The sequence below is a fragment of the Salvelinus sp. IW2-2015 genome, linkage group LG20 (assembly GCF_002910315.2).
Source record: "Salvelinus sp. IW2-2015 linkage group LG20, ASM291031v2, whole genome shotgun sequence".
NCBI lineage: Eukaryota > Metazoa > Chordata > Actinopteri > Salmoniformes > Salmonidae > Salvelinus > Salvelinus sp. IW2-2015.
The window spans coordinates 18369830-18656971 of record NC_036860.1 but is presented as its reverse complement, the minus strand read 5'-3'; the positions used below and the strand labels follow the sequence as shown (position 1 = coordinate 18656971).

The 287142-nt window shown below is 43.3% G+C and overlaps 4 protein-coding genes and 1 long non-coding RNA gene across 6 annotated transcripts in view; 2 read left to right on the top strand and 3 right to left on the bottom strand.

Moving 5' to 3' along the window:
* The window catches only part of LOC111980742 (14-3-3 protein gamma-1), a 25601-nt gene extending 14781 nt beyond the window's left edge, over nt 1-10820 (bottom strand). For both annotated transcript variants that reach the window (XM_070449252.1, XM_024011679.2), the window contains exon 1: nt 10612-10820. In XM_070449252.1, the coding sequence (XP_070305353.1) occupies nt 10612-10698 (87 nt within the window). In that variant the 5' untranslated portion in view covers nt 10699-10820. The remainder of the gene's footprint in view (nt 1-10611) is intronic.
* Nucleotides 10821-17149: 6329 nt separating this feature from the next.
* On the bottom strand, nt 17150-27951 carry LOC111981856 (scavenger receptor cysteine-rich domain-containing group B protein). Its single transcript, XM_070449721.1, has 10 exons — nt 27698-27951; nt 24352-24399; nt 23078-23380; nt 22814-22882; nt 21391-21705; nt 21163-21240; nt 20736-20804; nt 20214-20528; nt 18967-19041; nt 17150-18749 (listed from the first exon to the last, which is right to left on the bottom strand). The coding sequence occupies exons 1-10, from the start codon at nt 27822-27824 to the stop codon at nt 18433-18435; spliced, it is 1716 nt and encodes a 571-aa protein (XP_070305822.1). The 5' UTR covers nt 27825-27951; the 3' UTR covers nt 17150-18432.
* An 18583-nt stretch (nt 27952-46534) lies between these two features.
* On the top strand, nt 46535-214908 carry LOC111981851 (peripheral-type benzodiazepine receptor-associated protein 1-like). The gene is made up of 33 exons (XM_070449720.1): nt 46535-46768; nt 47491-48949; nt 113489-113596; nt 119900-120028; nt 130608-130784; nt 149635-149838; nt 160410-160592; nt 161522-161605; nt 161974-162063; nt 162308-162430; nt 162702-162806; nt 165031-165081; nt 166004-166131; nt 167804-167895; nt 168292-168671; nt 175932-176127; nt 177462-177679; nt 187125-187231; nt 187451-187560; nt 188041-188958; nt 189167-189318; nt 189784-190461; nt 191544-191885; nt 193456-193611; nt 193899-194771; nt 196524-196664; nt 196901-197069; nt 200128-200196; nt 200752-200799; nt 206539-206651; nt 211388-211459; nt 211753-211881; nt 212832-214908. The coding sequence occupies exons 2-33, from the start codon at nt 47876-47878 to the stop codon at nt 213183-213185; spliced, it is 7773 nt and encodes a 2590-aa protein (XP_070305821.1). The 5' UTR covers nt 46535-46768; nt 47491-47875; the 3' UTR covers nt 213186-214908.
* Nucleotides 214909-216892: 1984 nt separating this feature from the next.
* Nucleotides 216893-218489, bottom strand: LOC111981229 (uncharacterized). Its single transcript, XR_002879567.1, has 2 exons — nt 218418-218489; nt 216893-217556 (listed from the first exon to the last, which is right to left on the bottom strand). It is a non-coding gene; the product is annotated as an uncharacterized lncRNA (long non-coding RNA).
* Nucleotides 218490-273850: 55361 nt separating this feature from the next.
* Nucleotides 273851-287142, top strand: part of LOC111981629 (E3 ubiquitin-protein ligase RNF43) — a 196729-nt gene continuing 183437 nt past the window's right edge. The window contains exon 1 of the mRNA XM_024012999.1: nt 273851-275501. Coding sequence (XP_023868767.1) covers nt 275262-275501 — 240 coding nt within the window. The 5' untranslated portion in view covers nt 273851-275261. The remainder of the gene's footprint in view (nt 275502-287142) is intronic.

The window sequence follows — 287142 nt, the reverse complement described above, 5'->3', positions numbered from 1 at the left end:
TTTGGAAGTATGCTTGGGGTCATTGTCCAGTTGGAAGACCCATTTGTGACCAAGCTTTAACTTCCTGACTGATGTCTTGAGATGTTGCTTCAATATATCCAAATCATTTTCCTGCCTCATGATGCCATCTATTTTGTGAAGTGCACCAGTCCCTCGTGCAGCAAAGCACCCCCACAACATGATGCTGCCACCCCCGTGCTTCACGGTTGGGATGGTGTTCTTCGGCTTGCAAGCCTCCCTCTTTTTCCTCCAAACATAACGATGGTCATTATGGCCAAACAGTTCTATTTTTGTTTCATCGGACCAGAGGACATTTCTCCAAAAAATACGGTCTTGTCCAGTTGCAAACCGTAGTCTGGCTTTTTTATGGCGGTTTTGGAGCAGTGGCTTCTTCCTTGCTGAGCGGGCCTTTCAGGTTATGTCAATATAGGACTCGTTTTACTGTGGATATAGATACTTTTGTACCGTTTTCCTCCAGCATCTTCACAAGGTCCTTTGCTGTTGTTCTGGGATTGATTTGCACTTTTCACACCAAAGTACGTTCATCTCTAGGAGACAGAGCGCGTCTCCTTCCTGAGAGGTATGACGGCTGCGTGGTCCCATGGTGTTTATACTTGCGTACTATTGTTTGTACAGATAAACGTGGTACCTTCAGGCGTTTGGAAATTGCTCCCAAGGATGAACCAGACTTGTGGAGGTCTACAATTTTTTTCTGAGGTCTTGGCTGATTTCTTTTGATTGTCCCATGATGTCAAGCAAAGAGGCACTGAGTTTGAAGGTAGGCCTTGAAATACATCCACAGGTACACCTCCAATTGACTCAAATTATGTCAATTAGCCTATCAGAAGCTTCTAAAGCCATGACATCTTTTTCTGTTATTGTCTAACCTTTTTTTCGGCACAGTCAACTTAGTGTATGTAAACTTCTGACCCACTGGATTTGTGATACAGTGAATTATAAGTGAAATAATCTGTCTGTAAACAATTGTTGGAAAAATGACTTGTGTCATGCACAAAGTAGATGTCCTAACCGACTTGCCAAAACTATAGTTTGTTAACAATAAATTTGTGGAGTGGTTGAAAAACAAGTTTTAATGACTCCAACCTAAGTGTATGTAAACTTCCGACATCTCTGTATATACACATCAAATATAAATATATTAGTCAGTTAATATCTTTTCTAACAACATTTCCACCCTGTTAGGTGCGTAATCCTAATAGGGTGGAAATGTGAAGCCTAAATTGTCTATAGCTCTGTGGGTGATTGATGTCCATTGCTGGCAGATTGGCAGATTTTTTATGGAATATCTACATAAGCGTACAGAGGCCCATTATCAGCAACCATCACTCCTGTGTTCCAATGGCACGTTGTGTTAGCTAATCCAAGTTTAGCATTTTAAAAGGCTAATTGATCATGAGAAAAACCTTTTGCAATTATGTTAGAACAGCTGAAAACTGTTGTTTTGATTAAAGAAGCAATACAACTGGTCKTCTTTAGACTAGTTGAGTATCTGGAGCATCAGCATTTATGGGTTCGATTATAGTCTCAAAATGGCCAGAAACAAATAACTTTCTTCTGAAATTAGTCAGTCTATTCTTGTTCTGAGACTTGAAGGCTATTCCATGGGAGAAATTAGAAAACTAGAAAGAGGATTGGGAGGCCCCGGTGCACCACAGAGCAAGAGGACAAGTACATTAGAGTGTCTAGTTTGAGAAACAGACACCTCACAAGTCCTCAATTTGTTTCTGGCCATTTGAACCCACAAATGCTTATGCTCCAGATACTCAACTAGTCTAAAGAAGGACAGTTTTATTGCTTCATTAATGAGGACAACAGTTTTCAGCTGTTCTAATGTCACGCCCTGCCCATAGWGAGCCCTCAGGGTTCTCTATGGTGTAATAGGTCAGAGCGTGACTAGGGGGGTTTCTAGATAGTATATTTCTATGTTGGTGTATGTGTATGGTTCCCAATTGGAGGCAGCTGATATTCGTTGCCTCCAATTGGGGATCATTGTCACGTTCGTCGTAGTGAAGAGACCAAGGCGCAGCGTGATTGGAACAAAGCTACAAAACGATTGTGAAGCTATAAACACTGAGTGCTGACATGCAACTACACATAGACAATAACCCACAAAACCTAAATGTAAAATGGCAACCTAAATAGGATCCCCAATCAGAGACAATGATAAACAGCTGTCTCTGATTGGGAACCAAATCAGGCCACCATAGACCTACAATATGCCTAGACAAACAAACACCCCTAGACATACAAAAACCCTAGACAGGACAAACAAGCATACCCACCCTCGTCACACCCTGAACTGACAAAATAATACATAAAACATAGAAAACTTAAGGTCAGGGTGTGACAGTGCCCCCCCCCCCCCCCCCCCCCCCTCCCAAAGGTGTGCGGACTCCCGACCGCAAAACCTGAACTTATAGGGGAGGGTCCGGGTGACTCTACCCTCGGTGGCGGCTCTGGGTCAGGACGCCGCCCCCTTCCTTTACACTGAGTCTGCTCTTGTAGCACTGACCCGTGATCATTGCCGGGAGGCTCTGGACTGCGGATCCTCGCCGTAGGCCCCGGGCTGGGGACCCTCGCTGCGTGGATCATCGCCGGATTTCTGGATGGGGACTGTCGCTGGAGACCCAGACTGGAGATCGTCGCTGGAGGCTCCGACTGGGGATCGTCGCTGGAGGCTCCGGACTGGGTCGTCGCTGGAAGCTCCGGACTGGGGATCGCCGCTGAGGCTCCGGACTGGGATCGCTGCTGGAGGCTCCGGACTGTGACCGCCGTTGGAGGTTCCGGACTGTGGCCCGTCATTGGAGGTTCCGGACTGTGGCCCGTCGGTGAGGTTCCGGCGGTGGCCCGTCATTGGAGGTGCCGGTCTGTGGCCGTCATTGGAGGTCCGGTCTGTGAACTGTCGCCGGAAGCTGTGGACTGGTACTGTCGCCGGACGCTCTGGACTGGGTACTGTCGCCGGACGCTCTGGACTGGGTACTGTAGCCGGACGCTCTGGACTGGGTACTGTCGCCGGACGCTCTGGACTGGGTACTGTAGCCGGACGCTCTGGACTGGGTACTGTCGCCGGACGCTCTGGATGGGTACTGTCGCCGGACGCTCTGGACTGGGTACTGTCGCCGGAACGCTCTGGACTGGGTACTGTCGCCGGACGTCTGGACTGGGGTACTGTCGCCGGACGCTCTGGACTGCCCGAGGCGCACTGTAGGTCTGTGCGTGGTGCCGGAACTGGTGGTACGGGCTGGGGACACGCACCTCAGGGCAGTGCGAGGAGCAGGAACAGGGCGTACTGGACCCTGGAGGCGCACTGGAGGCCTGGTGCGTGGTGCGGAACTGGTGGTACCAGGCGGGGGACACGCACCTCAGGGCGAGTGCGGGGAGGAGGAACAGGGCGTACTGGACCCTGGAGGCGCACTGGAGCCGTGTGCGTGGTGCCGGAACTGGTGGTACCGGGCTGAGGACACGCACCTCAGGGCGAGTGCGGGGAGGAGAACAGGACGTACTGGACTCTGGAGGCGCACTGGAGGCCTGGTCGTGGTGCCGGAACTGGTGGTACCAGGCTGGGGACACGCACCTCAGGGCGAGTGGGGGAGGAGGAACAGGCGTACTGGACCCTGAGGACGCACTGGAGGCCTGGTGCGTGGTGCCGGAACTGGTGGTACCGGGCTGGGGACACGCACCTCAGGGCGAGTGCGGGGAGGGGGAACAGGATACACTGAACCGTGGAGACGCATTGGAGATCCAGAACATAGAGCTGGCTCAATATGTCCTGGCTGGATGCCCATTCTAGCCCGGCAAATGCGAGGAGCTGGAATAGAGCGCATCGGGGCTAAGAATGCGAACTGGAGACACCATGCGCATCTCTGCATAACACGGTGCCTGACCAGTTACACGCTCCCCACGGTAAGCACGAGGAGTTGGCTCAGGTCTCCTACCTGACTCAGCCAATCTCCTCGTKTYCCCCCCMAAAAAATAATCTTGGGGCTGCCTCTCGGGCTTCCGTGCTAGCCGTGTACCTTCATATCGTTGCCGTTCCTCTATTCTCCGGTATTTTTCCTCGTAGTATTGCCGTTCCGCTTTCGCTGCCTCTAACTCCTCCTTAGGACGGCGATACTCCCCCGGCTGTGTCCAGGGTCCTGCTCCATCCAATATTTCCTCCCATGTCCAGAATCCTTTTCCGTCCAAAATCTCTTCCCAAGACCATAACGTTTGCTCCTCTTTTTCACGCTGCTTGGTCCTGTTATGGTGGGTTATTCAGTCACGTTCGTCGTAGTGAGGAGACCAAGGCGCAGCGTGATTGGAATACATTCTTCTTTTAATGAAGAATAAACACAAAACAAACTAACAAAGATACAAAACGAACGTGAAGCTATAAACACTGAGTGCTGACATGCAACTACACATAGACAATAACCCACAAAACCTAAATGTAAAATGGCAACCTAAATAGGATCCCCAATCAGAGACAACGATAAACAGCTGTCTCTGATTGGGAACCAAATCAGGCCACCATAGACCTACAATATGCCTAGACAAACAAACACCCCTAGACATACAACAACCCTAGACAGGAAAAACAAGCATACCCACCCTCGTCACACCCTTAACTGACCAAAATAATACATAAAACATAGAAAACTAAGGTCAGGGTGTGACAATCATACTTAGTGTTTCCCTTTTCCCACCTGCATTGTGGGATATTGTTTTGTTTAGTGCCTATGTGTGCTACGAATGGCACGTTCGTTAATTATTTGTTTTGAAGTTTCACTGTAATAAATATGTGGAACTCTACTCACGCTGCGCCTTGGTCCACTTATTTATTCAACGAACGTGACATCTAACATAAGTGCAAAAGGGTTTTCTAATGATCAATCAGCCTTTTAAAATACTAAACTTGGATTAGCTGACACAACGTGCCATTGGAGCACAGGATCAAATCAAATCAAATGTATGTATATAGCCCTTCGTACATCAGCTGATATCTCAAAGTGCTGTACAGAAACCCAGCCTAAAACCCCAAACAGCAAGCAATGCAGGTGTAGAAGCATGGTGGCCAGGAAAAACTCCCTAGAAAGGCCAAAACCTAGGAAGAAACCTAGAGAGGAACCAGGCTATGAGGGGTGGCCAGTCCTCTTCTGGCTGTGCATGGTGGAGATTTTAACAGAACATGGCCAAGATGTTCAAATATTCATAAATGACCAGCATAGTCAAATAATAATAATCACAGTAGTTGTCAAGGGTGCAGCACCTCAGGAGTAAATGTCAGTTGGCTTTTAATAGCCGATCATTAAGAGTATCTCTACCGCTCCTGCGGTCTCTAGGAGTGATGTTTGCTGATAATGGGCCTCTGTACACTTATGTAGATATTGCATAAAAAATATGCTGTTTCCAGTTACATTAATCATTTACAACATTAACAATGTCTACACTGTATTTCTGATCAATTTGATGTTATTTTAATGGACAAAAAAATWGTTTTTCTTTCAAAAACAAGGGAATTTATAAGTGACCCCAAACTTTTGAACGGTAGTGTATATTTTTTATTAATATTAATTTAGCCTAACAGGGTGGACATTTATGAGTGACACAAACAGAATAACTMATGAAAAATATATAAAACAGTGTGTATATTTATTTAGCTTTGCACCGATGTTTTCACACTCAAAGAATTATGACACTTCCTGAACGTTATGTCATTGTGGGAATGGGCTGTTTTTTTTTAAAGGGGAATTACAACAAACTAACAGGGTGGAAAGGGAAATCAGGGACCTTAAATACAAGAATAACAAATACAATAATCATGAACATTTTAAGTAGGGTTATAAAATAATGAAGAAAGATTTTGAATACTTTACTTTCTAATGGCTTATATCTCTTATAGAAGTTGGTGAATAGCACCCGGGGACAATGCGAAAATGCCTACATCCACTAAAAACAAAGTGCATAAAATCCCCTTTGAGATCCATTTCTTTGTGTTTTTATGGTAAAGGACACATAACTTTATCTTTAAAGCCCTGTGGAAGCCAAATTTGACACTAAATAGAAGGTGATACGAGGTGATATTTCCTGGGGACAGAAAAGGCACCAGATTGTAGGAATGACCCGGCTAACACAAGAGTGGGCTCAGTCTACATGTCCCTAGCTCCCGATCTCTTCATCGCTTACACCCCCCACCTCTGTTTCTCTCCCCATCTCTCTCTCATCCTTACTGTCATCACTTTCTCCTCATTCCCTTGCACTTCCTCCCTTGCTTTCCCTCTCTCTCTAACTTAAAGTGACATCTCTCCTGCCTACCCTCTCCCTCTATCAGGCTGCAGAGCACAGAGACGACGTGTGCTAGCGCTACCTGACGTCACTAGATGTGAGAGTGGTGCGAGCGTGGATGGCTGGTTAAAGCAGAGAGAGGGAGAGAGAAAGGGAGAGAGGAAGAGTGAAAGAGAGAGGGCGTGCTGCTGGAAAGGGGGATGTGAGGAGTGTGTGTTGGGTGTGTGGTGGTGTGTGTGGTGTGTGGGTGTGTGTGTGTGTGTGTGTGTGTTGTGTGTGTGTGTGTGTGTGTGTGGTGTGTGTGTGTGTGTGTGTGTGTGGTGTGTGTTGTGTTGTGTGTTGTGGTGGTGTGTGTGTGTGTGTGGTGGTGTGTGTGTGTGTGTGGTGTGTGTGTGTGTGTGTGTGTGTGTGTGTGTGTGTGTGTGTGTGTGTGTGTGTGTGTGTGTGTGTGTGTGTGTGTGTGTGTGTGTGTGGTGTGTGTGTGTTGTTGGTGTGGGTGTGTGTGTGTGGGTGTTTCAGGGAAGGGGGGTTGCTTCAAGTAGCTCTTTGTTGTTATATAACCATACATGACTGCAGTTTTTCATAGATGTTTTTCTCTCTCTCTGTCATTGCTGCTGCGGCCGGCTAATAAAAACACAATGCGTAAAAGGCAAGGAAAAAACACGAGTAAGTAACTGCATTAGTATGTTTTTTAAAGCCAGGTCCATGTTGGTAGTGAGGGTGATAACCTTCTCTGCCACAATACAGAGAGTGAGGAGGGTACAGTATTCAAGATATACAGCATCAAGGCAGGATTTACAATTCGACACATTTGAGTAATAGCCTACTGTCATTCAAAATCTGGAGAATGTTACCTTTCAATTGAGATCAAGCGGTATAAAATAATTCATAAGGTGCCAGTGAAAGGAGATGATCACAAAAGCTCTGACGACGGTTCGGGGGGAAGGAAAAGGATAGGGGGATCAGGTAGCTCCCGAGTGGCACAGTGGTCTAAGGCACTGCATCTCAGGTTCTAGAGGCGTCGCTACAGACCCTGGTTTGATTCCAGGCTGTATCACTTTGTTCACCATGGTGTTGTCGATTATTGTTCCCATGTCCGTTGGTGCGTGTGAGTACCTGTGCTATGTGTTTTGGGCTTTCGTGCCCTTGTGGATTGCGCAGATCATTACGGGTCTCGTCCTGTGTGATAATCATTGCGCGCTAGCGTTGTTTATTCGAGGTAGTCCTCGCTCTTTTGTTTGGGTTTCAGCCCTGTGTTTTTGTTACGTGTTTGTTTGGTCTTCGTCCCAGTGCCTTTATACGGCACGCCGTAATTTGGGTAAAATATGAAACCCTGTTTGACAGGTTTGGCCGGGGTAGGCCATCATTGTAAATAATAATTTGTTCTTAACTGAATTGCCTAGTTAAATAAATGTTAAATTAAAAAATTAAAAATAAAAGCTGCCTATTCAGCAGCATGATGGTCTTTACTTTCTAATATGGTAAAGTAGGACAGACGCTAAAGGAAACATCACAGGGTGACACTGGATGCAACCCTCCTCCCCCCACTTCTCCCCATTCTCTCTCCCCCAAAGGATGAATGAACTGCCTCACCTCAGATAGAAGCCCAGCATGTGAACCATTTCTGACTCAGATTCTGAGTTACAGTGCGAGGGTTCATTCACCCAACTGATGAATCAAAAACATGTTACATCATCAGCCCAACCACATATGCTTTGCTGCTTTGAATTGAGTAGCTGTTAAAAATCCTGTTTATAACAACGTTACATACAACACTCAGTGCTTGAATTTGGCAAATTCACACGGGGGAGGCACATCTACATATCTACTGCTCTAGCCTAGTTTATTAGGATCCCCATTTGCTACTCTTCCTGGGGTCCTCGCTCTAGTACCACAACCAGAATAATTGCTCTAAAATATCAATACCAGTATGGTAAAAATGTCACCAGGGTGAAGGAAAATGTCATTATTGAATGCCATCCAAGCATACGTGCATCACATGCTCTTTTGACACGTTAATGGCCGACTAACTGGCTGACTTTAGAGGAGGGATCCTCTGTATGTGGGTAGTGACAACGAAGTAGAATGCCCGCATACCACTACTGACAACCACTCGTCATTTCCCCCAAAAATGTAACTGATAGCCCGGGAATCCCTTGCCACTGATGCCCAGTGGAGTGGCAGCTAAATAAAAAATCAGTCAGACACACCCTGATACCCACTGCTGCAGCACAGCCAGGGCTGGAGCTGGTGTTGGCGGCTGGCTCGGGCTGCATGGGGCTGGATATAGTGATGGGGCTGCATCTGCAGGGGAGTCAGGCCGGGCTGGGGCTGGGGCCGGGGATAAGGATGGGGGTGGACTTCCTCCGTCTCTGACTCAGCATCATTTAGAGGGTGGAGCCAAAGCCCTTCTCCCCTCTGACATTATCACCACCTGGCCCTGAAGCAGCCTGCTTTCCTGAAGAGTATGATTCATGACTAATACGACTGCCAGCTTCTGTAATTAAATCTGTGTCTGTGTTATTACAGTGTACTAAAGTAACCCCTCAACAACCCACCATTCAACATTATAGTGCACTGTTCACAGTAATTATACCATGCCTTCTATATAGTAGTCTGTGACAGAGCATTTTCTCAGAGGTGGACATAGACAATTTATTTAGGATGTTCTACTTAACGTGGATCGCCTACTATACTCTCTTCCTTCTATTCTATTGATGTAATACAGTTTGCTTTGATGTCTATTCTGAGTTTGTAGAGACTGAATACGCTATTCGGGTAGATGGTAGGCTACAGTAATTGGCATTTATGTTTTTTGGGGGTCAGAATGAGGATGAGAGATAGGCTAGACAGGCAACCTCAGTGGATAGATCACAGGAACACCATACTGGCCTGGCCAGATCATATCATTGGAGTAAGCCTCCATATCATATACTTCCTCAGCTATTGTATATACAGTGAGTAGGCGATATCATCAATGACATAATTCCTGCATTTCTGAATTGTGGGCTACAGATAAATGGGCTGAGTCTGATTCTGAAATGGTGCAATACGGGTACTGCACCTTGGCACACTGCGACACGCCTAGTGCAAGAAACTGCTATGCCTTCCTTTTGAGGGGGTCGAGGAGGACGCACGTATAAAGCATTGGATGCTATAATGTGTCTTTGAGATTGAATTCAGAACCCTGACCATTCGAACACGTTCTAGTCTGCACATTGAATCCACTGCAATATGACAACCACAGAACGTTCTGGAAGGATTTCTGCTGCCACCCACGTTTCACGTTCCCAGGATCATATTTTATGGGGATATTGTGTATTGCCCAAATCGATAACGGCTACGACACTAACGTTTGCGTTAGGCCTATTCTACACAGGTGGGTAGAATTTATGACATTGTGTGTGTGCGTAAATTGATTTCCTCACAATGTTAGATGTGACTAATAATGCATCTTCGCGGGAGATTGTCATGTTTAGGGAACATCATCACAATCAGGGAATGAGACATTCTTATCTCCAACCCTGCTGTCACTCTCATTGCAGTAGCCTACAGTAAACCTAGAGTCGGCTACCAGTAAATTGCTTTCCCTCTGGTGTCTACCCAAATGTTCATCATTTTACGAGAAGATTCCACTGCCCCTCCCTGCCAATTTGATCTGTCCTTTCAATTTAATTCAGTTAGATCAACAATTAAACAAACAGGTTTCATCTCCAGAGCAAGGTGCTTTGTCGGTTATTGCCCCYTATTATTGCCATGCTGTCTAGCTGATTAAAAAGCAACCTAGCAAAAGGCACCGCCCTAAGATCACACAGTCCGCATTCGTCCGCTGTTTTCATCATCTGACAGCCGTATTCCACATTGACAACCCATTTCTACTAGGCTATGAGGTAATAATTGACCATAGCTCAATGTTTCAATAAACATACCTTTCATAAAGATAACGAACGGTGAGCAAACAATCGCTGGATAAAAAATAAAAAACAGATGTCGAAAGGTATGGTGAAAGCCCACATGGGCCTTGCCAGTAAAGTTCCAGAAAATGTCACTGGCATGATATATTGGCTTTCCCCTGTCTTATACCAGTTGAAGGTTTTGTCATAATAATGGTCTTTCATGGCATGTTTAATACACCAAATATGGAACACTACAATAATCAGGGAACGATAATTGCCATAGGACACACCACAGTTATTCTTTATGTAGGCCTAACTACATGTATATATCAAACAAAACAGAAAAAAATGAAAGTGTAAGTATTAGAAAGTGGAGGTTATTTATGATTCCTTATGATACTCAGAAATATGATTCCAAAGCAGAACTTACCGATTTCATGGCTGCTGCCATATCATCATATCTTTCAGCCTGTTCGGCCAGCCTGGCTTTCTGCACCAGTTGCTCGCGATCAACCATTTTAGCTGTCGTTAATACAATGTTATTCTAGAATTGTTAAAGTTGAAATGGTAATATGTCACTCTCAGCAATGCAGTGAATGTTACCAGAGGTCCTCTTGCTGCAGCTGCTCCCTGCTGTCTGCGCGTGCAGACGGGACACCCCCTCCCCCTCCTTACCACTTTCCCTGGATTGCGTCACCACCTGAAAAGGCGTGTCTATGCGAAGTGATGTAACAATTCTTATTGGGAGAACAGTCAGTGCCTGATACCGGTAACAAATAGGATTTTACCGTTAGACTCAGACGCTATTTACTCTGCGCAGGGTGCTGTGGGAAATGTAGTGGTTTAGGCTGCATCTTTCATTCTAAACCATCAAACACACTATAATTGAACAATGGTATGCATATAATCAATGAATGTGTTTCTGCCTGTAAAGAGAGAGGGTTATTCTTATACAAATTCTGCCACAGAAGGTCTAGTATAGCCTTCAATAGGGCCTTTATGGTGGAACGTGTAGGGCCTAGGCTACCTTTCATATTTGAGTCACTTTGCAAAGTAAGTGCTATCAAATAKAATATAATATTGCAGTCATTTATTTGCCTCTATGTTAAGCAGCAGAGTGCAGGCCTGTAGGCTACTGAACTCATCCACCAATAGCCTGTGTTCAGAGCGCTGCCCATGCAGCTTGACCATGTCAGTCAACCAGCCTGGCCACAGCCTGGCCACAGTGAGCAGCTGTTTGGATGAGTGATGCTCTTGGCTCTGGTAATAGAGAGCACCAAATGGCTGCTGGGTGGGTCGCCTGGTAATCCAAGTAAGGCCTGTTCCTCCCTATAGCAGCTTAGCTCTCAGAGAGTGACTGGTGGGTGGTGGCAAAGAGTGAGTCCGGTCCTACATACAGACAGACCCTTGCTTCGGCACCTATTGCCTAAAAGCTTGAACCTCAACACTATAGCTAGGACTCTGTGTCAATTCAAGTTTGTATTGTCACGTGCACAAGTACAGTGAAATGCCTTTCTTGCTTGCTCTTTCCCCGCAATGCAGTAATCAATATCAGTAGTACTATACAAAACAAATAAAACACGTATGTAGAACAAAATCACATGAGAAATAGAAATAAGAACATGAGAAAGTAAGTCAGCTATATAGAGGGTCAGTTGCAGGGTCAATGCCAATACCATATTAACAATGTGCAGGGATTCAACTGGAGTGGTAGTATTAGATACCGTATATAAGTTGATATACGATAAACAGAGTAGCAGCAGCGTATATGATGATTGTATGTGAGTGTATGTGCATTTGTGTAGAGTCAGTATGAATGTGTGTGCGTGGTATGTGTGTGTGAGCAAATTAAGGTGTGTGTGTGTGTGTGTGTGTGTGTGTGTGTGTGTGTGTGTGTGTGTGTGTGTGTTGTGTGTGTGTGTGGTGTGTGTGTGTGTGTGTGTGTGTGTGTGTGTGTGTGTGTGTGTGTGTGTGTGTGTGTGTGTGTGTGTGTGTGTGTGAGTGTGCATGAAGTGAGTGTGCGTGAGCATATTTTTATAAAATAGAAGGGTCAATGAAGACAATCCATATGGCTTGGGGATAGAAGCTGTTAAGGAGCCTGTTGGTGTCGACTTGCTCCGGTACAAGAGACTGGAGTCTTTAACAATTTTCCGGGCCTTACTTTCACACCTACAGATATAGAGGTTCTGGATAGCAGGGAGCTTGGACCTGGTGATGTACTGGGCTGTCCGCATCACCCTCTGTAGCGCCATACAATCGAGGGCGGTGCAGTTGCCATGCCAAGCAATGATCCAGCCAGTCAAGATGCTGTCAATGGTGCAGGTGTATAACTTTTGAGGATTTGAGGGCCCATGCCAAATCTTTTCAACATCCTGAGGGTAAAGAGTTGCTATCACGTCTTCTTCACGACTGTTTGCATTTGTGAGGACCATTTTAAGTCCTTAGTGATTTTGACACAGAGGAACATGAAGTTCTCGACCTGCTTCACTGCAGCCCCACTTTCGATGTGGACTTCACGATCAGCTCCTTGGTCTTACTGACGTTGAGGGAGAGATTATTGTCCTGGCACCACACTGCCACATCACTGTCCTCCTCACTGTATACCACCGTCTTGTCGTCAGCAAACTTGATGATGGTGTTGGAGTTGTATGTGGCCACGCAGTGGTGGGTGAACAGGGAGTACAGGAGGGGACTAAGCACACACCTCTGTGGGGCCCCCTTGTTAAGGGTCAGCATGGCAGAGGTGACGTTGCCTACCCTCACCACCTGGGGTTGATCCGTCAGGAAGTCCAGGATCCAGTTGCAGAGGGAGGTGTTCAGTCCCAGGGTTCCAAGCTTGGTGACAAGTTTAGAGGGGACAATGGTGTTGAACGCTGAGCTGTAGTCAATTAACAGCATTCTCACATAAGTATTCCTCTTATCTAGGTGGGTAAGGGCAGTGTGGGAATAAAGAATGCTATGTGTCACTCTGATGCTGCTTCAGCACTGTCAGTGCATTTAAATTTGTACAAATAAAATGTTCTGATTTGAAGAAAGGTTGAGGACGCGGGAGGGCCTTGTATGCTTGCTTGTGGGTAGAGTAGCAGGACTTTATCGGCCCTAGTGATGGAGGAGACGTGTTGATAGAAGTTGGGCATTACGTGTCTAAATGACACAAAATTAAACTCACCGGCAACAAGGAAAGCTGCCTCTTGGAGCATGGCTTCCTGCTTGTTTATAGCCTCAAACTGTTCGTTAAGTGCCAGCTTATTATTTTTCTGGAAAATAGGTGGAAAATATGCAGCAATCATGATAACAGCTGAAAACTCTCTCGGGAGATAAAAGGGTCGACATTTGACCATCAGGTACTCCAAGACGGGTGAACAATGGGTCGAGACTTCCACTGCACTTGAGTCAGCATACAATTTTCTGTTGATGAAGAGGCAACCCTTCCCCCTCTCTATTTCCCTAAATCCAATGTCCTGTCTACTCGGTGAATGAAGAATCCATCGAGTTGGATAGCCATGGGGGTTATCTTGTCCAAAAGCCATGTTTCAGAAAAGCTGAGAATATTGCAGTTAAGAGTGTCCTGGTGATCGCAAATCCGCRATCGGAGGTCATTCTTATTATTATCAAGAGACAGTACATTGGCCAATAGAATGGAGGGAAGAGGTGGGCGTTTTTCCTTTCGCCTTAATATCGCCAGGGCTCCCCTCTCCTGCCTCTTTTTCGCTGGTGTTTCCTCTTGGATAGCCCAAACATTGCTTCGGAATTACACAAAGAGGCCAGGGCAGATGATTCAAATTCGAAGTTGAAGCCAGAATTGAGGTAACTACCGATCTGATGAAGTGATAGCGAATACATTTTGCGAAACAACAAAAAATTGCTAAATAATCACAAAATAGAAAAGTTGGGTCACACTCGCAAGACAGCAGGCATACAGTTCGGCGCCATTTTAGGAGACATGGCAAAATGTCGTTATAATGATGATGATTATTATAACATTTTATTTGTACACATGTTTATGCACTGACAATGCTGAAGTAGCATCAGAGTGACACATAGCATGCTTTATTCTCAGTTAAATATATCACAAACACCACCTCACAGTAACATCTCTTCACTTTAACATAGCAGTCAATGGTTTAGCTGTATAAACACCACTATTYCGCTCACAGGTCCACAAATGAGGGAGGGAGGAAGATCTACAGGATCCTCTTATCTTTACTGATCTATTTTTTAAAATTGTTTTAATGAAAGTCTACACACCCCTTGCACAGTCTTCACATTTTGCTGCCTTAAAATTGAATCAAAAAATGTATTAAATTAGATATTTTTTCTACCTATGTACACAACCAACTCCACGTTTCCAAAATGAATGAACATTTATTTATTTTTAATCTGTATAAAAATACAAAAAAAATATGTCTTGATTGCGTATGTCTTCAACTCTTCAGCAACATACAGTGCCTTCGGAAAGTATTTCCGACCCCTTGACTTTTTCCACATTTTGTTACATTACAGCCTTATTCTAAATTGACAAAATGGTTTGTTTTTTTCTCATCAATCTAAACACAATACCCCATAATGACGAAGCAAATTTATTACAAATTAAAAACATCAATAAAAGTTGCAGACCCTTTATTCAGTACTTTCTTGGAGCAGCTTCGGCAGCGATTACAGCATCGAATCTTCTTGGCACACCCGTATTTGGGGAGTTTCTCCCATTCTACTCTGCAGGTCCTCTCAAGCTCTGTCAGGTTGGATGGGGAGTGTTGCTGCACAGCTATTTTCAGGTCTCTCCAGAGATGTTTGATCAGGTTCAAGTCTGGGCTCTTGCTGGGCCACTCAAGGACATTCAGAGACTTTTCCCGAAGCCACTCCTACGTTGTTTTGGCTGTGTGTTTAGGGTTGTTATCCTGTTGGAAAGTGAACCTTCGCCCCAGTCTGAGGTCCTGAGTACTCTGGAGAAAGTTTTCATCAAGGATCTCTCTGTACTTTCCTCCATTCATCCAGATGTGACGCTTGGCATTCAGACCAAAGAGTTCAATCTTGGTTTCATCAGACCAGAGAATCTTGTTTTTCATGGTCTGGGAGTTTTAARGTGTCTTTTGGCAAACTCCAAGTGGGCTGTCATGTGCCTTTTACTGAGGAGTGGCCAATCGACCATAAAGGCCTGATTGGTGGAGTTCTGCAGAGATGGTTGTCCTTCTGGAAGTTTCTCCCATCTCCACAGAGGAACTCTAGAGCTCTGTCAGAGTGACCAACGGGTTCTTGGTTACCGCCTTGACCAAGGCCCTTCTCCCCCGATTGCTCAGTTTGGCCGGTTGGCCAGCTCTAGGAAGAGTCTTGGTGGTTTCAAACTTCCTACATTTAAGAATGATGGAGGCCACTGTGTTCTTTGGGGACATTCAATGCTGCAGAAATGTTTTGGTACCCTTCCCCAGATCTGTGCCTCTACACAATCCTGTCTCGGGGCTCTACGGACTATTCCCTCAACCTCATGTCTTGGTTTTTTCTCTGACATGCACTGTCAACTGTGAGACCTTATATATACAGATCTGTGGCTGTCTATCAAGTCTCATAGGAAAGGGTCTATATACTTACGTAAATAAGGTATTTCTGTCTTAGTTTTTTAAWACATTTGCTAAGATTTCAAAAAAACTGTTTTCGCTTTGTCATTATGGGGTATTGTGTGTAGATTGCTGAGGATTATATATTTTTGAAATCCATTTTAGAATAAGGCTGTAACGTAACACAATGTTGAAAAAGTCAAGGGGTCTGACAATATCCATTGTTTTTTGTCAAACTCGTTCAAGCTCAGTAAATTTTGTTTTGAGTCATTGATGGACAGCAATATTCAAACCTTGTCTCTAATTTTCAAGCAATTTTGACACTGGACCATTCAGTATCACTCAACATCATAAAGAAATTAACTTTTTTGCCTACCAGTAAATAAAAACTACATGCTTGGGTCAAATCCAATAGAACACAACACAGAGTGAACCCCTCTGTATTTTCAAGTATTGTGGTGGCAGCATCATGTTGTGGGTATGCTAGTCACTGGCAGGGACTGAGGAGTTTGTTAGGATCAAACAAAATATGAAATCTGAAAGGAGCAAAGCCCAGGATAAAGTTGGAGGAAAACCTGTCTCAGTCTTCTGATTTCCTAACCCTGGAATGTTTAAAGTCAAAGGCAAACCAGAATRGCTTTCTAACAGGTGTTGAGTGTTCCTGAGTGGTCCAGCCTCAGTCCTGACTTAAATTTGCTTTAAATTCAGAGACACGGTTTGACTATACTGTAGCTGTCCATCAACGACTCTAAAGCAAATTTACTGAGCTTGAGCAATTTTGACATAAACAATGGATTAATGTTGCCCTAAGAGTTTTGCAAAGTTGGTAGAATCTTATCCAAAATTATTCACAGCTGTAATGGCTGCCAAAGGTGGTTCCACCAAGTGTTAACTCTGGGGTGTGTATACATACGTCATCAAGACAACTTCGTTAAAAATGTAACTAATTCTGAAAATGTTCTGTATTTTTTCAATAACTTTGAAAATGTGGAGTAGGTTGTCTAGGAAAAATCCAATGTATTCCCTTTTGAGATTAACTTTAAGGCAGCAAATGGGAAGACTGTGCAAGGGGTACTGTATGTAGACTTTCACTAGCGACTGTACATAACATTTCGCACCAATTTCGCACCATGCCATACAGACTCTGGAATAACTTGGTGAGCCTTACACCTCAATTCATTCAGATTAATTTCCTGACCCCATATAGTTGAGGCATTTCGTTAAACCTGAGAATCGTTGTGCCACTCATGGCAAGAAGCTAACTATTGTTTCTGATGAAGGCTAACCGATTCTTGTGCCCTCCCTCTCAACCCCATTTATGGTGTTATTAAAGTAACATTTCCCAATCATTCATTCCCCATTTTGACTTTTTCAGATTCAGATTTAATCATTGCAGTGACAGATTTGAGTAATCTGACTGCTGCCATATTGTAATAATTCCCCAATCAGTGTACATGTCACTGACTGTATATACTGTACACACACATTCACAAACAGTACAGTAGATCTGACTCACCTGCCAGACACACAAATATTAACTCACAGACACAGAAGCACAGATCCTTACACACTGAAATGAAATGTACACCTTGCAGTGCGAAATGTCTGATACAAAATACAAAATGAAGAGGCACGAGCAGATAATTGAAGATAACTCATTTCACATTAAGGATGTAGCTAAGGCTTAGATCATATGCCATACTCCACCTGAAATAGCACTGTGTCTGACAGAGAGAGAGAGAGAGAGCGAGAGAGAGAGAGAGAGAGAGCAAGAGAGAGGGAGAGACAGTGAAGACAAGCAAGCCTTTTCCAAAACCAGACATCAAAATACACAAGTCAGACAAAAAATAATGGGTCATCATGTTTCATAAGAGGGGAAAAAATAGAACACAAGCTAGCTAGGGTGATTATTTACACAATAAAGGTGTCAAATATAACAAATATTTCAGCAAAATAACCAAAATACTGGGGCTTTGGAAGTCATCATGTTCAGATTTCAGATACACATCCACCTCTGCTCAGGAATAATACATTAAAAAGCTTATCAAATTAGGAAGCATGTGCCAAGAGCACTACAGTGTCATGTACATGCACTGTCCATCTTTCTGCCTATGTTCAAACAAATAGATTTGGCCATAGAAATACATAGCTTTTTCTATAGATAGTCTATAGTCTCTATAGAGTCTATTTCTATAAGTTTGGCTTTGGTATTGTGGGCCTGGATTGTTGTTGTTGTTGTTGTTGTTGTTGTTGCTCACCATGCCCTGGTACAGTACACTATGGCTGTGTGTGCTGCTAGTGAGAAGAGGGTTAGTGGGTTAGTTACCTCTATTTTAGCATCTTGACAAAAAAAGAAAAGAGCCAGAGAGACAGAGAGTCGGTTAAAAACTTTGGTTTCCACTGTTTATCAAATATAAAAAAAATGTGTACAGCGTATTTTATATCATATATATTTATAAAGTGCTTAATAGGAATAGATTATTATAATATTTAATCATCTATCATCATATGTTAGTTTGTTTTCTTTGCTTGTTTGTTTGTTGTTGTTGTGGTCTTCCTTATGTTTGGCATTGGGATGAGCTGTTATTTACATAATGTTTACAAGTCCCGGGTTGTGCTACCCATGGTGCCCGTCCTATTAGTTGGCAGTGGAGTTGGGAGGAGTTTGGCGGCTCCATGGTGGCGAATCACTGCTGGAATCACGACAGTGAGCAGGTGACGCCGGCGTCTTCAGAGTGGTCACAGTTGTGCACTTCCCAGGATATGTGGGAGCACTGCTGGAGCGAGGCCTCAGAGCCGCTGCACTTCAGATTGTCCAGGAGGATGGTGCCGCTGCCGGGCCCAAAGAAGGCCTCCCCACGGGCCGCAGCAGCCTCCCCACAGCCCAGCTGGCGACACACCACCTGGGCATCAGGCATGTCCCAAGCATCGTCGCACACCGTACCCCATTCCGCCCCTGAGAACATCTCCACCCGGCCCTCGCAGCGGTGCTGCCCGCCCACAAGCCTCGCCAGGCCTAGAGGGAGAGACAGGGTAGAAACAGTCACATATACTGGAGCAAATAAACATTAAACACTAGAGACACATATCACATACCTGATCCTAAGACATGATTTAAGTATGATGCATTACATAAGACTGCCTCTGACAAGTGATGCTGGGAAGGTGTGTTGATCTTTGGATACCGTGAAACCCAGAACATGTCGCTAAACCTCAACAGGTACAAGACTCACCTTCATTTGGTGGTCTAGTGGTGGGCGTTCTCTCTGTCATCCCGAAGTCATTTCCAGGTCCCACAAGCTGAAAGGCTGGAGAAGGAGAAGGAGGGGGAGACAGTATGAGACTTTAATCTGCTGTGTATGTTTCCCAAGGGAGTGGTCATCTACTTGAGAACAACTGTTGATACAGTCCTATCAGAACAGTCTGGAGCACTCAAAACACTGTAATGAGTTAATCAATTGATCAGTTAATCAGATATATCAGACGAAAACTGCTCCAGAAGTCAACTTAGTGATTCCCTTATCATCTCACTCAGAAATCAAAGGTTCACTGAGGTTCACTTGTTCACCTAGTCTGCTCTACTAACCATGATTTGATGTAGACCTGAGTAACAGGAATGAAGTCTTTGTCTCTTTCATTCTTTCTTTCTCTACTGTTTGTCTTATTTATCCTTAAAGAATGGAGGTTTAGCCTGCAGGCTTCCAGTGAGGCTAATGACCCCTGACTTCTCCACTCTATATTTCATGCCACCCAGCTACTCAACCCTGCACCTTAGAGGCTGCTGCCCTATACAGTATACATAGACATGCAATCACTGGCCACTTTAATAATGGAACACTAGTCACTTTAACTATGTTTACATACTGCTTTACTCATCTCATATGTATATACTGTTTTCTATTTTACTGTATTTAGTCAATACCACTCCGACATTGCTCGTCCTAATATTTACATATTTCTTAATTCCACTTTTACTTTTAGATTTGTGTGTTGTTGTGAATTGTTAGATACTACTGCACTGTTGGAGCTAGGAACGCGAGCATTTCGCTACACCCGCAATAACATCTGCTAAATATGTGTGTGATCAATACATTTGATTTGATTTGATGCACTTTGGACCATCTGGACGGGTGCCTGCTCCTCAGAGACCAACACTCACACAATTAAATGCACCAGCTCAGCAGGGAAGAGGAGAGATGGATGACTGTGGGAATAGTGACTATGGGGTGACTGTGTGAGTAACTGTGAGCGAAAGCTACAGAAGATTTTTGTGTGTGTTCATTTGAGTGTGTGTGTGTGTGTGTGTGTGAGTGCGTGAGTGTATTTGCGTGTGTGTGTTTATTTACTTGACTATGTGCCTAGCTGTCTCAGTCTTAACAAGTCACTACTGTAGCAGTACTGCCTGCAGCAAATCAACATATACATTTCTGATTCACATCGGACAACAAAGTTATATTGCCACAGTTCCAGTCGGTCTTACGTGTACAGATGACTCCAGCGTCTTCATGATGTCCACAGTTGTGCTGTCCCCAGCCCAGGTGGAAACAAGCCGCCAGCTCCCCTTCACTGCCCCTACAGTCCACATTGTCCAGCAGGATGGGGCCCGAGCCGTAGCCGAAGTAGGCCAGGACCTTGGCAGAGATGGCAGGGCCACAGCCCAGATGCCTACACACCACCTGGGCATTGGGCAGATCCCAGTCATCGTCACACACCGTGCCCCACTGGTTGTTGTGGAACACCTCCACACGGCCCTGGCAGCTGCTGTTACCATTCACCACGCGGATGGTGGTCCGCTCTAGAGGAGGAGAAGGAGAGACAGAGGGGTATGAGGAGATGAGAACATAATTCATGGAGAGGTTCATCGAAAATGGTGGTACTATGCCTCCCTGTTGCACAATTTAATATTTGTGAATAATAAGCCAATATTATAATAACTGATATATGAGTTTAGAGTGCATTAGCGGGAGTTTATAATTATCACATGGGGGTGCAACATCATTACCTCTTGTTGTCATGGCAACCGTTGTCACAGCCGTAGTTGCTTCGGTGACTAATTCTGTTTGGTCGGTTACTAGAATAATAGGAGAAATGCATTAGAATCAGAATGATGAGTCAGTTTACACATACGCAAGCTGATGCCTACAGTACACAGCAGAGGGTTTTCCATCCTCTGAGATGAGAGACTGGGAGGAGAGTGGGTGGGGCGACATGATTTACTTGCTCCACTACCACCATTGATTGAGTGGCGCTGCTGAGTCACAGATTAAAGACAGAGAAACCTATAGGGGAAACAGCACCGTCTGTTGCTCATAGGATAGAGGTACAGCAGTGTGGCCTGATGATCTGGATCTGATGAGGGCCTACACTGCAGCTGTTATTGCTATTGTAGTACTGCAGTACATGAAAACGGAAATGACTTCAACAATTACCTGCAGTGCTGGCAGTCTGAAAGAATCCCTTGCCCATGGTGTCAGTGTTCATAGGAGGAACGGTAGTGGATCCTGAGCCTGCACAGATAGAATAGACATGAACAGCAGATATTAAAAATAGTGTTAAAAGCCATTAGCGACACGAATTTAAGGAAGAGAGAGCCAGAGTGAAAGTGAGAGAGAGAGAGAGAGAAAAAGAGGCAGAGAGAATAAGAAAAAGCTTCTCACCTGAACAGACAACCCCGGCGTCCTCATGATGTCCACAGTTGTGTATCCCCCAGCCCAGGCTGTAGCATTTACTCAGCTGGTTCTCGTGGCCATTACAGTTGACGTTGTCCAGTAGAATCAGGCCTGTCCCGTAGCCAAAATAGGCGTTGGTGGTGGAGGAAACGGCATGGCCACAGTATATCTGCTGGCACACCACCCCTGCGTCTCTCATACCCCAGTCGTCATCACACACCGTCCCCCAGCTGCCACGGTAGTAGACCTCCACCCGTCCCTGGCAGTAGTCCAGTCCACCAACTAACCGGATCGTACCATCTCCTAAAATATAGGGGAGGGGAGGGATTCATCACCATTCCATACATCTTCTCAGTCAAAGCCTGGCTTCATTCTGACATACAGTACATGATGGCATAAAATCCTTCAAACTGAATATCTCTCTGTTTCACTATTTAGCTTGGATTCCAGGCTAGATTTATTGAGATCTTGTGTGCAGATGTTGTCTTTATACAACACATTGAATAAACACTCTGTATTGAGCATGTGTGTTCATTCTTTTTCAGTTCATTTTCTCTCCCTMTGTGACAGTGTTTGTAGACGGGTTGGCTGGCAACATCACGAAAATTGAAAAGTTGAAACAATACCAAAGTGTCCTCCCTGCCACTGTTTTGGTAAAAGGCTGAGGGATGGGGCTGGAGAAGTATAACCACTCTCAAATCCATAGATAGCAAAATTATAGTTTTAAGGCCCTGTGCAGGCAAAAACAGGATTTTCCTATGTTTTATATATTTAAACACTACGAGGTTGGAATAACTCTGTGAAATTGTGAAAATGATGATAATGCCCTTCATACGCAAGAGCTGTTTGAAAAGACTGCCTGAAATTTCACGCCTGTTTTGCTGCGATGGAGTTTTGGCCTGACTGGTAACATCACCAGGCAGTAAATTAGTTAATAGAACAATGAGAAAGAGAATAGAGTTTCAAACCTCTGTGCCAATAACAGCTAGTTTTCAGTTTTACCCTCCCCACTCAGACGACTCCCAGACAGTCCTAGCTAAATTCTTGATTGAGAAATTGCTCTTTGCTAAGAAGCTATTTTTGTTTATTTTTTTACCATTTTAATTGAAAACATTAAGAGTAAGGTACTTAAATGTTACCCAGAAATTATTTGATATTGAGATAAAAACAGCTGCATTGGACCTTTGAACATGTTTTGAGGCTATACGGTGTTTGTTTCCATTTTTAAGTTATATTCTTCAAGAATGAATGAGTACATATCATTGATTTAAAAAGGGATGTAGCAACTGCAGATTGGTCCTTTAAACCTATTAAGTGAATAAAATAAACTCTTCTTGAATCAATTTTGTTCACTTATTTTGTGTTTGTGTTTGACTGAAATTAGAGAGAAATAAATGAAATGATCACCTACTTAACCCTGAGTTTCTCCTAGACGGAGTGGTGGGCTCGCCCATGCCCCGTGACTCCGGCACTGATGTATCTGAGGAGAGATGAGGTAAAAAAGGAGTGAAAATTTATGTTTTTATTAGTGAAAATATATTATTTTATCAGTCACCAGGGATATGTCCCTCTTAGAGATCTTAGAGATCCTTATAAATTGTAAAGACCCTACCTATAGAAAAGGAATTAGAACAGTTACAGACTAGATTTGTATATATATCTCTATGGGCCCTACCTTTACATGCGACAGACACGTCCTCATAGTGGTAACAGTTGTGGATGCCCCAGCCCAGACTTCCACACTGTCCCAGGTCTGTCTCCCCTCCTTTGCAGTCTACATTGTCCAGCAGGACGGGCCCTGAGCCCTGGCCATACTCTGAGATGCTGCCCACCGCCATGGCCAGACCACAGTCCAACTGCCGACACACCACGTTGGCATCTACCATGTCCCAATCGTCATCACACACTGTGCCCCATGTCCCGTTGTGCCAAACCTCCACACGCCCCTCACACCTGTTACGCCCGTTCACCAGACGCACTGGAGAGGAGGGAAGAGAGATTCAAAGATACACGGTCAGCGAGATACAAAATAATATTACCAGACGCACTGAAGAGGAGGGAGAGCAAAATACAACATGGTCAGAGGATTCACAGAGGAATCAGCAATCAGGACAGCTGACCTCCCTGCTCCCTCCCACTCTGATGCTGATGTCATGAATGTGACTGTAAGTGTGTGATGTTGTCATATTATCCTGTCAGGAGGCTGGTTTCTAGATCTCATTTAAGTTCATTCAAACCTTGTCCTTTTACTCACTTTGACTACACGCTAGCCACTCTTGTTGTGTTCTACATGTGCCACACAACATAGAACAAAAGTATGTGCAAGCACATAAAAAGCCTACTGTCTGTGGGACAGTATATACAGTGTGTTACTGTCTGGAAATATCACTATCATATAATGATAGTTAATAGTGACAAGAATCCGTTTAGAATAGCTTGTGTAATCCCTTCCACCTTCCAATTTAAGGAACAAAATAAGACTAAACAAGCCACATGAGAGAGAGAGGGAGAGATGGAGAGAGAGAGATAGAGTGAGGGATAGAAAGAGATGGCGAGAGAGAGAGAGAGAGAGAGAGAGAGAGAGAGAGAGAGAGAGAGAGAGAGAGAGAGAGCGAGAGAGAGAGAGAGAGAGGGAGAGAGAGAGAGAGGGAGATGAAGCACACACTGTAGCAGAATAAGTAATTCCGGGGGATTAGGTAAATTGAGAGCAAAGGGAAGTGACCTTGTTGTAGTGTCCCTGGGGCACTGATCTATCTCTCGCTCTCTCCTTTTCCTTCCTTTCCCCTCCCTCCTTCCCTCTCTCTCTCTCGCTTCACAAGTTAAGTTTGATAGTCTTTTATTCCTGAGTTGGATGTGGACATGTATTTGTTGAACATGGGTACTTCAGACAGACAGAAGGTGTGGTGGATGTGGTGAGAGTTGGCGAGAGCCCAGCAGCGCATTGCCAACCTTGAGAATGCGTTGTCTTCATGGCAGTCATCGTCGTTGTGCTATTGGCTGGAAAAAGAGGGAGGAAGGAGAGAGAGAAAGAGGGAGAGACTTTGGTCAAATGATTTGTTGAAAGGAGGTTCTTGGCCCTCCATAGTTACTGTATTCTGTATCTACTATATCTATTTTCCTGTAATCCGAGACGCAGCTTGAAAACGCAGCAGGAAGCCTGTTTAAACCATGTAGCTAAACCAGCTAAGAAGTCTACATAGAAATATGTACTGAAGGTTGACACATTCCAGTTTGTGAACTTTGGGGGTTATTGTTTTGAGAATGGAAACATAAAAGTTACCAAAATAATACCCACTGTCTCTTTTATTTTTAATAAGATTGTCAGGTTTTATTTTGTTAAAGTCACTGTAGAGTTGGATGTGGAACTGGGCACTCCAGGAGAGGTTTGGGAACACTAGTTTAAAATAATCCCTCAACAGTGCATTTGGAAAGTATTCAGACCCCCACATTTTGCTACGTTACAGCCTTATTCTAGAATGGATTAAATAGTTTCCCCCCCCCTCATCAATCTACAATCAATACCCCATAATGACTAAGCAAAAATAGGTTTTTAGAAATTTGAAAACTGAAATATTTACATAAGTATTCAGACCCTTTACTCAGTACTTTGTTGAAGCACCTTTGGCAGACATTACAGCCTCAAGTCTTCTTGGGTTTGACGCTAGAAGCTTGGCACATCTGTATTTGGGGAGTTTCTCTCATTCTTCTCTACAGATCCTCTCAAGCTCTGTCAGGTTGGATGGGGAGCATCGCTGCACAGCTATTTTCAGGTCTCTCCAGAAATGTTCGATCGGGTTCAGGTCTGTGCTCTGGCTGGGACACTCAGGGACATTCAAAAACTTGTCCAGAAGCCACTCCTGCATTATCTTGGCTGTGTGCTTAGGGTCGTTGTCCTGTTGGAAGGTGAACCTTCACCCCAGTCTGAGGTCCTGAGTGCTCTGGGGCAAGTTTTCATTGAGGATCTCTCTGTACTTTCCTCCGTTCATCTTTCCCTCGATCCTGACTAGTCTCCCAGTTCCTGCCGCTGAAAAACATCCCCACAGCATGAGGCTGCCACCACCATGTGTCACCATGGTGGGGGTGGGATGTTTCCTCCAGACGTGACGCTTGGCATTCAGGCCAAAGAGTTAAATCTTGGTTTCATCAGACCAGAGAATCATGTTTCTCATGGTAATTTTCCTTTAGGTGTCTTTTGTCAAACTCCAAGCGGGCTGTCATGTTCCTTTTACAGAGGAGTGGCTTCCTTCTGGCCACTCTACCATAAAGGCCTGATTGGTGGAGTGCTGCAGAGATGGTTGTCCTTCTGGAAGGTTCTCCCATCTCCACAGAGGAACTCTGGAGCTCTGTCAGAGTGACCATCGGGTTCTTGGTCACCACCCTGACCAAGGCCCTTCTCCCCCGATTGCTCAACTTCTTTAATTTAAGAATGATGGAAGTCACTGTGTTCTTGAGGACCTTCAATGCTACCAAATTATTTGGTACCCTTCCCCAGATCTGTCCCTCAACACAATCCTGTCTCGGAGCTCTACGGACAATTCCTTCGACCTCATGTCTTGGTTTTTTCTCTGACATGCACTGTCAACTGTGGGACCTTATATAGACAGATTTGTGCCTTTCCAAATCCTGTCCAATCAATTGAATTTATCACAGGTGGACTCCAATCAAGTTGTAGAAACGTCTCAAGGATAATCAATAGAAACAGGATGCACCTGAGCTCAATTTCGAGTCTCATAGCAAAGGTTCTGAATACTTATTTAAATAAGGTATTTCTGTGTTTTATTTTTTATACATTTGCTAAAATCTCTATAAACTTATTTTTTTCGCTTTGTCAATATGGGGTATTGTGTGTAGATTGATGAGGAAAAACGTACATTTTATCCATTTAGAATAAGGCTGTAATGTAACAAAAACTGGAAGTCAAGGGGTCTGAATACTTTCTAAATGCACTATATGTCTTTGACTACGCATTAACCAAACATCTGATAAAAGTCAATACAGATATAATGATTGAACACCTCTTCTCCCATCATTTAGCAACCACACATTCTATAGGGTTGGGCTGTGTTTAGTACTGTGTTGACAAACTTCTAAGCCTCATTCACTTGGCKATATTGGTATGACTGTGAGAAATCTGGAAATTGAGATTGTGCTCTGTATTATTCCTCAGGTTCCTTTACTGGGATTTGTTGGCCTGTATGTCTGGGACCATAAAGTTTGAGGACATCAACTGTGTCTTATAGGGGAAGTATAAAGCCACTGAAACGGTGGTTTATGGTTACCTGCCTCACAAARAGAGAAGAGGAACCTTTCTAAACTAAATGACTTAAATGTAAATGTAAATGTAAACATTATGCCAAAAATAGGTAAATTGAAGACTACCTGGCTCATTGAAACTAAAGGCCCTAAACACGTTAACAGTTATGTTATGTTCGTTATGTGAGTTAGTTATTGAAAGCGTCCTGGTATTAGAATATGGTGTTTCTTTGTTTTGTCATATGTATTCATAAGTGACGTAGGACTGAAATCTGGGGTGGGAACAGTAACGTTACGTGGATTTCAGAAAAGATGGGTCAGTAAAACGAGAAGAGATTGACTTGGAAATATACTCACTGGATATGGCTCGTCTGCTGATTTTGGTCATATCTTTTGAAATCAGAAAATAAAGAGTAGTATGTCAGCCACAAAGAGATGTCTTAGATACCACAGCAATCCAATGCACATTTGAAGTTTGTAAACATGTTCTATTTTTAGCTAGGGGTCCGTTCGATCCATAATGTCCAAAGTAGTATAATCAATAACTACTCAGTCACTCCCCGACCGTATCCCTGTTCCGAATAACTAGCAGAATGTTTGTACTTCAAAGCCTAACTGGGTAACAGCTACTAGAGGCAGGCAGTCCTACGGGGACCAATTCCTCTGTCCCAAGTACACCCAGGTACACCAGGTTCTCTAGCTCTGTAAAGGTTACATACACATGTAAATGTTCTGACTTATTCAGCTCATGACTAGGAAAATCATGACAGATCTGTCTCTTTGCAGTACATATCAAAACTAATTTCACCCACCAATTTATCTGCAAGGAGGGAGCATTCCTTGAGCTGGTGTAATGTTGGTTAATTCACCCACCCCCCAAAGCCCTCTTTTGCCCCCACACACACCCCAAACACCCCCACCCCCCTCCTCCCCCAACCACCCTTTCCACCCTCACCCCCCAACCCCCTCCACACACACAGCCCAGACAACTATGGGGTTTAAAAATGAGCAGCGGTGAAATAGCACGCACACGTACACTCACCGATCTGCAGAATCCCACTGATGCCCACCAGTAGCAGGGAACCTAGCAGGGACAACAGCAGCCAGACAACCACTGTCCAGCCTCCACATGGTCTACGCACACAATCTGCTACACGCTGCCCTCGCATGGCTCGCTGTCTGACTGACGCTCCAATCAGTCTGGGTGCCTGGTGGAACACACACTTACACACACAACCAATCAGTGCACTGGACTCTCTATCTCCGTCTCTGTCTCTGTCTCTGTCTCTGTCTCTGTCTCTGTCTCTGTCTCTGTCTCTGTCTCTCTGTCACTCTCACACACACTATACCTACCTTCCTGCCTTTTTCTGTTTCTCTTCACTACTGAAACAGTCCTGGACCCCTAATACTGGTACTCACTGCCCACCACTAGTCTACTACTACTACTCATAATCAATAACCATTGTATTCTCAACATAGTATTGGATAGTCGTTTCTAGTGCAACCCCCTGTGTGTGTGTGTGTGTGTGTGTGTGTGTGTGTGTGTTGTGTGTGTGTGTGTGTGTGTGTGTGTGTGTGTGTGTGTGTGTGTGTGTGTGTGTGTGTGTTGTGTGTGGTGTGTGTGTGGGTTGTGTGTGTGTTGTGTGTTGTGTGGTGTGTGTTTGGTGTGTGTGTGTGTGTGTGTGTTCCAGTGATGGAGAGGAGAGGTGTGAGTGGGCACGCCATGCTGTGTGTCTGTGTCCACTCCAGATTGATTGGCACTAAAACAACTCCCAGTGTGCCCCAGGACCTGCTGGAGCATGAAGCCGACTGGCCCATTTCCCCAGGCCAAAATGGCTGCCTAGCTGCCTACTACACTGCCACCCCACCCCACTGCACACTGGCTGGCTGCTAAAACACTGGGCACAGAGAAACTGTTGTGACCTGTGGTGAGCATGCTGGTACAAAATGGATACCAGTGCCATGCATCACCCAGGTGGCAGTGAGTGGACATGTGCCACCGCTACCCCAACAGAGTGGCAAACATTCTATTTTCTTTTCAAATTTGTCTATTCTGTACTACGGAGGGCAGTAAGTAAGGGACACCAGTAGTTATACAGTATGTCTAGAAGGTGTAGACAGTACGGGTGCATCAAAGCTGGGACTAAGAGACTGATAAACAGCTTATTTCTCCGGTACCCTGCCCTGAACCACCTGCTATACTAGGAAGCACAAAAAACGTGACCAAAAAATCTGGTTTCATAGGGAGCAGCAAGAAACATTGCAAACTGCCGCTGCTGCTTGATTTCTCTTGATTTTGCCAACAAACAGCTCTTGCCTGGAGGGATGTTTGTTTTTCAAAATAGGTCTGACTCCAGTAATAAACTCTTTAATTGCATAGAACTATTGTCCTGAAATCACATCCTCATGCTCATATTTATCCACTGAATTCTGAAGAAAAGTTTGGTTTGTATAATTGTTTGATAAAGCGGTAAGCAATCTAAATGTGAAATATTTTCAAACGTCTTTTATTGAGGAAAATGCTTGTTTTGCCTATGTTTGATCAGACTTTTGGGTTGGTTGTTTGTCTTTGTATTGGACCAAAAGCCTCATTGACCTTACAGAGGAATGTGTACTAGTTAGTTTGGGGACTGGGGACGGATGATGAGGGGAGAAGGAGAATATGATATTGGCCCCTAGAGATAGTGGACATTCCGAGCCCAGGGGCCAACAAAAAGACATTTCTGCTGTCTGTGGTCCCGATCGTCAGGCCTAAATGCTGCTTCCTGCAATCTGTCACTGGAACTCTCCGAAGCGCTTAGGCAGCCGATGACACCACAGGGGCGCCTCTCGGCTCCTGGGAGAATAGGAGGAGAGGGGGGTAAGCAGCAGCTAGAAGGGGAGGGTGGCAAGACCAAATTCACCTGCTCCTCTACCTGTAGATATGTGTCCAGTTCAGTTGGATTCTTCCCATATGTTGTAGTATAGTGTAGCTACACTGTATATTACCATAGCAGATGCTGTAATGTACTGTAAATACACTGACAGGTCAGCGAGGCCAAGTATCCTCCTCTAACACCCTTCAGCACCAATCAACAGCTTAACAAACCCGCTAACCTTGACCCTGTTCAACTACACTAACCCTGGCCAATGCATTTGGAGCCTCTACCCTGTGTTATTTAATTTAATTGTATTGACGGCCATATTCCATGTATGGAAGGCCATGACATTGAGTTGAAAGGTGAAAGGCAGGAGGGAGGAGGTTGTGGAGAGCAGAGGCAACCAGAGGTCATTGTGCTGTCCAATTAGGAAGCAGGGATTTTAATGCGGAGCCACCCAGCACCATGGCTGTTCCATTGGGCACAGCATGCTAACAAACCGCTCGAAACCCTGGGACAAATGGTTCAGTTATGAGGGATGAAAAATAATCTAGTCCCCAATGTTGTATTTTTCAATACTCCATTCATAACGGGATGTAGCGCAGATCCGCCGGGGAATAATGTTGCCTTTTGTGTCGGCTGTGCTTCCCCTCCCTCCTCTTTGCCCCGCGCCCTGAGAAATAGCTGAAAGATCCTCTGCCCCATGAAAATACCCCTGAACGTCCGAGATAACCAGGAATATAACACTCTGACTCTCTCTCACGGTCACTCACACTAAAAGGGAGGAATTTTGACCCCTTTAAATTCAGATTCTTTGCGTCGGTCGACAGGTCTATCTGCCCCTTATCCATTTCCATGGGTAACATCATCCCCGCATTGCATATTTCTTGTTCTTTGCCCATTAAGACGCAGCAAATAAGACAGAAGAGTCATATCTTCAATCAGTTATTGACAAAAAGAAAATMATTTTCATGCTAACATAGGGTTGTAGAGTTATAATTGGTTATAATTGTGATATTGTTTTGTAATTTTCCAATTAAAATGCCACTTTAGAAATCCCTCATTATTTATGTTCTTGTTTCATCCACTGAAATATTATTTGATTAACTACAGAGTGAATATAGTTATACAAAACCACTGTGGTGAGACATTCAAAAGGCACATTTCACACTACTTTCCAATCACTGGCTTGAAATATAATATCTATTTAAACTAAGAGTTAGGATAATGTGCAATTTGAAAAATTTACCAAAACATAAAGAAATTATAATAATTTTCAAAGATACCTGGAATAAAAGTTGCTCTCTTTTCCCACAGGATAAATAAAATAAAATAAATTTCCAAAAATATCTACAAACAAATTGTCCTTCGATTTTCTGATGGCAGGTAGCTCACAGAACAGTTCCCCAACTCTTGCAGCAGAAAAACATAGGAACTTTGTGTGGAAATAGAGGGAGAAAAAAACAGTCGTCCGGCTCTACATGTACCAAGCTGTCTTTCATCTCCTTCACCTTTCCGTGATTATAAGTACCTGGCTTCAGTGACAAGGATTACTTAAAACAATAAAGACAACAGCATTGTATGTTAATATCCTAATGCCCCGTGACTGCCTATGGTTAGAAGAAGCAGAAGAGAAAAAAAGGAAATGTTGAAAGCCAACCCTTCACATGTACATCTCCAGTTTCAGCTAGCGCTCATTCAAGGTGCGGTCTTCCTCATCTAAGGGACTGTACAGTCACAAGGGGAGAATATGGAGGAGAGGGCAGTGGCTGTGGCTGTGGCCGTGTGCATGTGTGTGTGTGTGTGTGTGTGTGTGTGTGTGTGTGTGCGTGCGTGTGCGTGCGTGTGTCTCCCACCCACAGTCACAATAGTAAAGTAACACAGTGTGAAACTGATTCAATGTTTCAGGTTCAGAGATTTGAAATAGAATTGCACCTTTAGTGTTTTTTTGTGAAAACAAAGAAACAAAAACGGACTCAAATATGATTGCAACAGCATTCAAACATGAGACACATCTACAGGGCACTGAGAGAGGTATATGTTTTTGTATAAGAGCACAAGCATGACATGATAACTGCCAGGTCTACAAAATAGAAGTTTCCATGAGTTGTGAGTTCAGGTACGCCTCCGCGCAACAGCAAACCAAGGAAAGTAAGAGGGGTGCTCGACAACAATGACAAAATCCAACAAAAGGGCTTACCATGAATAACTTGCAAAAGGTCTAATTCGAGGCGGAAAGGAGTTGGAGCACTCAAACAAAAACGGCAAAAGTCAGAGATTAATTTTATCCATTGTTCAGGATGAGTACAGGTGACTGATGCTTCCTTCCTCGAATAAGTCCTTTTTCATGGTAAGTCCATTTGTTGGATTTCCATGATGTGTCTTTGGTCACACGATACTTCCAGCACTCACTGAAATATACCTAGCATGTTTGTATAGAATAACAACATGCAGGGAAAATAGAGCAGTATCGAGTAGACCCCCCCCCCCTCCCCCCGGCCACAGGGGGGGTTCCATTTTTCTCATAATCAGAATAATTATTTTGAAGTCATAAGAGCACACCTGCTGTGAGGTCAATACAGTACTTGACCTTTTTACTGTACTCTCAATACCTCTGCACATAAAACCATTCACAGTATACTGTATCATAAGGAACTTTGTTGATATCAGTGACAATATTATATTAATTTGAAGAACTGAGGTATTGACGGGGTGGCCTGTTACAATAAATCACAAAACAACGCAACCAAATATAGCTCTTATCTCTGCTACTGGTCCGGTGCATTGCTACAAGAACAGGAAGGTTGAAAAGATTATAGTAGCAGTAACCCTACAGTCATACAGTACAAGCCGAAACAGGAGGCCTCCATCCTCAAATTGCGTATTTCTCACACAAGAAAAAGCCCTGAGCCCCCCATCCCTCGGCTGAATTGAATGGAGCCTCAGCAGAGAAACGTGGCTAGCTGCTCAGGCTCATTGTTAAGGTTCTCAAGGGCCAATTCAGGGCGCCTTCCTATGTTGTCACCGGAGTCATCGGATGAGCCAAAATACAGGAATTTTGTTTCACAAGGCTAATCCTCTATAGTCTGAACCTCCAGGATTGGAGCCCAAACAAATTCTCTAACTGAGATATTAGCTACACTGTTAGTCGGATCATTTCGTAACCTGCTTGTGAGAGAAAAGGAAAAGCTAGCAAAAGCTAAAGCAACATGGTGCCATTATAAACACCACTACCCTCCTTGATCACTACTTCTCTTAATGCCACCACTGACTACAATAATAACAAATGCTACATACGACAACTACCACTGATAATCTATTCATATAACATATATTCACCCCATTATTGGAGCCCTTGATAAAGATGAGCATAAAAGACTGTAAAAAATAAATTATACAAATACTAAGCTATACCGTATGCTCAAAAAACTAGATTGTTTTATACTAATACAATTGCTCCGAAAAAATATTAATATTTTATTTTCTAAGAAAGATAGGTGTCAAAATGATTGCGCACCCTCCCCTTGCTAGGATGACGCAACCTAGTTTTTTTCCTATATATAATGTTTTTGAGATCGGAGAACCTATTGGAAGGGATCTTAGACCATTCTTCCATGCATAATCTTTCCAGATCATTGATATCTTTTGGTCTGCGCTTACGGACTGCCCTCTTCAATTCAAACCACTGATTTTCAATGGGGTTCAAGTCCGGAGACTGAGACTGCCATTGTAAAAAAAATATTTTGTGGTCAAATAACTATTTCTTTGTTGATTCTGACGTGTGCTTAGGGTCATTGTCTTTCTGGAAGATCCACTCGCAGCTAAGTTTCAGCCTCCTGGCAAAGGCAACCAGGTTTTTGTCTCAAATGTCCTGGTACTTGGTAGAGTTCATGATGCTGTTGACCTTAACAAGGGCCCCAGGATCAGTGGAAGCAAAATAGCCCCATAACATCAAAGATACACCACCATATTTTGCAGTAGGTATGAGGTCATTTTCTGCATATGCATCCTTCTTTCGACGCAAACCCTCCACTGGTTTGCATTGCCAAAGGCCTCTATTTTCTACTCATCTGGTAAATAGCACCCAGTTCAAAACCAAGTGCCAATGCCGTTTAACTCCAGGAGTTTACACTTGTTGATTGCTCTCAATAAAGCCTTTTTTCTGGCAACCCTTCCAAAGAGCMTATTGGCATGGAGGTGGKTTGTAGATTGTTGGTTTGTAAATTGTAGATTTGAAGACATTGTGACCCTAAAATGCAAACAAATTCTGTAATTCTCCAACTGTGGCCCTTGCCTCCTGAACCATCTTGCTCACTGTGCGTCGGGACAAGATACACAGGCATCCTGTTCCAGTGGTTTTAAACTTCTTAATTATTGCCCTAATGGAGGTAATTGGTATATTTATTTGTTGCTCTTTTTTTTACCCATTGTTGGATTCATGAAGGTCAACAACCATTYGTCTCTTTTAGTTTTTAAGCTCTTTGCCTTTTCCCATGGTGATGGATGACAAATGATTTTTACATGTGTGATACCTCATTTTTAAACCTCAGTGAGACAGGAAGCTATGGAAGGCCACAATACAGTTCCTTAAAGTAACTGCCCAGTGATAATCCAAGCCATATAGTGTTCTCTCTGCTACTGCACGGCAAGCGGTACCAGCGCACCAAGTCTGGAACCAACATGACCCTGAACAGCTAATCCAATGGCTACATGGACTACCTGCATTGACCCTATTTTGCACTAACTCTCTTGCACATTGGACTCTTCCCACTCACTCACACACACTTAAACTGACACCCCAACACACAAATAACATTTTATTTGATTCTATTTGATTTATTTGTGGCCAAAGCATAAATTGGAGAAAAAACACTTCAAAAACTTCATCTCAACTTCACTAGTATCTCAAACAGACCGTTTTATGCCATCTCCCTGAGGAGGATCAGCTGGCCAATCAGTGTGTGCTAGAGGAGGATGAGCTGGTTAATAAGCAGAATATTTTTTATGACTGGTACAGTATATGTCCACACCATTCTGTTGTTGGAGTACACCCACACCATTCCAACATAGAAAAGCTGCTTTTTAACATCCCTAATTACCATTTTTTGGAAGGAAAACTATTTACCTCATATGTGACTCATTTCAGGAAACTAGGTGTATGTTGCGCCTCACTACTTCAAAGGAGAGCCATTTGAACATACATTTAAAAAAAAATCTAAATGCGTTTTTTTTTGCCGGAAATGCCTTCTGGACAGCTGCCTCCTCTCTAACACAGCTTTTTTTGAAAGATATCATGTAGTAGAACTGCAAAAGTGTTGCTCTCCACTTTCTGGAGGACAGAGTGTTGAAATTAGTGGAATTAGAGTATGATAGCTAACGGGATGGAGAAAACACCTATCTCCGGATTACATCTTCAAACTAAGGGCAACCATGGGATCCATGACAGAGAGGGAGAAGCATCCATCCATGTATACCCGTAAGATAGTCTAGGTAGCTGCATTTTCAGATATTACACGTTTCTAATTTTGTCAGAAAGTCGTTTTCATTTCAAGTTTAAGTGTACTGTTAGCTAGCTAGCTAATGTTAGCTGGCTGGCTCGCTAGCTAACATTACGTGTAGGATCTGTGTAGTAATATTATTTGTATCTCAGAGCCATTTGCTTTGCTAGTTATAGCCTAATGTTAGCTAGCTAACACTGAACCTGGTTGGTTAGCTACCTGCAGATTCATGCAGGGAAGTATAACATCATAATTTGGGGTTATGGTTCATTGTTTAGCTAGCTAGCTAAGCTAGATGTCTTAACAAGAGACTCCACTATGCAAGTAACCATTTCAATAGAATGTGCATGATGTCACTGTGACAACTGTTGATAGACATAGCTGGTACATTTGCTCTGGCTATCTACTCCAATTTCAGAGCACTCTTGTCTGAGTGTGACAGAGCACAGAATAACTGACAAATTTACAAACGCTCAACACCTGTTGTATATGGCCRGTGTCAGTAAACGTTGGCAAAAAAGCGCAATCAAATTGTTGCCAGCCGCACAGTTGCAGTCACTCTGGATAATATAAAAACAGCCTAACCAGCTCTGCTAGGGCGAGTGAAATGGTTAGAGTGAGCTGTTCTCTCATTTGTGTCTGGAAGTAGCTGGCAAGCTAGCCAACGTTAGCCAGTTAGCTTGGGTGCTTGACTGCTGTTGTTCAGACAGAGCGCTTGGATCAACCCTACTCCTCGGCCTCACATGCGAATCCTTAAAGAGAGGGGTGGGGCTAAAGCTTAAGAGGGTGTGAAYGATGCTGAATGGGTGTAGACAAAGAAGAGCTCTCCAGTAGGTGTACCAAAACATTCAGGCCATTTATCCTTTTTCTCAAAAGTGAGGTTACAACTTTATCAATTTTCAAAGCAGAATTACTTTCCCATTCTTCCTTAACTGTAGTCTATGATATACAAATTTCTAGCTTTGAGTCTCTATACTTTTATCCAATGTAAAAAACACGAAAAACGCAGGGATGTCACTAGCTTACCCCAAATTCCCCTGTAGTAAGTAGTGCAAGGGCATTCTGTAGTGTTGACAACATAATGTAAGAACACAGCCCAAGTGGCCAGGTCCACTCTCTCTCTCGCTCTCTCTCTCGCTCTTGCTCTCTCTCAACAGCTCAGRACTGCCTGCCAGGAAGGTTATGTAAAAAATGAGGGGAAAAAAGATAGAACAAACAAAAGCCACAACGAATCAGAAACGCTCTTGATTGTGTGCCGCCGCAGAAATGTGCAAGATGATACAACGTCCAGAATAGGAAGGCACACACAGTGAGAAAGCCTGTGATTGTCTGATAGGAAAATATACAGTTTAATTAAAAATAACCATTCAACATTTAACTAATGGAGAAAAAATATATCAGTTGTGGGGGAAATAATCTCCAATCAAACTAGCACTGTTCCCCATTCACTAGTCATACTGCCACATGACAAAATCTGGAAAGCCTGATCTTGAATATTATTGTATGTGCACAGATAATGTAGAATCAACCTCCATTCAGATTTTTAATCCAACAAATCTCTTGATTGATAGAATTGTTATATTGAAAAGTGGTGGAGATGCATAATGTATACTTTCTAGATATCTCAATGTTCTAGTTGGAATGAAAACATTGTTTGTTCTTTGTTACCAAAAGGTGCTATGTTTTCTATAAATAGTTAGTTTTCTATAAAAAAAGACACTGATCTAACCCTGTCACAGCTATCAAATGCACATCTATGTACTATCAAATGTACCTATCACATGTATCATATACAGTACAGCAATAAACCATTCAACCAATCATGCCAGTCCTTCCTCAATCTCAGGCCTTTTGTGTCAGATCAAAAGGAATGCTTATATCACACCAGAAAATATTATTCCTAAAACAATGGCATGAATGCTATGGAATTTGGCTGAGATCAAAATCAATCATCTTATTTCTGAAACCTCACAACCATCACCATTCATGCCAAACCTTACCCCATTTCAAGTCGTGGCCAAAGATATTGCCACCTTTGCACTTTTTAGTAACTCACAATTTTCCCTAAAAATAAGTTGAAATTTACCAAAGTATTTGTTCTCCAAAATTCTTTATTTCACTGTTAAAGTTACAGAGCCTTTGTTTTTGATTCAGAACYTAATATATCTATTTAAATCAGARAATAAACAGAAATGGCATCGACAACATTATTGACACCCTAGACTTAATATTTGGTAACACAGCCTTTGGTCAAAATAACTGCAATCAAGCACTTCCTATAGCCATCGATGAGCTTCCTGCACCTCTGTACTGGCAGTTTGGCCCACTCCTCTTACGCAAATTGCTCCAGTTCTTCCAGATTTTAAGGGTGACTTCTCCCAACTGCTGTTTTTAGATCTCTCCATAAGTGTGTTTGGAGTCATTACCCTGCTGGAAGAYCAATGACCTTTCGACGGAGATCCAGCTTTCTGACACTTGATCTGATATTGCGCTCCAAAATGCCTTGGTATTCTCCTGATTTCATGATGCCATGCACACGTTAAAGGCACCCAGTGCCAGAGGCAGGAAAGCAACCCCAAAACATCACTGAACATCCTCCACGTTTGACTGTAGGGAAGGTGTTCTTTTCTTTGAAGGCGCTATTTCCTTTTCTGTAAATGATGGTGATGGTGTGCTTTACCAAACAGTTATAATTTGGTCTCATCGGTCCACAGGACATTCTCCCAGAATAATTTTGTTCAGGYGTGTTTTGGGAAATTGCAGTCAGGCTTTCTTATGTGTCTCTCTCAGCAGTGGGGTCCTCCTGGRTCTCCAACCATATAACCCCCTTTCAATGAGTTGGCGACGGATGGTGCGAGTTGAATTGTCGTACCTTGTGACTGAAGGTCATCTTGAATCTGTGTGGCACTTGAACAAGGTGCTTTTTCCACCATTTGAAAAAAATCCTTCGCTGCAATCTTCCATCAGGTTTTCTCTTGCGGCCACGTCCAGGGAGGTTGGCTACAGTGACTTGAGCCTTAAACTTCCTGACAACATTACGTACAGTGGAAACAGGAACATCAAGGACTATGGAGAAGGACTTGTAGCCTTGAGATTGTCCATGCTTGGCTACAATCTTGTGTCTGACCTCCTTGGATAATTCTCTGGTTTTCTTTATTTTCTCTATGCTCTTTGCAGTACACACAGCGACACAAAACAGGAGAATGAGTCCTTTTCTCTATTCAAACTGGTTGAATGAGTGATTTTTATATTGCAGGCACCTGCAATTCACCACAGGTGAGTTCAATTCCAAAGTAAAGGAGAAGCACCGGCTTGAGATCTAATTATTTTGAATACTTTTAAAAGGTGCCAATAATATTGTCCTGGCCATTTTAGGATTTCTTTGTAGAATAAGCTAAGATTTAATACATTATTCAGATTTTTTTGTTTTTTTCAACTGCAAACCAAAGACATACATATGTGGATACCAAAATATTTTTACATTTCAACAGTTTTCTGGAAGAAATAGTGTGTTATTTGAAAAAAGTGAATTGTATGGAATTTGACTGCAATCAAAACCCGTTATTATATTTGAGTTGTTCTAAACCTTAGGCAACTGCTGTATCTTATGCATGCCAACACCTACAGATGCCCAATCTTGGCCCATCTCAGTCCTATTGTGTCTGATCAAAAGGTCGCTTACTTTTTTTTTTTTTCTTCTCCTTTGCACCCCAGTATCTCTACTTGCACATTCATCATCTGCACATCTATCCCTCAAGTGTTTATTGCTAAATTGTAATTATTTCGCCACTATGGCCTATTTATTGCCTTACCTCCCTAATCTTACTACATTTGCWCACACTGTATATAGACTTTTGTATTGTGTTATTGACTGTACGTTTGTTTATCCCATGTGTAACTCTGTGTTGTTTGTGTCGCAGTGCTTTGCTCTAACTTGGCCAGGTCGCAGTTGTAAATGAGAACTTGCTCTCAACTAGCCTACCTGGTTAAATAAAGGTAAAATTAAATAAAACATTTAATTAATAAATAAACATACTTTTCTCTCTCTAAAATATGTTTTAGCTGAAGTCAACACCCATTTTCTTATCTGAAATATTCCCCTCTCAGGCCTATTGTGTCTGGTGTGCTTTTAAGCCTTATTGTGTTACATTCAAAGACATTGTTAACCCAGTTAGTGTCCTTGTTAGATATAGAATCCCACCTCGGCAGCAGCCTGCAGTAAGAATGACTGTTGAAAAGACAATTCATTGCTATCTCCCTCATCCCTCTTTCCCTCTCTTCAAACTACTAGCTGTGACAGCCCAGCATGTGTCTCAGGGTTCGCATGTCGCCAGACGGTGGACGCCATTCATGGAGGTATCTCTCAGATTCCCGGCTGGCGCTGGTGCAGGAGTCCCACAACAATGATGGCTGAGATGGTCACTAATGATTAAGAAGGTATTAACTTAGCCTCATTTCAATTGCAATATATGGGACTGAATGACCAGAATCCTACAGTGTTATCTCTTCATCTAACATTTGACATTTTGACACAAGTTCGACAAGAACTTGTGTCAACTTGAAAGCAAAAAGTTAAAACGGTGTTACTGTAGCTAGCCTCATCTGAACCTCCAGAAAGAACAACGTCCGATGTCTGTCTCTGTATAATGGATGGGTCAATAAAGATGTATTGTAGTATTGAATCTTACTGTCTTAACTGTTTCATCAAGGTGACACACCAAGTGTGGTAACATTTTACATTATGACGCATCGGAAATAGGGGGCAATCCCTAGAGAACTGATCCCTTTATATAATATTGCTCTAGAGACATTATGACTAGGGCCCTGTGTTTTGGGCTATCATGTCACATGACCTAGATTTTAACCTCTATTTCTGTTCCAGAAATTAGAATTACACCAAAAATTAAACTAATTGTCTGAGGAAGGGACAGTTTGTTAAAAAAGCTTAAAATAAAGGTAAAAATCCAGGTTATGTGACATGATTGCGAAAAACAAGGTGGACAATCCCTACACAGTAAGGAACAGTCCCTACAGAATTGAACAATAAGAAACCCTGCTCAACTAACTTACTATACATTACAACAAAATTGCCATACTACAATATACAATGCTGTTACTAAAGTCATTACAGCATTACTACACAGCGATAAGAGAAACCTAATGTACAGAAAAGTATGTTATCCAAAGAGAGCTCACACTGGTCTCCAACTAAATGTTTGTAACTGTGGTTGTGATAGAATAGTCTTTATCTACCTATGCCATGGCTATTTCAATGAAAAAAAAACATGTACTTTTTTGTTATACTTTAGTAGAATCCAGAGGAGAGAGTCCAATATAAATGGGACTGCTTTTTCAAATACTGTATACACTATCTACAGTTTCATGGTCTTGTACTGTACATGGTACAAAATGTCTCCTATATGCTATTGTTTATCGACAGGAGACCAGCACTGTGAACAATGATGATCCTCATGCAAAAAGAGCAGCCAGTAATGTTAGAGACAGTACCACCTGTCCACAGAGACACCTTTACTTAACTCCTGATAGCTCGAAGACAATAGTGACACTACCGCCCACCTCTCTGGGTGTGAGACATACCAGTACCCACAAAACAATTAGAGAGAAAGAGATGGATAACCCCCATGACATAGTTTTACATAACACTGGACAATCTTAAGGGAGGCTATTACATCCTGTGTTATGTCATTGTGTCACAGAGAGAAATTGGTTATGGTTCTATGGGTTCTCTGTACCTTTTCTCTAAATGTTATGCAGCACCTTGATTGTTGATCATGACAAAATTCTTAGCTATAATATCCTGTCACCTTTGTCATACAGAACCATCCTAGTGGGCCATCACGACATTACAAAGTTCCCAACCAGCTGATCTTACATGTACAGTAGGTCTGTAAAAAAAAAGAAATGTGGTAACATACACATGTATACACACTACATTAACAAAAGTATGTGGGAAAAAGTCTGCTCGTCGAACACCTCATTCCAAAATCAAGAGCATTAATATGGAGTTGGTCCCCCCGTTGCTGCTATAACAGCATTAACTCTTCTGGGAAGGCTTTCCACTAGATGCGTGGACTTGCTTCCATTCAACCACAAGAGCATTAGTGAGGTTGGGCCCTGATGTTGCCGGATTAGGCCTGGGGATATAGGGGATGTTGTTCCCACTGTGATGATTAAAACCTACCCAAACCAAAAACCGTGGATTATGGCAGCATTCACGGAAAACTGAAAGCGCAACCACATTTAACCATGGCAAGGAGACTGGGAATATGGTTGGGTACAAACAGTCCAGTTATGCCCTCCGTGAGACAATCAATACAGAGACAAAGTGGAGACAAACTGCTCAGACATGAGATGTATGTGGCAAGGTCAACAGGCAATCACGGATTTTACAGGGACACCAGCCACGTYGCGRACACCGACGTCTTGCACYAGGACAAGCTACACCTTCTTTGCCCACTTAGAGGGAAACAGTGCTGCTGACACAGGCCACAATCACTCCCGTTGACTGTGAGCTCTCGTTCAACGTGGCCGACGTGACTAAAACATTTAAGCGTGTTAACCCTAGCAAGGCTGCCATCCCAGACGGGATCTCTAGCCGTGTCCTCAGAGCATGCGCAGACCAGCTGGCTGGAGTGTTTACGGACATATTCAATCTCTCCCTAGCACAGTCTACTGTCCCCACTTGCTTCAAGATGTCCACCACTGTTCCTGTATCCAAGAAAGCGAAGGTAACTGAACTAAATGTCTATCGCCCCGTAGCACTCACTTCTGTCATCATCATGAAGTGCTTTGAGAGGCTAGTTAAGGATCCTATCACCTCCACCGTACCCGACAACCTAGACCCACTGCAATTTGCATACTGCCCCAATAGATCCACAGATGACGCGATCACACTGCACACTGCCCTATCCCATCTGGACAAGAGGAATACCTATGTAAGAATGATGTTAATTGACTACAGCTTAGCTTTCAACACGATTGTACCCTCCAAGCTCATCACTAAGCTTGGGGTCCTGGGTCTGAATCCCACCCTGTGCAACTGGGTCCTAAACTTCCTGACAGGCCACCCCCAGTACCTCCACCATACTGATCCTCAACAAAGGGGCCCAACAAGGGTGCATACTCAGCCCCCTCCTGTACTCCCTGTTCACCCACGCCTGCGTGGCCAAACACAACTCCAACACCATCTTTAAGTTTGCTGACAAAACAACAGTGGTAGGCCTGACCACCGACAACGATGAGACAGCCTATACGGAGGAGGTCAGAGACCTGGCAGTGTGGTGCCAGGACAACAACCTCTCCCTCCATATGAGCAAGACAGGAGCTGATTGTGGACTATAGGAAWAGGAGGGCTGAACAGGCCCCCATTAACATTGAAGGGGCTGAAGTGGAGCATGTTGAGAGTTTCAAGTTCCTTAGTGTCCACATTACCAACAAACAATCATGGTCCAAACACACCAAGACAGTGAAGAGGGCACGACAACACCTTTTCCCCCTCAGGAGACTGAAAAGATTTGGCATGGGTCCCCAGATCCTCAAAAAGTTCTACAGCTGCACAATTGAGAGCATCCTGATAGGTTGCATCACCACCTGGTATGACAACTGCTCGGCATCTGACCGTAAGGCGCTACAGAGGGTAGTGCGTACAGCCCAGTGCATCACTGGGGCCAAGCTTCCTGACATCCAGGACCTACATACTAGGCGTTGTCAGAGGAAGGTCCAAAAAGTTTATTTAGTAAATATATTCTTAACTCTATTTCCTGAACTGCATTGCTGGTTGAGGGCTTGTAAGTAAGCATTTCACTGTAAGGTCTACYTGTTGTATTCGGCGCATGTGACAAATACAATTTGATTTGCACAGCAATAGTTAAATAGGATAGACCTTTTACTAGAACACAGTATATATACTGAACAAAAATATAAATGCAACATGCAACAGTTTCAACGATTTTATTGAGTTACAGTTCATATAAGGAAATCAGTCAATTGAAATAAATAAATTAGGCTCTAATCTATGGATTGCACATGACTGGGCAGGGGTGCAGCCATGGGCGGGCATTATATATTTTATTTAACCAGGCAAGTCAGTAAACAACTAATTCTTATTTACAATGACGGCCTAGCCCGTCCCAACCCGGACGATGCTGGGCCAATTATGCACCACCCTATGGGACTCCCAATCACGGCCGGATGTGATGCAGCCTGGATTCAAACCAGGTACTGCAGTGACACCTCTTGCACTGAGATGCAGTGTCTTAGACCACTGCGCCACTCGGGAGCCACTCGGCATAGGCCCACCTACTTGGTAGCAAGGCCCACCCACTGGGGAGCAAGGCCCAGCCAATCAGAATGAGTTTTTCCTCACAAAATGGCTTCAGAAATACTCCTCAATTTCATCAGCTGTCCGGGTTCCTGGTCTCAGATGATCCCACAGGYGAAGAAGCCGGATGTGGAGGTCCTGGGCTTGCGTGGTTACACGTGGTTGCGGTTGTGAGGCCGGTTGGACGTACTACCAAATTCTCTAAAGGCGGCTTATGGTAGAGAAAGGAACATTTAATGGCAACAGCTGTGATGGACATTCCTGCAGTCAACATGCCAATTGCCCGCTCCCTCAAAACTCTGTGGCATTGTGTTGTGTGACAAAACTGCACATTTTATAATGGCATTTTATTGTCCCCAGCACAAGGTGCACCTGTGTAATGATCATGCTGTTTAATCAGCTTCTTGATATGCCACACCTGTCAGGTGGACGGATTATCTTGGCAAAGGAGAAATGTTCACGAACAGGGATGTAAACATATTTGTGCACAAAATTTGAGAGAAATAATATTTTTCTTTATTTGAAAAAATTCTGGAATATTCTATTTCAGGTCTTGAAACACTTAACATCAGTGGAGGCTGCTGAGGGGAGGATGGCTCATAATAACTTCTGGAACAGAGTGAATGATACCATTCAACAGATTCCGATCCAGCCATTACCAAGAGTCTGTTCTCCCCAATATATATATACACTCTGGGCTCCGACATTGCTTGTCCTAATATATCTTTATTTCTTAATTCCATACTTTAACTTTTGATAACCTTGTGTATTGTTGGATATTACTGCACTGTTGGAGCTAGGAATACAAGCATTTTGCTACATCYGCAACATCTACTAAATGTATTTTTTATTTAACATTTAACTAGGCAAGTCAGTTAAGAACAMATTCTTATTTACAATGACAGCCTAACCCGGCCAAACCCTAACCCATTTTGCTACATCCGCAACATCTACTAAATGTATTTTTTATTTAACATTTAACTAGGCAAGTCAGTTAAGAACAAATTCTTATTTATAATGACGGCCTACCCCGGCCAAACCCTAACCCGGACGACGCTGGGCCAATTGTGCACAGCCCTATGGGACTCCCAATCACGGCCGGTTGTGATACAGCCTGGAATTGAACCAGGGTCTGTAGTGATGCCTCTATCACTGAGATGCAGCGCCTTAGACTGCTGCACTCAATGAACAGGATGCGGTAACATACAGTACACAGGAGGCCAGGCCTCTGTCTTTTTGTCTGTGTGTGTGTCTCTCTATCGTTCTGTCTGTCTCTCACCCTATCTCTGTCTGTCTCTCTTTCTCTCTCTCCGATTCTCTCTTTGGTGCCAGCTGTCTGCCACACATGAACAGGTAGAGATGGGAATGAGAGAGGGAGCGGCCCAAGGACACCCTGATAACAAAGAGGAGTGTGCAAAACCACACTCTTTCTCTCTTTTTCTCTCTCTTTCCTCAAACATAAAATTGTACTGAATCACAAGTGGACACAATCATATTCACTCTGTATTTTATGTTTTTACATCATCAAATGTTGTGTGTAAGGCTTGGTTCTAAGTAGTTCATTTCACCAGGCTAATGGAGTTTGTTGGTGTAATTACCAGAGTAGCCTAGATAGAAGACAGTCATTCTCCACATCATTTCCTTGTTAGCTCAAACTCCCTCCAGTGGCTAAACAAGATACAGTACATACTCCCCTGGAGGACTTGGCACAATGGAATTGAAAAGATATGTAGCATACCTCAGGGGATTTAATCCATTCAATATCACAGGAAGTATTTTTCCCACATATTTATGCAATCCCAGGTATCATGTTATATGTTCCTGCTGGTCTGGACATATTCTCATGTGAAAAATGTAATAGTGCAATACCTGTGTTATTCTACTCCCATAACTCAAAGCATGCACAAAGACCTATTTATGACAGACAGTTGTCTTCAAAGCATGCACAAAGACCTATTTATGACAGACAGTTTTCTTCAAAGCATGCACAAAGACCTATTTATGACAGATACAGTTGTCTTCTTTAATTATGAGTGGGGGTCATGTCAGATTGTGATTGGGGAGCTGAGGTCACCAGGGTCCTCTTCACTTTCATCTGGGGTACTGTACTATAGATATAATCTGGTTAAAAAACGGTGTTCAATCTGGTTTAACATAGCTACTATAGACATGCCCCTAAACATGTAGCTAGTTGAGGTCACCAGGTCTTTTTCACTGTGGTGTACTTGTACCTTAGAGACCTGCCCCTAAAATGTGAAACTCAACCCTTCTCATGTTCCTCTCAGTGACGTTTAAGGTAGAAATCAAATCTCAAGGGTTCATCTGTCACAAAGAAAACAAGGCAAAAACAACATTGATCAACAAAACAATGTAATGCTTCACAAAACTGTTTTTCTCCCTTTCCGAGATTTGGTCACGTGTGGAGCTGGAGGGCAGGGACAGCTTCCTCCTCTCAGAGTTTGGAGATCAGGGCATCAGGCCAGCATGAGAAAACATTTAGAAGAGAGAGAAGATTTTGAGGGGAAAAGAGTGAAAGAAAGGGAAGTTCACAATGATGTCTCTTTTCCCCAGTGTCTCAACCTGTAGAGACACCTGACACTACTGAGTGAGTAAAAGCATAACCCTGTGATGGCAGCAAGGAATAAAACAGCAGATAGTAGCAGAAGGTTGAGTGTGAGAGGAATGTGCAGAGACAAATAGGACACAAACGTTTCTTTGTCACAACAGACAGAGACACAGAGGAGGGACAGTCACAGGGCACAGCACACAGTCATCTCTGCCCGGGGTAGGCTGTCATTGTAAAATAAGAATTTGTTCTTATTAACTGACTTGCCTAGTTAAATACAGTTAMAATTATTTGATAATGATGTTAGTTCTGTGTGTGTTATAGACCATAGTTACAATGGTGAGGTGCCTGTGTTGAACCAGTTATATTTAGAATCTAATAATAGATAACAGTTATTTGTCATTTCAAATACGACTCTGCTAAAAACTTACAGCCTCCCTTCTTCACATTTCAACATGTGAACTAGTTTTTTAAAATCAGCCTTATAAATAACGGGCCATATGCCCTTGCATGTGCAAGCCACTAGTTGTCGCTCGACTTACGGTCAATTATCTTTGGTCCACTTGATGACGGGGCACGCTTAAGTGCTCGTCCAGAGATACTTAGAAAGGAGTAGGATACTCTACTGAAGCAACTGGTCCTCCCTTGAGATGCGGGTTTCGACCGAGGCCACCACGGTAGCTCGAGTAAATAAAGAACGGTTGTCTTACGTGGGCACCGGTTGAGGGCTTGTTCTAACTTTAAATTGTAAAAGGAATGGCTAGTTATTTTAGTAGCAACCGACTGGGTTATAACGTTAGCTATCTAAGTTTGTGTGTTGCTGTAGCTACCATTAGCTAACTGGTGAGAGGTGAGTTTGTAATGCTGTTTGTTATGTCTCGTGCCTTGATTGTCATCCACGTGTGGCTACTGGTTTTTAATTAGCTCCCGGACTAACTAGCAGTCAGCTGATTAACTAGCAAGCAAGTGGCAGATTAGCCTAGGCAGCCGATAGTGGCTAAGCTAGTACAGTAGCGGATGCAAGCGAGACGTTATCTCACTCTTCACATGTTTGTTGTCAATTATAGCCTCTTCGCTCCAGGATACCTGTACACACAGCTCCTGGAGCAGAGGCTATGCCAATTCTAGTTTTGGGGCACGATGACGTCAATTCCAAACATGGCCAGAKAACTGTCCATGTAACGTCAATGAGCTAGCTAGCTAATGAACATTTTATTAGGCTAAAAACAAACATGTTATTCTTGCCTATCTATACGGCATCAACTTTGCTCACGTTGCATTGTATGAAGCCACTTGTTGCATTCCCGACATTTTCTTGCTTTAGTATGCATAATCAACTAGCTTAGCTAGCATGCATTTGCTAACATTTCATCCTTCACTGTGTGTATGTGTGTGTGTGGATCTGAATGACGTCTGCTGCACGTGGGCAGGTAGCTAGGTAGGAAGATAGTTACACAAATTGAGTGACACATTCCAAACCAGTTTGTAGGATCAATGACCAGTCATTTGTCATGCATGTGTATGGAATTTAACTTTTGACAGCTGTTTTCTCATCTTTTGTGGACATGCAAGCAAAGAGTTCCCTAGTCTCACTACATCAACTACCAACCAATTCTCATGAAAAATAGAACATAACTCATGCAATCACAGTGCTTTGACATCCATCAAACACTGATTTGCATCCTGCCATCTGATTTCCTGCCATCCATCCCCTCAACTTCTTTACAGTGATCTGCTGTGTTAACTTCATGCTGCTTGTTTGATAAGTATCACCCCATTACATCTCAACCTCCTGCATGACTCCCCCCATAATCATCTGGCCCTCAGTCCAACTGCATGTGTCCTCCCCTTGCCTGAACTGAGTGGGCCTCCACTAAACTGCATGCGCTCTCCCCTGAACTGAACTGAGTGGGTCTCCCCTCGGCGCGCTTGCTTTTCTGTGAGTGCTTCACTGACCATGGGGAAGGACAGGGGAGGTAATGCTATGGTTCTGTCGTCGAAGAGGCCGTGCCACGGGTGGGGGGACCACGGTCGCGACCTGGAAAAGCTGCGTTCGGCCCTGGAGGCAGAGAAGTGCCATAACCATCAGACTCACCAGAGGTTCTCCCTGGAGCTGCGTCRGCTCCGCGAGGAGGCTGAGAGGGAGCAGCAGCGGGCCCTGAGGGAGCTGACGGCCAGGCACGAGCGACAGAAGGCCCTGGAACTCCAGCGGCTACAGGAGGTGCTGAGGAGGGAGCAGGCTGCTGAGGTGAGACACCTGCTGAGATCCAAAGGACAGGAGTTAAAGGCGGTAGGCACTGGGCTGGAGAGGGAAGCTGCCACCAGGCAGGCCAGGGAACTGCAGCGCCGGCTGGCTGAGGAGGCCAACACAACCATCACCAAGTCTGGGTGGAAGAGCAGGGGGGAGAACATAGACAGAGAGCCTGGTTGTGTCTGCAGCGGTGCCAGCTACCGTAAGCTGGAGCAGCTGCTGGTGAGGCTGCAGGTTACGGATAGAGATGGAGAGCAGGCTGTGTTCCTCCAGCGTCTCAGACAGGAGCTGGACCTGGAGAAGGACCTCTACCTCGGCCACCTGCTTGAAGTCGACGGACATGGACGACGACTAGGGACCAGGGAGGTGAAGGAGAGGAACCAGAGCTCCTCCAGGGCTCTCAAAACCAGGCACAGGGCTAAGAGCTGTGTCCATCTCCTCAGCAGCACCACCCAGGACCAGGAAGACCACTCCCATCGCAGTGGGCCTCCACCACTGGCCCGCTCCAGGTCCCTTTCCCAGAGCTCCAAGAGTCCCTCATCCCCTCCACCCAAGAAGAGAACCAGGAGAGAGCATATGAGCGTGGCTTCAGGAAGGAACCTCAGTGCAGCTGCCCGCTGCTCCTCTCCCCTGGCTGGGGACACCTGTCGAAGCTCCAGCCCCCCTCAGACCACATCCTCACCCCATGCAGGCTGGGACCTCCAGTCTAAGTCGCCTGGGTCAGACAAGTCCTCGCCCTCCAAATACTCTGACAAAGACAACATGGAGGACAACATGGAGGTAAGCTGCTTCATATTTGCATTTTCTCACCCCTCTTCCCTTTGACTATAGGTTGATGAGGTCATTTGAGGTCACCTTTCTGGTCTCATTATAGCAAATGCCATGGCTTCTCACTTTCTAGTTTGCAAATGCATTGATTTTGATGATGTAATGTGTTTCTGATTTGTTATTCAAGTCATTTGGGCATATGCTTTAATAATGCCAGCACAGGCTTTAGAAATGCAACCTTGCATATTTTTATTTTGCTCAATGAGCGTGTAAGATATGCAGTATAAAGCAAAAGCAATCCTTATAGTCATCGTCTTGGAAGGAGATCAGATAAAAGCTCAAGGAAATTGGATTAGGTCCGCTGGTCATAAACACCATGTCATTTCAGCAATCCATGACACCCACCATCACATATTGTTCTGAAATAGTTTATTGTAGTTAGAAACAGGTAAGATTAGCATTCCTGCAGCATTATTTTGTTAGCTTAATTTCTCAGATAAAATTAATTGATTGCGCCCAAATTTGCCCTTTTTTGATTTATAAGATTCAAATATAGTACCCAACATCCAATGTTAGCCAGGAGTAGCCACTTGGATTGCAGCTAGATAGCTGCGATGATCCGGTGTAAAGGTCCAGAGCTTGTGGTAGGAATCCGGAGATGTGGTAGAGAAAAAGCAGTCCGATATGCTCTGGGTTGATATGTGCAAACTGGCAGGTATTGACCGAGCTGAGGCTGGCTGGTGTCCGAGTTAACAGCGAAGACCGCTAGCAGTGGATAACTGACTACTGGTTAGTAGCTAGTTAGCTGGCTAACTTCTGATGGGGGGGGGGGTTCCGGGTTCTAAAGTATAAAAATAGCAGATCCGTACCACATTGGGTGAGGCGGGTTGCAGGAGAGTATATTCAGTCCGTAGATTGAAAGTGAGATAAAAAAAAAATATATATATATATATATATATATATATGAAAAAAGAGAAACTATTTACACGGGACAAGACAAAACACACATCCGACTGCTACGCCATCTTGGGATGTAGTCTAACTAGTCTAAAGCAGGCCAGTTTAATTACCTTCAGAAGTCACATAATTTGTTTGCAGTGCTCCTCCTTGTCTGGCAGTGCTCCTCCTTGCACAAAGGCGGAGGTAGCGGTCCTGCTGCTGGGTTGTTGCCCTCCTACGGCCTCCTCCACGTCTCCTGATGTACTGGCCTGTCTCCTGGTAGCGCCTCCATGCTCTGGACACTACGCTGACAGACACAGCAAACCTTCTTGCCACAGCTCGCATTGATGTGCCATCCTGGATGAGCTGCACTACCTGAGCCACTTGTGTGGGTTGTAGACTCCGTCTCATGCTACCACTAGAGTGAAAGCACCGCCAGCATTCAAAAGTGACCAAAACATCAGCCAGGAAGCATAGGAACTGAGAAGTTGTCTGTGGTCACCACCTGCAGAATCACTCCTTTTTTGGGGGTGTCTTGCTAATTGCCTATAATTTCCACCTTTTGTCTATTCCATTTGCACAACAGCATGTGAAATTTATTGTCAATCAGTGTTGCTTCCTAAGTGGACAGTTTGATTTCACAGAAGTGTGATTGACTTGGAGTTATATTGTGTTTAAGTGTTCCCTTTATTTTTTTGAGCAGTGTATATACCTGTTCTGAAAGTCCCCAGAGTCTGCAACACCACTAAGCAAGGGGCACCACCAAGCAAGCAGCACTATGAAGACCAATGAGCTCTCCAAACAGGTCAAGGACAAAGTTGAGGAGTACAGATCAGGGTTGGGTTATAAAAAATATTAGGAACTTTGAACATCCCACAGAGCACCATGAAATCCATKATTAAATAATGGAAAGAATATGGCACCACAACAAACCTGCCAAAAGAGGGCCGCCCACCAAAACTCAGACCAGGCAAGGAGGGCATTGATCAGAGGGGCAACAAAGAGACCAAAGATAACCCTGAAGCATCTGCAAAGCTCCACAGCGGMGATTGGAGTATCTGTCCATAGGACCACTAAGCCATACACTCCACAGAGTTGGGCTTAACGGAAGAGWGGCCAGAAAAAAAGCAATTTCTTAAAGAAAAAAATAAGCAAACACGTTTGGTTTTTGCCAAAAGGCATGTGGGAGACTCCCCAAACATATGGAAGAAGGTACTCTGGTCAGATTAGACTAAAATTGATTTTTTTGGCCATCAAGGAAAACGCTGAATGTCAACTCTGAATGTCCTTGAGTGGCCTAGCCAGAGCTGTTCAGCAACGATCCACATCCAACCTGACAGAGCTTGAGAAAATAATGGGGGAAAAACTCTCCAAATACAGGTGTGCCAAGCTTGTAGCATCATACCCAAGAAGACCAAGGCTGTACTGAGTAAAGGTTCTGGATACTTATGTAAATGTGCTTTGTAGAGGTCGACCGATTTATGATTTTTCAGCGCCGATACCGATTTATTGGAGGACAAAAAAAAAAGCAGATTTGTATTTATTTATTTGTAATAATGACAATTACAACAATACAGAATGAACACTTATTTTAACTTAATATAATACATCAATAAAAATCAATTTAGCCTCAAATAAATAATGAAACATGTTCAATTTGGTTTAAATAATGCAGAAACAAATTGTTGGAGAAGTAAAAGTGCAATATGTGCCATGTAAAAAAAGCTAACGTTTAAGTTCCTTGCTCAGAACATGAGAACATATGAAAGCTGGTGGTTCCTTTTAACATGAGACTTCAATATTCCAAGGTAAGAGGTTTTAGGTTGTAGTTAATATAGTATTTATAGGACTATTTCTCTCTACCATTTGTAYTCCATATACCTTTGACTATAGGATGTTATTATAGGCACTTTAGTATTGCCAGTGTAGCAGTATAGCTTCCGTCCCTCTCCTCGCTCCTACTTTGGCTCGAACGAAGAACACATCGACAACAGCCACCCTCGAAGCAGCGTTACCCATGCAGAGCAAGGGGAATAACTACTCCAAGTCTCAGAGCGAGTGACGTTTGAAACGCTATTAGCGCGCACCCCGCTATCTAGCTAGCAATTTCACATCGGTTACACCAGCCTAATCTCGGAAGTTGATAGGCTTGARGTCATAAACAGCGCAATGCTTGAAGTGCGGTTTGAATGAATTTTTAYGAGCCTGCTGCTGCCTACCATCGCTCAGTCAGACTGCTATATCAAATCATAGACTTAATTATAACATAATAACACACAGAAATACGAGCCTTAGTTTCYGGATTCGACCATATTAATGACCTATCATTTAGAATACAAAACGTTTATTATTATCGCGAATACCCTGACTCTGCGTGCAATGAACGGAAGAGAACTGACACAATTTCACCTGGTTAATATTGCCTGCTAACCTGAATTTCTTTTAGCTAAATATGCAGGTTTAAAAATACGTACTTCTGTGTACTGATTTTAAGAAAGGCATTGATGTTTATGGTTAGGTACACGTTGGAGCAACGACTGTCCTTTTTCGCGAATGCACACTGCATCGATTATATGCAACGCAGGACACGCTAGATAAATTAGTAATATCATCAACCATGTGTAGTTAACTAGTGATTATGATTGATTGTTTTTTATAAGATAAGTTTAATGCTAGCTAGCAACTTACTGCATTCGCGTAACAGGCAGGCTCCTCGTGGAGTGCAATGAGAGGCAGGTGGTTAGAGCGTTGGACTAGTTAACTGTAAGGTTGCAAGATTGAATCCCCGAGCTGACAAGGTAAAAATCTGTCGTTCTGCCCCTGAACAAGGCAGTTAACCCACTGTTCCTAGGCCGTCATTGAAAATAAGAACGTGTTCTTAACTGACTTGCCTAGTTAAATAAAGGTGTAAAAAATTATTATTATTATTTCTTAATCTGCTAAATCGGTGTCCAAAAAGTAACGATTTCCGATTTGTTATGAAAACTTGTAATCAGCCATTCCGATTAATCAGTCGACCTCTAGTGCTTTGTCATTATTGGGTATTGTGTGTAGATTGATTAGAGGGAAAAAACGATTTAATCCATTTTAGAATAAGGCTSTAACTAGAAAAGTCTAGAGGTATGAATACTTTCTAAAAGCACTTTTAGATGTCTCATGGTAGGGTGGGATATGCAAAAGGGGTCAAATTTGAGAATGTTTATCTCTTGAATGTTTTGGAATTCGGGTCCAAAAAGTCACTTTCTGAGCACTTCTACAATGGGCAAATATGTATGGAAGGTTTCGTTAAAATCAAAATGGGCGCTGTCAAAAACGGATTGAAATCAAAATCATTTACCCAGTTGTCTTGCATGTTTGAACTGCTGCTGGCTGACACTCTGCTCTTTTTCTCTAGCTGTTGTTTTCCTATCAGTGCTCCCCGCCCCCAGTCGGGTTTCAATTAAAGATTTAAAGAGGTCATACGCAGAGCGGGTGGGAGATTGGGGCTGTATGAGAGGAGAGCATGTTAGGGTTGGTTCCATTCATTGCCAAGGTCACGCTCACCCCAGTGCCGTGTAATTAAAGTTTTAACTGATGAGAAAATGGGGTGAAATGCAGTGAGAAGGAAAGGGTGTATCTGTTCTGTCTTTGTCTGGAGAGGGATGTTCTCTTGCTCTCCCTTTCTGTGCTATAGGCCAGGGCATTCACTTTCCGTTTTCTTGCAGAGGCGGTTAGTTATGACATGCAATAAACATGTCTCCTACAGTATTTGTTATTTGCTAAATCATTTCAATCATTCCTCCTGGCAATGTGCCTCAGGCCCTGCAATGGTCATGACCAGGATGTACAGAATGAAGCAGAGAAATCCTTGTCATCATGACAGGCACCTCTTATCCTCCTGAGGGATTTAGGCTACCAGGGTTGGTGGAGCATGGTGTGGGGATCTGTGGAAGGAGTGATAAAGCATTCTGTTTAATTGAAACAGTGACCGGAGTCTTAAAACTTGGCTTCAGACAGAGGTCGACAGGCCTCCATTTTCATTTTGATTACTCAGTCAGGTGCCCAGAAATAGATCTGCTTTAATGGGATGACATGCTCACTCACCCTCCCTAATACTGGAGAGTGGAGAGACACACGTGCAAACCCATGCTGCTGCGTATTATTACTACACATCTAAATGCATGGGTTCTCTAGCCAGCCAAGCTCCAATCTGTCTGCTCCAGCTAGCAAGAGCAGCTAAAAGTGATGCATACACTATTACAGTGCTGAATTTCCCCTTTTTATAGCTTCAGTTAAATTGCACAGACCAGAATACATGATCAGTCACTTTGGAAGGAAGGCTCTTATTTTTAAGGCAGATTCTAATTTCTCTAGCTGGAATATATGCCCAGCCTTGCCTCAAAATAAAGTGCAGATACCCAGGAGAGGGTTGAATTAAGCAGCAATTAGCTAATACATTATTGAATTACTAATAAGTTAAATTCAAAACCAAGACAAATATTGCACCCTAAATTCACAACTACTTTGTATGAGGCTACAGCAATGTTATGTTTATAAGCTGGTCGGCTACACCACTATTCCAATGTTTTTTGTTGTTGACATATTTCAAGATGTTATTGGTAGATACTCTCTTTACGTGCGCTCTAAACGTGCCGACCCTATGGCATGCTATGTAAACCAGTGGAATCAATCCTTAATGGGGTGATTTGATCTGCGGTCACGTCTCCTTGTTTGAGTTGCTTGGGGATGGGAGAGTGACAGCGTTCTGGGCCAGGTTATAGGTCTGGTAACTGATCATCTGCTGCTTGCAGAGTACTATTTAAACAAGGAAGGTCTGCAACTCAATGTGGGGGAAAGACCTGATATTGCTCCACCATCATTCAGTTAGAAATCCCTATCTGGAAGGAGTCCAACTTTGATATGTMATTTCCTCCTCATGGAATGAGATTCATATTCATTGGACGGCCACTGCAGCATTTACAACTCTCCCCTCTGCCTAGCTACAACTACAGTACGTAAGTCAGTCAGCAGGTTGCTGCCTGCTATAAACCAGGACAGGGTTTTGGCTTCAGCAGCTCACCCCAATTTGTCTGGACTATTGACTGTATGGTTAGTTCATGCTTGGCTATGAGTCTGCCTAGGTTTGTGTTCATCTCCCTGGGAGTACTGTCTCTCCCTYTGTTTGCACGATTGAGAAGCAATTAGTAGAGTAGCTGAATGGTCTGACTCTCAGCTTTGATAGATATGAATCTCAGCCAGCTGAGCTGCAGGATCATATGACAAGTTAATTCGCAAGACACCTGGGTGTGACGGTGACGCTGTGTGTATGTTGGTATTTGTGTGTGTGTGTGCACAGTATGCCATCGCTCTGCCTTCAGCCAGCCTTCCTGTGTAGCAGTGTGTGTGTGCCTCTTCGACAATCAATAGGCAAGCAACATCATTCCAGCGTCATCTCCGTGGAAACCAGCTCGAGCTGCAGTTGTGATTGGCCACCTCCCAGAGGCTGTCTTGATGTGATAGGAGGATAGAATCCCTTTCTTCCCACCCCCTCTCATGAACACAAACGCACACAGTCACACAGTTTGTTTTTCCCCTTCAGTTGGTCATCATCTTCCTTCACCTTAATGTTGTTATATGGGAAACGGGAATTAGACAGTTCATTGAGCCTCGTTGTTTTTAGCAGCAGCGTCAACAAGGAGACCGGCACAGCTGGAGACCACTTGCATCTCAGCCAGCAGAGCGGGAGAGAGAGGACTGGAGAGGAGGTTGGACCTGTTAGTTAAACCAGTAATTTTCACCTGATCTTGTTTGCCTTCACACACACAATATACCAGCAGTACTTCTTCTGTGCTGTCGTCACAGAGAGCCAGAGTCAAGCTCATCTTCTAAGTGACGTACGAACTGCTAATGACTAGGCTTTCCTTTCCTGTTCCCGTTTTGTGGATGAGCAACAATGACAGATCCATCCCTCTGTGGCGTACGGAGGAGTGGGGAGGCAGCCTCCCTCAGTCAACCTAGCAAGTAGGACCCGGACTCAATCTGCACGCTTCACTGTTCTTATTAAATAGGATCACGGGGAAGTACATGCATGATCATTGCATAATTTCTACTGCAAATGCTTCATTGTTTGGTGTCTGTGCATGGACGTGCTATAAGAAGTGTTTGTCGTGAGTACACAATATCCTGCAGTATTTGAAGACTGTTTTTTTGTGGGAGACGTCATTGAGGGCATTTTTCCAGCCCCCCCTAAAAGTTCAAATTTTAAAGGAGGAGCTCTCTGGATTTTTTGTCTTGAGCTGGTTTTCTCTTGGAAATGTTGTAAGGAATATTTTATAAAAGGAACCGAATGAGGCAGTCTACCACTTAGTGCTATTTCTGTCACCGTGAAAGCGCCATCTTAGGGGTCTGACTAGCTACATTAACAAACTTATGAGGCGGCTGTGTTCTGTTACTGATGAGCCTGGTAATTACATCGCTGAGCTTACTGATCTTTTCGTGTCGGACACTTGAACTCAGCTCAGACCAAGTTACTACACCCCCACCACCCCTTTTGTAAACTTACTGAAGATCAAGGAAGAGAAAGAAGGGGACAGGAGGGTGTCAGGGTAAAAAACAATTATCCTTGGTGGAGGCTGATCCATGATAACCTCCACCCCCCCCCAGCAGTGAATGACAAGATTGTGTCGCCCTTGCCCCCCCTGTTGGGCCTATTGATTTCTGCTGCTAATGCACTGCCGCTGCCTGCTTGTGACAGTAGAGAGTAATGTATGACCTGTGCACCAGGACCGAGCAGCCACCGGAACCTGAACCGGAGAAGCCTGCGTCTGCAGTGGATACAGACATGGAAAGGAGCAGTCGTGGAAAGGCTGAGGCCCCAGGACAGCAGAACAGGGAGAGGGATACTACGACAGAGGAGCAGCCGTATACTACTTCTACCAAGGGTGACTTAATGGACAAGGAACATCTAGACCGTGCCACTGTGACACCCACAGCATTGCTGGGCAAGAGGCATCACTCGCTCTATGAGGACCTCAACGACTGCGAGGTGGACCGGTTTCGCAAGGTAAGTCCTGGACTAGAGTATGTTGTGATGGTGTACCTGTAACCCATCTCTACCTTTTTAATCCCTGAAATAGTTAAAATTCCTCCAGAAAAGATACACTGGACCTGTAGGACCCCCTAGAGTTTTGCGGCATCGCTGCAAAGTATTGGCTGTTGCATGCATGGATGGTCTGTTAATTAGATTGAACTGCTTATCTGACGCAGATTTCCTGCAGTTTGAAATGGGCCAGTTCTCTCGCAACTCTGCATAGGAACTTGTATGAGTATGTTGTCAGTTAAGCCTGTATGTTTAGGTTGTCATTGAACGTCCTGATCTGATCCTGCTTGAGTGCTATCGTAGGCAGCCCTGTTTTAGGTTGTCTGTCAATGAATGAACTGCCAGTTTGAGTACTGGTCTGAAGCAGGATTGTTTACAGTGGGAGAAAATGAAGTATTATGGTCAGAACAAGCAAGGAGGTGGGCCAAGCATGAGCTAGCAAGATCCTATTGGCGCATTGTAGCATGTATTTGCATATTTCCGTTAGGGAATGTGCACACTTCAGAAGGAGGCAATCTCAATTCTAAATTCGACCTTGCAGTCCTGCTAAACAACAAAACAAATGTAAMATTTTGGCAAAGCGTCATGTCTCAAACGTAGTGCACTATATTCGTAACAGATTCTTGTAGCTTTGGTAACTGAAACATTGAGATCAGATGTTTCATTGATGAAAACATTTGCAGAATGTCGGCCCAGTTTCACTCAGTTCCGTCCTCTACCACTACCGTCGACTAGACTTCCTCTCACTACCGTAGTTGGTGATGAGAAAACGTCTAAACGGATGCTTCAGCTTTATAGCCCCTGTGACGTGTCAGGGTTACCCTATCTGTCTGTGACTTCACTGTTAGTTTTATACTAGTTTGGTTGAGAATATAACCATCGGAATGGAGGTAGCCTATTAAAAATCACTTACAGTTGAAGYCGGAAGTTTACATACACCTTAGCCAAATACATTTAAACTCAGTTTTTCACAATTCTTGACATTTAATCCTAGTAAAAATTTCCTGTCTTAGGTCAGTTAGGATCACTTTATTTTAAGAATGTGAAATGTCAGAATAATAGCAGAGTGATTTTATTTCAGCTTGTATTTCTTTCATCACGTTCCCAGTGGGTCAGAAGTTTATATACACTCAATTAGTATTTGGTAGTGTTGCCTTTAAATTGTTTAACTCGGGTTAAACGTTTCGGGTAGCCTTCCACAAGCTTCCCACATTAAGTTGGGTGAATTTTGGCCCTTCCTTCTGACAGAGCTGGTGTAACTGAGTTTGTAGGCCTCCTTGCTTGCACACACTTTTTCAGTTCTGCCCACAAATGTTTTATATGATTGAGCACCACAACATGGTGCTGCCACCCCCGTGCTTCACGGTTGGGATGGTGTTCTTCGGCTTGCAAGCCTCCCCCTTTTTCCTCCAAACATAACGATGGTCATTATGGCCGAACAGTTCTATTTTTGTTTCATCAGACCAGAGGACAAAAAGTACRATCTTTGTCCCCATGTGCAGTTGCAAACCGCAGTCTGGCTTTTTTATGGTGATTTTGGAGCAGTGGCTTCTTCCTTGCTGAGCGGCCTTTCAGGTTATGTCGATATAGGACTTGTTTTACTGTGGATATAGATACTTTTGTACCTGTTTCCCCCAGCATCTTCACAAGGTCCTTTGTTACCTTCAGGTGTTTGGAAATTGCTCCCAAGGATGTGCCAGACTTGAGATCTACAATTGTTTTTCTGAGGTCTTGGCTAATTTCTTTAGATTTTCCCATGATGTCAAGCAAAGAGGCACTGAGTTTGAAGGTAGGCCTTGAAATGCATCCACAGGTACACCACGACTCAAATGAAGTCAATTAGCCTATCAGAAACTTCGACATCATTTTCTGGAATTTTCCAGGCTGTTTAAAGGCACAGTCAACTTAGTGTATGTATATTTCTGACACACTGGAATTGTGATACAGTGAATAATAAGTGAAATAATCTGTCTGTAAACAATTGTTGGAAAAATTACTTGTCATGCACAAAGTAGATGTCCTAACCGACTTRCCAAAACTATAGTTTGTTAAAAATATATTTGTGGAGTGGTTGAAAAATGAGTTTTAATGACTCCAACCTAAGGGTATGTAAACTTCTGACTTCAGCTGTATAATTAATTTGTTGCCATCGTAAGGTCATGCACTACTCATAAAACATGAGCCTTTCTTGTTCAGAAACATAAACTGTCTCATACTGCCATACCGTCCCCAAAAATGTATACTTAGCAAGAGAGTTGACCTCAACCCATATTTAACACCGCTGCAGACTTCCATTGAAAGTCAATAAGGGGAAGTTTGGAACCCAGAAGATCTCTCTCATAATTGGCATCTACTCGCAGCAAGTTGACTAACTAGTAGGATGAGTGACATGGTGATGAAGTCAGTTGTGTTAAAAACGGGGGCACGTGTACATTGTTTATATTTTAACTTTATTTAACCAGGCAAGTCAGTTAAGAACACATTATTATTTTACTATGACAGCCTACCCTTGCCAAACCCTCCCCTAACCCGGACGATGCTGTGCCAATTGTGAACCGCCAAATGGGACTCCCGATTACGACTGGTTGTGATACAACCCGGGATTTAACCAGTATCTGTAGGGTCGMCCCTAGCACTGAGATGCAGTGCCTTAGACTGCTGCGCCACTCTGGACACCAAGGGTTGTTATGCACACTCATACACACAGTCTAGACACACTAAGTGTTTTCTTGTATTGTGCGTGTCACCTTTCTGTGTCCCTACATTTATGAATATGTACTAATAGGTTATTAGCGTAGAAAGAGCTTGGATTCTGGTTATGATTGAATTCTGCGGTTAGCAGCAATTGCAAAACAAAACGTGAGAGAAAATAACTCGGCTCTTTCCAAGCATCAGTAGCCTGTTTTTCATATGGAACTGAATTGCTGTTGGTGTTTTTTTTATTGAACTGTAGTGTACTACACAAAACAACACTTGCTGATTTATTTAGGGAAGGATGGGGCAGAGATAGGTGGAGGGATGGATAGAGGAAGCAGGAGGGAGGGAGAGTTTGAAGAGCAGAGAGAGAGAGTCTTCCATGTGAGTTCCCCTGAGATGGTCTGTTTTGATGAGGAGAATATGAAGCTAGCTTTCGCGTGTGGCAGTCGTGAGGTAGGACAATCCCCCGCCCGCCTCAGCTTGACCCCACTATGACATCTCTCTCCTCCCTCCCAAATATCTGCTGAGAGTAACAGAAGCACTCCGTTTCCCTGCAAGGGGAGTGAAACCAGACTACTCAGCTTTTGGAGGAACATTCATTCATATTTAAAAGCCCATTGTACAAGTACATCAGGTTAGCTTTTTCTTTTTGGTCTTAAAATCGTGTTGGGATTTTCTGAGTATTTCAGAGCTAAAAAATGATCTGTCAATGGGGGACGTCTGTTGCGCTCTCTCAGGATACTGGATGCTGGCCACTGGCCTCTCTGCCATTGCTTATCCTCATAAACAAAGCAATTAAGTCTCAATAGAAAACAAATATACTGCACCACAGACACACACACACATGGTGGTAGATGAATGGCCATCTGGCCACAGGAGCTGAGAGGGAGGGAGCATTTAAATGATGCATTAGCAATTATCTGATAGTCCTTTCAGCCCACTGGGAGGTGATCCCCAAGTATTGTTAAGATGGGAGGTTCTGTCAGTTTTTTTAGAGATTACTATTTATTTTCTGGTTACATGTGGTGCAGAGTGGGCAACCTAGTGCGTGTCCTTATTCCCCCTTTACCATTTCCAGCCTTGTGTGCGGCGTGTGACATTATAGCCCCCAACCCCCACCCAGCTGTTACAGCGGCCTATTATTCAGGAGGTGTGTGTAGAAAAAGGAGTCTATTGTGTGAGATGATGCTGTCGACGTTCCTTTGGATCTCCAATAAACCTCTGGGCTGTGATCAAATGTTTCATATGAGGCAACAGTATAGAATGTCACCTTCTTATTGAATAATGATGCGTGGAAGGGTACAGAGGTATAAATATCATACACCCCCCCCCCCCCCCCCCCAAATGCTAAATCTCCTGTGTTATTGGTAATGGTGAGAGGTTAGACTGTCTTGGGAGGTATGATCTTAGTGCCTCTATTCATGATTTTCTGTAATCATGGTAGCATCCACATTATTGTAGAAGTGATCAGAAACCTATTCTATTGTTATTTAGAATAAACGGGACTTCAAAATGACATACATTATTTACCATTCATTTCTATTGAGCACAACATCTGAAACACAACCAAAACAAACTGCAAATGCATCCAACAAGTTTGTAGAGTCACAAGCTTGATGTAGCTTTGTCATTGCGTGCTAGGAATATGGGATCAAATACTAAACTTTTGACGACTTTAGCACACACAGATGTGAATTTTTTCCAAATACTTATGACACCTTCCAATAATGGGACTAGATACAGAAAGTGCTTACATTTTCTAAATGGTAAAACCGATATATTAGAAAATGCCCTCAAATAAAAGGTGACATTCTGTACTGTCGCCTCAAATGAAACATTTGATCTCAAATCAAATGCTGGAGTATAGAGCCAAATTATACGTTTATACGTAGCTTCACTGTTCAAATAAATATGTATAGCGGCTGCCGTTTTACGGGCTCCTAACCAACTGTGCTATTTTATTTTTTCCCCCATTGTTTGTAACTTATTTTGTACATAAAGTTGCTGCTACCCGTCTCTTATGACCCGAAAAGAGCTTCTGTACATTGTAACATCGATTACTCACCTTGAACTAGACTAAGATCTTTTTCTGGTGCGCAATGTGTAATATTAAAGAAATCACAAGGTATTGCTCGCCTAAGGTAGAGTACCTCATGATAAGCTGTAGACAACTCTTGGTAGATGGTGTGTTCATCTATTATTCATAGCCATCTATTTACCACCACAAACCGATGCTGGCACTAAGACCGCACTCAACGAGCTGTATAAGGCCAAAAGCAAACAAGAAAATGCTCATCCAGAAGCGGCACTCCTAGTGGCGGGGACTTTAATGCAGTCAAACTTAAATCTGTTTGACCTCATTTCTACCAGCATGTCACATGTGCAACCAGAGGGAATAAAAAACTCTAGACCACCTTTACTCCACACACAGAGACATATACAAAGCTCGCCCTCCATTTGGCAAATCTGACCATATTTCTATCCCCCTGATTCCTGCTTACAAGCAGAAATTCGAGCAGGAAGTAACAGTGACTTGCTCAATACGGAAGTGGTCAGATGACGCGGATGCTACTCTACAGGACTGTTTCACTAACAGACTTTTCCGTGATTCATCCAATGGCATTGAGGAGTATACCACCTCAGTCACCGTCTTCAACAACAAGTGCATTGACGTCGTCATCCCCACAGTGGCCGTACGTACATATCCCATCCAGAAGCCATGGATTACAGGCAACATCTGCATCGAGCTAAAGGCTAGAGCTGCTAGCTTTCAAGGAGCGGGACACTAATCCGGACGCTTATAAGAAATCCCGCTATGCCCTCAGACGAACCATTGAATCCTATTACACTGGCTCTGACGCTCATCGGATGTGGCAGAGCTTGCAAACTATTACGGACTACAAAGGGAAACCCGGTGACGCGAGCCTACCAGACGAGTTAAATGACTTATGCTCACTTCGAGGCAAGCAATACTGAAGCATGCATGCGAGCACCAGCTGTTCCGGACAACTGTGTGATTACGCTCTCCGTAGCCGATGTGAGCAAGACCTTTAAACTGGTCAACATTCACAAGGCCGCAGGGCCAGACGGATTACCAGGACGTGTTCCTCAGAGCCTGCGCAGACCAACTGGCAAGTATCTTCACTGACATTTTCAACCTCTCACTGACCGTGTCTGTAATACCTACATGTTTCAAGCAGACCACCGTAGTCCCTGGGCCCAATAATGTGAAGGTAACCTGCCTAAATGACTACCGCCCGGTAGAACTCATGTCGGTAGCCATGAAGTGCTTTGAAAGGCTGGTCATGGCTCACGTCAACACCATCATCCCGGAAACCCGAGACCCACTCCAATTTGTATACCGCCCCAATAGATCTACAGAAGACGCAATCTCAATCGCACTCCACACTGCTCCTTCCCACCTGGTCAAAAGGAAAACCTATATGAGAATGCTATTCATTGACTACAGCTCGGCGTTCAACAACACTCTTGCCCTCAAAGCTTATCACTAGGCTAAGGACCATGGGACTAAACACCTCCCTCTGCAACTAGATCCTGGACTTCCTGACGGGCCGGCCCCAGGTTGTAAGGGTAGGCAACACAAACAAAGTTCAAATGCCTCTCCTGTGAAGTCGTGACTTGCGACATACACCTAGTTTCCTGAAACGGGTCATATATACAGTACTAGTCAAAAGTTTGGACTCACCTACTCATTCCAGGGCTTTTTTTATTTAGACTATTTCCTACTTTGTAGAGAATTCCAAAAGAGTGCAATGGGTGGCTACTTTGAAGAATCTCAAATATAACATATTTTGATTTGTATAACGCTTTTTTGGTTACCAGATGATTCCATATGTGTTATTTCATAGTTTTGATGTCTTCACTGTTATTCTACAATGTAGAAAATAGTTAAATAAAGAAAAACCCTTGAAAGAGTTTTTTTCCCCCCATTAGTTTATTTAGTAAAAAAAATCTTTACTCTTTTTCTTGAACTGCATTGTTGGTTAAGGGCTTGTAAGTAAGCATTTCACGGTAAGGTCTACAGTATTCGGCTTATGTGACATACAATTTTATTTGAAGTAGGGGAGTGTAGATTTCCTTATTCCCTGTAGAGTAGACCAAGCCTACAGGGAAATTAATGCATTCATTATTTTTCGGTTATATCTTGACAAATGATTTGCTCCAATGTGTGTATCATCAGTTTGTATTTTTTAATTTTTTATGGCCATACAGATTTACAATGTGAAAATGTTTTGTTGTGCAATAGAATGTTCTAGCTCCATATTCCAGCCAGCTAAATGTGTCCTGCCTGCCTGCTTCAAAAGCTGTGGAGTTTTAACTCAATTCCGCATTGCTGTAGGGCACTATTCATGATTCATAGTCTCTCACTGTAGCCAAATTTGTCTCCCTTCTCAATCCTGAAACCTTTTAGAGGGTTTGGTATGTTATTTAAATAAAATAAAAATCCCCCACACAGCCAGGCACAGATGCTAGACCTAACGCTATTGTGTTTTGTATTTTATCAGTAATGGTTTGAACTGTATAAGTCAGGGTGATGTGGTCATGGTAAAGATTTAAAATCCCCAGAGGACTTAAATTTAACAATGGCTCACAGGTGTCAAATTGGTATTGTTTGCCACTGCTGGCCACTGTTTTTATGATCTGCTTTGAAGAGTAGTTTTAGGGGATGAGTTTAACATGATGGGGCTATGAGGCTGTTTGATGAAACGCCTGAGGGAGAGCCTAGGGGATAGGAGTGACTAAGCCCCCCAGTGCTGTTTCCTGAGCCCCCCCCCCCCCCCCACCACACAAGCGCACACACGCACACACCTTCTCACCCACTGTGTTCATCAAACAGAATTAATCAGTCTCATATTCTGAAGAAGAATAATCTCATGTTTAAAAAAAAATCCTGTCCTTCACCTTGCTGTCCCATTCTAATTCATCCCCCTTCCATTTTGCAACTTTCTGACTCCACAGGCAGTTGTTGTCCGTCAGCCTTAGTGGCTGGTGTTGGTGTTAGTCTGGTGTGACCTGTGGCTGGACAGATGTCAGAGCAGACCTTCCTTGGTGATCTAAACTCAMAGCACCTGTCTTGATGCCAAATTACATTTCTACTTTTGAGCATCAACCCATCCAGCACAAGGTGTAGTGAGCTGAGGTCATCACTCAATCAATGGCTTTCCACTGGCTGGGTCACACTTCTGGGTTTTCCATGTGAACACAATGAATCATGTTATCTGATTAGCTGTCCATCTCATCTGGGCCGTAATGCCTCAGTTACAGCTCAGGCCCACAGAAAATAATGAGTGGAGGAATAGATGTTGGATTGGTTTGGCAGTGTTTCAGAGAGCCTGTTTTATTGATCTGACTCACTCACTGCCTAGTGCTCTGCTGCTCGCTTTGGCTGAAACGTTTAAATTGAAAAGAATCAAATTAAAGTTTATTTGTCACGTGCGCCGAATACAACAGGTGTAGACCTTACAGGCTCTAACCAATAGTGCAAAAAAAGGTATTAGGTGAACAATGGGTAGGTAAAGAAATAAGTTAGGCTGATTGAGGTAGTATGTACATGTAGATATGGTTAAAGTGACTATGCATATATGATGAACGGAGAGTAGCAGTAGCGTAAAAGAGGGGTTGGCAGGTGGGACACAATGCAGATAGCCCGGTTAGCCAATGTGTGGGAGCACTGGTTGGTCGGCCCAATTGAGGTAGTATGTACATGAATGTATAGTTAAAGTGACTATGTTAATATGATAAAAAGAGAGTTGCAGCAGCATAAAAAGAGGGGTTTGGGGGGGGCACAATGCAAATAGTCCGGGTAGCCATTTGATTACCCGTTCAGTAGTCTTATGGCTTGGGGGTAAAAACTGTTGAGAAGCCTTTTTGTCCTAGACTTAGCACTCCGGTACCGCTTGCCATGCGGTAGTAGAGAGAACAGTCTATGACTGGGGTGGCTGGGGTCTTCTAGGGCCTTCCTCTGACACCGCCTGGTGTAGAGGTCCTGGATGGCAGGCAGCTTAGCCCCAGTGATGTACTGGGCTGTACGCACTACCTTCTGTAGTGCCTTGCGGTCAGAGGCTGAGCAATTGCCATACCTGGCAGTGATGCAACCAGTCGGGATGCTCTCGATGTTGCAGCTGTAGAACCTTTTGAGGATCTCAGGACCCATGCCAAATCTTTTTAGTTTCAGTGATGGGGAATAGGCTTTGTCGTGCCCTCTTCACGACTGTCTTGGTGTGTTTGGACCATTCTAGTTTGTTGTTCATGTGGACTCCAAGGAACTTGAAGCTCTCAACCTGCTCCACTACAGCCCCGTCAATGAGAATGGGGCCGTGCTCGGTCCTCCTTTTCCTGTAGTCCACAATCATCTCCTTAGTCTTGGTTACGTTGAGGGATAGGTTGTTATTCTGGCACCACCCGGCCAGGTCTCTGACCTCCTCCCTATAGGCTGTCTCGTTGTTGTCGGTGATCAGGCCTACTACTGTTGTGTCGTCTGCAAACTTAATGATGGTGTTGGAGTCATGCTTGGCCATGCAGTACAGGAGGGGACTGAGCACGCACCCCTGGGGAGCTCCAGTGTTGAGGATCAGTGTGGCAGATGTTGCTACCTACCCTCACCACCTGGAGGCGGCCCGTCAGGAAGTTCAGGATCCAGTTGCAGAGGGAGGTGTTTAGTCCTAGGATCCTTAACTTAGTGATGAGCTTTGAGGGTACTGTGGTATTGAACGCTGAGCTGTAGTCAATGAACAGCATTCTCACATAGGTGTTCCTTTTGTCCAGGTGGGAAAGGGCAGTGTGGAGTGCAATAGAGATTGCATCATCTGTGGATCTGTTTGGGCGGTATACAAATTGGATTGGGTCTAGGGTTTCTGGGATAATGGTGTTGTGAGCCATTACCACCCTTTCAAAGAACTTCATGACTACGGACGTGAGTGCTACAGATCTGTAGTAATTTAGGCAGGTTGCCTTTGTGTTCTTGGGCACAGGGACTATGGTGATCTGCTTGAAACATGTTGGTATTACAGACTCAATCAGGGACATGTTGAAAATGTCAGTGAAGACACCTGCCAGTTGGTCAGCACATGCCCGGAGCACACGTCCTGGTAATCCGTCTGGCCCCGCAGCCTTGTGTATGTTGACCTGTTTAAAGGTCTTATTCACGTCGGCTACGGAGAGCGTGATCACACAGTCATCCGGAACAGCTGATGCTCTCAAGCATGCCTCGGTGTTGCTTGCCTCGAAGCGAGCATAGAAGTGATTTAGCTCGTCTGGTAGGCTTGTCACTGGGCAGCTCGTGGCTTTGCTTCATTTTGTAGTCTGTAATAGCATAAGACGATGTTCGGAGCCGGTGTAGTATGATTCAATCTTAGCCCTGTATTGACGCTTTGCCTGTTTGATGGTTCATCGCATTGCATAGCAGGATTTCTTGTAAGATTCCGGGTTAGAGTCCCGCACCTTGAAAGCGACAGCTCTACCCTTTAGCTCAGTGCGAATGTTGCCTGTAATCCATGGCTTCTGGTTGGGGTATGTACGTACAATCACTGTGGGGACGATGTCCTCGATGCACTTATTGATAAAGCCAGTGACTGATGTGGTGTACTCCGCAATGCCATCGGAAGAATCCCGGAACATGTTCCAGTCTGTGATAGCAAAACAGTCCTGTAGTTTAGCATCTGCTTCATCTGACCACTTTTTATAGACAGTCACTGGTGCTTCCTGCTTTAATTTTTGCTTGTAAGCAGGAATCGGGAGGATAGAGTTGTGGTTGGATTTACCAAATGGAGGACGAGGGAGAGCTCTGTACGCGTCTCTGTGTGTGGAGTACAGGTGATACAGACCGCCCCCCCTTCGTCTTACCGGAGTGTGCTGTTCTATCTTTCCGGTGCAGCGTATATCCTGCTAGCTGAATATCCATGTCGTCATTCAGCCATGATTCTGTGAAACATAGGATATTACAGTTTTTGATGTCCCATTGGTAGGATATTCGTGATCGTACCTCGTTTATTGTACTGTAATTTTGACGGTAACGGCAGCTTTCCCACTCTCCTTTTCCGGGTCCTGACCAGGCAGCCGGCTCTTTGTCCTCTGTACCTGTGTCGCTTCCTCTGGCAAATAACGGGGATGATGGCCCTGTGTTTGGAGAATGTCYTATGCGTCTTGCTTGTTGAAGAAAAAATCTTTGTCAATTCCGCTGTGAGTGATTGCAATCCTGATATCCAGAAGCTCTGTATGTACAAAATAAGTTATACACGACGCGAAAAATCCCACATAATAGCACAATTTGTTGGACGCCTGTAAAACTGCTGCGATTTCTTCCGAGGCCATCTGAAAAAGTAGAAGCAGACAATGTGAAACGTAATTTTCAAACATAAAATTTTTCGGTTGTCAGATGAACAATGTTTCCTCCGACACATTGGTGTTTCTGGGTTAAGCGGGCGGTTAACTTCTTGACGCACAGATCCCTTTATCATTTTCGTAAACAACCGCTGAATTGCAGAGCGCCAACTTTCAAAAAAATAACWAAAAAATATTTATCATGAAATCACAAGTGAAATATACCAAAATACAGCTTAGCTTGTTGTTAATCCACCTATCGTGTCAGATTTTGAAAATATGCTTTACAGTGAAAGCAATCCAATCGTTTGTGAGTTTATCAATCACTAGACAAAACAGTAAGAACAGCTAGCCGCAAATTAGCTTGGTCACGAAAGTCAGAAAAGCAATAAAATGAATCGCTTACCTTTGATAATCTTTGGATGTTTGTACTCACGAGACTCCCAGTTACACAATAAATGTTATTTTTGTTCGATAAAGATTAGTTTTATAACCAAAAACCGCCATTTGGTTTGCGCTTTATGTTCAGAAAACCACAGGCTCGTTCCGGTCCTGAAAGGCAGACAAATTCAAAAAAGTATCCGTAATGTTCGTAGAAACATGTCAAACGTTTTTTATAATCAAYCCTCAGGTTGTTTTTAACATACATAATCGATAATATTTCAACCGGACGGTAAACTACTCAATACTACAGAGAAAGAAACGCATTTTGACGCACCTGACGCATTTTGATAAATCTCGCTCATTTTTATAAATAAAATCCTGAAACTATGTCTAAAGCCTGGTCATAGCCTGAGGAAGCCATTGGAAAAGGAATCTGGTTGATACCCCTTTAAATGGAGGAGGGGCAGGCAATGAAACAGGGATTTTTCCAAATAAAAGGCACTTCCGGGTTGGATTTCCTCAGGTTTTCGCCTGCAAAATCAGTTCTGTTATACTCACAGACAATATTTTGACAGTTTTGGAAACTCTGGAGTGTTTTCTATCCTAATCTGTAAATTATATGCATATTCTACAATCTGGGCCTGAGAAATAGTTAGTTTACCTTGGGAACGTTATTTTTTCAAACATAAAAATAGTGCCCCCTAGCTGAAAGAAGTTAAGGAGCGTGGTTTGGTGGTTCATGTTTCGGAGGACGCGTGACTCGACCTTCGTCTCTCCAGAGCCAATTGTGTTGTTGCGGCGACGGGACAAGACATCACGAAAAATGGGTAAAAGAAAAAAAAATAGGGGGAATCTGGAGATGGAACAACTAGGATGAGTTGCTAATATGAATAGGATTGTGCATTTGGTTTCTGGACAATTAAAGAATGTTATGAAAACCAAAAGAAGAGGAGAAATCCAGATTTCAATGGCATATGTGACCGACCGACTCAAATCGATGTTATGTAGCAACATTTGAAATTGTGTTTTTTACTTTGGATAAAAGTAGAGACTCTTGGCTACAAAATGGTATAGCATACACTGCATTTTTAAGGAACAATGTGAAAGTAATTCTGCTTTGAAAGTTGCTAAACTTGTAAACTCACTGTTTAGAAAAGGGCCTTTGAATGTTTTGGTACCTACTGGAGTGCTCTACTTCTGTCTACTCCCATTCAGCGTTGTTCACACCTTAAGCCAGCCCCACCCATCTTTTTAAGGATTCACATGAGGTCATGTGCTGAGTAGTGTAGTAAAGATTAAGACTAAAAGTAGTAGCCTACAATAAGGAAAAATTTCAGGTAAATTTTAGATGATGCTTACCCAGACACACTTGTCTAAATTTATGAGTCATGTGAAAGAAATGCTATAACCCCCAACCACATCTTGCTAAGTGGATGGGTCTCCACAGAAGGTGTAAACGGTACAGCCAAATGGTTATTTGTACAGTAGCAATAACAGAAAAATTTAAAATAATATACAGTATGTATAAGAACAATATCAATAACAATATCAGTGATAGTTAAGGTAGTTATATGCATACAATCAGGGGTAAAGTGGCTGAGCTGCAGGATAAAAAAAAAWTAGTAGCAGCAACGTATGGCGTGTGTATTAGGAGAGAGTCATTTGAATAGAGGCACTGCAGATAGTGCTGATGTCTGGTCCGTCCGAACCACGCATGAACAAGGGAATCTATATTTGGAGAGCCTGTTTCTGTCCTGCCCTTGACTTTGGTGCAGGGCATGTGATGTCCATAGCCTCTTTGTCGCAAAACTCCCTGATCTTCTCAAAAACATAAGTTTGTCTAGCTGTGTCCAGTCCAGGTGGTGCTTGTACAGGCAGACCACCTATGGGAGGAATGATGTCGGAGTTGCGCAGCATTTGAAACCTGGTCTCGACTGAGGTCGAACACCACCAGGCTCCAGATTATCGAAGCCGTAAAACAGGAAATAACCAAAACAATGTAGAAGACATTACAACCTTGCATGACATCAATTCACCTCCCAAGTTTAGATTAGAAGAATAACCTCTTACAATGCATTGAAAATGATATTCACCTGAAGTGCTGGTACTGCTTGAACTGTGGCAGCAGCCTGAAGTACTGTCAGGTGTTGTTGCCAGCCATAGCTTTCCACTAGCACCGTACCATCCTCCAGTCCAACTAGCTGTGGGATGTTGACCCCTGTCACAGTGTTGTCCTTCACAACACCAGCAATCTCAGACAGTGTTCACTCTGGTCTTTCTGAAGCGCTGCTTGATGAGGCTGAAGCACCAGTCGGGGGGAAACCTGTGCATGGTCCGCCAGGCACAAACTAGTTCTTGTTTTGGCCACTGCCGTTATCACTATTCAGGTCCACATGTGTTTTCCCAACTCTGTAGTTGGTGAATAAATGGTGCATGTAGTTGATGACTGCGCTGCTGCCTTTGCTGGATGACATGCCTTCTTCAATCAAGTAGTTGACTTGTGGTATACCTTTACAGCAGACCCCAAACAAGCCACACTTGCAAGGAGTTAAAAAGTAGATGGGACCTGGCTGCATAGGGTCAGAAGGATAGTGCACCTGCAAACAACAAAAGAACATTAAGATAAGTTAGTGAAAAGAAAATGTAACATTTTTTTAATGCATAATTATCAGGTAAGTTTCACTTACCTACAAATGAGCAGAGCGGCAGTACTGCATACAGAAACATCATCCTGGAACCAGAATAGGCTCTGTATGCTGTGCGTATGTGATCAATAAGATACATGAAGACTAACAGAAATACACAGGCCAATTTAATTCCACTAAATGAACCTATAAGCATGACTGGCCAAATGTTTTTTCATTAGCTGACAGATTAACTGTTAACATCCCTAACACACACATCAATCTTAACATCAATCTTAAATATTATCCTCCCTAGTGCTCTCCTCTGCTCCTCTGACTGAAAAAGTAGAAATGTAATTGTAGAGTTGATTGAATTCTCTTATGTTATTGACTATCCTCACATAGGCATTGCCTTAAAAGCTTACTTCCTCTCAGAATTTAATGCAGAAGAGATGCAGAGGTATAGCATAATCACAGAATGTAATGACGTGACACATTATTATTATATATTTTTTTAATCAGAGGCAGTGGTGTGAAGTGTTAAGCGAGTGTGTGACTGATGCCACAGCCAGCCCTACAGGCAGCTCTCAGCTGACCCACTTTGGATCCATGGGAAGAGAAAAGTAGAACGAGGCTCCAGAACTTTCTCTCTCTCGCTCTCTGTCTCTCTCTCGACACACAATTACCCCACCAGACATTCCACCAGGGGTCTTTTCACAGTCCCCAGGTCTAGAACAAATTCAAGGAAACATGCAGTATTATAGAGAGCCATGATTGCATGGAACTTCCTTCCATCTTGTATAGCGCAAGTGAACAGCAAACCTGGTTTCAAAAAACAAATAATGCATCACCTTACGGAACAAAGCCTCTTCCCCATGTGACCTACTTGGTGTGTGTTACTAACGTGTGTAACTGATAGATGCACACACACGCACACTACATGTTAATGTTTTTAAATGTATGTAAAGTATTTTGTCTGTATATTTTGTTATGTTTCGGAACCCAGTGAGACTAGCTGTCACCATTGGCGTCAGCTAATGGGGATCCTAATCAAATAAAAACTTCTCTCTTCTGTCTCTTCTCACTTTCTCTCATCTCTCTCTTTCATCTTTCCTGTCTCCTCTCTTTTCTGTCGATTTTCTTCTTCTGCCTCTCCCCTCTATCTCTCTCTCTTGCTGCTCTGTCTCCCTCTGGCCTCCCCTGCTGCTCCAGTGCTTTCCCTACACATTTTTGGTGCACTACTTATTTATCAAACTTTTTTACACCACAACCAGTCCCCGTTAGATTTGACAAAAGTTTGCAGAACCTTATTTAAATGAAAGATGACCAGTTGTCTTTGAAAATGTTACATTTCACACACTCAGTGGTCTTTTTCAATATTTTGGTGGTATTCTCGTTGAGCAGTTCCCAAACTAGAAATTTTAAATGATTGAGAATCCTCATGGTTTATCGATCCCAGCCCTCGTCATCGTACATAACTAGTTCCCTGCTGCGCCTCACAAAAGGACAGTTTGAAATGCACCAATTAGGCTCTAGTTGCTTTATCGGAATAGCCTGACTTTTTTCCCAGCTCAGATTTACTTGAGGCATACAACGCAACGTATGAATATGTGTACTGTTAAACCCTTAATAACCATAGCCTCTAGCCTGGGAGTTGGGCCCTTCAGATCAGTATCACCATACATGCTGTCCTGTTCTTTTCCCGTGATTTATAAACCCCTTATCATATGATTCACTCTGCTTTCAAAACATCAGGGGATAGAAAATGCTTGTCTCTGGGTTGTACTGCACCATCTTTTTCAGGTAAGAGTCCCGCCCACACAGTCTCCAATGTAATTAATTGCTGGAGATTGTAGGTGTTGGCACTTACAAGCTATACAGAGACCTTAAAGGCTAAGAAATTTTTCTATTTTCTCCAACAGTGATTATTCCGAACAGTGTTTTTAAAGTCTTTTTTGTTGTTATTTAACCAGTCCTCTTACATAGTCTAGTCTTTGTGGGTTCATACTATACATTTCAATCACCTCGTCCTATGACTTAAGGGTTAAGGGCAGACATCAATACAGTCTAGCCCACCCCACATGTGCCAGGGTGGGGGTGAGTGAATGTCTTATGGCAGTCACAAGGTTTGTGTTGTGAGACATTTTATTGGTCACGTTACAGGTTTTCTTTTTGCAGTCGCGCGCCCATATCAGAAGATTGCTGTAGCATATCCAATGTGGTTCCTGAAAAGTCAAACACTTCTCTTGCCATTTTTAGATCTGCGGGCCTGCAATAAAGACAACCTGGAACCTACCATTCCATTGTGTTTGCCCAGATGTGGAGACTAGAGACTTTTTKTTGGGCTGTAGGAGGTAGATTAGGTTTGTCTGATGATAAAGTAGATAAACTTTTGGTTTTATCACTCCGTTTGGTATATCCCTGAGGGATGGTGACTTGACACGATCCTCCTGTATATCCCATCCCAGCAGTTCAGATGAAATCCCCTGGCCCCTGTATGCACACACATACACCCTCACAATGACCTTTGAGCTCAGGATGAATGGCCTGTCTCTCTGTTTCCTAGTGTAATACATCTTCCACACACAAACACTGTTCTGCCTCATCATAATTAACGTGTTACAGAGCCCTTTGTATGCTTGGCCATTCACTTGCACATATGGTGATGTTTGGTGCAACAACACCAGGCCATTTGTCTGGAACAAAATAACTGGTGGTGTGCGCTCATGTGTGGATGTTTTCCTACACTATCCTACAGTCACTCAGTGGTGGAATAAATTCAACTACGCATGTTTGTTTCAGCACAAAACCGGAGGACAACATCTGTCCAGTGAAGTCCGCTAAGCAAATATTGCACGTAACATGACCTGCAGCAAGTTAATGTTTTTGACAGTTTACTAAAAAACTAGCTGCTGAGTTTAGAACCACCTGAGTTTTACATTTAACCTTTTATTTAACTAGGCAAGTCAGTTAAGAACAAATTATTATTTACAATGACGGCCAACCCCGACCAAACCCGGACGACGCTGAGCCAATTGTGCGCAGCCCTACGTGACACCCAATCACCTCCGGATGTGATACAGCCTGGTTTCAAACCAGGACTGTAGTGACGCCTCTTGCGCTGAGCTGCAGTGCCTTAGAACGCTGCGCCAATCGGGAGCCTAAATCAGCACGAAGACAACAGGAGCACTGCCTCTGCTATTCCAGCACACACCGGCATTCAACTTAAACCTTTAAACATCATCAAATCAACAATGCTATAAATGCTTAGATTAATACACTGAAAACAAACTTAAAGATACCAATGTGAGTGTGTTGTTGACGCAACATGTTTACTAGCCTGAGTTACAATACTCAATACCATCATACATGTTTCACATCGTGAATTTTGCAAACATTCAAATTAATTGTGTGTTTGTTGTAGGTTTACCTTGGCCTGGCGGTTTTGATAGCTGTGTAATAAGTTGAGAATTCCCTGTCAAGTAGACACACGGAAGCTTAGCTAGCCTAGCCTGTAGCCTCAAATGGAGGACTTTAACAAATGTTTTCAACACTGCAGGAGCATATACTTATTTTGCTTTATTCCAGGACAATGTGGACCACCCGAACTTTCAATGTAGCAACTGTTTGCTTGCAGAGGACTACAGGGGCGACATGGCTACTCTTAGCAAACAAGTAGAACATGTACTCAAGCTACTGGGGAATGCACGCTCGCCTACTTTTTTCCTTCTCTTCTACCCCAGTAGCCGGACGCCGCTCTGTCCTGGTGGAAGTGTCACCGCTGTGTCGGCTCTCCACGGCCAACTGGTCGGTGCGCTGCAGGGATCGCTCCCCAAAGGGGTCTCCCCCTACCCTGGAGAATGGAGCTAGTACGATTTCTCTGGATGACTTGGTGGATGTTACTGTTCTCGATCCTACCAACCAGTCATGGAGATATGTCACTCTCAGTGGAAGTCGAAAACAGTGACCATTGGCAACGGGGGCCTCCTTGGCAAGGGTTAAGGCTGTGGCAGTCACAAAATTTCGTCAGCTGGTGATTGTCAATCAAATAACTGTCAGTCTCACAGTAATTTACCGTTAATTAACATAAACACATTTAGCATCTCCTGGCTTCCACAAAAAATCCCTTCAATATAGCCTACACCTTCACAATAAATCAATTATTTATTTTAGACAGGTCTGGAGAAGCATGATATGATATTTTTTTTGTCTATTTCAGAAGAACAAAATAGAATACTCTGAGTAGTCCTTATGTTAGGTAATGATCTGGCTATGCCAAATGTCTGTGGCTACACTAGTTACTTTAGCAGACAAGATTTGCTTAGAATTCCATGGCATTATTTTATAGTATGAAAAATACAATTGAACAAAGTTGAATAAAATATCAATATTTTCTACGAACGATTTGAGGGGGTGCGCACATGCAGCTATTCTTTGTTGAGTGGTTAACAAAGAAATAGGTACTTCTATATGCTTAATTTAGAGTTATTCATGTAACTTTAGTTGTTCTACAAACGTTGGGCTATATGTTTTGATTATTAGATTGGAAGACTGTATGATGCGACTAATGATGATTTGAAAAAAGCTGCTTTGTATTTTTGCGCAGGCTGTGCAGTCGTGGCCAAAAGTTTTGAATGACAMATATTAATTTCCACAAAGTTTGCTGCTTCAGTGTCTTTAGATATTTTTGTCAGATGTTACTATGGAATACTGAAGGATAATTACAAGCATTTCGTAAGTGTCAAAGGCTTTTATTGACAATTACATGAAGTTGATGGCAAGAGTCAATTTTTGCAGTGTTGTCTTTTTGTTGTCTTTTTCAAGACCTCTGCAATCCGCCCTGGCATGCTGTCAATTAACTTCTGGGCCACATCCTGACTGATGGCAGCCCATTCTTGCATAATCAATGCTTGGAGTTTGTCAGAATTTGTGTGTTTTTGTTTGTCCACCCGCCTCTTGAGGATTGACCACAAGTTCTCAATGGGTTTAAGGTCTGGGGAGTTTCCTGGCCATGGACCCAAAATATCTATGTTTTGTTCCCCAAGCCACTTAGTTATCACTTTTGCCTTATGGCAAGGTGCTCCATCATGCTGGAAAAGGCATTGTTCGTCACCAAACTGTTCCTGGATTGTTGGGAGAAGTTGCTCTCGGAGAATGTGTTGGTACTATTCTTTATTCATGGCAAAATTGTGAGTGAGCACACTCCCTTGGCTGAGAAGCAACCCCACACATGAATGGTCTCAGGATGCTTTACTGTTGGCATGACACATGACTGATGGTAGCGCTCATCTTATCTTCTCCGGACAAGCTTTTTTCCGGATGCCCCAAACAATCGGAAAGGGGATTCATCAGAGAAAACCCCTGTCCTCAGCAGTCCAATCTCTGTACCTTTTGCAGAATATCAGTCTGTCGCTGATGTTTTTCCTGGAGAGAAGTGGCTTCTTTGCTGCCCTTCTTGACACCAGGTCATCCTCAAAGTCTTCGCCTCACTGTGCATGCAGATGCACTCACACCTGCCTGCTGCCATTCCTGAGCAAGTTCTGTACTGGTGGTGCCCCGATCCCGCAGCTGAATCAACTTTAGGAGATGGTTCTGGCGCTTGCTGGACGTTCTTGGGCGCCCTGAAGCTGCCTTCACAACAATTGAACCGCCCATCTTGAAGTTCTTGATGATCCGATAAATGGTTGATTTAGGTGCAATCTCACTGGCAGCAATATCCTTGCCTGTGAAGCCCTTTTTGTGCAAAACAAGGTTGACGTCACGTGTTTCCTTGCAGGTAACCATGGTTGACAGAGGAAGAACAATGATTCCAAGCACCACCCTCCTTTTGAAGCTTCCAGTCTTTTGAAGCTTCCACTCAATCAGCATGACAGAGTGATCTCCAGCCTTGTCCTCGTCAACACTCACACCTGTGTTAACGAGAATCACTGACATGTCAGCTGGTCCTTTTGTGGCAGGGCTGAAATGCAGTGGAAATGTTTTTGGGGGATTCAGTTCATTTGCATGGCAAAGAGGGACTTTGCAATTAATCTGATCACTCTTCATAACATTCTGGAGTATATGCAAATTGCCATCATACAAACTGAGGCAGCAGACTGTGAAAATTAATATTTGTGTCATTCTCAACTTTTGGCCACAACTGTACACACTTCATTAGTCTGTCATTCTCAATTTGACAAGCACTTAATAATGACACAAATAATAACAACGTGTTTGATTTTAGATTTTCGAACACATTTGAATTGATGTCAAAGCGATTCGAGGGACAATGGCTGAGTACCAGGCAGTTAGCAAGTACTAATGACCATCAGCAGCATCAGAGCTTGGAGAAGCCTAATTACCGTGACTAAACGGTCACATGGAATTTGATTTCCTTCATGACTCGTAAATGCCGGTGTGGCTGTAATATGGTCACCGCAACAGCCCTAGCGAAGGTAAGCCCGGACCGGACATAGTCTAGAAATAGCTTTGCCGCCCTGGATCCAGAGGTTCTGGCGCCTTTTTTCCCTGGGAGCTTTCGATTTGAGATCAGATCCGGAGGTGCCTTCGTCCTCTGTTCTGTCTCTCTCTCTCCAGTGGCTTCTCAGAGCTCCCCCTTATCGGATCGTGAAGCTGTCTCAGACTCCGGCCGATTCATCATCCAAAATGGATACTACAGCTGGCTCGGGTCCATCGGCCCTAATGCCCTTCGGTCCACGGAGTTTATGAAACCACTTGGGGTGAAAGAACGGCCGGACCTCCTCGGCCACTGCACCTGCTGTTGTCGTCAGCAGCTTTATGGTAAGAAATATTTCAGTACCTGTCTCAAAAACCCTGTGCTATCCTAGAGCACGAGTACAGGACATAACAAGGCTGCTTCCACCGCTGTCGTAGTCCATGTGGTATCAAACAACATTAGGAGGGCTAGCTCGGAAATGCTGAAAATGGTTCTGATTCCTTAAAGCGACCATTATTTCAGGTCCGGTACCATTGTTGGGCCGTGGGTGTGAAAGATTCAGCAGGCTAATGGCATTACACACCTGGCTAAAATATTACTGTAGCTCTGTTGGAATAACTTTTATTGATAATTTTGACAACTTCTGGAAACAGAAAATGCTCTGCAGGGATGATGGAGTCCATCCAAATTATCTTGACACCTGGACATTTCAAGTTTGCGTTGAGACATTGACTTATCAATGACCCAATCCCAGTTCAGATAATTCCTACCATTGTGTCGCGTCTGTATGTAGGCAGCAGCCTGTCTGTGCTAGTGATGGCTGTTTAACAGTCTGATGGCCTTGAGATAGAAGCTGTTTTTCAGTCTCTTGGTCCCAGCTTTGATGCACCTGTACTGACCTCGACTTATGGATGGTAGCGGTATGAACAGGCAGTGGCTCGGGTGGTTGTTGTCCTTTATGATCTTTTTGGCCTTCCTGTGACATCGGGTGGTGTTGGTGTCCTGGAGGGTAGGTAGTTTGCCTCGGTGATGCGTTGTGAAGACCGCACCACCCTCTGGAGAGCCTTGTGGTTGTGGGCGGTGCAGTTGCCATACCAGGCGGTGATACAGCCCAACAGGATGCCCTCAATTGTGCATCTGTAAAAGTTTGTGAGTTTCAGATGCCAAGCCTGAGGTTGAAGAGGTGCTGTTGCGCCTTCTTCACTACACTGTCTGTGATGTGTACGCCGAGGAACTTAAAGCTTTCCACCTTCTCCGCTGCTGTCCTGTCGATGTGGATAGGGGGGTGCTCCCTCTGCTGTTTCCTGAAGTCCACGATCATCTCCTTTTGTTTTGTTGACGTTGAGTGAGAGGTTGTTTTCTTTACACCACACTTCGAGTGCCCTCACCTCCTCCCTGTATGCTGTCTCGTCGTTGTTGTTAATCAAGCCCACTATAGTTGTGTCGTCTGCAAACTTGATGATCGAGTTGGAGGTGTGCATGGCCATGCAGTCATGGGTGAACAGGGAGTACAGGAGGGGGCTGAGCACGCACCCTTGTGTGGCGCCAGTGTTGAGGATCAGCGCAGTGGAGATGTTGTTTCCTACCTTCACCACCTGGGGGTGGCCCGTCAGAAAGTCCAGGACCCAATTGCATAGGGTGGGGTTGAGACCCAGGGCCTCAAGCTTAATGATGAGCTTGGAGGGTACTCTGGTGTTGAATGCTGAGCTGTAGTCAATGAACAGCTTTCTTACATAGGTAATCCTCTTTCCAGATGGGATAGGGCAGTGTGATGGCGATTGCATCGTCTGTGGACCTATTGGGACGGTATGCAAATTGGAGTGGGTTTAGGGTGGCAGGTAAGGTGGAGGTGATATGATCCTTGACTAGTCTCTCAAGCACTTTATGATGACAGTAGGATGTCCACTGTGTGCCTCTCACCCTGCACTATCAGCTCAAACATAAATAATATTTTCATGTCTTCTTTTGATAAGCTTCCGAGGGTAAAGCAATAAATAATCACGCATCTCAGAAAAGTGCTAAAAATAGCTTACATTAACATATGTAGCCTAAGAAACAAGGTTCATAAAATCCCATTTGCTAGTAACAGATGACATTCATATTTGGATTATCTCTGAAACTCACTTCGATAATACCTTTGATACATTGGTAGCAATACATGGCTATAACATCTACAGAAAATACATAAATGGCAGTGGGGGCGGTGTTGCGGCCTATATACAGGTTCCCTGACTAAAAGAACACCAGAGGGTGTTTGTGTTTCTAGTTCCTAGTTTTTGTAAGAAGTATTGACATGCTGAATGCACCGAGCTGTCTGTTTTGAGCTACTAGCACGCAGCTCGGACACCCATGCATACCCCACAAGACATACCACTAGAGGTGTCTTTACAATCCTAAAGTCCAGAACAGACTGGGAGGCTCACAGTACTACATAGAGCCATGGTTACATGGAACTCTATTCCACATCAGGTAACTGATGCAAGCAGTAGAATCAGATTTTTTTTTAAAGATAAAAATACACCTTATGGACATATGGGGACTGTGAAGAGACACGCACAGACACACGCTTACACATACACATGATATGACACGCACTCTACACATGTACACATGGATTTTGTATTTTAGATATGTGGTAGTGGCCTGAGGGGGCACACAATGTGTTGTGAAAACTGTTATGAACTGTAATATTTTAAATTGGCTGCAGCTAGTGGGGATCCTTAATAAATACAAAAAATAAAAATACCAAAATCTATTTAGTCCAATCAATGTTGCTCACCTCCCTGACCAAGGCCCTTCTCCCCCGATTGCTCATTTGGCCGGGCAGCCAGCTCTAGGAAGAGTCTTGGGGGTTCCACACTTCTCCCATTTAAGAATGATGGAGGCCACTGTGTTCTTGGGGACCTTCAATGCTGCATACATTTTTTGGTACCCTTCCACAGATCTGTGCCTCGACACAATCTTGTTTCGGAGCTCTACGGAAGATTCCTTCGACCTCATGGCTTGGTTTTTGCTCTGACATGCACTGTCAACTGTGTGGGACCTTATCTCCAATCAATTAAATTTAACACAGGTGGACTCCAAGTTGTAGAAACATCTCAAGGATTATCAATGTAAACAGGGTGCACCGGATCTCAATTTAGAGTCTCATAGCAAAGTGGCTGAATACTTATGTAAATAAGGTATTTCAGTTATTTTTATACATTTGCAAACATTTCTAAAAACCTGTTTTCGCTTTGTCATTACAGGGTATTGTGTGTAGATTGATACATTTTAAAATATTTAATCAATTTTAGAATAAGGCTGTAACAAAATGTAGAAGAAGGGAAGGAGTCTGAACACTGAATGCACTGTATCTCGCTCTCTCAATTCTCTCTCTTCACCCCACTCCATCTCTTTCTCCCTCCTCTTCTTTCTCTGTGTAGTGTTGGCCTCATTACATGCATCTTGTACTCCCACCTCGGTCCTCAGACTCCCAGACAGGCTCTGGTTCAGTCGGTCTCCTCTGTTCCTCTGAGGTTTGACTCCTTGCCCTCAGACCTACCCTCTCGACGCTCAGAGAGATGGGACCTATGATTATTGTTAATCTACACAATGAGAAACACTGTGAGTGGGGTGAGGAAGTGGGGGTTGGCCCGTGTTACTGAGAGAGCTTTTCTGAATGTCAATTGCTCTAGCTATATGTGACCCTGAGCTGAGGAGGTAGTTGGGTTGTAATTTTTAAAAATATTATCTGGGAATATTCGTATCATTGATCTGGTTGTACTTGCACATCATTGCAATACTGTACATGTCTGTTTTGCTGTTATTATAAGAGGGAATCTTCTCAAGATAAGAAACCTTATTGTTAAGATTCTTTTTGAAAAACACATCGCCGCTTTGGGCATATAAATGATGATATTCCTGTATGTTATTAAAGGGATATGATGTGACACAGTAAAGGAAGAGCTGACATTCCCCGTTCCTCTCCAAGGCTCTGAGGCACACTCCGAGTGGTGTGTCCTCTGTTGTCTGGAGTTCCTGTCTGGCATGTCTCAGATTGATGGTCCTGGCAACTCCTCCAGTCCCAGTCTCCCTGCCTCTCAGCCAGGCTGAATATGCTTTAGGGACCCGGCTCGCTCTGTTTCAGGAACATTCTACTCCTTTAGACACTGTCATGTTCTTCTCTCTCTGCTGTTTATCCTCGATGCTCCTTCATAATGTGTTGGGTGGAAACATTGAATATCTTATAGTCAAACCCTAATGTAAAAGCAGGTGAGCTGGTTCTACTCTTTTTGGCCGTTTTGTGTTGGTAACTGAGCGGGTCGTAACACGTCAACCCTGTTACCTATAGATAGACAGGCTATAAATGTTTTAACAATAAACATTTTTTTGTGAAGCTTGCATACAATTGCCCCTCCCTGTTGCACATAACAAGCTTCCCTTTCCCCGGTCAAAAGGGAATTCATGGATKATTTAAGATGAAGTAACCCTGTTACTTTACTTGGCACTTAATATAGTCATGTTTTTTTATTTAACCTCTTGAGATGGGAAAACATGTTTTTATTAAGTTGAACATGTGCTCTTTATGACAATGTTAAAATGAGGTGAAACTGTTTTTTTGTTCACCAGGTTACAGTACTTGGTGGAACGACCCAATACATTTCTTATCTGAATTACAATTAAGCTGCCTAGTCAGTGTTTTTTTCCAACCTGATATAACCAGTCAGGGGCCTGGTGACGACCGGAGCCTTCTGTTGAGAGCCTGGTGAGGACTTGGAGGGGAGGCAGTGGTGTATAATGTAGTGATGGCGTAGTAGCACCTCCGGTGTACTCAGTGAAAACGTTGCTGCTTCTTTATGGGACCAAACTCTTCCTAAATTAATTGACGTCCTATATGATTTGCTCCAAATTTGTTTTGAGTACAGTATACTGCCATCCATTTGGTATAAGTCTATAGTGATTACCATTTCCAAATATTCAAAAAATTACCTGAGTGCCACTGAACTATAGAGCCATACGTTTATTAAGTAAGGTCTATAAATTATATTAATCTATCCTCAACAATAGGCTAATGACCTTTTTGGAGAATCAAAACATTCTGGTGGAAGAACTATGTTTTTTGTAAATCCAGAGCCTGTAAAGATCATATCTTCTCGGCCTGTACAATGATCAGAAATAGATTGCACAAAGAGAATMCTACTTTTGCATGTTTCATTGATTTCCAGAAAGCTTTTGATTTTGTAAATAGGGATATTTTAGCCTATGAGGTTGATTGGACATTTTATCTCGCAATCCAGTCTCTTTACAAAGTACCAATTGCTTGTGTGCGTGTTAATGAATATCGTACAAATTGGTTTCCCACCCCCTCAGGTGTAAAACAAGGAGACGCCTTATCACCCACTTTGTTTGCTCTGTTTATAAATTATTTGGCAAAGAAATTAAACTGTTAAATATGGGAGTAAGATATGATGATGAAATGCTAAGTATCCTTTTATATGCTGCTATTATTTTGATGGCAGAAACGGAACAAGACCTGCAGAACATGTTATTATATGCAGTCAATTGGTGTATAAGATGGAGACTCGTGATCAACGAGACAAACACAGATAATGACTTTTAGAAAACCAGCTACTAAGAGAAGTGTTTTTCAGTTTTGTTTTTGGTGAACACATTTTTGAATTTACTAGCATTTATAAATATTTGGGTATTTTTATTGATGAACATATTACCTTTCTATATGCAAAATCTGCTCTGGCTGACTCAGCAAGTAGAGCTCTTGGAAGTTACAGGATGAACAAAAACACTCAAAGATATTGGTAATGCTACGTATTCCAAACTATATCAGACATGAGTGTGTCCTGTTCTGGACTACTCAGCAGGGGTGTGGGGTGCTAAGAGGTATTTTAAAAACGAACATGTCCATAACAGAGCAGTACATTCGTTTTTAGGTGTCTACAAGTCTGCACCTATGCTTGCAATAACTGGGGACATGGGCTGGGAACCTGTGAGGTGAGATGGAATAGACTGTTGGATATGCCAACTGCCAGAATAGCTAGTAACGTTTTTCAATGGGATTTATCCATAGGGCGAGCCTGGACAACTGAAAGTCTTACCTTTTCCAACAGTCTGACTAAACATCTGTACGAAAACCAAATTAAGGGAGATGTACAGTTGAAGTCGGAAGTTTACATACACTTAGGTTGGAGTCATTAAAACTCGTTTTTCAACCACTCCACAAATTTCTTGTTAACAAACCATAGTTTGTGAAGTCGGTTAGGACATCTACTTTGTGCATGACACATCATTTTTCCAACAATTGTTTACAGACAGATTATTTAACTTATTATTCACTGTATCACAATTCCAGTGTGTCAGAAATGTACATACACTAAGTTGACTGTGCCTTTAAACAGCCTGGAAAATTCCAGAAAATTATGTCATGGTTTAAGAAGTTTCTGATAGGCTAATTGACATCATTTGAGTCAATTGGTGGTGTACATGTGGATGTATTTCAAGGCCTACCTCCAAACTCAGTGCCTCTTTGCTTGACATCATGGGAAAATCTAAAGAAATCAGCCAAGACCTCAGGAAAAACAATTGTAGACCTCCACAAGTCTGGTTCATCCTTGGGAGCAATTTCCAAATGCCTGAAGGTAACACGTTCATCTGTACAAACAATAGTACGCAAGTATAAACACCATGGGACCACGCAGCCGTCATACCACTCAGGAAGGAGCCGCGTTCTGTCTCCTAGAGATGAATGTACTTTGGTGCGAAAAGTGCAAATCAATCCCAGAACAGCAGCAAAAGGACCTTGTGAAGATGCTGGAGGAAATGGGTACAAAAGTATCTATTTCCACAGTAAAACAAGTCCTATATCGACATAACCTGAAAGGCCGCTCAGCAAGGAAGAAGCCACTGCTCCAAAACCGCCTTTAAAATGCCAGATTACGGTTTGCAACTGCACATGGGGACAAATATCATACTTTTTGGAGAAATGTCCTCTGGTCTGATGAAACAAAAATAGAACTGTTTGGCCATTATGACCATCGTTATGTTTGGAGGAAAAAGGGGGAGGCTAGCAAGCCGAAGAACACCATCCCAACCGTGAAGCACGGGGGTGGCAGCATCATGTTGTGGGGGTTCTTTGCTGCAGGAGGGACTGGTGCAATTCACAAAATAGATGACATCATGAGGAAGAAAATTATGTGGATATATTGAAGCAACATCTCAAGACATCAGTCAGGAAGTTAAAGCTTGGTCGCAAATGGGTCTTCCAAATGGACAATGACTCCAAGCATACTTCCAAAGTTGTGGCAAAATGGCTTAAGGACAACAAAGTCAAGCTATTGGAGTGGCCATCACAAAGCCCTGACCTCAATCCTATTTAAAAAAAATTGGGCCGAACTGAAAAAGCGTGTGCGAGCAAGGAGGCCTACAAACCTGACTCAGTTACACCAGCTCTGTCAGGAGGAATGGGCCAAAATTCACCCAACTCATTGTGGGAAGCTTGTGGAAGGCTACCCGAAAGGTTTGACCCTAGTTAAACAATTTAAAGGCAATGCTAACAAATACTAATTGAGTTTATGTAAACTTCTGACCCACTGGGAATGTGATATGTAAACTTCCGAATTCAGTTGTGTGTGTGTGTGTGTGTCCCACACACTATTCAGTCAGTGGTTTCCAATGAGGTTAGTTGAACTGCTCTACTGGCAGTTCAACTTCTAGGCAGAGTTGCAAAGAAAAAGCCATATCTCAGACTGGCCAATAAAAATAAGATGGGCAAAAGAACACAGACACTGGACAGAGGAACTCTGTAATCAAACCCACAAATTCTGATTCTCCAGATACTCAACTAGTTTAAAGAGGGCCAGTTTTATTGCTTCTTTAAAATCAGGACAACAGTTTTCAGCTGTGCTAACATAATTTAAAATGGTTTTCTAATGATCAATTAGCCTTTTAAAATGATAAACTTGGATAAGCAAATACAACGTGCCATTGGAATACAGGAGTGATGGTTGCTAATAATGGGCCTCTGTACGCCTATGTAGATATTCCATTAAAAAGCAGCCGTTTCCAGCTACAATAGACATTGTTAACGTTGTAAATTACTACACTGTATTGCTGATCAATTTGATGTTATTTTAATGGACCAAAAATGTGCTTTTCTTTCAAACTTAAGGACATTTCTAAGTGACCCCAAACTTTTGAATGGTAGTGTGTGTGTATATATACCAAAGAGGCTCATGGGTGGAAAAGAGGGGAGCTCTTAACAAAATCACATTCTAAATGGCATGGGGGGGAAACTAGTGGCGATATGAATCATATACATCATTGCTTCAACATTCAAAATTACGTCTCTTATTTCACTTAACCGAGTGCTGAGAATAGTCCCTGTTTATAGCCCGTTTTTACTGAACATCTCCTTTATTTCTCCCTATCCATTCTGGTGTCCTCATTAGAAGCACACTGACCTCACCAGCCACCGGCATGTAATCTTGGTGTGGTGTGCAGAGCTTCAGTGGTACCCAGACTACAGTACCCACAATCTACCTGTCCCGCAAAGTCCTTACTATCTGCTGAAACAAGCTGGACTAGAGCAACACAGAGCTCATATCAAAGCACAACACTCCTGGCTGAGAAATCAGTCGTCCCCAGTTTATGGACTTGTATTGTTGGATGTTGTGAAATAAAATGAACAGACTGCTCTATTAGGATACATAGAAAATGTTTAAAAAAAACTCTCAAATTGGATGGCTGGCATTCAAGAAGCGATGCAACACTCGAGTGGCTTCTTGAATGCCAGCCATCCAATTTGACTTAGTACCATGCTCAAGTAGAAGTAGATCTCCATGTAAATGAATAGCCAATTGGGGCAATGTTTCCTCAGTCTCCGGTGGTGCTAAGTATACTACTGTGTCTACAGCACCTCTTTTTTGGCAAATCAAGCAACAAGTTAATATCGGCATCTTGTTATAGCACTTGTACACTTAACCTCTGCCTCGTTAATTGAAATCTACAGAAGACTGGGACTACGTATAGTGCAAAATCCTAGAGAGAAAAAATGAATACGCCAGAACTAGCCTCAGCAGACTATAGATTTAATTTAATTGAGATTATGAGAGGGAAACTGGTAGCTGGCTAGTCTAAAACACAGCTTAATGTCTCCCAAAGAAGCTGTCGAATCTCAATAAAGATCCAGAGAATGAAACGACAATATCTGTCTGCTGAGGCTAGTTCTGACTGTGGGCTCTGTCTGAGGGGTGATTAATAACAGCAGCTCTCCCCCCTCTCTCCCTGGCCCTCCACTCATCTATTAGTTATGAAACAACCCTTAAGTGTCCTCTCCAATCCCATCCTGCAGTTGTCACCGATCCATCGCCGCCGGACACTTTATGATGAAAGATTAGGGGGGTCTCAGCTTGCGCGCCGCAGACGAACAAAGAGACCCCCCACCAAAACACTCCCAATGTTACACACCACACACACTCCCCCAATAACACCGCTGTTACCCCAAACACACACGTAGACACAAACGCACACTTGCCCAGAACTCCCCTTCTCTCTCTATACTAAAGACCCTGTGGGTCATTCTGTTAATACTCCCCTGAGGCACTGCCCAAAATTAAAAAAGGACAGTCTGGATGTGGCCCCCAAAGCTGCCAGTCTGTCTGCCCTCCATATGCTGCTAACGGAAGGATCTGAGACACTGAAGCTCTGAGGTAACATGCGAGGCACCTCTGTCTGGCTCTTACTTAACCTAATCTTAACCCAGGTCTAAGCTAAATCAAATGGTTGGGTGCTGCTATTGACATGTTACTACAGGTTTTAATGGATGATGAGGTTGTTTTGTCAAAAACATGAATTTTGCTCTCATGCTAGCTAGCAATTTCATTCTATTCTAGGTAGGAATTCGTAACAAATTGGCCAGGAAAGCCAAATCAATCATGTGACATACGAACCCCTCCCCAACCCCCCTCATCACCAGCCATTTCATGTTTTACCTGCCCTTTCCAAAGTGTGATCTTAGCAGCTCGTCGTCCCATCATCCTCATAAATCTCCTCTCTACTAAAGACCTAGAGGTCGGCTCAGATTTTAACCCCTCAATAACCTCTCTGCTCATTGGCCTTACAGCAAGAGTATAGTAATTAAGACTGACACCGCCGCTCATCTCATAGCCCATGCATAAAATAAATAAACCAAAGCCAGGGGTCGGGTGTGTGTGCGTGTGTCTGCTAATGTGTGTGTGTTTCTGAGGAGGTGTCAGACATGCAGAGGACATTGTCTGGCCTTTTAAAATTCAAAAGATGGGGGGGGGGAAACATCAAGGCTCACCAAATTATTCAATGTAGTGCATTGTCAGCACAAAATAGGGTTGTCTGCACTCAGGTAGCCTAGAGATGATTTGTCTACCGTCCCTTCATCCCTCCTCATCCCACTTCCCTCGATCCTCCACCAGAGCCTAAATCCTGGCTGCTTCAAAAGGATATGAAGCCTTAATCTCGTCAAAGAGAAATGCATATTGCAAATGCACATCAACGCCTCTGCTTCCCACCCCGCCATCACCCTCACTTCAGTTGGTCACAACTTCATTAAGAACGGACAATAGACTACAGATTATGGTAAAATGTAACCAATACAGGCAGAATTTGGGAGATTCAAAATCAAATCGTATGTCACATGCGCCGAATACAACAGTGAAATGCTTACTTACAAGCCCTTAACCAACAATGCAGTTAAGAAAATAGTAAATAAGAAAATATTTACTAAATAAAATAAAGAGCAACAATAAAATAACGAGGCTATATACAGGGGGTACCGGTAAAGAGTCAATGTGGGGGGGTACACGTTAGCCGAGGTAATTTTGGTAATATGTACATGTGGGTAGGGGTAACGTGACTATGCATAGATAATGAACAGTGAGTAGCAGCAGTGTAACAAAGGGGGGAGGGAAGTCAATGCAAATAGTTTGGGTAGCCATTTGATTAGCTGTTCAGCAGTCTTATGGCTTGGGGGTAAAAGCTGTTAAGAAGCCTTTTGGACATACACGTGGCGCTTCAGTACTGCTTGCCATGCGGTAGCAGAGAGAACAGTCTATGACTAGGGCGGCTGGAGTCTGTTTAAGGGGCTTCCTCTGACACCGCCTGGTATAGAGGTTCTGGTTGGCAGGAAGCTTGGCCCCAGTGATGTACTGGGCCGTACCCACTACCCTCTTTAGCATCTTGTGGTCGGAGGCTGAGCAGTTGTCATACCAGGTGGTGTCGCAACCAGTCAGGATGCTCTCAATGATGCAGCTATAAAACGTTTTGAGGATCTGAGGACCCATGCCAAATCTTTTCAGTCTCCTGAGGGGGAATAGACGTTGTCATGCTCCCTTCAAGACTGTCTTGGTGTATTTGGACCATGATAGTTTGTTGGTGATGTGGACACCAAGGAACTTGAAGCTCTCAACCAGCTCCACTACAGCTCCKTCGATGAGAATGGGGGCGTGCTCGGCCCTCCTTTTGCTGTAGTGCACGATCACCTCCTTTGTTTTGATCACGTTGCGGGAGAGGTTATTGTCCTGGCACCACCTGGCCAGGTCTCTGACCTCCTCTCTATGTGCTGTCTCGTCGTTGTTGGTGATCAGGCCTACCAATGTTGTGTCGTCTGCAAACTTAATGATGGTGTTGGAGTCGTGCCTGGCCATGCAGTCGTGAGTGAACAGGGAGTACAGGAGGGGACTGAACACGCACCCCTTGGGAGCTCCAGTGTTGAGGATCAGCGTGGCAGATGTGTTGCTACCTACCCTCACCACCTGGGAGGCAGCCCGTCAAGAAGTGCAGGATCCAGTTGCAGAGGGAGGTGTTTAGTCAATGGGTCCTTAGCTTAGTGATGAGCTTTGAGGGTCCTATGGTGTTGAACGCTGAGCTGTAGTCAATGAATAGATTCTCACATAAGTGTTCCTTTTGTCCAGGTGGGAAAGGGCAGTGTGGAGTGCAATAGAGATTGCATCATCTGTGGATCTGTTTGKGCGGTATGCAAATTGGAGTGGGTCTAGAGTTTCTGGGATAATGGTGTTGATGTGAGCCATTACCAACCTTTCAAGGCACTTTATGGCWACGGACGTGAGTGCTACGGGTCGGTAGTCATTTAGGCAGGTTGCCTTTGTGTTCTTGGGAACAGGGATTATGGTGGTCTGCTTGAAACATGTTGGTATTACAGACTCAATCAGGGACATGTTGAAAATGTCATTGAAGACACCTGCCAGTTGGTCAGCACATGCCCGGAGCACACGTCCTGGTAATCCGTCTGGCCCCGCAGCCTTGTGTATGTTGACCTGTTTAAAGGTCTTACTCACGTCGGCTACGGAGAGCGTGAACACACAGTCATCCGGAACAACTGATGCTCTCAAGCATGCCTCGGTGTTGCTTGCCTCGAAGCGAGCATAGAAGTGATTTAGCTTGTCTGGTAGGCTTGTCACTGGGCAGCTCGCGGCTGTGATTCCCTTTGTAGTCTGTAATAGTTTGCAAGCTCTGCCACATAAGACGAGCGTCGGAGCCGGTGTAGTATGATTCAATCTTAGCCCTGTATTGACTCTTTGCCTGTTTGATGGTTCATCGCATTGCATAGCAGGATTTCTTGTAAGATTCCGGGTTAGAGTCCTGCACCTTGAAAGCGACAGCTCTACCCTTTAGCTCAGTGCAAATGTTGCCTGTAATCCATGGCTTCTGGTTGGGGTATGTACGTACAGTCACTGTGGGGACGACGTCCTCAATGCACTTATTGATAAAGCCAGTGACTGATGTGGTGTACTCCTCAATGCCATCGGAAGAATCCCGGAACATGTTCCAGTCTGTGATAGCAAAACAGTCCTGTAGTTTAGCATCTGCTTCGTCTGACCACTTTTTTATAGACCGAGTCACTGGTGCTTCCTGCTTAAATTTTTGCTTGTAAGCAGGAATCAGGAGGATAGAGTTGTGGTCAGATTTACCAAATGGAGGACGAGGGAGACCTCTATACGCGTCTCTGTGTGTGGAGTACAGGTGATCTAGAATTTATTTCCCTCTGGTTGCACATTTAACATGCTGATGGAAATTTGATAGAACCGATTTAAGTTTCCCTGCATTAAAGTCTCCGGCCACTAGGAGCACCGCCTCTGGGTGAGTGGTTTCCTGTTTGCATATTTCCTTATACAGCTGACTGAGTGCGGTCTTAGTGCCAGCATCTGTCTGTGGTGGTAAATAAACAGCCACGAAAAGTATAGCTGAAAAAGCTCTAGGCAAGTAGTTTGGCTTGCAATTTATCACAATATACTCTACTTCAGGCGAGCAAAATCTAGAGACTTCCTTAGATTACGTGCACCAGCTGTTGTTTACAAATATGCACAGACCGCCCCCCCTCGTCTTACCGGACGGAATGTGCTGTTCAATCTTGCCGGTGCAGCGTATATCCCGCTAGCTGAATATCCATGTTGTCATTCAGCCACGATTCCGTAAAACATAGGATATTACAATTTTGATGTCCCGTTGGTAGGATATTCGTGATCGTATCTCGTCTAGTTTATTGTCCAATGATTGCACGTTGGCGAGTAGTATTGACGGTAGCGGCAGCTTTCCCACTCGCCTTTTCCGGATCCTGACCAGGCATCCGGCTCCAGAGATGATGGCGCTGTCGGGTGTTTGGAGAATGTCTTGTGCTTCTTGCTTGTTGAAGGAAAAAATCTTTGTCTAATCCGAAGTGAGTGATCGCTGTCCTGATATCCAGAATCTATTTTTTGCCGTAAGATACGGTTGCAGAAACATTATGTACGAAATAAGTTAGAAATAACGCAAAAAAAACACAATAGCACAATTGGTTGGGCGCCCGTAAAACTGCTGCCATTTCTTCCGGCGCATGTAGTAACCAAAAAAGTGTTAAGCAAATCAAAATATATTTGAGATTCTACAAAGTAGCCACCCTTTACCTTGATGACCGCTTTGCACACTCTTGGCATTCTCTCAACAAGCTTTATGAGGTAGGCACCTGAAATGCATTTCAATTAACAGGTGTGCCTTGTTAAAAGTTAATTTGTGGAATTTCTTTCCTTCTTAATGCATTTGAGACAATCAGTTGTGTTGTGACAAGGTAGGGTTGGTATACAGAATATAGCCCTATCTGGTTAAAGACCAAGTCCATATTATGGCAAGAACAGCTCAAAAAAGCAAAGAGAAATGACAGTCCATCATTTCAGCATTGAATGTCCCGAAGAACACAGTTGCCTCCATCACTCTTAAATGGAAGAAGTTTGGAACCACAAAGACTCTTCCTAGAGCTCCCGCGCCAAACTGAGCAATCGGGGAGAAGGGTTTTGGTCACGGAGGTGGTCACTCTGACAGAGCTCCAGAGGTCCTCTGTGGAGATGGGCGAACCTTCCAGAAGGAAACCCATCTCTGCAGCACTCCACCAATCAGGCTTTTATGGTAGAGTGGCCAGACGGAAGCCACTCCTCAGTAAAAGGCACATGACAGTCCACTTGGAGATTGCCAAAAGGCACCTAATGACTCTCAGACCATGATAAATATTTTAGAATAAGGCTGTAACGTAACAAAACGTGGAAAAAGTCAAGGGATCTGAATACTTTCATAAGGCACTGTATATACATACATAACATATAATATAGAAAAATGAAACAGAAGGCATTTGAGTCAGGCACAAAGAGAATGTGGGACACAAGCCTATACACAATATAAATATATACACACACACGTGCCATTTACCACATAGAAGCTAAATATTGTTTAGAATTTAATTATAGGTAGTCCTTTTTCTTTTATTGCAGGCTTTATCTAAATATTCCGCAAACGGAAATACACAATGGACAAAAATACATTTCAGTTTCTCCTCATCGCTCAGCCACATAATAACAGGGTATATCTGGTGTGCTTTCTGGAATAAGAGCAATCGTATATCGTGTTAGAAAGGTCAGTAGAGGATTAAATGAGATTCATTCTCTATTTCTTCGAGGTCACAATAGTTACATAGCCTTTCCTCTTCCATTTCAGCACAACACTGACCTGTTTCAACACACAGAGGAAATATCCCTGATCTTACCCGTTTCAATACGCAGAGGCAATATACCTGATCTTACCTGTGCATATAGCGATCTCTTGCTTTTATGTAAGTTTGTTCCTCATCAATCTACACATAATACCCCATAATGACAAAGCGAACAGCTTTTTGGAAATTTTAGCAAATGTATTAATAATAAAAACAGAAATTCCTTATTTACATACGTTTTCAGACCCCTTGCTATGAGACTCGAAACTGAGCGCAGGTGCATCCTGTTTCCATTGATCATCGTTGAGATTTTTCTACAATTTTATTGGAGTCCACCACTCCTCAGTAAAAGGCACATGACAGCCCACTTGGAGTTTGCCAAAAGGCACGTAAAGGACTCAGACCATGAGATTCTCTGATCCGATGAAACCATGATTGAACTCTTTGGCCTGAATGTCAAGCGTGACGTCTGGAGGAAACCTGGCACAAACCTTACAGTGAAGCACGGTGGTGGCAGCAGCATGCTGTGGGGATGTCTAAAAAAACAGTGTTTACTTTGTCATTATGGGGTATTGTGTGTAAATTGATGAGGGGAAAAAACAATTCAATCCATTTTAGAATAAGGCTGTAAAGTAACAAAATGTGGAAAAAGTAATGCGGTCCGAATAATTACGTAAATTAGATATTTCAGTTTTTATTTTTGAAACATTTGCAAAAATGTCTAAACAGTGTTTTCTTTGTCATTATGGGGCATTGTGTGTAGATTGACAAGGGAAAAAAACAATTCAATCAATTTTAGAATAAGGCTGTAATGTAACAAAATTTGGAAGAATTCAAGGGATCAAAACCCTTAATCAAACAAAAGGTTCTCAATTTGTATTCATGATTAATCTCCTCCACCCAAATGTTTTTCATTATCTCGTCAACAGTTGTTTTTTAATAATATCTACAGTTGGAGTCGGATGTTTACATACATCTTAGCCAAATAAATTTAAACTCAGTTTTTCACAATTCCTGACATTTAATTATTGTAAAAAATTCCCTGTCTTAGGTCAGTTAGGATCACCACTTTATTTTAAGAATGTGAAATGTCAGAATAACAGAGAGAATTATTTATTTCAGCTTTTATTTCTTTCATCACATTCCCAGTGGGTCAGAAGTTTACATAAGCTCAATTAGTATTTGTTAGCATTGCCTTTAAATTGTTTAAATAGGGTCAAACCTTTCGGGTAGCCTTCCACAAGCTTCCCACAATGAGTTGGGTGAATTTTGTCCCATTCCTCCTGACAGAGCTGGTGTAACTGAGTCAGGTTTGTAGGCCTCCTTGCTCGCACACGCTTTTTCAGTTCGGCCCAATTTTTTAAAAATAGGATTGAGGTCAGGGCTTTGTGATGGCCACTCCAATAACTTGACTTTGTTGTCCTTAAGCCATTTTGCCACAACTTTGGAAGTATGCTTGGAGTCATTGTCATTTTGGAAGACCCATTTGCGACCAAGCTTTAACTTCCTGACTTGATGTCTTGAGATGTTGCTTCAATATATCCACATAATTTTCTTCCTCATGATGTCATCTATTTTGTGAATTGCACCAGTCCCTCCTGCAGCAAAAAAACCCACAACATGATGCTGCCACCCCCGTGCTTCACGGTTGGGATGGTGTTCTTCGGCTTACTAGCCTCCCCCTTTTTCCTCCAAACATAACGACGGTCATAATGGCCAAACAGTTCTATTTTGTTTCATCAGACATTTCTCCAAATATTACGATCTTTGTCCCCATGTGCAGTTGCAAACCGTAGTCTGGTATTTTTAAAGGCGGTTTTGGAGCAGTGCTTCTTCCTTGCTGAGCGGCCTTTCAGTGTATGTCGATATAGGACTTGTTTTACTGTGGAAATAGATACTTTTGTACCCATTTCCTCCAGCATCTTCACAAGGTCCTTTGCTGCTGTTTCTGGATTGATTTGCACTTTTTGCACCAAAAGTACATTCTTGGCTGATTTCTTTTGATTTTCCCATGATGTCAAGCAAAGAGGCACTGAGTTTCAAGGTAGGCCTTGAAATACATCCACAGGCACATCTCCAATTGACTCAAATTATGTCAATTAGCCTATCAGAAGCTTTCTAAAGCCATGACTTAATTTTCTGGAATTTTTCAAGCTGTTTAAAGGCACAGTCAACTTAGTGTATGTAAACTTCTGACCCACTGGAATACAGTGAATAATAAGTGAAATAATCTGTCTGTAAACAATTGTTGGAAAAATTACGTGTCATGTACAAGGTAGATGTCCTAACCGACTTGCCAAAACTATAGTTTAACAAGAAATTTGTGGAGTGGTTGAAAATGAGTTTTAATGACTCCAACCTAAGTGTATGTAAACTTCCGACTTCAACTGTATGTTCTCTGAGAACTAAACTGGAAAATACACACACACACACAAACACACACACACACAGGGATGCCATTGATTAGTCTCTCTCTCTCTGTCTGTCTGTCTTAACGCTTCATTGGTGTCATTGTGTAACGCCGGTCTGTGGTGCTGGTTCCCAGATTAATGGAATGCAATTATAAACCAGTCTGGGGTGAATATTGTTCTTGCCCCTCTCTCTCCCTGCTATCGTAATTAAAAACGGGGGGAGCGACTTCATTTTACTGTGTCGTTTTGGGGGATGGAGGGGAGACGTAGAGGTTTCAGTCTTGCCAAGAGCTGTGCACACAGTGTCCCAGAGTAGGAGTGCTGATCTAGGATAATTTTTGCTGTTCTGGGATCTGTTTTGCCATGTAGATTATAATGAATAAGATTATATGGACATATCCTAGATCAGCACTTACTCTGAGATGCTTAGTGGATACGGGCCCAGGCCTGTATTCATTAGATATTTTGTTCAGATGCAGCAGCAGACTTCATGGCTCATTCAGGGTTATGAACTCTGGAAGCATTCACACATAGGCTCTAGTTTGCTAATGTTGCATTTTCCTAAATGAATCGGAGGTGAGCTATTACTTAAATGCAGATGGCTCACCAACTGTCACGGATCCCTCTGGAACTTTCATTACGCACACCTGGCCCCTATTCCCAGTGATTAGTAATTGTATATGTGTGTCCTTGGTTTACCGTTGTCCTGTCGATTATTGTTACAATGTCTGTTGGTCTTGTGAGTACCTGTGCTGTGTGTTTTGGCTTTCGTGCCCTTGTGGATTGCGCTGATGATTTCTGGTCTTGTCCCGTGTGATAATCATTGTGCGCTTGTGTTATTTATTCGAGGTACTCCTCGCTATTTTGTTTGGGTTTCAACCCTGTGTGTTGTATACGTGTTTGTTTGGTCCTCGTCCCCCTGTCTTTACACGGCACGCTGTAATTTGGGTAAAGAAATAAAAACCCTATTGCACATTCCTGCCCCTGTCTCCCGACTCATTCATACCAACGTGACAGCAACTAGGCTACCTTAAAGGTCCCGCACAGTCATCCTATTTCCCAAGTAAAAATAGCCTTTGAATGACCAAAACATCACCCATAATAGTTTACACTATTAAAATGCTCAGATTTGAAGATATTGGACCTTTTCTCTCATCTCTAACTATCAGGAAGCCTGAAAGAACAGGCTTAGTGGCAGGGAGTTTATATTCTAGAGCTCACCTTGACTGACAGCTCTTTGAAACACCCTTTTGGTTGTAGCCAGATAACAGTGTCAATGATGATGACCAAGTAAACAATGGGCCACGTCATTCTGAGCCTAAACAAACTCAGCAAAAAATGAAACGTCACTGGCAACTGCGTTTATTGTCAGCAAACTTAACATATATAAATATTTGTAATATTTGTATGAACATAAGATTCAACTGAGACATAAACTGAACAAGTTCCACAGATATGTGACCAACACATTGAATAATGTGTCCCTGAACAAAGGACTGCACCAGATTTGCCAGTTCTTGCTGTGAGATGTTACCCCACTCTTCCACCAAGGTACATGCAAGTTTCCGGACATTTCTGGGGGGAATGGCCCTAGCCCTCACCCTCCAATCCAACAGGTCCAAGACGTGCTCAATGGGATTGAGATCCAGGCTCTTCGCTGGCCATGGCAGAACACTGACATTCCTGTCTTGCAGGAAAACACGCACAGAACGAGCAGTATGTCTGGTGGCATTGTCATGCTGGAGTGTCATGTCAGGATGAGCCTGCAGGAAGGGTACCACATGAGGGAAGAGGATGTCTTCCCTGTAACGTACAGCGTTGAGATTGATCAGTCCGATGATGCTGTGACACACCACGACGGACCCTCCGCCTCCAAATCGATCAGAATCCGCGAATCCGACCGTCACCCCTGGTGAGACAAAACTGCGACTTGTCAGTGAAGAGCACTTCTTGCCTGTCCTGTCTGGTCCACCGATGGTGGGTTTGTGCCCATAGGCGACGTTGTTGCCGGTGATGTCTGGTGAGGACATGCCTTACAACAGGCCTACAAGTCCTCAGACCAGCCTCTCTCAGCAATTGCGGACAGTCTGAGCACTGGAGGGATTGTGTGTTCCTGGTGTAACTCGGGCAGTTGTTGCCATCCTGTACCTGTCCCGCAGGTGTGATGTTCGGATGTAACGAACCTGTGCAGGTGTTGTTACACGTGGTTTGCCACTGCGAGGATGATCAGCTGTCTGTCCTGTCTCCCTGTAGCGCTCACAGTACGGACATTGCAATTTATTGCCCTGGCCACATCTGCAGTCCTCAGGCATGCTGCAAGGAGGCATAAGGCACATTCACGCAGATGAGCAGGGACCCTGGGCATCTTTCTTTTGGTGTTTGAGTCAGTAGAAAGGCCTCTTTAGTGTCCTAAGTTTTCATAACTGTGACCTTAATTCCCTACCGTCTGTAAGCTGTTAGTGTCTTAACGACCGTTCCACAGGTGCATGTTCATTAAACAAGCATGGGAAAGTGTTTAAACCCTTTACAATTAAGATCTGTGAAGTTATTTGGATTTAAGAAATATTTTTGAAAGACAGGGTCCTGAAAAAGGGCTGTTTTTTTGTTGTTGAGTTTAGTATACATCTCTATATTCTCTGCAAAATGCTCTCATGGTCAACAGAGCTGATCATGGACTGTTGGATATCAGACAAACAGTAGCAATACACAATTGCGTTTATATTTTTTTGTAACTTATTACAGAATACAGTTCATTTCTTCACAAGAATTAGTCAAGTCTGAGTCACTTTAGAAGCTTAGACATAAGGGAAGGTATGTGAAAACAGCATACAATAAAGTATACTGGACAATTTATTGGTTCTCTCTGTATTAGCTATAAGGCCAGACCCAGATGCAGACACGGAGGCAGATGGTTTGAGTCTTATTTATTTTATTCCAAAAAAGGGGTAGGCAAGAGAATGGTCGTGGACAGGCAAAAGGTCAAAACCAGTTCAGAGTCCAGGAGGTACAGTGTGGCAGGCAGGCACAGAGTCCAGAAACAAGCAAGGGTCAAAACCGGGAGGACTAGCAAATGAGAATAGAAAAAGCAGGAGCATGGGAAAAACACGCTGGTTGACTTGAACAGACAAGACTAACTGGCACAGAGAGACAGGAAACACAGGGATAAATACATCAGGGAAAATAAGYGACACCTGGAGGGGGTGGAGACAATCACAAGGACAGGTGAAACAGATCAGGGCGTGACATTAGCATTATAAATTACAGTTATGTATTCAGACATTTACAATAGGCCAACATATCCAAAATATTTATCGACATGAACACGTGAGACATCAATTGACAGATAAAATGAATTAGAGCCATAAGCCTAATATAAGCACCAGGCCGCCCCATTGTGTGCTGCACCCATTGATTCGTACAATTTGTAACACTCATCTCACGTAAAAGTGAATTACTTAGGCTTTAGGAAATGCAACCAACTACAGAGATTGATGGGGAGCGGGACCTATGTACCCCGCTTCAATTAAGCAGACCTCAGTCAACCCCAAGATTGAAGCGGGAGACAAATTCAGCTATGGCCTCCTTATCAGATCTCACACTAGGCAGACAAGGGTCCTGGGATGGACAGATCGCACAGCTTCCCCACATACGGCACTGGATCAAGGTTGACCTCTGCATATCCCCCCCCCCCCCCCCCTTCTTTGGTCTGTCTTCACAACATATCCCCCCTTTGGTCTGTCTTTACAGGCTTCACAGCATATCCCCCTGTTTGCTTTTGGGAAAGCTGATTTTGTATCACAGCATTCCTGCTGCGGTGGTTGCCTGTGCAGACAGAATAGATGTATAATTTTGTAAAATGTCTATAATTCTAGCTTGATGATAATGGAAAGTGAAATAGTTGATAAGCTACAACCCACACAATGGAATTGCAAATGTGATTCATGGATAAATTACAAATACTGTACACACCACATCTCCTTTTGTGGACAACATTGCTGTGTGCTGGGAAGTTCTCAGACTCAATGTAGGGGGCTTAGGGATTGTTACGCACGCCTCTGTGAAGAGGGAACGCAACGCCCTGCTACAACTCAACTCCCCGTGAAGGGAAAGAGGTATGGGACTGTAGGTGTGAGTAAGGACGACAAAAGGCAGAATTGACCGCTTACTAGGATTTATTTCCTTTACACGGTAATATGGGGAAAAGGGGCTGGACGGAACCAAAGCAAAGAAAGTAAATATCAAAGCTCCCCCTCTCCTATCTAACCTGCCTACCCACTACTTACCTAACTTAGCACCACCTGGTGCACTAACCAAAATACAGGGAGTGGTCCACCCAGGTCTTACATTGAATATACTACGGGTATATGTATGCCCGCGGGCCTCTTGCCTAAGCACTCCGTAGGTGCCTTCCCCTTCCCCCCTGGGAACAAATGAAACAGAATATTAAACAATCCAAAACTCAGGCCATTAAAGAAGCTCTGACAAAGCAACAAACACAGAACATACCAAAGCTGCTACCAACAACAACTAACATAGTACATACTCACGACCAACATGCTATACCCCTCAGCCATCAACCTTCTCTCTCAGCAATGATCTATATCACATTCAATCTCAGCAATGATCTATATCACATTCAATCTCAGCCAGCAATGTTCTCAGCCAGCAATAATTTCTCTCTCCTGAACAGAACACTGGCTTTTATAGCTTCAGGTGGCAATGGTGATTAGAAACAGCTGTATCTTGACGAGGGGGCGGGGTCAGCTCTCCAATCATCAATTGGGGCCGACCAATCAGCTGCTTGGGGAGAAATTCCAGGAAGCCATCTCCTGAAACACACACACTCAAATACAAACTACAACACAGAAACTGGGGAACGTAACAGGGATGGAAGAACAAAAAACATATAGTGACTATCAGGTGTTACAGAAAATATACCGTCAAAGCAGCCACAGTTAAAGTCACAGCCACCGTGTCAGACTCATCAAACTCTGATAGTCACATTATGGTCAGCGTTGGCAAGGTCCACTGATCCACTGTTAATGATGGTGTCTTCAGGATTAGCTTCCTGGCAACACCTATCAAATGTTCTCCCCAATTGATAAAGCAATGTGGATTGCGCACACGTGACATGATTGTAATTTTCGGTGCAGCCTGTCCACCCGAAATGAATAGCAGCCACTGCTGTCGGATGTCTTCATTCTTCTGGAAATAGTGTAACGTTAAATTAACACTATGGCATCCAGTCACAACAGTGTTTTATTTTTGTCATGCTGGTACGTAGCTTGCTAGCTAAAATTCACAACACAAAAAGGGGTTTGTTACCAGTTTCGTTCTGCTTGAATACAGTTTGTTAACAAAGCCGTATGATGTGCACCTGTGACGTTTTTAAGGCGTTACATATTTAAATTGAGATTATATAAAATCTGGCATTACGTGGCGTTGCATAATGTTTGAAGTAATGCCTGCCTATTAAATCCAAGTGTTTGACATGGGTGTGAGGGGGCCAGTAACTTTATCATTAACTTTCTCAATGTACCAGCTACAGTCATTTTTCATACTTGGGTCAACCTACCATTTGCTTCATGCAGCACAACAAATCTGCTTTGCATAAAGTTGATCAGGCTGTTGGCTGTGCAAAGTTACTGGAACACACTGTTGTACACAAAGATCCAGAACATCCTAAATATGCTCAAAGGGTGACATGTCTGGTGAGTATGCAGGCCATGCAAGAACTGTGCCATTTTCAGCTTCCAGGAATTGTGTACAGATCCTTGCGACATGGGGATGTGCATTATCATGCTGAAACATAAGGTGATGGCGGTGGATGAATGTCACGACAATGGGCCTCAAGATCATCATGGTATCGCTGTGCATTCAAATTGCCATCGATGAAATGCAATTATTTTTGTTGTCTGTAACTTATGCGTGCCCATACCATAACCCAACTGCCACCATTGGGCACTCTGTTCACAAAGTTGACATCAGCAAACCGCTTGCCCACACAACGCCATACACGATTGATGTCTGCCATCTGCCCGGTACAGTTGAAACCGGGATTGATCCGTGAAGAACACACCTCTATTGAAAGTGAACATTTGCCCACTGAAGTCGGTTACGACACCGAACAGCATTCAGGTCAAGACCCTGGTGAGGACAACGAGCATGCAGATGAGCTTCCCTGAGACGTTTCTGATGGTTTGTGCAGAAATTCTTCTGTTGTGCAAACCCACAGTTTCATCAGCTGTCCGGGTGTCTGGTCTCAGACGATCCAGCGGCTGAAAAAGCCAGATGTGGAGGTCCTGGGCTGGAGTGGTCACACGTGATCTGTGGTTGTGAGGCCGTTTGGACGTATTGCCAAATTCTCTAAAACAACGTTGGACATGCGGCTTATGGTAGCGTAATGCACATTACATTCTCTGGCAACAGCTCTGGTGGACATTTCTGCGGTCAGCATGCCAATTGCACGCTCCCTCAAAACTTGAGACATCTGTGGCATTGTATTGTGTGACAAAACTACACATTTTAGAGTGGTCTTTTATCGTCATCAGCACAAGTGTAATGTGTAATGATCATGCTGTTTAATTAGCTTCTTGATATGCCACACCCATCAGGTGGCTGGGATCTTTTATTTCAGCTCATGAAACATTGGACCAACATTTTACATGTTGCGTTTATATTTTTGTTCAGTATACATGCATAATGATCTGCATGTCATTTTGGCAGTAAGGGGAAAACACCGCATGAAACCTTCTACTCTTCAGTTAACAGACACACACACACACACACACACACACACACACACACACACACACACACACACACACACACACACACACACACACACACACACACACACACACTCTCTCTCTCCCTCTCTCTCATAAACACACATCACTCTCGCTCCCACAAACGCACACATTGCTCCCAACTTTAAAAACGTTAGGCATCAAACAGAATGTTAGGAGGAGCACCAGAAAGAGAGAGATCTTATGTATAGTTAGGCCTATATGAATCCTACCTTTTTGAAGCACATCTCATTAGTAGCAGACCCTTTTTTCCCTTTCTTCCTGGGCCAATCAAATTTGCCTAGACCAACTGTCAAGTTACCAGGTTGTTAGCTAGCTAGGTAACATGACTGAACAACGTTGTTTGTTATCAAACCAATAATTAGCAGGCCAGGATTAGTACAAGAAATGGCCGGTCACATAGTTTGTGAAATTATATTAAATGCACGTGAAATCGTACTGGAGGAAAAAAAGGTAGCCCCTGTTATGAGAGTCATATTATTATTATTTTATAATTTATTTGACCTCTTTTTCTCCCCAATTTTGCGATATCCAATACAGTCTTGTCCCATCGCTGCAATTCCCGTACGGATTTGGGAGAGGCGAAGGTCGAGAGCCATGCGTCCTCCGAAATATGACCCTGCCACACTACTCGCTTAACCCGGAAGCCAGCCACACCAATGTGTCGGAGGAAACACCGTACAACTGGCGACCGAAGTCAGCGTGCATGCGGGATGGAACAAGGACATCCTGGCCGGCCAAACCCTCCCCTAACCCGGACGACGCTGGGCCAAATGTGCGCCGCCTCATGGGTCTCCTGGTTGCGGCCGACTGCGACACAGCCTGGGATGCAGTGCCTTAGACCGCTGCACCACTGGGGAGGCCAAGAGTGATATTGTTTTTAACAATTTGAGCTAGACAAGCCGTTTTCTTTGCTGTAAAACTGCAAGCATGCCTGTTGCGAAGCTGGCACTGCTGCTTGACAGTGAACTTGCAGAGCCTATACTCAGATTGCCCTGTGCTCTTGGTTATATCAGCGATGAAATTATATACAATTGATCAACTTTGCTCGCTGTGCACGCTGCTCCAATGTTTCAAATGTACCAATGTAACAACAGAAGACTGATCAAGGTCTCCAGGATGGCTAAATTATATTTAAAAGACTAATAGAGGATTAGATGCGCAGCCAGAGCAGACAGAGAGAAATTGGTGAGTGATGGCTGGAAGAGGATGCAGTTGGCGGATTACAGCTGCCACACTTGATATGCGCATAAAGGTGAAGTGGGCATTATTGGACTGGTGCAGACAAGATGCTAGTTGCTTTTGCTTAAAAAATGTAACTGAACCTATAAACATTTTATAACAAGCTCCAGCCAGCGGGTTTTTTAGATTGGTAGAGCCGAAAAAGTACGGGTAGTATCATGTATTATGACGTTTTGATACCGTGACATTTCCTTGGTACCGGTATACCATGCAACTCTAAACCAAATATCATCACATTTTCACTGTTTGGGATGCTCATTGCCATTATATGATGTGATGTCTGAATGAGGCAATGTTTTGGGGATTTTAAACATGTTCCTATCCTGTTGAGAATCTCAAACAGACAGGCAGAATGTTGGATGTTTGATAATTTATGGCATTGAATAATTCTGTTCTATAGAGAACCACATTTTCTTAAGGATGTTCTTCTGTCCCATTTCTGAACAGTTTCTAGCACTACTTCCTTCGTTGATTGGGTAAAAACCTATCCAGCTGTGCCCTTCCGGCTCCAAAGATGAATCTCCTCCATTCTCCGATAGTTAAGAAGTCAGGACGTAACTAGTGAATTGATGGCCCACATCCCTAGCTATTCATCTTAAAACATACATTTTACATGATATGCCTTCTGCTTTTTATAAGAGGGAGAACAATGGGATAAACCCTAGCTTGGTTAAGCCTGTGTAGATAGATGAGGCAGTTATTTTCCACCAACAGTTCCATACCCATAGAAATATAATCACATTTCTATGTTCCAGAATGTCCCGGTGGGATCGCAGGTGGTGTTCAGGTGGCTCTGTGTTGTTACCATACACAGAGTGTACAAAACATTAACAACACCTTCCTAATATTGAGTTGCACCCACTTTTGTTTACCGAACAACCTCAATTCATCAGGGCATGGACTCTACAAGGTGTCGAAAGCATTCCACAGGGATCCTGGCAAATGTTGACTCCATTGCTTCCCACAGTTGTGTAAAGTTAGTTGGATGCCCTTTGGGTGGTGGACCATTCCTGATATGTACGGGAAACTGTTGAGTGTGGAAAAACCCAGCAGCGTTGCAGTTCTTGACACACTCAAACCGGTGCGTCTGGCCCGTTCAAATGCAATTAAATATTTTGTCATGACCGTTCAGCCTCTGACTAGCACACACACTATCCATGTCTGAATTGTAGACTTTTACTACCCATCCTAGTCTGGTTTCAAGAGCGTAGGGTCCACTACCCTGACTGTTGATCTACATTTTCTTTCACATGCAAAATGGCTCTAACAGATATGTTCGATTAGTTGATACTCAGTACTTTTTTACCCCATCCCTAGTTTGAAGCTGTTTGCCGTTCAGTAGACTGTCCTGTGGTCTGTTTGTGGTCTTAAGCTGTCGTGGGGTCTTCTGTCTGTCTGTGTCTGAACAGGTGCTATACGCCGGCCTCAGAGAAAGTGCACACTGCCCTTTCACCTGTGTGTCAATAAGAGAGGATATCTGAGAATCCTAAAGGGTTGAAATGAGGGCGAGAGCACTACAGAGAGGGCCAGAAGGCTTGTCAGCAGCAGTATTCCTTAACACTCTCCCTGTACCTCTGTGGTGGTGGCGGAAACCATACACACTATAGTGCTCCTGGAAACAAGCTATCAAGAAAACAGGCCACTTTGACCTAGATCGTACTGACGTTTCTCACCGCACACGAAAGCATCACACACACACAGACATACCAGCACCTGTCAGGGTGATGTGCAGGTTGTGCGTGTTCTTCTGATCCATTGTCTCCTCTCTCATCATGACTCCTGTCAGCTTCACTACAGTATACCAGGAGTCATACAGAGGCTAGGAGGACAGGCTTCGTCTCAATGGGATGTTTGGGGGGTTTTACAATGCTGTAATGGGTTTCCGTTAGAATAGGCCTAACCATCAATTCAATTCTCACAAGAAAGGCCATTTTTAAAATACCACCTTGCATTTTTTATGAAAATGAATTAAATTATTCATTCAGCTTTGTAATATTCATATTGTATCCTGTCTACCCCATTGATGCACCCATTTGATTCTGTTGTCGTGTTTTTTTGAAACACCTATACAGTAGTAACTAGGTCAAGTCTCTGAGTCTGCTAAGATCCATTTTGAAATGGCAACATCCCAATGGTCTTTTAAATGACTTCTGTCTGGTGAGTGAAAAACAACCAGGTTACCATGGCAACCAGAGTTGGCCCAGGCTGGTGATGTCAGCGTGTGTTTTGAAACACAGAGAGAGAAAGAGAAGGACGGCCTTCAATTATCTCTGTTTGCATCCAGCCTGATTATGGACTGACTGGTGCAGGCCACAGCCAGGCGGGGTGGAGTTTGTGTATGTGTTGGGTCTCTGTCTCTGTGAGTGTGTAGTATGTCTGTGGTGTGTAGAATGTGGGGTGGGCCAGCCTCACCTCGCCTCAGGCTTATTACACTCTCTATCTGGCAAATACTGGTTCAGGGACACCTGCTCTGCTGCTGAGTTAAATCTGCCTGCCAGCTCTGCCTGTGTGTGGGTGGATGGGTGGGGGTGGGTGTGTAAAGCTGAGAGTTAGAGGAGCAGTCTGAATACTAAACCACTGGCCCTGCGTGTACGTACCTAGCCTGACAGACAGCCTGCAGCCCCTTCTGTTGTCTGAGAGGGGTCACCATGACCGTTTGTGGAGGGGAACATAAACAGATCACAAACACAACAGACCACACACGGGGCGGCAGGTAGCCTAGTGGTTAGAGCGTTGGGCCAGTAACCAAAAGGTTGCTAGATCGAATCACCGAGCCGGCAATGTAAAAATGTGTCGTTCTGCCCCTGAACAAGGCAGTTAACCCACTGTTCCTAGGCCGTCATTGTAAAGAAGATTTTGTTCTTAACTGACTTGCCTGGTTAAATAAAAAATGGCACCCTATTACCTATATAGTGCACAACTTTTGACTAGAGCCCATAGTGCACTATATAGGGAATAGGGTTCCATTCGGAACACAACCATGAAGTACTAGCTACACCACCACTCTACTAGAAGGGAAAAGAACAGGCCACTACACCACTCCTAAAAGAGAGTCTCCAAAATCAAATCAAATCCAAAATCAAATCACATTTTATTTGTCACATGCGCCGAATACAATAGGACCTTACCGTGAAATGCTTACTTACAAGCCCTTAACCAACAATACAGTTCAAGAAATAGAGTTAAGAAAATATTTACAAAATAAACTAAAGTTTCAAAAATTAATTAAATCAATAAGTAACACAAGAAAATTACATAACAATAGCGAGGCTATATACAGGGGGTACCGGTACCGAGTCAATGTGCGTGGGTACAGGTTAGTCTAGGTAATTTGTAAAGTGACTATGTATAGATAATAAACAGCAAGTAGCAGTAGTGTAAAAACAAAGGGGGGGTCAATGTAAATAGTCCGAGTGGCCATTTGATGAATTGTTCAGCAGTCTTATGGCTTGGGAGGGTAGAAGCTGTTAAAGAGCCTTTTTGTCGTAGACTTGGCGCTCCAGTACCACTTGCCGTACGTTAGCAGACTCCAACCAATAGGCCTCCTAGTGAACAATGACACCATTAGACATCAGTATAAAGACCAGGCTGAGGCTGAGCTTATTCTGTCAGGCTGGGCTGGAGCAGGGCTACATCTGACCTGATGGATTGGGCCTTAGTGGAGTGGAGTTCTCCACTGGGTCATACCAGGACACTAGGACACAGTTAGTCTGGTCCCAGATCTGTTTGTGGTGTCTTGCCAACTCGGCAAGATGGCACTAACAAGGATACAGGGACTGTGGCTGGTAAAAACCGACGGGCTGAAAATATCTCAAGGACACAGTGCTTCACCACTGAGCTCGATAGCTAGGCCAACTCTTCCGCTGGCACTTGCTGAGAAAAGCAAATAAGTGGGCTTAGTCTTAAGCCTGTGTACGGTGAAGTAAGGCCGGCACAATTACCGTATAACCGTCTAACTGAAGACCGCCATGAAAATAAAATAACCATCATAACCATAACGAACAGCTGACTGAAGATGTGAAGTCCAGGCATTCATGTGGTTGAGTCCGTTTCTGAGGTTACATGGACTCTTCACAATATGACGAAACTTTGTTGCTCCTTGCTGAAACAAGCAAGATCTTTTAGCGAACAAGTCTTTGGTTGCCTAGGCAACACCCTATGTAGCAGCAGCACACATAGAAATAGAATGAATAGAATGGGCTTCAAACGTCTAACCCTGGCAATTTGCCTGGTAAACTCATTGGTCCACTCGCAATCGCTGCCTGCTATTGTGATGCAATAATTTCCATGGTAATGTAGAATGTTAATTCAAATGATGTTAACTGATGTGGCTCATGCAATGGCATGTATATTTTGTAACGTCAGTTGAGTTGAATCAACAAATCACAGCACATATTGATTGGTACACTTCCTGCTTTTACTTCCTGCTTCTACTTCCTGCTTTGCTCCTATGGGTACACTTGCAATGGCCACCAGTCCACCCATTATGTCATCAATGAGTTGAATGGAGATGCCCATTCTGTTGATTCTATTTCTATGCTAGCACATGCAGTCAGAGGCAAAAATGTGTCTTAAGAAAAATCGAAATGTTAATTTGGCTGACCAATAACTGTCATGTAAAATGTGCATACCTTCATTCTCACATCTATCTGCCTTAATAGAAAACTGCTAGTGCTTAGGGCTGAGAATTGCCAGGGACCTCATAATATGATATTATCACTACACTTAGGTACTTATACGATATATATTGCGATTCGATACTGCGGTTTAATTACGAGTTGATGTTCCAAACATATTGCTCACTATACACTGAGTGTACAAAACATTAAGAACACCCGATCTTTCCATGACAGACTGACCAGGTGAAAGCTATGATCCCTTATTGATGTCACTTGTTAAATCCACTTCAATCAGTGTAGATGAAGGGGAGGAGACAGGTTAAAGAAAGGTTTTTAAGCCTTGAGACAATTGAGACATGGATTATGTATGTATGCTATTCAAAGTATGAATGGACAAGACAAAAGATTCAAACGCCTTTGAACGGGGTATGGTAGTACTTAACTAAATACTTAGACCATGAGAAACAAGATTCTCTGGTCTGATGAAACTGAACTCTCAAGAGTCACCTCAGGTGGAAACCTGGAACCATCCCTACGATGAAGCATAGTGGTGGCAGCATCATGCTGTGGGGATGTTTTTCAGTGGCAGGGACTGGGACTAGTCAGGATCGAGGGAAAGATGAATGGAGCAAAGTACAGAGAGGTCCTTGATGAAAACCTGCTCCAGAGCGCTCAGGACCTCAGTCTGGGGAAAAGCTTCACCTTCCAACAGGACAACTACCCTAAGCACACAGCCAAAACAACGCAGGAGTGGTTTCGGGACAACTCTGAATGTCCTTGAGTGGCCCAGACAGAGCCCGGACTTGAACCCGATCGAACATCTCTGGAGAGACCTGAAAATAGCTGTGCAGTGACACTCCCCATCCATCCTGACAGAGCTTGAGAAGATTTGCAGAGAAGAATGGGAGAAACTTCACAAATACAGGTGTGCCAAGCTTGTAGCATCATACCCAAGAAGACTCAAGGCTGTAATCACTGCCAAAGGTGCTTCAACAATGTAGAGTAAAGGGTCTGAATACTTATGTAAATGTGATATTTCCCTTTTATATTTCCCTTTTATATATATATATATATATATATATATATATATACACACACTACCATCCAAAAGTTTGGGGTCACTTAGGTCCTTGTTTTTGAAAGAAAATACATTTTTGGTCCATTAAAATTACATCAAATTGATCAGAAATTAAGTGTAGACATTGTTAATGTTGTAAATGACTATTGTAGATGGAAACGGCAGATTTGTTATGGAATCTCTACATAGGCGTACAGAGGCCCATTATCAGCAACCATCACTCATGTGTTCCAATGACACGTAGTGTTAGCTAATCCAAATTTATAATTTTAAAAGGCTAATTGATCATTAGAAAATCCTTTTGAAATTATGTTAGCACAGCTAACCTGTTTGTGCTAATTAAAGAAGCAATACAACTGGCCTTCTTTAGACTAGGAGTGGGAGGCCCCGGTGCACAACTGAGCAAGAGGACAAGTACATCGCTGGTTCAAATGTCAGTTGTGAAGCTAATAGCAGTGACAGCCATAGCAAGTAGCTCTTGGATGTGCTTTTTAACAATACTGTGTAACTCCGTTAGGGCAACATCTGAAAAATAGCACCTACTTGGTAGTGTGTACCAGTCGGCGAAAGCCAACATCATCCACGACAGAGAACGTTTGATTTTCAAGGGCAATGAATTCAATTATCTTGACGTTAATGGATTTTGCCTTTGAGTTGTCTCGCTGAAATGTTCTTAGTCTTTCAAATGACTGCTGGACTTGAACTTGTTTAGTTGTTGGAAGTGTGCGCTTAGTTTTTTTCTGGTTTTGTTGTAAGTAGGTGCTGAACGTCTGGGGGTGATAAACTTTCAAATTAGTTATTAGTTTTGTGGTATTGAAAGATTTCACTTTCTCCCCTCCTTGGGAAATAATAGCAGCACAAATGTTGCACATGGCCTTTTTGTTATCTTCCTTTGCAACTTCAAAATAGATCCACACAGCAGACATTGTGGGCTAGTTTAGGAATGATGTGTTGCACGTGTAGCGCTGTATTTTTCAAGGCGTCATTACGTCGTCTACCTACGTTATATAGGTTATGCACGTCAGCTTTGACATCGGTTTTGCACATCGCCGTTAAACTAGACATCGGGCCGATGTTGCCATTTTTAGCTAATATCGGCTGATTCTGATATGCTTACCGATATATCGTGCATCCCTAATCAGTAACAGGGTAAATTAAGTTTAATTTAAGATGTTACATAGAATTTATCCTGTAAAACATGTTTTGTAAAGATTCAAGCTAAATATTGACTATAATTGGGATTTCTGTATTTACAGTAGATTTTTGGGGATTGACATACAGAACTTTGTTTCAAAGAAAACAGGACAGGTTTATTTAAGAAAATCTGACATTGATAAAGATGTAGTATATTTCATTCAACTGCTTGTAATATTAGGTACATTTAATATTCACAAATGCAAATGTTCTAACTCAAAACCTAACTTGAATGAATTTAAACAATATGGCACTACTTTAACTAAAATTAAAACAAAAAGGAAATTAAAACTTGTTGTATTATTAATTCATATGATGTGTCTGTTTAATATAAAAGGTTTGTATGTATGCTTGTTTGCATGTGGCTATTTTTTGTTGTTGATATGTTTGTTAACTTTAAAACAGTTGATTAAAAAAATTATATTCATAATACAGGTGAATGCATATTATTCGATAGGATTGTGTGTATTGGGCTTGCCTTAGCTGATTTAATGGGGCTACAGATAACAAATGATCCCTTCCATGTAGGACTTGTTTTATTGGCAATTGCTCAGAGAGCATATTATTTTATTGTACTGATCAACAACATTTGAACAGAAGAAGCAATCTTTTCTTTTATAAAAGTGTGTGCTGTCTCGTTAAGAAAGTAATGATTTATGAATAATTTAGGAGGCAGAAAGTGGCTGTGCAATCTGACTTTATGGTGATGGAATCTAGTGGCAACTAGACAGGAGGTGGGCGAGATAAAGAAGGTTTTTAGTGGTGAGGGAGACTACGTGAATTAATAACGTTTTTAGTGACAATCAGCTTTCAAATCAGTATATTTTGCGCTATGGTTAGTATATTATCAGAAAGTACTAGGGTAGGGAATTAATGTTTGCTTCAGCTGTAAGCTAGCAAGGAAAGTTAGCCTACAATTAAAGCTGGAAGCTACCGGTATCGTCTTGCATTGTAAACGTGTTCTAGCCTGTATGGACATTGTTTTGCGAACAGTAATGAACAGTTTCAACATTTCTACATGCTGTGTTGCATTATTCTTCTATGCAGCATGAGTGGGGAAATAACAATGCAGCCCTGACAGCTCTAGCAAGGAATGAGTGGAGCAGGCACTTTGCTCTTTGTACTATTGTGGGGGTGTCCTGATAGACAGACTTGATCCTCTCAATCACGTGAGACACATTTGACAGTAGTACTGAGCATAACAAAAATTCCACCGTATTTTGTACTATTATTTTTTGTATAAAGGATTCGGTATACCATGCAACACTAATGCTCTGTCCGATGGCAAACCCAGATGACCCTACAGTATAACATACTCTACTCTCTTAGCCGGGGGAACAGTGTGTTGGAGGAGGTGTTTGCCCAGGGGCTGCTAACTGATTGATTGACTGACTGACTCCAAGGACAAAAACCCATCTCACTTCCAGCTCTTCTGTCTGTCCATCTGCTCACTCTCCATCAGAACCTCAACTCTGCCAGGTCTGGCTGCTCCCTCCATCCCTCAGAAGTAATTTAATCAGGGATGTAGTGTTTTCTTCCAGGGGTTCTTCCTTCCTGATTTTCTGGCAGGATCCTTCATTCATACATTGAAATTGATCTACTGTAATTGTACGCCTCAAACTAATATTCCTACTTTCTCTCCATACTACACACAGAGCAGGGTGACCTCAACTCATATGTGTCCTCCATATGGGCATTAAGAACATGGCAGGGCCCCTTGTTCAACTGGCCTTCACATAAACACAAGCTCATGATGGGCTTCTGGAACTGGAAATGAAAGTCAGTCACCCCTCTAACGGTTCGTCCAGCTGGCCGTTCATTGGAGGCGCTGAGGATAGCGAGCTTGTTTGTGTTGTGCCAAGGAGTTGACAAGTAAGAGGAAGGGACAGGGTGGATCAAGCGCTAAGTCCATAAAACTTCAGAGTCCATGATTACGTCTTAGATGTATGTCAGACCAGATGTAGTTAAGATGGAGGGAGGGCATGTCGGATTATACTGTTGCTCTTTAAATCAAATCAAATGTTATTGGTCACATACACATGGTTAGCAGATGTTATTGCGAGTGTAGCGAAATGCTTGTGCTTCTAGTTCTGACAGTGCAGTAATATCTAACAAGTAAGCTAACAATTCGACAACTACCTAATACACACAGCTAAGTAAAGGGATGTAATAAGAATATATAAATATAAATGTACAGGTAACCTAGTGGTTAGAGCGTTGGACTAGTAACCGAAAGGTTGCAAGATTGAATCCCTGAGCTGACAAGGTAAAAATCTGTCGTTCTACCCCTGAACAAGGCAGTTAACCCACTGTTCCTAGTCCGTCATTGAAAATAGGAATTTGTTCTTAACTGACTTGCCTAGTTAAATAAAGGTTAAAAAATATATAATATATGGATGAGTGATGACCAAGTGGCATAGGCAAGATGCAATAGATGGTATAAAAATTATATACATAGGGGATGAGTAACGCAAGATATGGAAACATTATTAAAGTGGAATTATTAAAGTGACTAGTGATATATTTATTAAAATGGCCAATGATTTCAAGTCTGTATGTAGGCAGCAGCCTTTCTGTGTTAGTGACGGCTATTGCCAGATATGTGTTTGTGGTCTCTCTTTAGTCTCTACTTTCTTATCCGTGCTCTGAGTGTGACTCACTAACAGGTTATAGGAGTTCAGTGCCAGCCAGGCAGGCTGCAGTATGGTGGGCTGATTGAGCCTTCTCTAATGAAAAGGCTCACTCATTGAGCTCTCATCTGTCATCCACTACCCTGAGAGCAGCGTTAGTTGTAAGACCAGCAGCGTTGGTTTGAAAGTACAAACAATACAACAGTGGTTGGCAGACAGGGAGAGGAGGGAGGTTGTATAGGGGCTATGGAGGGAGAGTCGGGAGGCTTTTTGGGACTGTGGGAGTATGGTAAGAAAGCGGGACTGTGGGAGAATGTTTCCCCTGAAGGACAGGAGCAGCTGAATGTTAATGACGCAACACCATGCGAATGTGGTCTGTAATAAGAAAGTGGTCTGGAAGCAGTAAGCAATCTCTACTGCAGTGCAGAGATTCATCAAGGGGACCAAAAGACTAATCACCAAACGTACGGCAGCCACGMCACTGGTTTGCTAGAAAGCTGAAATTATTGCGCAGCACTAAATATTGAAGATTGTATCTTAAAGCTGGAATGCTTAATGGTGAAACTGCCACGTCCCTTTGGGATATTACAACAACAAAGACGTCGTTTTTTTCTCCCTTGGACATTTATTTAACTAGGCAAGTCAGTTAAGAACAAATTTCTTATTTTCAATGACAGCCTAGGAACAGTGAGTTAACTGCCTTGTTCAGGGGCAGAACGACAGATTTGTACCTTGTCAGCTCGGGGACTCGATCTTGCAACCTTTCGGTTACTGGTCCAACGCTCTGACCACTAGGCTACACTGCCGTCCCATAATTGCATGCGTGATAGAACAGCAGAATATGTACTGCAATGTTTTTACCACACTGCTTGACACACCTCACTTCCGTTCGGTCCACAAAACCAAAACAATAACAAAGGTACTAGGTGTGTGGCACTTGTGTGTGACAGTGGCACTTTTTTCCCTAATGCAGATTCCATCTTTAATGTGATGTCCTGGCAAGACTTGTAAATGTGGAGGGGAAGCATGTACATGGTCTTGATGTGTGTGTTCTACCTCTGTGTTCCAGAATGGCACTGACTATGGGTTCTTGGTGCGTCAGAACTCTGAGCTGCTGCAAGCTCTGGATGAGATGGAGAAGACCTGCACCAACCTGAGAGAGGAGAACGGCCTGCTGGTGAGTGTTTACATGGACTAGACTAGAGGTCTGGACAAGAACTAGGGGCTAGGTAGAGGCCTCGTCTAGACTAAAGTTGATGATAAACTCACAATTCTTTAAGGCAATATTGCAGAGCAATGTTGCCTGCAATGGTTGCAGAAACATTTTTYCATTGAAAATTTGCCATTTTGACCGGCAGCGCCCCCTTGTGGGCAATCTTTAGGAATCCTCCAATCAGAGCACAGATATTGGTCATGTGACCATGGTGGATGTTTTTGAGAGGGAGCGAGAGAGAATCAACTCCTGTTTTGAAGTAAAATGTTAGCTTTTCACGTCTCATGTTGCCTCACTACAATTTTTTCTCATGATACGGTAATATATACTGTATACTGACCAAAAATATAAACACAACATGTAAAGAGCTTTAGAGTTTATTTTGGGAGATGGTAACTCTTTAAACAACCGCTCTCGTGGTACCCCAAATTCCAAATTAGTTAATTGTTACATGATTAATTTAATCGGGTAACAATTAAACATAGTTAGTTGATTCGATAAATAACAGTCATCAGATTAACGAAAGTAAAGTCATGGTAGCAGCATAAACATGGTACAAACATTGTTAGGCACAGACAACAGCGCGAAGGGAAAAAAGGTAATGATAATAATTTGTACACTGCAAACTGACCACAACTAATCCCATAAAGAGATTGTATCTGAAAATAACAATAATTTCATACCTTGATTACATTGAGACAGGATCACGTCTCATTTTTGTTCGTAGGAATAGTTGGTGAACAGATTTCCTAAGGGAAACAGTTGTTTTGCTGAATTCCTAGTGATTTTAGTCTTTTTGTAACCAACATTTTTAATTTGGGCGTGGTCCATGAGGGAATGAATCTAAATGGTACAGGCTTGCCACTCAGGTCATTTAGTATCCAATGCCTTAGCCCCTTTTACACGCTGGCTGTATGAATACAAATTGTGTGTTTTTTGAGAAGTGGTGTGACCAAGATACAGATCATTCCTTACCTGTGCTCTGTATCCAAAGTTTTATGATTCTTGCAGGCCTTTTGAGCATTGGTAAGGAATGATCAGTCTCCCGCCACCATTCACTATACAGGAGGATGAGGTGAGAACTGTTTTCAAAATGCAAAGCATAAGGAAAGCCGAAGGGCCGGATCAACTTGCACCAGCTGTGCTCCACTACTATGTTGAACAACTGGCCCTGTTCACTTACATTTTTAACACTTCCTGATGCCAATGTACAGTACCACAGTGCTTCAAAGTACCATCAATCCCTGTCCCCAAATCACCTAAAACAACGCCACAGGGCTACGTGCTGTCCCCCTGCTCTTCTCCCTCTTTACGAACCAGTTTACATCTCAGGAGAGCACAGTTAAGGTTTTTAAATAGGCTGAGGACACACTAAGAAGAGACAAGAGAGGGTTGTATCGAAAGCTTCAAAGATCACTGGCTGAGACCTTCCCTCTGTGAGCTCTCTGTATACCAAGCTCTCCTCCAAATGTGCAGAAAAAAATTATCAACGACCCCTCCCATCCAGCTAATTACCTCTTTCAGCCCCTACCCCATGGTAGGTGCTAGAGGTCATTGACCACCAAACCTGATTTATTTTCCCCCCCAGCAGTCAGAACATTGAACTCCCTATGGCTACTCCAGGGACCACGCACTTTATGGAGTTATTGACTTTATGGATTGTTGATATTTATATCTATGAATTGTGGGGATGCTATTCTAGTTGCTTGGCACACATTTGTTAATGTACACACTGTATACATTAAAATTAATGTGGGTGAATGTTTGTTGTATGAGGTAAGGCTGGAGTAGATGCACTCACCCCATTCACGAAAATGCTTTGCTCCTACAGACAGTGAGTCACGTGGCCGTGGCTTGCTATGTAAAGCAGGCAGACAGACATCCAGGCATTCCGTTACTGTTCGATTGAACGTTAGAATTGGCAAAACGAGTGACCTAAGTGACTTTTAGCGTGGTATGATTGTCGCTGCCAGGCACGCCAGATCCAGTATCTCAGAAACGGCCGCCCTCCTGGGCTTTTCATGCTCGACAGTGTCTAGCGTTTACCGAGAATGGTGCGACAAACAAAAACCATCCAGTCAACGTCAGTCCTGTGGGCGAAAACAGCTCATTGATGAGAGAGGTCAAAGGAGAATTGCAAGAATCGTGCAAGCTAACAGGTGAGCCACAAACAGACAAATAATGGCGCAGTACAACAGTGGTGTGCAGAACGGCATCTCGGAAGGCACAACTCGTCACTTGGACTATTGCAGCAGACGACCACAACGGGTTACACTCCAATCAGTAAAAACAAGAAGAAGCGGCTCCAGTGGGCACACAATCACCAACACTGGAAAATTGAGGAGTGGGGAAAAAATTGCCTGGTCCGACGAATTCCAGTTCCTGTTGCATCATGCTGATGTCAGAGTCAGGATTTGGCGTAAGCAGCATGAGTCCATGGACCCATCCTGACTGGTGTCAACAGTACAGGCTGGTGGCAGTGGTGTTCAGGTGTGGGGAATGCTTTCCTGGCACACGTTAGGTCCCTTGATACCAACTGAGCAACGATTGAAAAACACAACATATCTGAACATTATTGCTGACCAAACCCAATAGAGCATCTTTGGGATGAGATGGAATGGGCATTTTGCAGCATGAATGTACCGCCGTCCAATCTGCAGCAACTGCGGGATTCCATCGTGTCAGCATGGACCAACATCCCTGTGGAAGGTTTGTAACACCTTGTAGAGTCCATGCCCCGAAGAATGCAGACTATTCTGGAGACAAAGGAGGGTCTGACCCGATACTAGATGGGTGTGCAGTGCCTTCAGACAGTATTCATACCCCTTGACTTATTTCACATTTTGTTGTTACAGCCTGAATTTAAAAAAATTAATAAATATATGTTTTTACACACAAATACCCCATAAGGACAAAGTGAAAATACGTTTTTAGAAATTTGAAAATGATTGAAATTGAAAATGTATTGAAAATGAAAAATGGAAATATCAAATTTGCATAAGTATTCATGGCCCTGAGTCAATACATGTTAGAATCAACTTTTTGTAAGTTTCTCAGAGCTTTGCACATCTGGATTGTACAATATTTGCATATTATTCTTTTTTTAATCTTCAAGCTCTGTCAAGTTGGTTGTTGAACATTGCTAGACAACCATTTTCTTGCCATAGATTTTCAAGCACTGTAAATCTGTAACCAGGCCACTCAGGAAGATTCATTGTTGTCTTGGTAAGCAACTGAAAGGTGAATTTTTCTCCAAAAATCCTGTAGGATTTTGCCTGTGTTTCCGTTTATTATTATCCTAAATACGTCCTAGTCCTTGCCGATGACAAGCATACCCATAACATGATGGAGCCACTATCATGCTTGAAAATATGAAGGGTGGTACTGAGGGATGTGTTGTGTTAGATTTGCCCCAAACATAACGCTTTGTATTCAGGACATAAAGTTAATTTCTTTGCCACATTTTTTGCAGTTTTTCTTTAGTGCCTTATTGCAATCAGGATGCATGTTTTGGAATATTCTGTACAGGCTGGACTTTTCACTCTGTCATTTAGGTTAGTGGAGTAACTACAATGTGGTTGATGTAACAATGGCGCAGGAGGAGGTGGCTGATGTTTTACAGGTTCCTAACCAATTGTGCTATATTGTTTGTTTTTTCGCATTGTTTGTAACTTACTTTGTATATAATGTTTCTGCTACCTGCTACCTTCTCTTATGACTGAGCTTCTGGATATCAGAACAGATAACTCACCTCAAACTGGGCGAAGATTTTTTATTTAATGAGTCTGACGCGAAGGATGTACTGTTCCTCCCGGACCAGCCCAAAATCCCCATCATTCGCATGAAAAAAAAACGGAGATAGAGGGGGCACAGATCCGGGTGCCTTGTGAGAATTGCTAAACTGGATATGTAAAGGAAAGAATGAATGGGGCCATGTATCGTGAGATTTTGAGTGAAAACCTCCTTCCATCAGCAAGGGCATTGAAGATGAAACGTGGCTGGGTCTTTCAGCATGACAATGATCCCAAACACACCGCCCGGGCAACGAAGGAGTGGCTTCGTAAGAAGCATTTCAAGGTCTTGGAGTGGCCTAGCCAGTCTCCAGATCTCAACCCCATAGAAAATCTTTGGAGGGAGTTGAAAGTCCGTGTTGCCCAGCAACAGCCCCAAAACATCACTGCTCTAGAGGAGATCTGCATGGAGGAATGGGCCAAAATACCAGCAACAGTGTGTGAAAACCTTGTGAAGACTTACAGAAAACGTTTGACCTCTGTCATTGCCAACAAAGGGTATATAACAAAGTATTGAGATAAACTTTTGTTATTGACCAAATACTTATTTTCCACCATAATTTGCAAATAAATTCATAAAAAATCCTACAATGTGATTTTCTGGAATTTTTTTTCTCATTTTGTCTGTCATAGTTGAAGTGTACCTATGATAGTTGAAGTGTACCTCTCTCATCTTTTTAAGTGGGAGAACTTGCACAATTGGTGGCTGACTAAATACTTTTTTGCCCCACTGTATAAGGCCATAAGCAAACAAGAAAATGCTCACCCAGAAGCGGCGCTCCTAATGGCCGGAGACTTTAATGCAGGCAAACTTAAATCTGTTTTACCTCATTTCTACCAGCACGTCACATGTGCAACCATAAAAAAAAAACTTGAGACCACCTTTTCTCTACACACAGAGACATGAACAAAGCTCTCCCTTGTCCACCATTTGGCAAATCTGACCATAATTATATCCTCCTGATTCCTGCTTAGAAGCAACAACTCAAACAGGAAGTACCAGTGACTTGCTCAAAACAGAAGTGGTCAGATGGCGCAGATGCTATGCTACAGGACTYTTTTGCTAGCACAGCCTGGAATATGTTCCGGGATTCATCCAATGGCATTGAGGAGTATACCACCTCAGTCACCGGTTTCATCAATAAGTGCATCGACGATGTCATCCCCACAGTGACCGTACGTACATATCCCAACCAGAAGCCATGGATTACAGGCAACATCCACACCAAGCTAAAAGCTAGAGCTGCTGCTTTCAAGGTGCGGGACACTAATCCGGACGCTAATAAGAAATCTTGCTATGCCCACAAATGAACCATCAAACAAGCAAAGCATCGATACAGGACTAAGATTAAATCCTACTACACCGGCTCTGATGCTCGTCAGATGTTGCAGGCCTTGCAAACTTTTACGGACTACAAAGGGAAACCCAGACGTGAGCTGCCCAGTGACGCGAGCCTACCAGACGAGCTAAATGCTTGCCTCGAAGCGGGCATAAAAGGCAACACTGAAGCATACATAAGAGCACCAGCTGTTCCGGACGACTGTGTGATCACGCTTTCCGTAGCTGATGTGAGTAAGACTTTTAAACAGGTCAACATTCACAAGGCCGCGGGGCCAGCCGGATTACCAGGACGTGTACTCCGAGCAACTGGCAAGTGTCTTCACTGACACTTTCAACCTCTCACTGACCGAGTTTGTAATATCTAAATGTTTCAAGCAGACCACCATAGTCCCTGTGCCCAAGAAAGGGAAGATAAACTGCCTAAATGACTACCACCCCATAGCACTCACGTCGGTAGCCATGAAGTGCTCTGAAAGGCTGGTCATGGCTCACATCAACACCATCATCTCGGAAACCGTAGACCCACTCCAATTCGCATACCGCCCCAACAGATCCACAGATGACCCAATCTCAATTGCACTCCACACGGCCCTTTCCCACCTGGACAAAATGAACACCTATGGGACTGAACACCTCCCTCTGCAACTGGATCCTGGACTTCCTGATGGGCTGCCCCCCAGGTGGTATGGGTAGGCAACGACACATCTGCCACGCTGATCCTCAACACGGGGTGCGTGCTTAGTCTCCTCCTGTACTCCCGGTTCACCCACGACTGCCTGGCCAGGCACGACTCCAACACCGTCATTAAGTTTKCTGACGACACAATGGAGACAGCCTATAGGGAGGTCAGAGACCTGGCAGTGTGGTGCCAGGACAGCAACCTCTCCCTCAACATGAGCAAGACAAAGGAGCTGATTGTGGACTACAGGAAAAAGAGGGCCAAACACGCCCCCATTCACATGGACGGGGCTGTAGTGCAGCGGTTACGAAAGTTTGTCTTTGTCTTTTTTAGTCCTCTACTGTGTTATTTTGGTCCAGTCCTCACCATGCCTGTACTGTTCTAGCTGTGTCATTCAGAGCTGCAGGCCTGTGGAGGAGGTTTTTAAACATGTCTCTCCCTCTATCTCTCTGCAGAGGAAGAGCAGTGTCCCAGAGACTGAGGAGAAGGTGAGGCGTCTGAGGAGGAAGAACACAGAGCTGGCTGTCATCGCTAAGAGACTGGAGGACAGGGCACGCAAACTACAGGAGGCCAACCTCAAAGTGGTAAACTACAAGCCTATCACTGTTTTGATATAGCTATTGCCTTACTGCAGGGTTGTCAAACTCATTTCAAATCAAATGTTATTTGTCACCTGCTGAATACAACAATTTAGACTTTACTATGAAATGCTTGTTTAGGAGCTCTTCCCAGCTATGCAGTAAAAAAATGTAAAAAAATATAAAAATAGTAACACAAGGAATAAAATACACAAGAATGGAGCTATGTACATGTAGTGCTGGTAATAGATCAATGTGCAGGGGGTACTATGTATTTGATGTAGATATGGACAGTGCATTCAGAAAGTATTCAGACCCCTTGACTTTTTCCACAATTTGTTACGTTACAGCCTTATTCTAAAATGGCTTAAATAAAACATGTTCCTCATCAATCTACACACAATACCCCATAATGATAAAGCGAAATATTTGCAAATGTATTAAAAATAAAAAACTGAAATACCTTATTTACATAAGTATTCAGACCCTTTGCTATGAGCCTGTGCTGTCTCGGAGCCTGTTGCTCCAAGAGCCGATGCTCCCGTACCATTTGCCGGACGGCAAGAGAGTGAACAGTCTATGGCTTGGGTGGCTGGAGTCTTTTTGGGGGGGGCCTTCCTCTGACACCGCCTGATATAGAGGTCCTGGATGGCAGGGAGCTTGGCCACAGTGATGTACTGAGCTGTCTGCACCACCCTCTGAAGCGCTTTGCTGTCAAGGGAAGTGCATTTGCCATACCAAGCGGTCATGCAGCCAGTCAGGATGCTCTCAATGGTGCAGCTGTAGAACTTTTGAGTATCCAAGGGCCCATGCCAAATCTTTTCAGCCTCCTGACGGGGAAGAGGCGCTGCCGTGCCCTCTTCACAACCGTGCGGGTGTCTGTGGACCATGTTAAGTCCTTAGTGATGTGGACTACAAGGAATTTGAAGTTCTCGATCCGCATCACTACAGCCCTGTCAATGTGGATGGAGACGTGCTCTCTCCTCTTTCTCCTGTAGTCCACGATCAGCTCCTTGGTCTTACTGATGTTGATGAAGATGTTGTTTCCCTGGCACCACACTGCTAAGACTCTGACCTCCTCCCTGTAGTCTCTCATCGCCGTCGGTGATCAGGCATGTGGTGTAATTATAAGCAAAGGAGAGACTTTTAGATTTCTTCAAAACAATTGAACTTTATTATTTAATTACTGCAATAATGGAGTTGGTAGGTAACCACCCTGGAGGTGATCACTGAGAAGAGCAGAACTGAGTTATAGCTCTTTATGAATACACGACAAACACCAGATGTGTGGATTGGGTCAAAAGGTTAGGAGTTGTATGAAAGAAATGACAGTATCTGCTGTGAAGACTGTTTTCATTGTAAGGAAAACGGGGTTTGGCCCCCAAAACGAGGTTCCTCTCAACCCGAGCCATCTCCCTCACATTAATGGGACGTGGCTTGTTAGGTTTATCACCTTAGGCATCGTAAATCTACTGTCAGTGTTAACACAGACACATGAGAGTTCTAACCCTATTCTGTTACATCTAAGAAAAATAGCATTTGATGCAATAACAGTATTATAATAATCTTGTAATTTCGCCACCATAGGCCTACCACCGTTGTGTCGTCAGCATACTTGATGGTAGTGTTGGAGTCGTGGGTGAACAGGGAATACAGGAGGGGACTAAGCACACACCCCTGAGGGGTCCCCCCGTGTTGAGGGTCAGCGTGGCAGGTTGCCTACCCTCACCACATCGGGCCAGCCCGTCAGGAAGTCCAGTATCCAGTTGCAGAGGGAGGTGATCAGTCCCAGGGTCCACAGCTTGGAGGGGACTATGGTGTTGAATGCTGAGCTGTAGTCTATGAACCACATTCTCACATAGTCTTTTCCTCTCTTGTCCAGGTGGGAGAGGGCCGTGTGAAGTGCAATTGAGATTGCATCATCTGTGGATCTGTTGGGGCGGTATGCAAATTGGAATGGATCCAGGGTGTCTGGGATGATGGTATTGATGTGTGTCATGACCAGCCTTTCAAAGCACTTCATCATTACAGATGTGAATGGTATAGGGCTGTAGTAATTTAAACAGGTTACCTTGGAGTTCTTGGGAACARGGACAATGGTGGTCAGCTTGAAACATGTTGGGATTACAGACTGTGACAAGGAGACCTTGAAAATGTCCGTGAAGACACTTGCCAGCTGGTCTGCGCATGCTTTGAGAACGCGCCGTGGTATTCCGTCTGGACTGGCGACCTTGCGAGCTTTAACATGTTTCAAAGTTTTACTCACATCGGCCATGAATAGCCAGATCACACAGTCATCCAAAACAACAGGGGCTTTCACGCAAGACTCAGTGTGATATTTCTAGAATCGAGCATGAAACACATTTACAGTGGAAGAAAAAGTATGTGAACCCTTTAGAATTACCTGGATTTCTGAATAAATTGGTCATACAATTTCATCTGATCTTCATCTAAGTCACAACAATAGACTTACACAGTCTGCTTAAACTAATAACACACAAACAATTATAATTGTTCATATTTTTATTGAACACACCGTGTAAACATTCACAGTGCAGGTTGAAAAAGTATGTGAACCCTTGGATTTAATAACAGGTTGACCCTTCTTTGGCAGCAATAACCTCAACCAAATGTTTTCTGTAGTTGCGGATCAGACCTGCACAACGGCCAGGAGGAATTTTGGACCATTCCTCTTTACAAAACTGTTTCAGTTCCACAATATTCTTGGGATGTCTGGTGTGAACTGCTCTCTTGAGGTCATGCCACATCATCTCAATCGAGTTGAGGTCAGGACTGACTGGGCCACTCCAGAAGGCGTATTTTCTTCTGTTCAAGCCATTCTGTTGATGATTTACTTCTGTCTTTTGGGTTGTTGTCCTGTTGCATCACCTAACTTCTGTTGAGCTTCAATTGGCAGACAGATAGCCTAACATTCTCCTGCAAAATATCTTGATAAACCTGGGAATTCATTTTTCCGTCGATGATAGCAAGCTGTCCAGGCCCTGAGGCAGCAAAGCAGCCCCAACCATGATGCTCCTTCCACCATAGTTTACAGTTGAAATGAGGTTTTGATGTTGGTGTGCTGTACCTTTTTCCTCCACACATAGTGTTGTGTGTTCCTTCCAAACAACATAACTTTAGTTTCATCTGTCCACAGAATATTTTGCGAGTAGCGCTGTGGAACATCCAGGTGCTCTTTTGCGAACTTCAGAGGTGCAGCAATGTTTTTTTTGGACAGCAGTGGCTTCTTCCATGGTGTCCTCCCATAAACACCATTCTTGTTTGGTGTTTTACGTATTGTAGACTCGTCAACAGAGATGTTAGCATCTTCCAGAGATTTCTTTAAGTCTTTAGCTGACACTCTAGGATTCTTCTTAACCTCATTGAGCATTCTGCTCTGTTCTCTTGCAGTCACCATTGCAGGACGGCCACTCATAGGGAAAGTAGCAACAGTGCTGAAATTTCTCCATTTATAGACAATTTATCTTACCGTGGACTGACTTTTAGAGATACTTTTGTAACCCTTTCCAGCTTTATGCAAGGCAGCAATTCTTAATCTTAGGTCTTCTGAGATCTCTTTTGTTCTAGGCATGGTTCTTCTCAAGCAATGCTTCTTGTGAATAGCAAACTCAAATGTTGTGAGTGTTTTTTATGGTGCAGGGCAGCTCTAACAAATCTCCAATCTCGTCTCATTGTTTCGACTCCAGGTTAGTTGACTCCTGACTCCAATTAGCTTTTGGAGAAGTCATTAGCCTAGGTGTCCACATACATTTTCCAACCTACACTTTGAATGTTTAAATTATGTATTCAATATAGACAAGAAAAATACAATAATGTGTGTCTTATTAGTTTAAGCACACTGTGTTTGTCTATTGTTGTGACTTAGCTGAAGATCAGATAAGATGTTATGTCAAATTTATGCAGAAATGCAGATAATTCCGAAGGGTTCACATACTTTTTCTTGCCACTGTAGTTCTTTTGGGAGCATCTTACGGCTTGGTTTCCCTTTGTAATCCACGATGAGCGTCGGCGCCCTGGTAATGGGATTCCACCTTCCTCTTATGTTGTCCTTTTGCATGGTTGATGTCTCGTCGGAGGTTGTAGAAGGCTTTCTTGTATTTGTCCATGTCTGTGTCACGTTCCTTGTAAGTGTTAGCTCTAGCCTTTAGCCTAGTGCGGATATTTCTTGAAAATCAATGTTTTTTTGGTTTGGATATGTCCATAGTCACTGTGGGGGGGACGTCGTCTATGCACTTATAGATGAAGGCAGTGACTGATGTGGTAAACTCTTCAATGCTATCAGATGAATCCCGGAACATATCCCAGTCTGTACTAGCAAACAGTCTTATAGCCTCGCGTCTGCTTTATTAGACCACTTACGTACTGAGCGCATCAGTGTTACTTCCTGTTTGAGTGTTTGTTTGTAAATGGGAAGCAGGAGAATAGAGTTGTCGTCAGATTTGCTGAAGAGAGGACGAGGGAGGGCCTTGTATTTTTATTTATTTTATTTTTTTATTTTACCGTTATTTTACCAGGTAAGTTGACTGAGAAGACGTTCTCATTTGCAGCAACGACCTGGGGAATAGTTACAGGGGAGAGGAGGGGGAAGAATGAGCCAATTGTAAACTGGGGATTATTAGGTGACCTTGATGGTTGAGGGCCAGATTGGGAATTTAGCCAGGACACCGGGGTTAACACCCCTACTCTTACGATAAGTGCCATGGGATCTTTAATGACCTCAGAGAGTCAGGACACCCGTTTAACGTCCCATCCGAAAGACGGCACCCTACACAGAGCAGTGTCCCCAATCACTGCCCTGGGGCATTGGGATCTTTGTTTAGACCAGAGGAAAGAGTGCCTCCTACTGGCCCTCCAACACCACTTCCAGCAGCACCTGGTCTCCCATCCAGGGACTGACCAGGACCAACCCTGCTTAGCTTCAGAAGCAAGCCAGCAGTGGTATGCAGGGTGGTATGCTGCTGGTATGCGCCTCTGTGGGTAAAATAAAAGTGATCTAGACTTTTAGCGCTCCTAGTAGTGCAGAAGAAGTGAGGTAGAACGGTTTTATTTCTACCCGCATTAAAGTCTCCGGTTTCTGTTTGTTTAGTCTCCGGTTTCTTGTTTGTTTATGGCCCCATACATTTTGTTGAGTGCCAAGGTGGTGTTGGCACTCTTACCATGAGGTTTTCTATATCAGGTGAGCAAAAGCTTGAGATTTCCTTCACACTGGAAGCAGCGCACCAGTTGTTGTTTATTAACAAGGCGGCCTCAGGACATACCCGTGGCCGTCCGATCGTGCTGCTGCATGGAGAAACCACTGAGTTCTACGTACATAGAGTCATCCAGTCACGTCTACGCAAGGTATATAATATTGCAGCTTTTTAAGTCTCTCTGATAGGAGACTCTCGAACAAAGCTCGTCCATCTTATTCTCTAGTGACTGGCCATTTGCCAATAGAACGGAAGGGAGTGCCGGTCGATTTTCTCTTTGTCTCAGTCTCACCAGGATGCCGGCTCGTCTACCCCATCTACGCCCGTGGCGTTTTGGTAGCCCATGAAACAAAGGAATTGTTTCCGGTATGAACAAGGGAACATGTGAGTGTGAGATGAAGTCGGATTTGAGGTCGAAATCGAGGTTAGTAACTGTTGATCTGATGTCCCAGAAGTGATTGGCGATCATACACTGAGTATAGAAAACATTAAGAACACCTGCTCTTTCCATGACATAGACTAACCACGTGAAATCTATGATTCCTTATTGATGTCACTTGTTAAATCCATTTCAATCATTGTAGATGAAGGGAGGTGTCACGATCGTGTGGAAGAGATTCGGACCAAAACGCAGCATGAGGAAAATAAGCCATCTTCTCTTTATTATTGAAGGCAAAACGAAACAAAACACTTACAAACTACCAAAACAACAAACGATCGTGAAGCTAAATAACGTAGTGCACACACACACAGGCTACAAACGTTCTACATAGACACAGCTAGACAACTATACTAAACATAAAGCCAACTACTCTAAATAAACCCCCTAAACCTTACAATCACCCTGGACACTACAAAACCCACATAAATACCCATGTCACACCCTGACCTAACTAAAATAATAAAGAAAACAAAGAATACTAAGGCCAGGGCGTGACAGGAGGAGGCAGGTTAAATATGGATTTTTAAGCCTTGAGACATTTTAGACATGGATTGTGTATGTGTTCAGTTCAGATGGTGAATGGGCAAAACAAAATATTTAGGTGCCTTTGAACAGGATATGGTAGTTTCTTTTCATTAAACAGAAATTCAACAAAGTCTGTTTTTATATTAATTGCAAATGACAACAGTTCCTCTCTGAATTCAAAAAATCTTCCCAACACTCCCCCTCGATAACCACCAAGCCTCGGTGTGTGTAACGGCTGTCATCTTCTTCTTCCTCTGAAGAGGTGTAGCAAGGATCGGACGCAGCCTGGTAGGTGTCCATGTTTTAATTTGGAAAACTGAACATGAACACAAATACAAAAACAATAAACGTGAACAAACCGAAACAGTCCCGTGTGGCACAAACACTGACACAGGAAACAATCACCCACAAAATACCCAAAGGACATGGCTGCCTAAATATGGTTCCCAATCAGAGACAACGATTAACACCTGCCTCTAATTGAGAACCAATCTAGGCAACCATAGACTTACATAAACACCTAAAATGAACACAACCCCATAAATCTACAAAAAAAACCTAGACAGTACAAACACCCTAGACGAGACAAAAACACACAAACCACCCTCGTCACACCCTGACCTAACCAAAATAATAAAGAGAACAAAGATAACTAAGGCCAGGGCGTGACAGTGTGAAATAAAACATTGTCATGCTCTGATCCCATATCTCCAAATAGTTTTGCAAACAGGCATGCACATTGTAGTTTACAATTGAAGTTACCAGCTGCATATCTCTTGAGTCCTGTGCTCAGCTCTTTTGCCGTCAGTTGCTCTAGGTGTATCCATTATAGCTCAGTGGGTGATAATGAGTCCATATGGCAGAGGGAGACATATTCATAATGTGCAAAGGCCTGCCCGCTGCGCGTAATACAGTGCATTCGGAAGGTATTCAGACGCCTTTTTCAACATTTTGTTATGTTACAACCTTATTCAAAAATGTTTTAAATAAAAAAATGTACTTATCAATCTACACACAATACCCGATAATGACAAAGCGAAAACAGGTGTTTGCAAATGTATTACAGATAAAAAACAGAACCTTATTTGTACCTTATTTGTACCTTATTTGTATAAGTATTCAGACCCTTTGCTATGAGACTGGACATTGAGTTCAGGTGCATCCTGTTTCCATTGATCATCCTTGAGATGTTTCTAAAACTTGCAGTCCACCTGTAAATTCAATTGATTGGACATGATTTGGCACATACCTGTCTATATAAGGTCCCACAGTTGACAGTGCATGTCAGAGCAAAAACCAAGCAATGACGTTGAAGGAATTGTCCAAAGAGCTCCGAGGCACAGAGGGGAAGGGTACCAAAAAGTTTCTGCAGCATTGAAGGTCCCCAAGAATACAGTGGCCTCCCATCATTCATAAATGGAAGAAGTTTGGAACCACCAAGACTCTTCATATAGCTGGCCGCCCAGCCAAACTGAGCAATCTGGGGAGAAAGGCCTTGGTCAGGGAGATGATCAAGAACTCGATGGTCCCTCTGACAGAGCTCTAGAGTTCCTCTGTGGAGATGGGAGAACCTTCCAGAAGGACAACCATCTCTGCAGCACTCCACCAATCAAGCCTTTATGGTAGAGTGGCCAGACGGTAGCCATTCCTCAGTAAAAGACACATGACAACCCACTTGGAATTTGCCAAAAGGCATCTAAAGGACTCTGGCCATGATGAAACCAAGATTGAACTCTTTGGCCTGAATGCCAAGCGTCACGTCTGGAGAAAACCTGGCGCCATCCCTACGGTGAATCATGGTGGGGATCATTTTCAGCAGCAGGAAGACTAGTCAGGATTGAGGGAAAGATGAACAGAGCAAAGTACAGAGAGATCCTTGATGAAACCCTGCTCCAGAGCGCTCAGGACCTCAGACTGAAGGTTCACCTTCGAACAGGACATCGAGCCTAAGCACACAGTCAAGACATTGCAGGAGTGGCTTCTGGACAACTCTCTGAATGTCCTTGAGCGGCCCAGCCAGAGCCCGAACTTGAACCCGATCGAACATCTTTGAAGAGACCTGAAAATAGCTGTGCAGCAACGCTCCCCATCCAACCTGACAGAGCTTGAGAGGATCTGCAGAGAAGAATGGGAGAAACTTCCCAAATACAGGTGTGCCAAGCTTGTAGCGCCATATCCAGGAAGACTCGATGCTGTAATCGATGCCAACAGTGCTTCAACAAGGTACTGAGTAAAGGGTCTGAATACTTATGTAAATGTGATATTTCCATTTTTTTAATATAAATTAGCAAAAATGTCTAAACCTGTTTTTGCTTTGTCATTGTGGCGTATTGTGTGTATATTAAAATAAGGCTGAAACGTAACAAAATATGAAAAAAGTCAAGGGGCCTGAATACTTTCCGAAGTCACTCTATGTCCTTGTGAATAGCATCCCCCGACATGTAACGAACAAAAGTCATGCCATTTTATGAAAACTGAGGATGGATCAACAACATTGTAATAATACTAACATAAATGACAAAGTGAAAAGAAGGAAGCCTGTACAGAATAAAACATATTCCAAAACATGCATCCTGTTTGCAATAAGACACTAAAGTAAAACGGCAAAAAATGTGGCAAAGAAATTCACTTTATGTCCTGAAATACAAAGCTCTATGTTTCGGCAAACACAACACATCACTGAGTACCACTCTTAATATTTTCAAACATGGTGGTGGCTTAATCATGTTATGGGTATGCTTGTCATCGGCAAGGACTAGGGAGTTTTTTAAGCATAAAAATAAATGGAGTAAAACTAAGCACCAACAGCCACTGCGAGACCAGTTCACCTTTCAGCAGGACAATAACCTAAAACACAAGGCCAAGTATACTCCGGAGTGTCTTACCAAGATGACATTAAATGTTCCTGAGTGGCCTAGTTACAGTTTGGACTTAAATCTGCTTGAAAAGCTATGGCAAGCCTTGAAAAGCAATGATCAACAACCAACTTGACAGAGCTTGAAGAATTGTGTGGTCTGAGGCAGGCGTTAGATTACGAGGGTTTTCAAGTGTAACGTTAATAATGATGGTTTTGGGAAACAGATCAGAAATTTAACGATGCTCCAACAAAAGTTTGAACGATTAACTTAGCCTTAAGATGCTTTTGGGAAACCGGCCCCAGGTCATTCCTGTGTGATGAGAGCTAAGATTTGTACCGTTCTGCACTTGTAAAACTACACAGCTGTCTTGTACACTTTGTCTGGACTGTATGAATATTCACTCAGAATAAAAGAAAACAGGGACTGTAGTATTTAGAGGAAGATATTCCCCGTGCACAGATGAGTAACTCCCCCATCCCCCTCTACCACATTTGGGCTAATCAACCACATTTAGTCCAGTGTGCCACCTGTACAACCACCTGTTTGTACCCAGGCCACCAGGCACGCAGCCCATTGGCTACCTCCGTATTCCACACAGCACCTGTTCACCAGCCTGAGAGAGAAAGACCCTTTCTCTATCCCTCTCACCCTCCCTCTCTCTTTTCTTCTCCCCCTCTTTCCCCTTTCCCATAGACAGCAAAAACAATACAAATAAAGCCTCAATCAATGAAAAATGAGAGGAACCTTTAAGAGTGCCAAAGCTAGTTCTTCAGCTATTATATTTGACTTCATTATAAGGGCACAAGGTGAGACCCAGATGCAGACACGGGAAGCAGATGGTTTGAGTCTTTGATATTTATTAAATCATTCCAAAAGGGGTAGGCAAGAGAATGGTCGTGGACATGTAAAAGATCAAACCAGTTCAGAGGCCAGGAGGTACAGTGGCAGGCGGGCTCGAGGTCAGGGCATGCAGAATGGTAAGGCAGGCGGGTACGGAGTCCAGAAAACAGGCAAGGGTCAAAACCGGGAGGACTAGCAAAAAGAGAATAGAAGCAGGAGTACGGGGAAACACGCTGGATGACTTGAACATACAAGACGAACTGGCACAGAGAGACAGGAAACACAGGGATAAATACACCAGGGAAAATAAGTGACACCTGTAGGTGGTGGAGACGATCACAAGGACAGGTGAAACAGGTCAGGGTGTGACATTCTTAACAATTGGACAGGGCTGATTTATATATAATGTTATTTATAGACTGTCTTGATATTTAAAACACTTTGAAATGCCAGTTAGGCTTGGCTCGCTTAACTGCCGCTCCCACGGACAGAATGTGGGCAATTGTTTTTATTGTGATTAAGATTGTTTTGTGAGTGAGAATTGGAACCTTGAACGGCTTGCCTCCAGCAAATAGACAGGTGAAAAACAATCCTTTCTGAGAGGGTCAAGGGGTATAAGTATACGTTTGTGATGAACAGTCCTTCTTACAATTCCATTTTCCATCCGCTTTGTGTTGACCCTTAACCTCTAACCCTTCCCCTCTGTCCAGGTGAACGCCCCAGCTCCGGTGCGGCCGGGGGCGGTGGAGCAGTACAAGAGGGCGTTTGCCCGTCAGAGAGCCCGTGACCTGGCACAGCATGCAGATACACTGCTCTACAAGGACAAGGAGATTTCCGCCCTGCAGCAGGAGTGTAGGCAGCTGGAGACCCGTCTGGGCACAGCCAAGGTACTCCACACCATAGAATCGGAATACCCATTCTAGTATCTGTACTTCTATACCCAATTCAGGTGCAGAACACTCTTTCAATACCAATCTAATGTTTGTGTTTGAGATCGACTACTTTGCAGTCTGACTGTGCAGAATCACTGATGTAAAAATCACCTTGGCTTGCATCCCTTTAAACGCGCTGAACATTTCAATAATAACCTATTATCTAACACTAGCAGTCTGCCCACAAAAGGCTCTCTGTATCATCCATTGTAGTCAGTCCTATTCACTAATCTCATCAAAGGACTAAAATGCCTCAGGCTTGCCCTCTGTTGGTGTGGTTGGTCACTGCTCTTGATAACCCTCTAAGCCTGAACTAGTGACTGAGCTGTACTGATACAGATGTCTAGATAGAGAGGACCACCCTCTCCTCATGGCTGTGAATTAAGTGCCTGATTTAAATTACTCCTCTCTATGCCCGTCTGTGACTAAGAGCTCATTTTCTTGGTCTGAATATCTGCTGGGAGTACTACTACAGAGGGAATCCCAGGATGAGCTGTGGGCTGAGTTGATGGTGATGATCAGTGGCGGACTTACCATTAGACAGAAGAGGCAATAGCTTCAGGCTCACATCTACAACATCCGTAGAGTACGACCTTTCCTCACAAAGGAAGCAGTATATGTCCTAATCCAGGCACTTGTCATCTCCCGTCTAGACTACTGCAACTCATTTTTGGCTGGGCTCCCCGCTTATGCCATCAAACCCCTGCAACATATCCAGACTTCCAGTGCACACGGTGAAAAACGCAGCTGCTTCTTTATGGGACCAAACTATTTCAAACTTTTTTAATTTAAACGTTTTCAATGTTTAAAACATAGCGATCAGATCTTAAATGGAGGCAGCTGAAGTTTGAATCCCGTGAGGGTGAAATACAGTCAATAGACAGACTTGTCAGGGATTGTTTGGCGAGTAATCTGTCCAGCCTAGCTATAACATTACATTTAGTTATCTAGGTATCTAACGTTAACTTGAATAGCAATAACAGAAACATATGGACACCGGTAGAAATCTACACGGTGAGAAAAGCATGGAGCCCGAATTTATCAAAGATAGAAAGTGCCAATAGCATGGCTAATCTCATGACGGAGATAAACAGTCTAGGTACAAAAATGGAAAAAAAGATGGAAGAAATGAAGCTGTGTATTGAAAAACGAATGAATAGTAAAGTTGATAGCTTACGTGCATCTTTGGAGAAAGCCATTTAGGATAATCATACAGCTCTGCTGACTCAACTGGGGAATAATAACAAGCAGCTACAAGACCACATAGCTCTTGAAGTTGGACGTCTGGAGTCCCGTGTAGAATTCCTAGAATCTGGGAGAATAGGCGCTGCCAAAACAAAGTTCGACCCAGACATGTCTATCATACTGGCATGTCTGCCAGCTGATGAAAACGAGGAACTAATCTCCAAAGTGAACCAGTTGATATCGGTAGGCCTAGGCTTCGAAACAGAGGTGATTGCAGTTGAGAGGGAAAGGTCCCGGGGTTGTGAAGGTGGAGTGTCGGTCTGTGAAGGAGAAAGTGGCTCTGTTACGGAAAAAACAAAAGTTGCGAGACCATCCTGATTATAAAGTCTTCCTTCGATCAGCCAAGTCTCACACACGCCTTATAGAACTGAACTTCAAGACGCTGCTGAGAGAAATACCAGGAGGAAAGGATTATTTTGTAATGGGAAGCGGACGGGTCATGAAACGAGAACAACCAGAGGGACAAACGGACAAGGACATGGGGGTGGACAGACCTACTACATACTGAGGGGCTTCCCATCCCCTATGAGATTCGATTTCAATAGCGCATTGGAATGTTAACGGATGGACTACATTGAACAACACATTATGAATAATGGTACTAAAATCCTTAAACCCAGACATTATCTCAATAAGTGAAACGCATTTGCGTCGGCAAGAAACTGTTGATATTGAAGGATATGTATGGTATGGTCACAACAGCAACACTCACAGGAAAGCCCCCAGGGATTGGGGGAGTGGGAATATGTGTAAAGTCTGATATGATGAAAGCATATAAAATTGAAATTATCGATAAAGCCATAGAAGGAATTATTGGTTTGCGCTTTCAACATAGGGAGTCAGATTATTGTTTTGTTGTTTTCATGCTATTTCATGCTATTTGCCACCTGAACAGTCCACAGGGGGTAGAGATGGATCCTCCTCCTATAGTCATTTGTTAAGTCAAGTATACCTATATACAGAAGAAGATGCTATTTACATATGTGGGGACTTTAACAGTCGAATTGGGAGGTTAGATGTCTTTATAAATGATATTGATGATATTCCATCGCGTGTTGCTTTGGATGACTTTGTTAATCATCATGGAGAAACCCTATTAGAATTCCTTCAGGACTCTAAAATGTCATTAATGGAAGGATATGCCCCTACTGCTAATTTGGGGCTAGCTGTTCTAGCATTGATTGATACACTCACAAAAGCTTGGATTGCTTTCGCTGTAAAGCATATTTTCAAAATCTGACACGATAGGTGGATTAACAACAAGCTAAGCTGTGTTTTGGTATATTTCACTTGTGATTGCATGATTATAAATATTTTTAGTAATATTTGGCACCCTGCAATTAAGCGGTTGTTTAGGAAAATGATCCCGCTTAAGGGATCCGTAGCGCCAAGAAGTTTTAAACAGTCCAAAATCACATTACACAATTTCACAAACAGTATCATCCTCACTCATTCATCTTATACAACAATTAGATGTAAGCCTCATTTCTGAGGCTATTGTATAAACAGCGTTATGGTAATGTGGACGTATTGTCTCCCATGAGTTTCACAAAATTGTACCAAACGGACCAGTTCGTAGCTGGATTCTTCGGCGATCTTTTATACCTTCTCCAGAACATAAATGTCGTTCGGTTCTCCAGTTCTGTGAGGTGGAAGAAATTCCTTTGTTCTCTCTATGAAACTCACTCTCTCTCTATACTGTCTGGCCATGAGGCAAAGTCTTCCCTTGGAATTTACGACCTCTCTGACCACAGCAGCCTGGGTGTGGGAGACAGAGGTAGGGGGATGGTGCAGAGGTAGGGGGATGGTGCAGAGCTGTGTCCAAAGAGGGCAACGTCATGACATACCCCCCTGGTGGTTTGGATCTTGTTTATCCTGCAAGTTACAAATCAACATAAAATCATGACCACGTGATGTCCTGTTTGTAGATCATCGTTGCAGTCCCCTCTGGTGGTCGAACTTGGTAGGCTTCTGAAAGCGAGGCAGTCCACCACAAGGATGGACAGTTGATGTCCGGTTGGTGATCGCCATTGTGGTCCCCTCTAGTGGTTTACCTTGGTAGGTTCCCTGGAAGCTGCAAAGTACCCCAGGAAGGGCCAGGGGATGTCCTGGTTGGTGATCGCCGTTGCGGTCCCCCCCTCTGGTGATTTACCTTGGTAGGCTCTCTGACAGCGGGGCATGCCGCCACAAGGATGGGCCGTGGGTGTCCGGATTTGGGATCGCCGTTCCGGACCCGTCGTCTGGTCGTCGTCCAGACTGGAAGATCTGAGTAGTAACTTAGGCAGATGTTAACAACGCACACACATTCATGAAATATATATAATTACATTCACTCCCCAATGAGCGGCGTTGTGGCACTAAGTGATGGTTGTATGGGGACTTTCTTTATGGCTCTATCACTTCTAAGTGTCAAAGGAACTGAACCGAAAAGGAATGAAAGCATAAACAAAAGATATACAAAATATAGTTCTCACACAAAAATCATCTAATTGGACGTATATAGAATACAGTCCAATGTTCTGGCAAAATGACTATCATGGCATTGTCTCTAATGCCATATCTAGGGTTTTCCTACTTGGTGTGTTGCTTAGGCACTATCCTAAGTCTACAGCTGTAAGGCACTAGTTTTGGGCAGTCTACAGGGAGGACCTATGGACTTCTGGTGAGTGCTATAGAGTCAAAGGCCTAGAAATAAATGTTCAACTTTACTAAGGCTGGTATTTTACTTGGACCCTTAAACTTCTTGTGGATAGGGGGCAGCATTTTCACGTTTGGATGAAAAGCGTGCCCAGAGTAAACTGCCTCGTACTCAGTCCCAGATGTTAATATATGCATATTATTATTTGTATTGGATAGAAAACACTCTGACATTTCTAAAACTGTTTGGATCATGTCTGTGACTATAACAGAACGTATTTGTCAGCAAAACCCAGAGGACAAACCATTCAGATGTTGTTTTTTTTGAGGTCACTCTCTTTTCAATGGGGTTTCATTGGGAATCCAGATTTCTAAAGGACCTTCCTGCAGTTCCTATCACTTCCACTGGATGTCAACAGTCTTTAGAAATTGGTTGAGGTTTTTCCTTTTAGAAATGAAGAAGTAGCCATGTTCAGAATGAGGCTCCAGTGAAGTGTACTGTTTGTTAGTGACCAGAAAGCATTCTACACATTGTTTTCCTCCGGTATTGAACACAGATCATCCCATCTTCAATTTTATCGATTATTTACGTTAAAAAATACCTAAAGTTGTATTACAAAAGTAGTTTGAAATGTTTGGACAAAGCTTACAGGTAACTTTTGAGATATTTTGTAGTCACGTTGTGCAAGTTGGAACCGGTGTTTTTCTGGATCAAATTCGCAAAATAAATGGACATTTTGGATATAAATCGATGGAATTAATCGAACCAAAGGACCATTTGTGATGTTTATGGGACATATTGGAGTGCCAACAGAAGAAGCTCGTCAAAGGTAAGGCATGAATTATATCTTTATTTCTGCGTTTTGTGTCGCGCCGGGAGGGTTGAAATATGATGGTCTGTGTTTGTTTGCTTGGTTGCTATTCTCAGATAATAGCATTGTTTGCTTTCGCCGTAAAGCATTTTTGAAATCTGACACATTGGCTGGATTCACAACAAGTGCAGCTTTAATTTGGTATATTGAATGTGTGAATTTTTATTGAATGTGTGAATTAAATTACTATACATTTTTATAGTAATTTATTTGAATTTGGCGCTCTGCATTTTCACTGGATGTTGGCCAGGTGGGACGCTTCCGTCCCACATATCCCAGAGGTGTTAAGTGATCCTAGCATAAATCCTAATTGGATGTACCGTTGTGCATGTGCATTTATGCTTACACAAGCGTACATAGCAAGGGAAGAAAACCAAGTATCCTGGCAGATTACAACTTGTTCAGAATGAGTCTGACGTAGTCGGGTAGTCTGGAGGTCAGTCAGAATTGGTGTCGAGGGAGTCTAGTAGTTTTTACTACAAGTCACTGTGTCTTCCACTATTGTAGTGGTGATGGGTATGAAGTCTATTTCATAGCTATGTTATCCACAGAGGAGCTAACCTCATGACGGAATTTATTCTGAGATATTATACTACTGGAACACATTTACATTTAAGTCATTTAGCAGACGCTCTTATCCAGAGCGACTTACAAATTGGTGCATTCACCTTATGATATCCAGTGGAACAACCACTTTATACAATAGTGCATCTAACTCTTTTAAGGGGGGGGGGGGGGTTAGAAGATTACTTTATCCTATCCTAGGTATTCCTTAAAGAGGTGGGGTTTCAGGTGTCTCCGGAAGGTGGTGATTGACTCCGCTGACCTGGCGTCGTGAGGGAGTTTGTTCCACATTGGGGTGCCAGAGCAGCGAACAGTTTTGACTGGGCTGAGCGGGAACTGTACTTCCTCAGAGGTAGGGAGGCGAGCAGGCCAGAGGTGGATGAACGCAGTGCCCTTGTTTGGGTGTAGGGCCTGATCAGAGCCTGAAGGTACGGAGGTGCCGTTCCCCTCACAGCTCCGTAGGCAAGCACCATGGTCTTGTAGCGGATGCGAGCTTCACTGGAAGCCAGTGGAGAGAGCGGAGGAGCGGGGTGACGTGAGAGAACTTGGGAAGGTTGAACACCAGACGGGCTGCGGCGTTCTGGATGAGTTGTAGGGGTTTAATGGCACAGGCAGGGAGCCCAGCCAACAGCGAGTTGCAGTAATCCAGACGGGAGATGACAAGTGCCTGGATTAGGACTTGCGCGCTTCTGTGTGAGGCAGGGTCGTCCTCTGCGAATGTTGTAGAGCATGAACCTACAGGAACGGGTCACCGCCTTGATGTTAGTTGAGAACGACAGGGTGTTGTCCAGGATCACGCCAAGGTTCTTAGCACTCTGGGAGGAGGACACAATGGAGTTGTCAACTGTGATGGCGAGATCATGGAACGGGCAGTCCTTCCCCGGGAGGAAGAGCAGCTCTGTCTTGCCGAGGTTCAGCTTGAGGTGGTGATCCGTCATCCACACTGATATGTCTGCCAGACATGCAGAGATGCGATTCGCCACCTGGTTATCAGAAGGGGGAAAGGAGAAGATTGCATATGCATCGTCTGCATAGCAATGATAGGAGAGACCATGTGAGGATATGACAGAGCCAAGTGACTTGGTGTATAGCGAGAATAGGAGAGGGCCTAGAACAGAGCCCTGGGGACACCAGTGGTGAGAGCACGTGGTGCGGAGACAGTTTCTCGCCACGCCACCTGGTAGGAGCGACCTGTCAGGTAGGACGCAATCCAAGCGTGGGCCGCGCCGGAGATGCCCAACTCGGAGAGGGTGGAGAGGAGGATCTGATGGTTCACAGTATCAAAGGCAGCCGATAGGTCTAGAGAGGATGAGAGCAGAGGAGAGAGAGTTAGCTTTAGCAGTGCGGAGCGCCTCCGTGACACAGAGAAGAGCAGTCTCAGTTGAATGACTAGTCTGAAACCTGACTGATTTGGATCAAGAAGGTCATTCTGAGAGAGATAGCAGGAGAGCTGGCCAAGGACGGCACGTTCAAGAGTTTTGGAGAGAAAAGAAAGAAGGAGATACTGGTCTGTAGTTGTTGACATCGGAGGGATCGAGTGTAGGTTTTTTCAGAAGGGGTGCAACTCTCGCTCTCTTGAAGACGGAAGGGACGTAGCCAGCGGTCAGGATGAGTTGATGAGCGAGGTGAGGTAAGGGAGAAGGTCTCCGGAAATGGTCTGGAGAAGAGAGGAGGGGATAGGGTCAAGCGGGCAGGTTGTTGGGCGGCCGGCCGTCACAAGACGCGAGATTTTCATCTGGAGAGAGGAGGGGAGAAAGAGGTCAAAGCACAGGGTAGGGCAGTGTGAGCAGAACCAGCGGTGTCGTTTGACTAAGCAAACGAGGATCGGATGTCGTCGACCTTCTTTTCAAAATGGTTGACGAAGTCATCCGCAGAGAGGGAGGAGGGGGAGGGAGGGGGAGGAGGATTCAGGAGGGAGGAGAAGGTGGAAAGAGCTTCCTAGGGTTAGAGGCAGATGCTTGGAATTTAGAGTGGTAGAAAGTGGCTTTAGCAGCAGAGACAGAAGAGGAGAATGTAGAGGAGGGAGTGAAAGGATGCCAGGTCCGCAGGGAGGCGAGTTTTCCTCCATTTCCGCTCGGCTGCCCGGAGCCCTGTTCTGTGAGCTCGCAATGAGTCGTCGAGCGCACGGAGCAGGAGGGGAGGACCGAGCCGGCCTGGAGGATAGGGGACATAGAGAGTCAAAGGATGCAGAAAGGGAGGAGAGGAGGGTTGAGGAGGCAGAATCAGGAGATAGGTTGGAGAAGGTTTTGAGCAGAGGGAAGAGATGATAGGATGGAAGAGGAGAGAGTAGCGGGGGAGAGAGAGCGAAGGTTGGGACGGCGCGATACCATCCGAGTAGGGGCAGTGTGGGAAGTGTTGGATGAGAGCGAGAGGGAGAGGGAGAGGGAAAAGGATACAAGGTAGTGGTCGGAGACTTGGAGGGGAGTTGCAATGAGATTAGTGGAAGAACAGCATCTAGTAAAGATGAGGTCAAGCGTATTGCCTGCCTTGTGAGTAGGGGGGAAGGTGAGAGGGTGAGGTCAAAAGAGGAGAGGATTGGAAAGAAGGAGGCAGAGAGGAATGAGTCAAAGGTAGACGTGGGGAGGTTAAAGTCACCCAGACACATGGTTGGAGCATTTTACTAGTTGTATTGTAGTTGAACCTACACATGGCAAGGAATGATTATTGTTGCTATTTGTTTTGGAGTTGGACAAGTCCACTGGACTTCCTTTATGACCAGTGTGGTACACCTCAGTACTATCTTAGATGTGTTCTAAGATAATCCCCATCTAGGGGCCTGTCTGCTCCTCACTGTTCTCATAAGCGAGTTTACAACTAGATTTGATTAATGTTCTGGCGGCAATGTACGGTGTTGTCCGTAGTCTCGACCCCCCCACCGGCCTCGATGAGGCTCATCATGGGTCTGGGCTACTATTCCCCCCCTTTGTGTCTCGGGACCCCCCCACCAGCGGGTGGTGTTGGTCTCCGAGGCGCAAACGAAAAGGTCGGACCCTATGTACGAATTGTCAGCGGCCGCATTGTTATGAGAATGGCTGTAACCATTCAACCAAATCTCTTGGTGTTTGTGCTTCAAAACGCTCAGTGGCTGTCGAGGCCTGTCAGTCATCACCGCATCCGCGTGTGGCAACCTCTTCAGTACCTGCGAACTGAGACGAGGATATCGTTCTGTGATATCGCAAAGTGTTTCACCAGTGGGAGTCATCGGGTCAGTTGCTGGACTGACGCCATTAGTGTCATTGTAAGGGGTGACAGTCCCCAACAAAGCGGAAGGTGTATCATCGGAAGCAGAGTATACTCTGCGCATCAATGTTTTTCTTGCTGAGACGGCCGCAGTGCTTGCGGAAGTGTCCGAAGAGCAAGAGGAGTTCATCTCAACTACCGTATTGCACGACTGCAAGGAGGAGGGAAGTTGTTTATTCACAGAGACAACTGGCTCGAAATCATGAAAAGAATGGTCAATCAGGTTGGCTGATGGAATGTGTCGAGATATTGTAGAATATTGGAAACCAAGAGGTTTCTAAACGTCTTTTTCCCAAGGGGTGTTTTCGACAGATACCCCTCGTGAATGACTGCGTTGCAGCTAGCGTTAGGGGAAGACAGTGTGGTCAGTGGAGAAGGCACTGTGGCCTGTGACCATACCTGGTTGGTTTTCCAATCCATCAATGGGAGTAACCGATCCATCAAGTCTGCTCCAAGTAGCAGGGGTACAGTTTCGAGGCTGGTAACATACACAGGGTGAACGAGCAATACGTCCTGGAAGTGTAGTTTCAGCATGACTCTCAATGTGAGAGGCAAGATAGTCTGAGTGACCCCTCAAAGTTTAGTGTCGCATCGTTCCACTTTTAACCAACGTTTAGTTGGCTTCAAAGCCCTTTTGAGATCATCAAACAATGTTTGAGAGATGAGTGATATTGTCGCACACGAATCAATTAGCGCATGACAAGTTAAGCAGTCCTCCAGGACTGTTTCCAGGTATGGCCGTTCTGTTCAAGGTGGAAGCAGATTGACTTTTCCGATTTAGAGTCGGCTTTGCTTTAACAAAGCGTTTGACCTTTTCTTCGCAATCTTTGTATCAGAGTCTAAAGACAAAGCCCGGTGGCTTGTTTCTTGATCAAGCAGGCCCTGGATAGGGTCTTGAATGAGAGCGGGAGAAATTTGAACTTTAACGTCCTTGCTATGGGTGTTAATTTCTGCAAACCTGGTGTCCGGTATTTCCCCGTCTAGTCCTTGTGACTTATCTTTTACCCTTTTCTTAAATTGTTCTCGCTTTAGTTCTTCCCGTAGTGAAACTTCTGGAGAACATTGGTCTACGTTTTGATCGTCCTTCAACCCTTTGTTAGCCTTGTGCTCTGACACTTTTTGTGGGTTGGGTGCAGGAACGTAGCGAACAGGTCGATTGTAGCGGTAGTCATGTTGATGGCGACGTACTTTACAGTTATTTCGACCGCTGAGGTTATTGGAATCATGGTTTCGTGGTATAAACTGTTGTTGTGCGTCATCTCTCAACGCTCCAATACCTTATAATGCACCCTCTAACTGGAGTGAGTGCTCCTGGTCAAACTTCAAAACCGAGTGGTCAGGGCTCTTAGCGTTGTGAACTTTTGATGCCTCAAAAGCTGTGCTTGCAAGCTCTCTGAGTTGTAAGATAGGCAAGCCAATGTGGGCTGCAGGGCCTAAGTAGGTAATGCAGGTGGGATACATGTTCGACAAAAACATTTGTTTAAATGGTAACAGGTCTTCCATTCCTGTTTCAGTGAGTAGGCCAAAGTAAGCTGAACGAATCTTATGATAGTAAGCTTGTGGGTGTTCGTTCCGAGCTTGTTTGATGGTGTTAGCAAGTGAGCTATYGTGTTTGCGAGTCGCAGAACCACTGAATTCTACTTTCAAAGCTGTGGCAAGTTTAGTGTAGTCATTTAGCACGTTTTGCTGTTGTAGACGAATTCACCTTGTCACGTGTCTATTCGACGTTCGCTTCAACAGGTAAACCCTGTCAGAACCGGTAGCATTCGGGTAGCCATCCAACGCGTCCTCTATGTCAGCTAGCAACGTCTCAGTATCGTTTGGCTGACCTGGAACGGGGTCAAAGGTGGGGAAATTCTTGACGAGTTTGTCAAGGTATTCCTCGCCAAGCAGGCGGAGAGGGTTGGCTTCATCCTGTGGAGAGATTGGGGCCGAAAGGCCAAGAGGAGAAGCCAAGCCTTGTTGTTGTTGGCCAAGAGGCGCMATATTACTCAGTGCCGAATGGCCAAGAGGAGAAGACTGAGGGACACATGAGGGAGGTAAAGTCTGAAACCTATCGTCTTTACTCCTGTGAGTACAGGGCTCCGGTTGCTTAGATTGGTAGTCACGCTGTAGAACGTGACCATTCTGGACTTCCTCCAGATGGTACCTAAGGGTGGTATTCTACTGCATTGCAAAGTCCACTTGAGCGCTTAGAATACTAATTTTGGACGTGTGAGTGTCGCACTTGCTCCTTTCGGTCTCAAACTTATCTGTCATGGTTTGCAGATAGAGGTATTGAGTACGGAGCGAGAGCTTCAGTGATGACATTTCCTCCGCTTGCTTAGAAATCAATATTTCCATCTTCATCACCTGAGTTCTCTCATCATTCATTTGGTCAGTGACTTCAATGAGTTCTGCTAATTTGTCATCCAACTTTGTCATTGTGTTCATTAACTGATCGTCTTTGGTCTGCAGCGTTTTGAGTAGAACCGTGTTACTTTGAGTAACGTTCAACAAAACAGCATGCATGGTATCAAGTTGAGCGAATTGCTGTGGGGGTGTAGGGCTGTTGACCGGTGTAGGGGTAGCCAGGTGGAAAGCATGGCCAGTCGTAGAAAAATGCTTATTGAAATTCTCAATTATAGTTCATTATAGTTATCCTGAGGGTGCATTTATTGTAGCTGGGGATTTTAACCAGGCTAATCTGAAAACAAGGCTCCCTACATTTTATCAGCATATCGAATGCGCGACCCGGGCTGGTAAAACTCTGTACCATTGCTACTCTAATTTCTGCAACGCATACAAAGCCATCCCTCGCCTTCCTTTCTGAAAATCTGACCACGACTCCATTTTGTTGCTCCCAGCCTATAGACAGAAACTTAAACAGGAAACGCCCGTGCTCAGGTCTGTTCAACGCTAGTCCGACCGATCGGATTCCACGCTTCAAGATTGCTTCGATCACGTGGACTGGGATATGTTCCGGATAGCATCGGACAATAACATTGATGTATACACTGATTCGGGGAGCGAGTTTATTAGCAAGAGCATCGGTGACATGGTACCCACGGTGAATATTAAAACCTTCCCCAACCAGAAACCGTGGATTGATGGCAGCAGACGCCCAAAACTGAAAGCGCGAACGACTGCTTTTAATCATGGCAAGGCGACCGGAAACATAACCGAATACAAACAGTGTAGCTATTCCCTCAGCAAGGCTATCAAACAAGCTAAGCGTCAGTATAGAGACACAGTAGAGTCGCAATTCAACGGCTCAGACACGAGACGTATGTGGCAAGGTCTACAGTCAATCACGGACTACAAAAAGAAAACCAGTCCCGTCGCGGACATCGATGTCTTGCTCCCAGACCAACTAAACAACTTCTTTGCTCGCTTTGAGGACAATACAGTGCCACTGACACGGCCCGCTACCAAAACCATCCCTAGCCGCGTCCTCGGAGCATGCGCAGACCAGCTGGCTGGTGTGTTTACGGACATATTCAATCAATCACTATCCCAGTCTGCTGTTCCCACATGCTTCAAGAGGGCCACCATTGTTCCTGTTCCCAAGAAAGCTAAGGTAACTGAGCTAAACGACTATCGCCCTGTAGCACTCACTTCCGCAATTATGAAGTGCTTTGAGAGACTAGTCAAGGATCATATCACCTCCACCCTACCTGACACCCTAGACCCACTCCAATTTGCTTACCGCCCCAATAGGTCTACAGACGACACAATCACACTGCACGCTGCCCTATCCCATCTGGACAAGAGGAATACCTATATAAGAATGCTGTTCATCGATTACAGCTCAGCATTCAACACCATAGTACCATCCAAACTCGTCATTAAGCTCGAGACACTGGGTCTCGACCCCGCTCTGTGCAACTGGATCCTGGACTGTCTGACGGGCCGCACCCAGGTGGTGAGGGTAGGAAACAACATCTCCACCCCGCTGATCCTCAACACTGGGGCCCCACAAGGGTGCGTTCTCAGCCCTCTCCTGTACTCCCTGTTCACCCATGACTGCGTGGCCGTGCACACCTCCAACTCAATCATCAAGTTTGCAGACGACACTACAGTGGTAGGCTTGATTACCAACAAAGACGAGACGGCCTACAGGGAGGAGGTGAGGGCCCTCGGAGTGTGGTGTCAGGAAAATAACCTCTCACTCAATGTCAACAAAACAAAGGAGATGATCGTGGACTTCAGGAAACAGCAGAGTGGAGTGGAGAAGGTGGAAAGCTGTATCACTGCCAGGTACGGCAACTGCTCCGCCCACAACCGCAAGGCTCTCCAGAGGGTAGTGACGTCTGCACAACGCATCACCGGGGCGAACTACCTGCCCTCCAGAACACCTACACCACCCGATGTCACAGGAAGGCCATAAAGATCATCAAGGACAACTACAGGTGCATCATAGCTGGGACCGAGAGACTGAAAAACAGCTTCTATCTCAAGGCCATCAGACTGTTAAACAGCCATCACTAACACTGAGTGGCTGCTGCCAACATACAGACTCAATCTCTAGCCTCTTTAATAATTAAAAATGGGATGTAATAAATGTATCACCAGTCACTTAAACAATGCCACTTTATATAATTTTTACATACCCTACATTACTCATCTCATATGTATATACTGTACTCTATACCATCTACTGCATCTTGCATATGCCGTTCGGCCATCGCTCATCCGTATATTTATATGTACATATTCTTAATCATTCCTTTACACTTGTGTGTATAAGGAAGTTGTTGTGAAATTGTTAGATTACTTGTTAGATATTACTGGACGGTCGGAACTAGAAGCACAAGCATTTTGCTACACTCGCATTAACATTTGCTAACCATGTGTATGTGACCAATAAAATTTGATTTGAAAATTAGATCGCTATGTGCACAGGTAAGATCAGGGATATTGTCTCTGCGTATTGAAACAGGTTGGTATTGTGGTGAAATGGAAGAGGAAAGACTAACTATTGTGAACATGAAGAAATAGAGAATGAATCTCATTTCATCCTCTACTTTCTAGCACGATATACGATTGCTCTTGTTAGGTTCTTATTTTTCAGAGTAAATAACCCACGGAGCTTTAACCAAGTTTAATTCTTCCCAAAGGTTCTGTAGAGCTGTAATCAGACAGCAAAACATTTCTCACATCAGTTATATACATCCCACTTAAGACACTCCTCTTTCTCTTCAATCCTTACATTTTATGGCTCTACAGGAAGCTAATAAAGAGGGTAACAGGATTCCAAACATGTATTACTCTCTTAAGAGAATCTGTCCTCACCTCCTGACCTCAACCCCTCTTTCATCTTATACACAGATGTCCATCTGTCTTTCCTGTATCAACACATCGCTCTCCTCTCATCCCCCAACACATTCCGACGCCATCTGTCTTTCTTCAGAGACATAAAACCCAGTCTCTTTAATTTCCTATCATTAATTTACTATCTCAATGATCAAAGTTTAGCCGATTCCAACACTCTTATTCCAGAAAGCACATCAGATATACCCTGGCATTATGTGGCTAAGTGATGAGGAGAAATTGAAGTGTTTTTTTGTCCATTGTGTTGTTCCGTTTAGATAAAGCTTGGAATAAAAGAAAAAGGGCTACCTATAGTAAAAAATATTTAGCTTCTATGTGGTTAATGGTGTGTGTATATAGATTGTGTATAGGCTTGTCTACCATATGCATATTTGTGTCAGACTGGGTTCAAGGGACTTCTGTTGCTTTTTATTTTATTCTGTCTTTATTTGTCTGTATATGGTATGTATGTAGGTGTATATATGCAGTGTGTATTTATGTATGTACAGTCGTGGCCAAAAGTTTTGAGAATGACACAAATATTAATTCTCACAAAGTCTGCTGCCTTAGTGTCTTTAGATATTATTGTCAGATGTTGCTATGGAATACTGAAGTATAATTACAAGCATTTCATAAGTGTCAAAGGCTTTTATTGACAATTACATGAAGTTGATGCAAAGAGTCAATATTTGCAGTGTTGACCCTTCTTTTTCAAGACCTCTAATCCGCCCTGGCATGCTGTCAATTAACTTCTGGGCTAAATCCTGACTGATGGCAGCCCATTCTTGCATAATCAATGCTTGGAGTTTGTCAGAATTTGTGAGTTTTTGTTTGTCCACCCGGCTCTTGAGGATTGACCACAAGTTCTCAATGGAATTAATGTCTGGGGAGTTTCCTCGCCATGGACCCAGAATATTGATATTTTGTTCCCCGAGCCACTTAGTTATCACTTTTGCCTTATGGCAAGGTGCTCCATGTTGCTGGAAAGGGCATTGTTCGTCACCAAACTGTTCCTGGATGGTTGGGAGAAGTTGCTCTCGGAGGATGTGTTGGTACCATTCTTTATTCATGGCTGTGTTCTTAGGCAAGATTGTGAGTGAGCCCACTCCCTTGGCTGAGAAGCAACCCCACACGTGAATGGTCTCAGGATCCTTTACTGTTAGCATGACACAGGACTAGAGGTCGACCGATTATGATTTTTCAACGCCGTTACCGATTATTGGAGGCCCAAAAAAAGCCGATACCGATTAACCGGACGATTTATTTTTTATTTATTTGTAATAATGGACCCCCAAAAAAAAAAAATTTAAACACAATTTACTAAATGAATACTTATTTTAACTTAATATAATACATCGATAAAATCAATGTTTCTCAAATAAATAATGAAACATGTTCAATTTGGTTTAAATAATGCAAAACAAAGTGTTGGAGAAGAAAGTAAAAGTGCAATATGTGCCATGTAAGAAAGCTAACGTTTAAGTTCCTTGCTCAGAACATGAGAACATATGAAAGCTGGTGGTTCCTTTTAACATGAGTCTTCAATATTCCCAGGTAAGAAGTTTTAGGTTGTAGTTATTATAGTAATTATAGGACTATTTCTCTCTATACGATTTGTATTTCATATACCTTTGACTATTGGATGTTCTTATAGGCACTTTAGTATTGCCAGGTTAACAGTATAGCTTCCACCCCTCTCCTCGCCGCTAACGGGCTCGAACCAGGAACACATCGACAACAGCCACCCTCGAAGCAGCGTTACCCATGCAGAGCAAGGGGAACAACTACTCCAAGTCTCAGAGTGAGTGACGTTTGAAACGCTATTAGCGCGCACCCGCTAACTATCCATTTCACATCGGTTACACCAGCCTAATCTCAGGAGTTGATAGGCTTGAAGTCATAAACAGCGCAATGCTTGAAGCATTGCGAAGAGCTGCTGGCAAAAATGCACGAAAGTGCTGTTTGAATGAATGCTTACGAGCCTGCTGGTTCTACCGTCGCTCAGTCAGACTGCTCTATCAAATCATAGACTTAATTATAACATAATAACACACAGAATATGAGCCTTAGTCATTAATATGGTTGAATCCGGAAACTATCCTCTCGAAAACAAAACGTTATTATTTCAGTGAAATACGGAACCGGGTGGCATCCATAAATCTAAATATTCCTGTTACATTGCACAACCTTCAATGTTATGTCATAATTACGTAAAATTCTGGCAAATTAGTTTGCAATGAGCCAGCGGCCCAAACTATTGCATATACCCTGACTCTGCGTGCAATGAACGCAAGAGAAGTGACACAATTTCACCTGGTTATAATTGCCTGCTAAACTGGTTTTTCTTTTAGCTAAATATGCAGGTTTAAAAATATATACTTCTGTGTATTGATTTTAAGAAAGGCATTGATGTTTATGGTTAGGTACACATTGGAGCAACGACAGTCCTTTTTCGCGAATGCGCACCGCATCGATTATATGCAAAGCAGGACACGCTAGATAAACTAGTAATATCATCAATCATGTATAGTTATAACTAGTGATTATGATTGATTGAATGATTGTTTTTTATAAGAAAGTTTAATGCTAGCTAGCAACTTACCTTGGCTTCTTATTGCATTCGTGTAACAGGCGGGCTCCTCGTGAGGCAGGTGGTTAGAGCATTGGACTAGTTAACCGTAAGGTTGTAAGATTGAATCCCTGAGCTGACAAGGTAAAAATCTGTCGTTCTGCCCCTGAACAAGGCAGTTAACCCAAGGTTAACAAGTATGACAAGGCCGTCATTTAAAATAATGTGTTCTTAACTGACTTGCCTAGTTAAATAAAGGTGTAAAAAAATACGTCCAATAATACCGATTTACGATTGTTATGAAAACTTGAAATCGTCCCTAATTAATCGGCCATTCCGATTAATCGGTCGACCTCTACACAGGACTGATGGTAGCAATCACCTTGTCTTCTCCGAACAAGCTTTTTTCTGGATGCCCCAAACAATCGGAAAGGGGATTCATCAGAGAAAAGGACTTTATCCCAGTCCTCAGCAGTCCAATCCCTGTACCTTTTGCAGAATATCAGTCAGTCCCTGATGTTTTTCCTGGAGAGAAGTGGCTTCTTTGCTGCCCTTCTTGACACCAGGCCATCCTCCAAAAGTCTTCGCCTCACTGTGCGTGCAGATGCACTCACACCTGCCTGCTGCCATTCCTGAGCAAGCACTGTACTGGTGGTTCCCCAATCCCGCAGCTGAATCTACTTTAGGAGACGGTCCTGGCTCTTGCTGGACTTTCTTGGGTGCCCTGAAGCCTTCTTCATAACAATTGAACCGCTCTCCTTGAAGTTCTTGATGATCCAATAAATGGTTGATTTAGGTACAATCTTACTGGCAGCAATATCCTTGCCTGTGAAGCCCTTTTTGTGCAAAGCAATGATGATGGCACGTGTTTCCTTTCAGGTAACCAAGATTTACAGAGGAAGAACAATGATTCCAAGCACCACCCACCTTTTGAATTTTCCAGTCTGTTATTCAAACTCAATCAGAATGACAGAGTGATCTCCAGCCTTGTCCCAGGTGGTTGCCTGCAGTGCAGCAAGAGCACCTTCAGGCTATCCTCAAACCCTACATCCCAATCCTAGCACTCTGTTCCGCCACCTCTGGTCTCTTGGCCCTCCCACCCCTGCGGGAGGGCAGCTCCCGCTCAGCCCATTCAAAGCTCTTCTCTGTACTGGCACCCCAATGGTGGAACAAGCTTCCCCCTAAAGTCAGGAAAGCGGAGCCCCTGCCCATCTTTCTAAAACATCTGAAACCTTATCTCTTTGAATAGTATTTTAGATATCTCTCACGGCGTCTCCACTTGAGGTCCCCCCATGCTCCACTCGAGGCCCCCCAACCCCCCACCCCCCCGACAATCAACCCGCTATAGTGGGCTGCTGGGAGTTTTTTTTGCCTGGCCACTGTGCCCAGGTTAATGAGGCCACATTGTTGACAGAAAAGGCCTCAAAAAAAGTTAATGAATCCATACAGCCAAGTAATAATTCATCATAGATCAATCATTTATTTCCATACATATATTTCATATCAATGTTAAAATAATCCAGGTTCTTCTCATAATAGTAGAAACAAGTGTCATTAATCACCCACAGACGGGTTAATAATAATGGACTATTCCACGTGCATTGTTTCACGCAATATGATTGCAAATGTGACTTTCATTGAAATTAAGCTATGAGGCACTTTCAAGTGGGGCAGAGAAAATACATTTTTATTTTAACTGAAGTTAACCTTTACCTAATTTAACAGTTCTTTAGTAAAAAGACAGGTGTTGCTGATAATACTGCCATCTTGTCGAAGCAGAGGAGATGTATGTTTAGCCCATATATCTCATGCTGCCTGGCAAAAAGAGTATGGCATGTCATATTATTTTTGGCCAGACAGTATCAGATATATGGGCTACATATAGTAAGACAGAGGGGTGCTGTTTCCCTCGCTTGGATGCTTTCTCCGGTGAGATAGTTTCAGCCATTTACGAATTGAAAGAAAGTTGGCAGGTGCACATTGCACTGTTAGGATGCTGGAATTATTTTGGATGAACGTGCGAAGGTAGCCTACTTTTTTAAGTGATTTGTGTGTCATTCAGATGAAAACATCATGACTGGTTGTGTTTATGGCACATTAAAAGGTAATACATTTTTACAGTTAAATTACATATCGTTACTCTAAAACCCATACTTAATGTGTGTGGGGGTGCTCAGACTGGCCGCTGCCTGGGGCCTCCAAGTCACTAAGTGTGCCCCTTGTGAGGATAATACTGAGGATGATGATGAGCCTGATGCATCACTTTATAATAATGTGACTAAGACAAGAGGGAGAGAGTCATTGTTTTCCCAGCCTGAGCGGAAAAGTCCTCAAGCATTACAAGGAATTGTTTCACATATCTTTGACATCTGTGTGTGTGTTGCAGGGCTGCCCTGTACCGTCGGGCATGGTGGAGTTTGAGAGGTTGCTGAGGGAGTCCCAGAAGGAGGTGCTGAGGCTCCAGAGGCAACTGTCAGTCTCCTCCTCCAGAGTCACCTCCTCTAAGGAAACATTCTCTAAAGAAACCTCCTGCAGGGAGCACAACGGCCACGACAGGCCCTGCACACCCGAGGAGAAGAGGAAAGAGAATGTAAGGACTGGAACTATTTAATAATATAATAAATACCATTTAGCAGACGCTTTTATGTAAAGCGACTAACAGTCATTCGTGCATGGCTCCAACACTGCCCCCTGTTGATGGTAAAGAGCACTACATCAGAGCTGTATAGGACCAGAATACCTTTTGCCCTGTTAGAAAAAGAACTCAAAGCAACGGACCTGGGTTCAAAAAGGTTTAAAAATAAATTTGAATGCTTTAGCTGTACCTGATTGAGCTTGCCTGTTGCAATGTAACCAATAGAAAACTCTTAAATGCACAAACCATACCCACCTGGCACCAGAGATACTTTTGAGGAGATGGGAAACTCCATTGGAATCATATTAACGCCCATTGTGTACTTTGCCTGTACGTTGTCAATGGCCCACGCAGTGCATTTTGGGTACACTCTGACAAGGAGATCTCTCCTTCAAGGCATTAATGGGAGTCAATTGGGCGCTAGCACAAAATCCAAACATGAGCACAAATTGAACAAGAAGCTCAACATTACAAATATTTTCCAGGATTTGAGGTAATTAACTTGTTCTCTGTAATATCGTATAGCTTTGAAATCGTGACATTACGTACTAGAAATCGTGACATTACGTAATAGTCCAGGTGGCCATTGTTCAGCAGTCTTATGGCTTGGGGAAAAGGCTGTTAAGGAGCCTTTTGCCAGGTCTCTGACCTCCCTATAGGCTGTCTCATCATTGTCGGTGATCAGGCCTACCACCGTTGTGTCATCAGCAAACTTAATGATGGTATTGGAGTTGTGCTTGGCCATGCAGTCTTGGGTGAACAGGGAGTACAGGAGGGGACTAAGCACGCACCCCTAAAGGACCCCCGTGTTGTGGAAGAAATAGCACAAGCAATATGTATAACCTAGAAGTACCCACCCAGATGTAACTGCCCATCTAAGTACTATTTATCTCCAAACACCACATTTTGCTTCCAGTGTGCTTCCGTCCAGATGTTGAGGTTTAAACCATCCAGCTGCTGTGGAATGAGTACAGTGCTGCAGCATTTCCCAAAAGGCAGCACAGCGCGAGGCTGAGTGTGCGGTGACGTGACGCAGCGTGTTTAGGGCCAAGTTTGAGATTAGGCTGAAGCTGACTGACTGACACGGACCGGGTCATGTCTTTTCATTACGAGGGGTGGATGGATAGATCTAATAGCTCTCTGTGCTGTGCTGTACTCTCAGGGTTATGCTGATAGAGCTGACTACAGTAATCTGCCTGACTGCCAGGGGACGTAATGAGATGATTCCCTGTCTTGAACTTGGGCCTGATTTAGAGACACAAGTCACACGCTCCCTCTGCTCTCTCTGCAACACTGATGACTAAAGAGTTCTTAGAAATAGTTAATTTCCTCTCACTCACTACACTACACCCAGATGTGACGGCAGGATAAACCAGATGTCAGAAAATGTTCACATTTTGGTTGCAGACTCAATTTAATAAGATGTAAATATATAAATTAATTTTAAAAACTTTGGTTTAAAAAGAAATACATCTTAAGACATGCATTTCAAGACAATACTTATCTTATTTATCTATGTATTGTATGACAACATAAAGTTAGAGTCAAAATTCACTTTGCTCTTTGCAGCTTAGATGAGAATGCTGGTTCTGGTAATCTGTCATTTGTGTGACACACACATACATACAGAGTGACACACACATGCACGCACACCACAGAAAGGGGCCATGTTGTGTGGCTGTCCACTCTAATCCCCTTTAACAACAGAATGGTACAGTCCAGTAATCCTCTCTCTGTTGCCGTGGTAGCAGTGAGAGGGTTTTGGATGGTAGGTAACGTTAAGACTCCAGCCGACTCTCCTACCAAACACTTTCCTAGCCGATCACCCGCCTCGCCCTGCCTTGCCCCTGCTCTGGATAATTGGGGGCCGGGGATAGCCTTGACGTTGCCACAGATCACTGGAGAGGGGTAGGTTGTATTTGGTGGGGGTGTGTGTTGGTGTCTTTATGTCCCAGTAACTCTGTGTTTGTGGTTAACCTTGTAGTATACCCCCTAGGTACTGTAGGACTCTAAGCTAGACAGGACAGTTTCAGGAGAAATAATCAGACATATCTAGCACTTTGCAGAATAATCATCAACGTGCAATATAGTTAAGGTTTAGGAAATCTAGATATTATAAGTCTTTGAAACGGGCAAGTGAAAATGTCATCAGAGGAAAAGATTACCATAGCCCGCTGCCTGTAGCTTCAGCTTGGCTGCTCTGTTGGCATTACGTGTTCTCTATGTTATTATTGCACATGATGAGTCCCAACTAAGTGGATTTCTTCTGCAGATCTAATATCGCTGTTGCGTTTCAATATGCATTTCACTAAAAATCCCACAGCCGAGGACTACTTGTGGAGTCACAGTGACACCTTTCTCCAAAACCTGTTTTGGAACTGTCAGTCAGATATTTCAGATCCCAGATGTGGGAATTTAGACAGCAGCCAGCAGCATATCGTCCGTGAATTAGTGACCGCCAGGCCAGGATTGTGGACAAAGCAGCATTATGATAGCAGTATGGCATCGATGATGATACGTAGCTGTATTAAAACAGAAAACCAAACCAGCAGCCAGGCCAATCCAATCCATTTAAGGTGCTTTTAAAAAGAAGTGATCCAGTTACCTGTTTCAGTAGTCCTCCACAGGGATTACACCAATGTGCTTATTGCATCCTATCCAGGCCCAGGGCTCTGCTGACTGAATGGGATGTGACACTACTGCTGTAAGCATGGACCTGGCCTAGAGTACCTTAACCTAGAGTATAAATCTATGGTATGTTAAGTGTGTACAGTATGTCCATGTACAGTAGCATGGACCTGGCCTTCCATACTCTACCTATAGTATGCGTAGAATAAACATCTATTTTGTGTAAAGAAAGTGTACCCAAACATTCTTCAGCCCAGGTGCTTGACTGAGGGACTTGAAAATAAAGTAAAAACATTCCTCACCTCAGGACACTTCAACGGGTGAATATCAAGGAAAATAAAGAAAAGGCACTGTTTCTGCATAGAGCTGATGATTTATTTATGGGACATACAAACAGGACTGTCTGTAGTATATGTGTAGTATTATGCATAGTATATGCTTTATTAGTTACCAATGTTCTTCTGGCATCCTGGACCAGGGCTGACTGAATGGGTTCTTTTGACACTACTGCAGTAAGCATGGACCTGGCTTACTTTATGGATGGACTACACCTATAGGATGTGTATGGTGCTTTAGTAGGAATGGAGCTATAGTATGTGTAGGTTGAACAGTGTGTGCTTTAGTAAGCATGGACCTGCCCTACTGTCCCTCAGTAACCATTAAATAAACCTAGTGTAGTGGGCATGTACTATTGAAAGCGTGAGCCATGCTTTAGGTCAATGTGCTTTAGTATGTTGTAGTCCAAGTATGAATCAGGTCTTGTGTGACGTTTTATAGGCTCTCCGTTTAGCCATGGACCGGGCCTTGTGTTGCATTGTCCATGTCGTATGTGTGTAGGCATAGTGCACATCATGCTTTAGGAAGCACGGATCCAGGCTACTGCTAGTAGGCATATTGTATAGTTTACCCGCTCAGTAGATATGAACTAGGCTTTTTGTGCAGTTGTTTTATAGTTAATAAACTACTGGTTTGATAACCTCAGGCTATGCCTTGTGCTGTGTCAGGTAAAGTAGTGTATGTGTGGTCCAGAGATGGTTGCCAAGGCCAGGTGTTTGTTGTGTAGTCATGGACCACTCCTGTGGCTTCATGTGGCTGGACACAGAGTTAGGTGGAATTCATGGTTCACACCCTATTATTACAACTTCACAAGCCTCATCTAATTGGCTCTTATCGAGGCATGGACGTGATGTCAGAATAGACTGCAGACTAGTATCATGGCTGTGAACTATGATTGAAGCTTGTGTTTTTTGGGGTAACAAAGCCTCAGGAGTGGATGCAACAGTCATGGTGTGGTCACAATGGAAAGACTTCCCACTTGCTTTACCACCAAACAATGATCAAATACAACTGAAGTGCTGCCGACTCCACACTAACCGTCAGGTCCGCCACTTTCTGTCCTATGGATCTAGCTGATCTATCGTCTCCTCTCTTTCCTTGCTGTGTAAATAAAGTACAAAATCTGGATAAAAACTAACAAATGAAACAATGTATTACACTAAAAACCAACAAAAACAACATTGCTTCTGCCACCTGCCCTGCAGAAGTACTTTTCTTTCCTGCCACTGCCGCAAGCCGTTACAGATGAGTAGTTACTAAGTAGTTACTGTAATTGAAAAGAAGCCAGCCATACCCATAATTGACTGACAAGTTACATTGCATAATGTTGCACAACGATTCCAACAATGCAATGTCAATGTGCATGTTCTGACATTTGGAGTGATTGGTTTAGTGGAGCGGGTTGTGAGCTTCAAGTTCCTCGATGTCCACATTCACTAAGGACCTATCATGGCCCAAACACCAACACAGTCGGGAAGAGGGCACAGCAACGCCTCTTTCCCCTCAGGAGGCTGAAAAGATTTGGCATGGGCCCTCAGATCCTCAAAAAGTTCTACAGCTGCACCATGACTGTACCATCTTGACAGGCTGCATCACCGCTTGGTATGGAAACTGCTCGGCAACTGCAAGGCGCTACAGAGGGTAATGCGTACCGCCCAGTACATCACTGGGGCCGAACTCTTTGCCATCCAGGACCTCTATACCAGGCAGTGTCAGAGGAAGGCCCTAAAAATGGTCAAAGACGCCAGCCACCTAGGTCCATAGACTGTTCCCTCTGCTACCGCATGGCACTGGGGCGGCAAATCTGGGACCAAAAGGCTCATGAAAAGCTTTTACCCCCAAGCCATAAGACTGATGAACATTTAATCAAATGGCTACCCTGACAATTAACATTGTTTTTATAATTATAAAGGGGTCAATGTTATTATTTAAATTTTTTCACTGACTCTCTTGCACTGGCTCTATGCACACTCACTAGACTGTACCCACACACTCACACATACTACACTAACACTTACACTCACACATACTACACTGACATACACACACACACACACACTACGCTAACACGCACAAAAAACATACATGTATATTGATGCCACACACACACACACACACTTGGAAATAGACCCACTTTCACACACTTCACACACAATACTGTTGTTCTGTTTATTATCTATCCTGATTGCCTAGTCACTTTTACCCCTACCTACAGTTGAAGTTGGAAGTTGGAAGTACATACACCTTAGCAAAATACATTTAAACTCAGTTTTTCACAATTCCTGACATTTAATCCTTGTAAAAATTCCCTGTCTTAGGTCAGTTAGGATCACCACTTTATTTTAAGAATGTGAAATGTCAGAATAATAGTTGAGAGAATGATTTATTTCAGCTTTTATTTCCTTCATCACATTCCCAGTGGGTCAGAAGTTTACATACACTCAACTTGGATTCAATATCAGCATGGGACTTGTCTATTTACACACAGAAACAGCACTATACGGGTTAAACACAGCAAGGCATAACACTGCCTGTTGGCTGACAAGTTACTACAGTTTAGTAACAAAATCGCATCCATGGGTGGGCCTGGGAGGGCATAGGCCCACCCACTGGGGAGCCAGGCCCAGCCAATCACAATACGTTTTTCCCCACAAAAGGGCTTTATTACAGACAGAAATACTACTCAGTTTCATCAGCTGTCTGGGTGGCTGGTATCAGACGATCCCGCAGGTGAAGAAGCCGGATGTGGAGGTCTTGGGCTGGCATGGTTACACGAGGTCTGCGGTCTATTCCACTCCTGAGGCCGGTTGGACGTACTGCCAAATTCTCTAAAACGACAATAGCCTAGGCTTATGGTAGAGAAAATAGCATTTCTCTGGCAACAGCTCTGGTGAACATTCCTGCAGTCAGCATGCCAATTGAACGCTACCTCAAAACCTGAGACGTCTTTGGCATTGGATTGTGTGACAAAACTGCACATTTTAGAGTGGTGTTTTTTTGGTCCCAAATACAAGGTTTCTTGATATGCCACACCTGTCAGGTGGATGGATTATCTTGGCAAAGGAGAAATGCTTACTAACAGGGATGTAAACAAATTTCCCCCAAAAAATGTTGAGAAATATGCTTTTTGTGCATATGGAAAGTTTCTGGCGTGTTTTATTTCGGCTAATGAAACATGGGAGCAACACTTTACATGTTGCGTTTTATATTTTTGTTCTGTATATATCACATAGCTCACACTCAACACATTAGGCATTATGCAACATCGTCTCTCTCTGTGTCTTCCCCTCAAATACTATCTGACCTGCATGCCACACTGCCTGAACTCTGATAATCTGTGGCTCTGATCTCTGAACCACAGCATTGTGGGCAAACACTCAAATTCCCTCCTTATACATGCCTATCTGAGCTCAGGGGACCGACTGCTTTCACTCCCTCACTTCCCTAGAACAATGGACTGGGCTTAGGTGTACTGACAGTCGGACAGTATTCTATTCTACGGTTCTATTTTAGGTATTCTATTCCACTCCTGATGTTTCATGAATATTTTTTTTTGCTCATAGTAACCTTAATAATGATAATAGTAATAATAATACAGTTATTTTCCCTGGCTCGTGTTCTATATTGTAAGTGTGTGAGTGCTCATGTGTGCAAGTATATTATGTGGTCTCAAATGGCTAGCAACACTGAGCGGTCTCTTCATAGAGGTATAAGCAGTCACTTCAGAGAGAGTTTTCTCTTCACATGGCGCTGGCTGGTCCTTACTTTGATCCTGTTACTCGGTCATAGCCTTGTCTGCACTAGCCTAGTTCTACAGGATTAGATAAGTAGGTGTGGCTCTAAAATTAGAGACCTGATTCCTGACTCTTAACACGCTGAAGCTAGGGTGACAAGGAGAAGACACTAATGTCATCCAGATCCAGAGCCACTTCCCCACACTTAGTTCCCCTCCCCAGCCACAGCTGTTATTTCTCTATGAACAAATTAACAACAGACTTTCAGTATGTCTATAGAGAAGGGCATTCTACATGTACTGCACTGACACAAACGACTCTATGATTGGCTGAAAGAAATTGATAATAAGAAGATGGTGGGAGCTGTACTCTTAGATTTCAGTGCAGCCTTTGATATTATAGACCATAATCTGTGTCATTGATATTCTACACAGGGACACTCGAAGTAAATCTTAAGAGTCATTGTTTATTAATAGTTAACTGGAGAGGTTCCAACAATCTTGATGCACCATATTACACGTCTGTCAGGAGCTCTATTGGGGCAGTCCTGTTAGATATCTTATATACTGCTTACAGACACGTTACATACGCATGATTTAGCGTATTCATCATTCATAATTAATTCATCATTAACGTTTGGTTCATGCAAAATATTAAAGTAAGAAATCAATCCAACACAAACTGACATTAACAAAAACAATACAGACATACAAACAGAAACAATACAATACAAAAACAGCATTCTTAATACCACAACTGACTAAACAAGTTCTACAGGCTCTAGTTTTATCATATCTTGACTACTGCCCGGCAATATGGTCAGGTGCTGCAAAGAAAGACATAAAAAAAGCTACAGCTGGCTCACAACAGAACAGAACATATTGCCCTAAAAATGTTCCAAGAGAGCTAATGTCAAAATGCATGTTGACCTTTCATGGCTCAAAGTAGAGTAGAGATGGTCTGCCTTCACTTCTCCGTTTTGTTAGAAGTATGAATGTGTTAAAAACTCCAAATTGTCTATTCAGTCAACTAACTTACAGCTCTGACAGACATTCATATTCCACAAGGCATGCAACTAAAGGTCTCTTCATTGTCCCTAAAGCCAAAATGAATTCAAGGCAACGCACAGTAATATATAGAGCCATGATAGCATGGAACTCCTTGCCATCTCAAATCACTCAAGGAAGCAGCAAAAGTAGCTTTTTAAAATGAATTAAACCTCACATCAAAGCACAACGCCACTGACCTAAATAACTATAGTGTCACCCTCCTGAGCACATCTGGTGTTTGGGTTAAAGATAAGATGTGCCCTTGGCATCAGGATATCAGGGCTTGCTCAGAGAAAGAAATTGTAAGCAAAGCCTCAGTAGAGTAAGGACATACTGCTCCTTATGATATGATAGTCTGGTCAGCTTACTGATGTTAGTTTTATTGATGTGTATAAAAGTCTATTCTTATTTTTTGTGTGACTGGTGAAGGCTGCTGGGTGTGAGTGTGGTGAGGGGAATGGGAAATGGAAATGGGAAACAACTCCATAAGAGAACTGTAGGAAACTCGATATCAAGGGGACTTTATTCATTTTATGAATTTGTCCAAAGGCCACGCACTATACCTCAGTTAAATCTTTGTGGGCGGTAGACTGTAACACGGCAAATGTTTGGTTAAGTTCATATCTATGCACTAGACAGGGCACTAGACAGGGCAAAGGACGTAAGTGAAGCCCTTCTGACTTTAAGTGTATTGAACGGACTGACTTTAAGTGTATTGAACGGAGTGGAGTGATGGATCTCTAAAAAGTCCACATATGAATCTGAAGGATTAAATTGGTACTCTATCTGTAGCTCATGGCTATGAGCAGGGGGTGATATACTTCATAGAAGCCCCAATCTGATGATGAATCTGTTCAATTTATTGAACGGAGTGGAGTGATGGAGCTCTAAAAAGTCTACATATGTAAAGTGAAGGATTCAATTGAAACTTTAGATATAGGAAACTCCAACACAGTTGCTGAGGTGATGGATTAAAGTGAAGCCTTAGCGGGGAGAAAACTCCATCTGTTGTTCATTTATGAGTTGAATGGCATGGTTGCTAGGGTGAAATCTGTGGTTGAAGCCTTAGCTGGAGGAATTATTGTGTTTCCATTGACATTTTCATTGCACTTGCAGTCAGTAGCATCTATGAATCATTATTATGAATAGTATTGATGTCAAACGGGAGAACCAAGGACACGGGTGGTTCCTAATGTTGTGAGATTCTCGTTAGTGTTTACAGAACAACTGGTTCTGAGAGATTAGGATCAGGACTTGCGTTTGTAACAGTAAGCAACTGTAACAAAATGGATGACTTCAGTGTAGCTGTTATTATGAGTACATGTTGCATGGACTGCTAAGGCATAAAAATATAAAAGTGTGTATTCTTATTTTAAATGTATGTAGTTCTGTACCTGTCTACTCATGCTATGTATTGTAATTTTTTCTACATCTAATTTATGTAGTTTTGTACCTGTCTATTCATGTTTTGTATTATGTCATTTTATGTAGTTCTGTCCTTCAGCTGTAATTGTCTATTGATGGTATGTATTATGTCATGTTTTATATTTTTGGTGGAACCCAGGAAGAGTACCTGCAGCTTTGGCTGTAGCTAATATGGATCCTAATAGAATACTAATACATCAGCACCTGTATTTAAAAAGCGTCTCAGATTAGGAGTGCTGATAGAGCATCAGTTTTCTCTTCTCATAATGAATATGGGGGGATACCTGATACTCGATCAGCACTCCTACTCTGCTTAGTTGATACGGGTTCAGAAGTACTCTCTTTCTCCTAACTCGAAGAATCGCCTAACTCTAAGCAGTGTATTATAATCGTAAAGGAATATCAATTAAAGGAGAGGAGGGACTCTCCTTTCTAAAGAATACTTAAGAGTTACATCCAGTCTGCTAGTATTGGTATGTGAGTCACGGTTCAGGCTGGAGGGATTCCCTGTGGATTAGATGACTGTAAAGGAGTCCGAGGAGTCAGGCCACTGGGAAGGAAGAAAGGCTGGAGGATAGCTGTATTATAATCCCTGTCTATCTGTCAATTGGTTGGTGCTGAGAGTCAGGTTTATATTACACAACCTTGAGGTTGATATTACACATTTGTGTTCTGCTATTATTCTGCTATGTTCTCTTTTAGCCCCTTTGTTTGACACAGCTCTCTACACAGGGGGAATGATGCTCACGTCTAATTCATTGAAACGCTTTTCAATCAAGCCGTTAGCCAAAGAAAATTGTTTTCTCATGGTTTCCATAGATTTGAATGATGGGCTTTGCACCTCTGTCGGTCTGGGTATTATTATGTCTAGTCTGGCTTTAGCCTTACAGAGCCAGTGTGAAACTTCTGGGTTCAAATACATTTCAGTATCTGGCATTTTAAATAATTTTTCTGTGTATATGAGTTTTTCAAATACTTTGCAAGTGTATTTCCAAATACATTCACATATCTTTTCAAATAAAATTCTTTGAATGTATATGAAAGTAATTGAGATATTTGAATCCAGGTCTGTTCATTACGTTGACTTATGTAATACTCAAGGTGTCAAGGTTTGCCCTTGCCTTACCCCATTCTTTATCTTCTTTAATCTGTATCAAGTGAGGTTTAATTATTATGTGCACGGATGCGCTTCACACTGCTACAACGTGGAAACTACGGAACTAAAACAGTGGAGAACGGTCTTAGTAGTTGCGAAAATTGACCCATTATGTGTTTACTTTGTGCATGCAACGTCATCTCGCAGAGTCTGCCTTTTAGGCATAATTGTGAACTTCCTGGTTTGTGCCCTTGGCAGGTTGCAGCAGAGACCCCGTGTGTGGCGTTAGATGAGGCTCCATCCAGGTGTGAGGAGACTCCCAGAGAGGAGGAGGAGTCAGGGTCGCGAGTGACCCCACCCCCACTGGGTCTCTGCCCCGCCCCCACCCCTAGCCTCTCCCACCAGGAGGAGCACACAGAGGAGCAGCAACTACAGTTGCTGGTGAGAACAAATACATCAATGCCACAAACGCACACACACTCACACACATATGATTGACCCACTCACCTCGTACAATATACATCCCTGTCATGGCTAGCTATACTGACACATACACACATGCACATACCTCTCGTTGGAGACTGGACTGATATTATGAGTGGGATATGATGTAATGTTTGCTTGTAGTCTGGAGGATGGCTCACAGACAAATAATCGTTAGAACAAATTAGGCCACAGGTCTTCGCTTTTTAATAATCAATATTGTCGTGCTGCAGCTGTTGCGTCTAGTCAGTCAATTAGCCACTGAGTCCCCCCACACAGCACACATAACAGTCCTTCTGCAGTCATCATAATGCTTGGTTATTCTGTTGTGTCTGGCGATGAATGTTGAAATAAGCCGATTTTTATTTATTTATTTTTTCCATTTCGCTACTGGGGGGTGGGGGGGCCTGCATGACTGTGCATGTAAGCTGCATTTAGAGTAATTAAAGAATGCTAAGCTTGTTAATACCTCGTTGTTACCATGTCAGAGGTCAATATGGAAATCAAGAGCTTATATTTTATTTTGGAGCCAAAACAGATTGATCGTGATTTGTGCAGACACTTTTTGTCAAACACAAAAATGATATGTTAATATGCTTTGACATCTGATATGCACGACAGGGTATCATAGACATGGTACTGTAGCTGGGTAGACTCACAGAACAGTGTACATGTGCATGATAGTCTTACTGTCTGATGTCAAATAGGCCTGTCACGTTTAGGAATAGGCAGCCAAAAACAACACGCATATGATCACAACACTAAAAGCTCCTATTTCAAACACCGTGTTCGGATTTCAATGGGGCGAATATGGTCAGATATGGATGTTTCTGACGCATGTAGGTCGTGTAGTCGCTGTAACGTGACATGCTCTGGCTTTGTTTCAGGAACAGGAGCTGAGTAAGAAGAGAAAAGAATGTGAAAACCTTGAGCATGAAGTAAGGAAGAGACAAAAGAAATGTCTAGATTTGGTAAGAAAACCTTAGGGCCGTCCACTCGTGTTTTTACTACTGTACTCTCAGCGTGCTACTACCTGTGGACCAGGTGTTATGACCAGCGGAAGCTGGTGAAGTGAGAACATCCCACTGGAATGGAATGAATGGAACAGTATCAACCACATGAAACACAAGGTTCCAATAATTCCATTCCAGCCATTACATTAAACCCATCCTGAAATGAAAGTGACACCAGCCTCCACTGATTACAGCACTAATGTTACGGCTGTACTACAGTATAGTGACTATACTCTCTCTTGACTGGGACTGATGAGAAATAATGGCTTCATCCCTGGCTGTTGAATCTGAGTCTTGTCTTCTTGTTGTCGTTTGTGCTCTGACAGGAGAGCCTGCTTGAGGATGAGCGGGGCAAAAATGAACAACTAGAGGAGGAGGCGGATCTCCTCAGGAGGAAGGCACAGCTGCTCGACCAGGTCAGTCTCCATTCTATTCTATTGAGGGCCTCTTAGGCTTACTGTTGTTTTGATGACAGAATAAATCTCTACATTATGGTTCAAATGGGAACCCTCAACAGTCTTTTCTGTCGTGAACCTTCAGTAGACCGGAAGGGCTTCTGTTTCTATGTTGGAATGGGACAGTATTTGTTTTGTCTGTCCTTCTCATGCTAGTCATGAGGAATGTCAGTACTCTCTCTCTATCCCCATCCCTCTCTCTCAGGCCCGGGTTGAGAATGAAGAGCTGAGGGAAGACCTCTCTGAAGTGACCGCTCAACGTGATTCAGTTCTCGAGGAGAACCAGAGACTCCGTGCCAAACTGGAGAACCTAGAGCAGGTCCTAAAGGTACAGGCTCCAGTCTTCTGTTGCAACACTTCCAAGTTTCACTATTTCAAAACAAATGTGACGAATCCGGAGATCCCTGGGGCCAGGTTCACTTTGACTACAAACATAGTAGTGTTAGCATTTATTAGTGGTGTTGCCAGTATGCATTTGCTAGTAGTGTTGTCATTTGTCTGGGAATTTGCCTCATGGAATCCGAGAGTAGAGAATATAGAGTAATTATGTCAGTGTTGTTTGACTACATGAAATACGTGTCTCCTTTGATTGCTTGCAGCATATGCGAGAGGTCGCTGAGCGAAGGCAGCAGCTGGAACTAGAACATGAGCAGGCACTGGCTATCCTCAAGTTTAAACAGGATGAGATCAAACGGCTACAGCGGGTGAGCAGCACCGTACATGGCCTCTGGTCCTCTGTAGCTCAGTTGGTAGAGCATGGTGCTTATAATGCCAGGACAGTGGGTTCAATTCCCAGGACCTATACGTAAAATGTATACTTACATAGAAATATATATAAATGGCATATACAGTGCATTTGGAAAGTAATCAGACCCCTTCCCTTTTTCCACATTTTGTTACGTTACAGCCTTATTATCAAATGGATTATATTGTTTGTTTTTTCTCATCATTCTACACACAATACCCCATAATGACAAAGCAAAAACTGTTTTTTATAATTTTTTACAAATGTATTCTATCCATTTTTTATATCCTTATGTACATAAGTATTCAGAACCTTTGCAATTAGTCTTGAAATTGAGCTCAGGTGCATCCGGTTTCCATTGATCATCCTTGAGATGTTTCTACTACTTGATTGGAGTCCGCCTGTGGTAAATTCAATTGATTGGTTGCAGTGGATTCAGACCCCTTGATTTTTTTTAGGTTACAGCATTATTGTATTTTTATTTTATTTATTTTTTTCCCCCTCATCAGTATACACACAAAGCAAAAAAAAATTTTTTGAAATGTTTGCTAATATAAATATCAAATTTACATAAGTACTCAGACCCTTTACTCAATACTTTGTTGAAGCACCTTTGGCAGCGAGTACAGCCTCGAGTCTTCTTGGGTATGACGCTACAAGCTTGGCACAACTGTATTTGGGGACTTTCTCCCATTCTTCTCTGTAGATCCTCTCAAGCTTTGTCAGGTTGTATGGGGAGCGTTGCTGCAGAGCTATTTTCAGGTCTCTCCAAAGATGTTAGATCGGGTTCAAGTCCGGGCTCTGGCTAGGCCACTCAAGAACATTCAGAGACTTGTCCCAAAGCCACTCCTGCATTGTCTTGGCTGTGTGCTTAGGGTCGTTGTCCTGTTGGAAGGTGAACCTTCGCCCCCAGTCTGAGGTCCTGAGCGCTCTGGAGCACGTTTTCATCAAGGATCTCTCTGTACTTTGCTCTGTTCATCTTTCCCTCGATCCTGACTAGTATCCCAGTCCCCGGCACTGAAAAACATCCCCACAGCACGATGCTGCCACTACCATGCTTCACCGTATGGATGGTGCAGGTTTCCTCCAGACGTGATGCTTCGCATTCAGGCCAAAGAGTTCAATCTTGGTTTCATCAAACCAGAGAATCTTGTTTCTCATGGTCTGAGAGGCAAATTCCAAGTGGGCTGTCAGTGCCTTTTACTGAGGAATAGCTTCTGTCTGGTCACTCTACCATAAAGGCATGATTGGTGGAGTGCTGCATAGATGCTTTTTCCTTCTGGAAGGTTATCCCATCTCCACAGAGGAACTCTAGAGCTCTGTCCAAGTRACCATCGGGTTCTTGGTCACCTCCCTGACCAAGACCATTCTCCCCCGATTGCTTAGTTTGGCCGGGCGGCCAGCTCTAGGAAGTGTCTTGGTGATTCCAAACTTCTTCCGTTTAAGAATGATGGAGGCCACTGTGTTCTTGAGGACCTTCAATGCTGCAGAAATGTTGTGGTACCCTTCCCCAGATCTGTCCCTCGACACAATCCTGGCTCTGAGCTCTACGGACAGTTCTTTCGACCTCTTGGCTTGGTTTTTGCTCTGACATACACTGTTGACTGTGGGACCTTATATAGACAGGTGTGTGTCTTTCCAAACCATGTCCAACCAATTGAATTTACCACAGGTACCAATCAAGATGTAGAAACATCTCAAGATTGATCAATGGAAACAGGATGCACCTGAGCGCAATTTCGAGTCTCATAGCAAAGGGTCTGGATACTTATGTAAATAAGGTATTTCTGTTTTTTGTTTTAATACATTTGCAAAAAAATCAAAAATTGTTTTCACCTTGTTATTATGGGTTATTGTGTGTAGATTGCTAAGGATTGCTTTTTATTTAATCCATTTTAGATGTAACGTTACAAAGTAGAAAAAGTCAGAGTCTGAATACTTTCCAAATGCACTGTATATAACCACAACTGCCAAGAAACCCTGTTCCCAGCAATCACTCCACAAAACCCAATCAAACTCAAATAAAAAATGTCCATCACTTATATTATGGGTAATTAAGACTTTGTCCAGTAGGAGGCAGCCTTTGGGTGCAAAGTTGTTTGTTTAGTTCTAGAGAGAACTTTTGAGAGGGACTAGATGTGAACTAATAAATAAAAAACAGTGTTTATTTTTCCATTCAACAGGCTGAGTTTTTTGCCAAGAGGGAGCATGAGGGGGTGGTACAGTTGCTGGAGGTAAGTCTAGTCTTGATCTTGTATTTTTATGGTGCCAATAGAGGTCTAGAGCTTGTATTTCTATAGTGCAGACAGAGGTCTAGATCTTATACTTCTATGGTGGAGTGTACGTCTATGCTGCATAGATGCTTTTTCCTTTTGGAAGGTTCTCCCATCTCCACAGAGGAACTTCTATGGTGCAGACAGAGGTCTAGATCTTGTATTTCTATGTTTCTGATTATATTTCTATTGGTGCAGAGGTGCGGTTGTTGTAGTTCTATAGACACTACATTATCATTCCCTCTCTGTCACATGAAGGTTGCCTGGCTGTGTAACACAGGACTGTCTATAAAAGGCAGGGCCTCCCTCAACATGCTATAGTATAGTTCTACAGACTTGGCTAATGAGACTGAGGTGAACATGCATGCTCGAGGGGAATATATCAATATTTATCTAAGCCACACTAGCTAGTGGAAGTCACTGACTCTCTCTCTCTCTCTCCCCAGAGAAGTGAGGGGTAGAGTGTGTTCGTTTTAGAGCAGGGATCAGGAACGATTTTTTCTTGAGCGGAAGGTCAGGGGGCCGGAACATAATTACAAATAATTTGTAGACTGCAAATTGACCGCAAGAAGCCCAAACAGATATAGTATTTTACCAAAGCATAATCATTTCAAACCTTGCTTACATTTGTGTACGACCACATATATCTCTCTATTATGCGTGGGAATACTTTGGAAAAGATTTCCAAACTAAAAATCACTTGGAGCTGATTTGCTAGTGTTTCTACAGTATTTTATGTTCAACAATTTAACGGTGAAAGAACCTCCGACAGACTGATCATCATAGTGTATATTGTCATTGTGTCAATAAACCCTTTGTTATACATTGTGTTCATGTGTTGTGTTTCTCTGTGTAAATGAAGTGTGTATGTATTCTGTTGTAGGACTTGATCCAGCTTGTGTTGCAGAGGGAGCTGGTACAGTACCGTTACGCTCCTGTTTTGTTTGAATTGCTCATTACTATTCCTCCTACTCTCTTCCTCTCCATCTCTCTAAACAAAGACCATCACTTGTAAAAGTCTCTCTCTCCCTCCAGAGGAGGTATGGAAGACAGAGAGAAATAGTGATGAGATCATAGTGTCCATACGGTCCGTTTCTATCCCCATCTCTATGATTTACGCTGACGGACCCTTCTCTCTCAGGACCTGGACTCTAATCTATTAACCATGTTTTTCTTCCTCAACTCCACTTTTCACAAGCATGAGTTTGTTTTGAAAGTGCTTTTTTTTCTGTGCTTTGTTTCCCTGCTAACCAGACTACTCTGGACTGCATGCAGGTACCAGCAACACAAAGCCTCTGTCCTGATACTCTAGCCCAGATCCCAACCTCATCCACCCTGTTACCAACCCCCACCTTAAGCCTCTGTGTAGATAGATAGACAGACTACTACACCTTGCCTTTACAAAGTCCTAGACACAAGTGTCCTTGCAGCAAGTAGTGGCTAGTTAGTTTGAGAATCAAGGACAAATTTAAATGTGACCGGTGATACCCTGATTAGGGCTGTGGCGGTGATTGTCAAGCAAATAACTGACAGTCTCACAGTAACTTACCTTTATTAACATAAACACATTTAGCATCTCCTGGCTTCCATGCATAGCCTACAAGCCACTGATGCAGACCTTTGGAACATCTGCATTTTTAAAAGTCTAATAAATCCATGTAATATAGCCTACACCTTCACAATAAATCCATTATTTATTTTAGACAGGTCTAAAGAAACATTATATGAAGAAAATGTAGTCTATTTCAGAAGAACAGAATAGCATACTGAGTTGTCCTTATGTTAGGTCCTGATCTGGCTATGCCATATGGCTGTAGGCTACACTAGTTAATATAGCGAACAAGATTTGCTTAGAATTCTGTGACATTATTTTATACTATTTTATAGTATGAAGAATACAATTTAACATAACTGACTAAAATAGAAATGATATTTTCTCCAAACGATTTGAGGGAGTGTAAAGGCAGTCATTGTTGTTCTCCTCCTCAGACGAGGAGGAGCATGGATCGGACCAAGATCGATTTTGATTAATCATACTTTTAATGAAAACAGCAAACAAGACACTACAAAACAACAAACGTGACTAACCTTCAACCGTCCTGTGTGGCCCAAAAACTGACACAGGAACAAACACCCACAAACCCCAGTGAAACCCTGGCTGCCTTAGTATGACTCTCAGAGACAAACGATACACACCTTGCTCTAATTGAGAATCATACCAGGCCGAACACAAAACCAACATAGAAATACAAAACATAGACTACCCACCCAACACTCACGCCCTGACCAATAAGACATACAAAACAAAAGAAAACAGGTCAGGAACGTGACAGAACCCCCCCTCAAGTGCGAACGCCGGCGCACCAGCACAAAGTCCAGGGAGGGTCTGGGTGGGCATCTGACCACTGGTGTGCTCAGGCTCCGGACGCTGTCCCCACACCCACATAGTCACTCCCCGCTTATCCCCTCCCAATGACCACCCTCCAACTAAAACCACCTAAATGAAGGGCAGCACCGGGATAAGGGCGGCACCGGATAAGGCGGGCACCGGATAAGGGCGCACCGGATGAAGGCGGCACCGGATAAGGGCGGCAGTCCTGGCTGAGGACTCTGGCAGTCTGGCTGAGGGCTCTGCAGTCCTGGCTGAGGGACTCTGGCAGTCCCTGGCTTGAGGACTCGGCAGTCCTGGCGGAGGACGTCTGCAGGTCCTGGCTGAGGGACTCCGGCAGGTCCTGGCTGAGGACTCCGGCAGGTCCTGGCTGAGGACTCCGGCAGGTCCTGGCTGAGGGACTCCGCAGGTCCTGGCTGAGGGACTCCGGCAGGTCCTGGCTGAGGGACTCATCCGCAGGCGCAGGTCCTGGCTGAGGGACTCCGGCAGGTCCGGCTGAGGGACTCCGGCAGTCCGCAGGCTGAGTCCGGCTGAGGGACTCCGCAGGTCCGGCTGAGGATCCGGCAGCTCCGGTCTGGCGAAGCTCTGCTGATCCGTCTGGCGGAAGGCTCTGGCTGATCCCGTCTCGGGAAGGCTCTGGCTGATCCGGTCTGCGGAATGCTCTGGCTGATCCGGTCTGGCGGAAGCTCTGGCTGATCCGGTCTGGCGGAAGGCTCTGGCTGATCCGTCTGGCGGAATGCTCTGGCTGACCTTCTGGCGGAACTCTGGCTGATCCGGTCTAGGAGCTCTGGCTGATCCGGTCTGGCGGAAGCTCTCTGCCGGATCTGGCGAAGCTCGGCGCTCCTGTCTGGCGGAGCTCTACGGCTCCTGTCTGCGGACGGCTCTGCGGCTCATGGCAGACGCGCCTTTGCAGGCTCATTGCAGACGGGCGGCTTTGCAGGCTCATGGCAGACGGCGCTCTTGCAGCTCATGCAGACGGACGGCTTGCGAGGCTCATGGCAGACGGACATTCAGACGGCGTAGGGCAGACGGGCAGTTCACAGCCGCTGGGCAGACGGGCCAGTTCAGGCGCCGCTGGCAGACGGGCATTCAGGCGCCCGCGGGCAGACGGGCAGTTCAGCGCCGCGGGCAGACGGCAGACTCTGGCCGGCTGAGACGCACTGTAGGCCCTGGTGCGTGGTACCGGAACTGGAGGTACCGGATGAGGCACGCACCTCAGGCGAGTGCGGGAACAGGAACAGGGCACACTGGACTCTCGTGGCGCACTCTAGCCTGGTGCGTGTACCGGAACTGGAGGTACCGGGCTGAGGGCACGCACCTCAGGGCAAGTGCGGGGAGAAGGAACAGTGCGTCCAGGGCTCTTGGAGACGCACAGAAGCTTGGTGCGTGGTGCCGGAACTGGAGCACTGGGCTGGAGACACGCACCATAGGGAGATTGCGTGAAGAGGAACAGGCTCTGGAGATTGCACTGGAAGCCTGGTGCGTGGTGTAGGCACTGGTGGTACTGAGCTGGGGGGGAAGGTGCGCCGGATATACCGGACCGTGAAGGAGGACACGTGCTCTTGAGCACCGAGCCTCCCCAACCTTACCAGGTTTGAATGGTCCCCGTAGCCCTGCCAGTGCGCGAGGTGGAATAGCCCGCACTGGGCTATGCAGGCGAACCGGGACACCACCTGTAAGGCTGGTGCCATGTACGCCGGCCCGAGGAGACGTACTGGGAGACCAGATACGTTGGCCGCTTCATGCACTCGGCTCGATGCCCAACCTAGCCCTTCCCATCTGCGCAAGGTGGAATAGCCCGCACGTGGCTAAGGCACGCTACTGGGACACCGTGCGCTTTACCGCATAACACGGGTCTGACCAGTACGACGCCCTCTTACCCACGGCAAGCCCGGGGAGTTGCTCAGGTTCCAACCCGGCTTCGCCACACTCCCCCTTTAGCCCCCCCCCAAGAAATTTTTGGGTGAGCCTCTCGGGCTTCCAGCCTCTCATACGTGCTGGCCTCCTCAATTCCACCGCTCCTGGGCTGTGGCTGCCTTCTTTCTCCTCCCGCGAGGTCGATGTCACACCAACCTTAGCCCAGGGTCCTTCTCCGTTGAATATTGTTCCCAACTCCATTCCTCCTCTCTCCATTGCTTTAGTTCCTTTCCTCCGGCCCAATCCGCTTTGTCCTGTATGGTGGGTGTTTCTGTAAGGCAGTCATTGTTGTTCTCCTCCTCAGACGAGGAGACATGGATCGGACCAAGATGCGGATTGGGATTAATCATACTTTTAATGAAAACAGCAAACAAGACACTACAAAACAACAAACGTGACTAACCTTCAACCGTCCTGTGGCCCCAAACACTGACACAGGAACAAACACCACAAAACCCCAGTGAAAACCTGGCTGCCTTAGTATGACTCTCAGAGACAAACGATACACACCTGTCTCTAATTGAGAATCATACCAGCCGAACACAAAACCCAACATAGAAATACAAAACATAGACTACCCACCCAACACTCACGCCCTGACCAATAAAGACATACAAAACAAGAGAAAACAGGTCAGGAACGTGACAGGGAGTGCGCACATGCAGCTATTTTGTGTTGAGCGGTTAACAAAGAAACAGCTACTCCTATATGCTGAATGTAGATGTATTTATGCAACTTTAGGCTAAATGTTTAGATGATGGAACTTATGATGATTTGAAAAGAGTTGCATGAAAGGCATCAGTCTCTCATTCACAATTTGAAAAGTACTTTATAATATTCTCATCAGGCCTTATGTAACTTTAGTTGTGATACAAATGTTGGGCTGTATGTTTACATTTTTAATACATTCTAAGGCTGCATTATTTGAAAAAATGATGCATGAAACGCATGAAAGGCATGAGCTCTGCTTTGTTTTTTGCGCAGGCTGTACACACTTCATCAGTCTCTCCTTCACAATTTGACAAGCACTTGATAATGCCTCGAATTTCCCTGCTGCATTCCCTTTGTGTGGCCATAATGCCTCCTAAAAGGCTGAATGCTAAAAAAAAATCCATACCTTTTGCGGCTAGTGGCCGTTGTGCCCTTGGGCTGAATTTAACAATTATAATTCGTGCCGAAACACCTCTCACTCACATGGCTCTCCATCACGTGATCTGGTCTTTCTCACAGGCTACAAGTACAGGCTGCGCGAAGACATCGGGCTGCAACTGCGTGCGTCCTTGTCCAAGGCGCATATTGTAGATATTGGAAGAACTGTCCACATTTACTTTTCGTCAGCTGAAAAGCAAAAGCACTAGCACATGTCAATCTACTATCCCCCATAGTACAAAAGTTGACCTATAAATATTCCAAACATACATAGTCTTGAACAGTTGTGGGATACGATAGATCCCAAATTAATACAACCACTAGGATCAAAAAACCTGTTTCAAGCAATGAGCCTGACGCAGCAGATGAGAACATTTAGCTCAAAATGTTGATATACTATTAGGCTATTTCTTCACATTATAAGCACAGCAATGCGCACAGGACAGTAGGCTATAAGCGCAGGAAAAGCAGGAAAACACCATTCTCATAAGTGACCACAAATGCGATTTATACATGTTTTGCTTTTATTATGAAGGTAATTTTTATGATGAAAATGATCTTCCCCAAACTAGAAACTCACGTACAGTGGGGAGAACTTTTGCAGGTTTTCCTACTTACAAAGCATGTAGAGGTCTGTAATTTTTATCATAGGTACACTTCAACTGTGAGAGAAGGAATCTAAAACAAAAATCCAGAAAATCACATTGTATGATTTTTAAGTAATTAATTTGCATTTTATTGCATGACATAAGTATTTGATACATCAGAAAAGCAGAACTGAATATTTGGTACAGAAACCTTAGTTTGCAATTACAGAGATCATACGTTTCCTGTAGTTCTTGACCAGGTTTGCACACACTGCAGCAGGGATTTTGGCCCACTCCTCCATACAGACCTTCTCCAGATCCTTCAGGTTTCGGGCTGTCGCTGGGCAATACGGACTTTTCGGCTCCCCTCCAAAGATTTTCTATTGGGTTCAGTCTGGAGACTGGCTAGGCCACTCCAGGACCTTGAGATGCTTCTTACGGAGCCACTCCTTAGTTGCCCTGGCTGTGTGTTTCGGGTCGTTGTCATGCTGGAAGACCCAGCCACAACCCATCTTCAATGCTCTTTACTGGAGGAAGGAGGTTGTTGGTCAAGATCTCGCGAAATACATGGCCCCATCCATCCTCCCCTCAATACGGTGCAGGTCGTCCTGTCCCCTTTGCAGAAAAGCATCCCCAAAAGAATGATGTTTCCAAACCTCCTGCTTCACGGTTGGGAATGGGTGTTCTTGGGGTTGTACATCATCCTTCTATTCCTCCAAACACGGCGAGTGGAGTTTAGAGCAAAAAGCTCTATTTTTGTCTCATCAGACACATGACCTTGCTCCCATTTCCTCCTTCGTATCATCCAGATGGTCATTGGCAAACTTCGACGGGCCTGGACATGCGCTGGCTTGAGCAGGGGGGACCTTGCGTGCGCTGCAGGATTTTAATCCATGACGGCGTAGGTGTGTTACTAATGTTTCTTTGAGACTGTGTTCCCAAGCTCTCTTTCAGGTCATTGACCAGGTCCTGCCGTGTAGTCTGGGCTGATCCCTCACATTCTTCAATGATCATTGATGCCCCACGAGGTGAAGATCTTGCATGGAGCCCCAGACCGAGGGTGATTGACCGTTCATCGTTGAACTTCTTCCATTTCTAATAACTGTGCCAACAGTTGTTGCCTTCTCACCAAGCTGCTTGGCTATTGTCCTGTAGCCCATCCCATCCTTGTACAGGCTCTACAATTTATCCCTTGATGTCCTTACACCAGCTCTCTTGGTCTTGGCCATTGGGAGAGGTGGAGTCTGTTGATTGAGTGTGTGGACAGGTGTCTTTTATACAGGTAACGAGTTCAAACAGGTGGCAGTTAATACAGGTAATGAGTGGAGAACAGGAGGGCTTCTTAAAGAAAAACTAACAGGTCTGTGAGAGCCGGAATTCTTACTGGTTGGTAGGTGATCAAATACTTATGTCATGCAATAAAATGCAAATTAATTACTTAAAAAATCATACAATGTGATTTTTCTGGATTTTTGGTTTTAGATTCCGTCTCTCACAGTTGAAGTGTACCTATGATAAAAATGACAGACCTCTACATGCTTTGTAAGTAGGAAAACCTGCAAAATCGGCAGTGTATCAAATACTTGTTCTCCCCACTGTATGTATGCCAGTTAGGCTCTACACCCGCTGTAAAGTTATTTGGCCACTTTAGTTGTGATACAAACCTTGTCAAAACATATAGGCCTATGGACTAGGCTACATGAGGTGTGATTTGACTGTGATTTGAAAAAGTTACAAAAATCATAATGCGCTGTTTGCATTAAGCTAGGCTGTCACGCTGGTATAAAGGATTTGGAGACAGGCGCAGGAATACACAATAGGGGTTTTTAATACACCCAAAACAAACACGTATACAAAAACACTGGGCTGTACCCAAACAAACAAGCGAGGGTAAACCTCGTTGAATGACACGGGACGATACCCATAAAACACAACATGCTGCATGCTTTATATAACAGCTGCACCAACGCATAGGTACTCACACCACCAACGGACATGGGAACAGTAACTGACAAAGACAGAGGGAACAGAGGGCACATATATAACATACTAATCAGGGGAAATGGGAACCAGGTGTGTGTAATCAGACAAGACAGTCCGGGGTTGATGATAATGAATCCCGTTCAGTGAAGCCTAGAAAGCCGGTGACGTACTGGTGAACAGAATGAGCATCAGTACCGGGGGGATCCGTGACGTAGGCATTATTCACGAGTGATAATAAATTATTCACAAGTGATATGCTAATGTTGTCACCCATTACACTATTCTTGATTTAATCTTGTCTTTAAATATACTAAATAATATATGTGTGAAATATGTTTTGATTTAGAATGGACCATTATCATGCACCTATCTCGAAACGGGCAATGGAAAAAAATACATGTCATCTAGGCACTTAAAAAGCGATTGGAGGATGCTTTTCACATAGTTCATTTTCATGCCAGCCAGGTAGGCTATAATCCTGTTGTGAAGAGAAGCAATGTGCTAAATTTTAGGAAATTTGAGAAATAAATATGCTAGGCCTAGCCTACAGAAAGCTGATGGGATCCTCCTCTTTTTAATAGAGGCCATCACTCTGTTTTCTGACGCAATTGCATAGCCTATAGAAATGTTACGCAACATGAGCTCATGGGCTCTCATTAAGTGTTTGATTTTCGAATACATTTGCATTGATGTCAGAATGATTAGAGGGACAATAGAGTGCAGAGTACCAGGCAGTTAGCAGCATCAGAGCTTGGAGAAGCCTAATTACCGTCACTAAATGGTCACATGGAATTTGACTGCCATCATTGAATCGTGACCGCCAGTGTGGCGGTAATATGGTCACCGTAACAGCCCTAAACCTGAGGCCGTATTTATTGTCTCTGGGGACTTTAATAAAGCAAATCTGAGGAAAACGCTACCGAAGTTCTATACCTGAAGTTATTGGTTTCTAGGATGTATTTATGGAAAGGCAAAGATGGCCTCATATGTTCTCTAGCTACAGCAGAGGTGGTCTATAGTGTTGTAACAGGCTTTGAATACAACATGACAAGCTTATTTGGGCTCTCTCTGAGAGGTGATAGGCTCCAGCCAGGCCGGCGTGTGTCAGTGTACTGTCCTATGTGCCTTTTCCTACACATCTGTGTGGTTCAGCCAGTTACATAACAAGCCTAGTAGTAATTGTGTTCATTTTAAATAATCCCTTTGTGTTGACACGGAGAAACCCTCTGATGCCGGCTGGCCCTCTGTGTGTGAATGTGTATTAGTATGTGTCCGTGTGTGCGCTGTGTGTATGGACGTGTTTAACTATACACGTCCACACACACACAGAGAGAGAGAGAGTGGAATGTGAGGGAGGGAGTGGAGTGTGAGAGAGTGAGTGAGGGAAGAATTGGAGTGTGAGAGAGTGAGTGTAGGTGATTAAAGTCAGTGTTAAACAGGTCAGGCCGAGTGACGCTGCTGTTAGATTACTCTATGGCACGAAATCCAGTCCCCCGCTGGGCTGAGTAAACTGAACCTTGTTCATAGGAGAATTGGCTTGGTTCTTAAGCTCAAGGTGTTAAGATAGAGTTAGCCTGCTTTCTTGGCAGTCGAGCTGTGACCCTGACATAGTGGGGCTTCTCTCTCTCCTCTCAACGTAGTTTTGTATCTCACTATTGGGAGCCTGATCTATCCTATAGTCAGCACAGTGACTCAAATCTCGTAAGAGAACGGGTAGCATGCCCCCACCAAAAGAAAATACTTTTGTGAACCAACACTTGCACTTGACTTTTTCCGCCCCTTACTAGCTCTGACTTTGCTGTTAGCTACTTTATTGAGGAAAGATGTTACTAAAATGTAAAATGTCATACATTAGCTGGATCTACTTGCTATATCTCCCACTTTGTGACTTGGTTCATGTTAGAGTTCGAGCAGTCATTTGGGACAGGCTGTGCTTGGTGGTGTAGGTGAGAGGTTTGACAGGAAGGTGTGTGTGTGTGTGTGTGTGTGTGTGTGTGTGTGTGTGTGTGTGTGTGTGTGTGTGTGTGTGTGTGTGTGTGGTGTGTGTGTGTGTGTGTGGTTGTGTGTGTGTGTGTGTGTGTGTGTGTGTGTGTGTGTGTGTGTGTGTGTGTGTGTGTGTGTGTGTGTGTGTGTGTGTGTGTGTGTGTGTGTGTGTCAGTGCACGTGTGTTTCGTTTAGCTAGGGGCCCTGTCACATCACTACCAGGAAACTCCCACCACAACCGGAAGTGAAAGCAGCCGGTTATAGAAACTCACTGGGGGCTGATGCTAAACCCTGTTAGAGCGTTCTGACTGAGCTGTGGCCGTGGCTTTGCTAGTGTGACTGTGAGCGCTGCAGAACTGTGTCGGAGGACATGCAACTCGCTGCAAACTACGCTAGCTACGCTTCAGATTCTGTTTGTCACCCCACAAACCAACACCTCCTACTAAGCCCTGAAACCTGTTACTCAACCTTCTCACTCCTTTTCCCGCCTTTTTGTCTTTTCATTTGATCCTAAATGTGATTGTAATTGTGAGTGTTATGCATATAATAAGTACATTTTTTAAAGTTGATATTCCAGTAGTATAATTTTTAAATAGGCAGATTGTCAAAGTAGGCCACCACACAAATACCCTTTCATTAGCCTATGATATTTTGTTTGCCTAGGAGCTGAAACTAAATCGTGTGTGTGTGTGTGTGTGTGTGTGTGTGTGTGGTGTGTGTGTGTGTGTGTGTGTGTGTGTGTGTGTGTGGTGTGTGTGTGTGTGTGTGTGTGTGTGTGTGTGTGGTGTGTGTGTACCTCTATCTCTCTCTGTGCTGTCTTCAGTCTTAAGGTGCGTGAGTTGGAGGATAAATGTCGCAGCCAGAGTGAACAGTTCGGCCTGCTTAGCCATGAGCTGGAGACCTTCCGACTGCAGGCCGGCAAACTGGACCTGGCTGGCTCCACACTCCTCACTAACCATGCCCTCTGCCATCTGACCAACGGTGTGGGCCTCGCTGGGGGTAACCATGGCAACCATTATTACCATCATGTTCCTGATACATGCCAAAGGGCAACCGTTATTACCATGATATTACCCTAACCATTAAAACCATATCATAATACCGTCACGACACCAATACATTCCACATACTCACTCATATTCCCTTCATGAAATACACTCCCCATCCCAATAAATGCATCTTCATATGGCCTTTGTATGCCCCCTCTGGCTCATTTTAACTACTAATACTGAATCTCCCTCAGGCACAGTTTACCAATATGGTCTATAGTTCCTACCAAGATTGATTGTACACATGAAGATTGCTAAACTAAAGAGTGTTTGTTCCAACCCTGGATCTCCATGTAGGATTGTGTTGGTATTACTTTTAGATCGACATGATTACGTTTGAAAGGGATTCCACATGATGCAGACCCGGACTGAGAACATAATATATTGTAATCCTGGCCGCCACTGGCTTTAAAGTATCCCTTCAAATCCCTATTGTATGCATCCATCCCTCCCTCCAGCCATGTACAGTAGGTGTTCTGTTTCTGTTGTAGATCAAGGTGGCCTACCTATGGGATGATTTGAACTCTCTGGGTGATGATGTGGACGTCTGGAGTCTGGAGGAGAGAGATACTCTCCCTTAGGACTCCTCGCTACCATGTACTGCTACTGTTCCTAGAGATCTTGGGTCATTGAGACTGTCACTGCTACCATGAGCACTATCACTCCCTTTCCTGGTCTTTTTTGAGTAACTTGGTACCTGAAATCACTGTTAGGTTCATTGTAACGACCCACATATTCACAATCAATTGGTTTGGTTTGGTGGGGCTTGCAGTGAGTGGCTGAATGAATGATGCCACACATATACAATCCCTCTCACACAAAGGTCCCAAACACACACAGAGACGTGGGTCAACAACGGTGAGTGAGTGATATCCGGGCTGTATGGTTAAGCCCCTTAGTTCTTTCTGGCCCCGGTGTGCCATGTATGGTGCTGTGCTCGGGGGTCGTGACCTCTAAGCACAGAGACAGATGGGGACAGGAGGGTTTTACTCCCTCCACTCCACTGTTTAATCAGCCAGGGACCTAGAACACCAACTCCCAATTGGATAACTACAAACAGGTCACAGAAGAGGGTGTATGTTTGTAGCCTGAGGTGGTCCAGCAGTCTAGGCCACTGCCTCCAGACCACATGTACTTGTGCTCACATGGGTTCCAATCCGACCCACTGCTCTTCTAGCACACTTTCTCCTAACTTTCCTGTTACTCTCTCGCTATCCTTTCAATGAAACATGAAAAAAGCAAAGAGATTTGTTTGCTCATGAAGTACCTTCCTCCTCCCTGTAGATGTGGCGGCAACTCTCCAGATGGGGGCCACCCCTCACGCTGCAGGTCTCACACGCTCCCCCACCACCAAGCACCGTGAGCTGCCCACCATCAGCCTGACCAAGTCCTCCAGCTCCCCCAAGTCTGTCTCTGACACCACCCATCTCTCCCCAAAGTCAGCCGAGTCCCACCACAGCCCCCATCACAGCCCACGCAGGACCAGCCCCACGCCACACGAGGTGAGACCTCTAACACTGTTTCACATAATTTAATCCCGATTTATTGCATAGGGAAAGTCACTACTTAATTCATATGGGGAGTTTCTTGTTCAACTTAAAAACATAGTACAGTAGTCTCACTAATGGTAGGACTAGATGACAATTTCAGATTGGCTTAGTATTTGAGTTTTGTTTAAAGGGATACTTCAGGATTTTGGCAATAAGGCCCTTTATCTACTTCCCCAGAGTCAGATGAACTCGTGGTTACTATTTTTATGTCGGTTTCCAGTATGTAGAAAGTTAGAGGTAGTTTCGCGTGCCAATGCTAACTAGCGTTAGCGCAATGACTGGAAGTCTATGGGTATCTACTAGTGACACACACAATAATCTTCTACACAAAGAGATTAAGATACTTTTTTGCATTAGACATGCTGCTGACGTCTTTAGTCATGAAAATAACTGCAATGCTATTTTCAATAATTGGGTTCAAATATTCCTCAAGATCAAACCGCTCGTATGGATTGTCTCCTCCTTTTCAACTCTGTGGTTAGGACAGATTGCTTGTTGAGATTAACAAAATGTCACAGTCATTCCTATGGATTTGCACGTCAGACTTCATGGATTTAAAAACGTCATTTCTCTCTGTCTCTCACACTGTGCTGACTGTACTATCAAACAGCCTAGGCTTCAATAAATAAAGGCAAATACAACACATACATTGCTAGAGATAAGAGAATAGGACCCTGTTGAGGTTGGGTGGTCTGACTCTTCTTTCATACAGTGTCCAGCTTTGTGCCTTAACCTTTCTCTCTCTCTCTCTCACATGGCACTGTCATGTAGCATACTGGCCAAAGACAAATGCAGCACTTATTATACAATTCAAAAGATAAGACCCTTTTGGGTTGGGCTTTTAAACCATTTCTTCCATGTTTTAAAGCAGCAGACCTCTCCCTCATCCAGTGTCCAGCTGTGTGTTGTAGCTAGCTGATGTCTGTCCTGCGTGCCCCAGCCAGCCAGTGTTGGGTCTAAGTCTCTCTGTAGTAGATCTTTATCCTGCCTCCCTCTCATCCATCTAAACCAGCCAGGTCAGGACAGGCAGCACCAGCAGCAGCTAGCTCTCTAAAGCTCATATTTAGTGAGATAATCCCACTGCTGTGGATTATTAAGGTTGTAGTAGTTGTAAGTGATTATCCTTAAAAGGTTTTTTGCTGGCAGAGAGCGATAAAAAATATGCCTGTTACTTATTGTTTATGCATAATGTATCACTCAGACCTTATAATTAGACATACGGCCAGTCGACAAACAAAACACTCAACGTTTGTATCGGTGTGTGTGTATATCCGTGTGTGTATCTGAACCCTATCAAAGTAGTGCACTATATATAGGGATGTAGTTCAATATAGCCTATAGGGAATAGGGTGCAATTTCATCCTACTGGCAGCGATTGTTTTGTCGGCCTACAGCAGGGGTCTGCAACAAGCGGCCAGTGGGCCAAAACCGGCCTGCAAGTGAATTTTTGGGGTCCTCCAAAGTTTTTAGTAAAGATATTATATATATWTTTTTTTTAAATCACCAGGAATGAATCCCCAAAAATATTTGTATGTATGAAATCTGTTCCCAAGTATACAGAGACGTACAGTGGGGCTCAAAATTATTGGATCCCTTGATAACCTGTATGCTCTCGTTGGCTGGCCCTCGCTACATATTCATCGCCAGACCCACTGGCTCCAGGTCATCTATAAGTCTTTGCTAGCTCACTGGTCACGATAACAACACCCACCTGTAGCACACGCTCCAGCAGGTATATCTCACTGGTCATCCCCAAAGCCAACACCTCCTTTGGCCGCCTTTCCTTCCAGTTCTCTGCTGCCAACGACTGGAACGAATTGCAAAATTCGCTGAAGCTGGAGACTTATAGTTCTCTCAGTAACTTTAAACATCAGTTATCTGAGCAGCTAACCGATCGCTGCAGCTGTACATAGCCCATCTGTAATTATCCCATCCAATCTACCTACCTCATCCCCATATTGTTTTTATTGACTTTTCTTCTATTTGGAAAACCAGTATTTCTACTTGCACATCATCATCTGCACATCTATCACTCCAGTGTTCATTTGCTAAATTAGAATTACTTGCTACTATGGCCTATTTATTGCCTTACCTCCTCACGCCATTTGCACACACTGTATATAGACTATTTTTTTTCTATTGTGTTATTGACTGTACGCTTGTTTATTCCATGTGTATCTCTCTGCGTTGTTGTTTGTGTCGCACTGCTTTGCTTTATCTTGGCCAGGTCGCAGGTGTAAATGAGAACTTGTTCTCAACTCGACTACCTGGTTAAATAAGGGTGAAATAAAAAAAATAAAGAAGGGCAAAATAAGATAGATTAAAAAGATAAAGTAATACAAATACTGTGCAAAAAGTATTAAAAACTAAAACTATGTTTTAAGTTAGAAGTAGGCATTGGTCTGAAGCCGAAAAATAAAGGAAATTCACGAGCACCACAATCCCTACTCCTCTCATGGTTTTCCAGCACACAGCTTTGAGCTACTACAGTTGCTATGTTGATCTATTACTTCAAACAAAGTGCAGGTTACTTAGGATTCAGACCTTCTGTTATCCTCGCAAGTGTGTGTGTGGGGGGGATGCTGGAGTATTGAAAACAGGGGATCCAATTATTTTCATATTTTTTAGATTTGTTTTTATTACTTGTTAAACAAAATCTATTTTACTGAGCAATTGTATTAGTATAGAATTTTTTTTATTAGCATGCAATATAGCTCAATCAAGGTATAAAATTATTGTTATTTTTCAAATACAGTCACTTTTTGGGCTTACTTGTGGTCGATTTGCAGTGTACAAATGATTATCAAATCAAAATGTTATTTGTCACATGCTTCATAAACAACAGGTGTGAAATGCTAACTTACAGGCCCTGCCCAACAATGCAAAGAGAACAATTATAAATAATAATAACACAAGGAATAAATACACAAGGAGTAATGATAATTTTGCTATGTGCAGGGGTATGAGGTAATTGAGGTAGATACTATATATACACATATAGGTAAGGGTAAAGAATAAATAGTAGGAGCAGCGTATGTGAGTCAAAAGAGTTAGTGCAAAAAGGGTCAATGCAGATAGTTGACAAAATAGCTACCTGGACTATCTTAACTGTCTTATGGCTTGGGGGTAGAAGCTGTTCAGGGTCCTGTTGGTTCCAGACTTGGTGCATCGGGACCACTTGCCGTGCGGTAGCAAAGAGAACAGTCTATGACTTGGGTGGCTGCAGTGGTGCAAAGTACTTAATTCAAAATACTTTAAAGTAATACTTAAGTCGTTTTTGGGGGTATCTGTACTTGACTTTACTATTTATATTTTTGGCAACGTTTACTTTTACTTCACTACATTCCTTTAAAAAAAAAAAAAAAAAATTACTCCATACATTTTCCCTGACACCCAAAATGTACATTTCAAATGCTTAGCAGGACAGAGAAGTTGTCCAAGTAACTCACTTCTAAAGAGAACATCCCTGGTTATCAGGTTTGAAGGTAAGAGCCAGATGCAGACTGTGTCGAAGTAACAATGTTTATTACAGAAACAGGGCAGGCAAATGACAGGTCAAGACAGGCAGGGGTTGATAACCAGAGTAGTGGGGGAAAGGTACAGGACGGCAGGCAGGCTCAGGGTCGGGTCAGGCAGAGGTCGGTGTTCCAGAGGTGGGGCAAAGGTACAGGACGGCAGGCTCAGGGTCAGGGGCAGGCAGATTGGTCAGGCAGGCGGGTTCAGAGACAGGACAGGCAAGGGTCAAAACCAGGAGAACGAGAAAAAGAGAGACTGGGAAAAAGCAGGAGCTGAGACAAAAAAACACTGTGAGATATGGGTTTAACTCTGGGCACATGAAAAGTGGGATGTATATGAAGGGTGCGGGGTAACAGAAGACGAACAGCAGAGGGGGTAATACTTTTGGAGATGGGAAATGGGACAATAAACCGGGGGGAGAGTTTGCGGGATTCCACCCGGAGGGGCAGATCCCGGGTGGATAGCCATACCTTCTGCCTGAGACGATACCGGGGAGCCGGGGTCCGATGGCGATCCGCATGTCGTCGATACCTGGAGGTGGTCTTGAGGAGGGCCGACCGAGCTCTCCTCCAGGTATGACGACAGAGGCGGTCAAACATCTGGGCAGAAGGAATGCCGACCTCTTCCTCCTGCTCGGGGAAGAGCGGGGGCTGATTCCCCAGGGAACACTCAAAAGGAGAACAGGGAAGGGTGTTGCGGGCGTATTCGACCCACACCAGTTGCTGGCTCCAGGAGGTGGGGTTGGCGGAGACCAGGCATCGCAGATTAGTCTCCAGATCCTGGTTCGCTCGCTCGCTCTGACTGGCTGTTGGACTGGGGGTGGAATCAGGAGGACAGGCTGGCCAGACGACCCAATGAGGGTGCAGAACGTCTTCCAGAACCAAGACGAGAACTGAGGGCCCCGGTTAGAGACCATGTCAACCGGTTGTCCATGGATCCGGAAAACGTGCTGTGCTGCACCATGAGCTGGGCCATCTCCTTGGCAGAGGGTAGTTTGGGTAGAGGAATGAAGTGGGTGGCTTTGGAAAACGAATTCACAAGGCAGTGCGCACCAACTGACACCAACAGTTGAACTTGAGGTGAGGAATAATGTTTTAGGCCAGTGGTTCCCAAACTTTTTATAGTCCCGTACCCCTTCAAACACTCAACCTCCAGCTTCGTACCCCCTCTAGCACCAGGGTCAGCGCATTCTCAAATGTTGTCTTTTGCCATCATTGTAAGCATGCCACACATACTATACAATACATTTATTAAACATAAGAATGAGTGAGTTTTTGTCATAACCCCGCTCGTGGGAAGTGACAAAGAGCTCTTATAGGACCAGGGCACAAATAATAATATTATAATAATCAACAATTTTGCTCTTTATTTGACCATCATACATATAAAACCTTATTTGTTCATCGAAAATTGTGAATAGCTCACCACAGGTTAATGAGAAGGGTGTGCTTGAAAGGATGCACATAACTCTGCAATATTGGGTTGTATTGGAGAGTCTCATTCTTAAATCATTTTCCACACAGTCTGTGCCTGTATTTAGTTTTCTTGCTTTTGTGAAGACCGAGAATCCAATCTCACATAGGTACGTGATTGCAAAGGGAATCAGTGTTTTAACAGCGCAATTTTCCAAGACAGGATACTCTGAGCGCAGCCCAGTCCAGAAATCTGGCAGGTGGCTTCTGATTAAATTACATTTTCACAGAACCGTTAGTTGCAATTTTGACGAGGCTCTCTTGTTCAGATAGTGGTAAGTGGACTAGAGGCAGGGCATGAAAGGGATAACAAATCCAGTTGTTTGTGTAATTCGTTTCGGGAAAGTACATGCGTAATTGCGCAACCAACTCACTCCGGTGCTTCGCTATATCACATTTGACATTGTCCCGTAAACTTGTGTTAATTTGCACCACAAAAAATCATACAATGATGGAAATACCTGTGTGTTGTCCTTGTTAATGCAGACAGAGAAGAGATCCAACTTAATCATAGCCTCAATTTTGTCCTGCACATTAAATATTGTTGCGTAGAGTCCCTGTAATCCTAGATTCAGATCATTCTTTCGAGAAAAAACATCACCAAGATAGGCCAGTCCTGTGAGAAACTCGTCATCATGCAAGCGGTCAGACAAGTGAAAATTATGGCCAGTAAAAATAACTTTAAGTTTGTCTCCCAATTTATAAATATATATAAAAACTGTGTCAATACTTTGCCCCTTGATAACCAGCGCACTTCTGTATGTTGTAAAAGAGTTACATGGTCGCTGCCCATAGTGCAGAAAATACACAAGATTTCAGGGGCCTTGCTTTAACAAAGTTAACCATTTACACTGTAGTGTCCAAAACGTCTTTCAAGCTCTCAGGCATTCCCTTGGCAGCAAGAGCCTCTTGGTGGATGCTGCAGTGTACCCAAGTGGCGTCGGGAGCTACTGCTTGCACGCGCGTTACCACTCCACTATGTCTCCCTGTCATGGCTTTTGCTCCATCAGTACAGATACCAACACATCTTGACCACCAAAGTCCATTTGATGTCACAAATCTGTCCAGTACTTTAAAAATATCCTCTCGTGTTGTCCTGGTTTCCAGTGGTTTGCAGAAGAGGATGTCTTCCTTAATTGACCCCCCCCCATAAACGTAACGGACATATACCAGGAGCTGTGCCAGGCCCGCCACGTCTGTTGACTCATCCAGCTGTAACGCATATAATTCACTAGCTTGTATGCGAAGCAGTAATTGTTTCAAAACATCTCCTGCCATGTCACTGATGCGTCGTTAACCAGTGTTGTTTGATGAAGGCATTGTCTGTATAGTTTCTTTGGCCTTTTCCCCCAGCGTTGTCCCAGCCATATCCACGGCAGCAGGAAGAATTAAGTCCTCCACAATAGTATGGGGCTTGCCTGTCCTAGCCACTCGGTAGCTCACCATATAAGACGCTTCTTATTAATCGTATCTGTTACTCAAAAGTCGTCTTAATTCTCGCTCAAAAAACTGGCTTATTTTTAAGATGGCATGTTTTGTTTCTAAATGTCTGTGCAAGAGTGAAGGTTTCATTGAGTTGTGAGATAGTACTTTTGCACATATAACACACTGTGGCTGAGGAAAGGCACTACTCCCAATATACACTGCTCAAAAAAATAAAGGGAACACTAAAATAACACATCCTAGATCTGAATGAATGAAATATTCTTATTAAATACTTTTTTCTTTACATAGTTGAATGTGCTGACAACAAAATCATACAAAAATTATCAATGGAAATCTAATTTATCAACCCATGGAGGTCTGGATTTGGAGTCACACTCAAAATTACAATGGAAAACCACACTACAGGCTGATCCAACTTTGATGTAATGTCCTTAAAACAAGTCAAAATGAGGCTCAGTAGTGTGTGGCCTCCACGGGCATGTATGACCTCCCTACAACGCCTGGGCATGCTCCTGATGTTGTGGCGGATGGTCTCCTGAGGGATCTCCTCCCAGACCTGGACTAAAGCATCCACCAACTCCTGGACAGTCTGTGGTGCAACGTGGCGTTGGTGGATGGAGCGAGACATGATGTCCCAGATGTGCTCAATTGGATTCAGGTCTGGGGAACGGGCGGGCCAGTCCATAGCATCAATGCCTTCCTCTTGCAGGAACTGCTGACACACTCCAGCCACATGAGGTCTAGCATTGTCTTGCATTAGGAGGAACCCAGGGCCAACCGCACAGCATATGGTCTCACAAGGGTCTGAGGATCTCATCTCGGTACCTAATGGCAGTCGGCTACCTCTGGCGAGCACATGGAGGGCTGTGCGGCCCCCTAAAAGAATGCCACCCACACCATGACTGACCCACCGCCAATCGGTCATGCTGGAGGATGTTGCAGGCAGCAGAACGTTCTCCACGGCGTCTCCAGACTCTGTCACGTCTGTCACATGTGCTCAGTGTGAACCTGCTTTCATCTGTGAAGAGCACAGGGCGCCAGTGGCGAATTTGCCAATCTTGGTGTTCTCTGGCAAATGCCAAACGTCCTGCACGGTGTTGGGCTGTAAGCACAACCCCCACCTGTGGACGTCGGGCCCTCATACCACCCTCATGGAGTCTGTTTCTGACCGTTTGAGCAGACACATGCGCATTTGTGGCATGCTGGAGGTCATTTTGTAGGGCTCTGGCAGTGCTCCTCCTGCTCCTCCTTGCACAAAGGCGGAGGTAGCGGTCCTGCTGCTGGGTTGTTGCCCTCCTACGGCCTCCTCCACGTCTCCTGATGTACTGGCCTGTCTCTTGGTAGCGCCTCCATGCTCTGGACACTACGCTGACAGACACCGCAAACCTTCTTGCCACAGCTCCTGGATGAGCTGCACTACCTGAGCCACTTGTGTGGGTTGTAGACTCCGTCTCATGCTACCACTAGAGTGAAAGCACCGCCAGCATTCAAAAGTGACCAAAACATCAGCCTGGAAGCATAGGAACTGAGAAGTGGTCTGTGGTCACCACCTGCAGAACCACTCCTTTATTGGGGGTGTCTTGCTAATTTCCTAGAATTTCCACCTGTTGTCTATTCCATTTGCACAACAGCATGTGAAATGTATTGTCAATCAGTGTTGCTTCCTAAGTGGACAGTTTGATTTCACAGACGTGTGATTGACTTGGAGTTACATTGTGTTGTTTAAGTGTTCCCTTTATTTTTTTGAGCAGTGTATGTGAACTCCAAATCAATGTAGTTCTCATTATATTTGCGCCTCTTCGATGGTCCAACGTCCCTGTCTGTTGTTCGGTGCTTTCCCGGGTAAGGGGGCAGTAGCTCTTCGGCTGCATCAGATTCACAACTGTCATTGTTCATGCTAGCTGGGCTAACAACAAATGTATAATTACTGATGCTAGCATTGAATGTGCTCGTGGAAGCAGAACAACTTGTGTCGTCGACAGGTGCAGGTGTAGTACTGCTGGTAGTAGCAGTACTACCAGTAGAGCTGGTATGTGTATCTATGGTTGCGGCCTTACTTTTTTTATCCATTTATCAATTTTCGAGCAAACGGAATGAGCAGGTAAAACGGATTTCAGTTTCACTGCATTAAAATCACCGGCCACGAGAAGTGCCGCTTCTGGATGAGCATTTTCTTCTTTGCTTATGGTCCTCTACAGCTCGTTGAGTGTGGTCTTAGTGCCAGCATCGGTTTATGGTGGTAAATAGACAGCAGCTTATTATGAGGTATTCTAACTCCGGCGAGCAAAAACTTGAGACTTCCTTATCATTAGAGATTGCGCACCGGCTGCTGTTAACAAAGATGCACACTCCTCCCCCCTTCATTTTACCCGATTATAGTCATGTTCTGGACAAAAACTGTCCCATGGCTGAATCTCGTTGCCTACCCGTTGCCTACAGTATTAGCCAGAGGTAAACATAGGCAGTCAGATCATTAAGCTGATGCTGTGTGGTATTAAAGGGAGCATTTTCAGAGAAGAGAACATTCTGTATAAGCAGCTTGTTAGTGGCCAGTGTCCCAATCCACTGTGAATTGTGCCCATTGCTCACATTATACATAAATCTCATTGCACAATCTCTGAGGGAGTAAGTCAATGGCAGAAAAACATATCCTGCGTCTGGCCCTGGCCTTCTACTATTCAGGAGGCATTGATCCAGCCAGGTGTTGGGAAGATGTTGACCTGCTGGCAGCTCAAGGTTCCAGTAGAAATTATATATAACACTAAGGAAGCACTTTTATCCAAAGCCACTTACATTCCAGTGAGTATATGTTTTTTGTATGAATATGTGAAACTGTAGGAATTGAACCTGGCTAGGAATGGACATTGCTAGGAATTGACATTGCTCGCACCAAGCTCTTACCAACTGAGCCACCCAGTATAACAGGTTTCCAGTGGCCTCATTGTTGACTGTCATGTTCTAAGGTTGACACAGCCAGTGAAGTGGAGGAGTTGGACATTGATGTGTCCCCAGCACCTTACACCACTCTCAGAGGAGCCGCCAAGCTACAGGTCTTCATCGGCAGATACAGGTAAGGACTGGCAGACACAGATTTGGCCAAAGCAACAGTATGCCTTCACTATAGTGGCGGTATTTAGTAGATTGAATTGGAGACCAGTTATGATAATTTTGTCTCTCACTAAGAATGTTATCGTTTTTGTCTATCTCAGCATTCAACTGTAACAATGCGATGAGAAGGGTAATGTTTATAATACATTAGTGTTGATAATGTGACTTTATTTTTCCCCAGCTATAACCCCTATGACGGTCCAAATGATAACCCAGAGGTGGAGCTGCCACTCACCGCTGGGGAGTACATCTATGTTTATGGCGGTATGGATGACGACGGCTTCTATGAAGGTGAGCCTTCTCCAAAACCTTAAAGGGGCAATCAGCAGTTGCTACATCCAAAACATTAATTCTTAAAGAAAATAACGTATAAATGCCTCATGAGCTTAGTTCAACTGTTGTACTCCATCAAAATGTAAGGTTGTTTTACTCCAAAGTAAATGTAAACAAATACTATATAGCCTCAAAACATGGTTAAAACTATAATTTTGATATCATGGATGGTCAGTCCTTGCATCCGTAGCTCTGAATTTGAAATTGAGTGGTTACATTTCTCCAAACCCATCCCTCAGCTTTTTACTATAACAGGGGCTGGGATTACACTTTGTTATTTTTTCTACTGTTCATTGCCACTTTAATTTCATAACAGTTTTATAAAGTTAGATTTTTTTACACTGAAAGTTCCCATTTTAACACTGACATCTTAACACGGTCCAGGTTTTTAGTGTCGACATACCAAACACAAGTCTGTCTCTCTGTGTCCCCCTGCAGGTGAGCTGATGGACGGGCGGAGAGGGCTGGTCCCCTCCAACTTTGTGGAGCGCGTCTCAGATGATGACATGATGAGCGCCCACGTTCCAGAGGGCACGGACATATCCCACAACTCCTTGCTGGACAGCAGCCTGCACAGTGCCAGCCACCAGCACCACCTCCGCCTGGGGGGCCCAGGTACCTCTGAGAAGACCGACCCTACGTTTGCAGCCTCCAACCCAGGTCCCCTATCTGTCTCTTTCCCCTCAGGGGAGCAGGTCCCGGCCCCTTCGGACCCCTCCTTCCGACCCCTCCTCTCCCCAGCCCCCCTCACCAACGGCCTGGACCTAGACCTGGAGGTGGGGGTGGACACTGTGCCTTACCCGCGCAAGCTCACCCTCATCAAGCAGCTGGCCAAGAGCATCATCATTGGCTGGGATGGGCCGCTGGTGCCAGCGGGCTGGGGCAATGTGTGGAGCTACAATGTGTACGTGGACCAGGAGCTGAGGCTCAACGTGCCCTTCGGCTCTCAGACTAAAGCTGTCCTAGAGAGACTAGACGTCAATCTCAAGGCCTATCGAGTGTCTGTGCAGAGCCTGACTGAGCGCGGCAGCTCGGACCAGCTCCGTTGCTCCATGCTGGTGGGCAGGGACGTATGTGTGGCGCCCACCCAGCTCAGAGTCGACCGTGTCACCGCCACCTCGGCCAGCCTGTCGTGGCTGCCCAGCAACAGTAACTATGTGCACATTGTGTCCTTGAACGAGGAGGAGATGGAGCTGGTGAAGGCTGGCAGCTACTCGCTGTGCCTCAGTAACCTTACCCCCAGCCTGCACTACACGGTCAAGGTGGAGGCTCGGCCACACCAAACCCCCTGGGAGCTTCCCCAGGAGAGGCGGGAACACAAGACCGCCACCACTACCTTTACCATGCTGGCCGCAGGTAAGTGAGCAAACAGGGTAGAGAGATACTGGAGATCAAAGAGGGCTGAAGAACTGCTGGTTTAATTTTTTACATGAAAATATATTCCACTCACCTGGTGTTCCCAGGTCTTTAAAACAGGCCCTGATTAGAGAGGACAAATGAAATCAGGGCCTGTTTAAGATCTAAGATTTGCTTGTCTTCTAATATGTATTACCTCCTCTCCCAGGTCCCCCTGATGCTCCTCTGGATGTGCAGCTGGAGCAGGGGCCCTCCCCGGGAATTGCCCTTATCAGCTGGCTGCCTGTCACCATCGATGCTGCTGGGACCTCCAACGGAGTCCGCGTCACCGGATACACCATCTACGCTGACAAGAAAAAGGCAATATAACTGTAGTGTTGTGTTTCTGGACCTGAATGCACTGGAAACAGAGGAGAGTGTTTAAGGTTTTGGATGTAATGGGGATGAAATTATGCTGAGAGGGAAATGCTTTTGAAATGAGTTTGAATCGGTGTGTCTGTCAAGCCAGTGTTTTCAGAGAGGTTCTGTGCTCTAAAGACCCACTGAGTCTGTTGCTCTCTTCCTCAAGACGCTGGTTTGTGTTTAAATGTGCCATGGTAGTTGCAGTGCTTCAGCTTGGGCTGTGAACAGTATCTGTGATGATGCCCTGTCCTATGCCGCTAACTTTTATATCCTTTTAAGTCAGAAGTGTTTTACATCTCTGTGTGAGGATAGTGTGTGTGAGGATAGTGTGTGTGAGGAGTGTTTTGCTGTGAGGATATTTTGTGTAGAGAGTATGTGTCTGTGCAGCTGACACTACCCATCTCCTATTTTGCCATACCCTAGGTGTTGGAGGTGTCATCCCCTACGGCAGGCAGTGCCCTAATGGGCCCGTCTCAAATCCAGTCCCTTATGACGGCCCACCAACTCACCGTGCGCACCATGTCCGCCCACGGGGAGTCCACCGACTCTGTGCCAGTCAACGTGCCCGCCAAGCTAGCCGCCATCATGACGGACCAGGCCTCGGCTACCTCCGCCCCATGCTCCTCGTCACCCCCCGTTCACCAGTCACCACCCTACCAGTCACCCCCTGTCCACCAGTCACCCCCCTTCCTGTCTTCATCACCACCCGTACAGCCCCAATCCCCGTCCTATGGGAACTCAGCTGCCAAAGTCTCCACGCTACCCTACGCCACGGCCTCACCGCCGCTAGACGCACACGCCATGGTCCCTAACGGGGGGCTGCCCTCTGCCAACTCTCCCCCAGTCCACACCCTCCACACAGAGGCCTCCTCCCCGCTCCCTGCCTCGTACGCAGAGGCCTGGGCCAACCCCTTAGCAAAGTCTCCTGCTCCCCTTCGGGATGCCTTGGCAGTGCATGAGGCCACCATGTCACCTCCAGTAGCACCAAACTATCAGGCCAAGTTGCCATCAGTACCATCAGCCTATGAGGCTATGATGTCACCACCAATACAACCAGCCTATCAGGCCATGCTACCACCAGCCTCTCACATCAACACAACGGTACTTACAATAATGCAACAACACCTCCTCTAAAACTGTCATCTAGAACTCACCTCATGGCTCCAGACTTACTTTTTCCTGTGGTGGCACTGGTGACACTAACATTTTCAGTTTGTGGCACCAGCCCATTATTCGGTCGCACAAAACTTTGTTGCGGCATCACACAATAGTAAAACATTTGCAATCATCTTATAAAGTAATTCGCAGTGCTACTGAGATGGTATGATTCATGAAACATGTTCAAGCAGGGATTCATGATCAAGATATTTTTATGTGTAACCTAAACCAGTGATTGTCATGAATTTTGGGTTGATAATTACTCTATTGTTGCTATATTTTACTCTCAATATAAGGCTCCAGAATTGCACATTTATTCTGTTCAATAGAGATTAATTTGCTTAGCAAAATTTTGTGTGTATAAATTAAATATCACATAAGGTAATTCATTTCGGGCTAATTCACCATCTGAGGTAGTGGAAACTCAAAATGCATTAGGTAGACCGCTAAATATAATATGTTGCTAGTTAGCCGTGTAATTGATGAATGTAACAGTAAATGTAATGTCCTAAAAACTTTGCAGCATACCCATTTATGTCTATAGCCTGTGCAGTCTCCGCGCACGGTCAATGTTGAGAGTAATACCTGCAGAGAGCTGAGACCCTCCTCTCACCAACAGGCACAACTGCTTTCAAAACGCATTTTTTTTACGTTGAAATAATTTTTCTTTCCCACTAGCCTACTCAGCGCGAAAGGAGAAACAGACACAAGGACAGGGCAGACACTTTCATACAGGGATCAGGAAAATAATGCACTTTAGGCTACTGTTTTATAAAATCATGCTTTTAGCTGCCCCAAAATATGTTTTGAGTGACCAGCTTGAATTTGCAGTTCACACCGATGCGACCAATCAAACATTTTACTCGCACAGCCTAAGAATCGCAAAATTTGACTAAATGGTCTCAGTCTGGAGCCTTGCAACTGCTCTAAAATATATAGTACTAGAGGTATGTTATTATCTAGTTTACATTATTATAACTATTTTAACTAAGTGTATGTTGTATGTACGCCTGTCTGTTCTCCAGGTCAATGCAGCCTTGCCCCCCAACCAGAGTCCAGTCCCAGGCCTAGTCCCAGCAGCAGCCATGGAGCAGAGCAGAGCAGTCACAGAAATCCCCGGAGCTCCCCGTCCCGCCATGTCCATCACAGACTTTCTCCCCATGGAAGACGACTCCCGTGCATACCTTTCAACCCCTGAGCCCTGCCCCACCCCAACTCAGGACAGACACTCTCTCCAGCCCCCCAAAGCCCCCTCTCCCCTGGAGTCAGAACCAGACTACTCTATGGAGAGGTCGACCACACGCCTGGTGTCCATGGAGGAGTTCCTCAGGCAGGAGAAGGACCCAGGCTTCAGCAGGCAGCCACAGGTTGGTTGGTTGGTTAGTTAGTTATTTAGTACTGACTGTGCTTTTTTGGAATGTGACACATTAAATATCATTGCCAGTTTTCTGGGCAGATGCAATATGCACGGCAACTCTGATGTGTTCTTTATTGTTCCAATGTTCCCCTCACATTGGCTAGAACTCTGTGCTTTAATCCTCTGATGATGTTCATTGGAGAAAGAAACTTTCTCACCCAGCCTTTCTCAACTCTTTCTCACCCAGCCTCACCCCTTGACTAGATGAACCAGTAACTCATCTAGGTCTAGGAAAGGCTGTGGGATCATTACCTCGTATTTATCAACATGGTGCTTTAGACTAGGGGTCGTGATTCCATATGGGGTCATTGGATAATGAATTTATTTTTCAAAATACGTCGTTTTTTTATATATATTATAATATCGTCTTTGTATCTCAAAATCATTGTATAGTGGTTACCCTTAAAAATCTAAATGGAAATTATTCAAATGTAAAAGATAAAATTCAACCAGAGAGCACCTTAGCTCATGGGAAAAGGCCGCACTTGACAATTGCGCTTGAATCGTTCCATTGTGAATGGATAGGCCTATGAAACCACACAATATTGCAGAGACTTTGATATTACCGGAAAATAAAGTGTGAGAAGGTCGAGGCACAGAAACTCACATTAATACCTTTGTCAGATAGGAAAGAATTCTTATTGGAGAGAGTTTTTCAAAAGCGGACCATGCCCCCTTCCCTCGGCTGTGCATGTTTCTAACAGAAAACAGCATCAGTAAGTGTCCCACATGAGTGGTGACTGTGCACCTCCAATGCTTGGAAGAGCACTTTGGGACCTGCTTCCCAATCAGTTTGACTGTGATCCTGGCTCAGTCGACATGCCGGTAAGTGAAGTCAAACAGCTGATCGAGCTGTCATGGGACCGAATGCTGCAGACAATGCATTTACAGGTCACTACGGAGGAGTTTTGGTTCCTGACTCAAAGGGAATCCACTTCCGTCTCCCTCTGAGCATTAAAACTCATTCATCAGCTCATATCTGTGTGAAGCTGGATTCAGTTGCCTCGTCTGCATATAAAAAATAAAAAAAATCTATCCAGGTTGGATGTGACCGCAGAGATGAGGTGCGTACTGTCGACCACGCCCCCTGACTTTGAGAAGCTCTGACTCAACATGCATCAAGCACACCCATCTCATTAGTGGTGGTGAGATAAGAGAGATTATGTTAGACTAATTTGCAATTGACTGTAATAGCCACAAAAAAAAWTTAAAAAAAATAAAGTAAACATTGGATGTTAATTACATAATTTTTTTCAAATGGTTGGGGTCGTGCAAACTTTCAGATATCAAAATGGAGTTGTGGGCCAAAAAAGTTTGGGAACCCCTGGACTAGAGAGCATTGAGGATAGAGGCATTATACCAAGACATACCAACGTTCATAGTAACATTTCCTACTATGAAAATGAGCATTTGGAGGATTTACCTAGTCAATTTACGTTTCACTTGTATTGACATGATTGGTTAATCCACATGCTCTAAGCCTGTCCTGTTGTACTGTGTGGTTGTGCTCTGTGTGTCAGGGTTATGCTGTTGGCCTGGTGGAGCCTCCGTACGGTGCAACAGAGAACAGTAGGGGCTCGGACCTGTCTGATATCCTGGAGGAAGAGGAGGAGGACATGTACTCAGACCCCCGTGGACCCACCCTGGCCCGAGGGTACACCACAGGAGCCGACAGGGTAAACATTCACTACAAACACTTGATTTTACTGATCTTGCTGAGGAGGACAGCCTCTGTTTTTGTTACGTTTGCTTTACTTTCCCTCTTTCATTCTTGAATTCACTCACTGTTTTGATTCTTTTTTTTTTTTTTGTATGTCACACTTCACCCCTACCTTATGCCACCGTGCCCTGCCCAACCTGCTCACATCCGCCTCCTTCCTGACCTCCTATCTCCATCTCCTACATCCAACCTCTTACCTTCAACCTGTTACACCCTCTCCTCTGTGACCCATGACCCCTGTAGCCAGACCAGTGGGAGGTGCCGGACAGTGACGAAGAGATTCTGGAGAGTATCCTGAAGCTTCCTCCACAGGCCCAGGCTCAGGCCTACCACTACCATCACGGTCATCATCACCTCAACAAGCACCTGTTCAGCATCCCAGAGGTCACTGATGAAGAAGACAACAGCGTGGACGAGGACTATAATCACCGGCGCCACCGAAGACAGTCCCAAGCCAGGCCCAGCCGCACACACCTCCACCCCGATGACCCCCACTACCACAGAACCCAAGACCAACCCCAGCCCCACCACCACCACCACCACAGCAGCAGAGCTGAAGCCAAAGAGCCTTTACCCAGACATAGTGGTGGTGCTGTTGTCAGGGCTCGGCCCCAGCACAGGGTCCACTACGCAGACACAGTAGACAGCATCAGCTACCCTGAGGAGGGGGAGCTGGTCCTCGGGCCCAGTAAGGAGATGTGGGTGCGTCAGGCCCCCCAGAAGGCCCACCACGGTGGGGGAAGGAACGGAGTGGGGACGGTTGCCCTGGTAGGCGGGCTAGGGGACAGGCTCAGAAGAGAAGCCTTGCTACGGAGTCAGATGGCGGTCGCTGCGTTAACGTCCCAGGCCACCGGCCACGCACCATGCTCCTACCTAGTCAGCAAGACCGTTCGGACGGTCAAGTCCCCTGTGGGCTCGGTAGCAGAGATCGACATTGAGTATGGGACTGACGAGGAGGATACATTGACCTATGACCACGGGGAACGAGGGGAGGTGGTGGTGGAGCAGATGAGTTCTGAGTGGTGGGTGGAGGGGTCACAGCCTGACCCCCTCACTCTGGCCCTGCGCCGGGGAAAACCTGCCCTCCAGGCCATTGCAGCTGCTGCAGCAGAATGGGTGTGTTCTCACTCGTTGTACCCCGTGGTTGTATTTAAATTCCCTCTTCTCTACCGGCGTCTGTGTAGTTGGCTTGTCATGCGTCGCATGTCCCCTTTATCTGAGATCCTAGCGTCTGTCTGTCTGTCTGTCTGACGGCACCGTTGCTTCTCCAGACTCATTCAACCTGCACAAGGCCTGAAAGACCACCTGATCCTTATTGCATACTACTCATGTCTCTAACCATGCAGTCCCTTACTGTACAACCTGAATGCAAGTTATTGTCTTATGTGCTGCTGTCTTTCTCTCTGACTGTGTGTGTGTGTGTGTGTGTGTGTGTGTGTGTGTGTGTGTGTGTGTGTGTGTGTGTGTGTGTGTGTGTGTGTGTGTGTGTGTGTGTGTGTGTGTGTGTGGTTTGTGTGTGTGTGTGCGTGCGTTTTATGTTGACCAGGAGCCTGGCAGAGACCCGTCGATGGAGGCTAGTGCTGGTGGAGTGGACAGGCTGAGCTCTCCCCTAAGCTGACCAGGGCAGAGGCCAGGCAGGAGCTCAATGGTCAGAATCTCATTCCTCATCCTTCTTCTCGCCACCCCCCCCCCCCCCCCCCCCCCCCCCCCCCCCCCCTTCTCACGTGCTCTCTCTCTTATCTCTGTCTCTCTTGTTCTGCGATTTAGCTCTCTCTTCCTCTCTGTCTGCCTGTCTCTGTCTTCTCTCTCTCTGAGAAAGACACCAAGGATGGTCAGATTACGAGTTTGTGTGTGTGTGTGTGTGTGTGTGGGGGGGGTCGGGCGGGGGGACTTTAACAGGGATAGGGTGATTGGGGAAAGCGAGAGATGGCCTGTAAGCTTAGAACCGGCATTACTCCAAAATGGCTCGTCATGACATGAGATGGATGAGAGGAAGAGACAACCATGAAAATAGTACCCTAGATTAGCCCACAGTGAAACCAACCAAACTGGAGTCTCTCTCTCTCTCTCTCTCTCTCTCTCTCTCTCTCTCTCACTCTCTCAATCTCACAGCTGTGTTCTCATGGAAAAGCTCACAGATATAGTTCTGCTATTCTCAGCGGCAGGTGGAAGAACAAGGAACGTGCAGATACATACATAGGACACACACACATGCACTCTGCACGTACGCCCCACAACACTAGAGAGGGAGGGAGGGATCAGCGAAGATGTTGTTCTCACATACAGTATCTCCAGATATCTATACAGACAGAGGATATGAATGTGGTCTATTTCTTCCTGTCAGCTCTGCTCTGCTTGCCTATAGTCTGACTGTTTCTACATACAGATGGGCTGATCCCTCCTAATGAGATCGAACCTTGTCTCATTGGTGCAGCTTAAGTCCTAGTTAACTACAGCAGTTCACATTCCCTACACTGCCCTATAGGCCTGCATATAGGTCTAGGTAATCAGTCATCTTGATCACTACATCACATAGACCAGTGATGGGCAACTCTAATGGGGGTGGGGGCCACAAGAAAAGTCTGAATTCATCATAAGGGGGCGCAGTGACTGGCAGGTCTGTGTACCCACATCCATATACACACACATGCAGTCAGAGCTGGCCCAAGCCTGTTGGGGGCCCGAAACAAAACACACACATTTTAACAGAGTGGAAGTGGGCTCTTCCGTGTGGATTTTGAGAACTGTGGGCGTGGGGGATGTGTGTGGGTGTGTGTGACCAGGCAAATCCAGGTGTATGCACCGCAATGCTTAGGCTAACTGTTGCTCCAAATAATGTCGAATCTGTTTGTGTGTTTGCATGAAGAGAGCATGGAGCCTGCACGGCCTATAGGAGACAACGAGGTGCGTATCTTTGTGGCGCTGTTCCCCTACGACCCGGTTAACATGTCCCCGAACCCTGATGCCGCTGAGGAGGAACTGCCCTTCAGAGAGGGACAGATCATCAAGGTATGGAACCCAACTGGTTAAAATGATAGTATTGCCTGCTGGAATAGTGATATCCCTAGCACCATGTTTTACACATTCTCTCATCTAATCTATCATTAATTATAGGCTGTTCAAGGCAAAACGTTTATCTATGTTATGCTTCTTCTATTAATAAGTTAAGACAGTAATGGCACAACCTAACAGCAGCCATCTTGTTTTCTCTCTTCACCTTCCCCATCCTCCATTTTCCTGTACAGATCTACGGAGATAAAGACTCGGACGGGTTCTACCACGGCGAATTGAACGGTCGTCACGGTTACGTACCGTGTAACATGGTGTCTGAGATTCAGGTGGAGGATGAGGAGACCAGAGAGACACTCCTGCAGCAGGGCTTCCTGTCTACCCACGCAAACATGGAGAAGATAGGTAGGCACAACTGTCAGTAACAGCACCAGTCAATCATCAAAGGGTTTTACATCTGTCAACCATATCAACAGCCAATCCCAGCAGGGTTCATCCCACAAGTGTCCAATTAAACAGGGCCCTTCTCTGATCCAAGTAACATACTGCCCATGTAATCAAACAATCAATCAAGTACATTTGAATTGTATTTTTTCTGTTTGGTGTCAGCTCAATGGTTTGTATAGATGTTGTCAGCCTGTACACTTCACTTTAAAATATGCACCAACTGCGGGCTAACACTTTTCAGCAGGTGTGGGTAGGTTCTTTGTCGTTTTGTTTGAATGAAATCTCCATTGTCCATGTTGTGGAGTGGAAGTGAAAGAAAGTAAAAATGGCAATACAGAAGTACTGTAGCTATGACCATTAGGGTGAAGTGTCAGATGTTGTGAGTTTCATAACTGCCAACAGATGCTCCATTTTTATTTTTTACTCCTCTCTTACTAGTCTTGAAATCAACCAGCTGTGACTCAATCATATACTATACTTCAAACTTGAATAATTTGAAATGAAAGCAAAAGTCTGTGTTTCTTCACCACAATCTGTTGGGGGAAATCCTCACAACCGGTAAAATAGCAGCTGCGTCTTAGATAATGGAAAACGTTCATTTGACCTATTAACTTTTTACTGTAATTGACCCATTTACTTTGTAAGAATTAACAAAACTGGCCAAATTGCACTATTTGATTCAATTCAAAATGAAAAAATAATAATAATAATCTGAGGGGTATCCTACTGAGCAAGCAAGATCTACTCAGGGTTTTCTAAAGCTAACCAGCTTCAGGTAGCCTCACATTCCAGCTCAGGCTTCATCCATATACTACGACGGTGGATATTGCTCGTCCACCCGCCGCTAACTCTAGCAGGCTTGCAACTGCACGTGCACATCCCACGTGGTTAGTCGAACGACGAACTCTTCATTGAGACAATTTGTGCCGAAATCAAAATGAAGCAAAAGTTATCTTGCAAATTCAGCAGGCTATGGTGTGAAATGGGCTTTTAGAAATGCCTTCTGCTCTTTGGTGTGCTTATCAATGCATGAGCACCTTGTTTCCCACTACTATCGATAAAATAATTTTATTAGAGTTCGACCGATTATGATTTTTCAATGCCGATACCGATTATTGGAAGACCAATAAAAGCCGATACCGATTAATCGGACCATTTTTATATATATATATATATATGTATGTATGTTTTTTTTTAAATAATTTTTTATTTGTAGTAATGACAATTACAACAATACTGAATGAACAATTTCATTTTAGGAACAACTACTTCAAGGTCTCAGAGCGAGTGACGTCACCGATTGAAACGCTATTAGCGCGCACCCCGCTAACTAGCTAGCCATTTCCCATCGGCTACACCAGCCTAATCTCGGGAGTTGATAGGCTTGGAGTCATAAACAGCTCAATGCTTGAAGCACAGCGAAGAACTGCTGGCAAATGCAGGAAAGTGCTGTTTGAATTAATGCTTACAAGCCTGCTGCTGCCTACCACCGCTCAGTCAGACTGCTATATCAAATCATAGACTTAATTATAACATAATAACACACAGAAATACGAGCCTTAGGTCATTAATATGGTCAAATCCGGAAACTATCATTTTATCTAACGGGTGGCATCCCTAAGTCTAAATATTGCTGTTACATTGCACAACCTTCAATGTTATGTCATAATTATGTACAAGTCTGGCAAATGAATTACGGTCTTTGTTAGGAAGAAATGATCTTCACACAGTTCGCAACGAGCCAAGCGGCCCAAACTGCTGCATATACCCTGACTCTGCTTGCACCGAACGCAAGAGAAGTGACACAATTTCCCTACTTAAAAGAAATTCATGTTAGCAGGCAATATTAACTAAATATGCAGGTTTAAAAATATATACTTGTGTATTGATTTTAAAGAAAGGCATTGATGTTTATGGTTAGGTACACATTGGTGCAACGACAGTGCTTTTTGTCGTGAATGCGCTTGTTAAATCATCACCCGTTTGGCGACGTAGGCTGTGATTCGATGAGAAATTAACAGGCACCGCATCGATTATATGCAACGCAGGACAAGCTAGATAAACTAGTAATGTCATCAACCATGTGTAGTTAACCAGTGATTATGTTAAGATTGATTGATTGTTTTTTATAAGATAAGTTTAATGCTAGCTAGCAACTTACCTTGGCTCCTTGCTGCACTCGCATAACAGGTAGTCAGCCTGCCACGCAGTCTCCTCGTGGAGTGCAATGTAATCGGCCATAATCGGTGTCCAAAAATGGCAATGACCGATTGTTATGAAACTTCAAATCGGCCCTAATTAATCGGCTAACCTGCCCCGGAGCAGGTTAGTTCTGAAGGATTCGTTACCATAGAAATTTACCTGACTAAAAAGTGAGCCACATTCGTATAACTGGTTATCCCAAGTTGAACTCAGAGTTAACCAAAGTTACCTCAATATCTCTTCAAACCTGATTCGTAGGATACCCCTCTGTAGTTCAGCCTATCTGCTTTGTATGCTCTTGTAGTTTGTCTTCACTTAGACTTGATTGTGTCACTGACTGTTTTAGGATAATCATCCCAGCTTCAGCTTTTGCCAAGCCTAATTCTCTTTTATTTTTCCATCGACTCTGTGTCATGCAAATCACTTGAATTAGTGTAATAAGCTCTGGGGGCTCATTGCTTTGGACCCCCACAAACACAGGTGCACACACACACCCTCAGGAACCACACACGTCATTACCCACCCTGCCAACTAGATCAAGCTGACAAACAATGTGCTTCTATTTCCTGCTTATCGTTCCCCCACAATGATCTCTGTAGATGTTTTAACCCTTTCACTTCCACTTGGTCTCACCTGCTGTGTTCTGTTCGCTTTTTATTATTATTGGTTGGTTGGTTTTTAAAATGGCTTTTTACAGCCTTCAAACTCATTCTGTCTCTTGTCTGGTCTGCTTCTTCACGATTTGGTGTCTCTGTCTGTCTGTGTTTTTCTTTATGGTTTCAAATTTGGTTTCCCTTTTTAAAACTCCATAAAGGCACTCGCTCACATGCAAAGCTTCCGCGTCGGCCTGTCCCACCGCCGAAACCGAGACGATCCAAGAAAGGTGTGTCTCGCTGTCGCTGCTGACTGGCTTTCTCTCTCTCTTTTCTCCTTCCCTCTTGCCCACTCTTCCTTTGGTCTGCCTTTTTTTCTCTCTCTCTCTATCACACTCCTTCTTGCTCACTGACCAGAGGGGATTTGTGGATTCACAGTATTAAATATACAGAACGTTATAATGATCTGCTATAGACTGAGATGTAGTAGGTCGTTTTTTTGTTGTTGAAAATTAGGACTAACACTTTTATTAATGCACTTGCACTTATATGCATGGTTAAAGCATTTGGATATAGGAGTTGCCATAGTTTCAGTGCGGTCCCACTCTTCAGCATCCCCTCTGATCTCCTCCATCTATCTGTGCCTCTGTCTACTCCTGTGTGACTGTCTGATATCATATCTGGCCTCAGGCTGCTCTCTCTAGGGTTGGCTTTGGTTTCTACGTTTTGGTTTGGTTGTACTACTGAATGTGTCAGAGCCAATTAGGACCAGAGTGAAATGCTTTAACCTGCTTCTCTCTCCCCACCCTACCCTACCCCACTCCCGTCCCGATCTACTCTTCCAGTTGAGTCTACTGCAATGTGGGAGGATAGCTTAGAATCCTCCAGTCAAGGTTTGTAATGTATCCATCATTGGCTCTCTCTCTCTGCCTCACAAGCATGAAGGGACGCCCGCTCTAGCATCGACTGGAAACCTGCATGTATTAGACAAGATACACATGACATCATCATTATGAGACCTCTCTAAACCTTTCTCTAGCCTCCACCTGATACATGAATTTGAGTCGATCCACGAAATGAGTACCTTTTGGGTAGTGTAACTTTTTACCAAATGTTTACATTCTGCCACCAAGAGCACATGTTCAATAAAAAACATGTTTTCCCATTACTATAGTAAGTGTCAAATAAAGTAATATAGTTGACCATCATCTTTCATCTTAAATCAGCCAGAAATCGCCTTGCGTCAGGGGAAATAGAATATTGTTATGTGTAACAGGAATCACAAAAAAATGTAAGTTGTTATAACATGTCTAGCCTGTCTATCTATGGGTAACAGGGTTGATGTCTTATGCTTGACCAAAACACCAGGAAATGTCCAAAAGGAGAGAACCAGCTCACCTGCTTCTACACCAATAATGTGTATAAACCGTGGATTGCTGATGCTATGTAATGGCCAATGAGAAGCTTGAAGCCACTGGCCGCTATATTAGCACTCCTCAGAAGGAGTGGAATTCTACAGTATTTCAATAAAATGTTTCAAGGACAAAATTCTATGTACAATGAACAAAAATTTAAATGCAACATGTAAACTGTTGGTCCCATGTTTCATGAGCTGAAATAAAATATTCCAGAAATTGCCCAAATTTGTTTACATCGCTGTTAGTGAGCAATTCTCCTTTGCCAAAATAATCCATCCACCTGACTGGTGTGGCATATCAAGAGACTGATTAAACAGCATGATCATTACACAGGTGGACCTTGTGCTGGAGACAACAAAAGGCCACTCTAAAATGTGCAGTTTTGTCACACAACACAATGCCAGAATTGGCAATTGGTCTGTTGACTGCAGAATTGTCCACCAGAACTGTTGCCAGAGAATTGAATGTTAATTTCTCTACCATAAGCCGCCTCCAACGTTGTTTTAAAGAATTTGACAGTACGTCCAAACGGCCTCACAACTGCAGACCACGTGTATGGCGTCGTGTGGGCGAGCGGTTTGCTGATGTCAACACTGAACAGAGTGCCCCATAGTGATGATGGGGTTATGGTATTGGCAGGCATAAGCTACGGACAACAAACACAATTGCCTTTTATCGATGGGAATTTAAATGCACAGTGATACCGTAATGAGATCCTAAGGCCCATTGTTGTGCCGCCATCACTTCGTGTTTCAGCATGGTAATGCACGGCCCCATCCGTACACAATTCCTGGAAGCTGAAAATGTCCCAGTTTTCCCATGGCCTGCATACTCACTCTATAACCATGTGTTCCAGTTCCCGCCAATATCCAGCAATTTCAAACAGCCATTGAAGAGGTATGGGACAACATTCCACAGGCCACAATCAACAGCCTGATCAACTCTATGCGAAGGAGATGTCGCGCTGCATGAGGCAAATGGTGTTCACAGCAGATACTGACTGGTTTTCTGATCTACGCCCCTACTTTTTTTTAAGGTATCTGTGACCAACAGATGCATATCTGTATTCCTAGTCATGTGAAATCCATAGATTAGGGCCTAATGAATTTATTTCAATTGACTGATGTAAAATCTTAAGTGTTGCATCTTGTGTTTATATTTTTGGTCAGTATATTTAAGTATGTATTTGTTGTTGTGGTGCAGTAACATTAGTAAAATATATTGAGGCACCGATATTACATTTTTGGCCAGTATCGATAACCGATATTTAAGATTTTAGGGGCCTTAACTATTTAACTGTACTAGAATGCTTAACACACACACATGGACGCAGCGGTCTAAGGCACTGCATCTCAGTGTAAGAGGCGTCACTACAGTCCCTGGTTCGAATCCAGGCTCTATCACATCCGGCCGTGATTGGAAGTCCCATAGGGCAGCGCACAATTGGCCTAGCGTCGTCCGGGTTTGGCCGGAGTAGGCCGTCATTGTAAATAAGAAATGACAATAAATGACAATCTGTTTCAGTAGCTGTAGTTAGCTAGCTACATAGCTAGGTGTCATCATCTAAAAAAAATATATATATATAAGACAGTTCTTATTTGATTAATGGTGGTCGGACCCATCCACAGTAAGCTAGCCACAGTAAGTATTAGCCACAATAGTGGACTTTGCGGTTAGCCTTCAAAATAAAAGTATGGCATAATTCTACTATTTGTATTCATTTGTATCACTATCAATGACAAATTCCACTATTGTCCCTAATCCTTATTGTGGCTAGCTTCACAACACATAACCCGGTCCGGTCGAGCCTCACTAGCCAGATGAAGCTAGCTGGCTGCTTATAACGTTAGCTTTGGGCAACAGGGTTAAGTAGCTGGCTAGCTATTTTGTTCCATGAACTGAATTTCAATTTCAGTAGGCGAACAACAAGTGGCAACCTAGCTAATACTTACAAGGATTCTTAAATCATTGCTAAGAATAATGAACATGACTCCAGTTTCTACTGGTCATTGTTTTCAGGCTGGTTGTATTGGTGCTAGCTAGGTACCCCAGAAGTTGCTGTCGAACAAATTATGCTTTATTACCAACGTGGTATTGTAAACACATCGTTCGTGACCGGTATTTGCTTGTTTGCAGACTTTTTTTGTACAGCTTTGACAGTGCTACTGTATCTTTTTTGACACACAAAGACCCAAACGGCGTTCCATAGTATGTATGTTGTGAAGCTAATAGCAGTGATGCTATTACTGTGTAACTCCGTTAGGGCAACATCTGAAAAATAGCGCACTTGGTAGTGTGTACCGGCGCTCGACCAGTCGGCGAAAGCCAATAGCACCCACGACAGAGAACGGTTGATTGTCAAGGGCAATGAATTCCATTATCTTGGCTTTAATGGATTTCGCCTTTGAGTTGTCTCGCTGAAATTTTCTTACTCTTTCATATGACTGCTCGACTTGTTGACTGCTTGATCCACACAGCAGACATTGTGGGCTAGGTTAGGAATGCTGTGTTGCAAGTGTAGCGCAAAATTTTACGTGGCGTCATTACGTCATGTACCTACATAATATAGGTATGCATGGCAGCTTTGATATCGATTTTTAACATCGGTGTTAAACTAGATACCGATGTTGGCATTTTTAGCTAATATCGGACAATTCCGATATGTTCACCGATATATCATGCATCCCTAAAAATATATATATTTTATGGAAAAATATTGTTTTTATATATATTTTTTGTAATTGTTATTTTCAGTTCATTTGATAAGAATTTAAAAGTGTGCATTATGATGTCTGTAATGGAAAATGCTTGTCATACAAATGTAGACATTAATAAAAGCATTTCCGTAGCTTCCAAACAATAGGGCTTTACAGTGATTGTGAAAACTTGGAGAAATTTTATGGTTAAGTGGGTTAAAATATTCCTAGAAGTAACGGGCTGCCGAGGGGCACGTCAAAATGCTGAATTTGGCACTAGAAAGTCTTAATTCATATAAAATATCTGATTTATCGAATGTTCCATGTGGCCTATATTACAGGACACTTCATTTAATATATAACCATCTTTTAACATTCAATATTGGTGCACAATTTCTACTTACAATATCAAAAGGACTCAAAAGGGACTCATTTCGTGGAACGACTCATGCATTACACTTGATGACATCATTAACATGCGACCTCTCTAAATCTGTCTCTGATTTACTGCATCATTCTATCAGGCAGATATTAGCCTTATCCTGCTGTTACCAAGGACTGTCTGTGTTTCTCCTATATTAATTTAGCAGTGGCGTACCGCCACTCCCAATAAGAATAATACAAATAATTAACATTTCTACCAAGACAAGCTTTCAACATCAGAATGACATCAAGTTACAGCTCTTCCTCAGATTCTCATCAGGTCATCCGAAAAACCTTCAAGGTAACTAGCTAGATAGCTTGTAATCCTGGAAGTGGAGCCAACTCTGTTAATAGATGTATGTACAGTGCATTCGGAAAGTATTCAGACAAATTGATTAAAAATAAAAAAACAGATTATTAACATAAGTATTCAAACCCTTTGCTATGAGACTCGAAATTGAGCTCAGGTGCATCCTGTTTGCATTGATCATCCTTGAGATATTTTTACAACTTGATTGAAGTCCACCTATGGTAAATAAAATTATTTTGACATGATTTGGAAAGGCACACAGCTGTCTATAAGGTCCCACAGTTGACAATGCATGTCAGAGCAAAATCCAAGCCATGAGGTTGAAGGAATTGTCCGTAGAGCTTTGAAACAGGATTGTGTCGATGTACAGTTCTGGGGAAGTGTACCAAAAAAATTATGGCGCATTGAAGGTTCCCAAGAACACAGTGGCCTCCATCATTCTTTAATGGAAGAAGTTTGGAACCACCAATACTTTGCTAGAGCTGGCCGCCAGGCCAAACTAAGCAATCGCGGGAGAAGAGCCTTCGTCAGGGAGGTGACCAAGAACCCTGCTGGTCACTGACAGAGCACCAGAGTTCCTCTTGAAGATGGGAGAACCTTCCAGAAGGACAACCATCTCTGCAGCACTCCAACAATCAGGCCTTTATGGTAGAGTGACCAGAGGGAAGCCAGTCCTCAGTAAAAGGCACATGACAGCCCGCTAGGAGTTTGCCAAAAGACACCTAAAGGACTCTAACCATGAGGAACTTGAACCCCATCAAATCTCTGGAGAGACCTGAAAATAGCTGTGCAGCTACGCTCCCCATCCAACTTGACAGAGCTTGAGAGGATCTGCAGAGAAGAATGGGAGAAACTCCCCAAATACAGGTGTGCCAAGCTTGTAGCGTCATACCCAAGAAGACTCGAGGCTGTAATCGCTGCCAAAGGTGCTTCAACAAAGTACTGAGTAAAGGGTCTGAATACTTATGTGATATTTCCGGGGTTTTTTTTATATACATTTGCAAACATTTGTAATAACCTGTTTTTGCTTTGTCATTATGGGATATTGTAGGTAGATTGRGGGGGGGGGGGGGGGGGGTATTTAATCCATTTGAGAATAAGGCTTTAACAAAATGTGGAAAAAGTTAAGGGGTCAGAAATACTTTCCGAATGCACTGTAATAATTGTTAGCTAAAATACAGTAACGTTACACTAGCTAAATCATTTTTGGGGTTAATATAGACTTGGCTGGTGATGTCATTAAAATTAAATTAAACTGTCCTTGATTTTCCCCCCTCACCCCCTTCTCGCTACTTCTGCCACCGCTGCTGGAAATAAAACTTAGGGGAAACATTGTCTGCTTGCCTGGTGATAATGATGATGATGATCTCCTTAAATGCATTTCCCTCTTCTCCATCTCCATTACCCTCCTAACCCTGTTTCATTTTATTTTCTAAGTGACATCACTACATGAACTCTCATGTCTTTTCGTGTTTTGCACTTACAGTTCACTAACTGTCGAGTGAAAACAGGCTAAACTGGCGTGACTCTTATGTGACCCTCACCATCTTGCTTGCCTGCAAGGAAATGGGCCAAAAACATCATCATCAAAGCTAGCCACTGCTATTGTTAATCTTTTAATCTTGGTTTTCCCTGTGATGGTGTGAAGCTAGCTGTGCACTGCATGATTCTGAGTTACTATGAACTGCATGCTGACATGGAGGTTCAAATGAACAAGGTGTGCCACTCATAAATTGTAAAAAATCTGGTCCGAAATTTGACTGTATTTCTGTGTTGGATCGACAGATCCCAGCCAGTCTGGTGTTGCGATGGCGAACCCAGCAGGTCCTGTTCCTCGCAGGATGAAGGCCATCTTTGACTACGACCCTCGAGAGAGTTCTCCCAACGCTGACATTGAGGTAAGCGACATAATCGTCTCTGTAACAAAAAAGGCTTGTGTTATAGTAACATTTTTAAAAGAGAGCAAAGTACACATTTCTGATTCAATTGACAATAAAGCTGTAACTATAATGTTCTATTGTTTGCAATGTTCCCCGAAACTGCCGTGCAGAAGAAAGATCAGTTGATGCTGAGAAGCAGAAGATTGAACTTCACTCAACTTTCTAGAGTTTTCCCTGTTAGTTAACACCTATCAATATTTCCTTTTACTGTGGGAAATGTGATCGAATAAATGCAATATTAGCCACTTTGAATACAGTACCGAAACAAAATGAACTATGCAAGACTTAGTATGCAAAACTAACTATGCAAGAGGTTTTGTTGTAGGCAAAGCACATTGGAGTAGGATTCTATTGCATTGACAAGCACAACTCAGGCCCGTATTCTACAGACCAGTGTGCCATAACCAATCAGAGCTGCAGTAGGCCTATATGCAAACAGACCATTGCCATATATTGATCTGTGCCATTCACTTTGAACTGGACTGTGTTTATAGCATGAGCAGTCGTGAGTGGATGTGCTTGTTTAGAGATCAAAGCGAGAGCTACATGTAGCAACGTGTGCACATTTGTTCATATCATTTGCTAGTTAGTGAGTTATTAGCACAGTTATAGATCACTCCCCTGCAACGGGGGAGTGATTGCTTCCTACAAGAACACAAAACGTGCATTTCTAGCCATCTTTGAAAAGTTAGGTAAAGAGCTGTTTTTTGTCTTTGAGACAGGCTTGAATAAGCTAAGTAGCCAATAGGCAGAGTGTAGCATAATCTGTCTGATTCTCTGTAATAATGGTATGGGAATAACGATGCGTTATATTTTATAAAGTGGTTTCTTGCATCAAACAACACAAAATGTTCAGTCACCTTGTCTGAAGGACAAGTGGATAAACAGATAACAAGTCTCATGGAATGTAGGCCTACATTGAACACCACACATTGGCTGCTACTGTAGGCTGAATAATAGAACAGCTATTTCCATGTTAAAATGTTATGTGATAAATTTTTTCCATTGTTTTTGATGATAGGCCACTCTGGTTGGCCTACATTATGATCAAATAGCCACAGTAGCCTACTTGACAACTGTTAAAACTGTAACTTAACGAGGGTACTGCCTACTGTAGTCCTATTGTAACCATTGACACCCAAATAGCTGCCAACTTGATCCATGGCTTGATCCATAAACATGTATCCCAGCGCGAGACAGAGTCACCTGAAGCAGTAAAGCTAATTGTGGGAAAATGTTACATGTGCATTCTTTCTGAACATTTACCATCAATATGTTACATGTTCTACCCAAAATGAAGCCTGTCTGGACCTCTGTTATGGTAACATCCCAGGTGCGTATTTTTTCAAGGCACTACCCAATCTTGGGGGTTCAGCTCATCCCAGTCTACAAACCGTGTTTGCAGTGAGAGAAGGCTAAAAAGGTGGAGATTGAAAGCTGGACTCGTGAAGCTACTGAAGCCCTGCAGGACTGTTTTGAGTCCACTGTCTGGGTGGACAGCGCCGATGACCTGGAAGGGATACTGTCTCTGAGTACATTCGTTTCTGTGAGGATCTCGTTATTCCCAAAAAGAAAGTCAACATGTTCCACAATAATACATTGTGGGTAACTCTGGAATTAAAAGAGCTCCTCAATCAGAAAAAACAAGTGTTTAAATCTGGTGGCAGTAAAGGGGAAAGGAAAAATCTTCAGAGGCAACTCAAAAGCAAAATCAAGAAGTGCAAGGCAGCCTACAAAGACAAATTAGAAAACCTTTTCAAGAACAGTAGGAAAGCCTGGCAAGGGCTACAAACCATCACAGGCTACAAACCAATAACATTCTATGACCGCCAAATGATCTTACTTTTTGCAAATTATTTGAACAGTTTCTATTATAGGTTTGACGTGTGATTTTACATCGCAGAGGAAAGTGTCCTTTGACAGTATAGACAGCATACCAGCTGTTGATTTACAGATCTCTATGAATGACGTCAAGCAAAACTTTCAACGTGTCAACCCACAAAAATCATATGGTCCAGATGGCGTTAGCAACAAGGCACTTCAGGCATGTGCAGACCAGCTCGCATTACCGTTCCAGAAGCTGTTCCAGCTGTCACTGGACAGTGGGATAATTCCAGACTTATGGAAGAAGTTGCTGATTGTCCCAGTAGTTAAAAACAACATGCCAAAAGAAAATAACGATTTACGCCCTTGACAGCCTTGACATCTTGACCTATGACATTTTTTGAAAAAACAAATTCTCTGTGGTCTCTCATCCCAATTAGATCCAAACCAATTTGCCTACCGTGTCTCCAGGGGTGTTGATGATGCGTTACTGGTCATGTTGAACAATATCTACAAACATTAAGAAAAGGAAAATACCCTAGAGAAAATGTTATTCATTGACTTCAGTAGCGCGTTTAACACCATCCAACCACACCTACTGGTGGATAATCTGGTGAATTTGAGTGTCAACTCTCTACTGATCAAGTGGATTAATAGTTTCCTTGTGAACTGTACTCAACAAGTGAAGTTTAACTCCGCCATCTCTACATCTAGAACGGTTAATACGGAAGCCCCTCAAGGTTGCGTACTTTCACCAATACTGTACACACTGTACACAAATGGTTGTCAAGCCTCTGACTCAGCCCACAAATTCGGTCTTATGTAGCAACATTTGAATTTCAGTTTTTTTTTACATTGGATAAAAGTAGTAACTCAGAGCTACAAAATTGTATATAATACACTGCATTTGAGGAAGCAATGGGAAAGTAATTCTGCTTTGAAAGTTGATCAACTTGTAAACTCACTTTTGAGAAAATTGTCTCAATCTTTTGGTATTACTAATGGAGAGCCATTTTTTGTCTACACCCATTCAGCATTGTTCACACCCTCTTAAGCCTTAGCCCCACTCATCTCTTAAAGGGTTGATCCGTGCGTTCTGTACTAACTTTCCAGCTACTTCCAGACATCTAAGAGAGCGAGAACAGCTCACTGAACATTACTCGCCCTAGCAGAGCTGGTTAGGCGGTTATGTTATCCAGAACGTTGGTGACTGCAACTGTGCTGTCAGATTGTCCATTCGTAAATTCAGAGCGCACACTGGATGCTCTGGCCAATAAGTAGTGTTGTTCCGAAAGCTCTGATCTCACAACGACAGTCAAGCACCCAAGCTAACTGGCTAACATTGGCTAGCTACTTCCAGACACATAATGAGAGAACACCCCACTCTGACCATTTTACTCCCCCTAGCAGAGCTGGTTAGGCAGATTTCATGTTATCCAGAGCGTTGGTGACTGTAACTGTGCTGCTGGCAACAATCTGCAGGTAGCTAACCAACCAGGTTCTATGGCTTTAACTAGTCAAGCAAACGTGTCTGAGATATGAAGAGTAAGATCATACACAACGTTAGCTAGCGACCCAGCCAGCTAACATTAGCTAGCTAACAGTACACTTGAAATGAAACCACTTTCTGTCAAAATTAGAAACGTGTAATATCTGAACATTTTGCTAGCTAGACATCTTACCAGTATGCATCATGGTTGGAAGCGTCTCCTGTCTGATTCCATGCATGGTTGCCCTTAGTTTGACAATGTTAGCTAGCTAACAGTACACTTTAACTTGACATTAGGTTTATACAGTTTTACTACGCGATACTTTTTATTTTTTTTAAAGCTCCAATAGACAGACGCGTGCTATACGGCAGACCAATCCAAACACATCTCTCGGCATGTCCAGCCCACTCATTATCTCAGCCAATCATGGCTAGCAGGAATGTTGCTCGCTYTTTATGTGGCTAAACCAACTAGGCTCGTAATTTAACAATTGTATTCGTATTTACAGATGGCATACAAGTTTCATATTAAGGCACATGAAAGTAAACATGTTCGAGAAGGCATTTATGCCAATAAAAAAAWATATGTTTTACATTCAAACAGCCCTCCTGTGAAGTCGTGACTTGCGACATATGCCTAGTTTCCTGAATCAGATCACAAATACTTAAAATTTGCAGTTTTGGGGTTTTCTCTACCCAGACCAAGCCTCTCCAAGGTTTTGACAGAGAAATGGCAGAGTTCGTCCAGTGGTGCGCTTTCTTGAAATAAACGTTAAAAAAACTAAATCAGAAGGAAAAAACTCCACCACCCCCTACGAAGATCAATGGGGAATCAGTCGATAGAGTGACCACAATGACGGTGCCTTTGCAAAGATGAAGAAATTGCAACAGAGAATGTTTTTTTTACGCAAACTTAACCATTTTAATGTCGACCGCCATATCTTACAAATGTTCTAGAAATCTGTTATGCGGAGTGTACTGTCTTTTGGTATGATATGCCTGTTTGGAAACATGTGAGTGCAAGACCAAATCAAGCTTCAGCGCTTGATCAAGACGGCGGGGAGGATAATTGGACAGTACTCATCCCTTTCACTCAAAACTCAGTCACAGCAGCAGCCGGACAAGGGGAAAGAGACTTCTTCAAAAGAAAGTCAAAACAGAGATATATGTGTAATGCATCGTCTGTTGGTCCCTCAAGTATACAGCAAATTACACGTTCACTTTAAATGTGTAGCTATAGCACTTTCAATTAATTAATTTGTGTAGATTCTGTGTTTCCATGTTTTATGTACCGTCTTTTTAAGCACATGACCAAATTATTTTCCCCCTGGTGGGATAATAAAGGTAATCTGAATCTGGTCTTCTCTATCGCCCTATGCAGGCTGAGCTGACCTTCAGTGCCGGGGACGTCATTTATGTGTTTGGTGACATGGACGATGATGGCTTCTTCTATGTAAGTGTACAAGCATACACCAAAGAGAACAATGCAGCTATCTCTCATGTAAACAAAAACTCTGAGAAGGTTGTAAGCACTCTCTTTTTGATACCGTTTCAACACTTTAAAGGCATGACCATTTGAATGACAAGGGAAGATGTTGGATTAGATAGTAGTAACATTAGTTGTTCTTGTACTAGTAATACAGTTGTAGTTGATGAACAGACAGGCTAGCAGACTGTCTTTTTTGATTGACTACAGTAAAGGTTATATGTGATGTGGGTGTCTAATGTGTATGCGGGTGTTTCCAGGGCGACCTGAACGGACACAAAGGCCTGGTCCCGTCTAACTTCCTGCAGGCTATCCCAGAGACTCCTCGGAAAGCCCCACCACCTGACCCTCAGCCTCCGCCTCTAGCAGAGCCCAGGAGAGAATTACAGGTGCGTCTGTGTACGGGTTACGCCTATGACACTGTGGATACATGTGTACAGTACATCACCAACTACTTTGTGACCAAACACTGATGATGGCCTAATTGCCAAAAACGTTTCTAGCCCGTTGCCTCTCAAAGCAGAAATAGAAGCATGAAAAATGTGAATTGCTTTTGTGAAGGCGGATCCCCCACACAGCATTTGATGTTGCAGAAGACTGCCGATCTTTCTATGCACTTATTATCGACCATTTTCCAAAATATTCCCTTTTAATTTTGTTTTCATATCTATGCTTTTTTTAGTCGTTGTATTCATTTGTCTTTTTTTGGTTGTCTCTATAATTTCCGTTCTGTTTTTGCATTTCTTTTGTCCTTCTGTTTCCTGCATGGCCTTTTGCAGAAGCAAAAACGAACTGTGCACTTTAAGACTTGAGCGTAAGTGTCTCTGGGGCGGAAACACCCTCCCAGCAGAGTGCTAGTAACTAGTGCACCCTACTCCCTCCACCTTGTGCTACTCTTTATCATTATCCTTCCTACCGTACCAGTACTAGTATGTGTAGTGTCCTGTCTTTTGGGTCCCCATGTTCATGAGATCAGGCCCAGGGTGGTGTGTTGATGGGTTGAGATTTCTGAACATCTGGGTGTTCTCCGCTTATGCATTCCCTACCCAACCGTTCTCCTGTATCCCTTGGCCTCCATGATTACTTTCAGACTCCCTGATCTTTAACACGTTTAGCTTTAGAGAGTAACATGTTCTCTCTGTTACGTGTTGATGTTAGTTGAATCAGTTCATGTACAATGTACATTACTGACTCTTAGTAGGAGCGTTGTTGATAGTATGTTACTTAACAGTTTTATTTGGATAGACAGATTCAGTAGAATCCTGATAACAATAAAGAAACAGATGATCAGAAAGTTTTCTTTTCTTATACTCTGTTTGCATGGGTTTCCCTCCCCAAGGTGAGCCCGAGCACCTCCATGGAGCAGACAACACCAGAGGAGGTTCCACATTCACCCCTACAGACAGGGCTGACTGGCCCAGTCCACACACACCTCCACCACCTAGACCTGAATCCATCCGCCACAGCAGCCATGATAGACCCCTCCACGGACCCTGGCCCAGGCGCATACTACCCCAACCCAGCCCCAAGACAAGCCGCCCCCAGAATCAGCACCTCTCCACCCCACGTTCCACCAGAAAGCCCCTCACAAACAGACCAGACAGATGCCTCCCCACCAGGCAAGAAAAAGAAAGGCTTCTTCTCCAAAGGGAAGAAGCTTTTCAAAAAGCTTGGATCCAGCAAGAAGGATTGAAACTTGGGACATTTACCCCACCTTATTGAAAGCACTTTTACATGTTTGTTATCAGTCTTCGTTGTCTTAGTCTATGTTAATTTAGTTGGAGTGTTCTGTAACTACAGATACACTAACTTGTCCTTGGCCGATATTATACAGCTAAATATACCGCTTCAATGGGCTTTCTTGATAATACTACTAAACCAGCTATCAATAGAGATCAATAGTAATGGATTTTTTTTAAGGCACTAACTCCACTATGGTGCGTAGGACAAAGCCTATGAGGAGATTATTGCTTTTAAATACGTTTTTGTAGGGTTTTAGGATAAATGTCGAAAATAGGATCTGTGGTAAACACAGGCTTAGTAGATCTTATACGTTTTTTTTATGAGTTCATCTTCATCAGCTAATGTCACTTTTTGTGAACTTTCAAGCATTTATGTTAGGAAAAAAAGCACATAAAGGCTTCATAATTCATAAAGGTTATGTTAACTGACTGCTATTATCTCATAGAACAGAAAGTATAAGATCTCCTAAGCGTGTGTTAACTTCAGACATTATTTTCTGCATTTATTTATCCCAAAACCCTGTTCTTTCCCCATTAATTTTCCCCATAGGAATGGTTGAACAAACAAAAGGTAACTAATTTCCGTTTTTTTACGACTACAAGCTGGCGAGCTCTATATGGTGGAGCATATTTTGTCTGTATCCGAAATGGCACCCTAATCCCTTCATTGTGCACTACTTTGGGAATAGGGTGCCATTTCAAACGCAGAGATTGTCATATATAAAATGTGGCAGCATCACTGACAGCATGCTAATGAGCATGTTGAAGTATTTAAACTCCTAACCTGTGCTGTGCTTACAGGCTGCCTCTAAATACCCACCAATTACCTAATACGTGTTAACCATTAGTAGTCCACTCCACTCTGTGAGGGTTTGTACCTTTTTTTTTTTCTTTTTTTTTTCACCTTTATTTAACCAGGTAGGCTAGTTGAGAACAAGTTCTCATTTGCAACTGCGACCTGGCCAAGATAAAGCATAGCAGTGTGAACAGACAACACAGAGTTACACATACCTGACGTTAATCTGGAAGTAATCTCTGGAAGGATTGGATTTGCTTTGAGTTGATCAGATACAAATGCAGAGGTGATGTTCAAATGCTGCTCTAGACTCTATCCGTGGTCCAACTCTATCCGTGGTCCAACTCTGTCTGTGGTCCAACTCTGTCAGTTCAACTGAGGATGGAAGAGAGCATCTCTTTATCTGTTGGCTGTTGTTTCTCATCCCTGTCACTTTTCAGACCGATCTGGAATCTATTCTACATAGATGTATTTTAAACATCAGTTTGGTCTTTGAGTCCCTCTCTGTCTCATATCAAAAGTATTGAAACTAACTAGGATTGTTTTTAACGCTAATTGTACACTTTCACTCATTATGAGCTCACTACAGTATAGCTGAATGGAAGTTTAACAACAACTCCGTCCATTCATTACGATTGACAACCATAAAGTCATTTATTTTAGATCTTTGTGTTGAAGTTGAGTATGTTTGGTAAATTGTGTTTTTAGTGTGAGGAAGGATGGGTCTTAGGGCCTCCTGAAGTGTGTAGACAAAGCGAGACTGACGGTAGCGAGACTGAAACCTATCTATGCCTTTCTGTATAATGTTGGCGCACAGAACTCATACTCGTGTGTGTGTGTGTGTGTGTGTGTGTGTGTGTGTGTGTGTGTGTGTGTGTGTGTGTTGTGTGTGTGGTGTGTTGTGTGTTGGTGTGTGTGTGTGGTGTGTGTGTGTTGTTGTGCGTGTGCCTGTGCCTGTGCGTGTGCGTGCATGTCTGGGCGTGTATGGGGTAATTTCCTGTCACTGTACTGTCATAGTATAGTGTCTTAGTCCAGGGTCTGTCTTGAGTCTGTCCTTTTTCTTTCGGGTTAGATGTTTATTTTCCTCCATTTTAGGAGTGTTGTAAGGACAATGAACACTAAAACATTTGGAAGTGTTCATTTTTATTCTACCATGGTTAACAACCCAACTCATGCACTGTAGCTGCATTGTTTGATCCAGTTGCTCCATCCAGTATAATATGCAGTAATAGTTTTCTGAAGGTGTCAAAATGACAGACGAAGTTAGTCAATGTAATAAGTTGGTTTTATTTGTTTGTTGTGTTGAATACAGGGCTGGTGTTAAATGTTAATAATTTCTCAGGTTCAACTAGTTTTAGTCACTCAGCTCTGCTCAGTTGAGCCACCTCGTCTCACTAAAATGTGTCTGTTGAACCGCAGAGGGAGATTCTTGCCAAAACATTAGGTGCTTTATCCGTTACTATAACGAGGAGATACCAAGCATGAAACACCAGGGGTGAAATAGCTCGAAATATACAGCATAGAACAGATGTATGTTCTACCTAATAACAGCCTATGTGAGACATGTATGTTCTATAGGCCACAGTTCTATCTGCAACATTCTGAACATTGCTTGCGACCCATTGGATTAGCCCCAGCAGAGGGCGGAGTCTAAGCACACCTGACTCCAGACTTTGGAGGAGGAAAATCTGGTTTCTTTGATGTTATGAATGCTTTGTTTTATTTATTTATTATTTTAATTGTATAGTTCTATCAGTGTTACAAATTAAAAGGGACAATAACGAATAGCAGAAAATGAGGAAACATCGGTTGCGCCACTTTTGAGCTGGCCTTGAATAATCCTGGTAAGAAAGCAGAGATAAGGTATCAGTACTGTACTGTACGTGTCAGGTTGTACTTTAAAGTGGCTGAACATTTACAGTGGATATTTGTATTCCTTCACAGCCTTTAATGGACCAATGTTCCCCTACCTACCTGCTCTAATCTGTAGTCAGAAAGCTAGTAGCATTCATTGTTATTGCAAGCTTTAGGAGCGTACTACTACTGCCCATGTCTGTCTCCACATAGGCTTCATCTATCCTGCTCTGCTATCTAAATAGGACCTTAACCCTTAGCAAGCATTTTGATATAGTTGATATAATATTTAGCCTTACAAGACCTGTTTAGTCTTAATATGTTGTTTACACTACTTTATTGATTGCATGCATAATAATGATGTTATACCCATATTTGGCCTTATTTATTATCGTCATATTTATGTATAGGTCTAACGTTACTTGGCATTATGTTTGCAATATTTTAGTCATCTGATTGATTATTGATGCAGTGGAAGCCAAGTGTGGAGTATTATGGAGTTTCAGGAGTCTGTGTGTATGTGTATTATAATTTACAGCTAGCTGTAAGTTACTGTAAGTGAGGCACTATGGGGCTTTGGACTATAAGGTATGATCATATTTTCATACAGAGAATGGAACTTTTTTTGTCTTTCCTGACCTGTATGTATGCTTTCTTTTGAAAACAAGGGGAAGATTTACCTTTTGTATCTTAAGGCTTGTATTACCCATTTTGGAAAAGCTCACCTGTAAATATGTTTTTGTTTTGATTTTGTTAATATTGTTTTTCAGATGTCTTTTTGCATGTGGAGGCAGTGTTGTTGATTGAGGAACAATAACTCAGAAGTAGTGCACAGAGGACTTGTTGACTTGAAATGGTGGCGATTTCTTTCAATATGGATCTTTTTACAGGAATAAAGTATATTTTCACATAAAAAGCAGTTGTGCTGTGGATTATTATGTGAATTTTGATTTTGACTTGGTGTTAAAAATGCAAAATGAAAGTATAGTTATAGAAAATACAAAAAAATTCACATTTTATTTAATTCTTTATTGAGCACAAATTTTGCAATACCCTTACCAATACAGACTTATCAATATGCATCATACATTTCTAAATCAAAAGCATAGAATGATACAACATAGAATGATAAGACCTCTTTAAAGGACCAGACCATTTACAGTTCAACGGAAATGAGTCTATCTATACAGTTTGAGACATTTAAAACATTTAATGTTCAGAATTGTAATACGAAAACGCATTCAGTGCCTAACATTTTTTTAAGGAGACGCATGAGGTATTTCCAGCTTTGTTCAGTGTTGGGTGGGTGCACAGCCCATGTGAACTGTAGGGGGTGACACTCTGAGTTGCGCACACCACCACTGTGAAAAAAAGCGGGTTCCTCTTTTTCTCATTTCCTGTATGTGAACAGTCTCTCTCTTCAGGCGCCATTTTGGTTGCTATGTCTTTGTCACCGTAGCCAACAGTACACTCATCCATAAAGTAGGAAACACTACACTTTGGTGAGGAGTTTAGTAGTGCTTTCTACTTTATGGATGACTGCACTGTACTTCCTCCAATGTCTTCCTTTCCCGCTTCTTTCGCTTCTTCTCCTGCACCTGCCTCAACACTGGTGCCCATTTATTTATCCAGGTTCCTCTCATTGAGATAAACTACATTTTTCAAGAGAGACCTGGTCCAACCAAGACAGCAGCAGGGGGAACAATGTTTGAAACAAATATCAGACATACTGTAACAACTTACAGCCATAGACACGTCATAAAATAAAATATTTAGATTTCAATTACAGAAACGTACAAGCGTCATAGAATTTTTTAAATATTGCTATAGAGCTTCCTATGGTCATGTACAATTGTATAGTTATGAGGAATGATGCAGTTAGTTTCACATATTTGAGAGAGAATAAAATGCACAGGTTTTAGCATTGATCAAAGGCAGTAGAAATGAAGGGGAAAAGACAACACCTCCCCTTCCCTCAAACTGTGCCCAGAGTCAGTTTCTCTAACTTAGATCAGTACAATGGCATTGTTCTGTTCAGACAACATACCAACGCCATTGTACTCAGCTAAGATCAGTCTATTGAGGCATTATCTGGTGGAAGCCATTTTGTCTTACGTGAGTGCGCTTTTTTCCCCTCTGAAGACAGGTGAAGTAAGAATGATTCTCCTAACAATGTTACAGCAAATATGATTGTTGGTTATAGTAAACTACTTTTTATTCACTTAAAATCTAAAGACAATACAAAACTCCAAAAATGTCTTGAATTTATCCCCATTTCTGTTTTACAGTGAACATTTGGTATGGTTTCTTCTTTTTAAATTAATGAATGAAGATTTCACACTATTACTATATACATTTTTCCCCCACACATTGATCAACACATTCAGAAATGTTTGCGTCGTAGAGAGTGAATGGACTAGTAACAATGGCCCCCATTAGAATGATCTCTCCTTACCTAAATTTGACCATTTCTATTCCATCTCATAACGAAATAACATAATTTTTTACCTAATACAATATGTTCATACTGTACCTGAGTGAAGACCCCTTTGTCTCTACAAAAAGTGAAGAGCTTGTCCAGCGGTCTAGGTGGTGTCTTCTCCCCTCCCTAGAAGAAGTGCATGATGAAGGAGAAGTTGTCTCCTTTTTAAACCTCTCCGCCCACGTGGTACAAACCACAGGAAGAGGTCTAACAGTCACAGGCGTTCTCTCCTTCTCCTTCCGTCTCTCTTTCGCTCTTGCAGATGCAGTTTGCAATGCCTATCAGGCATACGAAGAAACACACAACAGACACATCATCCTCTAATCTACATGTATTAGTTGATTTTGAAATCAAACCATTTTGAATCCAGAATCCACCCTGGTTATTTAAGACCTATTCTCTCACAGCCCCATATCCAACTTTATCCTCAGAACTTTCTTCGATCATCTTTCTTGGTAGGAAATTAGGCCAAAGGAGGGAAGTCAATGAGCCAATACATGTCAAAATAGACGGTTTTAGTGCATAAACACAATAATTTATTAAGTAAACGTACTGATATACCAACTAGGAAACTGAGGGCCCTCTCAAGACTTTAGCCCCCTAATCACATCTACTGTCACCCCAATAATTTTACAACCTCGTGTTCCTTTTCGTGTAAAGCCACGGTTATCCCCTCTTATCTCCTTCTTTCTCTCTTCCATTGGCTTTTGAAACCATGCTCTCATCTGTAATCTAGACTGCTTTATATTGTCAATAACACAGTTGCAAAATGAAAAGAGAAACTGACAAACATTCAATGATGAGAATCAATTGGAAGAGAGATAAACTACGATAGTGTTCATGATGAGTGTATGTCTCTTCACAAATATCACATCTAGTTCATTTTATATAACTTAGTTATAGTTACAAGAATATCAGATGAGATCAGTCAGGTGAAAGAAGTCTATTGGTTTTACCAGTGGAGGTTGAATAAGTCGTGCCAAAGGGTTAGTTGAGCCACCCCTTGTTTCTAGAAAACTCTACATAGAATTAATCATGTGACCAAATATTTAGGAATAGGTCATAATTTCATGGAGTCTGTGAAGGACTTGGAAAAAAACACATGGAAAAAGTGGTAAGCAAGATTTTCACAAGTCAAATGCATTTATTGTGTTAAAGTTTTCCTGATGCTTGTATCTAAACCAAAGTAGATCACTTAAATACTGTTTTATACATCAGTTAGGTTCTCTATAAGCTACAATATGACATCCTAAACCTAGTGTGAAAGTGCATCTTCGTAGCTGTGTGGGCTAATATAGTAAAAATGGTTGCTCTGGGGGAAATTTGGCCAGGGGAAAGTTGGGCCAATGGCTCATTATACCCCATACAAATGATGATTACATTGTCAATTTTATGCATAAAATGTATAGTATTTTTGCAATTTGTCATGCAGATGAATTCAAGTGCATTTTTACTGTTACAGAGCAGACCCAATCATGCCTTGTGTATACAAATGTCAAACAAGCAGGGGTCTTGCCCACTTTGAGGTTCTTGAAAGAGCAGCCAAGGAAGTGAGAGGAGGGAAGAAGTCCATTCAAGCAGCAGCAAGAGATGAAAACATTGATCGAAATGACACTGAAGAGGTACAATGACAAAAAATAAACCAAACATGTACCTGTTCGACAAAGAGGCTAGATAGAGGCACACACGCTCTTGTCTGATGACATGGAGTCTGAGCTTGCTAAACATATCAATAATCTCACAGGGCAGTTTCATGGGCTTAGTAGCCTCAAATGCAGAAAGGCGGCTCAACTTACCCTGTCCCTATGCTCTATTTACCCCATACCCGGGGTAAGTTGTGCCAAGAGACCACTTTTATTGGACAACCTATGCTTTCAAAACTGTTATGTTTACATTAATTCACATTATTTCAAGGGATACACAACATCCTGAAATATATGTAGATATACAGTATTTGTTAGAAAGAATGCTAAATGTAAAGAATAACTCAACATACCACAGCACACTACATGGCATTATTTATTTTAATTCATTGCTCAGTGAATTTACCTGCATTGGTATTGTGCAACTGTCTGATAATACTATTTCAGGAAGTACCTGTTGGGGAAAAAAACATGTTATTTCCTGTGCGAGGCCTACACCTGCACTGTAGTCTTCACACATACTGTATGTCACTCTCAGTAGCTTTCTTTTTCCTTTTCTTGAAAACAGGAAATACTGTATTTGCATGTTTATAGTATGTTTATACTGTATATAGGCTGTATATAGGCATTCTCATAGGTAAGATTAAACTATATGGATTGGATTATGCTATAAAGTAGCATAACATAGCTCCTCCCCTTTGCCCTGACGACCTTTGTAGAAAGGCTCACTATGGTATATCTAAAACGACTTGTTACCCACATTGTTCTTGCTGGCTTCATAGCGAGATATTTTCATGTCTAAGCAACCCACAGCTCAGCTCAGAGAGAGATGGAGGAAGTGGGGGAGGGCTGCCTGCACCACAGCAAAGCACCAGAAATGTGCACATTAGAAAATACACTTGACTTCTTTTAAATGCTTGCAGAAAATATGTTCATTCATTTTCATTTAAGTTAACAGTTTTGAAAGGCCTTGACATTCAACTTTGTATAGAAGGCACAGGGAGGAAATCAGCTTGTGAATCAGTTTTGTGCCAATGCAATCAGACTTGATCACTACTATTTTATCATGTATGTTTTGATTTGGGCGTACACATTTCCAAACCAATGAATGCTTGCCAGTCAAATTCGGATCAAGTTAGGCCTTTGTACTTTATCAGGTGGAGCTGAGCTCTACACAATAAGAGTTAAGTTTTATTTTCCACTCTACAGTTTGTTTGAGGGACTTCACCACCGTTGCTATTCACAGCTGAAAGGCCAGAGAGGTTTCAATTCCCTCTTCGACCCTACGATGTAAGAACACTCTCACCAGTACAGCCGTGGGGGAGTGGTTTATAATTATGACAACTTAGGAGATGGAATGATAATGGGTGGGAGAAGGGGGATCTATGGAGTTGGAAGAGATGAATGGATATGACAGTGGGTGTTGAAATGTAAGGTTACTTGCGTAACCCAGGTTCTCTGATATTATTTGTTTTGATATCTCACATGTGGGATATGCGCAACTCCTGTATCGCAAACATGTGCTCCGATGCCAGGTAGTCTCAACGTTTCAACCCTCAGAGGTCCCGACACTGAGGACAGTATGCGCCAATGAAGGTGCAGTGACGTCTTGCCAGTAGAACCTCATAACAGTATGAGAGGATGCCCAACAAGCCAAAGAGATGCCCTTAAACAGTTCTACAGCTGCACCATTGAGAGCATCTTGACTGGCTGCATCACCATTTGGTACGGCAACTGCAAGGCACCCGACCACAAGGCGCTACAGAGGATAGTGAGTTCGGCCCAGTACATCACTAGAGCCCGAGCTCCCTGCCATTCAGGACCTCTATACCAGGTGGTGTCAGAGGACGACCCTAAAACTTGTCAAAGACTCCAGCCAAGGTATAGACTGTTCTCTTTGCTACCGTACAGCAAGCGTTACCAGTGCACCAAGTCTAGAACCAACAGGACCCTGAACAGCTTCTACCCCCAAGCCATAAGACTGCTGAACAAGCACTAACTCTTGTGTTGTGCACTGACTCTATGCACACACATTGAACTCTACCCAAACACACACACATAATTACACTGACACCCCAACACACACACACACTACTTATGCCCACACACACATAACACACACATACCACACACACATGTATTCTGACGTCRCACTCACACACACACACACACACACACACACACAGACACACGCATTTATTCACTATTTCTATTTTATAAAAAAATGTATCTTAATCTTTAACTCTGCATTGTTGGAAAATGACCTATAAGTAAGAATTTCACTGTTAGTCTACACCTGTTGTTTACAAAGCATGTGACAAATAACATATGATTTGAAAACCCACCACTGGTGTGCATGGCCAAAGAGCTCCAATCCAAGTGCCTATGCCGTTTAGCAAACTCCAGGTGTTTACATTTGTTGGATACATGAAAATAGAGCTCTTTGGCCACGTACACCAGTGGTGGGTTTTGCATCGAAAGAAGGATACATATACAGCTAACAAAAACATATGGAAATGTCTGCTCTACCATTGCCGCCAAAATGGAAGAGGAAAATGGAAGGGGGAAAAAGTAAGGAACTGGTTGTCGGCCCTGCATTAAAGACCATAATTGGTTAAAGAAAATTGTGATAAATAAAAATGTATACCGGTTTCATTTGAGGACCAAAAAATTGACAGCTGTGCCATATAGATATTTTTGACGTACCGATTCCATGCCACATGGTATATGAACTGATATGCAAAATTGCGACGGATTCAAGACTTCGAATTTTTTAATTTAAATTATACAAAATTCTTGCAACCAATATAATTTTATTTATATGGGGGATACAGCCTTCCCAGCTCTGCAGATTTTGTTATGAAGAGGCAGAATCATTAGATCATTTGTTTTGGTACTGCCCATATGTAGCTTGTTTTTGGTCACAGGTCCAGGAATGGCTGAATAATTGCAATATTTACCTGGAGCTAACCCTGCAGATAGCACTACTGGGTGATCTGAAAAGTCACAGTCAATTGATCAATAATATTATAATAATTTTAGCAAAACATTTTCAATTTACAATATGTAGAAACAATGAGAATAGGAAGGTGCAGAGCTTTTGGGAAACATCGCAGCACAGTTGAAAAATATATGGCAAATAGAAATCCAATATGGATGGTGTTAAGAGATGGATGAGAGGGGTTGAATGGAGCTTAAGGTTTGGACTAATAACAACTAATAACAAGATAACTAATGTAAAACATACTGTGCCCGTAAAACGTCTATAGGTTAAGAACTTTTTTGAAAGAGCACAGTTTGAAAGATTTGGCAAATAGAATTCAAACCGGATGGACATCAGAAATAGGTTCAGGGTAGAGGAAGGCCAGGACTAAAACAAACAAAATAGAACTATTGTAAAATAGACTGTGTCCAAAAAATGTATATAGTATGTATAAGCTGGAAATACAGGCCTAAGCGTTGTTGTTCACTAGTTTGCTCCAATTGGGAGAGGGGTGGTAGAGTTGGAGTGTAATAAAGGAAATATTTTGTTTAAATACATATATAAAAAAACATATATGCAGAAAATACCTCATCCCTACTATAAAATATTGTGGTGGATCTTTGATGTTATGGGGCTATTTTGCTTCCACATGTCCTGGGGCCCATGTTAAGTTAAGGTCAATGACATCGTGAACTTTACCAGGACATTTTAGCCAAAAGGCTGGTTTCCTTTGCCAGGAGGCTGCAAGTGAATCTTACAGCAAGGCAATAACCCCAAGCAGACATCAAAATCCACAAAGAAATGCATAATTGAAAACAAAATCAACATTTTCCGGAATGGAACACCACTGAAAACCTATGATTTTAATTGAATTGGGCAGTCCAAAAGCGCAGGCGAATGATATCAAGGATCTGGAAAGATTCTGTAAGGAGGAATGGCCTAAGAATCTTTTTTAATTGGCAAGATACAGTTGAAGTCGGAAGTTTACATACACTTAGGTTGGAGTCATTATAACTTGTTTTTCAACCACTCCACAAATGTCTTGTTAATTAACAAACTATAGCTTTGGCAAGTTGGTTAGGACATCTACTTTGTGCATGACACAAGTAATTTTTCCAACAATTGTTTACAGACAGATTATTTCACTTATAATTCACTGTATCACAATTCCAGTGGGTCAGAAGTTTACATACAATAAGTTGACTGTGCATTTAAACAGCTTGGACAATTCCTGAAATGATGTCATGGCTTTAGAAGATTCTGATAGGCTAATTGACATCATTTGAGTCAATTGGAGGTGTCCCTGTGGATGTATTTCAAAGCCTACCTTCAAACTCAGTGGCTCTTTGCTTGACATCATGGGAAAATCAAAAGAAATCAGCCAAAATTGTAGACCTCCACAAGTCTGGTTCATCATTGGGAGCAATTTGAAAACGCCTGAAGGTTCCACGTTCATCTGAACAAACAATAGTACGCAAGTATACCATGGAACCATGCAGTCGTCATACCGCTCAGGAAGGAGACGCGTTCTGTCTCCTAGAGATGAACGTACTTTGGTGCGAAAAGTGCAAATCAATCCCAGAACAACAGCAAAGGACCTTGTGAAGATGCTGGAGGAAACAGGTACAAAAGTATCTATATCCACAGTAAAACGAGTCCTATATCGCCATAACCTGAAAGGCTCCTCAGCAAGGAAGAAGCCAGTGCTCCAAAACCGCTATAAAAAAACTGCACATGGGGACAAAGATCGTACTTTTTGGAGAAATGTCCCCTGGTCTGATGAAACAAAAATAGAACTGTTTGGCCATAATGACCATCCTTATGTTTGGAGGAAAAAGGGGGAAGCTTGCAAGCCGAAGAACACCATCCCCACCGTGAAGCATGGGGGTGGCAGCATCATGTTGTGGGGATGTTTTGCTGCAGGAGGAACTGGTGCACTTCACAAAACAGATGGCATCATGAGGAAAAAAGCATGTGGATATATTGAAGCAACATCTCAAGACATCAGTCAGGAAGTTAAAGCTTGGTCGCAAATGGGTCTTCCAAATGGATAATGACCCCAAGCATACTTCCACAGTTGTGGCAAAATGGCTTAAGGACAGGTCAAGGTATTGGAGTGGCCATCACAAATCCCTGACCTCAATCCCATAGAACATTTGTGGGCACAACTGAAAAAGTGTGTGCGAGCAAGGTGGCCTACAAACCTGACTCAGTTATACTAGCTCTGTCAGGAGGAATGGGCCAAAATTCACCCAACTTATTGTGGGAAGCTTGTGGAAGGCTACCCAAAACGTTTGACCCAAGTTAAACAATTTAAAAGCAATGCTACCAAATACTAATTGAGTGTATGTAAACTTCTGACCCACTGGGAATGTGATGAAAGAAATAAAGCTGAAATAAATCATTCTCTCTACTCTTATTCTGACATTTCACATTCTTAAAATGAAGTGGTGATCCTAACTGACCTAAGACAGGGACTTTGTACTGGGATTATATGTCAGAAATTGTGAAAAACTGAGTTTAAATGTATTTGGCTAAGGTGTATGCAAACTTCCGACTTCAACTGTTAGCAAACTTAGGAATGACATGCCAGCAACAAACGCTGACACTACACATCCAAGTACACCGGACCAAATTATGAAAGACAAGAATTTTACTTTTGAATTCCGTAAAGTCAGTGTGGAAGAGATGAAAAAAGTATTGTTGTCTACCAACAATGACAAACCACCAGGGTCTGACAATCTGGATGGAAAATTACTGAGGATAATAGCAGACAATATTGCCACTCCTATTTGCCACATCTTCAATTTAAGCCTACCGGAGAGCGTGTGCCCTCAGGCCTGGAGGGAAGCTAAAGTCATTCCGCTATCCAAGAATAGTAAAGCCCCCTTACCTGGCTCAAATAGCCGACCAATCAGCCTGTTACCAACCCTTAGTAAACTTCTGGAAAAAACATCAACAATGCTATTTCACAGTAAACAAATTGACAACAGAATTTCAGCATGCTTACAGGGAAGGACACTCAACAAGCACAGCACTTACACAAATGACTGATGATTGGCTGAGAGAAATTGATGATATAATGATTGTGGGGGCTGTCTTTTTAGACTTCAATGCAGCTTTTGACATTACCGATCATAGTCTGCTGCTGGAAAAACGTATGTGTCATGGCTTTACACCACCTGCTATAATGTGGATAAAGAGTTACTTGTCTTACAGAACACAAAGGGTGTTCTTTAATGAAAGCCTCTCAATTATAATCCAGTTTAAATCAGGAATTCCCCAGGGTAGCTGTTTAGGCCCCTTGCTTTTTAAATTTTTTACAAACAACATGCCACTGACTTTGAGTAAAGCCAGAGTGTCTATGTATGCAGATGACTCAACACTATACACATCTGCTACTACAGCGACTGAAATTACTGCAACACTCAACAAAGAGCCACAGTTAGTTTCAAAGTGGGTGGCAAGGAATAAGTTAGACCTAAATATTTCTAAAACTAAAAGCATTGTATTTGGAACAAAACACTCACTAAACTCTAAACCTCAACTTAACCTCAACTTTAATGAGTTAAGATGCAACGTGAACATGATCAAACACAAGATAACCCTTAGGTTCCAAGAAAAATGGTCAACTGATAAATGGCTAAAACAGAAACTCAGAGTTTAACAATATCAAAAACACCTATGATCCAGAACCATGTGTTAATTGAGCAAGTTGAGATGACTAAACTGTTTGGAGTAACCCTAGATTGTAAACTGTCAAGGTCAAAACATATTGATGCAGTAGTAGCTGCCGTTGGGGAGAAGTCTGTCTATAATAAAGCAATGCTCTGCCTTCTTAACAACACTATCAACAAGGCAGGCCCTACAGGCCCTAGTTGCTCCTTGACTACTGTTCAGTTGTGTGGTCAAGTGCCACAAAAAAGGACTTAGGAAAATTGGCTCAATTGGCTCAAAACAGGGCTGCATAGCTGGCCCTTGGATGTACATAGAGAGCTAATATTAATAATATGCATGTCAATCTCTCCTGGCAGAAAGTGGAGGAGAGATTGACTTCATCACTACTTTTATTTATGATAGGTATTGACATTGAATGAATGCACCGAGCTGTCTGTCTAAATTACTGGCACACAGCTTGGACACCCATGCATACCCCACAAGACATGCCACAAGAGGTCTCTTCACAGTCCCCATGTCCAGAACAGACTATGAGAGGCACACAGTACTACATAGAGCCATGACTACATGGAACTCTATTCCACATCAAGTAACTGACACAAGCAGTAAAATTTGATTTAAAAACAGATTAAAAAACACCTTATAGAACAGCAGGGACTGTCAAGCAACACAAACATTGGCACAGACACATGCATACACACACACGACAACATACACACTATACACACTATAATGCCTTGCAAAAGTATTCATCCCCCTTGGCGTTTTTCCTATTTTGTTGCCTGACAACCTGGAATTTAAATGGATTTTTTGTGAAATAAATTGAAATAAAAAAATAACTTGTGCCAAAATATTCTAAAAAACACAAAACGGTGGTGCATGCATATGTACTCACCCCCTTTACTTTGAAGCCCCCAAATAAGACCTGGTTCAAACAATTACCTTCAGAAGTCACATAATTAGTTAAATAAAGTCCACCTGTGTGCAATCTAAGTGTCACATGATCTGTCACATGATCTCAGTGTATATATACACCTGTTCTGAAAGACTGCAACACCAGTCTGCAACACCACTAAGCAAGGGGCACCACCAAGCAAGCGGCACCATAACCATGGGTTATAAAAAAATATTGTTAACTTTGAACATCCCACAGAGCACCATTAAATCCATTATTAAAAAATGGAAAGAATATGGCACCACAACAAACCTGCCAAGAGAGGGCCGCCCACCAAAACTCACGGACCAGGCAAGGAGGGTATTAATCAGAGAGGCAACAAAGAGACCAAAGATAACCCTGAATGATCTGCAAAGCTCCACAGCGGAGATTGGAGTATCTCCATAGGACCACTTTAAGCCATACACTCCACAGAGCTGGGCTTTACGGAAGAGTGGCCAGAAAAAAGCCATTGCTTAAAGAAAAAAATAAGCAAACACTTTTGGTGTTCGCCAAAAGGCATGTGGGAGACTCCCCAAACATATGGAAGAAGGTACTCTCTGGTCAGATGAGACTAAAATGTTGCTTTTTGGCCATCAATGAAAACATTATGTCTGGCACAAACCCAACACCTCTCATCACCCCGAGAACAGCATCCCCACAGTGAAGCATGGTGGTGACAGCATCATGCTGTGGGGATCATTTTAATCGGCAGGGACTGGGAAACTGGTCAGAATTGAAGAAAGGATGGATGGCGCTAAATAAAGGGAAATTCTTGAGGGACAGAGGTTCACCTTCCAGCAGGACAATGACCCTAAGCATACTGCTAAAGCAACACTCGAGTGGTTTAAGGGGAAACATTTAAATGTCAAAGCCCAGATCACAATCCAATTAAGAATCTGTGGTATGACTTAAAGATTTCTGTACACCAGTGGAACTCATCCACTTGAAGGAGCTGGAGCAGTTTTGCCTTGAAGAATGGGCAAAAATCCCAGTGGCTAGATGTGCCAAGCTTATAAAGACATACGCCAAGAGACTTGCAGCCGTAATTGCTGCAAAAGGTGGCTCTACAAGGTATTGACTTCGTGGGGGTGAATAATTATGCATGTCTTATTTCTTGTTTGTTTCACAAGAAGAAATGTTTTGCATCTTCAAAGTGGTAGGCATGTTGTGTAAATCAAATGATACAAATACACAAAAAATATATTTTAATTCCAGGTTGTAAGGCAACAAAATAGAAAAAATGCCAAGGGGGGTGAATACTTTCGCAAGCCACTGTACACATGGATTTAGTACTGTAGATATGTGGTAGTGGTGGAGTAGGGGCCTGAGGGCACACAGTGTGTTGTGAAATCTGTGAATGTATTGTAATGTTTTTAAAATTGTATAAACTGCCTTAATTTTGTTGGACCCCAGGAAGAGTAGCTGCCGCTTTGGCAGCAGCTAATGGGGATCCATAATAAATACAATTACAAATCCCTCCCAATGTGTTCTCCCATCTCATAGAACATTTCAGAAATAGAGTCAGTGTCGTTATTTTTACAATAATTTTGACCCCTATCTTAAAAATAAAATAACATTATTACTTGTTAAAGAAAATCTCTTTCTCTGAGCAATTGTATTAGTATAAAATAATATAATGTTAAAAAAGTATGAGCATACGGTATTGCTTAGAATATTATTTATTTTATTATTATTATTATTTTATTATTATTTTTGGCACCCACTATACATGTAATAGGAAAGTTATCCAAAAAGGTGGCGTTGTCGTAGTGACACGGAAAATCATAAAGCGGTTGACATGAGCTATGTTCGAATACCCATACTAACATACTGTATACTACATACTTAATGAGTATATACTACATGCTATATACTATTAGTTAATTTTAGTATACTGTAAACGGAGGGTATCCTTTCAGTTGAGCATACCAGCACTACATCTGTCTATCGGAAGTTGATGCTGTTGCTATGCCACCTCTTGCTAGCTGGTTAGCATAACAAATGACTAGATAGACATTTTATGACTTCGGGTGTGTTTGTAAATTCAATCTGGAGTGCCAGAGTGCGCTCTGGGAGTTCAGAAATTCAGAGTGTTGTCAGATGTCCATTCTTAAATTCAGAGCGTTTCCCTCTCGGAGTGTTCAGAGCGCACACTGGACGCTCTGGCCAAGGAGTAGGGTTGATCTGAGCATTCTGACCATCACAACGGCAGTCAAGCACATAAGCAAACTGGCTAGCCACCTCCAGCCACAAATGAGAGACCACCTCACTCTGATCATTTTACACGCCCTAGCAGAGCTGGTTAGGCTGTTATCATGTTATCCAGAGCGTTGGTGACTGTAACTGTGCTGCTGGAAACAATTTAATTACGCTTTTTTGCCGAACACCGGACATATTGGCCAAATTCAACAGGTGTTGTTGAATTCGTAAATTCATCATTTATTCTGCGCTCTGGCACACTCAGACGAGAGTGGTCTGAAATCAGAGTAGATAGCCAGAGTGAATTTATGTCCATTGAGAACGCACAGCAACTATACCACTTAGCTTAGAATGGCGTGAATAATCAAGTCAATAAACGTTGGATAGTTAGTGATATAGCATATAGTTAATATACTGGCAAGTTCAATGTATTAGTAGCCAACTAACGTGGGGTAGCTGGCTACTGCTGTAATGATATACTGTGCGGTTCATGAGGATAGCATAGCCAACGAATTGTCAGCCAACATAATGTGTAGCGTAACTTATTTGGAATGTCATTACTTTATTACATTGCTAACATTTTCTTAACATTTGTCATAATTAGATAAAGCAATGAATATGTATCCGCTCTTGTTGGACTTCAGCTGCATATTTTCCGCCATTTTCTTCAAATCATAAAACATTGTGAAGCCAAGCCCATTTTCTGTAGAATTGCATTATGGGCCCTAAAAGCAGAGAAATTGTGTCCACTGCTTGTAAACTTCGTATTTTGGCGAATGTAGTACGTCATCCGGGAACTTTTTGCATACTACCTACAGTGGGCTCGAAAATTACTGGAACCCCTGACTGGCAATGCACAAACAATACTTTAAAAAAATAAACAATATAATTATAGAGATAAACTCAAAATACCAACATGTGAAAAATACTGTACTTTATTAATGTTTCAATTTGCACCACCAAAATCATTTATTGATTTAATTAAAAATCATTGTCCTCCAAATCAAGGTTTCACAATTATTGGCACCCTTAAATATTATTGTAAATAACATCTACCAAAATTAAACCAGGAATTATATTCCATTTATTTAAGTTTATCTAAGAGTTAAGGAACTATATTGAGCCATTACATCACTTCCTTTTCACTAGGGTATAAAAATGAGGTAACACGCATGCAATATCCCTTTGTCATCCAACACCATGAAGAAAAGAAAAGAACTGGCAGTTCAAAAGGGGCAGATGGTTGTAGACCTTCATAAATCTGGTAATGGCTACAAGAAGATCCACAAACGATTGAATATATGACTGACCACTGTCAGGGCAATTATTAAAAAATTCTAAAGATATGGAACAGTTGAAATCCTCACGGGTAGAGGACGTAAATGCATTTTGCCCCCCAGGATAGGGAGGAGGATCGTGAGAGAAGCAACAAAATTCCCAAGAATTACTGTGAAAGAATTGTAGGCCTTGGTGGCGTCTTAGGGTCACCAGGTTTTAAAAAGCACCATCAGACACCACCTCCACAACCACAGGCTCTTTGGAAGGGTTGCCAGAAGAAAGCCCTTAATGACCCCAAGACACAGACGCAAGCGCTTGGAGTTTGCCAAACGTCATTTAAATTATGATTGGAAGAAGGTGCTTTGGTCAGATGAGACCAAAATTGAATGTTTTGGTCAGATATAGCATCGACATGTTTGGCGTCGAAACAGAGATGCATACAAGGAGAGGCACCTCATACCCACGGAGAAATATGGTGGTGGGTCAGTGATTTTTTGGGGCTGTTTTAATTCCAGAGGTCCAGAGGCACTGGTTAAGATTGATGGCATAATGAATTCCACCAAGTATCAGGCAATTTTGGCTGACAATCTGGTTGCCTCTGCCAGAAGGCTGGGACTTGGCCGTATGTGGACTTTACAATGACACAAAACCCAAAACAGACCTCAAGATCCACACAGAAATGGTTCTGTGACAACAAAAGCAATGTTCTGCCATGGCCATCTCAGTCACCGGTCCTCAATCCAATCGAAAACCTGTGGGCTGAGTTGAAGAGGGCAGTTGATAAGCGCAAACCCAAGAATGTGAAGGATCTTGAAAGGATCTGCATAGAGGAATGGTCCACAATCCCTCCAAATGTGTTCCTTAACCTTGTCAAACAATACAGGAAAAGACCATGCTGTTATCCCTGCCAGAGGTGGTGGCATTAAGTACTAAATGAGGAGTGCCAATAATTATGAAACTTTGATTTTGGTGAAATGTATTTTGTATTAAATCATTTTATGATTTTGGTGGGTTCCATTGAAACATTAATAAAGTACAGTATTTCTCACATGTTGGTATTTTGAGTTTCTCTATAATTATATTGTATATTCTTTTAAGTATTGTTTGTGCATTGCCAGTCAGGGGTGCCAGTAATTTTGGAGCCCACTGTATATCCATACTATGACCAATAAGCATACTACATACTCAATTTCCGTCACAAATAGTATGGTTAGTGCGATTAGGATGAGTACTCGAACACAGCTATAGTTCCCTTGTGCTGCTGAAAGAAAAAACAACGGCCTTTCTGAAAACTAGTCTCTCTTGTGCTGCTTACATGCCAGACTGACCTGCCTACTGCACATTGATCGGTTTCAAGAACCCTGAGATCGTGCGATGAGAATATCGGTTTTAATCTTCAGCCACAATCATTTTTTATGTCAAGTGATGTTTTAGAATTAACCAGATGTCCAACGGATTAATAATTCATGGAAGATCAATATCATATAATGACAAACAAATACAGACTGTACATCAGACACGGAAAACCGAGAACTTTGTATCAATCCGTTTTTATTTGACAATGGCAAATATGTTGTGAAATGGAGGTCATATGTGTCAGTCAGGATATAGACCATATATGTATGTGTATGGTATGGGTACTATAACAAGGACCCTGGCTGCCAGTTGTAAGGCGTCTGTGTGAGTGCCAGAAGGGAAGTGATCAGTGCCTGTCTGTTTGATGAACACAAGGCGGGGGGCTTTCAAAGACCCACACTTTCCCTAGCGAGATAGACCTTATCTGGGCAGGCAGCCATTTCCCCTCCATGCCTCCCTGCCCCTGCTCTCCCTGGTCCTCTCACACGATGTGCCTCAATTGACACCGTATTGTCTATGTAGTGCACAACTTTTGACTTGGACCCATAGGCTCTGATCAAAAGTTGTGCACTATATAGGGAATAGGGTGCCATTTGGGATGTAACCCCAGTTTCATTTAGTCATGTGTCGACACCAAACCACCCTGCCACTGGATAGCCCTGCTGCCCCACTTCTGCCCTCCAATCCTCCAACCACTGTCTGTCTATACGTCCAAGCCATGGCTAACCTGACTCGTCTGAAGTTTCGTTTCAAGTCAAATTTAGTTTAGAAGTTTATTTTCTAGCAAAAATGTTTAGGTAAGATATTATATCCTCCATTTACTTAGTAGAACCCCCATTCTCTCAGTTCTGTAGCTGTTCTGAATACTGCTAAAAAGAGGAAGTTTCATCAGCCCTTATGAAACAGAGTCACGAGCAACAGCGCATGTACGTGCACGTGCGTCCTGCTGTTGTAATGTTCAGAATCGCCCTTGCTGCCTTTATCGCCTTCTTTAATATCGACCCTCCCTTCTTGCTGCCAAGTTAACCGTAAGCCTAAGTAGTGAGGGTACAATAACAGCTTTGGCCCAGACATAAATCATGTCCGAGCCTCTACTGAAATATCTTCCAGCTTGTTTCTTCACTTTTTCATTAGGTGTTCATACCATAAGATGAGTTTGATAGATAACCCAGAAGTTACAACCTCAGCTAGACATAAAAAAAGACACAATCCAACAATGGATTGAATTGAGACATTCCCCTTCAAGATACTGATAGAAGCGTATACATGTCCAAATAAGGGCAAAACCATTCATAGCAGCCTCAGCCACCAATGAGACCTTGTAGGCCTGTGTGTCCGTGTGAGCTGTAGACAAAAGAGGATGCGCTATCGTTTGCAGATGGAGGCGGAGTCTGATGATCTCTTCTGCAGGGGTTGGTGGCATGACCACATAGGCGGAGCTGACAACAGAATGAGCCTTCCCGACAGCGCCTTCCTACCCTGGCCTGGCCTGCGGTTGACAAGGGTTTCTGTACTGAGACGCTGATAGCTGGTTCACGTTTTTTTTGTTTTCACCCACCAGCTTTCGTGAAATGACTCAGAATGCCCTAAACTATACATCTAGTATGTAATCAGAAGAACCATGCAAAATGTGATAGAAGTATAAAAAAATATATATCATCTTACATACTACACATGTAGTGACATCCCAGCTAACAACAAATGTTCCCACAACTTTAGAGAACATTCTCTTAAAAGTCTTAGGAGGGTTAGGAGAATATTCCATCAACGTCCCACCAAACATACACAGAACATGGTTGCCATGTTCTCATAACAGAAGATATTCATGTTCTAGAAACATTTCATGGGAACGTTGCAAAAAACATTTGCCCCCCCTAAAAGCCCATTACACATCACATCTTGTTGCCAAGCCAATCGAGGCCCTGATTGGTGAACCACTGATCCATTCACAGCTCTTTTTCTGTTGGCAAGGTTCAGAATGCTCACACACAATGCTTTTAAGATAGTGTTTATTTTACTTACATATTTGTCACACTTTGACATACATAATTACATTGTGCATGTTCAATTATTCAGTAGTTATTATTCATGTTCTCACCTGGGATTTGAACTCACAACCTCTTGGTGCACAGTACTCCAATCTTCCTCCTACGCAACCATGTCTGTGTAAGTTTTCAGTTAATCTTACTATTCTCTTATCATTGATTTTATTTACTATTTCAGCAATTTAAGGGCTTTTGTATAGTCATCTAATGATGGTGGGCATATTAACTTGTTTTAATGATACTCCTGAATCACTATGATCAATAAAATACTTTCCTTAGTTTACTTTTAACAGAGCTGAGATTTACTTCAAAGAGCACCCTATTGCTTATACCTATCAAGTAGTTTCAGTTCGACACAAGTGCCTAGGGAGGAGGGGTTAGGATTTGTTCTGGACAGGACATAACTATACTGGCCCATTAAGCGCATACCTTTGAGATATCCCTTATTGGGACAGTGGTTAGGACTTTCGTCATTGGTGGTCTGTGTTTGAGACCCGCTAGGAGAGTCACCCTATTGTCACATTCTTAGCAATATATGTTAATGTCATTACTTGGCAACAGTTACAACACACTTATCAGATCTAATAAAAATGAGTTTCTCATTGAAAGATGGGAAACTGTAGGATTACCCCTTGAGCACGAATCATGACCACATTTCCACTACCTATTTATTAATTATATTATTATACCTTTATTTCAACAAGGAACACATACTGAGACCAAGGTTCCTTTTATGGCTGGGCCCTGCGTATACATTTTTACACATACAGTTTAGGTACAATGATTAAGAAACTACACAAGACAAACAAAACGATCACAGATAACACAAAAAAATACAGCAGCAGATTGTTACATGTTCACACAGGTTATTCCCCTAACAGCACAATAACTTGCATTACCCAAAGCAGTTACAAGCAATACAAAAATAAAAATCCTCCAATAAATGTTTAAAATGGGCAATGGGGACAAGAGTCTCAAGTTTAAGTTTAGTCTGCAGGCTATTCCATAGGCAAGGAGCGTAACAGGAAAAGGCAGCCATACCCAACTCTGTGGAAATCGCATGGGCCTCAAGTGTAATCCATGATTGAGACCTGGTTTTAGGAATTATAATTCTAATGTTGATGAGTGATGATAAATAAGAAGGTAGTTTATTCAGAAGTGCTTTATAGACAAACACGAGAGCATGTTGTTCTCGTCTCATGGACAGCGAAGCCCAACCCACATTTTGATATAAAACACAGTTGTGAGTTGTGTAGCTAGCACCCGTAATAAACCTAAGTGCGCAATGATAAGTAGCATCCAGCGATTTAAGTGTGGATGCTGTAGCATGCATGTAGATAATATTCCTATAATCTATAACAGACATGAAAGTAGCTTGCACAATTTGTCTTCTATTTGTAGAGGACAAACATGTCCTGTTTCTATAGATGAAGCCTAGCTTGATTTTTAGCCGTTTACAAAGTTTGTCAACATGCATTTTAAAAGACAGTTTATCATCCAACCATATCCCTAAGTATTTATATGCAGAGACCTGATTAATTCGAGAGCCATCTGAGCTCGTAAGTGCAAGTGTATTTTCAACTAACTTTTTGAACCTATTAAAAATCATAAAATGTGTTTTCTTAGCATTTAAAATAAGTTTCAGCTGTAAAAAACACCCTTATAATATCTTAAAATCTGTCTCCAGTTGTGATAATGCTTGGTCAGCCGTTGAAGCAATAGAGTACATGACAGTGTCATCAGCATATAATGAATTTGACACATTCTTATCTCATCACTGATATTGCTTATGTAGAGCGTGAACAGTAATGAACCAAGTATATAACCTTGTGGGACCCCTTTAACCAACCTCAATGGCTCCGACTTGATGCCGTCGACTCTAACAGCCTGACTTCTATCCTTTAGATAGTCATGAATCCAACGACAGGCATCCGATGCCAGTCCTATTAACAACAGCTTACCCAAAAGTATCGCATGGTCTACAGCACATATGTCAGAGTCAAGGCCCGCGGGCCACATCCGGCCCGCGAGAAGGTTTTTTACGGCCCCTGGGATGATCTTGATTTATTATTAGAACCGGCCCGCAGACCGCAGCAAGCCGGCAGCCCGHAGATCTTTTACACGCACCAATACTACATTTCCCACAATGCAACGGTGACGCACCGAGCAGTAGGCTGCTTCATTTCAATATTTATTGGCACAGCAGTCGTCAGCATCACAGTAAAATTAACTTTCAGATACCCATCAAAAATGGCAAAACGGAAGGTGGACACTGAGAACCGGGGGTTTCAAAACAAGGTGGGAGTCGGAGTATATGTTCACGGAGGTAGCTGGAAGAACCTGTGTGTCTTCTGTGTGGAGAAAAGTGTGGCGGTACTAGAAAGAGTATAATCTGAGACGCACATTATGAAACGAAACGCACTTCGACAAAAACAAGAATATTGGAATGGAACAAAGGCTACAAAAGGCAGAGGAATTAAACGAGACCTCAAATCTCGACAGCCTCTGTTCACAAAAAGCAAATCACAAGGCCAGGCTAGCTGTCAAGGCCAGTTTTATTTTGGCAGAAGAGATCGCTAAATCAGCCCCGGCCATTTCAGGCACAGATTTCATCAAAAACTGCTGATTAAAGTTTGTGACGAGAGTTTGCCCAGAAAAAAGGCAACTCTTTTAAATGTGAGTCTGAGGCAAAAACACATTTGCCGAGAGAGTAGACCAGCTTGTCCATCAATCTAAAAAGAGCAGCTTGTGAAAAGGGAAAAGATTTCAAGACATATTCTTGGCTGTGGATGAGAAGCACACGAACATTTCTGACATGTCCCAGTCAGATTCATATATTACCAAGCGGAGTTGGACTCCAGCCTAAGCGGGACAGAGGAGTTTTTGGCTTCTGATTCCTATGCAGCGACACTCGGGGCATGATTTGTAGAAGAGGTGTCAAGATGTGTAAATGAGATGGAGCTGCCTTGGGAAAACTCGTGGGTTTTGACAACCGACGGACGCAACTGCGATGTGTGGACACAGGAGCGGACTGGTGGCGAAGATACGGGAAAAGATCAAGAGGAAAACGCGACAGTGGACTGACAGCTTATCATTGTATCATACACCAGGAAGCGTTGTGCCGGTAAAGCCTTGAAAATGGGCATGTAATGAAGCATCATCACGCGCAGAATTAACTTTAATCAGAGCCAAAGGTTTGAATCACCGCCAGTTCAAGGCCATTTCTGACGGAGTTAGAAACGGAGCCATGTGATTTGCCTATCACACAGAGGTGCGATGGCTAAGCCAGGAAAGGTGGCTTCAAATCACAAGTTCGGCTTCGAGAGCTTCACGAGATGTCATGTTCTTGGAACAGCAAAGGAAAGACACAACACAACTCCGAGACGAAATGTTTCTGTGTGAAATGGCTTTTCTGTGTGACATTACGAGTCATTCTGAATGCAATGAACTTGCAGCTGCAGGGTCGGGATCATGTTCTCTCGTGATATGTACAGTACAGTGAAAGGCATTTAAAACCAAACTGACCTCTGTGGGAGACGCCAGATGCGGAAAGAAATTTGAAGCCCACTTCCCGCTGCCAGCACCATGAAAGAGAAGCTCTCTACCAGTGCGTTCCCGAGCGCACAGTTGGCTGATAAAATAGGTATGCTGCCGCTGACTTTCGACGCCGATTTGCTGACTTTGAAGCACAAAAAAAGCAAGGTTGGAACTGCTCAACCCATTTGCTGTTGACGTGGAAAGCTCACCACCAAACCCCCAAATGGAGTTGATTGACCTCCAATGCAATGATGCACTGAGGCAAAATATGCGGCATGGGTGCTGCGGAGTTCGCCCGTTTCTCCCCGACACAATGCCCCAGCTGCGCATCCAGGCTGCTCAAACGTTGTCTATGTTTGGCAGCACATACCTGTGTGAACAACTGTTTTCTTTGATGAACCTGAACAAAACATCACACAGAAGTCGACTTACTGCTGAACACCCCACTCAATTCTGAGGATTTCCTCAGCTCAGAGCCTTACCCCGAACATTGATGAACTTGTGAAAAGATGGGACACCACCAAGTATCACCCTCAACCTCAAACAAGTGAACATTACTGTGCAATCACATATTTAGAGTTTTTACTCAGTTCAAGTTTAAAAGTTAAAGTTTAATATTTGTTTTCACTGCATGTTACTTCTCCTTAAACAAAGTGTTGTTTTTGATTAATAGATTTTTGCACTTTATTTTATTGTATTTCAATCCAATTATATTTAAAATATTTCAGTTGAGTGGATGATAGAAAATTACTATTATTGTTTTTCTTTGAAGTAAATTTAGCCCACTTTTGCTAAAATAGAAAATATAGGCTACTGAGTGGTGCCTTGAATAGCCGGTTTCTTTCATTTAATGTTCATGTTATGGGGATTTTTATATAAAGGAAATTTGTCTTTTGTGTCTGTTGAAAATTAAAGATTACTGACAGAGCCATAAGAAAATATTGCTTTATTTATCTGATCATATTGGAATATATTTGTTAGGTTTTCAGTAGGTTCAATTAGGTTCACTAGACTATATGCGTCATTTAAAATTTTTTCAATGAACATTCGAACAGTCCGGCCCTCGGCTTGTAGCTAAATTTTTTATTTGGCCCTCCGTCCATTTGACTTTGACACCCCTGGTCTACAGTGTCAAAGCTTCAGACAAATCTATGAACAAGGCGGCACAGTACTTTTTATTATCTAGGGCATTAGTAATATAATTTACAACACATACAGTGGCCGTAGTGGTACTGTGTTTAGTTCTGAAGCCAGATTGATTGCTAGAAAGAGTATTGTTAACAGTTAAAAAAGATTGTAGTTGCCTATTCACCAATGACTCTAGAATTTTTGCCAAACAGGAGAGCTTAGAAATGTATAGCTTAGAGATATATAGCTGAGTATCTCTCCATCATCTCGAAATCCACACCACATGCCATATATATATACCATTCAATTACAAGTGATTCTGTTGCAATTTGTCTGTTTTTCCACATTAAAACTTGGAGATGGATCATTGCTTAATCGGCAAATGTGAGAAAGTACGTAAGTAAGTAAGTAAGTAAGTAAGTACAGACATGCTACTGTAAATATTCACCCCCCTTGGTATTTTTCCTATTTTGTTGACTTACAACCTGGAATTCAAATAGATTTTTGGGAGGATTGTATCATTTGATTTACACAACATGCCTACCACTTTGAGATGCAAATGTTTTATTATTGTGATAAATAATAAATAAGACAAAAAACTTGAAGGTGCTCTACAAAGTCAATACTTTGTAGAGCCACCTTTTGCAGCAACTATAGCTGAAAGTCTCTTGGGGTATGTCTCTATAAGCTTGGCACGTCTAGCCACTGGGATGTTTGCCCATTCTTCAAGGCAAAACTGATCCAGCTCCTTCAAGTTGGATGGGTTGCACTGGTGTACAGCAATCTTTAAGTCATACCACAGATTCTCAATTGGAGGTCTGGGCTTTGACTAGGCCATTCCAAGACATTTAAATGTTTCCCCTTAAACCACTCGAGTGTTGCTTTAGCAGTATGCTTAGGGTCATTGTCCTGCTGGAAGGTGAACCTCTGTCCCAGTCTCAAATCTCTGGAAGACTGAAACAGGTTTCCCTCAAGAATTTCCCTGTATTTAGCGCCATCCATCATTCCTTCAATTCCGACCAGTTTCCCAGTCCCTGCCTATGGAAAACATCCCCACAGCATGATGTTGCCACCACCATGCTTCACTGTGGGGATGTTATCCTCGGGGTGATGAGAGGTGTTGGGTTTGTGCCAGACATAACATTTTCCTTGATGGCCAAAAAAGCTCAATTTTAGTCTCATCTGACCAGAGTACCTTCTTCCATATGTTTGGGCAGTCTCCCACATGCCTTTTGGTGAACACCAAACGTGTTTGCTTATTTTTCTCTTTAAGCAATGGCTTTTTTCTGGCCACTCTTCTGTAAAGCCCAGCTCTGTGGAGTGTACGGCTTAAAGTGGTCCTATGGACAGATACTTCCATCTCCTTCAGGGTTATCTTTGGTCTCTTTGTTGCCTCTCTGATTAATACCCTCCTTGCCTGGTCCGTGAGTTTTGGTGGGCAGCCCTCTCTTGGCAGGTTTGTTGTGGTGCCATATTCTTTCCATTTTTTAATAATGGATTTAATGGTGCCTTGTGGGATCAAAATTTCCAATATTCTTTTATAACCCAACACTGATCTGTACTTCTACACAACTTTGTCCCTGACCTGGTTGGAGAGCTCTTTGGTCTTCATGGTGCCGCGTGCTTGGTGGTGCCCCCTGCTCAGTGGTGTTGCAGACTCTGGGGCCTTTCAGACAGAGATAATGTGACAGATCATGTGACACAGATGGCACACAGGTGGACTTTATTTAACTAATGATGTGACTTCTGAAGGTAATTGGTTGCACCAGATCTTATTTAGGGCCTTCATAGCAAAGGGGGTGAATACATATGCACACACCACTTTTCCGTTTAAATTTCTTTAGAATTTTTTGAAACAAGTAATTATTTTAATTTCACTAAACCAATTTTGACTATTTTGTGTATGTCCATTACATGAAATCCAAATAAAAATAAATTTAAAATCCAGGTTGTAAGGCAACAAAATAGGAAAAACGCCAAGGGGGATGAATACTTTTGCAAGGCACTGTATCTGATATTCTGAGAATATGACAACCATGTTCTGGGTATGTTTCTATCAGAAGTAACGCTACCACTTGGGCCATGTTTCGGCAATACATTAGGACTGTTACTGTAACGATGTGCTCTGAGAGTCGGGAAGCAATTTCAGGGAGTGAGTGTTTTAATAAATAAACACAACATAATACAAAATAAGAAACACGACCAACGCACAGAACTGACACAGGAACATAAACAATAACGCCTGGGGAAGGAACCAAAGGGAGTGACATATATAGGGAAGGTAATCAGGGAGGTGATGGAGTCCAGGTGAGTCTGGTTGATGCGCAGGTGCGCGTAACGATGGTGACATGTGTGCGCCATAACGAGCAGCCTGGAGACCTAGAGGCCGGAGAGGGAGCACCCATGACAGTTACAGATAGAAATGCAATGACGAGAGCTGATGTGATTACTAATCAGAGACATATTTGTTCTACATTGTTTTATGAACAGGAACGTTCTCATGGAAGGTGTCTAGAACATTAATATTGTATATTCTGAAATCATGGCAACCATGTTCTGTGTATGTTTAGTGGAACGATGATGGAATATTACAGATAGAAATGCAATGACAAGAGCTGATGTGATTCCTAATCAGAATGTTTGTTCTACATGGTTTATGTAACTACCCCTCAGAAAACTGGATACGGCCTCCCGGGTGTGTCACCAGAGACTCTGGGTTCGCGCCCAGGCTCTGTCGCTGCCAGCCGCGACCGGGAGGTCCGTGGGGCTACGCACAATTGGCCTAGCGTCCTCCGGGTTAGGGAGGGTTTGGCCGGTAGGGATATCCTTGTCTCATCGCGCACCAGCGACTCCTGTGGCGGGCCGGGCACAGTGGCGCTAACCAAGGGTGCCAGGTGCACGGTGTTTCGTCCGACACATTGGTGTGGCTGGCTTCCGGGTTGGAGGCGCGCTGTGTTAAGAAGCAGTGCGGCTTGGTTGGGTTGTGCTTCGGAGGACGCATGGCTTTCGACCTTCGTCTCTCCCGAGCCCGTACGGGAGTTGTAGCGATGAGACAAGATAGTAATTACTAGCAATTGGATACCATGAAATTGGGGAGAAAAGGGGGTAAAATTTAAAAGGAAATAAAATTAAAGAAAAAAATGAAATCTGGATACAAGAATGTTCTTGCAACGTCCCATAAAACGCATCTACATTAATGTTGCATATTCTGTTGCATGTACTTATTGGGCCAGTATTAGGCCCTGTCCAGAAGAAACCTTAACCCTTCCTCCCTAGGCACTTGTGTATATCTGATACAACTTCATATGTGTAAGCAATAGGATGAATGCACTTTGAAGTAAATCTCAGCTCTGTTAAAAGTACACTCAATAAAAACTTTTATTGATCATAGTGATTCAGGAGTATCATTAAAACAGGTTAATATGCCACACCAACTTTAGATGACTATACTGAACGCCCTTAAATTGCTGAAATAAGTCAATCAAATCAATGATGAGAGAATAGTCAAATTAGCTGGTAAATGACACAGACATGGTGGAGAAGCAGGAAGATCTGAATGCCTTGAACCAAGAGGTTGTGAATTCAAATCCCAGGTGAGAAAATGAATAATAATTACTATATAAATGAACATGCATAATGTAATCATGTATGTCACATATGTACATTGAAAACACAATGTTAAAGGCACTGTGTGTGAGTATCCCTTACCAAAAGAGCTGTGAATGGATCAGTGGTTCACCAATCAGGGCCTTGATGGTCTATACATGTTTGGTGGAACGTTGATGGAATATTCTCAGATAGAAATGCAATGACAAGAGCTGATGTGATTCCTAATCAGAGACACATGTTAATTCTACATGGTTTATGTAACTAACCCTCAGAAAACTGGACACGTGAATGTTCTTGCAACGTCCTATAAAATGCAACTAGAACATTAATGTTGCATATTCTGAGAACATTGTTACCACATTCTAGATAACTTCTGTTTGAAATTAAGGGAATGTTATTCTAACTTTGGCACCAAACACATGCTAAAAAGGTTCTCAGAAGGTTTTTGCTAACATAGATAGAATGTTCCCCTAACTAATGGAAAACTGGACACTCCAAAATTAGGGGAACATTACAGGTAACATTACAAAAATGGTCTCTCTCCCTAGAATTGTTAGCTGGGTAGCTAGTTTACCATTTGTAAACAAAGATAAAGCAAGGCATAGGCGCACATATGATGATGGTTTTAAGGTGGTACATATTAAAATGAGTTAAAATAATAAGACGCTACCATTGGTGTTTTACATGTCCGGCTTTATGTGACGTTGCATAAAGCTGGAAGTAAATCCTTAGTAATGCCTGCCTCCTGAATCCAAGTGTTTGACACGGGGGGTGGCAGGGTAGCCTAGTGGTTAGAGCGTTGGACTAGTAACCGAAAGGTTGCTGACAAGGCAAAAATCTGTTGTTCTGCCCCTGAACAAGGCAGTTAACCCACTGTTCCTAGGCTGTCATTGAAAATAAGAATTTGTTCTTAACTGACTTGCCTAATTAAATAAAAATAAAAAAAGGGGGGGAGGGGACCAGTAACTTTTTTATCAAACTTGATCAATGTACCATCTACAGCCATTTTTATTCTTAGGGCACCCTTACGTTGAACTGGTTCCATCCAAATATCATCACATTTGATGAAAAACATGATTTTTACTGTTTACTGTTAATATCTAAATTGTGAGAACGTGGCAACCATGTCCTGTGTATGTTTGGTGGGACATTGATGGAATATTATCCTAACCCTCAGAAAACTGAACATTAATGTTATATACTATGAGGACATTGTGTACATGTTCTAGATAAGATCTATTTGATATTTAGGGAAAGTTATCCTAACTTAGGCACAAAAACATGCTAAAAAGGTTCTCTGAAGGTTTATGTTAAATTACATAGAATGTTCCCCTAACTAATGAAAAACTGGAAAATCAAACAGTAAGGAAACTTTATGGGTAACATTACAAAAACATTCTCTCTCCCTAAAATTGTTAGCTGGGATAGGGCTGTGAAGTAATTGGCTCCATAGTGATACATTTAGTGTACAGTATAGTCCTACTCACCTAGAAGCTATCAGAGGCCTCAGCTGCCTACCCCCTTCCCTCACCACAGAGGAAGCTGAAGTGAAACCATAAGGCGGGCTGACGAACACTCAGGATTGATCATACACATCTCTTTCATTTTACTAGCAACCGTCCCTAATCACTGATTGTTGTTCTGGGAACTTTGTAATTATGTGTTCCGTAACTGCTGCTTTTTCAAGTCGTCTGAATTTACTTCAAATATTGTTTTCTTCAAATAAAAAGGGGATTTTGTCAGGTAGGCCAAGTCAAATGGTAGCTACCAGTGGTAACCTGATTGCATGATGAGTGGAATGAGGCCATGTGACAACCAAACCAACACACGACACCCCATGAAGAACTTAAAGATACCCCAAGAATATCAATATTGTTTGGGAAGAGAATGAAACACAAAATCTAGTATCACTGCTTCATATTATATCCATATGGAGTAACATTTCAAGATAGGAAACGTATATTGATATATGAGATGATAACATTTTCATCAGTGTAAACTGAGGTAAACACTCAGTAGTGCTAAATGGAGCATATGAATGGAAACATGTCATAACAGAATATCTCATGTTAAATAGAGGCCTCATCTGCAAAAAGCATATACTCCCCACTTCTCAATGAAGTGTCTGAGATACTTTTGCATTTTCAGCAGGACACAAATTTGAGACAGCTCTCATAGATTCAGCTAGCAAAGGTGGTCTATCTGTGGTCTATTGAGTAGAAAGGTGCTCATGTGACATAGCTGCTGAGACCATGAGTCAGCCAGGAAATAAAAGATGTAGGAGCTGATATATACATCGTTAACCTATTTTTCACTATCTTTCAAGTTGAATATATGGTAAAGATTTGTTGTCCAAGTACTTCTTTACACTTCATATTGTTCCAAAAACAACTGCAGATGTCATTTTTATTGCAGATACTGTACCTCTAACATTGACATTCTCAAAAAGAGGATATTATGCTGTGTTCTTACGGGTCTCATTTTTACCCTGTCTTCTTTCGCAGCGTGGGAATGAAGAGAGTCTCGTCACCACAGAGTGGGTCTGTGGGGTTGTGGTGGTGTCTGTAAGAACTATAACAAATATCTAGATTCTATTTCTATGGTAAGAAAACTATTCTGCTTGACCGTGGGTTAAGCATTTACAGAGCCACCAAAGAAGATCATACATGATGATGAAATTCAGAAATCTTGCACACTCTGTAAACCCCCCCACACCTTGTATCAAATTGATCATAGCCTACATTGGGCAACATTTGTTGTCTAACAGTCTCAACTATAAACTGGACGGAAGCAGTTATTTTCATTGTTCATAAGACACAAAAGGCACCCGTGGGTGGATATATGCTAGGAAGGTATGTACCCAAGCATACGACCATGGTGTCGGATGTCATTGGAGGCGTTTGTCATGTGTAGAGGAGGGCAAGGGGTGCGGGTGTTCAATCAAACGTGACACAGTGGTCTGACGGAGGGTATGTGGTTCTTCTGGCAAAAAAATGCATCTGCTACACTCCACCTCAACCACTACCTTTTCCCCCCTTTATGAAATTGCCTCCTTGCACTTCCAAGCAGATAAAGGCCCAAAGATCTTTGAGATACCTCTACCTGAGGTATAACAAAACACAATCATGTTTTTCCATATCTCTAAGGTCTCCCATATATGAAATTTATAATATTTTACTGCAAAAGTGGTTATATTGATAGATATTGTGACACACCCCCTTAACTTAAACAGGGCAGAATAATGCCTGGCTGGAGGGGGGTTGGGGCACATAAACCCATGTAACCCAATATTGCAAGTTAGCAAACAACATTAGGACATATTAAAGCATTTTGGAAATATAGACTTGTAAACACACAGATGCAATAGGCAGAAATATCAACTATGAATATTTATGATGAATGTAAACTTAACTTTTTGGCAGCTGTTCAATAGACAACTTTCCAAGTCAAATTTGTTTTCATTCAGTGCTGTATGTTCCTGCCTGACAAAAATACATAGAGATGCACATTTGATGTTGTGGCTAATGTAATTGGCTCTAAGGAAAACAATTGGGCTCAGACGTCTAATGACCTTTTTGGGGCTCAAGGTTCCTTAAAGGATTTTGCATATTTAGCCCCTAGTCTCAAGGCTGCCAACTTTAGAAAAAAGCTTGGACTGAGATTTGCTATCTGAGTTTCATTGCCCCCTGGCACAACCCCTAGATGGGGGAAATTGAACTATTTTAAAGCTCATTTATTGCAATTCTATGTATTTTGACATGGCTTAGGGTTTTGACTAAGGTGGACAATTAAAAAAGTATAAGTATTCAGGATGGTTTGAACATTAAATGAACACCCAAAATTGGACGACTTTGTTACTTTGTGGAGATGAAAATTGGCAAAAATTATATTTCAGGGCTGGAGCATGTAATATCCAATGCTTATTTGTATGACTTATTAAAAACTGTCCACGAATGGCTGCAAAAGAAATACATAGCCTCATAGGAATATCATATTTTTAAATATGTGATTACACTGGCAAAATTGGAAAGAAGTGGAATAATAAAATAAGCGTGAGGAATAATGGTAATGTCTTGCTGACAAGTACACTAATTACCTTATATTTTAGCCTATTGTGAAGAATGAGAATTGTTCCATTGATCAGGTAAATAAAGTAAATAGATAATAAAATCTCCTGAAGACAAGATTACATAAATCTGCCCCTACACCCTGACCAAAAAACTGTTCTATTTATTATCCCCCCTCTAGAAGCAAACTTAAACTTTTGGATTCACAATCTGTTTGACAAAATTATTTTCATAGTTACAAATCAGTGTACTCTACCAAAGTTCCCTGATACAACATACTGTAGGTCTGTCTGCTGCCTTTTCGTTGTCACAGCCTAAATGTCAATCCTCAAACGAGGGGACTAATGCACGTGTGGATTACAATGACTTTAGTACATGCTGTCAAAAGGCTGCGTTCTGCAATAGGGACGGGAGTAACAGCAACCTTTGTGTTATCCCAGGAGGCGACGTTGGCTCCCTCTGCTGGGAATACGGGAGCTGGGCACCCCGACACGGACCGCTCTAAGGGGAGGAAATTAGAGGAAAGTGCCATAGATCACCACCACTCTAAGAGAATCCTTGCAGCATAATAGCTGATACCTCAGGTTCTAGGTAATTTAGATAGGGTTCCCATACTTTGTAGAACTGATCTGTTTTAGAATGCAATGTACATGTCAGATATTCCAGAGGCACCCATTCAAATAGTATCTTATGCCAATCTTTAATAGAAGGAACCTTATCACTAATYCACTKTAAAAGGATGTTTTTCCTCGCTGCAAAGGTAAGGATGTTGTAAAGCCTCCTCTTACCCACAGAAGTAACATGCCTACTAGGGAGACCCAACAGTAAAGAAACTGGATCCAATTCTAGATCAACCCCTAGGATCTTTTCAATTTCTTGCAGAACACCAGACCAGTATCTTTGTATTTTGGTACATGACCATAAACAATGTGTTAGGGTGCCTGTATCAGTTAAGGCACTTCCGGGTTGGAGCGAGTAGTCGCATTTCGCTTCGCTCCACAGGTAGTATTACATTTCATTTCATTACAGTACAACGGTTTGATTTGTTTGATCTTAGCAATTTTTTCTTAGCTAGCTACATAGCCGTCTTTGTATCAAAGATAATTGTGTAGTTTAGAGTAATTATCGAGGTTAGCTAGCCAGCTATTTTCGTCCTTCTAACGTAGTCAACACTGCTAGCTGCTAGCTAGCCAGCTAGCTAACTTCTACCGAATAGCAGCACTGTAGGAACTATTACATTACAACGGAACGACTTGATTAGTGTAGTGTTAGCTAGCTACATAGTTGTCTTTGCTGTCTTTGTATCTAAGATAATTGTGTAGTTTAGAGTAATTATCGAGTAATTATCGAGGTTAGCTAGCGCCGCCGTTAGCTAGCGCCGCCGTTCTCCTACCTAGTCAACACTGCTAGCAACACTGCTAGCTCGCCAGCTAGCCAACTATCATTTTAGTCAATAAGATTTTTTGCAACGTAAGCTTAACTTTCTGAACATTCGAGACGTGTAGTCCACTTGTCATTCCAATCTCCTTTGCATTAGCGTAGCCTCTTCTGTAGCCTGTCAACTATGTGTCTGTCTATCCCTCTTCTCTCCTCTCTGCACAGACCATACAAACGCTTCACACCGCGTGGCCGCTGCCACTCTAACCTGGTGGTCCCAGCGCGCACGACCCACGTGGAGTTCCAGGTCTCCGGCAGCCTCTGGAACTGCCGATCTGCGGCCAAAAAGGCAGAGTTCATCTCAGCCTATGATTCCCTCCAGTCCCTCGACTTCTTGGCACTGACGGAAACATGGATTACCACAGATAACACTGCTACTCCTACTGCTCTCTCCTCGTCTGCCCACGTRTTCTCGCACACCCCGAGAGCTTCTGGTCAGCGGGGTGGTGGCACTGGGATCCTCATCTCTCCCAAGTGGACATTCTCTCTTTCTCCCCTGACCCATCTGTCTATCGCCTTCCTTGAATCCCATGCTTGTTCCACAGGTTACCAGCCCTTTCAAGCTTAACATCCTTATCAATTATCGCCCTCCAGGTTCCCTTGGAGAGTTCATCAATGAGCTTGAACGCCTTGATAAGTTCCTTCCTGAGGATGGCTCACCTCTCACAGTTCTGGTGACTTTAACCTCCGCACGTCTACCTTTGACTCATTCCTCTCTGCCTCCTTCTTTCCACTCCTCTCCTCTTTTGACCTCACCCTCTCACCTTCCCCCCTACTCACAAGGCAGGCAATACGCTTGACCTCATCTTTACTAGATGCTGTTTTTCCACTAATCTCATTGCAACTCCCCTCAAGTCTCCGACCACTACCTTGTATCCTTCTCCCTCTCGCTCTCATCCAACACTTCCACACCTGCCCCCACTCGGATGGTATCGCGCCGTCCCAACCTTCGCTCTCTCTCCCCCGCTACTCTCTCCTCTCCTATCCTATCATCTCTTCCCTCTGCTCAACCTTCCCAACCTATCTCCTGATTCTGCCTCCTCAACCCTCCTCTCCTCCCTTTCTGCATCCTTTGACTCTCTATGTCCCGCTATCCTCCAGGCCGGCTCGGTCCCTCCCCTCTGCTCCGTGGCTCGACGACTCATTGCGAGCTCACAGAACCGGGCTCCGGGCAGCCGAGCGGAAATGGAGGAAAACTCGCCTCCCTGCGGACTGGCATCCTTTCACTCCCTCCTCTCTACATTCTCCTCTTCTGTCTCTGCTGCTAAAGCCACTTCTACCACTCTAAATTCCAAGCATCTGCCTCTAAACTAGAAGTTCTTTGCCACCTTCTCCTCCCTCCTGAATCCCCCCCCTCCTCCCTCTCTGCGGATGACTTCGTCAACCATTTTTGAAAAGAAGGTCGACGACATCCGATCCTCGTTTGCTAAGTCAAACGACACCGCTGGTTCTGCTCACCCTGCCCCTAACCCTGTGCTTTGACCTCTTCTCCCCCCTCTCTCTCCAGATGAAATCTCGCGTCTTGTGACGGCCGGCCGCCCAACAACCTGCCCGCTTGACCCTATCCCCCTCTCTCTCTCCAGACCATTTCCGGAGACCTTCTCCCTTACCTCTCACCTCGCCGCAATTCAAACTCATGCTTGACCGCTGGCTACGTCCCTTCCGTCTTCAGAGAGCGAGAGTTTGCCACGCCTTCTGAAAAAACCTAGACACTCGATCCCTCCGATGTCAACAACTACAGACGATATCCCTGTCTTTCTTTTTCCTCTTCCCAAAAAACACTCATTGAACGTGCCGTCCTTGGCAGCTCTCCTGGCTATCCTCTCTCAGAATGACCTTCTTGATCCAAATCAGTCAGTTTCAAGACCTAGTCATTCAACTGAGACTGCTTCTTCTCTGTGTCACGAGGCGCTCCGCACTGCTAAAGCTAACCTCTGTCTCTGCTCTTGCATCCTTTCCTAGATGCCTATCCGTTTGCCTTTTGATCCTGTGAAACCATCAGATCCTCCTCTCCACCCTCTCCGAGTTTGGGCCATCCCGGCAGCGGCCCACGCTTGGGAGTTGCGTCCTACCTCGACAGGTCGCTCCTACCAGGTGGCGTGGCGAGAATCTGTCTCCCGCACCACGTGCTCTCACTCAGTTGTGTCCCCCGCAGGCCTGTTCTAGCGTCCGATTATCTCGCTATATCACCAAGTTATTGCCTTGGCATATTCTCCATGGTCTTCCTATATTGCTATGCAGACGACACACAATTAATTCTTCTCCTTTCCCCTTTCTTGCTGAACCAGGTGGCGAATCGCATCTCTGCATGTCTGGCAGACATATCAGTTGTGGATGACGATATCAACCACCTCAAGCTGAACTCGGCAAGAGCAGAGCTGCTCTTCCTCCCGGGAAGGACTGCCCGTTCCATGATCTCGCCATCACGGTTGACAACCTCCATTGTGTCCATCCTCCCAGATGCTAAGAACCTTGGCGTGATCCTGGACAACACCCTGTCGTTCTCAACTAACATCAAGGCGGTGACCCGTTCCTGTCAGGTTATGCCTCTACAAACATTCGCAGAGGTACGACCCTGCCTCACACAGGAAGCGGCGCAGGTCCCTAATCCAGGCACTTGGTCATCTCCCGTCTGGATTACTGCAACTCGCTGTTGGCTGGGCTCCCTGCCTGTGCCATTAAACCCCTACAACTCATCCAGAACGCCGCAGCCCGTCTGGTGTTCAACCTTCCCAAGTTCTCTCAGCGTCACCCCGCTCCTCCGCTCTCTCCACTGGCTTCCAGTTGAAAGCTCGCATCCACTACAAGACCATGGTGGCTTGCCTACGGAGCTGTGAGGGGAACGGCACCTCCGTACCTTCAGGGCTCTGATCAGCCCTACACCCAAACAAGGGCAGCTGCGTTCATCCACCTCTGGCCTGCTCGCCTCCCTACCTCTGAGGAAGTACAGTTCCCGCTCAGCCCAGTCAAACTGTCCGCTGCTCTGGCACCCCAATGGTGGACCAAACTCCCTCACGACGCCAGGTCAGCGGAGTCAATCACCACCTTCCGGAGACACCTGAAACCCCACCTCTTTAAGGAATACCTAGGATAGGATAAAGTAATTTTCTAACCCCCCCCCCTTAAAAGAGTTAGATGCACTATTGTAAAGTGGTGTTCACTGGATATCATAAGGTGAATGCACCAATTTGTAAGTCGCTCTGGATAAGAGCGTCTGCTAAATGACTTAAATGTAAATGTAAATGAGAAGAGGAAGAGGGGCTAAAAGCATGTCTGCGATTTGGGGATATATGCAATCTGTGTATTATTCTTAATTGGATTGCTCTAGTACGATTACATATAGATATTGTTTTTGCATATCTCCAAATGTCCTCCCACATCTCTTCGTCAATAGTAAAAGACAATTCTTTCTCCCACACTTGTTTCACCCTTTGTGTGTCGACAGCAGAAAAGGACCTTAAAGCATCATAAAACAGACTTACAGACATTTTCCTTTGTGGGAAAAAAAGCATTCTTTCAATGACAGACATATCAGGGTTACCAATTAAGGTGGTGCTCTTCACAATATAATGTCTTACTTGTAGGAAGCGGAAAAAGTCCTGCTTTGGGAGTCAATATTTCTCCACCATCTGCTCAAATGACAATAAAATCTTATCAGCAAATAAGTCATTTAGTCTGCGTATGCCCTTATTAAGCCAAAAGTTAAAGCCAGCATCCAGCAATCCTGCACCAAAATCTGGGTTGTTAARAATTGGGGTAAGAGCAGAGGTTACTTTGGACCTTCCCAGGAAGTGCTGAACTGACCTCCATACTTCGAGTGTGTTAAGTGTAATAGGATTATTGCAGTGATCTTCTACAGACTTGAAACTTCTGAAAAATAAAGATCCTGTAAGGGGTATTTTGAAAGAGAAGTCTCAATGTCTAACCAAATAGAGGAGTCATCGTTTGTGATCCAATCAGAAATATAACATAGGTGGGCACACCACTGATAGAACCTGATATTGTGCAGATCCAAGCCCCCCATAGAACTTGGCAGCTGCAATATTGCCATCTTAAGTCTTGGCTTGCGTTTACTCCATATAAAGGAACTTAGCCATCCATTTATATCCTTTATTACCTTATTGGAGAGTAATACTGGGATCATTTGGATTGGGTAAAGTAGTCTAGGTAAAATGTTCATTTTCAAGAGGGATATTCTACCCAACCAAGAAATCGGGAGAGAGTTCCAGCGCTCCAGATCCTGTCTTATTGTATCAAACAAGGGAACAAAATTGGCTTTGTACATTTGCTGGAATTTAGGAGTTACAAATATACCCAGATACGTAAAACCTGAGGGAGACTATTTAAAAGGGAAGGGGGGAGAAGTATTAGGTACAGAGTGAAGGTTACCAAGTGGCATAGCCTCTGATTTAGTTAAGTTAATCTTGTAGCCTGAGAATTTGCTGAATAATTCAATAATATTAATAAGAGATGTAGTTGAAGTCTCGGGACTAGAGATGAATATCAGGACATCATCAGCATACAAGCTTATTTTATGGTGAACATCACCAATGAGCAGCCCCTGTATAGCAGGCGTTACCCTAATGGCCTCGGCCAGTGGTTCCATAACGAGTGCAAATAGGAGAGGGGACAAAGAACAGCCCTGTCTGGTACCTCTGTATATAGAGAAGCTATTTGACCTTAGCCCATTAGTAAGGACAGCAGCCTGAGGATCATCATATAAAACTTTCACCCATTTTATAAAGTTGTCCCCTAGACCAAATGTATTTAGAGCAAAGAATAGGTAAGACCACTCCACACGATCAAATGCTTTCTCAGCATCTAGGGAGAGCACAAGACCATCCCTAGCACTTTGTTGGTAGGCTTGAATTACATTAAGATGCCGCCTGACATTGTTGCATGACTAATGAACCACAATTAGTGGCAGTGAGTCCTCTAATCTTGTGGCTAGAATTTTAGAAGGCAATTTTCTATCCACATTCAGAAGGGAAATTGGTCTGTACGAGGAACAAGACTCTGGACATTTTCCCTTTTTGAGAATAAGTGATATGTTGGCTTCTCTCAGCGTTTGAGGGAGCTGGTCATTTGAAAATGAGTGGTTAAACATATCACGCAATGGCTCAAGGATCAGGCCATGGAACTCTTTATAGAACTCACTACAAAACCCGTCTGGTCCTGGGGCCTTACCATTTTGCAGATTCTTAAATGTGAACATGATCTCTTCCTCGGTAATAGGGGCATTAAGGAGAGACCTCTGTTCTTCGGAGATAGTAGGGAGCTCAATCTTAGAAAATAAGTTCTCCATTAATTTGGGTGCATCATTTGGCAGTTCTGAGGCATAAAGATTTGCATAACATTTCTTAAATGAGTCATTTATCTATTTATTTTCATATAAATGATTGCCATCAGAATCAGTAATAGTAGCAATTGACTGTGAGTCAGCTCTCTTTTTAGCTTTCCTGGCTTATCGCCATGTTCATATAGCTTTTGCCTGACTAATCTAATTTTATTTTCAGCGTCCTGTGTTAGGAGAGAGTCCAACGTTGATCTAAGAACTGATATTTCCTTTAATAGGGCAGGAGTGGGAGTTTTAATATAGTCCTTCTCTTTAGTTCCTAATTCACCCTCTAACGTTTTTTGCTTTTCACGCTTTTCCYGCCTCTTAGTGGCTGTGTATGACAATATCAGACCCCAGGCGTACGCTTTACAGGTTTCCCAAAGGAGTGAGGGGTTATCTGTTGATTGAGCGTTAATAGAGAAAAATGCTTTAAACTCTGTAATAAAATATGATGTGAATGTATGGTCTTTAAGGATGGTTGTATTCAACCTCCAATGTCTTGACAGATTGAATGCCCCGTTGAGTTTTATGTCCAGGATCACCTCTGCATGATCAGATATGACTATGCTTCCTATCCTAGCGGATAAAACAGACTGCAAAGACGTCCTGGGCATAAAAAAGTAATCTATTCTAGTCTGACATCCACGAGGTGCAGAGAAAAAAGTGAACTCTCTGTTGGAGGGATGAAAGGCTCTCCAAACATCAGCATACCCCAGATCATCACAAATAGCTTTAAGTGACTTAGCTCGAGGAGAGAGTGAAGCTATACCGCTGGGAAACTTATCAATAAGGGGGTTCAACAAACAATTAAAATCTCCTCCAACCACTGCAGTGTCTGAGTTTAATTCTGAAAAGTCTAGAAATACCTTAGTGAGGAAATCAGGGGGGTGGGCAGGGGGGAAGTAAATATTCATTATGGAGATGTTCTGCCCTTGTAAAGTACCATTAATTATAACAAAGCTACCAAATTTATCTTTCACACAATTCAAGACCTTAAGTGGTAAGTTCTTTTTCACAAGAATTGCTACACCTCTACTTCTGGATGTAAATGATGAGAAAAACACTTGACCAAACCCCCCCTGTTGTAATTTCAGATGCTCCTTTATCATCCAAATGAGTTTCTTGCAACAGGGCAATATCAATATTTTCTTTTTTCAAAAAAGACAATACCTTCTTCCTTTTAATGGGGTTATGGCTCCCTCTAATGTCTGTTACCTGCCATTGCACCTTGACCATTCAATATCCAGACTGAATCCTACTGTAAAAGTGGGGTGGTACCTTTTTCCATGTGTTGAACTCTCTTCTATCTCACCGAGCATAAACAAACGATATGAACCCTGAACTCGGACTATACTAAACCCCAAAATTAAACATGTAAAGATCCAAAAGGGGGTTTTCCCACTAGCTAACATGCAGGGGATTTCAACTTTCCAATGTAGACTCTTAAGTCTGCATTGCCACTCAATAGCCTCATCCTTTATATATATGGAAATGAAAATCAATAGAAGAAGGTTGATGAGGCTCTTCCACCTAAAATCAAGCCTGGGCACCAATATAGATTCACCCATATCTCAGCCTGAGCTATAGCGGCAGTTACTTTAGCAAGCTAGCATGACTGAACAAAGAGGAAACAAATGCCTGCATGTGGTTTTGGAATGACCCGTGACATGGTTTATGAACAGGGCCTAAAAACTACGTTTTTGGTCCACCAGTCACTGTGGCAGGTGAGTAAAATCTACCAAACACTTAGAATCCTTACCAGCCATAATAAAGTTCTTGGTTGTTTTTTCAGGTTTCGGGTTCCACCACATTCTTTCAGGTTTTCTCTTTAAAAATCACACTTTTAATAGAAAAACTACTAAATTGGATGTTCTAAGTCAACAAAAATGCTTAAACCACATCAGGAATTCCTTTTGAGATCTGGGGAAGAAAAACAAGTTGCCCTTAAATTTGTCTGGATACTGCATGCACAATAGCAGAGTTTGCTAAACAAAAGACCACCTGATTGATAAAAATCATGATATGATACCATTCTGCCAGGTAAGCCTACTTTGCAGTTAACATTTAATTTGGACAGTTTTATGGGAAATAAATGTTTTGGCATCGCTAATTGACAAAACAAAGTGGAAGCATTCCTATGCCTTTACGTCTTCAGAAAGTTGCAAGAAATACAAATCACTGATGCATTCTTTAATATTCTTTACATGTAGCTAAGCTTTGGATTTAACAAATCTGCGCTTGCTTTTTTCTCTAGGGCACTGGGAAACAACTGCACAGTGAAGCCCATCATTTCCACAATTATTATCTGGGTGATTTTTTTCCTGGTTGCACTGGTGCTCCCAACTTAAAATGTCAGGTCGCACAACAAAATACACTATATATACAAAAGTATGTGGACACCCCTTCAAATTAGTGGATTTGGCTATTTCAGCCACACCCGTTGCTGACAGGTGTATAAAATCAAGCACACAGCCATGCAATCTCCATAGAAACGTTGGCAGTAGAATAGCCTTACTGCAGCTCTCAGCGACTTTCAACGTAGCACTGTCATAGGATGCCACCTTTCCAACAAGTCAGTTTGTAAAATGTCAGCCCTGCTAGAGCTACCCCGGTCAACTATAAGTGCTGTTATTGTGAAGTGGAAACGTCTAGGAGCAACAACAGCTCAGCCGCAAAGTGGTAGGCGACACAAGCTCACAGAACAGGGCAGTCCAGAGAATGCTGAAGCACGTAAAAATCATCTGCCCTCGGTTGCAACACTCACTACTTAGTTCCAAACTGCCTCTGGAAGCAACGTCAGAACAAGAACTGTTCGATGAGAGCTTCATGAAATGAGCAGCCGCACACAAGCCTAAGATCACCATGCGCAATGCCAAGCGTCGGCTGGAGCTGTGTAAATCTCGCTGCCATTGGACTCTCGAGCAGTTGAAATGCGCTCTCGAGTGATGAATCATGCTTCACCATCTGGCAGTCCAACAGACAAATATGGGTTGCCAGGAGGACTCTACTTTCTCCATGGGGCAGGTAGTGTCCTCCTGGCATCCGCCAACTGTAAAGTTTGGTGGAGGAGGCATAATGGTCTGGGGCTGTTTTTCATGGTTCGGTCTTAGTTCCAGTGAAGGGAAATCTTAACGCTATAGCATGCAATGACAATTTAGACTATTCTGTTCTGGCAACATTTCAGGGAAGGCCCAAAGCAAGCTCCATACAGAAACAGTTTGTGGAGATTGGTGTTGAAGAACTTTACAAGCATGGCCAGTGCCCTGACCTCAACCCCATTGAAAATCTTTGGGATGAATTGGAACGCTGACTGCGAGCCAGGCCTAATCGCCCAACCTCACTAATGCTCTTGTGGCTGAATGGAAGCAAGTCACCACAGCAACGTTTCAACATCTAGTGGAAAGCCTTCCCAGAAGGGTGGAGGCTGTTATAGCAGCAAAGGGGGGAACCAACTCCATATTAATGCCCATGATTTTGGAATGTTTGATGAGTAGGTGTCCACATACATTTGGTTATGTAGTGTATCTAGGAGCATATGCAACCAAAATGGTTGCACTTTAGAGCCCTGGTCGAGTATTGAGAATATACAATTAACTGCCTTTGAACGTGACATTCCTGGAGGTAACCGCCCTGTCACCGTCACAGCATAGACACCTGGCTTGAAGTTACCTGAACAAGAAAAAGTGAAAACTAACATAATAGCACTACAACAGAATGAAATGAAACTTCAAGGTGACGTTTGAAAGAAAGTCATAGTCCAACAGGAATAACCGTGACAACAAACGTACTGATTCTCTGCCACTTGGCCACCCAGCTGTCCTCTGGACTCATCTGGGCTATCACCCTGTAAACAGAGACAAAACAGTTTAACACACACTCACTGTCCAGAACTGTCCATCTCCGAAAAGTAATCAATTACAAGTAGAGAGCTTACCCATCAAACGAGGAACTTGTACACTCATATACCATCTCTCGATTCCCCTTCATCTGAAGGTACGACTCACAGTTGTCACAGCCATCATATTCAAACTGGTCAATAGTCTGTGTAGGGACAAGAGAAAGATGGATTGAATAATTACACATATCTGGATCCTGCTGGTGAGAGGCCAACTCTGCAGCCTATCCAACACCGTGGAGTCTTCAGGAGGACCATTCGTTCCCTTAACCCTTTTGCCAGCCTCTACATATGAAATTCTCTGGACTGCCCTGACTCAGGCAACCTCATTCTCTTTCGTCCTCTTCGGACATTTCAAAGATGTAGCTTCTTGGTTCCCACCACAATTGCAACACTTCAACATGATCTTCCTTTTCAACATGATCTTCTTTTTGTACAACTTCCACATCTTAGCTTCTCTGTATTACAGACACTTGACACATGTCCAAAAGCCATACTAAGATTACACTGCATCTATCTTGGGACGAACGCTCGGACATGATGATTCACATACACTAACTTCACCCAGGCAGGGAGGGATTCCATATCAAAAACAGTAGAACAGACAGACTCTTTACTTTTACTCCAATCACCACACAATTAATCCGACGTACATAAACCACTCCAAGGATATTCTTAATTTGTTCAACATTGACGTCCCACAAGACGCCAGATATTACCCCCTTTACAGGTGCCCTGCTCTGAAGAGCAACGCACAACATGGCATATTTATCGAAATGGGTGAGACTCGCCACACGTTCCTTCTGAAGCCCACTTCTCGTGATCCTCACAGCCTTTACTTTACCCCACCACCTCTTCCACCAGTTTGGATATCTGAAACAGGTTTCTCAAGTTTGGTATTTCATCCAGTTGCTCATCCTCAAAAAAATGCACTCCTACAAGATAAATGGGGACTCCAGCTGAGCTCTTCATTTTGTTCTCCAACACAACTTTGGTTCGTTTCCCATTTTTTGAGCCCACACTAGAGGTAAAAATAGTGCCTGCAGTCCTGACGGATCATAAAGTCATATGGCTGACTGTAAGAATGTGCAGTAATGATGATAATAAATACTCTGGTGGTTATTGGAAATTAAATAACTCATTGTTATTGCATGATGATTTAAAAAATGTGATTAACCTCTAACGAGTCTCCCTCCCGGATCCGGGATCCTCCTCATCAAAAAAGTTGACTAGCATAGCCTAGCCTAACGGGACAGGGATATCATATAATATAATTTCATGAAATCACAAGTCCAATACAGCAAATGAAAGATAAACATCTTGTGTATCCAGCCATAATTTCCGATTTTTTAAATGTTTTACAGCGAAAACACAATATGTATTTAAATTAGCTCACCACAATAGCCAAACACACAACGCCATGTTTTCATCATGTTTCCACCGCATAGGTAGCTTTCACAAAACCCACAAATAGAGATAAAATTAATCACTAACCTTGAACAACTTCATCAGATGACAGTCTTATAACATCATGTTATACAAATCGTAGTTTTACATTGCAGCCACCATCACAAATAGCACCAAAGCAGCCAGAATAATTACAGACAGCAACGTTGTCTGGTTTTAGAATGTCCATTTCTTCTGTCGAATTAGCAACTTTGGCTAGCATTGTGGCGCGAACATGCCCATCAACTCTTGGCGCCTGGAACGAAAAATTCCAAACTTCCCAATAAACGTCGAATAAACTGGTCAAACTCGGTTGAAAATCCTACTTTATGATGTTCTTCTCATATGTATCCAATAAAATCAGAGCCGGAGCAATTCGTCGTGTATACCGAACGCTTTTCAGAAGACAATGTGAGGTTCCCCGGCGCGTAGTTGAAAACTGACAAAAGAGCGGACCTGTCACTCCAAAAGCTCTTATTCGGCCTCACATCAAGCTAGACACCCCAGTCAACCTTCTACTGCCTGTTGACATCTAGTGGAAGGCGTATGAAGTGCATACAGATCCATAAATAAAAGCCAATTGAATAGGCATGCCCTGACACAGAGCTTCATTTTCAGAATTTTCACTTCCTGTATGGAAGTTTGCTGCCAAATGAGTTCTGTTTTACTCACAGATATAATTCAAACAGTTTTAGAAACTTCAGAGTGTTTTCTATCCAATAGTAATAATAATATGCATATTGTATGATCTAGAACAGAGTACGAGGCCGTTTAATTTGGGCACGATTTTTTCCAAAGTGAAAACAGCGCCCCCCTATTAAGAAGAATCTAATTTCTGTTTACTGGAATTTAGCTACCTCTAAGCAGAATATGGGAAATATTGGGAACTGCTGAAATTTAAAATCCTTTCAGCCTGTATTACTTATGGGAAACGGCTTGCTTTAAGAAGGAGATGTGAGGTAGTTGTGCTCTCTAAGAAAATTGCTGACATCACAGAGATTGAGCATCTTGATCTTAATGAGAAAGCTAGAGGAGCCTTCATAAAATCCAGAAAACAATGGCTTGAAAAAGGCGAAAAGAACAGTAGATACTTTTTTAATTTGGAAAAGAGGAGAGGGGAAATCAACACACTTTGAAAATGTAAGATTAATGGGGTAACCTCTAAGGATAGAGAGTTGTTATCAGACTTTAGCACTAAGTTTTATGAGAATCTTTAGTCCTTAGATAACAGTTTTAGTGACTCTAAGGATCTCCTTGATTTTATAGAGAATTGTGGTATCCTGGGAGGTCTATCCCAAGGGTTGGTGATAGAGGGGAGGTACGTGCCGCAACGTTGTCTCCCTCTGCTGGGAGTACACGGGCTGGGTACCCCGACTCTGATGGCCCAAGTAGAGGTAATTAGGGGAGAGTGCCAACCAGCCGTGCAGGCCACATAAATTGAGCACTGTGGCACACTGTAAGGGAAGACAGAGAGACAGACACGGAGCAGAATCTGAGAAGAAGGACCGAGCCAAACCTAAGTTATTTTGTTATGTTTATTTTGTTGCCTAGTAAAGTCGTGTTTTCTGACTACAACATCCCTGTTTCTATGTTAATCTGTCCCTGTCTCAATGCACGCTCAACCCAACACCCCACGGTTTACCACATATGGTGGAGAATAAGGGCACCTCAGTAACTTTGGGTGCCATGGGTTCGAGAGTACGGAGATTACCATGGAGGAACTAGTGGCTCAGTTTATCCTCAGCCAGCAGAAGCAACAGGCTCTCCAGGAGCAAGCGCTAGACAAGCAGCGCTAACAACACCTCAGACTGGTAGCGGAAGTAGCCCAGTTGAAGGGTGGGATGGCTCAGGAGTCTAGCCCGAATCAGTTCCTGGTCAAGTTAATGGAGGAAGATGACGTGGCGATGTATTTGTGCACCTTCGAGAGGACTGCGCAGAGGGAAGGATGGCCCAAGCCCAAGTGGGCCAGCCTTTTGGCACCCTATCTCTCTGGGAAGGCCCAGAAGTCCCACTTCGACTTGAACGCCGACCAGGCAGCGAATTATGAGGGACTCAAACGTGAGCTCCTGAGCTGTTATGGATACAGCCTCGCACGCTGTGCCCAACTGGTCCACCATCTCCCCCCGCGCTCAGATGAACGACCTGATGCGCCTGACCAAGGGCTGGCTACTGACCGACGTACCGTCCCTCCCGATAATCAATAAGGTCATCCTGGATCAGTACATTCGGGCCCTCCCATGCGAGATGAGGAAGCATGCAGAACCCCCAGAGCCTGAAGGAATTGCTGACCGTGGTAGAAACCCACCAGAACACCCAGGACCTGCTGAAAGGGGCCCGGGCGGAGAGAGTGGACACGGGGAGGGGGAAGAAAAGCACCGAGAGAGGTGAGGGGCTGAAGGGGGCCCGGACGGAACCAGCTGAGGCCGTGAAACAGGAGGGCAACCCAAACCAATGACGACGTTCACTGCTGGACCTAGATCAGAGGCACTCCGGGGGACTATACCACTACCGGGTTCTTCCTTTCGGGCTCCACGGGGCCCCAGTGACCTTTCAGGAATTTCATAGATCACATCCTGCGCCTGCACTGTGAGTACGCTGCTGCTTATTTGGATGTAATAATTGTGCAATGACAGCTTGGAGTCCCATCTCTGTAGGTGACAGGTGGTGAGGAATGTGCTAAGGGGTCTACCCCGGGGGTTGGTGATAGAGGGGAGGTATGTGCTGCGACGTTGGCTCCCTCTGCTGGGAGTACACAGGCTGGGCACCCCGACGCTGATGACCCAAGTAGACGTATTTATGGAAGAGTTATTTTGTTATGTTTATTTTGTTGCCTAGTAAAGTTGTGTTTCTGACTAGAACCTCACTGTCTTTGTGTTAATCTCTGCATGCTCAACCCAACACCCCACAGTTTACCACAGAATGAACTTGCTTAGTGAAGAATTCAATCGGTCTGTTGGGTCTCCAAGTTGTGATGGATTCATCTCTGAATTTTACAAAACCTTCTCTGAAGAAATAGTACATTTTTTACTTGAAACCTTTAAGGAGACTATAAAGAAGGGATAACTACCTGCCTCTCTGAAGCAAGGGGTTATTACTCTTGTACAGTACCTAAACCACACAAGGATCTCTTAATTATTGATAATTGGTGTCCAATCACATTCCTAAATAACGATTACAAAATTATATCCTCAACCTTTGCGGAAAGGTTAAAGTCACGCTTGAATGATCTGATTTGATGAATGTCAATCAGGGTTTATGAAAGGGCGCCATATATTTTATAATCTGAGGCTGGTGTTAGATTTGGTTGAGTATTGTGATCTATCAGAGGACTTCCCTATTATCTTAATTTGGGATTTTCAGAAAGCTTTTGATACCGTAAGTCTCTATTTTATCTTTGATTGTCTTAAGGATTTGAAGTTTGGAAATGTTGTTGTTGATGCTATTAGAACACGGTATAATGGTGGCAATAGCTGTATCAAACTCTGTCATGGAACATCCTCAAGGTTTAACATTTTACAAAGGAATACGATAAGGTTGTCTAATCTCACCTTTTTTATTTTGTTAGTATCGCAAACCTTATGCTCATTTAGTTTATCAAGGTCAATTTGAAGGCATTTGATTAATTTGAATCCTGTAACTGAATCGATCAAAAATAAGTTATCCTCATGGTTAGGGAAGGATTTAAGTCTTCAAGGGAGGGTGCTTTTATCCAAAGCTGAGGGGCTATTTATTTTACTAGGCAAGTCAGTTAAGAACAAATTCTTATTTTCAATGACGGCCAAGGAACAGTGGGTTAACTGCCTTGTTCAGGGGCAAAACGACAGATTTTTACCTTGTCAGCTCAGGGATTTGATCTGGCAACCTTCCGGTAACTAGTCCAATGCTCTAACCACTTGGCTACCTGCCACTATCTTGTGCATCCTATCTTTTTTCATCTATTGACATTCCCAAATCCACTTGCTGTACGTTAGGCTATTGTACAACTTCATATGGAAAAACAAGCCACATAAGATAAAAATATGTTCTCACCAACAGGGTTTGTGATGGTGGTCTAAATGTCTTAGACTTCACTCTCTTTAATTAGATATCAAAAGTCAACTGGGTTAAAAGGTACTTCAAAAATCCTCATTTTGTTCTTCAGAAGTTCAGAGGGCTTCATTTTTTACTACAATGTCCTTATAATTATTATATATATAACCAGGCAAGTCAGTTAAGAACACATTGGGCACTGTGCCAATTGTGCGCCGCCCTATGGGACTCCCAAAAACGTCCAGATGTGATACAGCCTGGATTCGAACCTGGGATTGTAGTGATGCCTCTTGCACTGAGATGCAGTGCATTAGACCGCTGCGCCACTCGGGTAAACTTCCTGTGATATTAGCGGCTTTTCAAAAGCAGACTTTAATGTGCTGGGCTTTGATGTATAAACAACTTTTCATCCCATTAATGTTTTATATGGAATAATGGGTCGATATTACATAGAAACAAGATGTTATTTTACCGTAATTGGTCCTCAAAAAACATTGTCCTTGTCAGCCAATTAGTTAGTATTATTTGGAATCTATTTAGGATGAGAGAATTTATGGAAAGATACAACTTTGAGGTTTCAAGCAAGGCATATGACACTGTTATAAAAGCTATACCTAGTGGGATATTTTCTACAGGAATTCTATTCCTTCTGCTATATTTTGTTGGGCTTCATCGTTTGATGTAAATAGGCATCGTGCTTGGCTCAATCCAAACAAATTTATGGTGACCAATAAAGTAAATTCTACCCATGTAATACCTTGATTTCTAAATATACGGTGATTTAAGAAAATATTCAGACCTCTTGACTTTTTCCACATTTTGTTACATTACAGCCTTATTATAAAATTAAAATACAATTATTTTCCCCTCCAGATAACTACACACAATACATTATAATGACAAAGTGAAAACAGGTTTTTAGAAATTTTAGCAAATGTATTAAAAATAACAACTGAAATACCTTATTTACGTAAGTATTTAGACCCTTTGTGTCACGTTCGTCATTATGAATGGACCAAGGTGCAGCGTGGTAGGCGTACATTTTCCTTTATTAAATGAACACCGAACAAAAACAACAAAATCCCAAACGAAACTTGAAGCTAATAATAGTGCTGACATGCAACTATCCATAGACAAGTTCCCACAAAGCACAAATGGGAAATGGCTGCCTAAATATGATCCCCAATCAGAGACAACTATAAACAGCTGCCTCTGATTGGGAACCATAACAGGCCCACATCGACATATAAACGCCTAGATGACCCACCCTAAATCACACCCCGACCTAACCAACATAGAGAATAAAAGCTCTCTATGGTCAGGGCGCGACAGTACCCCCCCCCCCCCCCCATAGGTGCGGACTCCGACCGCAGGGGAGGGTCCGGTTGGGCATCTACCATCGGGGGCGGCTCCGGTGCGGGGCGAAGTACCCACTCCGCTCGCAGATACGTCTTCCTCCATGGCGGCTCTGGTGCGGGGATCGTCGCCGGATATTCCGGACCGCGGACCGTCGCCGGAGGCTCTAGACAACGGACCGTCGCCGGAGGCTCTAGACAGCGGACCGTCTCAGGACACTCTGGACCGCGGACCGTCTCAGGAGACTCTGGACCGCGGACCGTCGCCGGAGGCTCTGGACTGGGACCTGTCGCCGGAATCTCTGGACTGGGACCTGTCGCCGGGAATCTCTGGACTGGGAACCGTCGCCGGAAGCTCTGGACTGGGAACCGTCGCCCGAAAGCTCTGGACTGCGGAACCGTCGCCCGAAGCTCTGGACTGGGAACTGTCGCCGGAAGTTCTGGACTGGGAACTGTCGCCGGAGACTCTGGACTCTGTTGAGGCGCACTGGAGGACTGATGCGTGGGACCAGTACAGGTGGCACCGGGCTGATGACACGCAACTCAGGGCGAGTGCGGGGAGGAGGCACAGGACGTACCTAACTGGGGACACGCACTTCAGGGAGAGTGCCAGGAGCAGGCACAGGACGTACCTGACTGGGGACACGCACTTGAGGGAGAGTGCGAGGAGCAGGCACAGGACGTACTGGGCTGTGGGGGCGCACTGGAGACCTGGTGCATAGAACCGGCCCACATGCTACAGGACAAATGACACACTCCTCAGGATGAGTATAGGAAGCTGGCACAGGTGGCATCGGACAGCTAACACGCTCCTCAGGACGAATGCTGTGCATACTACGCCAAACCAATAGCTCTCTCGCTTCAATCTCCTCCAATTTGTCCAACAACTCCTCTAAGGTCTCTATCTCTCCCCTTCCATTCACTCTCTTCCAATTTGTCCAATAACTCCTCGGTCTCACACCTCAACTTTGCCGACCACCTCGTGTGCCGACCACCTCGTGTGCCCCCCCCAAAAAATATTTTGAGGCAGCTTCTTTGGTTTGCGTCGTGGCCTCGAACCCCGGCGTTGTCGCTCTCCTTCCTTCACCGCTTGCGTCTGCTTCCATGGAAGGCTTTCGTCTCCTGCCATTATCTCCTCCCAAGTCCAGGATGTCTTTACCTCCTGGATATCCTCCCAAGCCCAGGATACCTGTTCCTCCTGTCCACGCTGCTTGGTCCGTTTGTGGTGGGATTTTCTGTCACGTTCGTCAATATGAATGGACCAAGGTGCAGCGTGGTAGGCGAACATTTTCCTTTATTAAATAACACCGAACAAAAACAACAAAATACCAAACGGAACGTGAAGCTAATCATAGTGCTGACATGCAACTATCCATAGACAAGATTCCACAAAGCACAAATGGGATATGGCTGCCTAAATATGATCCCCAATCAGAGACAACGATAAACAGCTGCCTCTGATTGGGAACCATAACAGGCCAATATCGACATATAAACGCCTAGATGACCCACCCTAAATCACACCCCGACCTAACCAACATAGAGAATAAAAGCTCTCTATGGTCAGGGAGTGACACTTTGCTATGAGACTCAAAATTTAGTTCAGGTGCATCCTGTTTCCATTGATCATCCTTGACCACAGTTGACAGTTCATGCCAGAGAAAAAACCAAGCCATGAGGTCGAAGCAATTGTCCGTAGAGCTCCGAGACAGGATTGTGTCGAGGCACAGATCTGGGGAAGGGTACCAAAAACGTTCTGCAGCAATGAAGGTCCTCAAGAACAAGGTGGCCTCGGGGGAGAAGGGCCTTGGTCAGGGAGGTGACAAAGAACCTGATGGTGTAATGGTCTTCGTCGGGCGAAAGAGAGGAGGACCAAAATGCAGCGTGATGATTATCCATTTTAATACGGATACTTGAAACAACGAACAAAAACAATAAACCGACAAATGAACGAAGACGAAACAGTCCCATATAGTAAACACAAACACAAACACAGGAACACCATAACAGGAACAATCACCCACAACCCACAATACAAAACAGGCTACCTAAATATGGCTCCCAATCAGAGACAACGACTGACACCTGCCTCTGATTGAGAACCATATCAGGCCAAACACATAGAAATAGACAAACTAGACATTCAACATAGAATGCCCACTCAGATCACACCATGACCAAACAAAACATAGAAACACACAAAGCAAACTATGGTCAGGGCGTGACAGATGGTCACTCTGACAGAGCTCTAGAGTTCCTCTGTGGAGATGGAAGAACTTTCCAGAAAGACAAACATCTCTGCAGTACTCCATCAATCAGGCCTTTGTAGTAGAGTGGCCCGATGGAAGCCACTCCTCAGTAAAAGGCACATGACAGCCCGCTTGGACTTTGCCAAAAGGCACCTAAAGAATCTCAGAACATAAGAAACAAGATTCTCTGGTCTGAGGAAACCAAGGATTGAACTCTTTGGCCTGAATGCCAAGCGTCACGTCTGGAGGAAACCTGGCACCATCCCTACGGTGAAGCATGGTGGTGGCAGCATCATGCTGAGGGGATGTTTTTCAGTGGCAGGGACTGGGAGACTAGTCAGGATCGAGGCAAAGATGAATGGAGCAAAGTACAGAGAGATCCTTGATGAAAACGTGCTCCAGAGCGCTCAGGACCTCAGACTGGGGCAAAGGTTCACCTACCAACAGGACAACGAGCCTAAGCACACAGCAAAGACAACACAGGAGTGGTTTCGGGACAATCTCTGAATGTCCTTGAGTGGCCCAGTCAGAGCCCGGACTTGAAACCGATCAAACATCTCTGGAGAGACCTGAAAATAGCTGTGCAGTGATGCTCCCCATCCAACCTGACAGAGTGTAATGGCGCTCGTCGGTGGAAGGAGAGGAGGACCAAGGCGCAGCGTGGTACGTATCCATATTTATTAGAATACTCTTCAACAATGAACAAAACAATAAACAGACGAAAACCAACAAAGCTACAGTCCCGAACTAGTGAACATAGAAAAACCAGGAACACACGAACAGGAACAATCACCCACAAAACCCAACACAAAACAGGCTACCTAAATATGGTTCCCAATCAGAGACAATGACTAACACCTGCCTCTGATTGAGAACCATATCAGGCCAAACAAGAAACCCCACATAGAAACAGACAACATTGAAAATACCCACCCAGCTCACGTCCTGACCAACTAAATAAAGACTAAACAAAGGAAATAAGGTCAGGAACGTGACACAGAGGTTGTGAGGATCTGCAGCGAAGAATGGAAGAAACTCTCCAAATACAGGTGTGCCAAGCTTGTAGCGTCATACCCAAAAAATATTAAGGCTGTAACCGCTTCCAAAGGTGCTTCAACAAAGTAAAGGGTCTGAATTCTTATGCAAATGTGATATTTCAGATTTTTATTTAAAATACATTTGCAAAATTTTAAAAAATCAACTGATTTTGCTTTGTCATTATGTGTGTAGATCGATGATTAAATCGTTTTCCCCCCTAAATCTTAGAATAAGGCTGTAACATAACAAAATGTGGAAAAAGTCAAGGGGTCTGTATACTTTCTGAATGCACTATATACCTGATATTAATTAACAGTGAATACAGTTTTTGTGAACCAGAAACTGAATCTATTGAACACTTATTTCGTAATTGTTTACTTAGTGAGGTGTTCTGGACTGATGTGAAACTATAACTTGGCAACAAAATGCATACAACCATTAAAATATCTAAGTTTGACATTATTTATTATTTTACTACACTGATTCCACAATTGAATGTCAGTATGTCATAAATCTCTTTATTTTATTTGGAACATTTTTCATACACAAATGAAAATGTATGAAGAAAAGCCCTGTTTTTTTTACATTTAAAAAAATCTGATTTGGAAAACTATTTAAAATCAGTACAACATATGCAAAACTAAATGTAACAAAAATGTATTCGCTACATGTCTGTATTTTATTTGATATACTGTGGATTTGTGTTATTATTATTATTATACATTTTTTCCTCTCCCTTATTTATATGTGTAATCCCTCTGGCTGTTCAGTTCTTCATGTTTTGCATGTTACTGTTTAATAAAATTGCAGGCCGTTACCATGTGCTACAGTGGGGAGAACAAGTATTTGATACACTGCCGATTTTGCAGGTTTTCCTACTTACAAAGCATGTAGAGGTCTGTCATTTTTATCATAGGTACACTTCAACTGCGAGAGACGGAATCTAAAACAAAAATCCAGAAAATCACATTGTATGATTTTTAAGTAATTAATTTGCATTTTATTGCATGACATAAGTATTTGATCACCTACCAACCAGTAAGAATTCCGGCTCTCACAGACCTGTTAGTTTTTCTTTAAGAAGCCCTCCTGTTCTCCACTCATTACCTGTATTAACTGCACCTGTTTGAACTCGTTACCTGTATAAAAGACACCTGTCCACACACTCAATCAAACAGACTCCAACCTCTCCACAATGGCCAAGACCAGAGAGCTGTGTAAGGACATCAGGGATAAATTGTAGACCTGTACAAGGCTGGGATGGGCTACAGGACAATAGGCAAGCAGCTTGGTGAGAAGGCAACAACTGTTGGCACAATTATTAGAAAATGGAAGAAGTTCAAGATGACGGTCAATCACCCTCGGTCTGGGGCTCCATGCAAGATCTCACCTCGTGGGGCATCAATGATCATGAGGAATGTGAGGGATCAGCCCAGAACTACACGGCAGGACCTGGTCAATGACCTGAAGAGAGCTGGGACCACAGTCTCAAAGAAAACCATTAGTAACACACTACGCCGTCATGGATTAAAATCCTGCAGCGCACGCAAGGTCCCCCTGCTCAAGCCAGCGCATGTCCAGGCCCGTCTGAAGTTTGCCAATGACCATCTGGATGATCCAGAGGAGGAATGGGAGAAGGTCATGTGGTCTGATGAGACAAAAATAGAGCTTTTTGGTCTAAACTCCACTCGCCGTGTTTGGAGGAAGAAGGATGATGAGTACAACCCCAAGAACACCATCCCAACCGTGAAGCATGGAGGTGGAAACATCATTCTTTGGGGATGCTTTTCTGCAAAGGGGACAGGACAACTGCACCGTATTGAGGAGAGGATGGATGGGGCCATGTATCGCGAGATCTTGACCAACAACCTCCTTCCCTCAGTAAGAGCATTGAAGATGGGTCGTGTCTGGGTCTTCCAGCATGACAACGACCCGAAACACACAGCCAGGGCAACTAAGGAGTGGCTCCGTAAGAAGCATCTCAAGGTCCTGGAGTGGCCTAGCCAGTCTCCAGACCTGAACCCAATAGAAAATCTTTGGAGGGAGCTAAAAGTCCGTATTGCCCAGCGACAGCCCCGAAACCTGAAGGATCTGGAGAAGGTCTGTATGGAGGAGTGGGCCAAAATCCCTGCTGCAGTGTGTGCAAACCTGGTCAAGAACTACAGCAAACGTATGATCTCTGTAATTGCAAACTAAGGTTTCTGTACCAAATATTAAGTTCTGCTTTTCTGATGTATCAAATACTTATGTCATGCAATAAAATGCCAATTAATTACTTAAAAATCATACAATGTGATTTTCTGGATTTTTGTTTTAGATTCCTTCTCTCACAGTTGAAGTGTACCTATGATAAAAATTACAGACCTCTACATGCTTTGTAAGTAGGAAAACCTGCAAAATCGTCAGTGTATCAAATACTTGTTCTCCCCACTGTATGTGCTCAAGTTGAAGCCAAATTAGCTTAGCCATTAGCCCAATGTTGATACATGCATCCAGGTATATACTTGGGTGAGTATTTCATTATTATTTAATATGATAATAACATGTATTCAATATGATTGAATACATGTTATTAACACAGTGTGCTCCATTTGATGTAGAAATTGAAAAACGTAATTATTTTGAGACTTCAGGAACTAGCTTGACTGCTATGTTAAACAACTGCATTAATGGTTGCTTTGGTTATCAACAGCCTTGTTGTGGCTATTGTAGTCTTGACTGTAGAAAAACAGGGATCTCTAAAGTTGCCACAGGTGAGGCAGGCAGCATGCAGGCGCATTACCTAATCATTCTGGAACCAATTGGCACGTTCAAGCGAATCACTTTTGTCAAGACGGTGACAATAGTTGGTCAACGCCTTTCAATGTGTGTTGAAATAGGTTATAAAAATTGTCCAACTTGCGACTACATGTCGACTGCATAAAAGTCATGTGATCAAAGGTAATGTTTCTTATAAAGTCGCCTTCAAGTCGCTGCAGTTCTTCTTCTTTGGGATTTGGTTGGCGGATCGCAACCAACTTTTAGGTGTGTACACCACCACCTACTGCACTGGTGTGTGAGGCCATTCACAGCGTACCTACATTCAATTCTTTGATACGGTATTACAAATTGGGGAAAAGAAAAATTGCCCTGCCAACTATTAGCCCTCCCTAAAAAAACACCACCCATTCCACTATTTAAATTTTGAGTTTACATAGAAATATTACACTTTATATACATCACAGGAGACTGAAATGTAATAACACTGTTTGACATAGCTAGAATTTCTGGATTTTCATCGTAAAATTAAAAAAAACATTATTATGATAACATTCCACCCATGAGTCCAAATAAGGTGCTTATGGTCATTGACTGCAGGAAAGGGCTACAAAGCTAACTACTTTCATTAGCTATCAATATGCACTTGATAAGTTGTCACTCTGATTTTGTTTGTTTTTGGATTCTCAAACAGCCGAAAATATGGAGCTCGAAGAAGCACTCCTCACCATCCCCATCAATCACAACAACTTCCCTACGAAACTGCCTGGTGAATAACCCCAAAACTGCCAGGTGAATAACCCCCAAAAATCTATCGATATGTTGGGATCCCTGTGGTGTTTAAAGCAGAGCTGCTGTCACCTCAGAAGCAAATGTCGACACCATCGACTGTTTCAAAACGACCAACTTTACAAGTTTAACCCGCCAGCTGAATCTTTATCGGTTCAGGAAGATGACCCATGGCCCCAGGGGCTCGGGAAAATAATGATTGCTCGACGGACAGGATACAACACCACTTCCACAATCCCAACTTCAAACAAGATCCATCCGAACTGCTGGGGAATCTAAAGAGTGTAACGGCTCTCGTTTGTAGAAGGAAGAGTGGACCAAGGCGCGGTAGGCATGGTAGGCGTGGTAGGCGTGGTAGGCGTACATTGTCTTTTTATTGATGACACCAAAACAAAATAACAAAAAATGAACGCGAACAGTTCTGTCAGGCACAGACACTAAACAGAAAACAAGATCCCACAAAACCCAAAAGGAAAATGACAACTTATATATGATCCCCAATCAGAGACAACGATAGACAGCTGCCTCTGATTGGGAACCACACTCGGCCAAAAACAAAGAAATAGAAAAAATAGACTTTCCCACCCGAGTCACACCCTGACCTAACCAAAGATAGAGAATAATAAGGATCTCTAAGGTCAGGGCGTGACAAAGAGGCTGACAAGCAAAAACAAGGCGAAGATGGAAGCTGCCCAAGAAGTGAACTGTCGGTCCCCCAAAGGTTTCCGGCGACTCATGGCCAATAGTGATGATGGTGGTGAGGAGGAGGTCAAAGTAGAGATTGTTTGTCAATTTGTCAATCATGTCTATACCCTGTATTTAAACCGAAACAATTAACTACAGTAATTTAATTGCCAATAACTCAAAGAACATTCTTATTTGTGCCATAACTTGTGTGCCATAATTTCTCAGCCTTGCTATAATTCGATGTTTCCACAGGTTACATGTTTGTTCGACAGGTACACCGACCATCTCCTTACCAACAGTACAACCAAAGCAGAACCCAGACCATGAAGGAGTATGATCGGATCCCCATCCCACCCCGCGGCTGTATCATGGGTCATGGGGATGCCCCCTCCCCTACGACCATCTACACAGACAAGGGAATCCCCATATCCGTCATCCAAAATCCACAAAGAAATGGTTAATTGGCCACAAAATCAACAGTTTGCAGTGGCAGTCTCAGTCTCCAGAATTGAACCCCATTTGAAAATCTGTGGTTTGAATTGAAGAGGGCAGTCCATGAGCACAGACAAAGGATATCAAGGGCCTGGAAAGATTCTGTATTGAGGAATGGTTTAAGATCCCTCCCAATGTGTTCTCCAATCTCATAAAACATTTTAGAAAAAGGCTGTGTCATTATCCTCGCAAGGGGAGTAAAAAAAAAAAGTAATTTCTTGTTAAACAATCTCTTTCTCTGAGCAATTCTATTATGTTAGTATAAAATTGTATTTTTTTTTTTACATACACTGTGCTGCCATCCTGTTAGAAGGTAACAGATTATTTTATTACAATGGTTAAAATGGATTTTCATCGTGTTCCATGGTGTTATTCGCCCCCAAGTGGAGCTTTCTGGTACTTAGAAAGACTGTACGCAAACAGGAAGTAGAGAATTCGTTCTGCACGCATAGAAGTAGCTAAAAACAACGCTACGGTGCAGGTCTTTCAGTGTAGTTATTTCTTGTCACGCTTCAGCGGAAAATATGTGTTTGTAAGTTCGATTCAAGCATTTAGCTAGTGGTGATAATATTGTTATTGATAGAGTTGCTTACATATCAATGTTGGTTGGTTGCATTTACTCACACAAATTGCAATGCCTTTCATGTATGCCATCAGCTGTATTACTTTGCTCATGTGTCATGCAAAAGAATTGTAAAATATACTATACTGTAGTTTTGTTACTGTTTCTAGTGTAATATGCTTTGCTATTCTACAGAGATGGTTGTACATTATTAGAGTAATTAAAGGAGTTAGCCAATTACCATAGGAGTAACAATTAGCTATATGGTTTGTCATCATGCCAGATGCATGGTACTTTAGCACGTGCTTTGTATTTATGCAACTTCAAATGTATAATGTACAGCTACAGTATGTCGGTGTGAATTGAATACTAAAGTATATTCTTTTCTGTATTTTGCAGTTTCACAACATAAACGTTTTCAATATATTAATTCAAGAAAAGTCACGCCTTGGGAGTTTTATTGAAGACTTAGTTGTTAGCTATCTGTCTAGTTTTGCATGGGAACGCAATTCAAGGGCAGAATATACACTATGGGATCCAATCATTTTGATAATCTTCCTGCGGCCATATATACCAAGACTTATTTGTCTTTTTTTGTTTTTAGTTAAACCACAAGTAACCTTAATGTTTATTCCTCATTTGTTTTAGTTTGACACCAAAAAGTGAAATTTTTACATAATTTTGAAATGCAAAAACGGAACAAATCTATTTTAACCTTGAGTGATTAAAAAATAATTCTCTATCATTATTATGATTAAAATGTGATATAATTAATTGGATATTTGCATTTCATTTATTGTATCATGTAGTTCTTTATATGGGGCCCTCAAAGGTGGATTGTCTACATTCCAGAATCTTCGATCTAAACGAGGTCAAAAAGTGGCGCTTGGCTGTTACCAGGGTTGTCCGCTGGAGGCCGCCCGGTGTCGTCTTTAGTCTGTGGTGTCACTGTGTAGCTCGTGCTCCACCCTCGGTAACAGGCAGTCAGCAGGTAGACGATCAATGAAAGCCCAGGGGAGGGAGACTACGAGAGGCAGGCTTCGGGACTTCGCTTAATGTACAGTGTCTTTTTCCAACTTTTCAATGTTCTTTATGAAGACCAATAACAGTGTTTTAACGACTTGCGTTCCTTCGATTCTACATTTGTTCTACATTTTCAGTATCTTCAGTAAATTACTGGAGTTTAGCGTATATATATTTTTTCGGCAACCGCGGGAAGTATTTCGTTTCAGAATTGTTATAAATTTCAGACGTGGTACTCGGGAAAAGAGACAACTTTTTTGGAAGGTGGCAGGAAGCAAACTGGTTTTAGATGCGTAACAACTTAAGCGGGCGATAGACATGTGAATGCGTCGGCTGCAGAAATGACACGTGATTTCTACTGCTAATTAATTAACTAGTTATAACATGCTATGTAAATAATTTCAACGGTTCCATTGGATTAGCTAGTTAAACATGTTAAAAGTCCGGAATGCTCCGTTGTCAACTTTATGGTGGCATTTTTGTCGATATTTAGTCGCTACAGAGCTTATGAAAGTTACTATAGCATTTCCGTCGTTGTTTACTGTATGGTCGACTGTCATCTTGGAATCAGTCGTATCAACATCAATTTGACTTTGTTCATCTCGGTTTCTGAAGTTCAACAAACCTTGCCATTCGTTTGAAACCTATAGGGATACAGTGCGGTGGGGATAGCCTACATTCACACATCTAGCGTAAAGAATAGTAGGGGGAATTGCTTTTGAGATACTTGTTGCATCTGGAGTCCGTCAGCGAGATTTTACCATTTTTTTCCTTGCTCTGGAAATGTGACATGGAATACCGCTAAATTGGATACATTTTTTAAACCAGACGTAACTGTAGCATGTTTTTAGTGGGTTGGACACATAATTAATTATCAACATTGTTGCAAAAGGTTTTTTGAAATATTGCCAGTGGTTGAATATTACAAGAGCCGGTGTTTTGGAAGTGTCCGGACTGAACCGACTGACAACTTTAACCTGCACGTTGAAAATGAGAACTGGGCTACTGTTTATCTCGTGTAAGGACTGGAGCTCGTGTTGTATGTGAAGAGTGAAATCAATAACTTTTTTCAACTGGAACAAACTTTTAAAGCGGGGTAAGAATTAATCAGAAATCCACAAGACATGCATCCACAAAGACAACATGGCAGTCAGTGAGCCTTAAAACGTTGGATTTAACCCTGTTTTTCGAATAGGTTTCACGAGTTTTTACATTTTAGAACCCACAAAGAGGAGGACCGTTGCTGGGCCATATATTTATTGTCCTGAATCAACTCCGGTTGTTGCCAGCTTTGAAGTCCACGATGTGCGGCCGGAGCCCGCCGCTGCAGCCGATCCAATGACCGTTCCCCAGCGGCGATTGGCCGGGCTCTGGCCGTGGCTGCTCATAGCGGCCCTGCAGGTGGTGTTCGGTCAGACGGGCCTGGAGCTGGCGGCGGCCGTAGAGACGGAGCGCTCGGCCCCCAGGGCTGTCATCAAGGTGACACTGCTGAGACACGAGCCCACGGGGAAGCCCATCACTCTGGAAGGGCTATTCGTCGGAGGGAGCGCCGGCTCTGCAGAGGGGAAGCTCATGCAGGTATGTGTCACGGTCATATAGGTTTCCAGGTCCACCTGATCATGTGCAATGCAAGTCAAGTGCATACTGGCTATATTTTCTTGGTTAGCTTTCAATAACTCTTTGGCAATAAGTTTAGCAAAGAGTGGTTATTGGCTTAAAATATCCCATGCATCTTTAATCAATTATGTCACATGAATTCAGTCCATGGAGACATCTTGTGATATAGGCTGGCCTGGTAGTCCATTGGACTGTGGAGTATTGTTTCAGATTTTTATGCATTGCTTGGTACAGTATGTCACATTGTGAAACAACATCCTCCAGAGGACCACTTTAGGCATCAGTTCTGTCTGATCTGATGGTTATGGCTTGTTTTGACAAGATTTGGTTTTACCATTCTTGCCACCCTGACTCTTCACCTTGGCAGATTCACCTTGGCAAACTCTGATGTTAACACTGTCCCATATCCTAAACCACAAAACCCCCATGGCAGTCTTAAATCTTAGGCCAACTTTTTTGTCATCTTGTTGTTGATCTCAGTCACTATAATGTAATAGGTTATTGAGCTGCTAGGCATATAACCCCTCGTTGTCACTCTGTTTCATGCATGCTGTCTGTGTCAACCATAGAATTAGGAATTAGAATTGAATAGGATATCTATATCAACATTCCTCATTAACAACAGTGTTGACATATATATTTATAGAGCTCCGTTTGTTTTAATTTTATCTTATTCCCATTTGTCTTCTTCCTGCCTGCCAATAAAATACTAGTTAGGGGTGAGAGTGCCAACTTCTCCACCCAAACCTTTTATCAAGCTGATGGATTTGTAGAACCTAAATTATTAGGGACAGCCATGCCCAGAAGTTGCCAAAAAACTCCCTTTTTTAATGTTTTTTTTTTACTGAACAGTGTGATTAAATACCAAACAATGCATTCCATGCAAGTTCAACAGTTGAGATCAAAAGCTGCATTGTTTAAACATTTTTTTTTGCTTGCTCAAGCCCTTACTGTACACAATGCATAATTCAAATGCTAAACGCATAGGCATACATGTGGGCTATACTGTAAATGTTCCTATTCTGCAAGCCAGGCCAGTTCCTGCGCTCTCTGTGGTGCATAGTTTGGATGCATGCATGGATTAAAGTTGTTGGGGAACTAAAGCAAGGCTAAGTCAATTTATTTCCAGTCTGAGAAGAAAGGGGGGCGACAGATATGAGATACATAGGGTCTTGTCTGTCCTCACTCACCAGGTGCATGAGGCATTTTGAATGAAGAACCAGATGCTGCAGATGTCCATAATTGATAATGAATTAGCCTACACAGCCTTTTCCACAGGGAATGTACAATATTAGACATAGCGGTGAAAATGATGACACTAGATTCATTTAATATAAAATATATACTCAGTACGTCGAAGTGTGTGCACGTGTGTGTGTGCTTGCGTGTGTGTGATGTTGATTTTCTTTAGAGGTGTATTGCATAGCAGTGCTGCTGAAAAGATCAAAGGCATAAGTCAGCTTTCCGGGTCTTTGTTCATTTACATTGAGGCAATGAAGCCTTTCCTTTCCTTTGCGCTGAGTGCTTCTTTGATATATCACCTTAGATATGAGTGATAACATTTGACCTGACCTTGAAGGAGGAGTGGATTACAGTTTGAAAACAACACTGAGATGTAGACCTAGGTCTGTCTGTCAGAAAGTGATTCCTAGATTACTGTTTTACTGAGTCTGCATCCCAAATGGCATCCTATTCACTATATAGTACACGACTTTTGACCAGGTCCCATAGTTAAGTATACAGAGCCGATTCAGTAGTTTGTATTCAGACTTACCTTATGCACCTGAGTAATGGGCTTTGCAGGCGTGGTTCCTTTGCTCACGCTGAAAACATTTAATTCAACCAGGAAGAAATGTAAACTAACGATGTAATGGAATGATTCAAAATGTTAGCAAACTAACTCTTGTCACTAACTCGGTAGTTTAACTCTGTAGGTTTGGCGATATACTGTCATTTTCAGAAGCCTATAGCTTGGGTCCCCAAATTTCATCCCAAGTTATAAGACCAGGATTTCAAAAACTTCCCTGTGGAAAAGGTGATGTTGATATGCTTCAGTTTGCTGCTATATGACTGGTTTCCAGTGATCATTATTGTGTGTGTGTGTGTATGTGTAAAAGGTAAAATAGATCTAAAACAATTGTCATTTATATTTACAATCCCCTTATCCAAATGGCTTCCTCATTTACTTCTAATCAATAGATCTTATCAATTTGTAAATTATAGTGCATGGAGAATGGTGTTATTTATAGGGGGAAAAAATAAATTAGATGTTGTTCCACTTAGAACCGAGATGTTGCTCGATCTTATTCATCGTTTCATCGCTCGTAAAGGTGGTGGAATCAGAATAAGGAGTATCTGTAGACACACCTCCGCCACACCTTAATTTCTTTCATCTCGACACCCAACGAATAGCGGGTGAATAGCATGCTATTCTCATGCTTAAGTTCAAGGTTAGAATATACTTAGAGAGAAAAGTGCATCAAAAGGGAATTACGTTCCATTTACGCGAGCTTAACTCAGCGAATAAGGTGCTATTTAGGCTGCGTTCTGAGTATTGGTGGACCAGGGTTGTGGAGGTGAAGGTGATTGCTGACATTACAGTATTTCCCTGATGGCGTGAAGTGATGCATATTTAGGCTTCATACTGGTTCCCTTCTAACTGCTGTTGTTCACTCAGCTCAGTTCGGTTACCTAGGGACAGTGACAGTTCTAATCCAGAGATGATAAGATCCCTGTTTATTTTTCCGTCAGAAGAGAAGAAATCCCAACACCACTAGGTCTTGGAATTGCCATGGACCTAACGCTAGGATAGTATCACCAATACGATATGTATTGTGATTCTCACGATTTTATATGTATTGCGATTCGATACTGCCATTTTATTGCGATTCCATGTTCCAAACATATTGCTCACCATTTCTGCTGCAGAGGGACAAGACCGAGCCATGAAAAATGAATGTGCTGAAAACATGTTTCACCATTTAAAAAGATGAGAACAAGCTAGAAAAGGAGAATTACCAGAGTTTTGGCACAGGTATAGCTGGCTAGTGCTAGCTAATGTAATTTTTACTATTTTTTCGCTTGTAGTTTGTCCCCCAACTGTTGTTTGATATTTTGTTTAATTATAGAGAAAATTGGTAGACACATTTAGCTGTCATCACTTGCCATTGACTACAATGCATTATGAAAATGTGTCTAAAGCAGTAGCAAACCGTGGCTACTGGACCTAGGCCTTCAGTGGGGAAAAATAATATTCCAACGCATTGTAACAAACTCAAAAATCAAGAAAAATAACAGAACCATAGCATCACTTAGGTGGTTTTCACGCCCCCGAGTGCGTTTTACCCCCTTAGTAGAGGTCGACCGATTAATTAGGGCCGATTTAAAGTTTTCATAACAATCGGTAATCAGTATTTTTGGACACCGATTGGCCGATTTTTATTATTATTATTATTATTATTATTATTATTATTATTTTTACACCTTTATTTAACTAGGCAAGTCAGTTAAGAACACATTCTTATTTTCAATGACAGCATAGGAACGGTGGGTTAACTGCCTTGTTCAGGGGCAGAACGACAGATTTTTACCTTGTCAGCTCGGGGATTCGTTTTTGCAACCTTCCGGTTACTAGTCCAACGCTCTAACCACCTGCCTTACATTGCACTCCACGAGGAGCCTGCGTGGCAGGCTGACTACCTGTTACGCGAGGGCAGCAAGAAGCCAAGGTAAGTTGCTAGCTAGCATTAAACTTATCTTATAAAAAACAATCAATCTTAACATAATCACTAGTTAACTACACATGGTTGATGATATACTAGTTTATCTAGCGTGTCCTGCGTTGCATATAATCGATGCGGTGCCTGTTAATTTCTCATCAAATCACAGCCTACTTCGACAAACGGGTGATGATTTAACAAGTGCATTTGTGAAAAAAGCACTGTCGTTGCACCAATGTACCTAACCATAAACATCAATGCCTTTCTTTAAAATCAATACACAAGTATATATTTTTAAACCTGCATATTTAGTTAATATCCCCTGCTAACATGAATTTCTTATAACTAGGGAAATTGTGTCACTTCTCTTGCGTTCGGTGCAAGCAGAGTCAGGGTATATGCAGCAGTTTTGAGCGCCTGGCTCATTGCGAACTGTGTGAAGTCCATTTATTCCTAACAAAGGCCGTAATTAATTTGCCAGAATGGTACATAATTATGACACAACATTGAAGGTTGTGCAATGTAACAGCAATATTTAGACTTAGGGATGCCACCCGTTAGATAAAATACGGAACGGTTCCGTATTTCACTGAAAGAATAAACGTTTTGTTTTCGAAATGATAGTTTCCGGATTCGACCATATAAATGACCAAAGGCTCGTATTTCTGTGTGTTATTATGTTATAATTAAGTCTATGATTTGCTATTTGATAGAGCAGTCTGAATGAGCGATGGTAGGCAGCAGCAGGCTCATAAGCATTCATTCAAACAGCACTTTCGTGCGTTTGCCAGAAGCTCTTCGCAATTCTTCAAGCATTTTGCGCTGTTTATGACTTCAAGCCTATCAACTCCCGAGATTAGGCTGGTGTAACCGATGTGAAATGGCTAGCTAGTTAGCGGGGTGCGCGCTAATAGCCTTTCAAACGTCACTCGCGCTGAGACTTGGAGTGGTTGTTCCCCTTGCTCTGCATGGGTAACGCTGCTTCGAGGGTGGCTGTTGTCGATGTGTTCCTGGTTCGAGCCCAGGTAGGAGCGAAGAGAGGAACGGAAGCTATACTGTTAACCTGGCAATACTAAAGTGCCTATAAGGACATCCAATAGTCAAAGGTATATGAAATACAAATCGTATAGAGAGAAATAGTCCTATAATAACTACAACCTAAAACGTCTTACCTGGGAATATTGAAGACTCATGTTAAAAGGAACCACCAGCTTTCATATGTTCTCATGTTCTGAGCAAGGAACTTAAACGTTAGCTTTTTTACATAGCACATATTGCACTTTTACTTTCTTCTCCAACACTTAGTTTTTGCATTATTTAAACCAAATTGAACATGTTTCATTATTTATTTGAGGCTAAATTTATTTTATTGATGTATTATATTAAGTTAAAATAAGTGTTCATTCAGTATTTTTGTAATTGTCATTATTATTAAAAAAATATTTAAAAGAATGATTTATTTCAGATTTTATTTCTTTCATCACATTCCCAGTGGGTCAGAAGTTTACATACACTCAATTAGTATTTGGTAGCATTGCCTTTAAATTGTTTAACTTGGGTCAAACGTTTCGGGTAGCCTTCCATAAGCTTCCCATAATAAGTTAGGTGAATTTTGGCCCATTCCTCCTGACAGAGCTGGTGTAACTGAGTCAGGTTTGTATGCCTCCTTGCTCGCACATGCTTTTTCAGTTCTGCCCACAAATTTTCTATAGGTTTGAGGTCAGGGCTTTGTGATGGCTACTCCAATACCTTGACTTTGTTGTCCTAAAGCCATTTTGCTACAACTTTGGAAGTATGCTTGAGGTCATTGTCCATTTGGAAGACCCATTTGTGACCAAGCTTTAACTTCCTGACTGATGTCTTGAGATGTTGCTTCAATATATCCACATCATTTTCTTTCGTCATGATGCCATCTATTTTGTGAAGTGCACCAGTCCCTCCTGCAGCAAAGCACCCCCACAACATGATGCTGCCACCCCTGTGCTTCCCGGTTGGGATGGTGTCTTCGGCTTGCAAGCCTCCCCCTTTTTCCTCCAAACATAATGATGGTCATTATGGCCAAATAGTTCTATTTTTGTTTCATCAGACCAGAGGACATTTCTCCAAAAAGTACGATCTTTGTCGATATAGGAGTAATTTTACAGTGAATGTAGATAATTTTGAACCTGTTTCCTCCAGTATCTTCACAAGGTTCTTTGCTGTTGTTCTGGGATTGATTTGCACTTTTCTCACCAAAGTACGTTCATCTCTAGGAGACAGAACACGTCTCCTTCCTGAGCGGTATGACAGCTGCGTGGTCCCATGGTGTTTATACTTGCATACTATTGTTTGGTACCTTCAGGCGTTTGGAAATTGCTCCCAAGGATGAACCAGACTTGTGGAGGTTCACAAATTTTTTTCTGAGGTCGTGGCTGATTTCTTTTGATTTTCTCATGATGTCAAGCTAAGAGGCACGGAGTTTGAAGGTAGGCCTTGAGATATATCCACAGGTACACCTCCAATTGACTCAAATTAGGTCAATTAGCCTATCAGAAGCTTCTAAAGCCATGACATCATCTTCTGGAATTTTCAGGAGCTGTTTAAAGTTACAGTCAACTTAGTGTATGTAAACTTCTGACCTACTGTTAACAAGAAATTTGTGGAGTGGTTGAAAAATGAGTTTTAATGACTCCAACTGTCACGTTTCTCGTGGGCTGAAGGAAGAGTGGACCAAGGTGCAGCGTTTAAAGTGTTCATGATTTAATCCAAAAAATCTAGTTGAACAAAAACAACGACTCCGGGATGCTCGCCTTCTAGGCAGAGTTCCTCTTTCCAGTGTCTGTGTTCTTTTGCCTATCTTAATCTTTTCTTTTTGGTGGCCAGTCTGAGATATGGCTTTTTCTTTGCATCTCTGCCTAGAAGGCCAGCATCCCGGGGTTGCATCTTCACTGTTGACGTTGAGACTGGTGTTTTGCGGGTACTATTTTAGTGAAGCTGCCAGTTGAGGATTTGTGAGGTGTCTGTTTCCCCAAACTAGACACTCTAATGTACTTGTCCTCTTGCTCAGTTGTGCACCGGGGCCTCCCACTCCTCTTTCTATTCTGGTTGGAGCCAGTTTGCTCTGTTTTGTGAAGGGAGTAGTATACAGAGTTGTACAAGATCTTCGGTTTCTTGGCAATGTCTAGCATGGATTAGCCTTCATTTCTTAGAACAATAATAGACTGACGAGTTCCAGAACAAAGCGTCTTCTTTCTGGCCATTTTGAGCCTGTAATCAAACCCACAAATGCTGATGCTCCAGATACTCAACTAGTCTAAAGAAGGCCAGTTTTATTCCTTCTATCAGCACAACAGTTTCCAGCTGTGTTAACATAACTGCAAAAGGGTTTTCTAATGATCAATTAGCCTTTTAAAATGCTAAACTTGGATTAGCTAACACAACGTGCCATTGGAACACAGGAGGAATGGTTGCTGATAATGGGCCTCTGTACGCCTATGTAGATATTCCATAAAAAATCAGCCGTTTACAGCTACAATAGTAATTTACAACATTAACAATGTCTACACTGTATTTCTGATCAATTTGATGTTATTTTAATGGACAAAAAATTGTGCTTTTCTTTCATAAACAAGGACATTTCTAAGTGACCCCAAACTTTTGAACGGTAGTGTACCTATTTGGATATTATTTTTGAGTGTGTATCGTATCGTTTTGACAATATCGCAATATTATTTTTGCGCTAGTTTGCTGTACCTGCACCGAAACTCCAGTATTTTTCCTTTACAGCTTCTTAAATAGGGAGACAATTCATTTTCTTCACTTTTATTTACATGACTGATAAACAAATTTTCTCATGGCTCTCTCTTGTCCCTCTGCAGCAGACATATGGTAAGCAATATTTATGGAACCTTCGGTTCGCAATAAAATCACAGTATCGAATCATAATACGTATAGAATCGTGAGAATCACAATACATATCGTATCGACACCTAAGTATTGTGATAATATTATATCGAGATGTCCCTGGCAATTCCCAGCCCTAGTACGAAATGGCACCCTATTCCCTATTTGGTGTACATATTTTGACCATATAGGAAATAGGGTTCCGTTTCAGCCTCACCCTGTGCGATGATGTGTCTTTGTTGCAGTGCAGGGTAGTAGACCTGTTCAAACAGGCCTCTATTGCCTCTGAGCGCTGCTTTATGTTCGCAGCTTTATGTTCCTGTCTTCCATCCAGGGAAAGAGGRGRKKGGGGGGGGGGGGGRGGGCGGTGAAAGGAGGTTAGAAAGGAAGAGGTTGTGTCTGTCCCTTTCTCTCTTTTTCACAAAAACGCCAACACACATTCCAGATTCCACAAAGTTCGTGACGTGTGTATTTGTTTTGTCTTAGACTGCTAAAGGCACTACCTATAGAGATATGAATTATAATACCATTAATGGCTTGGATTCAATGAATAGGCTACACATATAACTGGTTTATCAAAGGTGTTTGTGTTTACATTAAAGTACTTCAGGGCTGAGTAGAGTGCAACAGCGCTGAGTCTTCTAAGAGAGAAACACGGTCTTAGCTTTAGCCTAACTCACCTGTCCAGTATCCAGCAGCACTAGATAGATCTGTCTTTCTCTGTATCCTTCTCTTTTTTTGTCATCACTCAGGCGTGCCTGACTTGTAGCTCCTCAGGCTACTCTGAATTTGACTCTCTCAACCGTGGTGGAGCATGACAGCCAGTTTTCATAACCCACAGTAATTACACCTCTCTGGCCACGTTTGATCTTCTTAAGCATGTTGTTTCTCTGGGCCACAGGTTCTCGCTCTCTCTCGCTCTCTATTTGATCACAGAAGAAAAACAAGATCTGGCATGAGGAAAAATTAAAAGTTTTATTTGATGAATTATCAAGCACCACAAGCTTTGGGTTTTTTCCCACGGATATTTTTATAATTTTTTTAACCTTTATTTAACTAGGCAAGTCAGTTAAGAACAAATTCTTATTTTCAATGACGGCCTAGGAACAGTGGGTTAACTGCCTTTTTCAGGGGCAGAATGACAGATTTTTACCTTGTCAGCTCTGGGATTTGATCTTGCAACCTATTGGTTGCTAGTCCAACGCTCTAACCACTAGGCTACCTGCCACCCCCACCTCAGCCCCTCATATTGAGTTTATATTTTCCGTTCTTTGTCATTATATAGAATACAGTGTTTAGAATGTTATGATTTACTGTTCGACAATACAGAGAAATCATTGTTGGTATTAAATGCCTGTCATATAATATTTGATCAATGTGAGCAGTGGGGGATGTGGATGCTTTTATTTTCCCTGATATACACTGAGTATACAGAACATTAGGAACACCTGCTTTTTACATGACAGACTGACCAGGTGAATCCAGGTGAAAGCTGTGATCCCTTATTGATCCCTGTTAAATCCACTTCAATCAATGTAAGTGAAGGGGAGGAGACCGGTTAAATAAGACAATTAAGACATGGATTATGTATGTGTGAATAGGCAAGACAAAAGATTTAAGGTCTTTGAACAGGGTATGGTAGTGGGTGCCAGACTCATCGGTTTGTGTCAAGAACTGCAACGCTACTGGGTTTTTCACGCTCAACAGTTTCCTGTGTGTGTCAAGAATGGTCCACCACCCAACGGACATCCAGCCAACTTGACACAACTGTGGGAAGAATTGGAGTCAACATGGGCCAGCATCCCTGTGGAACGCTTTTGACACATTGTAGAGTCCATGCCCCAACGAATTGAGGCTGAAAAAAGGGGGTGCAACTCAATATTAGGAAGATGTTCCTAATGTTTTGTACACTCAGCTGAAATAGAATGTGCCAAGCCAACACTTGTTGGTAATAAACAAACACAGCCACATAAAGGACTCTCTAACATGCTGTTTGCTATTCTTATCTCATTCATATCCCTCAGTGTATTCAGGTCAGGGGACTGTTGCCACATTCCCCCCTCAGAACTAATATCCAACGGTCTAATCTCTCTGGTAGGATGTCCTCAGGACACACACATAGCCTACATTGGCTGGCTGGCCTGGCTTGGCTCAGGCCTGTACTGTATGTTTGGACGACTCCGAGTGGTCAGGAATTTTGACTCCCTCTCTCTGCCTTTCCCGCTACAACGCCAGTCGAGTGGGTATGGAGGGCCAGCCTGTGGAGGAGAAGAAGAAGAAGTGAAAAGGTTTCTGGGATAACTTTGAACTTGAAATGAAATCCAGCTGTCCTCTGGGCCCAGTGGAAAGGAGGAAGAGGAGGAGGTTACGCCTGCCGCACCTCCTTTTGAAGTTAATCCTCTGATGGGCTCTCTGTCCAATTAAAATAAGCTAAATGGTTTTAAAAGGGCTATTTTTTCCACTAAGTCCCTTTAGAATTCTTCTTTACTCTCTCTTCTGTCTGTCGAGGGCTTTGTCCCAGTGAAAGGTCAGATTGACCGTTGTGAGGGCCCACAAAAACATCAGGTATAATTGGGGCAGGCAGGGCACTAGACAGTGCATACTTGTTAACTCTGCACCACTGTATGGCAAGCATGCTTTTCATCCCTTCCTCCCTAGCCTGACGACCCCTGGGGAGGCCCTGTTTCTCAGCCACCTCTCCCCTCAGACCAGAGGAGTCCCAGTGTAGACCACTATCTCTCTCTGTGGCCAGCAGGCAGGCAGGCTCACCTAGCCCAGAGAGAGAGAGGCTTGGCCTGTCCAGGTTGATAGTTGGTAGGCTGGGGATGAGAGGAGGAGGGGGAAGGGGGGGGGGGGCTGAGGGAGAAGAAGATCAAAGTGTGTGTTCAGATAAAAAAACATGAGCTGGGATGATTAAAAAAGGAGTCTGTTTACTCTGCACTTCCGATACACACCCAGCTCCCCTCCTTTCCCCGCCTCATGGATTTCCTGTCCGTATTTCCTCCCTCTCCTTTCCTATCTCCCTGGATGTGATAACAGCTCTCCAGGGCTCCTCATCTCCTCACTATGCTGCCCTGGTGGGATGAGCTGTTCTATCTGGGGGCTGGGCTGGCTGATTTCTTTTGGCTTTAGGCTCACCGCCTCACTGACTGCCCTCTGGATGTGTGTGCAGTCACTGTGCACACCATAGAAATAGAATTACTAGCACAGACATCCATTAAATGATCTCAGGGGTTTTATCCGTTCTAGTATTTCTATTTCTATGGTGTGCACAGCCTTTTGTTGTCATCTATCTAATGAGTAATGTTGACATATCGCTTTCTTTGAAGCAAATTGTGTATCATTTGTTTATAATGCATTCTATTACACTTGTAGCAGGGATGTACATCTTTCCCTTTCAAGACAATTTGATACAGTGCCTTCAGAAAATATTCATACCTCTTGACTTATTCCATATTTTGTTGTGTTACAGCCTGAATTCAAAATGGATGAAATAAATAAAAAAATTCACCCATCTATACACAATATCCAATAATGACAAAGTGAAAACATGTTTTTAGACATTTTTGCTAATTGATTGAAAATGAAATACAGAAATATCTAATTTACATAAGTGTTCACACCTCAATACATGTTGGAGTAACCTTTGGCAGCGATTACAGTTATGAGTCTTTCTGGTTAAGTCTCTAAGAGCATTGCACACCTGGATTGTGCAATATTTGCACATTATTCTTTAAAAGATTCTTAAAACTCGGTAAAGTTGGTTGTTGATCATTACTAGACAGCCATTTTCAAATCTAGCCATATATTTCCAAGCAGATTTAAGTCAAAACTGTAACTCTGCCACTCAGGAACATATAGGGCTTTAGTTTCATCTGGTGTTAGTTTAGTTAGTTTGCAATTTCGTCATGTAAAAATTGGCGCACTGGCATTTTCCAGCCGTAACGCCAGGTTCGGCAAAATGACCTGTCTTACAGCTGAAGTTTGAAGTTTACATACAC

Excerpts from the sequence above, each read along its gene's own strand:
- LOC111981856 (XM_070449721.1), bottom strand. The coding sequence starts at position 27,824 with ATGCGAGGGCAGCGTGTAGCAGATTGTGTGCGTAGACCATGTGGAGGC. Across the intron at positions 21,241-21,390 it reads CGCCGGGGTTGTCTGTTCAG|GCTCAGGATCCACTACCGTT; the intron begins GTGAGAAGCTTT and ends CTATCTGTGCAG. Across the intron at positions 20,805-21,162 it reads TCAGACTGCCAGCACTGCAG|TAACCGACCAAACAGAATTA; the intron begins GTAATTGTTGAA and ends CTATTATTCTAG.